The sequence below is a fragment of the Mesocricetus auratus genome, unplaced genomic scaffold (genome assembly GCF_017639785.1).
Source record: "Mesocricetus auratus isolate SY011 unplaced genomic scaffold, BCM_Maur_2.0 Super-Scaffold_100006, whole genome shotgun sequence".
Lineage (NCBI taxonomy): Eukaryota > Metazoa > Chordata > Mammalia > Rodentia > Cricetidae > Mesocricetus > Mesocricetus auratus.
The window spans coordinates 74491305-74779662 of record NW_024429190.1 but is presented as its reverse complement, the minus strand read 5'-3'; the positions used below and the strand labels follow the sequence as shown (position 1 = coordinate 74779662).

The following is a 288358-nucleotide window of genomic DNA, read 5'->3' as shown; positions in this document are numbered from 1 at the left end:
TTGCAAATGCCTAAAGAGGATAAAGGAGGGAGGTTGCAAGTTCAAGAAAAGCCTAGGTGACTATAACTATCATTTGGCATGACTTCCTCATGGGAAATGTGAAAACTTTAACCAAATACCAAATTGCCCCACAGAGTGTTACAAAGTTAGCAAACTCCTGAGCTGTTTCCCCAGATTTCATCACAGGATCGAGATAATCACCACTCTCCGTATCTCTTTGGGATCCAGGAACCTCTCTATTACAACCATGCCTATCGCTAAACACGTATGGCATTTGCATGCAGTTTCAGGAGGTTAGTGGTCCCTAACCCTAACCCAAGCAAACTTGGACACCAAGTGAATGCAAGGATGTAATTATATCACTAGACCCAAGATAAATGATGAATGGGTGTTTATTGGGGACAAAGAACTGCCGGAGTGTTTCCCTGCTCTTCCTACCATATCTGCTGACCCACAGTGTGCAAAGGAAAGCCAGCCTCAAGCTCTTCTCTTTCTGCTTCTGTCCACCTGAAGTCACACCCAAAGGGGTGTGGCCTCTGTCTCAGATCCACAGACCAGATGCCTACAATTCCCTTTTTAGTCTAAAGAAGAAGGGTTTAAGCCTGATGCAAAAACTGTATACAGTGATAACAAAGTATACTCCAGGAAAAGGAAAGGCAGCATACTCAAATTAAAACCTACTATCAGCAAGAGCAACACTGAACAATAGATATATACTACATGTCCAGTATACATGTCCAGTGTCATGGTAAAGGCATGACAGAGATTGCTCTGATAGCAGTCCAAATCTGGAGAGTCTAAATCTTGTCTATCTAAGATAAGAGAGGCTATTGCTATGAGTGTCTAGTCTTCAACCTCATCAAAGACATGAGAAGGAAAGTAGCAATACTAGGGTAGGCTGGAAGTGCAAGCGTGTGACTTCCAAAGGTGCAAGTGAAGACAGAAACAGCAGCCTACCTGGACAGTCAGCCAAGGTCTCACAGCAACATCAGGACTACCAACTTCAGCTAAGGCTTAAAGTATCAGACAGACCATCTCAGAAGCAGGGAAACTGAAAAACTGTCTTACCATGACTTAGCAGGGTTCAGCAGTCTTCTTTAGGTTTATCTCCTGCAAGCTCAGTTAGTTCAGCATGTCCAAGGTCATCGGTCAAGGTGGGGGCAGTTTTTTACCCAAGAGGCCAGTAGCTGAGTAGGAAATGAACTCCAGATGGAGTGTCATCAGTGCCCAACATACTCTCTGGAATAGCTCGATTCTGTCAGGAGCAATTGTGTCTCATGTCAATGGAGTACTAATATTAAAACATTTAAATGTCACATTCTGCAGGTCTTTGAAGTGTTTAAAGATAAAATATCTAAGTCTTACTAACCTTATAGGTATAAGAAGCATGGGTAACTATTATCTGTAATTCTCAGAAACATAGTTTCTCAATGACTGAAGCTTCACACGTACACACACACATATGACAAAGATAGAACTGAAATGTCTTGACTAGATGTAGAACTGTAAAGTGCAATACAATAAAATATCCTAAGTTGTATCAATATACTAAATATATACATAAAGATAGTTTCATATTTGTGTGCAAAACATTGTAAACAGAAAAAAGACCCACTCTCACCACTAGACAAGACCACCAGCCAGAAACTTAACAAAGGGACAAAGGAACTAACAGAAGTTATGACCCAATTGGGATGAACCTTCTCAAAAATCGAACACATATTCGGCAACACAGCAAACCTCAACAGATACAAAAAAAATTGGAATAACCCACTGTATCCTATCAGATCACCATGGTTTAAAGTTAGAATTCAACAAAAATCCAAATTGCAGAAACCCTACAAACTCATGGGAATTGAACAATGCACAATTGCACCATTCCTGGGTCAATGAAAAAATAAAAAAAGAAAATAAAGACTTCCTAGAATTCAATAATAATGAAGACACAACATACCCAAGCTTATGGGTCACTTTGAAAGCAGTGCTAAGAGGAAAGTTCATAGCACTAAGAGCCCACATGAAGAAACTGGAGAACAGTCACACTAGAGAATTAATAGCACAATTAAAAGCTCTAGAACAAAAAGAAGCAAACTCACCCCAGAGGAGTGCATGCCAGGAAATAGTCAAATTGAGGGCTGAAATCAATAAAGTATAAACAAAAAAAAACAAAACAAAGAATCAATGAAAAAAGAGTGGCTCTTTGAGAAAATCAACAAGATAGACAAACCTTTAATTCAAACTAACCAAAAGGCAGAGAGAGAGCGTGCTAATTAACAAAATCAGAAATGAAAAGGAGTGCATAACAACAGAGGAAATCCAGAAAATCATCAGGTCATACTTTGAAAACCTGCACTCCACAAAATTCAAAAATGAAAGGAAAATGGACAATTTTCTGGATAGATATCACTTACCAAAATTAAATCAAGAACAGATAAGCAATTTAAATAGACCTATAACCACTAATGAAATAGAAGCAGTCATCAAAAGTCTCCCAACCAAAAAAAGCCCAGAGCCAGAAGGTTTCAGTGTAGAATTCTGCCAGAAATTCAAAGAAAAGCTAATACCAATACTCCTCAAATTGTTCCACACAATAGAAGCAGAAGGGACATTGCCAAACTCTTTTTATGAGGCTTCAATAACCTTTATACCCAAGCCACACAAATACACAATTAAGAAAGAGAACTACAAACCAATATCCCTCATGGACATTGATACAAAAATACTCAACAAAATACTGGCAAATTGAATCCAAGAACACATCAGAAAAATCATCCACCATGATCAAGTAGGCTTCATCCCAGGGATTCAGGTATGGTTCAACACACAAAAAACCATCAATGTAATCCACCATATAAACAAACTGAAAAAGAAAAACCACATGATCAACTCACTAGATGCTGAAAAAGCCATCTACAAAATCCAATACCCCTTCATGATAAAGGTCCAGGGGAGCTCGGGAATAGCAGGAATATACCTAAACATGATAAAAGCAATATACAGCAAACCAAACTAACGGACAGAAACCCAACACAATCCCTCTAAAATCAGTAACAAGAAAGGCTGTCCACTCTCTTCATATCTCTTCAATATTGTGCTCGAAGTTCTAGCTAGAGCAATAAAACAACAAAAGGAGATCAAGGGGATACAAACTGGAAAGGAAGAAGTCAAACTTTCACTATTTGCAGATGATATGATAGTTTATATAAGTGACCTTAAAAACTCTACCAGGGATCTCCTAGAGCTGATAAATACCTTCTGCAAAGTGGCAGGATACAAGATTAACTAAAAAAAAATCAGTAGCCCTATTATATAGACAATAAATGGGCTGAGAAAGAAATCAGAGAAACATCACCCTTTACAATAGCCACAAGCAACATAAAATATCTTGGAGTAATGCTACCAAAACAAGTAAAAGACCTGTATAGCAGGAACTTTTAGTCTTTAAAAAAGAAATTAAAGAAGATACCAGAAAATGGAAAGATATTCCATGTTCTTAGATAGGTAGGATCAACATAGTAAAAAATGGCAATGTTTCCAAAAGTAATCTGCAGATTCGATGCAATCCCCATCAAAATCCCAACACAATTATTCACAGACTTTGAAAGAACAATACTCAACTTTATATGGAAAAACAAAAAACCCAGGATAGACAAAGCAACCCGGTACAATAAAGGAACATCCAGAGGCCTCACCATTCCTGACTTCAAGTTCTATTATAGAGCATATAGTCCTGAAAACAGATTGGGGTTGGCACAAAAATAGACAGGTAGACCAATGGAATCAAATTGAAAACCCTGATATTAACCAAAACATCTATGAACACCTGATTTTTGACAAAGAATCTAAAGTTATACAACGGAAAAAAGAAAACATCTTCAACAAATGGTGCTGGCATAACCGAATGTTGACATGTAGAAGACTGCAGATAGATCCATGTCTATTGCCATGCACAAAACTTAATTCCAAGTGGATCAAAGACCTCAACATAAATCTATCCACACTGAACCTCTTAGAAGAGAAAGTGGGAGGTACCCTTGAACAAATTGGTGCAGGAGACCACTTCCTGAACATAACACCAGTAGCCAGACATTGAGATCGAAAATTAACAAATGGGACCTCCTGAAACTAAGAAGCTTCTGTAAGGCAAAGGACACAGTAAAAAGATAAAACAGCAGTCCACAGAATCGGAAAAGATGTTCACCAACCCCACATCTGAAAGAGGGCTGATTTCCACAATATACAATGAACTCCAGAAGCAAGCCACAAAAACACCAAACAATCCAATTAAAAAGTGGGGCACAGAACTAAATAGAGAATTCTCAATAGAAGAATCTAAAATGACTGAAAGACACTTGAGAAATTGCTCAACGTCCTTAGCCATCAGGGAAATGCAACTCAAAACTCAGCCATTCCCACCAGCCATGGAGGAGTGTACCTCTTTCTCCACATCCTCTCCAGCATTGACTGTCATTGGTGTTCTCAGAGTTGTTTTACGTGTGCCTCTAGTACTCTTTTTTCTACCCATTCTAATTCCTTTACATCTTCAGGTGATAATATTCTTTGACTATTTAAGTCATTGTCCCCTTTTAGGGTCTTTTTCAAATTTTTTAGATCATGACCTTCTACTCCAATAACAGTCTGTAGCTGGGATATCTCGCCTAGCAATTTTTCAAGATCATTAAGACTCTGATATTGATCCCTCCTGATCTGTACTCTTTGGGGTATAATTTTCTTTAGACCTATTTTCTATCCTATATAATTGATAGAATCTCCTCTTTTTTTCCGAGTGCAATTTGTAATCCCCAGTGAGATAAAACTTCCTTTACTTCCTCTAACATTTTTTCTAATGTATCTGCCTTAGAATCAGCTAACAATATATCATCTATATCGTGGTAAATTATATATTGCAAAAACTGTTTACAAATTACTTCCAATGGTTTTTGCACAAAATATTGACATAGTGTCAGGCTGTTTAACATTCCCTGTGGCAAGACCTTCCACTGATACTTCTTGCGTGGCTGGGAATTATTGTAATTAGGCACCATGGAGGCAATTTTTTCCTTATCATTTTCTTGTAAAGATATAGTGAAGAGACAATCTTTTAAATCAATAACTATAATAGGCCTTTCTTTAGGTATCAGAGAAGGTAAGGGCATTCCATTTTTTAGAGAGCCCATTGACTGAATTACTTTATTGATGGCTCTCAGATCTGTAAGCATTCTCCATTTTCCATATTTCTTTTTAATAACAAATACAGGATAATCCTATAGGCTGGTAGATTCTTCGATATTTCCAACATTTAGCTGTTCCTGAACCAACTTTTCTAGAGCCTCTAGCTTCTCAGAGATCATATGTCATTGCCCCACCCATACAGGTTTATCTGTTAGCCACTTTAAAGGTAGGCCTTTTGACTCCTTTGTTAGTTTGGCACTTTTTATTCTGTTTTTGTACAGCCTGGATAGTTGGTGTCTGTTTTCTATTGTACCTTACAATATTTTTTCCCACAACCATGAGTATGCTTATGGTTCATATCTGATACTGGAGGAATGTTAATCTGAGTATTCCATTGCTGCAATAGAACACAACCCCATAGATTTATTGCTATACCAGCCACATATGGCCTCAGCCTTCCTCTTTGTCCTTCTGTCCCTATACATTCAACTTATCTCATGCTCTGTTTTACGTGAGATAGGGTTCCAATCCCTAAGAACTGAACGTTTGTCTCCTGCAGAGACCATCTTGAAGGTCAAGATTCTTGAGTTATAATAGTAACATCCTTTCCTGTGTCTACCAACCCTATTAGCATAATGTTATTTATCCTCTTAATTTCGGTCTTTTATCATTTATAGAAGACTGCCAAAATGTATGTTTTTTGTTTCCTTCACATATGTTTGATTCATCATCCAAAGCTAATCTACCATCCAGAGTGGTATGATTTTTTACACTAGACATTGGATTTTCTAATTGTTCTGAGAAGGATTGTTCTCCACAGTGACTGAGAATGACTGGACCACTTTCAATATGAAGCCTTCGAGAGGCACCCCTATGGAGTTTCCCAATGGTAAAGGGTTTCCTTGTTTGTCCCTGGTCCATCTACATTCATTGGTCCAGTGTTGGCCTTTGCTTCATCTTCTACATAATCTGGAAGGTTAGGAACTTCTGAGTTATTCCTAGTAGAAGCATTATTTCTGGGTATGCCTTGTCTACAATTTCTTCTCAGATGTCCTACCACAATTAAAACATTTGATATTTTGATGTCTTGTCATACCTTTGGAGATAGCTTCTTCTACCCAAGCCTCAGTGTCATAAACATTAAACTCAATATTGACTGTGTGTAGGATCCATTCATAAGGTGGAGCTGATCTGATATTTAAGTAACAAAGCCCCTTTTTGCATTGTAAATTAGCATTCTCATAAGCTGAAGATTCTATGAGTATTTGCCTAGCTTTTGCATATGCTATCCCTATTTGAACTGCTCTAGTTAATCTTCGCAAAAATGCACTATAACAATCCTTTGGATTTTGTAATACTTTAGTATAGGACTCAATTCTTTCCCCTGGTTCTTGAATCTTATCCAAAGCATTTAGAGCTGCTCTACAGCATATAGACAAGATGTGTTCATCATATGCAGCTTGAGTCTCTACATTAGCATAAAGACCCTCACCAAGAATTTTCTCTTGGAGAGCCTTGTAACATTTCCTTTGGCCTTGAAGTTTAAGTGCTTTGGCCTCTTCCCTCCATAAAGCCAGCCATTCAATTTGAGATGCAGGTTCAAAGACAACTGAGATTAATTGGTCTCAGTTCTTAGGGGTCATCCTATTTTTTGTTGCCCATGATTCTACTAATTGCCTCACATATGGTGAATACATGACATAAGAGACTACCTGTTAAATCTTTCATACATGTTAGTCCCCAATAACATTCAACAAATCTTTTTGGGTGTTTTTTAGTTGCTGATTTTTCAGTGACCATAATAGGTAAACCATAGGGGATGACTTAATGACCTTAGGTAGGTCATCCCTGACTCTGAATACTGGTAATGTCAAATCATTTTTATTCTCTATGATTTGTATATCAGTCTGAAGTTGTTCAATGGCCTGTAATCTATTCACCATTGTTTGTCTTGAGTGTTTGAATCTCCTGGACAGTATAAATTTCTAGGGACATCATTAAATCAGTAAATTTCTTATTCTCTTCATTTATATATGATTCTCATCCTTAGAGATTATCTGAATGGCATGTAAATTGCCTTCCAAAAACAATGTTCTACTAGCTTGTCATTAGTCTCAGAAATGGAACAAAATTTTTTCTGTTAGTATTTCAATCTTGTATTCCATTTTTTGCATTCTGTTTGTCAAATCATCAGACATGGAGCAGATTTTTTCTGTTATCTTGTCAGTTTATGTGCCATATTTTGCATTCTGTTTGTTAAATCACCATTATTATTTTCTAAGCTCTCATCATCAGTCTGTAATGTTTGTATGGTTTCTCTAAGTTCCTCATTCTTAGCTCTACTGCTCAACCATTTCTTTAAGGGTATTATATGTATTATGAAGCTAATTGCTACCATGGATAATATATATATATATGCCAGGTAGGTCATAAACCTCTTCTAAAATACCATCCATAAAAGAAACCAAAAGGTTTTTTACTTCCTGTATTGTAATATTATCTGTCATTGCTATGGGTAGTAAATTTACCTTAAGTAGATTCCTGAAACATGCATATCTTGTGGGCAAATCGATAGAAAGAAAAACTTCTGTGACTCAATGCCTTGGGCTACTTTCCATAGGCACACGCCCCCAAATCCAAGCTACTCAAAAGGCAAAGTGAAGTACTGCATTTCCCTGGACAGGCTGCAGAAGCTGTGCAGCCAACTCAGCAGCCGGAGCAAAATACAAAAGCCAAGGGCTGTACAGCCAGCCATGAGGTAAAATCAGCACTGGGGTTGAAGAAGGAGGATCATGAATTTGAGGTCGACTTTTTTTCAAAGAGAGACACTGTCGCTGGGCAGTGGTGGTGAATGCCTTTAATCCCCCACTCAGGAGGCAGAGGCAGGTGGATCTCTGTGAGTTTGAGACCAAGCCTGGTCTATTGAGTGAGTTCCAGGACCAGTGACAGGAAGAATCATATCCTGCTTCACTGCCTGCCATCTCTGTCCATGCTGTCGGGGAAGGTCCCTACTCAGACTCTGCCACAGTGGTTTCCATGTCTGATTGCGGTACTTGCTTAACTATTTGATTCAGCAGCCTGGGGTGGACTCTGGGCAGGCACTGTTTCTAATTGATGCAGCCCATGCTGGCCGGAGACGAGTATTTTACTTACCGGTCTGCGTTTGCCAGTCCATCCATAGCAGACTTCGGCAACCTCGCCTTGCTCTGCTTGTCCTCTCTGTCACAGACAGAAGCAGAAGTTCTGTGGGAAATTGAAAACTAAGGAGATGTGAACTGCCTTCAAAACTATCTCCACTATTTTTTATCAAGAACTTGGCACAAAGAGGAATAACCCAGGCTGAGAAGGTTATCTAATGGCAAGGTTATATGGAGAGTCATTTTCAAATCTGCCTAGCACAGATAGCACACATTTATCTATAATCCAGAGGACTTTCTCCTTTCTGAGAGAGTAATGATGCCCTTGCTAGTATCATAGGCATATAAAGTGAGGGCATGACCACTCCAGGTTATACAGGTTGAAGAGAAGGTTTTTATTGTAGATGTGAGAGAGAGTGCAGCCAGAGGCATCTGGGAGAATCCAGAGAAGGAAGAGAAAGTAGCAGACTAAACATGGCCAGCAGAATGGAGAGGGGGGGGGGTAAGAGGGGAAGAGAGGGGAGGAAGACAAAAGAGAGAGCTAAGAAAGGGGACCAATGGAGAGTCAAGAGAGAGCATGGCCAAAATGGCAAGATTGTATTCAGATGAGAAGCTGGGAGATGGGAAACCCATGAGATGGAGGAGTTTAGGGTAGGGGTGGGGTGACAAGAGACACAGGTACTTGTTATACTGACACAGCCTGGAATCAGCATGGGCTTTGGTGTGCTTACAGGCACCAGGAAAGACCATTAGGACCCGACAGTAGGGAAATCTCTGGCCTCCTATCAGTCATCACTAACTGGCTGGCCAAGCTTGCATAGTAGGGTATTTGAAAATAACCCAAATGGAAACCCACTATTTTATAAACTTTATATTCATATGAATATGTGGGGCTTTTGTTTTTGTTTTTTGAGACAGGGTTTCTCTGTGTAACAGTCAAATATGTGATTTTTTTCCATATGAAGTTTTATTGGAGATGTCCTAGACAGAGAGAGGTTTATGCTTACCCCAGAGGCCATAGGCTGTGCAATAAAAACCCCAGTGCTACGTATAGGAGTCCTCTTCCCAGTTTGTTGATCAGAGGTATCCTGGAGTCTCTTGAGACAATACAGGCTGTAGCTGATGTTCTTGGCTTCCAGCCAAAGTTTGATGGACGATCCTACTACTGAAGTTACCACACACTTTGGCACTGGGCATGTAGAAATGAACTTAGTACTGACCAGGAAGTTTGCTCCCTGATGGTTAGTATACATAGTTGACAGGTTAATGACCTAAAACAAAGGGCCTCAAAGAAACTGAAAAGCTCCTGACTCGACATAATGATAAGCATTCCTGCTGACAAGAAGCCAGCACAATAAGGAAATCTGCAGTCAGCCAAAAGCTGGGAACCACTGGCAGCATGGTCGTTATATGATAGAACCATCTGGCATGCCTGTGCCCTGAGACTACAAACAACAAATCTACAGATAAGATTTTCCACTCCAAAAGTTCCCTTTTCTACCCTTCAAGGCCCCTGTGCCTCAGCACACAGTCTCTTCTTCTGTAGAGGAACCACACCCTTCATTGTTCTAGCAGAGGACAATCTGCTTCTGCTGAAACCCATCTCTCCTTTCTTTTTTTTTATGTGTTGCCTCAATCAATCCTAATATAACAAGTAGTACTAAAAGGTGCTATACAGGCTACTGGAAGAAAAAATATCATCAACAGTTTTACCTAGCTGTGAGCACTGTGAAGAATAATGACCAGCATGGCAATATAGGCCCAATAGTGGCACAAATGTAGGAGTAACCCAATGCTTTCTGATGGACTCTAAGGTCTGTTCCATAGGAGGAAAAGTATGGTACTGCAAACCTGGTATTGCCAAGAACCAGTTTGCTAAATGGACACAGTATCAAACTATCCTCTAAATTGTATTTCTATTATCAATAGATTAGCACAGCTTTTAGATCTTGTCAGAAAAGGTTCTTTGTATAGTGGATGGTGGTTAATACTGAAACTTAGAACTTGTCAAACTATAAAGGAAAAGTGTCTGTGGTTGCTCAGCCACAAACAGGACATGTATGTCACACTTCCAGGCTCAGAGATCCATGTGAAAGAAGGGGTGGGAAGATTGTGAGACCCAGAGATGAGGAAGAGGGCATGGGAAGATTGTGAGAGCCAGAGATGGGGAAGGACTGGAGTGTCCTCTGCACATGAAGAGACCACTGTCCTCATGAACTTACAGCAGCTGTGGTTCCTACACAAGATCTGAACAAGATCAAGCCAGTCAACATTCAAGAGCTCATGAACCCCACCCCGAACTGGGGAGCTATGGACAGCTGATGGTTTCCAGGGGAAGGAGGGTCCGTTCCTTTAAGGCTTTGGTTCCTGGGGGTCGGCTGTGCCCTAGTTTGTGTCCCCATGCTCAGGAGTACACAGGCAGCATAAATTGAAGTCAATGGATTATTAAAACAAAAAGAACACAAAGTTGGGGCATAGGGAAGGGTTGGGGAGATGGGGTGAATGTAATCAAAATACATTGCAGGAAAGTTTCAAAACTTAATAAAAATGTTATTTTAGAAAAGCATCTTCCTAGCCAGGCAGTAGTGGCACACACCTTTAACCCAGCACTTGGGAGGCAGAGTGAGTGATCTCAGGGAGTTCAAGGCCAGCCTAGTCTAAAAAGTGAGTTCCAGGAGAGAGAAACCCTTTCTCGAGAAATAGAAAAAAATATATCTTCCTTAACAATTTTTATATTTTTAAATATCACTCCATGAAAGTTATAAAATGTCAGGGAGTAATGGCACATGCCTTTATTCCCAGCACTCAGAAGGCAGAGGCAGGCAGATCTCTGAGTTTGAGGCCAGCCTGGTCTACAGAGTGAGAGTTCCAGGACAGCCAGGGCCATACAAAGAAACCCTGTCTCAAACAAACAAACAAGCTATAAAATACTTAAGAAAATGCACTCAAGGGGCCAGCAAGACAGCTCAGCAGGTAAAGGCTCTTGCTGCCAAGCCTGAGACCCTGAGTTCAATCCCTGTAACCCACATGGTGGAGAGAGCAAACCAACTCTGTAAATTATCTTCTGATCCCCACATGCACACTATGGCAGGCATGCACACAAATTATACACACATACACACCTATGATACATAAGTGTTTAAAAAAAACTAAAATGAACTCAAGACCAACAAAATGTTGCCAAACTAGAATGAAAGGGTATGTGTAGGGGAAAGCCCACACGCCCTAACCCAAAGGGGCGTGGGCAGGGTTAAGTGGAACAGGTGACAGATGAAAGGAGAAAGTAAATCTCTCTCTCTCTCTTGGATCCTGGCCACTGCGGGGACCATAGAGTGCTTCCCAGTAAGTGATGTCTATATTGAATAAAGTGTCTTAGACTTCCTTTACAAGTAGCATTGTTTCCCATTTCGGGGAGGTAGTCTCTTTATTTTACTTTTCTAACATCGGTGTGCTTGAAATGTCCATAAAGAGTACTGTCCATTTGTCAAGCAAAAGACACTATATTGTTGATTTTATTTCCCCTGAAAAACCATATATTACCTGGCCACCTGAGAAGGCAGTGGGTTAACATAGAAACAGACAAACAGACAACCCTGCCCTCCTTCTCATCTCCATCCAGCAGGCTTCATAGCAGGCAGAAAACAATTATTCTGGAGCTTGGACCTGCCCCTCCAATCAGGTGAGGCTCACAAGGGCTATGTGTCTCTCATTTTCCTCCCTTGCAGTTTCTTCATTCCCTGGGTACCTGGGATCACATATATTTTGAAATGCTGAATCTTGTTAGTGTCTCCCACTACCAACCTTGTACTCCCCTAAGACCATCTGGGATTGGAGGCAAGAGTTATCTCAGAACAAACAATCCATTACCACTATGCACATGCTAAACCACTAATAACATGGATGCCAGCATCTGTTCTATGATATAAATTACAAATATGTTTTTATTACGGAATACAAAAGTGCTTCTCCCCATCTCTCTTGTCCCTGGTCATTTTCCACTGTCAGTAAGTAGTAAAGATCTTCATCACAAGGCATCCTCCAAAGGCACCTGGTTGTCAGCATAATTTCTTCCCAGCAAGGAAATTCTCTGGTGTATGATTGTGTACACTGGAATGTATTATATGTAGTGATGTAAATAACTACATATGATACATGCAATATAGTAAGCAGTTAAAACTTGATTGGAAATGTTTGAGATATGTCTGTGTCTGCAGCAGCTATCATGAACAGTACAAGTAGGAGCCAAGGTTACAACATGCTTAGCTTGTAACATTCATAAGAACCATTTTCTGGAACCTCTTATCTTGTTACTTTTGGAGTGGCTGGCACAAGGGGACTCCATTTTTATAGCTGGTTTTGAGACAGATTCTTAGTGCAGCTCAGGCAAGCCTTAAACTCACAATTCTCTTCATTTTCTTGTTCAGTTTCCCCAATGCAGAGGTCACAAACATGTAATTCAGAGTTTCCCCCTTGCATTTATTCTTGATTAGCAGGGAGCTGAAGAGATGGCTCAGCGCTCCAGAGCACTGACCACTCTCCCAGAGGACCCAGTTCCATTCCCGGCACCCACATGGTGGCTCACGGTGTCTATATGACTCACTTGTGGGGTGCACAGACATATATGTGGGCAATACACAAATCAGTGTAAATAAAAAATTTTAAATATTCCTAAAATTATTGCTGATTTATTTAATTATTGCTGATATTAAGTTACCTGGTGGTTTGGTTTTGAGTTTCTTGTGTCTCTGGGAGGGGATCTGTCCTAGTGATCTAATCTGACCCAGCCTTTGGAAGTAGGGCAAGTGACAGATGTTAAAACATTAATGTCAATAAAACTCTTTTGTCAGTTTTAAGCAGAAAAATGGTATGAGAGGAATGGCTTTCAGACCAATACACCAAAAGTCCATTTTTCTTTCAGCTTAATGTTGTCTATAACATGGGTAATATCCCAGCATTTTAAAACAGTAGTTTAGGTCCTATGTTTTTATAATGTCAGCAAACAATAGTTACAAACTTAATAAGAACAGTAAAATATCACAGATCAATATCATAACTCAGGACAACAACTGTACATGACGACAGCCAAGAATGCTGGGGGTAGGATTCAGCTGCTAGGGTATTAACATAAGTAGACTGGGGGGGCATATATTAGAAATCTATTCCATCCTGCCATGAGTTCAGAGAGCCTCGACTCCTATTGTCTCTAAGATATCAGCTAATGGCTGCAGGATGTTCTGGCCTTGTGATGAATGGTTCCATCTAAATAACAATAGACCTAGGCCCAGGCAAGTTTATTCTCATCCTGAAGGCTAGATGATAAATGCAGCTATAGACATCCTGATGGCTGGCTGAGTACTACGTGCAACCATGGAGTATCTTTAGCATTAAGGGAAGTAATTGCTATCTGCCCTTTATAAATTATAATACAAGTCTTCTGCCTTTGTCCTCACCTTTGGATGGTTACTTAAGATGATGTTTGAATAAACTGGGTGCATTCAGTGTTAACTGGCCCTGCCCTCCTGATATTATCCTACGTCTCCATCTTTCCTTTAACGCCTACAGCTAGCCTTCCCTCATCTACACTCCCCCACTCAGGAACGAACCTGGGACTGTTCGGCTGGTCCCAACCACAGCCCCACAAATATCAGTCCTCAACATATGGCCCCTCAATGTGGGGCTAATACAGATGGCACCTGACAAATGGTGCTGAAACGTGAGGCTGAGAACGGGGCAAAGAAGAAGTGATGGACACCTCAGACAATAGGCACAGGTGTACAGATGGGAAGGGAGTGCACAGGGGGAGAAAAGAAGTGATGTGCGGTGAGTGAACGTTGTAAGTTGTTGGGGGCCAGCCCCCATGGGTCTCTGTGAGTTGCTTGTCAGCCAATAACCACAGGTACATCCTGTCTTCTAGTCCTGACTTACAGCCCTGGCTTTGCCCACCAGCATCAACCTCTAATTATGAAAACACGGACTCTTACACCTGGGGTTTCTCCACTGTGCTGTAAGTCTGTATACAAGTTTGCTCCCTCCTTGCAATAAACACAGACACAGACACACACACGTGTACACACACACATACACACACACACATGTACACACACACACACACACACACACACATTCTCTTAGCACAAATGGCCAGACGTCTCGTCTTTCATTTAAATCTCGAGGCTTTCACCCGATACATTAGACTTGCTCATGGCACAGGCGCCACAGTAAGTCATGAGTAAAAATGTATATAAGTGTAGATATGAAACAGGAAAATATTAGTCAGACGACAAAGAAGTGAAGTGTGGTTAGTTAACCTTAAGAGTGAAAATGTGTATAATTGTAAATGTGGAACAGAAAAACATCAGTCAGATGATAAAGAAGTGAGTTAACCTCGAGGATAAAAACGTATAATTAGAGATATGAGACAGAGAATTGTTAGTCAGGTGATTGTATATTTACTTGGGTATATTTTAATAGCCAGGAGAGCTGAAGTAAAGCAGAAGCAATACAGAAACTTTTAGAGCTTGAAAGTTTTGTAAGGATCCCTTCCCCTCACAGGGGTCACTGCTGCAGCTGCCTCAGACCGGCACCAGAGCTTGAGGAAGCAAAGGTGCGGCGCCACATATGCGCTAGGTCAGCAGGACCTCCAGGTGCCAAGAGCTCAGGGCTGCTACAATGGTGGCATTTGACTTCTCAAGCAGCTGCAGCCACAGATGACCTGCAGCAGGCCAGTCCATGCCCAGAGGGCAAAGGCCAGAGTAGGCCTCCAGAGTGTCTAGTCCCTGGCGGGAAGACCGAGCCTAGAAGCTCCCAGCTTTGAGAGCTGCTACCGTGGCTGACGCCCAGCCATGTGTATGGAAAATGCTAATTAATGCATCCAATCAGAAACTGTTTTAAGACCTTATAGAAAGAAAGGCAATATAGATGAATTTGGATTTGTTCAGATTTTGGATGTGCATAATTCAAGGCTTAGCTATAGCTGCTGTATTACAAGAAGTGTCATTTTAACAAACTAATCACAACCTAGGGAAAAGGAGAGATGAAGGATGTATGTATATCCTGTATGTATGAGGTGGCCACATGTGTGTGTGTGAAGTATGATTGTAAATGCATGAATCCTAACAAAAGGAACCACTTGAATTGCTTTGGATGTAGTCAAAGAGGGCAGCAGGTCAGACAGTGTCTTGATAGGAAAGGCTGGCGATCTGCACCCTCAGAGCCAGTTGGTAGAAAATGGCAAATGCCAGCATGGCCTGAGAGTCACAGAAATCTGTATGGATGCTTCAGTACCCTTTAGCAGCAGAGGGGATACAGAAATTCTCTTATTTTTGTGGTTAAACAAGATATTGAGAGAATGGAGGTTAATATAAGATTTGAGAAAAGTTATTGGGAAGAGGCCTCAGGGAACTGCCGCCCTGTTAGGCCCCACCTAGAAAGGTGTCTGTGTGGATGCAATGGGACCATGTCAGCTAGTGAAAGCTTTATAAGTAGGATTAGAAAAGACGACTCACAAACGTTAGATAATTTTCAAAAGTTATTTGATACTTATGTTATATCCTAAAGAAATTAAGCCTCCAAGATGAGAAATTAGAAAAGAAAGCTTTCGATCTTTGAATGATTTTGCAGTTCACCTAGACAGCTAACTGAAGAGGGTAGACAAGTTCTTCTACAGTTTGAGAATGCAATCAAGCATCAGCAGATACATTATATTGACTATGCAAAACCATGGGAAACTTATGTGCTTTCCCAATCATCATAGCCCGACTTCTGTCTTGTGGCAAGGGGGACCATTGCTATGGTTGCACCTACCTTTTTCCACGGCCAAAGTGTTAAATCTTTATTTTGAAGCAGTAGTTTGTATGGTGCAGAAGTGCAGTGTGGAATCTAGGAGATATTTTGGCAGAGAACCAAGTGTAATACATGTTCCTTATACCAAACAGCAGGTTGATTGGTTATTTCAAAACAGAGATTTGTGGGCAATTACTTTTGCTCAGTTTTCAGGAAAAATTGATAACCAGTTTCTAGCTTATAGACTTACAATTTGTCTTAATGCATCCTTTTATATTCCCTAAAATTGTAAGGAATAATCCTGTAAAAAAAACGCTATGTTAGTTTTTACTGATGGTTCTTCTAATAGAAAAGCCGCCTATGTTATTGATGGCAAAGAATATGTAGAAGAAGCAGCACCAGTTTCAGCTCAGATAGTTGAGTTGCAAGCTGTTGCAATAGTTTTTTTCAGCTTCTAGTAAATGATTCATTTAATGTGTGTACTGATAGTCATTATGGTTTTAAAGCTATTCAAATGATAGAGACAATTCCATGCATTGGAACTAGTAATGACCAGGTTAGAATACTGCTTGAGCAAATTAAAAATGCAATTCATCGAAGAAACTTGCCGTGCTTTGTGGGTCACATAAGAGCTCATTCAAACCTTCCTGGCCCACTGGCTGAAGGGAACGAGTCAGTGGATAGATTAACAAAATTTATCGACTTATCCCAGGTAGAACTAGCTCAGCAGTCACATAAGTTTCATCATCAGAAAAGCAGAAGTCTGAGAAAGCAATTTGGTTTAACTAGAGAGACTGCTTGTCAAGTTGTCAAACAGTGTGATGTGTGCCCACAATATTTACCTGTAACTAATTTAGGAGTAAATCCTCGAGGCCTGCTTCCTAATCATTTATGGCAAATGGATATTACTCATATTGCAGAAGTTGGCAAGTTAAAATACATGCACGTGGCAGTTGTTATGTATTCAGGCTTCTTAATGGCCACTGCACAAACTGGAGAAGCCACTAAGCATGAGATAACTCACTGCTTAAAATGTTTTGTTTCCATGAGTGTTCCAAAAGTGATAAAAAACAGACAATGGATCTGGATATACTAGTAAGGCATTTCAGCAATTTTGTGCTCAATGGAAAATTGATCACAAAACAGGCATTCCTTATAATCCTCAAGGACAAGGAATTGTGGAGCATGCTCACAGCTCCTTTTTTTTTCCTTTTCTTTTCTTTTTGGTTTTTTTTTTCGAGGCAGGGTTTCTCTGTATTGTTTTGGAGCCTGTCCTGGAACTCGCTCGGTAGACCAGGCTGGTCTGGAGCTCACAGAGATCCACCTACCTCTGCCTTCCAAATGCTGGGAAAGGTGTGCACCACCAACGCTCGGCTGCTCACAGCTCCTTAAAAGCACAACTTCAAAATATAAAAAGAGGGGAATTGTGCTCCCAGTCTTCACATGATGCATGAAATCATGCGCTCTTCATTTTAAATCTTTTGGATATGGATGCCAGTGAGCAATCCGCTGCAGACAAATTCTGGCATGATGGAACTTGAGAGACATTCCTCAAGTCAAGTGGAAAGATCCATGCACTTGACAATGGAAAGGACCCGGTCCTGTCCTAGTATGGGGTTGAAGGCAAGTTTGTGTTTTCTCAAAGGAAGAAGATGAGTCTCGATGGCTGACAGACTGTGTGGTGAGATGCATGGAATACAGGAAAACCGGACCTGAGACCGCAAGAATCTGCCTAAGCCAGTTTGAGTAAGACCCACCGAACCTGTGTTCCTGATCTCCTGATGTCATCAATTCTACAGTTGGAGAAACAAAGGAAATAGTCGGTTCGAGAGTTCCAGTTTCTCTGCAGGTCTGCTGCATTGATTTCCCAGACCTGTGAGTTCTCATCCTGGAGCCAACCAAGGACTGGATGACTAGCAGTTTTCCACACCACACCTTGAAACACAGAACTCATTTTGCCAGCTTTTGCCTTAGGGAAAAAGGTCCCATTTAGAACAATTGGACACTGTTATAAACCTGATGGTGGCTAAAGCCCCTCCTCAGTATTTGAACAGAACATGGACAAAAGTTTGCAGCTAACATTCAAGGACTGTAATATCTCAAACTTATTTTTGAACTTTACAAGCAGCAAAGTATCAGACTTTAGATAGGGAACAGGAAAAAGTTCAGGATTGTGGAGTTAGTCATATTCCACCCATCCTGCAAACATTTTATTATCCTTTGATTGAATTTAAATTATGAGAATTGTAACACAGTCAATTTGTATGTCTATTATTACTAATCATACTGGAATTATTGATGTTTGTAACCTTTGCTATGCTATGTGTTTATGGATGTAAGACGTCAGAGCTCATTCTGACAGGAATTTGACGTGATGCTTATGAATATTTGGGTACAATGTGATTAGAAAGGCAGATTTAGACTTTGATATACACAAAGGCACTCCCACACCAATTTCAAAAGACCATTTTAACTTGGTTCTTCCTCTCCTTTTGCAGGAGTTTGGTGCAGCGGCGAAGACTCAAATGTTGCTTAGCATTATCAAGCTTGCTCACACTGAAAAAAATTGGCTTAGAGGTGTGTGGCATCAAGCTATTCTCAATATAACCCCTCAATATGGAGCTAATACAGATGGTCCAAGACAATAGACACATGAACCATGGACTATAATGTGTAGTCTTTCCACCACCCTGGTTTTAGAGTTGCGTCAGTCCCAAATGAACACACAGCAGATTATATTAATTATGAAGCCATTGGCCATTTGTTATTGTTACTCATTGGCTAATTCTATCTTAATTATTGATGCATAATTATTAATATATATTTTATATGGTCTTATCTTACCGAGAATGCAGACTTGCATCCCCTTTTCCTGGGAACCACATGGCAATGGCTCAGTTTACTTCATTTCCCAGAATCCTCCTAAACTCCTAGTCCCACCTATCTTGCTTCCCTGTTGGCCAACAGTGGTTTATTTACATATACACAGGATTTCCCCATCATCTCCTCTTTTTTGTCTAAATAAAAAGAAAGGTTTTAACATTAACATAGTCAAATTATATATAACAAAACAGTTATTAATCAAGAACTATAATTACAATATTTTGTCCATTAACATTTAGTAAGATTTAAAGAAAATGTCATCTATCCTATCTTTGTGAGTCTAAAGTCTTATATGTAACTTATCTTTTATCATAACTAAGGAAAACGATAACTACAACTCTCTGCCTTCAACTCCATCAAAGACCACAGAAGGATAATATATAAACACTAGAACTGACAGAGGCATCTCGCTGCCTGAACAGACATCTGAAGTTCCTCTGTAATGTTGGCATCCACCTTCAGCCCATAGGCCACAGTATCTGGCAGACTTCTCAGCAAAGCAGGAAATTTTAAACTGTCCACCTGCGTTGGCAGTTTGTCAGTCATTTTTCTGTGTCCTGCAGAATGTCTGGCAGACTCTTCCATGAAGCAGGAACCCTACAGCTGCTGTTCAAGTTCAGCAGTCACTTTCCTGTGTCCAGATTATACAGCAACAGTTAAAGAGTCTAGGCAAGAGCAGTTTCTTGCCCAAATGGCTAATCTTGCCATGTTGAAAGCAAACTCCATAACGAGTTTCCTCGATGCCCATCTTCCTTTCAGACGTACTTGATGTGTCAGGAGCAGACATTTCTCATTGTCAAGAAAAACCCTAAACCACTTTAAATGCCATTTTCTGAAGGTCTTTGAAAGATTTGAAGACTATCTATCTATCTCAAATATATCTCTATATCTAGAAAACCTAACTAACGTAACTATAAGTTCAGACTATTATAAGTAACTATCTATAATCTGTATTTAATTATGTATTGTGTTTTTTAAAATCAGTATAAACACAATACTTAAACAAGAGGAGAAATATACATATCACAAAATTGATCTTGAATTTGTATCAATAAATGAAAATCCATTCCAAGACAAAGTATTCATTTCTATATCATATTCCCTTTTTTCCCTTTAGAAAGAGGTTTACTATGATCATTACCATTTATAAGTAACCCTGTATAAATGAAAACAAATATTTAAACAATATTTGGGAATTTGGGCATTGGTCATTCCAAGCGGCTTCCTGCTGGATGTAGGCACTGCCCATACCATGGGGATCATGACAAAACACAGAAACCTGTATATGTCCTTGCTTTTGTGGTCTGTACAACTATCGTCCCAGCTGTTTCAGATGCTGGACTGCCTGGATATTGCTTCATCAAACCACAGAAGCCTGGAAGGAATCCACGGCTTTTCATTTTCTGTGGAAACATAAACAAAAACTCTTTTTCCAAGTAACCTGTCCTTATATTTAAATTTAGAAGTCAAAGCATTTTTAAAAGATATAAGTTGGATTAATTCAACAGCACTTATAATCAAGTGTATTTTAGTAGTTGTTCCTTCTTTAGCAATTGAAAAACTGAAAAATACAATAGCATACAGTATCTAGACTCTCTGTGTATTTTTTATCTTTATGTGGCTTATTTAACTCATTATTATTTTATTTTTTAACTTTCGTTTATTTCTCTGAGACAGACTTTTTTCTGGAAATCTGTCTGTCTCTGTCTCTGAAGTAAATTTTACTGGTATGTGCCACTACAACCGGCTTTTTTATTTTATTTTTTTACCACTATCCTGGTTTTTTTTTCTCTTAAGTCTACATATATTTTTTAAACACAGTGTAAATCTTTAGAGGTTTTTTTTTTAAATCTGAATCTTACTTTCCTGTAAATCTTTTTTTTTTTTTTTGGCCATGTGTCTGTTATCTGTTAAACAACATTGTTAATCAAAACTGCAGCTGTTTTAACTGTGGTTTTTCCAAGATGGCAGGCATAAATTTACCACCAGCACTGGCCATGGAAGTCTCTGCTTGTCTCTAGTAAAAGAGAGCTCACTAGAGAAAAATGCTACTAACAAGTAGCTGTGCGTTTCTTTGTTCTTTTGTTTTTAAAATACCTTTTAAGCTTCTGTCATTTTATGTGGAAATTTATAATCTCACTTCTGACACCATGTATAACGTGTAGTCTTCCCACCAGCCTGGTTTTAGAGTTGCGTCAGTCCCAAATGAACACACAGCAGACTATATTATTTATGAAGCCATTGGCCATTTGTTATTGTTACTCATTGGCTAATTCTATCTTAATCATTGACCCATAATTACTAATATATATTTTTATATGATCTTATCTTACCAGGAATACAGATTTGCATCCCCTCTTCCCAGGAACCACATGGCAACGGCTCAGTTCACTACATTTCCCAGAATCCTTCTAGACTCCTAGTCCCACCTATCTTGCTTCCCTATTGGCCAACAGTGCTTTACTGACATATACACAGGCCTTCCCCATAAATGGACTTTGTTAGTACTTGGTTTTATAAATAGCAAAAGCCTGACAAACCTAGCTGAAATCGATTAAACATATCTTTTAGCCCAGTTTTGTAAGCGTCACTGTAAGCAGACAGTGTCTTAAGAGAGTCCCACTGTTTTAATCAGAGGACTAGATTTGAGTTCTCAATCTGAGTGCAGAATTCTTACCTTTGGAATTTTCCAGCCTTCAATCATTTTGTATATACTATCTTAAAGGCGTTTTCCTTCCACAAACCTGTGCTACTTACTTGGAACTCTTGTGAGCCATTTAAGAGTCTAGGTTTCTCCCTTTCCATTCCTTTTTCATTTTAGAAAAGTCCAGTCACTTTGTCTTAGGACCAAACCTTATTTTACCATACAAGTCTCTGATTTTATGAAAACAGTTTTGTTTTTTTAAGCTTCCCTTCCTCGGGTGGTTTGAACAGGAATAGCGCCATGTGTTCATATGTTGGAATATTTTGTCCCTGGGGTTGGGGTGGGGGCTAGGGAATGATTAGGAGGTGTGGCATTGTCAGAGGAGGTGTGTCACTGTGAGCAGGCTTTGAAGTTTCAGAAGCCTATGACATTCCTAGGGCTCTCTGGCTACCTTCTCCTGCTTGTGATTTAAGATATGAGCTCTCATCTGTCCCTGCCACCATCCCTTTACTCCTCCATCACGGACTCTAACCCTCTGAAAAGGTAAACCCAATTAAATTTATTTGTTTGTTTGTTTTTCCTCTCTCTCTCTCTCTCTCTCTCTCTCTCTGTTTTCTCTCTCTCTGTTTTCTCTCCCTCCCCCCCCTCTGTTTTCTCTCTATAGACCAGATGGCCTTGAACTCACAGAGATCCATCTGCCTCTGCCTCACTGCCCGGTACATGCTTCATTTTTAAGAAAAGTCACTAAGACATTTACCAAAACCATGTCCTCATAATTGCCTCCTTCTTATGTTTATCCCTCCTTCCTGCTGGTTTCCTTTTCATTTATTTTCTTTTATAACATCATGAGACAGGAACATCCTAACAAATTTATCAACTTATTAAAAGATATTTGGATCTTAATTGCATCTATGGTATAATGTGACAAATTAAGATCAACTGTCTATATAGTTAAACCATTAGGTCTTAGGACAATTTTATTGAGACTTGGATTTTTAGGAAGGGGTGTGTGTGTGTGTGTGTGTGCATGTCTGCATGTGTGTGTTTGTGTGTGTGACATGAATCTAGAGTTATAGAATACAACATTTCACTAAGAGTCAGCTGCTATACCAAAGATCCAGTGAGTTTGGACAGTGTGCCATCATATATAAACAAGAAGCCAGAAAGGAGAGAAAATACAGAGTGCTAAAAATCTTCATGTTGTCCCGGCAACTTCGGTCTGGGCTACAGAAGGCCTCTGTTTCCCTGAAGAACAGGGGAGAGCAAACAGTTTCTTTTTTATGGAGGACCAGGGGGGAAAGGGAAGAGAAAGGGTAAGGTGTTTAGTGGTACAAACCAGACAGATTGCTGTTGGACAGGCTCAGTGATGGCAGGCTGGCCCCAGGGTATTTGTGTATTCATTTTAAAAATATAACATAGAGACCCCAAATATAACTTTGACATAGGTCTTATACTCCATTATACTCAAGAATTCTAGGAGTGGATTAAGTCTTGCCCATACTGTTTTAGACAAAAAAAAATGGCATATAGACCAACTACATTAATGCAGAGTACATTCTTAATGAAGTAAATGAGGTAAAAATAACTTTTTTGACAACTCGTAGGCAGAAGTCCCTTCAATGAAAACCCAGGGCCAGAAGTAATGTTGTGTAGACTTAAGGAAACATCTGTCCTTATTTATCTCATCCTCAGCAAAGCAACCTTATTGGCAAGATAGTATGACTTTGAGGAGGGCTGACTGCGTTACCACAGTTCCCACTGGCCAGGCGTTCAGTCATGCTGGCACTGTGCCATCTGTGTCTATCAGTCCTCAAACACTTCCCTCTTTGTCTGAATATCTAGACTCGCTCACTTCTAGAAAGCTCCGTCCAGTTAGTGTCTGCCGAGCTCAACCTGAAGCTCGGAAATGGCCATGGACTGGGAGGCAGGATTAACTCTGAAAAAAAAACCACTAATAGTGTGTGCAAGCCTTCATACAGTTCCTTTCTACAATATACAGGAGCAGCGGTGTCTGGAGCATAAAGTACAGAGATGCCACATCTAGCGTCCCTATCAGAACTGCGTGTACAAAGGCGCCGGACACCCAGACACTGTAGCAGGTTTCACTGTGGGGAGACAACAGACAGGAAGAAAGTAGCATGGGCCTCTGCTATCATGTAGTGCTTTCCATATAGTTTACTGGAAAATTATGATAGAGCTCAGGAGACAGCTGTAAGATATGTTTTTATTTCATGAAATTATCGTGAATTAGTTTTTAAAATCCTTTACCTAGCTGAAAACGATTATTATTGTAGCTTCATTCTCTCTGATATTGTGCTTTTATTTTATGAATTCCAATTATATAAGGCTCCCACACACCAGGTTACTGTCTTGAAATTAAAGCCCTCCTAGAATGTTACCGGACACTAGAATACACTAGAGCCAAAACTCGCAAATTCTCTGAGGAATCAGGGAGTGGGAGACGGTACATATGAACACTCAAAAGTTTATAAGAACAGCAAAAGGACTCTGCCTGGCCTTCAAGGCATAAAATGACTCTCTCTTTCTCTCTCTCTCTCTCTCTCTCTCTCTCTCTCTCTCTCTCTCTCTCTCTCTCTCTCTCTCCACACACACTCAAAACCTCCTATCTCTCATCAGTACTTCACAGCTTAAACAATGGTAAGCATCTCTTTTAAAAAGATATTTTATTTGTGTGTATGTATGTGTGCCTGTATGAGTTTATGTGTACCGTGTGTATGTGTGTGGGTGCCGACAGATGGCACTGGATCCCCTGGAACTGGAGTTATAGGTAATTGTAAGCTGCCATTCTGGGAATCTAACCCGGATCCCTGCAAGAGCAGCCAGTGCTCTTAATGGCTTAGCCATCTCTCAAACCCTGGGATCATCTTGCCCTGCTCACAGTACCCTCTGGTTGCACAGGACCTCTTGCTTCTACACAAAGACATAAAGGTGGCTGAAGCTTGTAACATCTGTTAACTCCCCCTGGGCATACAGATTCCTGTCTGTGGTAGGAGCCAGGAAGTCTAACCCAATCACTAAGACGTGGACTGCCCCCACAATACTGTGGATAACCTATGGAATTAATGAAAGGACTTGAAATTCTGAAATACTCTGTCTTTTCTGTGCCCTCAACATTTCTCTTCTACCCCCACCCCCATTTCTGCTTAACTCCTGCATCTGGAAACATGGTGCTCTCCTCTATGGGAACACTGCCAATGTTCGGTCACATTTTAACAAATCCTCCTGTCCTACAGCCGGGCTCCCCCAGAGCTCTCATTTACTTTGTGATACACGAATGTCAGGATTTCCATAGTTCATTTGTGCTACAGTAGCTGCTTTCTGCTCCATAATTTCAAGCCTTCTCCTGGGAAGATATGGATGCAGCCCCTCTGAACTGGAGAAACTATCATCATAATCTTTAAGCCGGCATAATCCTCTCCCAGATCGTGTCTTTTCTACAGCTCTGGTGTAGCAACATCTGCTCATCAATAGTCTCTCTGCCATTGAGTTCCTACATAGCATAAGGGGGCTCCCCAGAAGTGGGCACTATTGGGCCCCACTGCCTTGGAGTTAATAAGAGATTCGTGGGTGGAGGAAAGAGATAAGGGGATGTCCTGGCAGCCCAGTTTTCATTGGGCTTGTTCTCATCCCCAGACTGGTTTCTCAGGAAGTAGTATTCCTTCAGGAAAAAGAGATAAGAAAAAAAAAAAAAAACCACCTCCAGCCTCTGGCTACAGGAAACCAGTCACACTTTGGCTTAGGCATTTCTGGTGTCTCTGGCCTCTAGTAAAAACAAGGCTATCAGAATTTTAAAGGACATATCCAACTTTTAGCCAAGAAAGAAACTGTTCGTTTTCTTTTTACCCTAAACCACCTCACCTCGTGTTCTCATCACTGTTTTAATTGCCAAAGCATGAGGATTCTCAACTATCCCTGTTCATTGCTATCTCTCATCCACTTTTGTGGGTTCCCTATCGTCCAGGTTCCCGGAGTCTATGATCATCATGAAATATTTAGAAGACAAGATCAAGAATCATGAGATGACTTAGTGGGTAAAAACACCCGAGTCCAATCTCCAGAACCAACATTGTGAGAAGGGAACACCAACTCTTTACAAGTTGTCCTATGACTTCCACACACACACCAAGGCATGTGCATGCGTGTGCCCCAAGACACAAGTAAATAAACAAACAAACAAATAAATGTTATCAAAAAAAGAAGATGATAGTGATATCAATAAATCCAGACTCACAAACGTGTCCAGCAGGACGCTTGGATTCTAGGATAGCACTGTTTTCTTTCTCTGGGCCCCATTCATTGGTGAATACCTGGTCAAGACTCAGTTTCCATGACTGTGGTTCTTCCTAGTCACACTAACCAGCCTGTGTCTTTGAGAGTCCTACCCTAACTGAGACCCTGTTTCCAGCATAGCTCTCTTCTTCCTGATACAGACGTATTTCTTTAGTCGCAGCACTTGGGAGGCAGAGGCAGAGGCAAGTAGATCTCTGTGAGTTCCAGGCCAGCCTGGTCTACAGAGAGATTTCCAGGACACCCAGAGCTACACAAAGAAACCCAGACTTAGAAAACAAACAAACAAAAAACCCAAAAATGTAAATGTCAGAAAACATAAAATCCCAAGAAAAGAAAGACGTGAAAAATGAAGAGTAACAAAATTCCCTCCAAACAAGGGAAAGTTCTTTCCACAGAACCTAGAGGTGAGAAGAGAGGAGGTGCAGCCATGACGAAGTCCTCATGGTCATTTCCCCATGTCTTAGAGGGACAAACATTCTGTGTTCTAAGGGCGGAACACGATCTCCACAGTTGATTTACTTCCTAATGCGCATTTCAGAGCCATAACTCAGTCTTCACAGTTTGGATTATTTTTCTTCAAACTGATGTTTCTACTTTCTACCACTTCAAATGGAAAAAAAAAATACACGGTCTCTCTGGTATATTAAAGTCCTGAAATAGAAACTGAAACAAGTAAAAGAGCAGGGACGTTTGAATTCTCAGAAAGGAAGTGTCACCCTAAAATAACACCCAAGAAAGAGACACTCCGAAGAACATGCATACCCTGGGGAATGAGCACATGCATGCTGTAGTAACTATCTATCACTCAGGGAGGAAACAGGAAACAGGCTTTGGGTTTTTTGTTTTTTGTTTTTTGTTTTTTGTTTTTGAGTGGTTTGGTTTGTTTGTTGGTTGGTTTTGTTTTGTTTTTTGGGGAGGTTTGTTTGTCTGTTTTCAAGACAAGTTTCTCTGTGTAATAGCCCCAGCAGTCCTAGAGCTTACTCTGTAGACCAGGTTGGACTTGAACTTATAGAGGGTTGCCTGCCTCTGCCTCCCAAATGATGGGACTAGAGGCATGTAGCACCCCCACCTAGCCTCAGGGTTTTGTTTGTTTTGTTTTGTTTCATGTTTGCAAGTGTATCTGGGTGGGACACACACTCCACAGCATGTGTGGAAGTCATGGGACAACTTCTGGAAGTTGGTTTTCTCCTTCCACCATATGGGTCCCTAGATCAATGAGGAATGACAGCAGGTAGTGTCAGCCACTGACACCCATCTTCCTGGCCTGGAAGACAAGACTTAAAGGTAAAATAAGGGGGTATCGGAACTGGCTTGGCAACAAATGCCTTCGACTACAAAAAGCAGCAGCCAGGGTAGTGTCGGTCCAAATTTGGAGAAGCAAGTCTTGGGCAGGTATTCTCAGAGAAAATAGTCAGGGTGAGGGCTGGATTGCTCAGTGGTTAAGAGCACTTGTGGCTCTTGTAGAGGACCTGGGTTTCATTTTCAGCACCCACATGGCTCACACCCACCCATAACCCTAGTTCCATCGGATCCAATGTGTATAGACACTTGGTGTACATCCACGCAAGAGGCAAAACATTCATACACACTAAGTAGAATAAGCAAATCTTCTTTCCAAAACAAGAAATTATCTTGTGTAAGTTTGTTGTTCTGGCTGTTTCTTGTAATGGTTCTTCTCAGACAGACATTCACACCAGCCCCTTCTCTTGACCTCCTCCCTTTATTGCTTTATTATTGGATTGGGGTTTAACAAGGGTGAGTCCATTTCAATTCTAATCACTTTCACGAAAGACAAGATGAAAGAATAGAAGAGAAAGAAGACAGGGAAACTTTAGGAGGAGGAGGAGTGACTCAGTGTAGAGGGCCTATAGCAAAACCAGGTTAGGCCAGGGTCCCAACAGTAGAAGGCACTGTATCCACAGAAGGGCGGTGACAGAGTGATCACAATCCGAGAGGAGAGCTGGCAGGGTACAAATGACATGACAAAGTTGGGGCCAGTTTTCCTGGGAAACTGATGGTCTACCTGAAGCTGGAAGACAACTTGGGATTTACCATCCAGGCAGGGTAGGGAGGGGGGTACAGGGATGGAGTAGAAAGAAGTGTGTGCAAACGCCCCTAGACGAGGAAATGCATCCCCAAAACAGGTTTCCCAGAAAGCAGTGTGAACAGTGCTAGGCCCTCCAGCTCTCCATGGCTCCGAGGTTTTGCATAGCAGCATGCCCAGCCAAGTCACCTAAAAGAAATGGACAAATTATCCCCTGGAAGGAATGTAATACCTCACCCTCTAAAGCCCCTGAAACCAAGCTCCGCCCTGGAGAAACAAACATTAGATTGGCTGAGAAGCTTCGCTCCCTGGTTTGCCCTAACAAATGACCTCAGTGTCGTGTTGTTTTTTCAACTAAGCCCCAAAATCTCAGAGTAAAACTAATTTCTCTGCTGGGATCTCCAAGTACTGACTCACAGAAGCGCATCTAAGCGAAAGATATCTGGAGTCAGGAAGTCATAAATAGTGAGTAATGGGTGAGTCCCATAACTGCATTACCCTCTCTCTGCCAAACCATCCCCAACGCACAGTGGTGCCCTGTCACGGCCACCAATTTATCTCTGTTTAACCAACAGAAACGCTTGTTACCCTTCCTTTGCGCAAAGTCAACCATCTTCCGTTGTTCTAAGCCAAGAGGAGAATAGGTGTCACTCTGTTGTCCGGGATCGACGTCAGATGTAAATCGCAAGGAATCATGGGTTTTCTTTATTTTGTTTCTCCCCTATTGTACAGGAATCTGGAACGTGGATGAAAGCATCAACTTCAAAAGGATTAGGAGGTGTGGCCTCGTTGGAGGAGGTGTGTCACTTGGAGGTTTTGAAAGTCCATAGCAGGCTCGGTCTGGATTCTCTTGGCCTACAGCCTGCAGGTTAGGGTTAGGGTTGGGGTTAGGGTTGGGGTTGGGGTTGTAGTTGTTGGGGTTGTGGTTGTTGGGGGTTGTGGTTGTTGGGGGTTGTGGTTGTTGGGGTTGCGGTTGTTGGGGTTGTTGGGGTTGGGGTTGTTGGGGTTGGGGTTAGGGTTAGGGTTACGTTAAGTGTATTCCCAGCTTCTGCTCCAGTGCCATGCCTGTCTGCCTGCCTCCATGCTCCCTGCCATGATAGTCATGGACTTTCCTCCGAAGCTGTCAGCAAGTCCCCAATTAAATGTTTTCTCTTATAAGTTGCCTTGATCATGGTGTTGGTTTGGTTTTTTTTTCTTCACAGTGATAGAACAGTAGCTAAGACAAATTATATTTCCTTAAGAAAGGGAAGAACATAAATGGGAAGAAACAGAATGTTCTTTCTAAACTGTTCAGAACTTGGTTCTGGCTTATATAGTGAGAGTTACATAGTGAAATCCATCCTGTTTCAAAACAAACAAAACAAATGAGGAGGAGGAGGAGGAAGAGGAGGAGGAGGAGGGAAGAAAGAAGTTTTGCTCGATAATCAAAAATGTCTAAAGCCCAGGTAAGTGCTCACCTTCACTCAGTGTCTAATACATGCCATAGTTTCGTTCCCTTATACTGGGGAGGAAATTCAAGCCCTGTGGAAGACAGGCGGACCCAGTGCTAGAGGTGCCACCAGAATGTGTGGCATGATGCCAGTGAAGCCAGAAGCACCCAGGTTCCCACCAAGGCAATGAACAAAGAAGGGAACAATGGAGCCAGTCCCCGCGCGGGGGTCCTTACAGATGACGGCTTTGCAGTTTTTGATCCAGCCTATAAAGAGGAGAGTCACTTCCTGTGACCCGTGTCCATCCAGAACTTTATGGCTTCCCTTAATTTCAGAAGAGGCCTGCTTGCAATCATAAAGGACAGAGACGGGAAACAGAAAGTCCTAACTGCTCCAATTCCCGGTTCCCTCGGAGTCTTTGTTCTTCTGCCTGTTTTGTTCACTGAGAGGAGCGCAGGATCCCGGCGCACGGGTCTCTCTGTCTGTTGGCCTCTCTAACAGGAGCCGTCAGATCCACAAAGAAAGCTTTACCCATCTGTGACCCCATAGCTTCCGGGAATGGAGATAGTGCACCCCCAAGACACCGAGACTCCAATTCAGCTGCTAAAGGTTGAGAATGAAGGTGATAAAGAGATTCCGCAATAAAAATATTACCCAGGGAAATGCGTCATAAACCACTTCCATGACCATGTTCTCTGTTACTATAACCAAACATAACCCCTGCCACTGCCATCATCTTTAAGGGGCCAAAGATCTAACCAGAAATTGACACCCACTTTTGTTTGTTTCCTTTTGCTTGAGGGACATCCTGGCTAGGGAGCCAGCTGGGGTGAGAGCCCTCCTCAAGGTTGCCTCTTCTGTTCCTTCGAAGGAAGCAGACTCTCTGAGTCTTCTGTTCCCATTAAGTTTAACGATATTCCCATCAATATCGACTTTGTCTGCATCAGCTCCAAAAGAAAGACCAACCAACCAGAGCAACCTTTGGCATCGTGGCTGTTTAAGAAAGGATATGACATCATCTGGAGAAAGGTCTGGACCTGGCCACCATTCCAGAATGAGATAACAAGCAATAAGACATTATGTTACTTTACTTGTGACCTGTCAAGAATGTGGATGGCCCTCTCCTTACTGGCACCATGAAATGCTGAACTTTTATCAGTTATCTGGTTGGAAGACTATCGATCATAATTTCACAAAAACTGACGCTTGGTTTTGAGAGACAATAGTTCTGTTTACTCCATTCTCCCACTAGAATATGTGTTGGATTTGTAGGGTTTAACTCCAGCTGATTATATTTTACTGATGAAAAGGATTTCTAACTCAATGGCTTTTTAAAACTAGTCTTTTTTGTTTGTTTGGTTGGTTGGTTTTGGTTTTTCCGTTTTATTTTGTTTTTTTTTCGAGACAGGGTTTCTCAAGACAGGGTTTCTCTGCATAGCTATGGAGCCTGTCCTGGAACTCGCTCTGTAGACCAGGCTGGTCTCAAACTCACAGAGATCTGCCTGCCTCTGCCTCTCAAGTGCTGGGATTGAAGGTATGCACCACCACCGCCTGGCTCAATGCTTTTTTAAAAAACTAAAATGTAACGCAAACATTATAAAACTCACCCATCTAAGGTATGATTCAGTGGGCTTTGCTGTGTTCCCAGGGCTATGCAGTCATCATCATCATCGAATTCCAAAATCTCCTTTTAAAGAAACGCCATGATTGTTAAGCAGTCATTCCCATCTCCCTTCTCTAGTCCTTTGCAACCATGAATCAGCTTCAAGCTACAGATTTTTTGCATGGGAATTCTCTCTTGATCCATAAGTGCCACCTGATTAAACATTTATACTTAAATGTGAGGGTAGAGACAGTAGAAAAGGAAGTGAGGGATGAAAAAGTTTCTGGTAAGTATGGCAGGCATGCTCATCTAATCACTTATTTACATTTACTAAACCCTTGAGTCATTGTGTGGCTATGAGCAATGCAGGAACATATACCAAGGTACACACTGGAAAAGACAAGAAAAAAGCGTAATACAAGAGTCTATAAATACAGTATTCACTTATCAAATAGATACCAAACCCAAAGGAAGAAAAGGTGAGGGGCTGGAGAGATTTCTCCTCTTCCAAAACACTAGGATTCGACTCCCAGCACCTATATGGTGCCTGGAAACCATCCAATTCCAGGGTATTTAGTTCCTTTTGGCCTCCACAGGCACCAGGCGCATGCACATGGTGCATAGACACATAGGTAGCCAACTTGACACAAGTCAGAGTCATCAGAGAGGAAGGAGCCTCAGCTGAGGAAATGCCTCCATGAGATCCAGCTGTAAGACATTTTCTCAATTAGTGATCTGTGGGGGGGACCCAGCCCATGGTGGGTGGTGCCATCCCTGGGCTAGTGGTCCTGGATTCTATAAGAAAGTAGGCTAAGCAAGTCATGGGGAGAAAGTCAGTAAACAGCACCCTCCATAGCATCTGCCTCCTGGTTCCTTCTCTGCTTGAGTTTGTGTTTTGATTTCCTCCAACGATGGACTACAATCTGGAAGTATAAACTAAACAAACCCTTTCCTCTCCAACTTTCTTTTTGGTCATGGTGTTTTGGCGCAGCAATAGAAACCCTAACAAGACACAGCCAAAACACAAATACACATGAAACAAAGGAAGGAAGGAAGGAAGGAAGGAAGGAAGGAAGGAAGGAAGGAAGGAAGGAAGGAAGGAAGGAAGGGGAAAGGTGAACTATATTAATGACAATGTAAAGATGTTTTCTGTAAATATAGATTATAGATTAAGGATTATGGAAAGACAATATATCACTGCTTCTTCAGAAGTGAACGGGTTATTGGACAAGGCAACTTCCCCTTCTCAATTTTCATGTCATTTCTCAAGACTGTTATTCATGAACCTGATGCAGGGGCATATACCCAACACTCATGAGGCAGTTAGTTCTACATGAGTTTGAGGCTAGCAAGGTCCACATGGAAAGTTCCAGGCCAGGCAAAGCTACATGGTAAGACTCTGACTCCAAAAATAAAAGTTCCTGAGGAACTAGAGTCAACAGAAATATATTCAAATGTCAGGTTCCTTTCTTACAATGAAAGGTTAAAAATGACATGGGGGAACAGGAAGGATGAGTCAGAGTAAGAATAGAGGAGAGCAGGATAAGAGATACTATAGTGGAAGGGGCCATTATAGGTTCAAAGAGAGATCTGTCACTAATGAGATTTCCAGAGATCTACAAGAATGACACCAACTAGCATTAAGGCTACCTTAAATGCCCTCCCCTCATAATGAGATTGATGACTACCTTATATGCCATCCCAGAACCCTTCATACAGTGACTGACAGAAGCAGAGGCAGACACCCACAGCTAAAAACTGAACTGAACTCCTGGAACCCAGCTGCAAAGAGGAGTGATGAGCAAAGGAATCAAGACCAGGCTGGTGAAACCCACAGAGGCAGCTGACCTAAACAAGGGGGAATCCATGGACCCAAGTGATGACTGAGAGGCCAGCATGGGACTGATCCAGATCCCCCTGAACCTGGGTTTCAGAGAGGAGGCCTCAACAATCTATGGGGCCTTGGATAGTAGATCAATAATTATCCCTGGCACACAAATGGACTTTGGGAGCCCACTCCACATGGAAGGAGGCTTTCTCAGCCTGGACACATGGGGGAGGGCCTAGGCCCTGCCCGGGATGATATAATAGACTTTGAAAATCCTCCATGGAAGACCTTACCCTCCCTGGGGAGTGGAGGGGGATGGAGTTGGGGAGAAGGAGGGTTGGGGGAGGGGGATGGGGAGAAGGGGAGGGAGAGGGAGCTGGGAGTAACATGTGAAATGTTAAATAAAAAAGTTATTATAAAAAAATGTCCATTTTACATTGTTTTCTCTCATCTCCTACAAAACACTCCAAGACTTTGTGGCTGAACATAGAAACCACTTATTTTGCTTACAGATTTGTAACTTATACAGAGATCAGAGGATACTGGTTTGGTTTGGTTTGGTTTGGTTTGGTTTAGTTTACCACATGGTTTCTGTGTAGAACGCTTTCAATATGACTGACAAGTTTGTTCTTACTGTTGCCTGATCTGGTTTATGGTCATAATCAGTGTTTCCACTCCTATCCACATGGGTCTTTCAATGGGCTATTGAGTTCCAAAAACAAGTATTTCAAGTAAAGGGACCAGTTTCATAAAACCTGGCCCAGAAAGTGGCACAAAATCATTGTTGCCATGTTGCCAGAAGTCACTGGGTCCAAATTCAAGAGACAGGATATAGATCTTCCCTTTATAGGAAAAGGATATTGAAGAATCTAGAAGGCATGCTTTCAAGCTGAAATACCAGTCCCCGTCTGTCTGTCTGTCTCCTCTCTCTCTCTCTCTCTCTCTCTCTCTCTCTCTCTCGCATGCACACACACTTTCATATACACTGAAGTCACTGGTCTATTCAGAAAATTTAATTCAAAGTACATGCGCGCGCGCGCGCACACACACACACACACACACACACACACACACACACACTCAGATGATATATCCAATTTCAATCTGATTTTAGATTTAAGAGTCCAAATGAGTAATTAGTGGGAAGAATAATGATGGGGCAAAAGAAAGACATAAAGAGTAGAAAATGAAAAATAAAAGTTAACTGTTAGTCTTTAACTTTGGGTTCAAAATCAAAAAGCTGATAATAAAAATTGTCATCAGGGCTGGGTGGTGGTGGTACATGCCAGTATTCCCAGCATTTAGGGATCTCTGAGTTCAAGGCCATCCTGGTCTACAGAGCAAGTTTCAAGACAGCCAGGGCTACACAGAGAGACACTGTCTTGAAAAAAAAAGGAAGAGAGAGAGAGGAGGGAGGGAGGAGGGAGGAAGGAAGGAAGGAAGGAAGGAAGGAAGGAAGAAAGAATAAGAAATCGTCATCAAGACTTTTTTTTCTTTTCTACTCTTCCAGTGTGTGCTTGGCATATATAGAAATGGAATGTATACTATAAAGGCATAATATAGTATATGCCAATCTTTTTTTTTTTTTTTGGTTTTTACGAGACAGGGTTTCTCTGTATTGTTTTGGAGGCTGTTGGTCCAGCCCGGCCTCGAACTCACAGAGATCCGCCTACCTCTGCCTCCCGAGTGCTGGGATTAAAGGCGTATGCCACCACCGCCCGGCAGTATATGCCAATCTTAAATCCTCTAGCAAAACTAGACTTTTTAAAGACAATGCCAAAATAATCAAACCTGATAAGCAATTTTAAAAAATTATCTGTACTAAAGACTTGTCTTTTTGCTACAACAAAACATCCCACAAATTTGGCTTCCATCTCTGAAGGATACAGTCACCATTGCAGGTGATGATGACTGGCCACACTGGGTCTACAGGACCCAGAGGAATGGATGCTTATGTTCAGATGGCTGTCTCCTTTCTATTCGGTCCCATGGTTTGGGTTGACTTGGGAGGTGCTGATACAAAGCCATGACCTGAGCAGATTGGTAGATAAATGTTTACCCATGAAAATATCTTATAAATATACATATGTGTTCATATCTGCGGGACCATGTATCCTAGCTATATTAAAGGGGCCTAAAAGCAATGCTAACCCAACAGCAATGAACGGCCCCTAGAAACCTTATCTTTGTTTCTAAATATACTTCTTTTGAAAAGCCATACTGGTATCCCAGAGAAGAGCTCATTCTGGAGTGAGAACAGGAAAACACAGAGTAAACTTGGGATATCTTGTGATGCCAGAAAAAAAAAAAGTTTGCAAATGATGTGGGTGGGTGTGAGGAGCCAGCTTGAAAAACCTGGCCTCTCTAAGACTAAAGCTGAACAAATTGGGACAAGAAAATAAATGATTACAATTTATAAAGTAAAATAAATATCTATGTCTATACTAACATATATGTATATATATATATAATTTAATAAGTTGATGGGGGACAAGAGAATTCTAATTAATGAATGCATCAAGATGGAGGAAGTAGAAAATCACCACTGGAGGTAAGATCTACCAATGGATACTAATCTGGTGGGTGAGAGGTGGTGAGTCAGGATACTTTCCTAGTCTGGAAGTGTCCCCTGTCAGATCCTTAATGGTTATAGGGGGCAATCATTCAGTGGAGACAGCACAGGCCACTTTAGCAAGGGGTCAAGGTCAACATTAGCTGTGATAAGACCTACTGACATCATCGCCGCTCTGATAGGATCTCTGAGAAGAAGTTAAAGGAAACCAAACTGAAGGATGTTCTGCAGAGTAACAGGTCAACACTTTTCAAACATGTCAGCCACAAGACAGAAGGGAAAAATCACACATCCCTCAGTGGGTGGAGGGAGAGAGAGGTCAGAGAAAGCAATAAAATGCAGGGTGCATCCAAGGTCAGCCACTCAAATACAGAAAAGGCCAACTCTTGAGAGCCAACCAATGCTTGTAGTCTAGTTTATGTTACTGACCAATGTTAATTTCTGAGATTCTTTTGTTGAAAACCCAGTAGAGTTGTCTGGAGGGGGAAAAGCCAAAAACTTCAAAGAACATGTATTACCTGAGTTTATTTCCTGGATCATAAAAACGCCAAAACTCTAGTCTGGATTGAGTTCTCATGATAGCAACTGTTAATAGGCAAATGTTTAAAACTGCTTATCTTCACAACTGTCCATAAATAATCATTGAACACAAATCATTTCTTTCCTTGGGAAGTCCGTCTACCATTCTGCATGTTTCTGGTGGGTTAATGAGCTGTGGTGTTGGAGAAGGCTGTGGTCCCACGATTGTTCTCAGGGAAAGACAGTGGGATAAAGTAGGGCTTGTGAACATTCATTGGTGAGTGCCACCTATAAGAAGAAAAGACGACGAAAGGGTTGGCAGGGAGCCATGAGAACACCAGCAACTAAAACCCAGCTGCGGGTTGCAGAGATGACTCAGTGGTTAAAAGTCCTGCTTGAGATTCCCAGCACTCACATGGCAGCATGGGTGCTGTCTACAACGTCAAACTGTCTACACCTCTAGCTCCAGGGGACCCAATGTCCTATTCTGTTCTTCTTTGGGAGTAGGCTCCCAAGGGGTACGCAGTCATACTGCAGGCAAAACACCCATACACATAAAATAAAAATAAATATTTTTTGGTTTGGTTTTTTGAGACAGGGTTTCTCTGTGTAGCTTTGGAGCCTGTCCTGGAACTCGCTTTGTAGACCAGGCTGGCCTCAAACTCACAGAGATCTGCCTGCCTCTGCCTCCCAAGTGCTGGGATTAAAGGTGCACACCACCACTGCCTGACAAAAATAAATAATTATTAAAACAACAAAAATTAGCTGTTAACCACAGCCATCACAGATGGCCAGCTACTCATTTCTTGAGGAGAGAGAGGCCTTGCAGTGCCATCAACATTACTATGACCAAGGTTCAGCCAGCGGTCCCCCACTCTGAAGCCCGAGACTGGCTTGAGCATGTGACCTGAATCAAGCCAATGCAACTGATTTACGAAAGTCATGGTGGTTGAAAGGAAAAGGCCCTCTCTATGGTATTTTTTTCTTTAACCTGGAGCAAGAACCTGGTAGGGCTGGGGTGTCCTCTATGAAGACTTCTTGAATAGTCATATTTTTTTTATATTTTGAATTTTGTTATGTGTGAGAATATTTTGCTCTTTGTGTATATCTATGTCCATGTGCATGCCTGGTGCCTTCAGAAGCCAAAAGAGACTGTCAACCCCCCTGGAAGTGGTGTTTAGGGACAGCTGAGAGCCACCATGTGGATGCTGAGAATTGAACTGGTGTCTTTGCAAGAACAAGTGCTCTTAACTGCTGAGTCATCTTTCTACATCCCTCGATCCCTTAAATATTTCTTAAAATTTGGAACAGCTGTAGATAAAACAGAAAAGCTACAAAGATGGGAATAAAGTTTCTGGGTGTCCTTCAACAAGTTTCCTCCGAAGTTAACTTCGCATGTGGTCATAGAGATGATTAAAAAACAGAAGTATAGAAATAGGTAAGAAGGGATGAACCATGTATCAACCAGGAAAGAAATAAACTTTTTGATATGTGGTGTTGATGTAAATTGAATGCCTTGAGATAAACATAAGATTGTCTCTCTTCTTCTTACTGCACAAAAAATAAATAAATAAATAAATTCCAAGCCGGTTGATGATGGTGCACACCTTGAATCCCAGCATGAGGGAGGCAGAGGCAGGTGGATCTGAGGTCCGGGCCAGCCTGGTCTGCAGAGTGAGTTCTAGAACAGCTGAAGCTACACAGAGAAACTTTGTCTCAAAAAAAAAAACAAAAACAAAAACAAAAGCAAAAACAAAAAACAAAAGGATAAATGCCAAATGGAATTTAATTATAAACCATCAACGGTCGTTGAGAGATCTGGAGAGAGCTGGAAGACCACACAGATGGAAAGCAACCAGTTTCCTGAGATTCAAATTTTTGATGAATAAGAGGAAAAGCTAATAAAACTGTTACCAAGAACTTGAATTTCCAAATACCTGCCTGAGGTACTTTGCTTGTAAGCACCTCCCAAAGGCCCACCTGATGTCGTCTTGGTCCCTAGCTCAATACCATTGGGAGCTGGTGGGAAGTCTTAAGTAGAGAGTGTTCCCTGGAAGGAAATGGAGGGAAGACAGTGTCTTCTCGATTTCTCAGAGCCCTGAGGTGAGCTATGATGGCGTGCTGCACCGTGGACTCGAGAGCATCCAGGCCAACCACTCACGGGCTGATACTAAGCCTGAACAAACTATTCTCATTTGTTTGTTTGTTTGTTTGTTTATTATTTCACTGTTTATTCAGACAAAGTCTCATGTAGCTCAGGTTGGCTCTGGGCTCCCTGTAGCTGAGGATGACCTTGAAGTCTTGGTCTTTCTACTTCCTCCTTCGGAGTGCTGGGGGGTGCAAGCCCTCTGACTGTTGTTTTAAGCTGGCATCTCGGGTGTAGTGTAGGTGCTCTGTTTTCACATGAGTTTCAAACAGTTGAGCTAGGTGTCACCTTCACACACACACACACACACACACACACACACGTATATGTGATTTACTTATTTTTACTTTATGCGAATGTTGTTTTGCCTGCATGCATATCTGTGCCAGGGTGTCAAATCACTTGGCATTAGATTACAGATAGTTGTGAGCTGCCTTGTGAGTGTTGAGAATTGAACCCTGGTCCTCTAGAAGGGCAGCCAGTGCTCGTAACTGCTGAGTCATCTCTCGTGTGTGTGTGTGTGGTGTTTTAAGATGGGATTTCTCTGTGTAACAGCAGCTCTGGCTGTCCTGGAACTCACTGTTTAGACCAGTCTGGCCTTGAACTCAGAGAGATCCACCTGCCTATGCCTCCCCAGTGCTGAGATTAAAGCATGCGCTACCACCGCCTGACCATCTTACATGTTTTTAAACACCATCTTTACTACACATCTTACGCTGGCCTTTCTTTTGCCTCAGCTTCCTAAATGCTGGCCTAGCACTTGTGCATCAACACACCAGCTGAATTTTATTGTTAAAATACACATTTATTTGTTTATTTATTCCTTCCCCTCAAAAGCCCCATAGCAATGAGTGCCCCTGGTACCAGACAGGGGCCTCTAAATGATGCTTCACACTGACAGAAATCTGGCGTCCTTAAGGAAATGATCAATTTCAAGAAAGAGGCTGACATGTATGTGAAAGACCTGGGGAGATGCGGCGTCTCGGCTGGTAAAGGCCGTTGCTGCCGAGGCTGAGTTTAGTCCCAACACTCACACGTGCAAGGAGAGAACTGATTCCACAAGCTGTCCTCTGGCCTTTTAAAAAAGGAGGTTCTGGCTGCTGTGACTTAAGGAACATGAAGGCAAATAAGGTGTTGGTGTCATTCCCCAGAGTAACAGTTCAGCAGTGCTGGTGGAGGAGAGCCGGTGGGCTAGGCAGACACTTGCCGGATAAAAGCAACAACCCTTGCAATGGAAGGGATGACCTAGGCTTTTTCTGAAGCGGTGAGCAGACTGTGGGGTTATTTACTGTCAGGCAGAAGGTGAGAAGGTACCCACGAGAGAGGAAGCAAACCAAAGGTTGAAACAGGAACACAGTAACCTTGATGAGTTGATTTGGATATTTGCATACTGAAAGACAAGCAAAGGAGGAAGGTTTCAGTTATCTCATGACCCCCATAAGTCAGGGTTTCGTGGGTCATCCCTGGGGCCACCTTGGCTTCTGTTGACCCTTATCCCTTCTCAGCTGCTCATATTCCCAGCTCTGCATCATCTCCAGTCAAAGCCGACCTCCCAAGGGTAACCTCAGGGGGAAAAGTCAATCTACTTCCCCAACCCTAGGTAACCTTACCAAAAATGGTTATCTCCCATTGCGTTGCACTCTGACCACACTTTCCAGCAGTCTGCTACGCGTGATCTTGTGCTGGTCTCCAGTTGCTCCTGGTATCCCTCAAGAGGGTAGATAGGAGAGTCACGTGCTTTGGTGCCCCACTCTAGGTAGCAAGAGCCATGTACGAGGTAGAGCTTGGCACAGTCAGCCCTGCCTTCAGGGATTCAGTCATTCGGTGTCAGGGCCAAAGAGAGGCATAGAAGGTACATACAGGCATAAGCATGTTACTCACCATGAAATCACAGGGTGAGAAATAAACATCTCTTTTATTCTTCTATGTTCTCTATAGCCAATGTTGCCTTCTTAAAAGACAGTAACAACTTAGAATGCTGCCACAAATCAGCCAGTCTACAACATGTGAAATTTTGTCAAAATTGGGTATCTGGGTGTCTACTTTGGTGTTTTCATGTGTGTGTGTGCCTGCATGTGTTGTGTAGTCACTAATGACATTGCTTTACACATTTAGCATTGAAAACAGACCAGGGACAGTCAGCATCAGTGTGACACGGGACATGCTAAGAACCAGTCTAGGCGGAGCATGGCAGTACGTACCTTTAATCCCAGCACTGAGAGGCAGAGGCCAATGGATCTCTATGAGTTTGAGGCCAAGCCGATCTTCACAGTGAGTTCCAGGACAGTGAGGGTTATGCAGAGAGATCCTGTCTCAAAAACAAAAAACAAACAAACAAACAAACAAAAAAAAGAATCAACTTGGGGTTCACATTGTGAAATGAAAACCTGACGACCTCTTTTTTGTCTATTCTTTCTTCCTTCCTTCTTTCCTTTCCTTCTCTTCCTCTCCCTTCCTTCCCCCCTCCTTCCCTTCCTTCCTTCATTTCTTTCCTTTTTCTTACAATCCAGCCTGTGCTGGCCTCAAACTTGTGATGTTCCTGACTCAACCTCCCGGTGCTGGCATTACTCATTCAGAACCAAGACTAAATCAAGGTGATGAGGTGGGGGAGCGTCCCTGTAACAGCTAACACAGTAGTTGCCAGTGTGAGCTAGCTGGTAATGGCATGACTGCCAATGTCCTTACCATGGGCAAACTGTTGTCTCCACTTAGCTCTGTTTTCATCCAAGTTAATCACTGAAGGATTTGAAGCTGAGAGAGAAAGTCCCTTCGAGTTTGGGAACAAATGTAAGTACATGGAAAAATGGACAGGGACAGATGGAAACAGGGACAGACAGAGCCTCTCTGGTAACCAAGGTTCATGTCGAACTTGCAGGTTTCCTAGCAAAGGCTGTAGTAGACTCCATAAGGAAAAACAAATTGAACTAGTGACTACTTCATGACAGAGATTATGGAGATAAAATATAATTCTGAGTCCAACTTGAGCTTAATCAGCTTGTCTGGGATTGTGGGGTATAGCACCCCAGTAAGAGGAAAAGAGCATGAAACGCATATCCTGCATGTAGCAGGCTATTAGAACATGAGAAACACACACACACACACACACACACACACACACACACACACGTTTTCAAGACAGGGTTTCTCTGTGTAACAGTCCTGGCTGTCCTGGAACTCACTTTGTAGACCAGGCTGGCCTGGAACTCACTGACATCTGCCTGCCTCTGCCTCCCAAGTGCTGGGACTAAAGGCATATGCCGCCACCACTCAGTGACTTTTTATATTTTTACAAGAGTACGGAATAGAGAAAAAAAATCTAGTAAAAACTGAAAGAAATTCACTGAAAACAGTTTAAAATGCAATTAAAAAAGACAGTCAGTCAGGTATGGTGGCACGTTCCTTTAATGCCAACACTTAGGAGACAGAGGCAGGTAGATCTCTGTGAAGTAGAAGCCAGCCTGGTCTACAGAGCAAGTTCCAGGACTACATAACGAAACCTGTCTCAAATCAGCAGAAAAAAGTCTATCAAAGGGATCGACCACTTTTCCTTAGACCTTCTAAAACTGGAAAAAGGCACATTAGATCTGTACAGAACTAAAGAAGCCAAGATTGTAAATAGGCAGTGTTCTCAGTTAACCCAAACCTTACCTCTAGGTTAAGGAGACATCAGTCTTTAAGTTCTAGGTAAGTGGAAGTTTACTTTAAGGTTGGAGTTTATTTAGGATGTTGAACAGTAGTGGAAATACTGGGTCAAGCATGTAAGGTTTATTTTTAAAAGCTGTCTTGTTTAATTTAGATGCTATGCCTGCCTGCCTTTCTTCCTTTTTCTTTATATTTTTGACACAGAATCTTACTATGTAGCCTTTGCTGGCATGAAACTCACTATATAGACCAGCTGGCCTGGAACTTCCATAGGTCACCTGCCTCTGCCTCCTGAGTGCTGGGAAGAGATTTTCAGTCTGAGTTATCTTTTTTATGGTGGCTGATGTGGGTTCCTTTTGGAGTAATGGAATTTTATGTAAAATAGTTTAAAACCTTGCTTTGAATTGCTTGCTCTTATGTGTTAGTCTTGGATAATAGGATCCTTTTTCACACTTAGCTTTAAAATACCAAAAGTAGAAAACAGGGAGGAATTGCCTTGCATGTTTAATAATGGACAGATAATATTGGGGTGTAGTTTTATTGACTAGCTAACCTTAGTACAGTTTTAAATAGTTAAAAAAGTAGTTTTCAAGTGCCATAAACCACATCAGATATAAATCTTGTTACTGCTAGAAGTTTGCCAGGGTGTTTCCAAGGATAGATTGTAAAGTCACTCCCTACCAAGTGGTAGTTCCCCAGTGTTATAAAGTAACTAGTGATTATGTTTAAAATAAATCCATAATTTCTAAAGAAAATACTCTTTAATACTTGCTAGTGATGTGATTTTTCAGTCTCTCTCTCAGAAGTGTTGTATCCATTAACTGTGGGGTGTTTAAGATAAACATGCCAATGAGATTTTGTTTATCATTGTAGTGCTTTAAAATTTGATCTTTAATGATAGAATACCAGAAGAATTATAGAACTAAATAAGCCATTTTCAAAAGGTATTTATATGTGTATGGTGTATGTATGTGTGTGTCCATATAAGATGTGGAGGCCAGATGTTCACATCAGACGTCTTACTCAGTCACTCTCCACCTCATCTTCTGAGACAGGGTATCCTACTTAATCTGGAGCTCACTGGTTAGTTAGACTGGTTGCCTGTGAGTCCCTGGGAAACCCGTCTCCTCTCAACACTGACACAGGTGTCCCCACACCCAACTCTAAGTGAATGCTGAAGATCTGAACTTGGGTCCTCATGCTTGTACAGTAGCCATTTACCCATGCAGCCCCACACACACATACACACACAAGCACTAAATCTTTTGAAGATGTAAGTCCTGGCTGTTTGGACCATGAAAATTTTTCTTTGAGTATATACTGACAGATGCTCCCCTTTATTGAGGAATGTGGTTATAACTATCCCCTTCCTTCTCTCTATCCATCTGTCTATCAGTATCTATGTATCTATGTATCATCTATCTGTATCTGTCTGTCTATCCATCCATCATCTACCTATCTATCTCTATTTATCTATCTATCTATCCATCCATCCATCTACCTATCCATCTCACTGGTCAAAGATCTCAATAAGCACACATTCACTCACATCAGAAATGCACAGGAGATGGCTTCAAGGCTGTCAGAAATGCTATTGATGGGGGCTCCATAATTACAGGCATCACAGTCAAAGGGGTCCTGGCAGAAACCCTCGTTGAGTATGAGCCCAGTGCAAAGGGCAGCGTCCAACTTGGAGGCGGCACCACAGGTTTGCTGAAATATACTCACTGTTTCCAGAGCTCTTGGTTTGACCATAAGGAGTCATTGGTTAGATTTTAAGCAGGAGGCTCCGAAAGGTAGCTGTTGCCAAACATGAAGGCTGAGTTCCATTCCACAGTAGAAGGACATGTAGTGAGTATAAACCGAGGCAAAGGTAAAGTGTGGTTGAAGGTGTGCATGGACACTGTCAGACTGGACTCTTCAAAACTCTGGACTTCCTGTGCATGTGAAATATCCACCCTCAACCAGCTTGGATCACTTTCTTTGTAGTCCAAATAATTGTCGTTCCTATGAAATTGCTTTTCCAAATGAGTGGATCCCTGGAATCCATGTGCTGAAGTAGAGAGAGAATGGACTCCAGGAAATTGCCTCTGACCCCAACTATAGCTCTATGACTTGCACACACACACACACACAGAGAGAGAGAGAGAGAGAGAGAGAGAGAGAGAGAGAGAGAGAGATTCACACATACCTCATGTACAACACATAAATAAATTAAATAAATGATAATAAAAATTTAAAAGTAGATCAGTCAATTCAAAATTACTTTCCCAGTAGGTTCGAAACCAAGTGTGTACTAATTAACTTCCCCATCATGCTGACTGTCAGTTCCAAGCATTCCTCAGGAACTTATGAAACAGGACAGGGTTGGCGCCTGCCAGAAGGAACCAACCACTTCCCCTGTATACACGAGGTGGCTTCTCAAAGCCCAGGCTCCTGCAATTCTTAGTCACAAGTACCTGTTAGGCATTTCAAAGCCCATGCTAGCATCCTGACCCTTCTCACCTCCCCCTCTACCCTAAACACCCAGGCTGCTTCAGCTCCCCCCCCCCGCCCCAGCTACTTGTGCTCCTTCTCTAGACCTGGCCACGGCTGGTCTGCTTCTTTCTGTCTGTGCTCTGGACTCACACAAATGCCTCTGGCTGTTCTCTCTTACTTACAATAAAAACTGTCTCTCCATCGATGGAGCAGCCATTTCAGTGGTTTATTTACTGCGCCCTCCCTTACAGTGACCACTGCCTGAGAGCAGTAACTTGGAGGAAGGATTTCTTTCCCTCATTGTTTCACAAGTCTGAGTCCATGGTGGCTGGCTCTGCTATACCGCCTGTGATGACGGAGGGCATTTCAACAGGGAAAGTACTGTGGGAACGCTGAGGACCTGATAACGCAGATGCAAAAAGACTGTGGTGAGGCAGGGATGAACCAAGGCAAGCCTCCAGGAACGTGCTTTCTTCAGATAGGCTTTACCTCCTTCCCACCACCTCTTAACAATCAAATTGTGACTCCATCAATGAATTAATAAATCCGTTGATTAAGCCACAGTCTCAGGAGCCAGTCACTCTCCGACAACACAACTTCTGAACCTCGCTTTGGAAACCTTCAGTAGGTGAGCACTGGAGGCTGGAGGGTGAGAAACTCTCCTCACTTAACAGAAGGATTTTCCTCATGCTGTTGCTTCAAGTTGACTAATCTCCCTTGCTGGGAAAACTGTTCTCCTGAGGCCGTGTTAATGTCCACGGGTGAAGGAGAGCTGGCCCGTGGCTCACAGAAGAGCTAGCCCTGCCTGGCACCAGCCCATAGCACCACGTTGTGTGGGGATAGGCACTAGTCCCACCCTGCTGCAGCCACCACAAGTCATCCTAAACTGGTGGCTTCTGGCACATGCAGGCAGAGAAAGACTCACTCTCCCTTGGGAGACTGCTCGATAGGAATTTGACCATGCTCCAGTGAGTATACGGACCACACAAAATGAACCTTTTTTTTTTTTGGTTTATTTGGAGTGGGGTGATTGTCATGGGGAGTCGGGGAGAGGGTGGACATGGGAAGACTGGGAGGTGAGCATGATCAGGGTGCATGATGTGAGATCCCAAATAATAAATAAAAAATAATTAAAAAAAAGGAAACCCCACAAGGCCATCATATCTCCCATTGGGTCTAATCAGGAGCAGGCATATATATTGTCATACTTCCTTCATAACTCCCATCTACATCCAATCAGGAGCAAGCAAGCATACATCTTTTTTTTTTCCTTTGGTTTTTCGTGACAGGGTTTCTCTGTATTGTTTTGGAGGCTGTCGGTCCAGCCCAGCCTCGAACTCACAGAGATCCGCCTGCCTCTGCCTCCCGAGTGCTGGGATTAAAGGCGTGCACCACTGCCCGGCGCAAGCGTACATCTTGATGTATTTCCTGCCAGTACCTCCATCCTACATGTAATCAAGCACAATGGTAAAGATGAGATATAGACGAGTCAAAAAACTTGTTGAGGGGAGTGAAAACATGTGGCTTATTATCTGTCATGAATAACAGCAGCCTCCAGCATTTCAGGAGTCCTTGGGTAAGGGACTTGCAGGTTAGAGGGGTTTTTATTCCATGGATCTCTTAGGCACTGTAATTAAAACTTAAAACAGCTTTGGCTCTCACATATGTCACCCCCCCCCAAGCATTAAGAATCATGCCTACCGGTCCAGTGAGATAGCCCAGCAGTTAAAGGCACTTGCGGCTAAAACCTGACAACCGAGCTAGAGAGATTGCCCAGCAGTTACAAGCACTGGATGTTCCTCCAAAGGACCTAGGTTTGATTCCCAGAACCCACCTAGTGGTTCATAACCATCTGCAGCTTCAGTTCCAGGGGACTCAACATCCTCTTTTGGCCTCTGTGGGCATCAGGCACACATGTGCGTACATGCACACGGTGTACAAACACACGCACAAGCAAAACACACATACACATAAAAATAAATTTCATCTTTTTTAAAGAGTTGGGCAATCCCTGACAATCTCAGTTTGATCCCTGAAATCCACAAAAAGAAAATAAAAGAAGGAAACCTGATATGGTGTGGCTCATAGCTGTAAGCCCAGCACTCCTACAAGAGATGAGAGACAGGAGAATTGCTCGGAAGCTGACAGCTGTGCAGCACAGCTGGAACAAGAGACGAGGCTTTTTCAGCAGGTAGAAGGAGAGAACAGACGTCCAAAGACTGTCTTCTGACCTCCACATGTGGCTGCGGCACACACCACAGAGAGAGGCAAGTGGGGAATAATAATAATAATAATAACAACAATAATAATAATGACCAATTTTAAAAGAAGAAAGAACCCTGCCTAATACATAGCAAGTGCCCAGTCTGTTATGGAAAACAAAGCAACCTAGGACTAAACATGGGGGTCAGGTCAGCGGTAGTAGGGCTCTCACCTAGCATGCCCTGGCCCTGGGTTCGGTCCCTGGCACTTCAGGGGGGGAAGGAGGGAAGAAGACAGAAGAGAAATGTCTGGTCGGAAGCCTGGCATGGTGGCACACATCTTTAATCCCAACACTCTGGATCTCTGTGAGTTCCAGACCACCCTACAGTGTGAGTTCCAGGACATAGAAACAAACAAAAGAAAAGTCTGATCGGGTCTGCAATTCTAGGCCACCCAATGTGTCTTTATTATATTAAAAGGAAATGAGGTATAAAAACCAGTAACTTTACCAGACAGGTAATACCAGTCGACCCCTGAATGACTCATACCTCCTCCTCCCCAGAAAGGTGTAGGCTGTTCTGATTAGTCCCCTGTAAGAAAAGCAGCAGGCTCTATTTGGTAAGGGATAGCTTTGGGCTCCTTCTGCCTAGATTACCACAGCCAATCAGAACCCAGGACTCTGCTCTTTGGACTAGAGGCTGCCCCTGAAAGCAGATCACCACCTCTCCCCTCTTCAGAGCTTCTCGGAGCTTCTACTCCTAGTCAAGTCTAAACCACAAGACACTTCCTGCTCCAGACTTTTTAAGCGGTGAGTACATTGTTTATTAAGAACTTCTTTAAATATGGGGATGGCAGCTTTAAAACCGATATCATTGTTTTGTTTTATTCCTGCCATAGCCTTGAGATGCTGTTAAAAGATTAGATTTTTTTTGTCTTCCCGGACTGACTTAAATTTAGTGACTTTGAAGAAACTGGGCAATTATGGGGCAAGCTTTTTGCTAAAGTGTCAGGCTTTGGAACATCTCAGTTGGAGTCCTCTGGAAACAATGGGGAACACATTCTATGTGCTGTATTTATCAACTCGGTCCCTTCCTTCCTCTGTTAATTCACTGGAGCTGGTTTAGTTGCTTTGTGCACACACACCAAAAAAAAAAAGTTTATCCATTTAAACTATCTGGCAAAACTAGATGGGGTTTTTGTAGGTTTAGTTTTCGAAGTTTGAGAATCCTTAGGAATTCCCATGAAAGCAAAAATCTAACTACTGTGGAGATTTAATTCTGGTACTCACCGATGTGCAAAAGAGAAAAGCCACCATTCACTCTCACATTTGATAGCTCATGAGATGAGAGATTGTTGTGTGATGGGGTTGTTTCAGTCAACAGAAAAAAAAATGGTAATACCAATATACACTAGAAAGAAGAAAATCTAAGCATATATCGTTTAGAACCTGGGTTAATCAATATTAACAAGATTTATTAACATAATCAGTGTCATATAACATAATTTTATTAAGCCAGTGAACTATCCTTCTAAAGAGTGGGGTGTTCGGAGGCAGAATAGGATGTAGATATAAGAATGAGTCTAAGACTAATAGACAAAATTAAGATGTTCAGCTTGTGAGCCAAATATGACAAGATTTCCTGGCAGAGACCATTCCTTGCAAGGAAACTTCCGAAGGAAGGTATTGGTCATGTCACTTTTCAAGGTTTGTCCTCTTAGATTCCCATTTCAGTCTCCTCGTTTCCATTTCTTTTCTCTGTGGGCTTCGTCAGTCTTTTTCCTGCTGTTCATTCAAAGTCACTGTCCAACAAAGCAGAGCTCTGAGCAGGGCGGCCCCCGTGGACAGGGAACAACAGGTGTCTCCTTGACTTTTACACACGCAGGTGGGTCAGCATATGGATGCATAATTATTAGTAACAGAGGGGAATGGACAAACCAAGAGGCAAAGGTTACAAGGTCCAGAAGGCACCGGGGTGAGAATCTCCACCCCAATCCAGGGTCCGGTGTGGAACGTGAGTTGACTTCACATGTGCTCCACGAAGGGGTGGTGGGAAGGGCAGGGTTGGTAGGGACTGCACCTTCCTGGGGAAAGAAATACCTTTAAAATACTTGTCATCAAAGCAGCCACATGCCCTATGACACAGAGGCTGCAGCCCAGAAGATGCTAATTACAAACTCCCAGACCCTACTCTAGTTAGTTTCCTGAGTAGTGACATTGCCAGTAAGCTTCCCAAGGGCTTTGAGGCAGCTCTGGTAGAAATGAAGATACTCTAAAGATTAGACACTTGCTTTCCCCAGGAATCTCATGCTGGGAAAAGGAAAAGGCTTTCAGCCAGAGGAATCCATCTCTTAGAAGGGACACAGTCAGGCCACCATCCAGAATGGGGGGGGGGGGTGGCAAGCAGCCTTCACTTTAAACCTTAATCCATATTCAGAGGACAGATTTGTGGGTGGTGGACAGGGTGGGGGTGTTGCTGGGTCTCTCTGCCCTTTTTTCTGCTTTCCACTATTAATTTGACTCCTAATTGGCTTGCTGAGGATGGGTGGGCCAACATGGTTTGGGGTGCAGTCTTCACATATCATAAACTCTGAGGGCTATAGAGCAGGCACAAACATAAGGTCACAGAACACTCGGAAACATGCAGATAGCATTAGGGCGTGGATAGCTTTAGGGCGATGTAACATTAGGCAGATGTGGAGCAGATATTTTTCCCTTCACTTCCTGGTGACCTTTCATTCCAGCTGATTAAAGTTAAAGGCTGCTGTACCTGATGGTTGAAGCCACGGGACGTGGGGGGGGGCTGTCGCGGGGGAGGATGTCAGATCTTTGGGATGGTCTGCATTGGATTTTACATTTTGTCGTAACTTCCAAGTGATGCAGAATTGCGACAGGCTCACGGGGCTACCTAAGAGTGCCCTGAGAGAGTGTGTTGGCCTTCTGTTAGCGCTTTGTGGTTAGTTCTACTGTTGGAGGGTTTTAGTGGGCAGCACGCTGAGAATTAGGGGCCAGGCAAGGTCGATCCACATGTGCCTGGGCTGCTCTTCTCTGAGCTTCACTTCCTCCACCTCCTGGAGCTTTAACTGTGGACCTGATGTTTCTTCTATAAGAAACCACGAGTTAGACAGTATAAGACGCTCTTCAAAGTAAGCTGAAGGTGGCAAATGGCAGTCTTGGCTGCTAGTTCCCTCTAGGAATGCTCTTTTATGCAGTACTGGGCAGAGATCCTACCCAACAGTCATAGATAGGCAACCTTCAAGGCCCGGAGGGTATCTTGGTATTCATAAACCTCTTACCCCATCTCCAGCCCCCTCACCCTTGCTTGGCTTCGGTTCCCCACCCCCACAGTTTCCCACCTTCAAAAGAGGAAATGATCTGGGCACAGAGTGCACCTGCCTAACACACAGGAAGCCTTCTGTTCAATCCCCAGTACCACAGAGAGAGACAGGGAGAGATAAAGGGAGGAAAAGAGGGAGGGAGGGAGGGAGAGAAATCTATGAAAGAAACATGCAACATTTTAATTTATTATTTAACTTGTAATTTGATTTTTGTCTGTATTAGAAATAAAAAAACGTTTTCAATACCAAAAAGACTGAAAATAATTTCCATATGTGTACGGCACATTATATATGTTTTCAAATTTCTCCTGGGGTTTAAAAAAATAAAAAAGAGAGGCTGGAGAGATGGTTCAGTGGTTAAGAGCACTTGGTGCTGAGTTCAATTCCCAGCAGGCACATGGTGGCTCACAACCATCTATAATGGGATCCAACGCCCTCTTATGGTGTGTAGGCAGACATGCAGACAGAATACTCATGCATTAAGAAAATAAATACATAAATAAATAATTTTAAAAAAATAAAAAATATATGAGGTTTTGTTATGGTTATTATGATCATATACTTTTTGGTTTAAAATATTATATTTTTTTTCTCCTGCCTCCACCTTCCAGGTGCTAGGATTAGAGCCACCACCACCTTGGCTAGCAACATACAACTTAGACTGAAGACTGTTTTGGCCACTAGTAGAGAAAAGAACAGATTTTTGCTAATGACCCAGCAATGAGCAGATAGACATCCACGTGCATCTCTTCGCCTCAGATGCAGATTGCCGTGGGCTTTAGAAGCCAGTGTTCAGGTCGCAAGCGGCTGTAAAGTCCAACCCAATGTAAATACACATATACCTGCAATACGCCGAGTGAGGGTTGCCAGGAAAGGGACAATTATAGAGTCACAGGACAGCAGTTTTCTCCCGGACCTCCAGATGTCCACTGTCCTTTATAATCGCAATGTAACCTTCCTGGAAAAGAAGTGAGTTAAAGGAATATAATTTTTCTCTGAAAAGGAGAGCCGACATATGTTCCCTCGCTCACTCTGCTGTCACTTACCTGATGCCAGCGGTGTGGTGGACACTGACGAGCCCAGGAGCAAAACTACAGCTGTAGATGACTGCCTTCCTCCCCTTAAAGTTGTTAGCTGCCAATTTGATTTTTCTTGAAGGGTAAAAAAAGCTATGCCAAGATTTCATTATAAAAGGAATAAATGGAGCCAGGCGGTGGTGACACATCTCTTCAATCCCAGCACTCAGGAGGTAGAGACAGGCGGATCTCTGTGAGTTCTAGGCCAGCCTGGTTTACAGAGCTAGTTTTAGGACAACCAGGACTATTATAAGAAAAATTCTGTCTTGAAAAACAAAAATAAATGAGTAATGAAGATAAAAGGGAAAAAATATCAGCAGCTCACCCTGAAGTCACCACCCAGTATTACTGACTGTTCTTTCATATTTTTCTGGCATTTGAATATTCAAAGGCAATGCAAAATAAATTTGAATACACATGCTTTTCTATTTTCTAAAATGCTTTGCTGTCGAATGCATTGTGGTAAGCAATCCTCGAGTCTCTGATTTCTGACATTATAGTGTTGGAGTTTGGGATGAAGGGAAGCTCTGAGGGACTTGTGTGGGGAGGTCTGCACAGTCCTGGGAAGCTGGACCTCACCATTGTGAGGGGCTTAGGGTCCGCCCACTCATCAACGGGTGAAATGTGCCCTCTATGAGGACATTAAGCACTGTCCCAGCAGATGGGGAAGGAGAGAACTTCCTAGCTGAAGTTAGTGAAACCCCTTCCAGGTGCCTGCCATTTTCCAAGTCTTTTTTAGTAAGCGCTGCTCACAAAACGTGGGTTCATTAGTTGTGAAAAGGGTCAGCAACAAAATTGAATTATTGCAATGTCTTTATTTTCTTTTTCTGAAACTGATGAAATAAATTTAGGAAGCAGCTGTCCATCCTGCAAAGACACTTCAAAAAGCTGGAAGATGGACGCTTCAGTAAAAAGCAAAAACAAAAGTAGAAAGGCAGGTTATGGTGCTCAGTTGCTATCGCCCTTGCCTAGCAAAGCAGGAGACCCTGCATTCAGTCTCTGGCCCTGGGTGAGACAAGAGGTCCGGAGTTCAAGATTATCCTTGGTTACAAAAAGTTTGAGGAGAGCTTAAACTATATGAGACCCCACTTCAAAAAAGAAAAGAAGGAAAGAGAAAAGCTCATAGGGCTGCAGAGGCAAGGCTCACGCAGAGATCTCTGGAGCAGTACACCAGGTGTGGCCCATGGTAGTTATAAATTTCAGGTGGGCTGTTTTTCTGGTCAGACATCTACTGTTATTTATAGGTCATTAGACCGTCTGGGCTCCACAAATCCAAAGGAAGTTTAGATTAGCATGTCTTATGACACAGTGTTAGCCCCTTTCCTGGAATAGCTAGTTTTGCAGTTAATCATTAGGTACAAGGGGCATTGTTCAGGTTGCTAGGAGACAGAGACATTTTTTTCTTCACTGGTGTGGTCACTGGCTAGTTGCCCATGTTCCTGTGAGTGAAACTAACTCTCTCTCTCTCTCTCTCTCTCTCTCTCTCTCTCTCTCTCTCTCTCTCTCTCTCTCTCTCTCTCTCTCTCTCTCTCTCTCACACACACACACACACACACACACACACACACACGGGGGGGGGTGTGCATAGGAACATGAACTAAAGAAATTGCACAAGGAATTAAGAAAGGAAGGAAGGAAGGGGAGAGGAAAGGAAAGGAAGAAAATGAAGAAAATACTTTTAGAGGAAGGTACCCCGAAGGCAAAAGTCCCAGGACAAGATAGTAAAACCCAGCCTTTCACCACCTTGAACTTGTTGGATGGTTTCAGTCAGACATGTCGTCAACAGCAAAACTAGTGAGGAACCAGCTGTGTGTCCTCCACATTAGTGAATTTCTAAAATGAACTGAAAGCAAAAGCAAAAGGAAGAGGTTCATTTAACTTTCCCCAGCAGTAAAACTGCTGCTCCCCAGTGAGCCCTTCTTAACAAATGAGTGTGCATCACCATAAATTGCCCCTCACCTTCTGGTGGCATCTCTATTTCCTGGTTCCTCTTCCAAACCAGTCCCTTGCAGCCTGCCTGCTCTAAGAAGGCTTTCCAAGGACTCTTCCTGACAGGCCACAGTTCCCCACTGTGTGCCTTCTCCCTTGAGCAAGTCAATGTACTTATTTGGCTGCCAGTAGTCTTGTGTGGAGTTGTTTATTCTTGCTACTTAGTTGCATTTGCTTTGGATTTACATAGTCTCTCTATGTAGCACTGCCTGGCTTCAAAGTCACAATCCTCCTGCCTCAGCCTGAATTTCATGTGTATGTGCTACCTACTACTCCAGACTCAAGTAGACTTCTTGCTGCTGCTGTTATGAAACAGGGTCTCCTGTAGTCCAGGTGTCCTCAAACTCACTACTTAGCGGATGGTTCTCAACTTCTGATCCTCCTGCCTCTGTTTCCTGAGTCCTGGGATTACTGGAATGTGTTGCATGCAGAGTTTTCTACAGTGCTGGGGTGGAACCCAGAGCTTCTTGTATACTAAGCAAGCACTCTATCTGCTGAGCCACATTTACAGCCCTCTTCAAACTCTGTCCTTTGGGCATTTGTAGGGATGTCACTGCATGGCCACCAGTGCCTCACAAACTGGGTGGGGAAGTATAACGCCCCATCTGGCCAGCTTCTTCAGCGTTGCTTCCTCATGGGCCAGATCATCCAATGGACATGTGTGATTAGCTGTCTGACAGAGGAGATAGGAAAACGTCTATACGGCCAACTCCAAGATGGGAAAGATTAGTTTCTTTGACTTTGGGGTAGTGAAATTCCAGTCTCTATTTGATGGCTTGCTTTGGGGAATGAATAATAAGCCAGGAACCCTAGGTAAAAATGAAAAATAACCTTGGTAATATTACAGACTCCACCCATCAGTCTTGCCTTCAGCAGTTAGTACTATAGTGTATGCCAAGTGACAGTCTTATATTTCTGTTATTCCTTCTACACTAATGGGAACTTTTTAAGGAAGAAAGTACCATCCTTTTTCTCCATTAAAATCTTGTTTATTTATTTATACTAGCATTATGTAAATATGACACAGATAACAAAGAGAGAGAGAGAGAGAGAGAGAGTTATAATCTAACCATAACATTACATTTTGCTCATTCTCCTAAGTCTGGCCATCAAATTACCTCAGGAGTCTCCTACACTCAGCAGGGGTTCATCTGATTAGATCTACTCTTGGGGTCTCATTTTTTGTTAACCCCACACTTGCCAGGTTCATCTTTGGCTTCCCCTTCCCCAACCCTGGAGTCACCCGCTAGTAAACCCTGTTCTTTTTATTGAACAGTGGTATTTGATAATCAGTATTTGGGCACTAGGTGTACCCTCTTGGTGGAGTAATCAGAACATTGTCTTTGTATACCTCTATCGTATCTGTGTGTCTGTGTGCTCATAAACCAGTTTGCCTGGTGGCTTCTGAGCCCTGGCACATGTCCCTATGATTTGTAAACTTTTTTGCTTTTGTTTTAGACAAGATCTTGCTACATGGCTCAGGCCGGTCTAGAACTGGGCACTAGTGATCTTCCTGCCTTGGTTCCCCAGGTGCCTGGGGCTACAGGCATGTGCTTACCTGGCTTGAAGTTTTGCTTATCTTTGGGTCTTTCACCATTGTGCTCAGAAGCCTCATAGGGCCCTCACCATTTGCACTTTCCAAGTTAACCCAGTCACAATCACATTACTTAACAGAGCGCTTCGTGAATACCACAAGCTGTTCTCATCTGAGGCGCTTGCCCTCCAGCAAATCTATACAACTGTTGCCTGAAGATTGTTGTGAGCAAGCTTTAGTGCTAAAGGTTGGGTGTTGCTGACGCCAGAATCACACACACCCCACCCCCTACCCCCACCCCCTATCCCCCCCCCCCCCCCACCCCCCCCCACCCCCGCTGCAAAACAACACGGAGAGCAACCTGCCGGTGTCAGCAGCACCGACACAGGTGCCGGTTCTGGGAACTTTGAAGTGATGGAGCAGTGGATTCAGGAGGAGCTGTCAAACCGGAAGAGGCAGAGCAGGGGGGCAAGGGGGGAGGGTGCACTAGGCTTAGGCTGTTCCACTTGAGAAAAGGTTGCTTTCTCTGGTTATGCCATGGGCCGGTCGATTGTTTCCCACTCCTGGACAGCAGGTACCCGTCTAAAAATAGATGAACCCGCTTTCACTGAGTTTGCCCATGAGAAGCATCTGTTCGACGTACCAGTTCAGTGAACTCTTTCCCCTGGGGCATATGTCCCTCTGAGGAGGAGACTGCAATTCTCTTAGAGATCAACAAGCTGATTCTCCAAGCCAGTTCTAGCCTAGGAGCAGAATACAGCGCCTTCCCACAGCAGCTCCAAGCTGTACACGCCAACATTTTCTTTTTCAGACCAGGGCTTTTGAGATGGCTCAGGCACCAACAGTCATCGTGACTCAACCTGGATTTGTTCGTGCTCCCCAAAATTCCAACTGGCAGACAAGCCTGTGTGATTGCTTCAACGACTGCGGAGTCTGTAAGTGCTGGGAAGGTGCCCCTATATTTGATACAGTGTCCTGTTCCTCCCTTACTGTGTTGAAAGTAGCTTTTTATAGACTCCTGGGCATCCTGGAGCAGTAAAGTCAACATCAAAGACAGTTTACTGATTATAGCTGACTCTCCTCCTGTCCATCGAAAACAATCACGCTACCCCTAAAATAAATCCTAGAGTTAAGGTAATATTGGAAGTCTTAAATGATTCTAAAACTGAATGAGCTTGGCCTAATAATTATAAACAGATTATATGTAAATGAAATATTTTTACTTAAATCTGATTTTTTGTTGTTGTTATTTTTGAGACAGGGTTTCTCTGTGTAGCCCTGTCCTGGAACTCTATGTAGACCAAGCTGGCCTCAAACTCACATGGATGCCTCTCCCTCTGCCTCCTGAGTGCTGGGATTAAAAAAAAAAGCAACATCAACAAAATCTCTTCTTGGTTACACACATAGAATCTTGTTTTATAGTTACATTCTGTCCCATCATAGGACACATTTTAGCACACCATCAGAGAACTGTTGTAATATGTACAGTTAAGTCTCTCTCTTTCTCTCTCTCTCTCTCTCTCTCTCTCTCCCTCTCTCCCTCTCTCTCTCTCTCCCTGTCTCTCTCTCCTCTCTAAGTGAACTTGAAAGAAAGTGAGGTGGGGTGGCAAAGGGGGCCAGAGACTTTGTTCTCAGCAAACCAGGAACAAAAGGCTTGCTTTGAAACCTGTTCCTGAGAATGGTAAAGAAACACACACGCTTTAACTTGTAATGGGATGAAACTTGAAACTGAGTGACGCTAATAATTACACGGAGAACACAAACACAAAGAATTACATGCAAACCTCTTCACCAGCTCTCCTTGACTTACTAGGTAACAGGGCTGCCTAACATGTCTTATGACGTTGTTTTGACATTTGCTAATCAGAGTGATAATAAAGACTTACAAGGAAAATTCCTTAGACATTAATGTTTGATTGTCCAGCTCCAAGTTATTACTCAGTTATTTGAATGTACATTTACTTGGATACTCGAATTTTAATGTGGGGCTGTCAAGATGACTCAGTGGGAAAAGTGCCTGTGGTCAAACCTAACAGCCTGAGTTTCAGCCCCAGGACCCACAAGGCCGAAGGAGAGGACCAACTCCTAAAAATTATCCTCTGACCTTCACACTTGTGTGCACACACAAACACATTCAATAAAATGTAATTTTAAAAGGTGGGGGGAGCTTCTTGTTTTGTGGCAGATTTCTCTTTTCTTTCCTCTCTTTTCTTTTATTTGGTTTTTCAAGACAGGGTTTCTCTGTGGAATACCCTGGCTTTCCTGGAACTTGAACTGTAAAGCAGGTTGGCCTTGAACTCAGAGATTCTTCTGCCTCTACCTCTCCAGTACTGAAATTAAAACTGTGCACCACCATCACCACCTGGTTTATGGAAGGTTTTCTTAAATGCAGATCTGACCAAATCATTCTCGACTTACAAAATATCTGGTGGTTCTTCCTGGCCTTGATGGCATGCATGAATATGTTCTAATTTGTCCTTACCCCCACACACACACACCCTATGTCACTCCTACCTTCATCCCCAGCCTATCCCAGGACCTTGGCCACAGTGAATGGATATGACAAATTATCTCAAAGAGACTTGGTTAGCTTTAGTTCGTTTGAAAATTTTCTGGCCACGCTTCACGATCCAGCTCAGGTGGTACTTCCTACTCAGGGCCTTAGAGGTTCCGGTCTGAAGTGAGCCCGGCTCTCCAGCGGACATTCATTGCTCTCGTATCCCTGTTGGATTCAGTTGGGAGCATTGTTAGTACCGAGAACTTTACCCGGAACATGGGTACCTTTCAGTAATTGACACAAGTGTCTCTATTGCAAAAAGAGCTAGGTCTTTTCCATGTGCAGTCACTCTTGAAGGGGAGGGTGGACCGTGGGGGCATAAACAATGAAGAGGAGCTTGGCAGCAGAGTTGGGAAAGGCCTCACTGATGTGGCTGCTCTTGGTGTAGCTGATGGGGGCAGACTGGAGTAACGTGTACCCGGCTTTTGTGTTTCCAGGCCTCTGTGGGACGTTTTGCTTTACATGTCTTGGGTGTCAAGTGGCAGCCGACATGAATGAATGCTGTTTGTGTGGGACAACAGTGGCAATGAGGACTCTCTACAGAACCCGATATGGCATTCCTGTGAGTCACCTTTTATCATTCCAGTCTGCAACCGAATTTACCATAGGAGTGGCTGCCATTTGATGGTATCCAGGCTCTGAGTTTGATTGGCTAGAGCTTTGTAGCATGTACAACCTTAAATTCAGTTGACACAGCAGTAGTTCCTCTCCTCGTGTACCCTCTGAATATCCTAGAAAGCCAGTAATTCATATTTGCAACCTGTAATACAATAGAGGATTATCTAGAACCTACTGAACTTGAGGTGCCTGAACTCTCCACCATCCTTGTGATGTCTGTGTGTATTGTGGGAGAGGCGCCCCTGTATTTTATCAATGAACACATCAGAGTCTGTAGAAGCAGAGCCTTTGAGCCAGAAGTGTGCCCCAGTATCAGAGATAAAGAGAGAGACGATGTCCAATCCAAACTGTTTGTGTATGAACTTTCCATTACTCCTATATCACTGTATGAAAAGGGGGTAGCATTTTAATCAATTACACAAATAAACAGGCAATAGGGTGATTAGATGTGTGTGCATATGTGTATGTACACATATTTCTATATGTCATATAGGAATGTGCATTGTATATGTGTGAGTATTTGCCTCCCTCTTCATGTATATAGAAAGAAATAGAGACAGAGAAAGAGATAAAGAAAAAGTCGAATGGTGGTTGTGCAGTCCTTTAATCCCAGCACTCAGGATGCAGAGGCAGGAGGATCTGAGTTCAAGACCCGTCTGGTCTACAGCTCGAGTTCCAGGACAGCCAGGGCTACACAGAGAAACCCTGTCTTAAAACAAACAAACAAAAAGAAAGTTATAGAGAGAAAGAGAGAGGCATTTATTTTAAAGTCATGCAATGATGGAAACCAGTAAGTCCAAAACTTGAAGGGTAGGCTGTCAAGCTAGATACTCATAGATGAATTGAAGACCAAGTCCACAGGCAGTTTACCAGCAGGATTCTTCCTTTTTCAAGGGAAATCCATCTCCTCCTCCTCTTCTTCCTCCAATGTCTTCAACCAGCTGAGCACGGTAGCACACACACACCTGTAATCTTAGGACTTGGGAAGTTGAGGTAGGAGGTTGGGAGTTTGACACCAGCCTGAACAACACGGTGTATCCTGTCAGAAGGAAGGGAAGGGAGGAGGAACAGAGCTGAAGAGAGCTCAGTCAGTAGAGTGCTTACCTTGTGAGCCTGAGTTCAATCCCAGCACTGGGAAGGTGAGGACCAATGGAACCCAGTGGGTCCGTGGTCTAATCAGGCCCTAATTATAAAAAGGTATTCACAAATTGGAAGCGAAGTCCAGCTACGTTATGTGAAATGATCCAATATATCCCAAGTCTATTGCATTAAATGCTAACTTTATCTTAAATATATCTTCAAAAAGCATCTAGAATAATGTTGAACCAAACACTTGCATTCAGCTATGGCACAGACAAGGTAACACATAAACTTAACCATCATGGGGAACAAACAAATGTGCAACATTTCCTAGGAACCTGATTTATTTTCATTGAAATTATTCACCTGAGGATTTAATTCATTTTCTTTTATTAGAAAGCAATGTTAAAGCCAGGCGTTGGTGGTGCACGCCTTTAATCCTAGCACTCGGGAGGCAGAGGCAGGTGGATCTTTGTGAGTTCGAGGCCAGCCTGGTCTACAGAGTGAGCTCCAGGACAGCCTCCAAAACAACACAGAGAAACTCTGTCTTGAAAAACCAAAAAGAAAGAAAGAAAGAAAGAAAGAAAGAAAGCAATGTTAAAATATCTAACAAATTTAAACAGAAATATATGAAGTAAAAGGTGAGAGGTGAACCTTTAATAGTCAAGTCTACTGCTTGGTAATGAGTGATGACATGTATGCATCCTCTGTAGAATGTTTCTATCCCTGAAACTCACAGAAATACACTGGTGTAAATGCTGGTGGTGTATGAACTGACAGTCTTGGAGGAATGTCAGGCAGGATCTCTCCGTGTGTACATACCCTGTGAGCTAGTGATCTAATATGTAGGACACTGCCTACTGTTTTCTGACGTGCCTTTCCTGGAGACCCACCGAGGAGGCCCTGGGTTAGGCCGTCCCAGGAGAAGGTACCGGAGTGGTTGGGCCTGCTTCGCACCTCCCTGCCCCTGGCTGCTCAGCTTGAGGGTCTAGTGCCCTGTCCCGGCTCCTTCCCCACAGCTGTCAGCTTGCAGGTTCCGCCACTCTGCTAGACTTTCTCCTCCACTGACCTGTACTCAAACTGCTCAGGATTCTTGGGCTTACTGAAGGCCAGCAGCCCGTTTCCTAGCGAGGCTTTCTTTTTTAATGCAGGAAAACCCTGAAGCAAACTGTTCTGGAAATGATCTCATTTTATACATCGTCAAGAAAGCCATTTCCTAACTTCCTTCACCTATTCGGCCCTCTGCAGACAGTCTTCTTCTTCTTCCTCTTCTTCCTCTTCTTCCTCTTCTTCCTCTTCTCCTTCTCCTCCTCCTCCTCCTCCTCCTCCTCCTCCTCCTACTCCTCCTACTCCTCCTTCTCCTTTTCCTTTGACTTATCACTTCTCAATGTGGGCTTTACCTATGGACCACACAGAGACGCAGGCTCTTTAGTCCTGTGTCCCTTCCGGGTAAACACTCCCCACTCCCTCCCACACAGCTCTGTACCTTTGGATAGTTCCGTGTCTAGGTTTTCTATTTGACCCCAGTGTTTCCTCATCAGCATCACAGTCAATGTCCTATAGTGGATGTGGTTGCATTTCCTGTCAAACGTTTACTTTTCTATTAGTACGTAGGAGTACTGTGACCCCAAATTGTCTGCCACTTCCCTAATTCTCTTCCCAAAATATTCACTGCATCGTGTGTCCCGTGTGTTTCCTCCACTCTAATGACTTTGAGCCACTGGCTTCCCAGTTGTGAGATCTGACTTCCTAAGTCTCTTTATTGTGTCCTTGGACTTGGTAGTTTGATTGAATCTTATATTCTGAGAATTATAAGGTACTAGAATGGAGAGGCAAGTGTCCTATGGAAAAGTCAGCTAGGGTTTTCCTGGAGGTATCCATCTAAACCGAATCCAGGGCCAATGAGATGGCTCAGCAGATAAAAGTACTCCCTGTCAAACTGGAAGACCGGGACCCACATGGTGGGAGGAGAGAAATGACTCCTGAAGGTTTCCCTCTGACCTCTGTGCTTGGGTACACACAGACACACACACAGATACATGCACAGGCACGTGCACACACACATACATGAAATAAATCATAAAAAGAAAGGAAGTAAACTGGATCCAAAGAGTTAGAGCTTTTGGTTCTCTTTAAAATGCCTTGAGAAAATCCACAAGCAGCAGGGCATACATTCACATGTCCTCCTGTCTTTCACAGGGGTCTCTTTGTGATGACTATGTGACCACCATCTTCTGTCCTGTTTGCTCTGTGTGCCAAATCAAGAGAGACATTAACCGGAGGAGAGCCATGAATGCTTTCTAAGGCGCTGGATGGTGAGTCACTGTGGGCTTGGGAAACAGAATTAGGGACTGGGGAAACTATTCATTGTTGGGAGTAAAACTCAAAATGGCAATTCCTTAAGTCTCCCAAAGAGCTATCTCATTATAATATAATATAATTGCTTTTGATTTCAACTTACTTGGAGGCATATTTTAGTATTGGTGAATTTTTATAAAGTTACTGGGATTATTTTGGTATATTAATGAAGCAGCTTACTACTTATTAGCTACCAGAGTACAGTAAACAAAAGAGGTTGAAGTTGGGCATGGTGGTGTATCATGTAACCCTCAAACCCAACCTGGTTTATGTAAGTTCCAGGCTAGTCAGGGCTAAGAAGCTATGACAGGCTAAGAAGGGTCTCAGAAAACGAGGGGTGGGGTTATGGTTCACTGTGTCAAGTGCTTGCTGTGTAAGCACAAGGAGCAGAGTTTGGATGCCCAGAAACAGCGTGTGTGTGTGTGTGTGTGTGTGTGTGTGTGTGTGTGTGTGTGTGTGTGTGTGTGCGCGCGCGCGCGTGGGTGTGTGTGTGGGGGGTGTGTGCGTGCGTGCATGCGTGTGGGTGTGTGGGTGTGTGTGTGTGAGTGTGTGAGTGTGTGTGGGTGTGTGTAGGTGTGGGTGTGGGTGTGGGTGTGGGTGGGTGGGTGGGTGTGGGTGTGGGTGGAAGCTGGGCACAGCAGTCTATAGTATAGGGGGCAGAAACCATGGACCCCTGGGGCCCACTGGCTAGCAAGTCTAGCTAAAGGGCAAGCTTCAGGCTAGTAAGCTCTTGTCTGCAAAACGAGAGTGGAGAAGTGATGGAGGAAAGATATTTCAATGTCAGCCTGGCCCCTTGCATAGGTAAACATACCTACAAGTACGTACACACACACACACACACACACACACACACACACACACACACACACACACAGAGGGAAATAGAAAGAAAGAGTGTTTTTAAAACTGAAAAGACAGGGACTGGAGAGATGGCTCAGAGGTTAAGAGTACTGACTGCTCTTCCGGAGGGCCTGAGTTCAATTCCCAGCAACCACATGATAGCTCACAACCATCTATAATGAAATCTGGTGCCCTCCTCTGACTGGCATGCAGACAGAAAACACTGTATACATAGTAATAAATAAAAATCTAAAAAAAAAAACTGAAAAGACAAAAAAGAAGCCAAAGACATACTTCGTACTAAGACAATGTGGTGAAACAGATAAACAATTATAAGGTGAGAATTTATATAAATTTGGGTTATATGTGATGTAAAAATCCATTTGCTAGCCAGGAGGTGGTGGCGCCAGTGTGCGGTTTTAATCCCAGCATGTGGGAGGCAAAGGCAAGCGGATCTCTGTGAGTTCCAGGGAATTTGATGCTTTCTTCTGCACTGGGGCACAACTAGCCACACATGTACACACACAAGCACATGGGTAAAATAATCATACACATGAAATAATTTAAAAATGTAAAAAGCAAGTAAGGGAAGTCTGATACACTATTAGGCGAGAGGAACCTATGAAATACAAGAACCCAGCCGGGCGTTGGTGGCACACGCCTTTAATCCCAGCACTCGGGAGGCAGAGGCAGGCGGATCTCTGTGAGTTCGAGACCAGCCTGGACTACCAAGTGAGTTCCAGGACAGCCTCCAAAACCACAGAGAAACCCTGTCTCGAAAAACCAAAAAAAAAAAAAAAAAAAAAAAAAAAAAGAAATACAAGAACCCAGTGCAGTTCAGTGCTTGGACAGGATCCCAGAATGGAAAGGGAAGCCTGGTGAAATGCGAGGAATCTGAATCGAGTCTGAATCAAACCCACGCTGGTTAACAACGTGCTGATGTTGGCCATCAGCTGTGGTAACCCTCCACACTAACACCTGATGTTAACAGGGAAACGGGCGGGGCACAGAGTGTCTGGGAACTCGGTACTATCTGTGTAACCTCTCAGTGTTTCCAAGATGACTGTGCAAATTAATGTTTATTAAGAAACAAAAAAGTGGATTAAGAAATTCACAAGTGATTCTTGCTTCCCTCACAGGTGAGAGCTCTCGCTGAAGCAGCTGAACACAGACCCCAGCTCTCCCAGCTCTGAGTCTCTCCAAATCTCTAGCAACTGAGATGCGATGGGTGACAAGATAATTACATGGCATTTTAGAAATCCGACTTCTTGATTTATTTTAAATGGATATTGTTCTTTGACTTGGTTTCTCCTTGCTCCCTTATCAGCAAATATTCCATCTTATACTTTTTTTTTTACACTTTAAACACAAACGAAATAAAAGATTTTACTAAGAGGATTGCTTTGTTTTGCGTGAGGCACTGGAGGTTAAAGTTACGGCCTTGTAGGTGCTAAGTAACTGCTACACCCGGAAGCCACACCTTTAGCCCTTACCTACATTCTGTATGCGTCTTTGCCTTCACTCAAATGCTTGTGACACCAATTAAGGATTCTGTCTCTTCAGACCACCACCACCCAGTCCCCCTCCCACCCCTGGCAGTTCTTAAGTGCCTGGACTTTCATCAATAGCACTTAGATCCATGAAGCTTGAGGTGGAGTGGGGAAGCCACAAGCTATAGCTAAGGAGCTGTTCTGAGACACTTTCCTTCCCTGTTACTTATGTCAGCGTATTACTGACAAAGCAAGACTTTCTGCAGTGAACACCCCAGCTGTGGTCAGACTTTCCTTTGGGCCGTCAGCGCACAGAACATGACACGGAGACTTACAGCTTAGGTTTGCCCCACTAGCTCTTATAACTTAAATTAACCCATTTATATTAATCTACATTTTGCCTCTTGGTTTTTTTACCTCTCTTCCACCTTGCATCTCCTGTATCCTGTCCGTGTCTTTTGCTGTCTCTCCTGCTCCTAGATTCATCTCTTCCTCTCTCTCTCTGCCCAGAAGTCCTGCCTACCCTCTCTGCCTATTAAACCAATCAAAAGGCACCTTGGCAAAGACATATCTTTACAGTGTATGAAAAAATTATTCCACATCACCCAGGTCTGGCTTCTGGATGAATGTTTGAGAGGTCTGTGGTATTATATATTTTTAAATACAAGGTAGTGATGTCGGAGAAATTCAAAAGTAATAAAATTGACGTTATAAAGGATTTACCAATACATTTGCTTAGGAGACATTAAATCACACAAAGTAGACTTTAGTTAAAGGAGAGATGCCCCCCAAATACCTCATAGGTAACCAGTATGTTAACCAGGCCTGTTACAGATAAGCAAAATTTATGATGCAAGGACATAAATATTTGTTCACCAGCCTTTATCTGTCAGCCATTAGGCCTATCCCCTGTGAACCTGCCTCTAAATGGCAGTTCAAGGGGCAACCCAGGGTCACAACCACCATTAAGTCCTGATAGCCATTAAGTTCCCTGTACTCTTCTCTGGAGAACATAATCCTGCCAGGTGGGCATGCTGAACCTGGGTCACAACTATTTGGAAAGGACCACACTGGTGCACTTAAGAAATAATAAATAATCCCGGCAATGTCTATGCTATGAAAATCTCCCATCTGCCCAAGCAACCGAACTCACATTCTTCTGTCCCTGTTTAGATTACTCAAAACATAACCCAGGGTGAGGACAAAAGAAAATAAAAGAAAGAAAAAACAAGAGACTGAAGGACGACAGTGAATGTAGGGTGTATAACAGTTACGTTGGCTATGGAGGCCAGCTGGTATTTGGATGTTAGCCGCAGGCAGCGCACATTTTAATAAAGGACTGTCTCTTTACTTTCTTGAGAGCATTGAGTGATGGCTCACTGGGAAAGCATATAATTTCTATAACCATAGTAATAAAATTGTCATTGTCAAAGGCAATGACTCAGTTTTGGTTAAATATTGATGGACAAATATATGAGACAATTTTTTAAAACCATTTTTTATCCTACTTAATTCTGTCCTGAATCTTATTTGAGAATTCCCACAAGTCACTCAAGGCTTGAGTTCACTTCATTTGTTAGGGTCAAGGAGGATGATGAGGCCATCTACCAAGTAGATTTATTGTGAAACTTCAGCAAGATAAAATCAAGGCACTGGCATTTCTTTATTTTTTAATTAATTTTTTTCATGTGCACCAGCATTTTGCCTGCATTTGTATTTGTGTGAGGACATCAGAACCCTGGAACTGGAGTTACAGACATTTGTGGGCTGCCGTGTGGGCACTGGGACTTGAACCTGAGTCCCCTACAAGAGCAGCCCGAGCTTTTAACCGATGAAGCATCTCTCCAGGCCCCAGCACCGATTTCATAGACAACAATCACCAGTGCTTAGGTCCTTCCTTTCCCACTCACGGAGCAGAGTGCTTCGTGGGACTCTACTGTCCCCTTTCACACCGAATGCCCCTGCATAAAGTCACCACCCAGCTGTCACTGCCCCCCATATTACACAGGGGCTCCAACACCCACATTTCCTAAGACCCGGGCCAAGGAGGAAGAGCTGCCAAGAGTCACAGACCTCACTGCCTCTCCTCTGAGTTTTCACAACTCCAGCTGTTAGTGCCAGGCGGGTTTTTCTTGAATACCATTGGAAGTCATCTGTTTGTGTAAACGAACCTAATTCCAACCGACTGCTTAGGCCTCACCACTGCATCCACAGACAGGGCTGGCACACAGTCTTGTTTCTCTTAACCAGCAGTGACGTGTGAGATCACCTTCCCTGACCACCACATGGCTTACAATATGAGCAATAAAACCCGCAAGATTGAACTAGGATGTTCTGAGTGTGCACTGTTTTGGTGATCCTTTGGAGTTTCTGACCAAATAATCATGTCAATTCCCAAAACAAACAAAAAGAAACATTTTTTTCTTCCTTTACAATTTATGTAACTCTTTATTTCTTTCTGTTCTTATTATATAGCTAAAGATTATGGAATGAATGTTAAACATGGGGTGTTGAGAGTAGCCAGCTTGCTGGGCAGTGGTAGCACAGGCCTTTAACCCCAGCACTCTGGAGACAGAGGCAAGTGGATCTCTGAGTTTGAGGCCAGAGCTTTGGTCTTCAGAGTAAGTTCCCAAATAGCCAGGGTTACACAGAGAAACCCTGCCTCAACAAAACAAAACAAAACAAACAAACAGTAGACACCTTTGCCAAGTTTCCAGTCACGTGTGGGGATGGACAGTCTTTTGCTATTAAATGTGCTATTAGCTATACATTTTTGTCTACATCTTTTACCAAGTTGATGTGGCCCACTTCTCTTGCTAATTTCCTGACTCTTAATCATGAATGAGTTCGATTGTATCAGGTGCTTTTTCTGTACCCACTCATGGTGAGGATCACATTAGTCAGCTTCCAATGCTGGCCTAGCCATACCTACCTGACTTAATGCCACTTGGTTGTAGTGGTGGTTATTCATCTGGTGTCGGGTTTGACTTACACTTGATCTGATAGGTATCTCTGTCCTAAATTAAAACTTTAAGAAAAAAAAAACCTTTTTGATACTGGTTTTCCTGTAGCTTAGCAGGCCTCCTCCTAACTAAACAGCGGAGGATGACCTAGAACTCTGATCTGAAGGCTTTGGACTGTAGGAGTTACAGGAGTATGTCACCACACCCAGCTTTTATGTAGCGCTGAGAATTGAACCCAGGACTTTGAATGAGCTAAGCAAGCAGTGTCATTTATTTTTACGAATGTTTTTGATGTAAGGTCTAACAAGCTGGCCCCGGACTTTTGATCCTCCTGCCTCAGTTCTCCTAATGCTGGGATTTCAGGCATGCACCAGCATAACCATTTCAGCAAATGATTGGCTGGTCCTGATTTCTTTCCTTTCTTTATGTACATCTGAGTATTTTTTTTAACCCCCATCACTTATTTTATTTCTCTTAGAATTTCTTTTGATATTTCTGGTATGACAGATCCCACCCCCATCCCTGCAAAAAGAAATACATTTTTATTGCTACAATCTTTCTCTTCACTTTTAAAGTATACTTTTGTTGTGTAAAAATCTATGCTGGGTTTTTCTTTCAATACCTTAAATATTTCTGCTCTGTTCTTGAGTGATTTCTGAAGAGAAAGCCAATATGATTCTTACTCATGTTTCCTCTCCAGTGAGGTAGTTTGTCTTTTCCAATATTCCCTGTCTTTGGTTGCTGCAATTCAAACGTGATACGTATATCCCAGAGTTAAAAACAATGAGTACTGTCCCCAGTTTGTAATCAGAGCTCTTGCTTTGTTTGATACAGGGTCTTTTCATATAGTCTCAACTGACCTGAAACTCACAGAGAACCCCTGCCTCCAGAGTGCTGGGTTAGAGGTGTCAGCCACCATATGGGCAATTTTCTCATGTTACTTTTTTCTACGTTTGTCTGGAACTGGAGAGTGAACTCAGCCCGAATGCATGCTATGCATGATGGCTTTACCACTGAGCTATACCCAGAACTCTTACTTGATGCTTTTGTTGTTTTGTTTTTGAAGCAAGGTCTTGCTGTGTAACCTGGGCTAGCCTCCAACTTGAAATGCTCCCATGTCAGCCTTCCAAGGGCTGAGACAGGCATGTGTTTCTGTATCTGATACTACTTGGGTTTCTAGACTTCCTCATCTATAACTTGGTAACTTTGGAACATTGTTAGGCATTACTTCAAGTATTCTCTTCCTTTCTTCTGGTATTGTCATTATATGTGAACTTTCATAATTTCCCCACAGTCCTTAGATATGCTTCTAGCTCCCCCTTGCCATTTTCTCTTGAGTTCAGGAAGGTTCTACTATGGACAACTTCCGTGGCTCTGGGCTCACTATTTCTGCTCTTAACCCCCAGCATAAAGACCAGCTCAACAGTAGGTATTCATTTCTTTCTCCGTGCTTATTTCTTACACTTCAATCCTTCGTTTCAACCTGCTTATACACCCATCTATTCTTATGTGTTGCCAACTTTTCCTTAGCATGCTATTAATCAATGTTGCTTTCAATTCCTAGTCGGATAATTCCAACAGCCCCTCATTATATATTAAGTCTTGTTCTGATGCCTGCCATACCTCTTACAATGGCTCTCATCTCTTAGCGAGTTTGGTAATGTTTGGCTGGAAGTTGGACATGATGCATGAGGTACCAGGCTATAGGTGATTAGGCTTTTGCTGAGAGGTTTTGTGCTAGTCTGAGCAGGAACTGGACCGACGGTTCCCTATAGCTGTAACTGAAAGAGGCTGCGGTTTCCTTGTCTTCCTGTTTGTTCTGAGGGGGAGCCCCTCAGAATTCCTTCTTTAGATGTCTTGCACTCTGATAGTCATAATTCAATGTATCCCTGATGATATAGTAATATTTGGGAAGCCCTCTATATTATGGTCATGTTTATGTATGATGTGTGAATAGGGCCAGACATGTGCCATGACTCACATGTGGAATTTTAAAAAAATTTTTTTAGAATTTATTTTTTGTGTATGGGTGTTTTGCATGTATGTCTAGGCCTCACTTGCACACCTGGTAGTTCAGAAGCCAGAAAGGAGAATGGATCCTCGTAACTAGAGTTACAGATGGTTGTGAACCAGCAGGAAGGGGCTGGGAATTGAACCTGGGTCCTCTGGAAGAACAGCCAGTGAGTACTCTTAACCACTGAGCTGTATCTCCATCCCCAGAAGACAAATTTTTTAAGTTGGTTCTTGACTTCCGCCCTGTTTTGCCACACGGTCTCCCTTGGGTTTGTCATGCTGCATACTCCAGGCTAGCTGGCTTTTCAGAACTGTCTCCGTCTGGCCTCACAGCTCATCATGGTAGCGCTGAACTAGAGAAGGACGCCATTATATCTTCATGTGGGCTTTAGGAGTTGAACTCACATCGGCAGGCTTGCATGGCAACTGCTTTTATTGGCTGAGCCATCTTTCTGGCCCGTATGTCTAGTTCTTATTTAGCCCGAGTCCCTGGGCTTGACCTTCAGAAGTATCTATTGTTCCTACAACTGCAGGAAACAAAAGATTTAAAGGAGGATGGAATTGTGCATCAGTTCTCTAAGTCAGACAAAGTCCTGGCAAAGTAATTTCCCTTACAGGTAAAGTGTGTCTTATGGAAAATAACTTGGTATTATTTCAAAATAAGCTACTGTTCCCCAGGTATATTTCAAAACAATGACAGAACTCCCCCTTTCTGGCTGCTGAAAGACAAAGAATTCCAATGGTAACCTGAGAATCCGCTCTGCAGGAAGGTCAGTTCTGTTTAGATGCTAAGTAAGTACTGGCTCCAGCAGTGTCACTTACACAATCCTCCTCCCCACCCAGCTGTCCAGGTTCAGGGGTAGTTCATGTGACTTCAGTTTTCTAATGCATCCAAGACAAGACACTGATTCAACCACCTGGAATTTTTTTGTTCTAAAGGTTATACATGATGGGTTGCTTTGAAGCTCTTTAATTGTTGGGGTAAGTAAGCCACCTACTCCTTTTGTAAAGAGTCCTTTCTGCACATTCTGCAGTCACCACAGTTGAAATGACCCCAGCTCCTCCTGGTGTACTATTCCAGGCGCTCAGCTTACTCCCCTGGCTTCACACTCAGAAGGCTTAGGGACAGGCACTATAACTTATTCTTGTATTCTTAACCATAAGAGATATGCTAAAATTTTCTAAATTCAAGGAAAAGGAACAAAACACTTTTCAAGTAATTAAAAACGAAGTGTTCTCTTTATTTGGCTCATTGCCCCATTTATTAGAATAACCACATTTGGAGAGGCACAAAGCACTTAAGTTTATATAACTACAAAGTTATCACAAATCCCAAACTTCATCACAGAGCTTTCACTTCTGCTTAAAGAACAAACTTTCAAAGTATCTGAGTTGGTTTAATGCACAGACCCAGAATATATGGGAACTACTATGCTTACACGCTGAACTCCCTGCTCTAGCATCTTCTTTAAATGGGATTCGGCATGAAGGACTGCAGTGTGTAAGGTCATGTTGCAAATGCTTTGGAGGGGCAGCGAATCAACCTGCACGAAGGGCAACGATGCAGCGTGCGCGGGGGCTCAGCCAGGACTCACTGGGCCATCTGGGCCTCCATGGCCTGTGCCGTCCACTCCGGGGCCGTCTGACTAATCTTCTCCAGAAGGTTGTTTACTTGGAAACAAAGTGACTGGATCTGCTTGTCCCATGTTGGCAGGGCTTCTCGTGCTAAAGACAGAGTGGCAATGGAAAAAGATACATTACAACAGTTCTAATAAAAAAATTATTCTGAAAATATTGGCTGAAGATACTAACTAAGCAAGAGTTAAGAACTCAAATCAGGTCAGCAGAGTGGCCCATGTTTTTTTTGTTTTTTGTTTCGTTTTGTTTTTTCGAGACAGGGTTTCTCTGTGGCTTTGGAGGCTGTCCTGGAACTCGCTTGGTAGTCCAGGCTGGTCTCGAACTCACAGAGATCCCCCTGCCTCTGCCTCCGGAGTGCTGGGATTAAAGGCGTGCGTCACCAACGCCCAGCGTGGCCCATGTTTTTAATCCTAGCTCTCAGAAGGCAGAAGTGGGCAAGATCTCTGTGAGTTTTTGGCTAGTCTGTTCTACAAAGTGACACTGTCTCAGAAAAACAAAACAAAATGAAAACAAAACAGCAACAAAACTCAAATCACAAACAATGAATAAAACATAATAAAAACAAATATGTTACTATCAATGCCCTTGAAAACAAAACCCACTACTGAACACTTACAAGACAAAGAGTCACTAAACAGTTGCAGAACAGCATCATTCTAGGGCTTGGTCCTCACCAGTGTTTACTGGTGGGTGACACTGCCATCTACTGGGAAGGCACTGGATTTACAAACAAGAATGTGCCTACCTCGCCTAAAACTACAACAGAAAAAGAACATAAAAGCAAAATCTACTCAAAACACTATCTTAAATCTACAACTGTTAAAAAATGAGCAATATATAGTTAGGAATGAAAATCTGGGAAGAAGTCCCATTTAAAACAGCATTTTAAAAGGGTTCAAAATGGGGGCTGGAGAGATGGCTCAGCTGTTCGGGGAGAATACTGGATACTCTTCCAGAATCCCTGGGTTCAATTTCCAGCACCCACAAGGCATTTCACAACCATCTATAATTCCAGTTCTAGGAGGCCCAACACCTTCTTCTGGCATATATACATACATGCAGGTAGAAGACCCATACATATAAAAATAATCTTTAAAAGATGGCATGAGTCAGGTAGATCCCTTTAACTTTAAGGTCATCCTGATCTACATAGCAGAGTTCTAGGACAGCTACATAGAAAAACACTATCTCAAAATAGTAACAATAATAATAAATTAAGTGGGTATAGTGGCACATACTTTAATCCCAGCACTCGGGGGCAGAGACAGGCAGATCTCTGAGAGGTCAAGGTCAGAATAGTCTACAAAGCAAATTCCTGGACAGCCAGGACTACACAGAGAAACCCTGTCTCAAAAAAAAAAAAAAAAAGCTATGTTCTCTAACTTTGGAGAAACCTTCCAGGGCCAACTTTTCTGGAAAACAAAAAAACTTTAAGATCAATGACACAGACAGACAGACAGACAGACAGACAGACAGACAGACAGACAGGCAGGCAGACAGACAGACACACACACACCCTCCAGTACCAACACGCTACTTTCAAGACTGCTGTATACAGACAGGCATGCTACCATATGGACATGTACACAACAAAACCACTCAGAAGTGGTGAAAAGCGAGCTATAGACAGATCACACTGGTGCTTACTGGCATGAAAGTGTCCACAGGACAATGAATGAGAAGCTGATTGCATTTTAAGACAGTCCCACACGCCTACCTCTAGAGAAAGGTACTTCTTACAAATCTGCTCTGAAGTTCATGAAGACACACAAGACTGGCAGAGAGACAAGTCGTTACCTCGGGCCCAGGGGATGGGGCTGGGGGGAGTGCAAGAACTGCAAGCTCCCCCCTGTCATGCTATGCTTAGCCTGTTCTGAACATGCTATCGCTTGTTATCTGAACTAAAACACTGCACATTTCATCAGCTTTATCTAGAGTTTTGTTGGAGTGTGATGCATGATGAGGACATGCTCACACGTGTGTTCATGTGTGGACTACACACTCAAGAGTGTGAGTGGAGGATGTCTTCTATTGCTCTCTACCTTATTTTTGCAATCTTTACATTTTATTTGGGGCTACTGGGATGGCTCAGCGGTTGAGAGCATTAGCTGCTCTTCCAGAGGGCCTGGCTTTGAATCCCAGCACCCACAGGGAGGTCCTGTTGTAAGGGCTGCCCTCTTCTGGCCTCCACTGACACCAGGCACACAATACACAGACACACGTGAAGGCAAAATGCCCTTCACATTAAAATAAATCTTGAGAGGGAGGGAGGGGGTAACCTGGAATTGGAGTTGCAGGTGGTTCTGAGCCACCTTGTGGGTGCTGGGAACTGAACCTGGGTCAGCTGTAAGAACAGCAAGTGCTCTTAACTGTTGGACTATCTTTTCTTTTCAGTCTAACTTTCCTTTCTTTTCTTTTTTTTCCCCCTATTTCTGTTTTTAACTGAAATAGAGTTGCATCACTTTCCGTCCCTCCCTTTAGGGTTTCACTTTCTTAAACACCACAATCACTCTGGCTACACTGGGAAAGCTAGAATAGAAAGGAACTGCAGATGAGAGAAAAATCCAGAGGCTGTGTAACAGCAGTGTCGAGGGTAAGCTAGCAGGGAACACAAGAGAAGCAAAGGGCCAGGGAGCAGAAGAGCTGACAGAGGCACGGGCTGTGCTCAAAGGGATACGTAATCAACAATAATTGCTTTATTAAAGAGCTGAGGCATTAGCGGAGCACGCCTTTAATCCCAGCACCCGGGAGGCAGGAGCAGATGGATCTCTGAGTTCGAAGCCAGCCTGGTCTACAGAGTGAGTTCCAGGACAGCCTCCAAAACAATACAGACAAACCCTGTCTCAAAAAACCAAAAACCAAAACAAAACCAATCAAACAAGCAAACAAAAAACTGAGATGAAGCCTAAAGCAGGCAGGACAGCACACACCTGTGATCTCTGCACTCAGGAGGCTGAGCTGGAGGAGCTCCACATGCCTGAGGCCTGCCTGGGTTACACAGCGAGTTTCAGGCAGTGTGTTTACGTACAGTGGGAAGGAGTCAGCAGAATTAAAAGCTGAAAACCAAGTGTTAATTTCAGGCTTCTAAAACAGTTCTTTTTGGTGAGGGTGTGAAGAGCAGAGCTAGGGAAGAGACCCTAGGGACACTTCCTCAGTTTACAAGTGCTATTTGTCTGGCTCCTGCCTCTCCACCAATGACACCAACTAGTATGTGAATCCATTAAAGAAAAGAAGGGTTTTGCTGGAATAAAAGATCAGTAAGTTCTAATGGTGTCCACCTCACGGGCCAACTGAGGAGTGGTGAGGGCTGGAGAGCCAGTCTCCACAGGGAAGAACACACCAACTGGTTAACCACTACCCAAAGGTCAGCCTTGAAAACATACATACATACAAACAACACTATACACACTGAGCAGGTTATATTTAGGAATATATATGTATCTGCATTTCCATATACACATATCACAGCGATTAATGAGAAAAAGAAGCCATGAACTTGAAAGAACAAGGAAGGGTATATGAAAGAAAGGATTTGGGGCGGCTGGAGAGATGGCTCATCAGTTAAGAGCACTGACTGTTCTTCCAAAGGTCCTGAGTTCAATTCCCAGCAAGCACATGGTGGCTTATAACCACCTTGAATGAGCTCTGATGCCTTCTTCTGGAATGCAGGCAGAAGATTGTATACATAATAAATAAATAAAATATATATATAAAAAAGGATTTGGGGGAGGGTATTTATAATCTCAAAAATCAAAGTAATTTTTTAAAAAGGCCAATAGTCAAGTTAAATACTCTAGGGAACCATCGAACACAGAACTGAACAAGGGGATCACAGGATCCAATCTAGTCAGAAAGAGAGGGAGAAGTCGCACACTCACTAGGGCTCTCATGGGTCAAGAAGAGATCGGAGTAACACAAGTGTATGTATCTCAGTGAGCCAGCCAAGCACGGCCTCTCTGCTGAGCAAGCTCTCCCAATTAAAACTTCACAGGTGAAGAGTGGAAAGTGGGAATGGGAACTCCAGGGGTCACTTACCTCCTGCCTACATTAGCTAGCTCACTGAGCTTGAGTTCAACAAAGATCAAGTGACAAGTGAGTGAGCTGATACAATTTCAGTTCATTTTTTTCTTAGCTTAGAAATGTTGAGATAAATGTATTCATAAATACTGCCTTTCAAAATTATTTTAAAATATTTCTTTTGGAAATAAGCTCATGAGTAATATAATTCTGGGTCAAAAGAAACAATTCAACACATCTTAATCAGTTCATTGCCATTTCCCTATGATGAGAATGCACAAAACCTCTTACTTTCAAAATGAACTATTCCATCAATCTGGTCAATAAATCCGTTCATACGTCCTTCGGTTATCATTTGAGATGCTATCTTTTCTGCCTATTAAAAACAAAAACAAAACAATCTTTTAGAAACGGAGATATCATATTTATCAACCATTCACACATAATCAAGAGTCCTTGTCACTACTCTGCTTGTCTGTCATTTGATGAGGAACATGGCTTCTTGTATTTCTAGGTTCTTACCCCACTGCTTAAGCTAAGTGGGACTATTTCACTTTGTTGAGAGTTGTCTGTTTTGGAAACAAAGTCTCACTATATAGCCTGGTTGATCTAGAACTCATGGTTCTCTGGCATCAGTCTCTAAACTGCTGAGAATTCATACATGCCAGACAAGAATCTAGCCTCTTTTTTTTTTTTTTTTCCAGACAGGGTTTTTCTCTGTATTCCTGACGGTCCTGGAACTCACTCTGTAGACCAGGCTGGCCTTGAACTCACAGATATCCTACTGCCTCTGCCTCCCCAGTGTGGGATGAAAGACATGTGTCACTACTGCCTGGCCTTTTTAAAAAGTTTCTTTTTAAAACTTGTTTATTTATTATGTATACAGGGGTCTGTCTGCATGTTTACCTGCAGACCAGAAGAGGATATCAGATCTCATTGTTGATAGTTGTGAGTTGCCATGTGGGTGCTTGGACTTGAACTCAGGACCTCTGGAAGAGTAGTTAATGCTCTTAACCTCTGAACCATCTCTCAAACCCTGAATCTAGCTATTTTTACCAACTTCTCCTCTACTTAAAATCAAAATTTTTCTTCTTTTTTTTTGTGAATAGTCTCATAAATCCCAGGCTGACCTAAAGTTCCTCTGTAGCTGAGGGTGACCTTGAACTTCTGACCCTCCTGTCTCTACTACCCAAGTGCTAGGATTACAGGCGTGTACCCTCAGTCCAGTTTATGCAAGTGATAACTGATTCCAGAGTCCTGTGTATACTAAGCAGGCCGTCTACCAACAGAATGTAAAACCAGTCTCAAAATCTCAGAGATCTAAATCTTAAAAAAATAAAAAAATTTAAAAATTGCAGGTACATATCCTCCACTGCCTTTGCCCACTGTTCCCTAGCAATGCACTGCACACCATACATGAGCTCAGTGATTGAGAGCACTTGCTGCTCTTCCAGAGCACTGGGGTTTGATTCCCACAGGGCAGTTCACAACAGTCCGTAACTGCAGTCCCATGGGATCCAACACTCTCTTCTGGCTTCTCCACACACCAGCACACATGTGGTGCAGAGACATACATGTAGGCAAAGCAAAATACCCATACACATGGGGCTTGAGAGACAGCTCAAGGGTGAAGAGTATGAACTTCTCTCACGAAGGATCTGAGTTCAGTTCCCAGCATCCACATTAGGTGTCTCACAGCTGATTGTAATTCTAATTCCAGGATATCTGAAGTCCTCTTCTGGCTTTCTTGGGCACACATAAAACACACACAGACACACACACACACACACACACACACACACACACACACACACACACACACACAAAAATAGTACTTTTTTTTTTTGGTTTTACGAGACAGGGTTTCTCTGTATTGTTTTGGAGGCTGTCGGTCCAGCCCGGCCTTGAACTCACAGAGATCCGCCTGCCTCTGCCTCCCAAGTGCTGGGATTAAAGGGGTGCGCCGCCACCACCACCCGGATAGTACATCTTTTTAAAAAGTTCATACATGTAAAATAATTAAAATCTTAAATAAAATTTCTGTGTATTCATTACAAAACATTTCTGTGGTGATACCTTGCTTGTACAAATAAAGCCTGTCTGAAGATCAAAGAATGGAGCTTGCCAGCAGCTAAACATGGGGTTCTGGAGGTCTGTACAGACAGACAGGAAGGAGATGGCTGGGCAGAGAGAGGATATAAGCTGGCAGAAATTGAAACTCAAGCTCTTGTCTGCTGAGATGCTAAGGAGGTAAGGTGTGGCTATGGCTTGTCCTTTCTCTCTGATCTCTCAGCATTTTCCTCCATATCTGACTCCAGGTTTTTATTATTTAGACCAAGTAAGAATTCTATTTACACATTTCGTTGTTTGGTTTTTGAGACAGTGACTCCCTATATAGACAAGATTGCTACCTTCTTACCTTATCCTCCTGAGTCCTTTGATCACAAGATGTCCCATACTCAGCCCAAAAACTTAAGAAAATACTATTTTTTAAAAAGTTCAAGAACCAAACAAAGAAACAGATGTTCATATTCAAAAAGGAAATAAGATTTAAAAGAGGGGCAAAAGCAAAATGTTCAAAATCCAACTTCTGTTGCCTCAGTTAATGTTTAGTGTATACAAGCAGACTCGATTGTGACTGGTCATTCGGTTTTGGTTTTCAATGTGTCTGGGTGTCTTGCCTGCATGATGTCTGAGCACCACATGCATGCCTGCTGCAGGAGGCCAGGAGAGGGCATAGGATTCTCTGGAACGGAGTTACAGATGCTTCTGAGCCACTGTATTGAGTCCTGGAAATCAAACCTAGGTCCTCTGCAAGAAAAGCCAGTGCTCCTAACTGAGTCATCTCTCCAGCTCCTGAACTGCTCATCTGTACACTGACATCCTCACAATCATGACTGCATCTTCCTACTGACTGATTATAGTCTATCATTAACAATGTATTCACTTCCCTTAGTCTCCACAAGTACTAGACCACCAACCCTGAGAAGAAAGCATGTTTGTTTGTCTGTCTTACTCTGAACTAAGAAAACATCTTTTAAATGGCAACTGTAGTCTCGTTTCCAAATCAATCCACTTTTTTTACTAAGCGTGTACATGCAAAGAACTGTTAGAAAATCCTAAATGCAGTATGGTATACACACACCTGTAATCTCAGTGCTTGGGAGGAGGAGGCAGGAGGACCCAGAGTTTAAGGTCATCCTTGGCTTCAGTCTCCTACCAAGTTTGAGACCAGTCTAGGCTGCATGAAATCCTGTCTCAAACAAAAGCAGAAAGAAAATCCTAAATTACAATTTCACAATATGATAAACTGCATGACTTTACTCTCAGTCTCATTTGAAATTAAGATGATAGCCCATAAACAATAACACTATAAATACAATTGGTACTGTGTATCTCAATCAAATCCAAAAAATAAAATAAAATTCCCTAGTAAGTCAGTCAAGTCCTTAAATTAAGCCAAACTCAGAAATTACAATAGAACATCCTGGGGTCAGAGTCACTCTAGGGCAGAGAAACAAGGATGAAATGATCTCCATCTAATGCTTCAGAAACTTAAAGACACCAAACTAAGATGTCCTTATGGAAAGAGTATAATTTGGGACTTCTCTAAGATTTCTATTCTAAGGAACGATCATAAACATTCTGAAGGCTAAAGCTACTCAGTTTCATGACAACGGTATTTCACCATTTACACAGTCTCTTCCGCTTACCCAAGGCTTTAAACATATAGTTTTTGTTGTGCTGACAAACATTATCAATTATGTATTTTTCCATTACTTCAATAGTTTTGGATTTCAATTCCCTGTTATAAAGTATTGAGTTAATAAAATACCTTAGCTGCAGGGATCTCTAAAAGAGCTCCAAGTTCTTCAAAGGTGATATTGTTATACAATTTGCTTGCTGACAACAAATTATGCTCAATAACAGCTCTGTCCAAGATGCTGGAACCTTAAATAAACATAAATAAACTCATTAAATGTTTGAAACTAATTTTATACTTTACAAAGATAAACCATTATTTTGTAAAAAATAAATAAATAAACAAATAAATTCCTAGGCATGTAACAAATCATTAAAAGCAACTCCTCTGATCAATACATTACTAAATCTTACATTTGATAAAATAATAATAATAGTAATAATAACAGAGTTTCTGTAAGTATCCCTGACTGTCCTGGAACTCATTCTGTAGACCAGTATAGTTTCAAACTCGGAGATCTGCCTGCCTCTGCCTCCCAAGTGCTAAGATTAACAGCAAGCACCAATATGCAGGGTACATTTACCATTTTAGTTTACATACTAACAAATACAATACAGTATTTAGAAAAACCATGTGACAACTAATGTTCAATAGCCAATCACACACAGAAACACATCTCTGGGTGTGTCTGGAGGGTGATTCCAGAGAGGTTTAACTGGCGAGCAAAGGCCCAACTGAAGGTGGACACACCAATCCTAGGCTGGGGTCCTGGACTGCATGAAAAGAGGAAAGTCAGCACAGCACCTGCGTGTTCTCCCCGCACCTGTACTGTAGATGCTGTGTGACCCTGCGTGTTCTCCCTGCGTCCTTACTGTAGATGCTGTGTGACCCTGCGTGTTCTCCCCACACCTGTACTATAGATGCTGTGAGACCCTGCGTGTTCTCCCTGCGTCCTTACTGTAGATGCTGTGAGACCCTGCGTGTTCTCCCTGCGTCCTTACTGTAGATGCTGTGTGACCCTGCGTGTTCTCCCTGCGTCCTTACTGTAGATGCTGTGTGACCCTGCGTGTTCTCCCTGCGTCCTTACTGTAGATGCTGTGTGACCCTGCGTGTTCTCCCTGCGTCCTTACTGTAGATGCTGTGTGACCCTGCGTGTTCTCCCTGCGTCCTTACTGTAGATGCTGTGAGACCCTGCGTGTTCTCCCCACACCTGTACTATAGATGCTGTGTGACCCTGCGTGTTCTTCCTGCGTCCTTACTGTAGATGCTGTGAGACCAGTCACTGCACACAGCTGCCATCATGCCTTGCACACTGTGTGTCTGTGTCCTCACACTGTGAGTCTAAGTAAGTCCTTCCTACCTTCGGCTGCTTTTGTCAGGTATTATGGTGAGGAACATGATGAATATAGTGAGTAATTGGGGAGTAATTACCAAGGATGGATTTAGCCCTTTACACTGGGGCTTTACTTCCAGCTGACAAACCCATTACCTTTTCTTTTTCTGCTTCAAGCCCCTTCCTTTACTAGCAAACAGCAGCACAACAATCATATACCATGCTCTGGGAGTCTCATAAAATCCCTCATCTTAATGTTTAAAGGTTCATTTTTATCTTTAGCTATGTATACTGGGGGGCATCATGTTCTCTGTGGCTGATTTACAGGCAGTGTGAGATGTGGGTGCACACTCTTAACTGCTGAAGCATTTTCCAGCCCTCATCTCATTCTTCAGATCATCCATAAGCACATTACTACTGTGAGGCAAATGTGAGGCAGGCCCCGGGGGTAGGAGCAGCCACTTTTCCCAGAGTTCAGAAACAGAACCCCCTTTAGGTTAGTGAATCTAGGACCTTGTGAAGCCCTGGCCTCAGCCTACCTTCCTCCTGGGCTCACCCAGCTTTATGTCTTTGTTGAGCATTTACTACAGATCGGGAGCTAAGGCATGGATATTCAGAGACCTCCAGGGAAGAAGTCTACAAAACCTTTTCTTATAACTGCTCACCAATCACCAACCCCTGTCACAAGACGGGAGGGAAGGAAGGAAGGAACGAAGTAAGGGAGGGAGGGAGGGAGGAAGACAAAAAATGATTTAGTCAAGCGCAGTCTTCTCCTTTCCCACTGTCTGTCCCTTCCTCCTTCCCTTTCTTTTGTGCTTGGATTGATCATGGCCTTCAGTAGAAAACATTGTATCACTGTACCAGTCTACATCCCCAGCCTGGATTAACTCTCTGAACCGTAAGTCAGTACCAATTAAATGTTTTCCTTTATAAGAGTTGTCATGGTCACAGTGTCTCTTCACAGCAGTAGAAACCCTAAGACAATATTTTTCCACTTTTATGACCACAAAGCTCAAACGCAAATCTAAAGATCAACTATATTAATTCTAGAAACTTTCTACTAGCAGGGCGTTGGTGGTGCACGCCTTTAACCCCAGCACTCTGGAGGCAGAGGCAGGCGGATCTCTGTGGTCTACAAGAGCTAGTTCCAGGACAGCCTCCAAAACAATACAAAGAAACAATGTCTCGAGAAAAAAAAAAAAAAAGAAACTTTCTACTTAGCTTTAAACATTTAAACAATTTACACATCAGATAATTTTAAAAAGAAATAATGGCTGCTTAGAATATATAGAGGGTTAAGAATTCAAAAGTTAGGCCGGGCGTTGGTGGCACACGCCTTTAATCCCAGCACTCGGGAGGCAGAGGCAGGCGGATCACTATGAGTTCGAGACCAGCCTGGTCTACCAAGTGAGTTCCAGGACAGCCTCCAAAGCCACAGGGAAACCCTGTCTTGAAAAAACCAAAAAAAAAAAAAAAAAATTCAAAAGTTAGGGGCTTAAGAGATGGCTCAGTGGTTAAAAACACTGGCTGGTCTTCCAGAGGTCCTGAGTTCAATTCCCAGCAACAGCATGATGGCTTACAACCATCTGTAATGAGATCTCTGGTGCCCTCTTCTGGCCTGCAGAGATACATGCAGACAGATACTATAGACATAATAAATATGAAAAAAAAAAAGAAATCAAAAGTTACAAAACAAAACAAGAGTAATTACTTCAATTAATGCAGATACATATTACTCATAGTTAGGCTACAAGTTTAATTTTAACATTTCTAGAAGCCAAACAAAGTAAGAGAATCAATTTATCAATTCACAATGTATTTAAATAAAAGCTAATTCCTCAGAACCAGAAATAATCCTACAGCCATAAAGGAATTTCCCCTGATATCCCACATAGAGAAAATTCCATGAAAGTAAAACCTCAGGGCTAGAGACAACCCAGCATGTTAAGGACCTGAGATTCCCAGTGGCCACATTGGGTAGATCACACTGGCTTCTACCACCAGTTGGTATTATCTTCTGGCCTCCCAGGACACCTCCACACACCTAGGGTTTACTCATACTGACACGCACATATACACATAAATAAAAATAAAACCCTTAAAAATGCATTAAAAGAAATGCCCTTTAGGTAGAAATACAGGAGCCACCTGAGGGCAATAGGTCACTCATCTGGCTCGGCTCTAAGCAGTTAAGAATGCTAGCTCCAGTATAAATGACTCCTCACAACTAATGTCTCTTTGGTACAGGGTGACAATAGTCCAGGGCAGTGGTCTAGTTGACATGCATGCTGAAAATGTTCTTTGCATGTTTCTCCATGTTTACACCTCTATGTTTAGTATCATGGTCACTATAGCAAGTACTTTAAAACATCTGTAGACAAATGTACATAAACTAATTAGTATTATGAAGAAAACATTAAAAAACTTTTTCCTGGCAAAGACATTCTGATTTAAGTAAACACATCATTTATCCAGAAAATACAAAAGGAAGTCTATTTTGATTAGCAAGCTCTGATGAACCTTAGGCAAGCGACTAAACTAGATTTAGCTCTTAATCAAGAATGGATAATTATGCTCTATCATAATCTGTTATTTAATGCTATTTACCAGTGGCTTAAGCTTTTTTTTTTTTTTTTTTTTGGTTTTATGAGACAGGGTTTCTCTGTATTGTTTTGGAGGCTGTTGGTCCAGCCTGGCCTTGAACTCACAGAGATCCGCCTGCCTCTGCCTCCCAAGTGCTGGGATTAAAGGCGTGCGCCACCACCGCCCAGCTGTGGCTTAAGCTTTTTAAAACTCCAGGTGCCATAGATATTCTCTGTAATTTTTCAGTTTTCACAAGTTTCAAAACAAACAAAAAGGATGAAAAGAAAGTGTTATTTCACAAAATGCTTTCTAATAGGGACGATTTTAGAATATGCCACAAACCTATGTCTGTGCTTAACATTCATCATTTGTCAATAGTCCTCTATTAATCAGGAAGTATTACTTGAACATACTAATCTAACGTACTCTCTATTAGTCTGTACCTAAACATTCGCCACCACATACAGTTAAGACATATCATTACCATCGGCTGTAGTTGCTTTTTGGTGAGGCATGAGCATTGCAGCAAACTCTTGAAGCTGGTCCCCTCGGATGATCCTATCTAGGTACATTTTCTCTAGGATCCCATATGCAGCAAGTTGCTGGCACCGTTCATCCTTAAAAAGCGTAGCAAGCATCCGAGACCGCTGCTGTCCTAGGGGAAACACAGGAGTGTCAAGTGTTCTGTTTCTTCAATGACAAAAACAATTACATTCCATGATCCCATTTTTGCCTACTAAAATACAATCCCCACTAATATATATGTAGTATAACATATAGAATGCTCTAGGAAGTCATTGCACCACTTAATGTTCAGCTGCTGCTTCTATGGTAGATACAGAACTGGGTTCTTCTGAGCCCCTAGACAATGTTTTGTCAACCTTAATCAATCTGCAACTTTGTTTCATGTCTGTTTAGAATCTTAATATATATTGTTATTCATTAGTCTTGAGCTCACAGCTGACACTGTAATTCTGCCGAAATAAGGTTTACATGACACTATTTTGTCACACAAAAACTCCATATCAGACTGTCTATCCTTATGAACATTAGAGGGCATGGTAGTGCATGCCAGTAATCCCAGTACATGGGAGGCTGAGGTAAGAGGACATCCAGAAGTTTGAGGCCAGTGGCCACTGGTCAGCCAAGACTACACAGAAAGATCTTGTCCAGCTCTAATATCCACTAACACCTACACACACACACACACACACACACACACTGACACATACACAGACAGACAGACACACACACACACACACTGACACACACAGACAGACACACAGACACACAGACACACACACACACACACACACACACACACACACACACACACACACACACAGACACACGCACTCACCAGAGGACATCCAGCAGCATGTCAGGGGACCATTTTAAATAACAACATCATCAACAATGGGCATAAAACTATAGAAAGTGAAGCCCCAGTAGCACACAAAAGGACACCTGCTCACAGTAGAAGCTTAGCTATGAACAGGCAGACTACTACAACATCACTCTCAACTGGAGACAGCAACTGGACAACTTACAATTACATGATCATCACACTGGGCAACAACTCCTCTACTGGAGGAGTCACCTTACTCACCCAGTCTCTAGGTTTTAATCTTTGTTTCTTCCTCTGTGCTTCTTATTAACTTAGGAACCAGTTTTTTCTTCAGTGAAATTTTAGAAAAAAGCTTTGCTACCTCTTAACTAACCAATCAATCAATCTCTCTCTCTCTCTCTCTCTCTCTCTCTCTCTCTCTCTCTCTCTCTCTCTCTCTCTCATTCTCGTTCTCTCTCTCTCTCTCTCTCTCTCTCAATTTTTGAGACACGATTTCTCTGTGTAGTTTTCGAGCCTGTCCTGGAACTCACTCTGTAGACCAGGCTGGCCTGGAACTCACAGAGATCTGCCTGCCCCTGCCTCCCAAGTGCTGGGAATAAAGGCTCTTAACTATTCTTAACATGTGGTTAACACGCTGATTACATTCACCTTAAACTGTCTAAGGTAAATCATCTTACTCCCATTTTTGCTTCCATGCTTAAACTCACCTTATTTGTACAAAGACACCGCAGACTCCTCCACAGTTACCTCCTAACACTACTGAGCAGGGACAACCCTTCCATGTAAGCACGAATCTCAGCTTACCTGCTGATGCTAAGATGGTGCAGTGCAAAGCATGTTTCAAGGCCTCCAGTCTTTCACTTTCATGCACTATGGTTTTGTAAGAGAGCTCATTGTACCTTTGGGCAGCTTCAATAAATTTTCTTCTGTAATCAAGGACACGTGCATAGCATACCTGCAGAGGGAAAACACTCCAATTAGGGGAAACCAGAAAGACAAAATTTCAGTTAGAATTTCTACTGCCATGACAAAACTCCATGACCAAAAAGCAAGTTGAGGAGGAAAGGGTTTATTTGGCTAATATTTTCTCAGCAGTGTTCATCACTGTAGGAAGTCAGTACGGGAACTCAAGCAGGGCAGGAACCTGCACACAGGAGATGATGCAGAGGCCATGGAGGGTTCTTACAGAACCCGGACCACAGCCCAGAGATGCCCCACCACCACCACCACCACCATGGGCTGGGTCTTCCTTCACTGATCACTAATTGAGAAAGCGTCCTACAGTTGGATCTCAAGGAGGCATTTCCTCAGCTGAGGCCCCTTCCTCTCTAATGACTCTAGCTTGTGTCAAATTGACACAAAACCAGCTAGTACACAGAGAAAAGACACAAAAAGGATTTCCAAAATATATAAACATCCATCAGATATTCTCAAACATCTTGGTATATAACCCGTCAATACAAAATTAATTCCCAATTAGTTATTTGTTACCTTGTAATGTATTTGTAACTGTTCATTCGTGGACTCATTCTGAAGCAGGGATGCCCGGTTTATATAAGCCTCAGCCTGGACAGGGTCATCATCCTCCAGATACAGCCTAGCAATCTTCAGGTAAGTCTCCAGCTTATAATCTACATTGTACTGTCTAGGACAAATAAAAACAACAAGAAACAAACATAAAATTCTTATTACATTATGTTATTGAAAAACTATGATTCCATGATCTTTTTAAATTTTTATCATCACTGGTCATAATATAGCTGGTTCTAATCCTCAGTATCATAAAACAAAGATTACAAAGACAAAAGTGCCAAGCTTCAGGTTCATCAGATATTACTAGTGGAACTATATCCAGGCTCAGCCTGCCTGGAGAACAATCCAGCAATTAATTCCTCAATTATCCTTCGAATTCTTTAAATTTGCGTGCCTTTCATCTACCATACTTTACTTCCAGATACCAAATCCTAAAAAGACAGTAAGGCATGGGCCCATGTATTTATTACAAGGAAATTAACTTGTAGAGTTATTCATAATTATTTATGTTAGGGAAAAAATGGAAATCACTGTATAGTATTTATAGCAATGAAGCTGTGGTGTGTAAAAAGGTAGAAGAGTATGTAACTATTATCATTAATAAGAGCTTATAGACACCTTTTTATTTTAGTGAAAAAGCGGGCTACGGCTGGGTTATGGTGGCACACCTCTCATCCCAGCACTCTGGAGACAGAGGCAGGCAGATCTCTGTGAGTTTGAGGCCAGCCTGGTCTGCAGACCAAGCCAGGGCTTTATAGCAAGAACCTATGTCAAAAATATAAACTGTGAACACAAGTGTGTATCAAACATCATTAAAATGTATCTGTGTTACCCAAGTAAAATGCACTTTTATACATACACTAAGTGTGATATCAATCACGGTAATGGTGAGAAGACACTTTCAGTTTCTTCCTTCCTTCCTTCATTGGTTAAAGCTTTATTCCAGGAATGAAGACCTGGATACCTCACAAAACTCAAAACTCATAACTCAAGATTAATCTTCATAGAAAAGTATTCTTTGCTATTTGCCAACCAAAGAAGGAATGCCTTGTGACAAGAAAAAAACAAACCTTAGATTTCCCTTGGCTCTCACTCTAAAATTAATTGTTTTGATTTTTGTGGCGGAGGGACAGATCATGGGAAGGATGTCTATGAACTGGAATTGTTTGTTTAGCTTGTTTATTATCAATAGTTAATGTTTTCCCACTGTCATATCACATTAAACTTCCTCAATTTTTCAATTTTCTATCAGGCAATCTATGCATTACTTTAAAAGTCAAAATGAACAATGTTTTAAGGAAACAAGTTACCATTTACCCAGAGTTACATTACTCTATCTCTTCACTCTCACAGCTCCCTCCCCTGTGACTGCAGCTGATGGCTACTTGCACAAAGTCCACCCCAGCCCTAGTACACACAGCCTTTTGTTCTCTCGTCCCTCACATCCCTGGGACCAGTGTGTCCCCCAGGGAACATCTGGCATTTCTGCTTGTTTCAACAAGGCACAGCAGCGCTGCTGCCCCGAGGAAGAAGAGCCAGGTGCCACTAACCTTCTTGCCCAGGACACTCGTCTTCTCTAACTACATCCTTTCCCTCCCTTGGAAAGGTGTCAGTCCAGTCTAGTAGGCAACAGCTCCCAAATGTCTACTTGTAACCAAGCATGCTCCACCACCTCCAGACTAAAATCCTTTGCCTCTACTCACTACTAGGGATCTTCACTTGGTTATCACAATGCAGAATAAACACTTGAGCTCCCCTTCAAATCTACATGCTACAGGGCATGCATGACAACTCCATGTTTCCAGTTGCTCAGGCCAAAAAGCCAGGACTTGATGGCTTTGTATACGCCTCATTGGAAATAAAGCAAAGCCACAGGAAATCTACAGGATACATTTCTTAGAACCCCCCTCCTTAGCTATGGTCATGCACAAGCTTCTTAATTAATACCGTTACTTCTACTACTGCTGCCAACAGCTTGTTCTCCACCCAGTAGTCAGTGATTCTTTAAAATACATATCATACTATGTCACTTTTTGGCTCAAAATCACCTAATGGCTCACTCTCATTTTCCCCTGTTGTTTTGTTGTGGAGGGATGGGGTACTATGAAGCCCTGGCCAGCCTGTTACTGAGTAAAGCAGGCTGACCTCGAGTCACAGAGATCTGCCTCTGAGCGCTGGCATTAAAGGTGTGCCCCGCCACGTGTGGCACTCTCTTTTTTCTTTGAATCAAAGTCCTTACAAGGGCTTCAAGGACCCATCGGATCTGATCCCCAGGACTGATTTCATTCTCGTCTTTCTCTGTGTTCACACTACCCATACTGGTATCCTTATTCTTAAGAAAACATTATAAATATGCTGGCATCTTAAGACCTTTGAGTGACTTGTCATCCTCTGCCCTCAGTCAGCTAGCTCATGGTCACCCTCTGAGAAGCACTTACTACCATCCACACACTATACATATTTGTATTGCCTACGTTAGGAGTAAGGAAGAGTGTTAGTGAGCACTTAGACATGTCCACCCAAATCCACTATTTACTATACTTTTGTCCTGTTTCCAGAGGAATCCCCACCAACACTTGGGCTGCATTTCTCCAGTCTTCTTCTTTCTCATAAATAGATGCAAGATGCTGTCTTATGGAAGCAACCTAGAATGACAGACACAGACTGTAACAGTGCTCTCATCCAAGATATTACAGTGATAAGTAATTCACAGGTTTATATGGATCATCCAGTTTTTTTTCTATCAAGTTTGCATTCACGGATATCAAAACAGTGAACTGAAACAACTCATTTCTACAATGTATATTTTGGCAACATTTTGTTTTCAGTATTAAATTTTGTTTTTGCGCTGCTATATACATGATGTCTGATTTAATCTTAACTTAAAAATAATCTTACTACGACTATTGAGATTGTAAAGGTACAATGCAACCAAACCCTACAATTCAAGTTTGATTCCCAGAATCCACACGCAGGCCAGAGAACAGCACTAATTCCACAGAACTGACTTATGACCTCTACCTGTGCATGGTGACACATATTTACATACCTACATATCATATAATAACAAAGAAAATTCTATAAAAATCTTACTAATGCTCCAGTTGGAGCTGCAATATCCTAATACTTATTTGATTTTACATTATAAATGCTGTTTGACACAGTTTTATACTATGAAACTGAGCAATTATCTCCTATATGTAGTTGTTGGGAGATGTCATTCTGTAAATATGCATGATTGGTTTGGATAAAGCACTGTTGGCCAATAGGGAAGCAAGACAGGTGGGACTAGGAGTCTAGGAGGATTCTGGGAAATGTAGTGAAGAGACGTCACCATGTGATCACGGGGAGAGGATACATGAGGCTGCGTCCTTGGAAAGATAAGTCCTTATAAAAATATATATATTAGTAATGGGTTAATAATCAAGTCAGAGCTAGCCAATAAGAAACCAAGCAAACAGCCAACAGCTTCATAATTAATACAGTGTCTTGTGTGTTATTTGGGGGCTGAAAGCAGCAACAGGAACCAGGCAGCGGACAGAAAGACTAAAGGTTACACACAGTTAATAATATCAGATCATAAAAATAATCCTATCTTCAGATCAAAATCTACTGTTCTAACACAGTATGTCTGCGAAACATATCACAGAGATTGAGGCAGGTGGCACAGGGCCCACAGAGTCTCAAGTCAGACAGGGCTCTAGCTCTGAGAGGTGGGAGGAGACATATGGTCATATATCTAACCAAGAAGCCGTTTACAACCCATACCCTGTGGCAAAGGGAAATCAGTCTCTCTGGGTCTATCTATCAGACCCCACACCTGATGGTATTTCTGTGGACTTTCAGTTTCATTTTGCTTTGTTTGGGCATTTTATTTATTTTTATTTTATGTGCATTGGTGTTTTGCTTGAATGTCTGTATATGTGAGAGTACTAGATCCTGGAGTTACAGGCAATTGTGAGCTACCATGTGGGTTCTGGGAATTGAACCCAAGTCCTCTGGAAGAGAGCAGTTAGCTGTTAACCGCTGAGCCATCTCTCCAGCACCCGGCATGGTTTTTTTTGTCTTATGGGTCTTTTGCTTGTTTGTTTTGATTTTTTTTCCTGTGGCTTTGTTGGGTTTTTGTTTGTTGGTTTCTTGATTTGGTTTCTTGGAGGTTTTTATGTTTTGTTTTGCTTTGTTTTAAGAGAAAAAAGAATACAAAGTTGAGCTGGTAGGGAGGTGGGGAGCAATTGGGGGAAAAGAAAACAGTCAAAATATATTGTATGAAAGCTTTTTTTTTCAAAACAAGAAAGAAAGAAAGAAGTTACTGGAAAGTCTCCTGATTCGTTAAAACAAAACAACAACAACAACAAAATCCACAACTCTAGGCTTTTACCTGTTCCTCAAAAGAAATGACACGGGGCTGGACCTTCTCCAAGGTGAAATGATAGATCTCCTTGGCTGTGCTGTCCGGCAGGTTAGGGAGGTGTGTGCAGAAATCTGTCAGCAGTTGCCGGGAGATCACAAGACTGACATTCTCATTCACCACTTGTTAAAAAATAAGATGAGAAATATGAAACATGAATAATTGTAAGTTTCCATTAAGCAATCAAAATTTTTCTTAAAATTATCATTTTAACATTCCACATGAGCAACTTTCAATGTATTACTCAGAGATTTATCATCTCATGCTACATAATTAGTTTCTTCATGCTGTATTTTACTGACTGCATATCTACTACAACAAGGCAGGAAAAATACAGTAAATTTTCTAAGAAATGGAAAAAACTGGGGAAATTTTTACACTTTTCCTCTTACGACAATTCAGCTGGAAACTAACCCAACTGTAAGTGTTAGAAGTCTGGAATAAAACGGTCTGAAAGCACATTTAACATGACGGTTGTAACAGCTGATGAGCTGTGAGGACCTCTCAGCAACACAAGGCAAGCAGGACACTTCCATTCTACTCACTCGCTTCCACAAAAGCTTTCAGAGCTTCTAGTTGTTCTGTCCCAGATAACTGGATGGCTTTTTCCAGAATCTGACGATATCTAAAACAGCATCAAATACAAACAATGAGTGTTTAGCTCTAAGTGTCAACTTGAAATGATTACTGAGGAAGACTCTCAAGGAGGAGTGGCCTCTGGACGCTCCTGCTGGGGATCTTGACTATCTCAAGACCTGCCCACTGTTGCAGCACTATTCCCTAAGCAGGAGTCCTGAAGTACGAGGACTGAGAAAGCAAGCTGAGCACATTCGCCATGCACTCATTCTCTCTGCTCTTGACGGTGATGTGGCAGCAGCTTCAAGCTCCTGCTGCCTTCACTTCCCAGCAGGGATGGACAGTCACCTGGAACTGAGAGCTGAAATAAGCCCTTTCTCCTAAGTTGCTTTCAGAGTATTTTACAGCAGCAACCGAAATGAAACTGAGATATGTATTGTCTAATAAATAAATCCCTAAGTTTATTTATTCCTTATTGTATATCTGCTTCTGGTTTTCGGGATCAGAGTTTCACAGTGATATAGGTTCAAGCTGGCCTCGAATTCTCTATGTAGCTCAGCTAGCTTGGAATCCTTGATCCTCCCATTTCTGCTTCCCAAATGCTAGGAAGCTGGGTGTGCCACCATGCCCTGGCCTGTTTATTCATTTCTACACTAATTTTGACACGTACTCAGTCTGTTAATTTGCCCTACTTTCTTCTATTAGGCTCTCGTTAGCCATTTTCTTTACAGCACATTGGAAAAAAAAACCTGTATTTTTTAGTTTCCAACCAATCACAAAAACACTAAGCCTCAGGATTGGTGAAATAGCTCAACAGATAAAGTTATTTTCCGCCAGTTCTGATATCTGCGTTCTATCTCTGGAACTGATTTTCCAGAATTTGTTCTCAGATCACGCATAAATAAATAAATAAACCAAACAAACAAACAAATAAATGTGATCTTAACAATTTGGGAGGGCGGGGGGTTCAAGACAATTACCAGGCAATTACCAGTAAGTTCCTTCCTAAAGCATAAGTTCCAGGAGGACAGGGAGCTTCCTTCATTCACTGAAATATACAATGTCTTGAAGGATAAGGCACAAAACATTTTACTTCTTAAACTGAGTCAGTATAAGAGGGCTAAATTTTATTTTTTTATTGTTTGTCCTTTTATTAATTTTTAAGATTTATTTTTTTAAGCTTGCCTATCTGTTGGTTAGAGCATCTATCACATGAATTTGGGTGCCCACGGAGGGCAGGAAAGGACATCAGATCCCTGGAGCTGGAGTTACAAGTAGTTGTGAGTCACCCACAGTTGGTGCTGGGATATCCACCCCAGTTCTCTAGAGGAGTAAGTGACCAGCACTCTAACCACTAATCCATCTCTCCAGCCTTCTCTTTTGTCTTTTTCAAAACACTTACTGCCAGGCTGTGGTGAGCAACGCCTTTAATCCCAGCACTTGGGAGGCAGAGGCAGTTGAGTTCAAGGCCAGTCTGGTCTCCAGGGCAACACAGAGAAACCCTGTCTCAGAAATAAACAAAAACGCCAAACCATTTATTATTGGGTCCATAGAGATGGCTCAGCAGTTAAGAACATTGGCTACTGTTCCAGTGGACCAAGGTTCAATTCCCAAAACCCACAAGGTGGCTCACAACCATCTATAACTTTAGTTCCAGGAATCTGACACCCTTTCCTAGCCTCTGTGAACACTAGGCACATGCACAAATAGACATGCAAGCAAGCAAAACACCCCACACGGTGCACATGTAGAAGTCAGAGGACCACTTTGTTGAGCTGGTTTTCTCCTTCACCTTCACATGGGCTCTGGGGATCAAACCCAGGCCTCCATTGCCTGTCTCCTCAGTACTGAGGTTAAGTGTGCACCACCATCGCCCAGCACCGTATGTTTAAAAAAACTTTAGTTAAAAACATTTTATTTATTTTTGTTTTCTGAACAGGATCTCCCTTTGTAGTCCAAGCTGGCTAGGAACTCAGCGTCACCCTGATTAACCTCAGAGAAATCCTCCTGTCTCAGTTTCCCCAGTGTTTGAACTACAGGCATGAGCCATCACACCTGGCTAGTTAAATGCAATTACAAACCTAGCAATGTTTCAGTTCTTCAGAAAGTGGTTCAGAAGGAAGCCTGGAAGAAAAACTTGCACAAATAAGACCCCAACCAATTCAGATTGGTGACCTATTTTGTAGGGCCCACTTTCAAAGCTACATCCAGCTTCATTCCCAGCTCATCCAAAATCCCCAGCCCTGGTTATGGAATGTGGCAAAGCCATAATGGAAGCAGGTGTGCTGGCAGGTATAAGAAGGAAAGGAAACAGTAAGCCTTGTCTCTACAAGAGACACTACTAGGTCTGAGTCCTAAGGGACAGGACTGTGTTAGAAAATTACTTCCTACAAAGTGTCTCATTCTAGCCTTCTCACTCTTAACAGTGTGCACACACACATTCATGTACATACCTCACTTATAGTAACCACACACAGTCAGGCAGTGGTGGTGCACACTTTTAATCTGAATACTCAGGGAGGCAGAGGCAGGCACATCTCTGTGAGTTAGAGGGCAGCCTGATCTACAGAGTGAGTTCCAGTATAGCCAAGGCTACACAAAGAACCCGTCTTGAAAAGACAAAATCTAAACAAAAAGTATGCACACACACACACACATTCATGTACATACCTCACTTATAGTATGCACACATACGAACATTCATACATATACCTACTTATAGTATGTATACACACAAATTCATGTACATAGACTTATAGTATGTGTGTGCACACACACAATTCATGTATATACCTCACTTATAGTATGCACACACATTCATATATATGCTCACTTAAAGTATGCACACACACACAAATTCATGTATACACATCATTTATAGTATGCACACACACAAATTCATATACATACAAGTTAGAATGTTCTTATACTTATATTTACATATTTATTGATCTGACCACATTTTCAGATAGGTTATGCTTTATGATTTATCATTTATTTTTAACTGAATATTAATAATTTTCAAATTCGATTATATTCTATTAAATCAAGATTACAGCTAAATCATATTTATATATGTCTAGAGTATTTTATACAAACTAATATTCAAAGGTCAGTACTTAGATAAATTTAATGCCTAGCCTAAAGTTAAAAAAAATTTTATACCATGCGTGGTGGCCTACACCTTTAGTCCCAGCACTTGGGAGGCAAAGCCAGGTGGATATACATGACTTCAAGGCCAGCATGGTCTACAGAGTAAGTTCCCAGGACAGCCAGGGCTACACAGTGAAACCCTGTCTCAAAAAAACCAATCAACCAACCACAACAAAAATTGAGACATTTACTTTTACTTTGTGTGTAGGTGTTTTGCCTACACAGATGTCTGTGAACAAAGAGTATGCAGTACCCATGGAGGCCACAAGAGGTCATCTGATCTGGAACTGGAATTTCAGATGGTTGTTAGCCACAGGTGCTAGGAAATGAACCTGGGCCTCCGAGTGCACAAGGTACACACACACATGCAAGCCAACATTAATACACATACAATAAAATAAGCAACCATTTCAAAATACACAAAAACACAAACAGAAAGACTCCTAAACCCTCTGCGGTGGTTTGAAAGACACTTCTAGTACAGAGAAAAGGGAGGGCTCTACTTTGGAGCTCTCTGTAAATCTGCTGCAAAGAATGGGAAGCAAGCTGCTGTTTCTGAGAGACTAACAGAGCTGGAGGGATGCGATTCAAGCTCTTTGTCTGCCAAACCAGGAGAGAAACACAAGCACCTTGAAATAAGGTTACAAATTCAGTACCAAGGATTATCCAGGAAAAAAAAAATCTGAAGTCTTTTTGTCTTAGACTGTTAGCAGGTGCTGACAGAGGGAATAAACATTCTCTGACACACAGGGTCCTGGCTCCAAACCGTCTCTAAAAACAGAAAATAATTTGCCAAAAAACAAAGATTAGTAAGGCACACGACAGTATTAGCTAGCATCAGCAAAAGCAACAATCAACTGCAACAACTAGGAATTATTCTGAAGCCAGAAAAATTGTAATATAATTACACCCAGGGAGGAAAGGCAAGCTTTGAAGTTCAACAAGAAAGTAGAAACTGGTGTCGTGTCACTGGAAAACAAAGCATCAGCAATGACAACTGAAAAACATTATAACCAGCTTAAATACCCAACACCAAATGCGACAGCTGAAAAACGGCTAAAACAGAAAGCAGGTTAAAGAACCTATCTAGAACGAAGCATAGAAATAAAGACATACACAAGAGAGAAGATACAAAGCTCCAGGATGTTGTTCTGAACAGAGGTTTCACTGGCGTCTAGGGGAGATAAGACAGAAAAGAGGTAATGAAGAGGAGTTACTTAGGCCAGAAATGGTAGTTCATGCCTATAATCACAATAGGCAGGAAGATTAGTGAATTCAAAGCCAGTCTGAGCTACAGAGTGAGATGCCGTCAAAAAAGAGAGAGAGGCAAACAGGCAAACAGATTTTCCAACAAACACTTCCAGAACTGTTCAAAGCATCTAACCCACTGGTTAGCTCAGCCAAGTAACTTTGACTGCCTTCAAAAAGCGGCCACAATTCTTTCACTCCCTGTATCTATGCCCCTTTTCAATTTGACTTTGTAGCTCTTCACATTAAAAAAAAATTCCTCACCCCATTCTAAACTTGTTGACCAACAGAATGTAGCAGAAATGAAATGCCAGTTGAGCCTGGACCTTAAGAGGCTTTGAATGTGTCATTATCTTCAGAACCCTGTTGTCACATATTAGCCAACCAACTCACAAAAGGAAAGCAGTGCACCTGGCCTGCAGCTCACTGTAGGCAGATGGGGTGCACCTGGCCTGCAGCTCACTGTAGGTAGATGGGGTGCCCCTGGCCTGCAGCTCACTGTAGGTAGATGGGGTAGGTGCCCCTGGCCTGCAGCTCACTGTAGGTAGATGGGGTAGGTGCCCCTGGCCTGCAGCTCACTGTAGGTAGATGGGGTGCACCTGGCCTGCAGCTCACTGTAGATGGGGTGCACCTGGCCTGCATATGCAAATGACTAAGTCACTAGGTGACTATATTTAGAGTGAGGCGTTCATAAACATGGACTATATACTGCCTTGACTACTAGGTGCCTTCAAAGTTCTTTTTGTGTGTGTGAGTATTCGTCCGCTTGCAGTCCTCCCAGTCTAAGAAGTTCTTTCTCACTTTTTCTAAATAAAGCTGTTTACTTTGAAAAAGTAAAAAGTATATTTTCTGGTCAGGGAAGTGGACAAATGAGTAGTCAAACAATCTAATCCATGTCCAAATAAAAGTAAGCTATTTCCAGGCACAGGCAGACAATTAACCAGGTCTAACCAGGTGAGAATGTGAGCAAGCTTCCCGGAAGCCACATCTTAGTCGAATGTTGTAGAGCAAGCAGGTTAGCCAATGGAGTCAAGACAGGCTATCACAACAGTTACCTCCACATATTCCCTCTCCAGTCCCTGTCTTATAAAGATTCTTGACTTTGGGGTTTTGAGATAGGATCTTTTTACGTAGCCCTGGCTGTCCCAGAACTCAGAGATTGGCCTGCTCCAACCCCCAAGTGCTGAAATCGAAGGCGTGCTCCACTGCTCCTGGCTTCTAAGCTTTTCTTTTGTGTACGTGTTTTGCCTGCATGTATGTCTGTGCACCACATGTGTATCTGGTGCCCTTAGAAGTCAGAAAAGTGTACCCTGGAACTGGAGTTATAAACAGTTGTGAGTCACCCTGTGATGCTGGGAACTGAACCCAGGTCCTTTGCTCTTAACAGCTGAGTCATGCTCTAGTCTCCTCTTCCAAAGCTTTGTACTAGGTAATAAATATGCACATTATATGAAAAGAAAAAGCAGCCTATGTCTGTAAAAACAAAAATGTCTTTTATATGGCTGATTTCTTATACTAAAATTTGATAGCTGTTAATCCAATTATCAGAAAGCACTTCTTTTTTTTGTGGGGGTAGGATATGTTTGAGGCAGGGTTTCTCTGTGGCTTTGGAGGCTGTCCTGGAACTAGCTCTTATAGACCAGGCTGGTCTTGAACTCACAGAGATCCAGTTGCCTCTGCTGTGATTAAAGGTGTACGCCATCAACACCCAGCTTAGAAAGTACTTTTTTTTTTTTTGGTTTTTCGAGACAGGGTTTCTCTGTATTGTTTTGGAGGCTGTCCTGGAACTCGCTCTGTAGACCAGGCTGGCCTCGAACTCATAGAGATCCGCCTGCCTCTCCACCCGAGTGCTGGGATTAAAGGCGTGCACCACCATGCCCAGTTCAGAAAGCACTTCTAATTGAGTCTTTAACAAGAAAAGCAATATAGTCTGGTTGGTTAAAAGTGATCTTTTCAGACAAACATGGGTTCAAATAGAAGTTACACCCTCCTCTGGCTATTTACTGATTTAACCAACATTTCTTGAACAATACACTGTATGGGAACAGAGGACTTCAGCATTAGAAATCTTTTGTTTCTCAGTTCCCAATATAAAAACCTTAAATGAACAGATGGCATAGTGCTTCATAAAGTTATGTGGCTGGCAGAACTGTTTTGTTACAGGGGTAAACATTCTAACAATCTTACCCAGATAGTACTAGGCAAACACCCAGAGGCAAGGCCAGAAAGCAGCACCAAGGGAGGGCTGGAGAGATGGTTCAGTGGTCAAGGATGCTGCTCTTCCAGAGACCTGAATCCAATTCCCAGCACCCAGTTCAGGGTGACTTCTGCTTTTGGCACCCATGGGCACCTGCATACAGATGGTACCCACATTCACTTACACATACATAAAAATAATCAACTAAATCCTAAGACAAGAAAAAAAGCGATATTGAGGGAGGAGCTAGCTAGTACTGCATGGGCTACCATTTATCAAGCCAATCATTTCATTTGCTCTGAATAATAAACTCACATGGTAAACTGCCACAGGAACAGTTTCCAAGGACTCCTTTGCAACATCACTTTGCTACTAAAGAGTTAGTGGTACATTCCATGTCCTTTCCCCCTGAATCACTTGCTTTCACTGGTGTTACAGAGTCGATGGGAGACTGCTCAGGCTAACCTTAAGCCTTCCAGCTTTCATTCTCACCCAGGTAGAACACTGTAATGGAGAAGCCCAGAAGAAAGCCAAAGCTAAACTATGAAACTAGAATAAAAGACCCAGCCAACACCCAGACACCGACATGAGCCCAGCCGTAACTGAACTGCCAGGCAAATTAATCTGCATAATTGAACCAGGCAAGACCAGGAAGACAGTCCGGGTGACACACAGAATCTTGAGGGGGTAGGTATGCTTACACCACTAAACTGTGCATTTATTAAGCAGCAACAGACAAAGAAACAAGCCATTGGAGACATACTACTGTTCATCTCCAACTCAGATCTAAAGAGGTAAGGGGAGTAAGCCGAAGTTCCAAAATGCTTTCCAGTTCAAAGAGCTATCTGACAACCTACATTTTCTGAAATACAAGAGAATACATACGCCAGTTTTACTTCCATCCAAATGGACAAAAAGTATTAATACATGCAAAAAAGACTAAGCAATGAAGTCTCGGTCAACTACTTCCAAATCCTGGAAAAAGTTGGTATGTATTTACCGACTGCTTAACAATAACAATTCTATCGAGTTTTCTATATACCAGCAACTGAACTCAGGTATTTAAGTGTGATAAGTATATAGACACACATTCATTTTGAAATCAGATAAGACTAAGTCTCACGATTATACTACCGTTTTTTTTTTCAAGCAGAAAAATGAAGCATAAAGCAGTTAAACTAAATTTACCGGTGAAAAAGCAGCACAGCTGCCGGACAACATCTACACCACTTCAACGTGCAGGCTTGAGCAAGAGTGTTCCACAATTAGATCAACGTGCTCTCAGCTGCCAGCATGTAAACATTAATCCGAGGACTACTTTCAGCAGAAAGAGCTGGGCCAGGGGGTGCACACTTAATCCCAGGACTCGGGAAACAGAGGCAGGTGGATCTCTGAGTTTGAAGCCAGCCTGGTCTACAGAGTGAGTTCCAGGACAGCCAGGGCTACACAGAGAAACCCTGTCTCAGAAAACAAACCAAAGACTTTCAGCAAATAGCAAAGCTGTGAAATCTACAAAAAGAGAATGACCAAAACTGTCCAGCAGCGGGGCTGGAGAGACAGCTCAGCGGTTAAGAGCACTGGTGCTCTTCCAGATGACCTTGGTTCGATTCCCAGCACCCACATGGCAGTTCACAACTGTCTGTAACTCCAGTTCCAGGGGATCTAACACCTTCACACAGGTGCACATAAAATAAATTTAAAAAAAGAATCCTGCAGAATATTTTCACATTAAAATGAAAGTTGGTTTATATACATATATATATGTATATATGTATGTATGTAAACCGACTTGGGGGGAACTGACACGTCTCAAACTGTAACTTGTAGTGGACCTAAGCATTCTAAGGTTTCTACAAAATTCCTAAGCAGCCTATGGAAGCATCAGTGTTCTAGACATCCTAGGTCGAGGGCGTTCTGCCTGTGTTCTCTTCTACAGCGCTGGTGACAGACTGAGGGAGAGAAAGTACCCAGAACAGAAGGACTCACACACGCTGTTAACTTGAGAAGTTCTGGGCGACAAGACAGCGGCCATACCGCCTCGGCCCCTGTCATCCTGGAAAGCCTTCTCTTAAAAAACAAACAAAACTCTGCATCAAAGCCCAGAATATAAATGTATGTCCACCAAGGCGAGGGCGGGGGCGGCAGCAAACACAAGTCAAACTCGGTGTGCCGGGCTCTCCAGAGCCGCTAACGCAGGCGGCCACCGCCGAGGGAGCCGTCATCTTTGGAGCCACGCTTCCCCAAAGGAACCCGTGGAGGACGTTACCAAGGACTTCAGACGCTGGCGGGCAGCCCGGGTCTCGGGGCGGTCCGGACCCCGGCACACGGTCCCTGAGAGTCTTCTGCGGCTCCCAGCGTTTACCGCCACAGCCTCAAGCAGGCCCGCCCCCCTGAGCCCTCGGGCCTACCACCTCGGCCCCGCACCCGAGAGCCTCTAGGTAAATCTGCGCCTCCCCTCCCACCTCGGGACTCCTAGGAAATACTCACTTGCCCGCCAGATCTTTATGAGAGCCACTCAGATTCATGAGCTGGGCCAAATCCTGTCGCACGGCAGCCGCCATCTTTCTTCCAGCTCAGCCACGGCTGCGGGACCGCTCGCAGCCGAAAAGGAAACGAGTGCAGTCCTCCGGGGTGCAGGCAGAGGGAACCCAAGGTGCCATAGAGTCGCGCCTTTACGGGCTAGAGCGTCGGGTGTGAGAGCCGGAATTAGCTCCGCCCTCGGGGTTGAGTGACATCAATCTCCTCTCCTCCCGTGTGAGACCCGCCCAGGCCTCTCGAGAGACTCTGGCTCTCACGCTCCGACCTGGGATTGGCTGAAGCCCTTGAAGGCGTGTACCTTGTGCCACCTCAGGAAGGGCCCGGCGTGTTAAAACTACAGCGTTTTCACTAAGTTCCGGGTCTGTGGCTCATCGTTCTCCCCTTATTTCGTAAGACATCTCTAAACTACCTATGGTAAAGAATGACCTCTTTTTAGTTTTTATTTCCAATTCACTATAGTCCAACATTGAAAGCAAAGCAAAACAAAGAAAAACCCCACCAACACACAAACACACACACACATTCATAATTTACCTAGAGGGAATACACCGCGAACAAGAAAATAATTCCCTCAGGATAAGGCTCCACCATTTAGGGGTGCTGATGTCTGCACTTCCCCACATGTGAGAAGCTCTCAACTGCATGCTTTATAATAATAATAGTTGGCTACTTTAGGCGCGTCCCCCCCAAAAAAATGGAGGGGGGCTAGGCTGCAATACCAGCACTCCAGAAGTGGAGTGCCGGAGGTCCAGCCCGGCCTCGAACTCACAGAGATCCTCCTGCCTCTGCCTCCCGAGTGCTGGGATTAAAGGCGTGCGCCACCACTGCCCGGCCATCCTATAACTTTTAAAAGTATTGGTCAGAACAATGTTATTTTTCATCTATTGTCCTGAATTATTAGAGATACTGCCTTCGCTTTAGAAACCGTTATTTGAATGGCAGGTTATATGCTCATCTTATTTTTACATGAGATTGCATTCATTATTCATATATTCTTACAAAACTTTCCAAAACTGCAATCAAATAGGTGTAAGACTTTGCATTCTCTTCTTTTCACAGTACATAACACACCTTGTTGTTTTGTCTTTGGTGTTTTCACTTTTCAGGAGATCTAGCTATTTAAGTCCAGTCATTTGCTACCATTATTCTTAAAGGTAGTGATGGTACATTATATTTAGTCCTTATAGGACATATAAGTAGCTTTTAAGAGAGCAACCAATGGTGCAATGAATAACCTTATATATGCATAATTTAAGATATATGCAAGTAAAATGCACTCCCCAATGTGAATCAAGGTACACACAATTTTTGGCAGATATTGCCAAATTGCACTTTACAGGAGAATTCTAGTGTTTTCTTTCTTTCTCTCTTCTTTTTTTCTTTCCTTTCTTCCTTCTCCTTTCCTTCCTTCCTTCCTTTTTTTTTCTTTTGACTTTTTTTGAGACAGGGTTTCTGTGTTCCCCTGGCTGTCCAGGAACTCTCTCTGTAGACCAGGCTAGCCCTGAGCTCACTGAGACAGGATTGCAATTTCTTACAGGCTTACTTACCTACAACAAATACTCAAAGCATTTTACCTCCTTGGCATGTTATAAATGTCATATCCTATCCATTGGGAATGGTACAGAACAAGGGAAACAAACTAGAAGTTATCCACACCAATTCAATCATGTTCTTTTGGCAAGAATGCCTAGCATCACTGAGACTGGAAACTTACTTTCCAATAAGGCTTTTTTTGGGGAGAGGGAGACTTATGCACCCAAAGCGTGGGTCAGGTCTGTTGCCACAGGCCTCTTAAGGCCTGCCTGGAGAACTTGGTGGGAACCTGTCTGAAAATAGGAAGTAAAAAGAAAGCTAGGACTACAACTTATACCCTAGTGGTAGAGCACTTGTCTACCATGTATGAGGCCCTAGGCTAAATTCCCAGTCCAAGAGTGAGGGGGAGGAAAAAAATGAAGAAAGGAAGAGAGAGATGGACCCAGAGGATGAGAGGTGGAGGGGACTGGCAGTCTCTACTGCAACCTGTCCATCTGAGTATCCTTTTTGCAGTAGAATAACTTCCTTCCCCAAGGAAGAGAGTTCATCTTCCCACTCAATGTTGCCAAAAAAATAAATCTACAACAATTTAAAGATCTTCAGTTGGATATACTTTTTATTTTTTCATCAGGCATTTTTATTTAGAGAGTAAATGTTTCAAGGAGCGGGACAAAGAAAAGTGAGCCCGGCATAGTGGCTAATGTCTGTAATTCCAACACGCAGGCAGCCGAGACAATGGGACTCATGTAAGGTTGAGACCATCAAGACTAGAATAGTGAATTCTAGATCAGTCTGTGCCACAGACTGAGGTCCTGTCTCAAAAGTGAAAGGAAAAGTGGTTTGACTTATTTCAAAGTTATTTTCTTTGTGAGACAAGATGAAAAATGTAATTGGAAAAGTCCTAGGATACTTTAGGTTTCATTTTTTGTTTTGTTTTGTTTTTGAGGTTTTGGGGTTTTTGTTTATTTTTATTTGTGAAAGTATAAATCGTTCAAGGGGCTTCACCAATATGCTAATTGAAAATCTCTTTAATCTTGATTTCTCTGAGCTGAAATAAATAGCTTGATGATATATGTTACTGTGAGTCATTCTGTCTTTGAATTATAGTCTCGTCTTTAGGAGCAGGAGTGGGAGCTTGGCCCGAAGCAATGGCATTCTGTGATTTTATGTGACACGTTTACATCAGCTCAAAATCCAGGATGTTAAACAAAACAAAACAAAAAGCCTCTCGAGGGGCTTGAGAGTTGGTTCAGTGGTTAACAACACTTGCTTCTTTTGAGGAGAACCTGGGTTCGATTCCCAGCATTCATATGGTTACTCACAATTGCCTTAACTCCAGTTCCAGGGGATCTAATACCGTTTTCTGGCCTCCTGGAGCTCCCACACAGAGCAGTACACATAAACTCGAACCAGCAAACACACATGCACAAAACAAAAATAATCTTCCAAAAGTAATTTTAAAAATACAGGTTGAGGGGTTGGGCAGATGACTCAGCGTGTAAAGAGTTTAATGTACAAGGAGGTTAGGATTCCTAGCACCCATATAAACAGGTAGTCTATGACAGGTAGGTCCTGAGGGCTTGCTGGCCAGCCAGTCCAGCTGAAAGAGCAAGCTTCTGTACTGTGAAAGTAAGGTGGAGATGATGCAGGAAGACTCCATGTGTGCATGCACGGGTAAGTGCGCATTCACACACTAATGTAATAGTCACAACAGTCTCGCTCCAGAGTTTCTCATTTACCATAGAGTTTAGCAATCTCCACACGATTAATTTTTGCTCCTACTGAGAACTCTCACCTTTTCACCTAACCAAGCCCTCTTTGGCATATCAGATTTGCCAGTACCACTGCCCTTTGCACACTGGGGCATTATTAAGCAAAATAAAGATTACTTGAATGCAGGGACGGCAGTAGTATAGCTGATAGCCAGGACAGCTAGTAAGTGACCCGCTGAAGGGAAGCATGCACATTGCCGATTCACTGAGTAAAGCAATGATTCATTTCCCAAGCAGCACTGAAAAGGATGTCTGGGGAATTTATCATAATACTCAAAACAGTACTCAGCTTAAAACTTAGGGATTGTTTGTTTCTGGAATTTTCCATGTAACATTTTCAGACTGTAACTAACTGCAGGTAATTGCAATCTCTGAAGGTAGAATCGGGAAGGCGTGGCCAAACCTTGACACTGTTGTATCTCAGACCTGCCTCCTGGGTCTTTGGGGGTCAAGTATGTGTGGTATAGTGTGTGTACACGGTGTTGGATGAAATTAATTAAGTGGATGTTGGAGTTAATTGGGGCTTGAACAATTGAGGCCTTTTCTGTTTTTATTATAATTTCTTTGAATATCCAGAAAGCTCTATTAGTTTGCTGCCAGACAGTCCCTGATGTCCAGTGTTCTTTCCAGAAGTAATTGTTAAACCTGCCCTCCCTCCCTCCCTCCCCCCATCATCCTTTTTTTTTTTTTTTTTTTTTTTTTTTTTGGTTTTTCAAGACAGGGTTTCTCTGTGGCTTTGGAGGCTGTCCTGGAACTAGCTCTTGTAGACCAGGCTGGCCTCGAACTCACAGAGATCCGCCTGCCTCTGCCTCCCAAGTGCTAGGATTAAAGGTGTGCGCCACCAACGCCCGGCCCCCCATCATCCTTTATTTTAACAGTTTCCTTTGTAGTTAACCACCTGGATGTCCATTGCACTATTATGGATCTCCTTCATAATACCACAAGAATAGCAAACATCAACTTTACAACACACAGATTCCGGAATCTCCAAAATCTGCTGGCTTCCGAGAGTTCTCTGGCTAAGGATAAGTGTCACATCTGTAAAATAATGTTGACAATCATATCAGAAATGAGAGTCCCACCGTGTTGAGTGCTTTCTGTTTATTTCTATCCATGGGTTATTCCTGGAGGTTGTTCCTGATGATGGCAGCTGAAGCGGAAGGCCTGACTTCAATCCAGACACGGACACATGCAGACAAAAACACTCATAATCATAAAATAACAACAACAATGTAACAATTTGTTTCCCAGCTCAGACCTCCTAACACTGTCACATGATAACATGCCCCCCCCCCCCCGTAATTCCAGAGCAGTTAAAGTTGAGAGCTGGCTGATGTGTGAGCACATGCCTTTTCTCTCAGCATGTGGGAAGCAGAAACAGCCAGAGCTCTGTGAATACCAGGCCAGCCTGGTCTACATAGCAAATTCCAGGCCAGCCAGGCCAGCCAGGTCAGCCAAACCCTACAACATAGTGAGACAGTGTCTCACAAAAAGAAAGAAAAAGAAAGTGGGGGGTGGAGAGATGGCTCAGCCGTGAAGAACCCGGATGACCCTGGGTTTATTTCCAGGCACCTACATCAGGCAGTAACCTATGTCTGCCTGTAACCCCAGCTCCAGGAAAATTGATTCCCTCGTCTGCCTCTGTGGGCACCACCACTTTCATGCACACGGCCACACACATGTACACATGTACACATAATTAAACTTTAGTATTTTAAAAAAAGAGTTGTGACAAGCATCCAGCATATCTTGACACCACTGGTATATGAATTCCATAGTGCAGTTCCTCTGGCAGCATCTACCATTATGACAACTAGATAGGCTCTAGCCTCTCGCCACTTCCCTACAGATATGCAAAGGGAGTCATCCTGACTCCCCTTCCTGGTGTGCCGGGTCATGACTCGTTATAGGAGAAAAGAATATGTGGTTGTGTGTGTACTGTGTGGTGTGTGGGTGTGGGTGTGCATGCTGCTGCTGTGTGTGTGTGTGTGTGCTGTGTGTGCTACTGCTGTATGTATGCTGGGTGCGTGCTGCTATGTGTTGTGTGTGTGCTATGTGTGCTGTATGTGTGCGCTGTTTGTGCTGCTGTGTGTGTATGCTGCTGCTGCTGCGTGTGTGTGTGTGTGTGTGTGTGTGTGTGTGTGTGTGTGCTGAGTGTGTGTGCTGTGGTCTTCGGCACTATTCCTCCTGTTTGGGGTGGTTTTCTGAGACCATTGGTTTTAGAATCACTGTGTGCTTTGTAATTAGACTTGATACAGTTGGTTCCCAAGAGGCTGCCTTTCATTTAGGGGGATTGATGGTTATAAGTGATGCAACTGGAGTGGTAGGAACGCTCTTACTATTGTATCAGTATTTTTCCCTTTCCATGGGACAGAACTAGACAATATATATTTTAAAGGTGAAATAATGCATAAGTTCATACAGATACTCCCAATCCTAAACTTGTCTGGGCTACATATATATCTTCTAGTTTTCACATCCAGAGTCCCAGGTAGCACGTATATTAGGAAACCCAGATTCAGGATATCCCATAACCACTCATTATATTTGCCTCACACTAGACTTCCAGCAGCCTCAGAGTAAATACTAATACCACTACAGAAATACGATTAAGAAAAACAGTTGAAGGGAAAATGTGATGCACCAGCAGGTAAGGAAGCTTGCTGCTAAGCCTGACAACCTAAGTTCAATTCCGGGGATACATGTGGAAACTGAGAACCATGGCATGTGCATGTTCTCACATATATACACATAAAATAAATTAATTGGGCTGGGGATTTGGTTGAGTGGTTCATAGCACTTTATGTTGAAGAGGACTGAGGTTTGGGTCCCAGTACCCATATGACAGATAACAAATGCCAGTAACTCCAGTCCCAGATAATCTGATACCCTGTTCTAATCTCCACAGTCAAATGTGGTACACAAATATACATGTATACAAACACTCATATACATAAAATAAAAATGAATAACTCTAAAAAAAAGAAATTGTAAGTTGTTACATTTAACTAAGTAAAGATGTGTTACATTTTTTGTGTTGCATAATATTTGTTTAACTATGTAAAGATGTGTTACTGTGTCTGCCTAAGGCACCTGAACGGTCTAATAAAAAGCTGAATGGCCAATACTTAGAGGAGGGAAAGTATCTACAATATTTATTACTTAATTTGTTTAGCTTAGTCACTATGGAAACTATTAAATAACAGCTGTTTTATCTCTACATTTTTTTTTTGGTTTTTCGAGACAGGGTTTCTCTATGGCTTTGGAGGCTGTCCTGGAACTAGCTCTTGTAGACCAGGCTGGCCTAGAACTCACAGAGATCCGCCTGCCTCTGCCTCCGGAGTGCTGGGATTAAAGGCGTGCGCCACCACCGCCCGGCTCTTATCTCTAAATTTTAAAGTTTACATCAATTCATTTGTGGGGGTGGCACATGTATGCCACAAAACGTGTATATTTCTGAGGACAACTGTTGGACTCTAGGGGAAGAGCTTAGGTTGCCATGCTTGGTAGTAAGCATCCCGCATTCCCCCACCCACGTTGAGCCATTTCTCCAGCCCTACCTATTTACATAATTACCAAGTACTTTTTGTTGTTGTTTGAGACAGAGTCTCACCATGTACCTCTGGTTGTCTAGGTTGGCTTTAGACTCACAGAGATCTGCCTGCTTCTGCCTCCAAGAGTTCTGGCATTAAAGTGTGTCACCAGGCCAGGCTTAATTAAATTCTTGATAAAGGTACTCTTGTCATAATGGTGATGCTGCTGCCATTTTGTTGCAATACATGATGTTGCTGCTTTTAAGTGTAGTTTTAATCCACAGAAGGAAACACTGTGTGTGTGTGTGGTGTCTCACTAATTTAATTAATCCAGGCTGAGTGCTGGGTTCAAACTGTCAATGTTCTTGCCTCCAAGAAGCTAGGATATGGGTATGTGCCACCTGTCCCAGCTAAAAGCTATATTTAATTCTTGGTCATATATGAATTTCATTTATTATTAACATTCTCCTTTTAAATTATGTGTGTATCTGTGTATTTGTGGTTGTACACACGAGAATGGGTGCCCTTGGAGGCTAGGAGAGGATGCTGGACCCCTCGACCTAGAGTTACAGGCAGTTATGAGCCACCTGATATGGATGATGGGAGCTGAACTTGGGTCCTGTGCAAGATAGGTACCATGGAGACATCTCCATCTCCTTCTAAGAACTGTAATATTCAGCATAGTTGTTGAGTGTTATATGATGCATCCCCAGATAACATGTTTTTCCCCTTTAATAAATTACACCAGGATACTGATTAATGGAAGGCTATCATTCTCCACATAGACTAAATCCTTTGTCATGGTGTGAGCTCTTTTGTCTACTAGATTGCTAACATTGATAAAATTGTAATAGTCACTTTAGTCTTTGCAACAAAGTCACAGTAAACCCAGAAATATTTTCCTTAATCTTTAGGTGCTGCTTTATAGTAGTGGTATCAGAATTGTGCTAGCCTGGTAGAAGAAACTCAGAACTTTTCTATCAGGACCGGTGTATGTGATTGGGGTGGTGGTGGGGATTATCTCTTTAAACCAAGCCAAATTTGGGAACTCCATCTCTGCCCTCTTCTTCCAGAGATGTCCCACAGTACCACTAGTAATGCGACCAGGATTTCTGGCTAGTTCTCAAAGTTTCTCATGAACTAAGTTCACAACACTGATCCCCAGTAAAACCCATGTATATTGTCCAACACTCTCACTGTGCTAATTTCATGCCACTGGGCTTGCTAAAGTGTGGTGATAGCCTTACATCTCAGACCAACATCTTGTAGCTGCTCGACACCTCTTGCTTTTATTTAGCTGGCTCAATCTTGGAAAGTTGTTTTCATGTTGCAGATGGAAAAACAAACATATAGGAATTAGTGGAGGGAGCAGAATTAAAAATCAGGAATACTAGCCGGGCGTTGGTGGCGCACGCCTTTAATCCCAGCACTCCGGAGGCAGAGGCAGGTGGATCTCTGTGAGTTCGAGGCCAGCCTGGTCTACAGAGCGAGTTCCAGGACAGCCTCCAAAGCCACAGAGAAACCCTGTCTCGAAAAACCAAAAAAAAAAAAAAAATCAGGAATACTTGATTGTAAAGTGGTAGCGTCAGCATAACTCTCACCTCCTCCGGCTGGTCTCAGGTACCTGTGTGGCTTCCCTAGTCCTTTAGCAATGTACCTCACAGTTGTACATTTACACACTTGGTTTTCCGTTGGTTCATCTGTGTAGTTCTTGTCTGGCAAAGTAGCTTACAGAATACTCTCAAGGCCTTTTTTATTTCGTGGATTCATTTAAATATTCCACGAAACAAAGGAAAAGATGATTTGTATTTTTTTTTAACTCTTTGCTCATTGGGGTCCCGCCACCCAGCTCCCAAATAAATACACAGACACTTATTCTTACTTATAAACGCCCGGCCTAAGCTTGTCTTGTTTCTAACCATCTAACGTAACTTACCCCGTTTCTCTTTAACTGTATTTGGCCTCTGGGCTTTTACCTTTCTCTATTCTATATGTCTTTCTTTACTTCTTACTCCTTAGATGGCTGGGTGGCTGGCCCCTGGGGTCCTCCTCTCCTCCTTTTCTTCCCTCCTCTATCTCCCTCCCTCTCTTTTATTCTCTCTGCCTGGCAGCCCCGCCTATTCCTCTTTCCTGCCTAGCTATTGGCCATTCAGCGCTTTATCAGACCAATGGTGTGTTTTAGACAGGCGAAGTAACACAGCTTTACAGTGTTAAACAAATGCAACACAAAAGACTGAAACCCATCTTTGCACCGTTAAACAAACATCCCGCAGCGTAAATGAATGCAACACATCTTCAACTATATCCCACAACGACTGAATACAAAGAATCCACACTGTATTAGTATAAGGTGTGTACTGTGCTGCAAAACAAAATACCAAAAAACTCCCTTTAAAAGTAAGTTTAACTCTGGGGGCTCCTCAGGAGCCTTTTTGGCGCCCCTTGCAAAACCCAGAAGAAAGTCACTCAAGCGCATCACCAAGCGTGGGCGAGCTGGAAACCGCACCTACTGTGGTCTTGGCCGGTGTTCCCCGCCTTCCCTTTGACAGAGGCCCCAGGGGGAGTCACGTGGGAGCCTGAGAGAGCTTCCCCCCAGCCTTGCGCAGAGACGCGCCTCGGGTTGCCAGGGGGGCGGTGCGGTGCGCGGAAGGGGCGGTGCTAGGCCGCCGCCGGGGGCGGGGCGGCGCAGTGGCGGGCGGCGCAGGGGCGGGGCGCCCGGCGTATTATGGGATGCGGTGGTGGAATGGCGCTGGGCGCGTGATTTTGAACAAACCCGGGTCTGTGTTTCGGAGGCGCCGCCGCCGCCGCGGCTGCTGGGAGCCCCGAGAGCGCGGCGCGAGAAGGAGGCGGCGGCGCCGCCGGCTCGGGTGAGTGTCAGCCCCGGAGACCCGGGCTGAGCGGCGGGGACCGGCGCCGGGCCCGCGGGGCGCTCGCGCGGCCGGAGCGCGCCGGCCGGCCGGCTCCCGGGCAGCTGGGCCGGTGGGCCGTGGCGGGCGGAGGGTCGTCGGGGCGCGGCCACGAGCCGCTGGCGCCCGAGAGCGCGGCTGTCACTCGGCGGGGTCGGCGCCGCCCGCTCGGCGCTCGGGAGGAAGAGCCCGGCGGCTGTTGACAGGCTCTCGGCGCGGCCCGGGAAGCTGCCGGCGGCCCCGAGCTTCTGGGAACCGGTTTTGCTGCTGTGTCATTTCGTACCAGCGCCTCCTTTCGCCGCTGCCCGCCGCCGCGTTCTTCCTGCGCCCCTTTGTAAGGACTCCTCTGGGTGTGTGTCCGTTTCCCTCGCGAAGCCCACCAGCCAAATGTCATAATGTCCCCGCGGTGCACGGGGGAAGGGAGCGGGCTGGGACTCAGCCTGGCCAAGCAACGGTAAACAACCATCCGAGTGCCGGTGGACCCGGCTGTTGGTGGGGGAATAAAGTTGAAAGATGATGGAGCTGGGATCCCCTTACTCACACGCTCAGCCTCTAGCGGGCTGAATATAGAAACGCGCTGGCAGTGGGTGGGACAGCACTTGATTAAGCCCGAACCTGCTGACTTTTATATGGAGTTGTCATTCACACAAGGTAGGGGAACGGAATGGCTTCTGCTTCTACCTTATTCTTAGGTAAACTTAAGACAGTTTGAATAGCCTCGTTCACAGCCCCGAGCCTCAGTTTGCTCTCTTCAAATTGGTCTTTTAAAGCGTGTATTGAAGGTGAATGATAAAGAATACAGCTTTTTAACTGGCAATTATTAAGGCTTTCTGAATTTAACTCGCTGATTTTTGGAGAATGCTGGTCCCATTGAGAAGCCTTGCAGCTTATGTGTTCTTGTTCCTTAGATGATTAATTAAGCATTACTTGTATCCTCTTTTGGCTACTTATTAAACTAAACGATGAGAGGAACTGGAAGGGGTGGATAGGTAATTCCGGAATCTTGTTCTCAAGCAAGCTGTTTATTTTCACTGCATCGAACAAGTGTATCAGCAGCAGACGGTTTTTAATTTGAAACTTAGATGCTAAAACCATTTGGCAAGGGATTCTAGCGAAGAGCTGTGTGTCTTCTATATGTTAAAAGTTCACGTTTCGTTCATGCCGCCACAGTTGGAGTCAATCACTTTAAATCAATACACGTTGAATCTAGTGGAACTTGTGCAAGTTAAACCAACGACAAGTTGACGTAATGGTGTTCATGAACAGAAATGACCAGCGTTAAGTGGAGAGGAAAATAGTTCAGAACTTTATTCTTAAAAAAAAAAAAAACTACAACCAAAAAAACACTGTAGGATCAGCGCCTGTAATTAAGGGGTGCCCGAGAATCAGGCATGTATACGGAAATAGCTATGCTGTCAAAGTAGTTCTGTGGGTGGAGTAGAATGCCAAAGTTGGTGAGTGACGTTGAAGGTGTCCAATGTCTCTGAAATGTATACGAAACACTGCCTACCATCTCAAGTGTTTTTCTGGAAATGAAAGAGTTCGGTGTCTTTACTGTTCTTGTGTCAGCTTCCGTGTGGCTTGCCCTACTAGCTAGGAATCCCGCGGGTGTCTTGTCCTGGGGTGGTAGGGCTGGCACGGCTCGCCGGCGAGCGCTAGAACCTCCGGTGTGCGTTTGAAGGTTGGCGGGGCGGGCGGGAGGTTTCCCCGGATATGTGGGTGTGTGCTGCTCGGGAGGGCGGGCTGGGGCGGGAGCAAGAGGAAGGGGGAGGTGACTGGCAGCGGCGGCGGCGGCGGCCGGGGCTCGGCTGTCGGGGGAAGCTGCTGAGCTGTGATGGTGATGACGAGGTGAAAATGGCGGATCTTTCGAAATACAATCCCGGCCCCTGACATACCAGAGGCGGCGGCCGCGGCGACATCGCTTCCCCGGCTCCCTCCTGGCTCCACGGGTACCCTGTAATGCTCCATTTCGGGCAAACTGGGAAAGGAAGCAGCTGGACAGAGCTACCGTGCACAGGCAAAACAAGCACTGCCCGGGCTCGGAATTGCCTGGGACCTTCTGGAGCCCGCTCCTCGGAGCCGGAGGGTGGAGAAAGCGGCAGCCTCAGGAGGTAGAGAAGGGGGGTACCCGGGGGCTCTCAGTCTACAGAGCTCTTTATTTGGGAGCTGGGGGAGGAAATGCGTTGCGGATTAAGAATGACTTGTCCGGAGTGCAAAGAATCAGTAGCCTCATAATGACATCAACATTATTTTTTTGAGTATCAAGGCTTGAGTTCGCTTACACCTAAGGCTGCTGCTGAGGCCTAGAAGAACCGCTAGTACTTATCATGATTTCCTGATAGAATACTTAAAATACCCACCCAGTGGGGGTTGGCTGGTGGTGGTCAGCAGTTTAGGGAGTTGTGTTTCTTTGGAGAGGCAGAGCATTGGCATTTTCTTCCACATTTAACGTTGGTGGCAGAGCATAGTCTAACTTGTTGGGGTGTGGATCATCACCTATTTTTGAACACATGGACCAGTGTTGTAGCAATCAAAAAAATTTTATATGGCACTGTCATCCTTGGGGAGGCACCTTTGAACCTGCCACTTGGCAAATAACAATTGATACTGTAAATCATATTTTCTTCCCAGTTTTAAAGGGATTTTTTTCCTCTGTCCCCATCTGATTTGATGAATTCAGAGAGCGAAGTTATGGAAGATTTTATAATAGGCTGTATACTAAGTGAAATTCCGTTGGGAGCGCTATTCTGCTTGTGAGTTTACCTTCAGAGGTATGATGGCTGGATGCAAGCTTTGAGCACACTGAACTGATAAAGATATTGAAACCTGTTACAGTGCGAATGCAGAGTCTTTGTTCAGGTAGCCAGAGCACTCTTATCTTGGTCATAAGGCTTGATTGACCTTATAATGGCCCTGGCTTACTTTTGTCACCTGATGGTCCTTGCTGACTTAGGCTGTGCTGCAGGGTTCTTAGGAAGTCTCCTTGCACAAAACAGGAGTGATACCGAAAAGGTTACATGTTATACAAAATTTTAAGCAATGGTTTGGGGTCCTTCTTTTTTCTTCAACGTAAGTGGTAGGTTGGATCAGTGACCTTGAATTATGAGAGTAAACAGGTTAATATTTAAGAAATTCCTACTAGTAATATTTATAAGTATCAACAGATTTTCTCAGATTGTCTACAAAGTAATATGAGAGTGCTTTATATGTTGGCATATGGTATATTGTGTATATACAGGGCAAGTATTTTGTCTGAATGTGTGTGTATAGTTTGGACTTTGGCTTTTACTCACTACAAGAATGAGAAGCCAAAGAATGTTTTACAGTAAATATCTGAAAGGTATTTAGAAGATTCAATGATTGCTGTTCATTAAAAATGTAATTTGAGGGGCCAACCAGATGGCTCAACAAACAGGAAAGGGCACTGGCCATGCCAGAGTCCTGAACCGGTGTCCAGTCCCCTGGGCTGTACATGTGATAGGGGAACACCACTGTCACAAGTTGTTCTCTGGCTTCCTCATGGCAAGGATGCTCCCCACAAATAAATACATGAAAAAACAATACGATTGTGGCTGAAGAGATAGCTCATCCATTAAGAGTGTGCCCATCCAGAGTTCCCAGCACCCATGTGCCACAGCCTCACAACTCCTTTTAACTCCAGCTCCAGGAAATCTAGTGCCCTCTTCTGGTCTCCTTGAGAACCTACACATATGTGGCATATATACACATACATAAAAAGAAGAAAACATCACATATATATGCACACATAATTTTATCTTTCATTGTTCAGTAGGAATTTAGTTCTTCAAAATATTTAAATTTTAATTATGCTGAAATTTTTGTTCCACATTAACTAGAATACTTAGAGTAAGAATTTTTAAAACTTAAAATGCTTTGTCTTTGGTTTTCTGTTTTGTGATGGGGTCTTGCTGTCTCTCTCTCTCTCTCTCTCTCTCTCTCTCTCTCTCTCTCTCTCTGTGTGTGTGTGTGTGTGTGTGTGTGTGTTCTGGCTGCACACAGTGTCCACAGGCCTTGAATGCTCTGGAGCTGGGGATGCAGATGGTTGTGGGTTGTTGCCATATGGGAGTGGGTCCCTTGGAAGAGCAGCTACTGCCCTTGACTGCTGAGCCCATGCTCAGGCTAATTTTAACTACCAACTCTGTTGTCTTTTTGTTGATTCTTAGTGATTATCCCCTCTTCCCACTTTTAGATAGTCTTTTTCTGTAGCTAGGCTGGCCTGGCTTCTAACTCAGAACGATCCTTGTGGCTCCCTAGTGCTGGGATTATAGGTATGAGCCACCATGCCTGGTTTGTGATACCTTTAAACTGCTTTTTTTTTCCTACCTGTTTTTGAGGCAGGGTTTCTCTATATAGCCCTGGCTGTCCTGGAACTCACTATGTAGATCAGGCTGGCCTTGAACTCACAGAGGTTCACCTGCTTCTGACTGCTAGAATTAAAAACATATGCCATTATACTCACCTGTGATTACCTTTAATTTTTTTAAAATTATAATTACAGCATTTCCCTTCTTTTTTTTCCTCCCTCCAAAACCTCCAATATACTCCTTCTTGCTCTTTTTCAAATTCATGGCCTCCTTTTTTCATTAATTGTTGTTACATAGGTGTTGTGTGTGTGTGTGTGTGTGTGTGTTCCTAAATACAGAAGTACAACCCACTAAGTCTATATAATTACAGGTATTTGTATGTGTGTATTTTCTTTTTTGTTGTTGTTGTTGTTGTTTTGAGACAGTTCCTCTATATAACAGCCCTGGCTATCCTGGAACTCTCTTTGTAGACCAGAGGGTAATTACCTTTTAAAGCTCAGTGTGTGTTGGTTTTTTGTTTTGTTATTTTTTTTAGACAGGGTTTCTCTGTGTAGCCTGGCTGATCAGGAACTACTAAACCCGCCTCGAACTCACAGAGGTTCATCTGCCTCTCTCCAGAGTGCTGGAATTAAGGCATGTACCACCACTGCCCAGCAGTAAAGCTCAGGTTTTAGATCGTTTTAGTAAGGAAAACTGCCTGTTAGTAACTTAAGTGTATTAGAATGACTGAAAGAAGAATTTGCCTCAGGTGTCTGTTTTGTTTGGAGATGAACAATACATATGTTTGCTTGTTTTGTTTTGTTTTTTGAGGCAGGGTTTCACTGTGGCTCAAGCCAGTCTGGAATTGGAGATTCTTTTTTTTTTTTTTTTTTTTTTTTTTTTTTAGTTTTTTGAGACAAGGTTTCTCTGTGGCTTTGGAGGCTGTCCTGGAACTCACAGATCCGCCTGCCTCTGCCTCCCGAGTGCTGGGATTAAAGGCGTGCGCCACCACCGCCCGGCTGGAATTGGAGATTCTTATTGCCTCAGTTTTCCCAGTGCTAGGATAACAGATGTTTGGTATCACACCCACTTTAAAGTTCCATCGTTATCTAGGTTTTAGAGCATTTTGGATGTTGATGTAGGATAGCATTAGAAAGAAAAGCTATATGTATAACCCCCCATTGTGAGACTTGAGAATTTGAAACACTTCTGGTTCCAAGCATTTTGGATAAGGAATAGTCAGCCTGTATTGGGGGCTATCTGTGAGTCCTGTGCTATGCTATGGATGGGAAAACTAACTTAAATATGATTGCCCCAGAGGGCTTTCAGTGTAAGAATCATTGGCAGTAAAACTGAAACTATAGGCTAAAGGGCCTTACTGCAGTAGGCTTGGAGCTGTGTCCATCTTTTGTGTAAAATAATGGCAGTCTCACAAATACATCTAGGGACACAAATCCAATAATGTTTATGTAAGATGTACTATAGATGAGAAGAGACAAGCTTTGGATACTGTTGATGGCAAAGGGATAGAGTAATTCATGCATGATCTGCATGTTATATGCAGGTTAGTATTTTTATGAAAGTATGTCAAAGATTGAAAGATCTATTTTTTTTTTTTTTGGTGGTTTTTTGAGACAGGGTTTCTCTGCGGCTTTGGAGGCTGTCCTGGAACTAGCTCTTGTAGACCACCAAGCTGGTCTAGAACTCACAGAGATCCGCCTGCCTCTGCCTCCGGAGTGCTGGGATTAAAGGCGTGCGCCACCAACGCCTGGCAAAAGATCTATTTTTTAAAATTAATTTACTGTTTTGTGTGTGAGCGGTCACATGCCACAACCCACATGTGGACATCAGAGGACGACTTTACAGGGTTGGTTCTCTTTCCACCATGTGGACCCATGGATCAAACTCAGGTCATCAGGCATGGCAGCGAGCACCTTCACCAGCCGGCTGAGCCACATCTCCAGCCCCAGATTAAAAGAGCTTAAGCCTTTTTCTTTTAACATCACATTTTGGCATGCTTTGTTGAGAAATATAGAAAATCAAGGGGCTAGAGAAGAAAAACATGCAAATAAAGAGGAAAATGAGAAAAGATACGCAATGAATGGCTAAAGAAATGAATAGAATTTAAAGGAGATGGTATTTACCTGAGTGTGGTGGCACTCACCTTTAAAATCAGCACCTAGAGACAAAGACAAGTGTATTTCTGTGAGTCTGACACTGATTTGGTCTATATAATAAGCTGTAGACCAGCCAGGGGCTACACAGTGAGACCCTATCTAAAATAATTTAAGAAAAATTGAAGAAAAATTATGTGGAGAATATTGACCAGTGTTGTTTTCCCTTTTATTTATTTAGGACACACAGTGATGACCTTACGGGGTGTCAGTCAGGATATGAATATGGGAATCCAAGAGGCTTGGGCTAGCATCTGTCTTAGTTTTGGTTCTGGTTGCTGTGATAGGATATCTGAAGAAACCATGAATTGTAACTCACAGTTCCAGGCTCCAGCCTGTCATTGCAGGGAGGTTAAGGTGGTTGGGCTCTGAAGCAGCTGCTCACATCCTCACAGCATCGTCCACCAGAGTTCCCCATGGTGAGAGAAGGGGCCAGCAGGAGCAGGGATGAGGCTGGCTCTCACATGGTGTCAGCAGTCTGGAAGCAGAGGCAAGCTTTGATGGAATGTTAGATGCATAAACGCAGAGCTTAAAGGGAGAGCCTGTTTAGAGAAGCAAGAAAGGAACGGGGAGTTACAGTGCACCCTGCTTCATAGTGACCTTGTGAGCGAGTGTGAGAGTCCATGTGTACTGGCTGGTTGTGTGTCAGCCTGACACGAGCTAGAGTCATCAGAGGAAGGAGCCTCAGCTGAGGAAATGCCTCCATGACATCCAGCTATGAGGCAGTTTCTCACTTAGTGACCAATGAGGGAGCACCCAGCCCATGGTGGGTGGTGCCATCCCTCAGCTGGTGGTCCTGGATTCCATAAGAAAGCAGGCAGAGCAAGCCAGTAAGCAGCAACGCCCCCCCATGGCCTCTGCATCAGCTCCTGCCTCTAGGTTTCTGTCCTGTTTGAATTCCTGACCTGACTTCCTTCAGTGATGAACATTGATGTGGAAGTGTAAGCCAAGTTAACTCTTTCCTCCCCCACTTGCTTTATGGTCATGGTGTTTTGTCACAGCAATAGAAACCCTAAGACAACATGATAAGCATCAAGTAAAGTCAAGATTGGAAAATAGGTCTTCTATGTGAAATCCTAATTAATAGTTTGCTGTTTGAGATAAGGTCTTCTGCATAACCCATGCTGGTGTTGAACTCAGGATACTCCTGCCTCAGCATTCTGGTGTGTTTCTTCTGTAGTAACCCTCTGTAATAAATTACTTAAAATTGTAAAAATGTAGCTTTTTATTTCCACCTATATTATTTAAAAATTTTAGATACAATTTACTTTTTTTCATTGTCACCATGCTAAATCCAATCTGTTTAAATTATTTAAAATTGTAAAAATGTAGCTTTTTATTTCCACCTATATTATTTAAAAATTTTAGATACAATTTACTTTTTTTCATTGTCACCATGCTAAATCCAATCTGTTTACCTCTGCTATGGACTTTTTATTGTAGTGGCCCTTTACTGTCTGTCAGTATAATCTGAGATGAGGTTACCTCTCCCCGGGGACAGCTAGAGTTGTTCTTTTTGTCTGTTGAGTTTTATGTTCTTCGGGGATTAATTTCCCAAACTTTCTCAAAGTCAGAAAGCAATAAGTACCCATTAGTTAAACTACTGCTAAAACTGTTAGTTAAAAGTTAAGGATACTGCCAGGTCAGGTGGTTGTGGAACACGCCTTTAATCCCAGCACTGAAAAACCAAGAAGAAAAAAAAATTAAGGATACTTAGTGAGTTTTTAGATAGAAAGTATTTTCAGAGGATATTGTTGAAAAGTTTACTTGAAAATAGTTTCTCAACTTGTTTAACACATGGATTTCTTATTTAAAGTGCTATAAAGTCCCAGAGTATTATATAAACCCACCTGACATAGACAGTTGGTTTTTCAAGACAGGGTTTCTCTGTGGCCTTGGAGGCTATCCTGGAATTCGTTCTTGTAGACCAGGCTGGTCTCGAACTCAGAGATCTGGCTGCCTCTGCCTCCTGAGTGCTGGGATTAAAGGCGTGTGCCACCACCGCCCAGCCTAATGGTAGAATTTTTTATGATACCACTTCTCCATTCTTCAAGTTTCTACCAAGAGGCTATTGTTTGCCAGCTCTGTTAGGCCCTAGGATGGGAGGGAATTTTGGTGAGGAAAGCCAACAGGTCCATTTCCCCCTGTGACTCACATTCTAAAGAAATAGGAGGGTAATCAAGTTATGGACTAATAGACAAGAACTTTCTGATGTCAGTAGCTGCTACGACGAAATGAGGGTGTAGGATGTATGCCTGGTGGCAATGAAGGCTTATTTAACAAAGGGCATTGCGACATAGTTAGAAATCATTAGACTTTTTGAATTGAGTGACTCAGTCATTTTCAACTGTGAGGAAGTAAAACATTGATTGACCCCCAGGTGTGTATTTTTGCCTTTAGATGCTAAGATCATTCATGCTATGAACTGTGAAGCTGATGGAGGTGTGGAATTGCATTTTATGCTCTGTTTTTTTTTTTTAAGATTTATTTATTTATTACGAATACAACACCCTGCCTCCATGTACACATCAGAAGAGGGCACCAGATCTCATTACAGATTGTGACCCACCATGTGGTTGCTGGGTATTGAACTCATGACCTCTGGAAGAGCAGTCAGTGCTCTTAACCTCTGAGCCATCTCTCCAGCCCTATGCTCTGTTTTCTTTCCCTCTATACACTGACTGGTAGTAACTCTTGTGCAGGTGAGCAGACTGAAGCTCCTTAACCTCCTTGGCCTGTGAAGATCCTCTTTCCTTGGAATAGACTTCAGCAGTGATGAAGACATATGTTAGCACATAGCTTCCATTCCTAAGGGATAAAATTAGGGCGATGAATCACATAACTAAAGGGCCAAACTGATTTCCTGCTGTGCTCACAAGATTTGGGGATTTATTTTAGTGAAGGTTAGCATGCGCCAAGTGTGACCCTAATTGAAGTATATAAGGATAGAAAGCACTCTATAGCCTTGTGAATGGCTCTAGAACTTTGCACAGTTCACATTACTTACAGACTGGCCAAATCAGTTAGACTGTTTCTTATTAGGAGTTTGAACTCTCAGTTCAAAAAGACATACACAGGCTCTGTCCTATAACTAAGTGTTGCATGAGGGTCTTTGTCTTGTTTTGCCCTTCTCTTCCCTCCCTCTTTTCCTTCTTTCTCCTCTACTTATCTCACTCTGAATCGTCTTGCTGTGTGACTCAGACTGGCTTTGGAATTGTCTCAAAATAAAAACCTTCTTGCTCCCAAGGGTTGGAATTTCTAGCATGCACCGCCATTCTGTGCAGTCCTGGGTCTCTTAACAGGATGAACATGGACTTAGGTTTTTAATAGCAGAGCTGTGAAGGACTGGACTACAATTGTATTTAGGAACTTTAATACTTTCAGTGAGTATTAAACTATAGAACAGTTGGTTTTATTTGTTTTTTTTATTCAATAAGTTGCCTTTCTTTTTTCCTTGCAATACATACAACCCTGGGTGGCCTGAGACTCAGCAGTCTCTCATGACTAAACATGAGTAAGGATATGGACTATGCAAATAATATTCAAAATCAACTTGACCTAACATTTTGGAACACTATCTTCAGTCTATGGAATATGTGTTCAAATGCACAAGGTGAAACATTCACCAAGATAGATCATAACTGACTCACAAGTCTCTTATTTCAAATTATGGAGATGCTAGAGTTTCTGTCTTTAGACAATAGGAGAGTTAAGCTAGACATTGATATAAGATACACAGAAAATCTCCAAATGATTAGATATTAAATGCTATCTGTTATCTGTGTGTCAAAGATGAAATCACAAGGACTATTAGAAAATATTTTGAAGTGAATAAAGGATAAAAGAATTGACCTTAATGGAATGCATTTAAAGTAGCATTGGTTTGTTTTTTATGTCTTAATGCCTTATTGTAGGTATAGGAGGCTTGAAGATTAATCATCCTGCCCTTGAGAACTGTGACTCTGGGAGCCAGTGTGGCCTTCAGTATGTCTGGGCTGCACCATCCCTTTGGTTTTTAGTAATGTTTTCTTGCCACTTTGGGGAAGAAACAAAGCAAAACTGTTTCAGTGATCTGAACCACAGCTTGAAAAATTATGTTTTTCTGGAGTAAGACAGATAGCAAACATTTAAAATTTTGCAGGCATAAATAAAATTGCTTATACATTTTCTCTCCCAACCATCTAGAAATGTAACAAGGAATAACAGAAATACCCTTAGGATGTGAATGATGTAGAATAACATGTGGGCCTCCCTGCTGGGTTTACTAAGCCTTTCCCCTTGTTGCCATTTTAAGATTCTGGAAAAAGGAGATCATATTACACCCAAAGCACCCAGAGGGAAGAAGGTAAGCATTAAGATAGAAATTAACTAGGTTAAAAATGACAATTGAAATCTCCAACAAGATCATGAAAAAGGGGAGAGAAAACAAAATACCAGTGGTAGGAATGAAGAGAGGACATTTCTACAGAGCCTACAGATGTTAAAGGGAAGGAATATTATATATAACTAACTAAATATAGTTATATAGTGCTAATAAATTTCACAAGTTAGAGGAAATAGACAAATTCCTTCAAAGACACAAGCTGTCAGATATCAAAGTGACACATGAAGAGTTTATCAAAGATATTAAATTTATAGGTTTAACAAAACTCCTTTTTGTGTGCCAGGTGCAGTAGTTCCTTTCTATAGATGCTTGACAGACTGAAATAGGATCTCTTGAATCCAGCCTGTGTGCATGTAACAGCTTGTCTCTAGAACCGAAACAGAAGAAAGCTTCCTATAAGCTAGTTGTCTCCACTGATGAATTCTAAGCAACACGTAAGAAGCAAACAGACAATTGTGTGCAAACTTTTCCTGAAGCTCCATTTAATTTTGTCAGGCTAGCATTATTCCCAGGCAGTTGCTGCAAGAAAACTACAAACCAATACCTATCATGAATATAGACAAAAATGCTTAGCAGAATATTAGCAGAATAGAAGTCAGTAGTTTATACAAAATGTGATACACAATGAAGTGGTGTTTGAGAATGTAAAACTGGATTGGTAGTAAAAATCAGTTTAGCTTGCAGGCTAAAGTAGAAACCCAACTAATTTTTTTTGGATAGTTGTAGAAAAAGCATATGGTAGGTGTGTGTGTGTGTGTATGTGTTTCTGGAAATTGAAACATTGGGTCTTACACATACCAGGGCAGTAAGTTCTATTTCCATCCCTCATCCTTCTGTGACTTCATCTTGATGTAGATATGGGTGTACTAGTTCCTTTTCTGTGCTGTGATAATGATACCATGATCAAAGAGCAACTTTCAAGAGTCCATTGTGACAGGGAAGGTATGGCATAGGAGCAGAAAGCTGGTTGAACACATTTCCCTCCATGTGCAGGAAGTACAGAGAGCAAACAGGAAGTAGATGAGGTTGTTAACCCCCAGAGCCCTCTCAGTGATGTGCTTCCTCCAGCCAGTCTGTACCTATAAAAGTTTCTATAACTTCCCCCAAACAGCCCAACAGCTGGGGATTCATTGTTCATACATGAGCCTGTGGGGGACATTGCACATTTAAACCTCTACCCAGGTTTCCCTGAACTCACAGTCTCCCTGCCTCATCCTCCCAAGTCCTTGGATTATGCACAAGAACCACCATTCTTGACTTCATTTAAATTTTTTATAGATTTATTACCTTTACTTCATAAATACGGATATCTTGTGGATGTCCATGTACTGCATATGTATAGTGCCCTCAGTCCAGAAGAGGGAGGGCATTGGATCCCCTGGAACTAGAGTTTACAAATGGTTGTGACCTTCCATATGGGTGCTGGGAGTCCAGCCCCCTGTCTTCTGCAAGAGCAGCCAGTGCTTTTAATTGCTGAACCATTTCTCTGGGTTTTGTTAGTTAGTTAGTTTGTTTTTAATGGATAGGCAAGGTAGCTTGGCAGATAATAGTGCTTTTGCAAGCTAATAACCTCATCCAGTCCACGTGGTGGGAGGAGAGAATCTACTCCCCTGCTTTGTCCTCTGATCTCCACACTTGCACCGGGTGCTTGTGCACTCTCCTCGCCGCCACACAAGTAAATATAATAATAATAGAAAAAGTCAGGAAGCAGAATGGAAGCTAACTTTTTCAACTTGATGACGAAACTCTGAGAAACCCACAGAAAAACAAATGAGATTGGAAAGCAGTCATCATTTTGTGTGATGTTACAGCAAATATTTTACAGCAAAAGAAATAACATATGTGCAGACTAGAAAGGAAGAGTTATAGTTGTTACTTGAATTCAAGTATTGAACATTTTAAGTAATTACATTGAAAAGCTACTACAGTGAATAAGTGGTCTTGGAATGCAGGATACATGGACAGCATACAGAAAACAATTGTATCTCTATATTAAGGACAAACATGTGGAAAGCAGGGGAAAACCATGTTCAGTAGCTTGAAAGCACAGAGTACTTAGAACTAGTAAACAGTATGTATCAGGTGTACACACTTGGTGTGCAGAAGGACGCTGAGATAGACTCGCTGTTGAGAGACGACAAACTGGACAAACTGCAAGGAAGTCACTGGCAGCTGCTGTTGTTTTTTTTATTTTTAAATTATTTGTTTTTTGTATTTAAAAAAATTATTTTTTATTTTATGTACCAACCCCAGTTCATCCTCCCTCCCCTTTTCCCACCACCATTCCCATCCCCTCCTCAGAGGGGTAAGGCCTTCTTTGGGGTGTCAACAAAGTGTGGTGTACCAAGTTGAGGCAGGATGAAGACCCTTCTCCCTGTATCAGCACGATATCCCACCATCGGGAATGGGTTCCAAAACGCAGCTCATCACCTTGGTATAGGTCCTTGGTGCCACTGCCCGGCACCCCTGCCCTCAACAGATCAAGTCCCATAACTGTCATCCACATTCAGAGGGTCTAGTTTGGTTCCATACAGGTTTCCCAGCACACAAGTCCATGAACTCCCACTAGCTCAGGTCAGCTGTCTCTGTGGTTTTCCCCATCATGATCCTGACCCCCTTTGTTCATATGATCCCTCCGCCCTCTTTTCAGCTGAACTCCAGGGGCTCAGCCCAGTGCTTGACTGTTATTTGATTATTTTTTGAGACAAGGTTTCTCTGTGTAACAGTCCTGGCTGTCCAGGAACTCCCTTTGCTTCCTGATGTGCTATCACTGTCAGTGTCCGCTCTTGTTTGAAAAGATCGTTTTTATGGTGCTGCATGCCTGTGATCCTAGCTATTGGGTGGCTTAGGCCGAAGGATCCCAACTTTCAGGTTAGCTTGAGCGGCGTAATCAAACCGTGTCCAAAATAAAATAGAGCTAGAAATGTAGCTCAGAGGCAGAACATTAATTAGCTTGTCATGAACATAAGTCTGGGTTGTGTCCACTGAAACCAACAGGGGGTTATATAGCGAATAGCCTTGGATGATAGAGTATCCCTTGTTGTAGGGAAGGGTAGCTTTGCTTATTGTCCAGTCTAAGAAAAACACTATCTCCTGCGAGCTGTTGGGATGCTGGCTTCCTGTATGTTGGGTGTCGGCCTAGACAGTATCTTGGTCTTCTCTGTGGGACTTGGGGTCTAGAGGAAGTGGCCTACATGATTCTCATGCTTTTCCTGTTACTATTAACACAAGCAAATAAACTTAGTCTCAGACTCAGGACTTTGTGTTTTCTGCCTCTGAATCAGTAGCTGGTTACTTTGTTTCCTTGCTTGAAAGTAGTCTATTAAAAAAGAAAAATCTCCCACCTCAGTTTGGACTGTGACTCCTAGAAAGGAAGGGAAAGATGGGTCCTTGTGGGCTAGGCAAAAGGATGTGTCTGGTAGTGAGTGATGTCATCTGTGAGTTAGGAGCAGCTTGGACCTCCAGAGAGGGTTTTACCTGTTAAGTAATAATTAGAGGCTCAGCTGAGGAGTGGAAGCCTACTAGATGATACTTAGTCACTGTGCACTCAATTCCGTGTCCTTAGCTGAGGATTGGAAGCCCACAGGATGACGCTTTAGTTGTACACACTCAACTCCATGTGAGTTAAGGAATCCTCAAAGTGTGGAGACTTGGGCAGGTTGGCAGTGAGGACATGGAGATTTTTTGTTAGTTGAAAATTGCAGGAGTTTGGTTGGGCCTCAAGAATGAGATTTTAGGATTGGAAGAATGCCAACCTTTGCTTATAAATGTGGAGGCACTAGCTCCATCTGTGTCTTGATCTTAAGGAAAAGGGTGAGAGGGGTTGGGATGAGGTGCCTCTGTCCTTATGAAAGACCAACGTCCATACCTGTGTGTCTATGTGTTCCACACATTGTTGAGAAGGGGAAAATCACAGCTGAACTGCTGTTAAGTCGGGACTTTCTGTGCTGTGCACCTGGGACATACAGAGAATTGTATACTATGCCCTTCCTCACAGCAGGATTCTGAGATTGAGCTACTGTTGCACTCAATACAAGTTCTCCTTTTGACTGTTAAGTAGTACTCTACTACACAGATCTCCCACTTCAATGTCCATCCACTTAATACTGGGCATTTGAACCTTCTCAGTTTGAAACTTGTGGATAACTCTGCTATAAACATTAGGTTCAAGGTTTTATGGCCATGTCTTTCCATTTCTTTTGAATAACAACTTTTATGGCTCTGCTGGATGCAGGCACTCAGATTACCTCATTCAGTAGGGGTAGAGCAGCCAGGGCATGGACACGATTTGTAGTGGGATAATGAAGAGCCTGTGTGGCTGTGGGTGGGGCCCTTTGACGTGCATGGTTAGGATTTTCACTGAAACATGTCATTGGTGTTGGTATTTTGTGAGCCTGTGCTGTGAATGCCTGTAAACCTGTCAGTATCCATGGAGCTGTGTTCAATACTCAAGAATGTTTATAGCTCTGGCTGTGTTCAGTACCTAGTTTGTATGCCATGCCTCACTTCTCTTCTTTCCCCAGAATCTGCAAACCCTTGTAAGTACTTTCAGCTACAAATTACTGTGACTGATGATTTGCCAGCGTATGTAAAGAACTCATTCAGAGCAATAAGAATCCTAAAAGCTAGGATTTCCCCCAAAAAGGTCTTAAGTCTTGCTGAAATTACAGGCATGTACCATCATGTCCCAGCTACTAACAGGCTCTCAAGTACACACACACACACACACACACACACACACACACACACACACACACACACACACACACACACACACACACACACACACACACAATTTGGACGTGTAAAGATGGTCATCATTATTGTAGTTGTCAGTGGTACAGTATACACTAAGCAAACACAGAAAAAAACCCTAGATTCCTTATTTGCAAGAAATATCTCTCATTTGCAAGAAATATCTTTGTTTTTCTGATTGACTCACTCATTTAACATGGTGATTTCCAATTATTGAATTCTCACCTATTGAATAGGAATCAACACTTTAGAAAAACATGCAGAAGGGACTGGAGATGTAATTCTGTGATAATAGTTCTTGTATAGCATGTTCAAATTGCTAAGTTCAATCCCTGGTTCTATTTTTTGTTTGTTTGTTTGTTTGTTTTCTGAGACCGGGTTTCTCTGTGGCTTTGGAGGCTGTCTTGGAGCTAGCTCTTGTAGACCATGCTAGTCTCGAACTCACAGAGATCCACCTGCCTTTGCCCCCTGAGTGTTGGGATTAAAGGCGTGCACCACCACCACCCGGCTCCTTGGTTCTATTTTTAAAAAGAAGATAGAACAGTCTCAGGATGTTGTTTAAAAATACGTAGGTTAGGGCTGGGTGTGTTGGTGTATGACTTTGATCCCAGCACTTGGGAGGCAGAAGCAGGTGGATCTCTGAGTTCGAGGTCAGCCTGGTTTATAGAGCAAATTCTAGGATGGCCAGGACTACACAGAGAAACTCTGTCTTAAAAACAACAACAACAACAAAAAATATATGGTGGTTGGCCTGATGTGCTAGCCCATACCTCAAGCCAGCATTTGGGAAGCTAGTGGGTATGTAAATGATGACATAGCCAAGTTTCTTGCATAATTATTATACCCCAGGTGCAGAAGAAGTAGCTCAGATGACACAGTGCTTGCTCTGGATTTAATCCCTAAAGCCATGTCAGTCCAGGTGGAGAGGCAGTGCTTGGAACCCCAGTAGTTGGGAGGCAGAGGCCATTCTTGTCTACAAAGGCAGTTCAAGGCCAGCCTTGCCTACATTCGAGCCTTTATCAAAAACAAACAAACAAAAAAGCCCTCTACCTTTTTAAACAATACAGACTTTAAATATAACTATCGTGAGTGCTTTCCTAGCTTCATGAGGCCCTGGTTTGATGCCCAGCACTGCACAAACCAACATCTTAAACCTGTCACAAACCTGTAATCTTAAAATTTAGGAGATGAAGACAGGATTAGAAGTTCAAGGTTGTCCTTGGCTTCAGAATGAAGGTAACCTGAACTGCATTCTCCTGTCTCAGAAAACAAGCCCCCACCCCTGCCTCTGTGTCTGGAGAGATGACTCAGTAGTTAAGAGTCACTGACTGCTTTTCCAGAGGGTGTGGATTCACTTCCCAGCACCCATAGGTTGCTTACAACGATCTCCAACATTGCCTTCTGGCCTTCACAGGCACTGTATGAACATGATGCAATTACATACAAGTAGGCAAATACTCATATACATATAGATAAAAAAATAAAATAAAAAAACCTAGCAATTCTATATCTAGATATTTATTCAAAAGAAATGGAAAGACATGGCCATAGAACCTTGAACCTAATGTTTATGGCAGGGTTGTCCACAACAGTTTCAAACTGAGAAAGTTCAAATGTCCAGTAGTAAGTGGATGGGCGTATGAAGTGGGAGATCTGTGCAGTAAGTAGTTCAACTGTGTTAGATGTTTTCCTTTACAACAGTGTTCTCAGCCTTCCTAATGCTGTGCCCCTTTAACACAGCTCCTCATGTTTGGTGACCCCAACCATAAAATTACTTTCATTGCTACTTCATGACTGTAGTTTTGCTTCTGTTATGAATATTAATGTAGAGATCTGATATTCAGCAACTGTGAGAGGGCCGTTTTACTCACTAGGACCCACAGGTTGAGAAGCACTGCTTTGCAACATGCTAAGGTAGAGCTGCAAGGAGGCTTAGCCGTTAAGGTTAAGAGTACCTGTTGTTCTTCCAGAGAACTGGAATTAACCCCAACATCCGTATGGGGTGGCCCACAACAGCCTGTGTTTTCCTCCAAGGGGTCTGACACTCTGCCATCTAGTTGTTTATTATATATTTGACTTAGGCATTTTATGACCGTTTTCTGGGTCAGCATCTTGCACCAAGGAACATCTGTCTATGATTCCCTGTATATGAAGTTCTAGTATGAGCAAAAATGCAGAGCTGTTCTGATAGACAGCACTTATGTAGTGTGGGCTTGCAGGACAGGGAGTTGACTGTGAAGGGTTAGACTTATTTTAGTCTTCACTTAAAAACACCAGTGAAACAATGTTTATGATTGTATAAGTTTGCATTTAAAATAACTAACTTTGGAACCATACAAATCAGAGTTTGAATGTGTCTCTACCATTCATTAATTGTCTTGGGCAGTTATTAAAGCTTTCTACATTTTTATATGTAAAATAGGGGTAAAATAGAGGTGGTAATGCTACACACATCAGAGGGTTGGGGAGGAAAATTATGCTATCTTTGCCATGGTAAGTTCTCTATACTGATGACTTATTTTGGCAGCAGCGATATTTGCCATGGCCTACTAAGTACAATTTGGTGTTTGTGTGTGTTTCCTCCTCCTCCTCCTCCTCCTCCTCCTCCTCCTCCTCCTCCTCCTCCTCCTCCTCCTCCTCCTCCTCCTCCTCCTACTCCTCCTCCTCCTCCTCCTCCTTCCTTCTCCTTCTCCTTCTTCCCCCCCTCCTTTTTTTTCCCGAAACACGGTTTCTCTGTATTCTTTTGGAGGCTGTCCTGGAAAACTCTGTGTAGACCAGGCTGGTCTCGAACTCCCAGAGATCCGCCTGCCTCTGCCTCCCGAGTGCTAGGATTAAAGGCTTGCGCCACCAATGCCCGGCATGTGGTCCTTCTACCTCAGCTTCTTGGGACTGAGATTACAGGCATTATCCACACCAGCTATATGTGCTCATTTTAGTTTTCAGTGCTTGCTATATTAAAGAAATTGAGGGGTGTGGCGATGTCACCTGCTAGCATGCAGGAGGCTGAAGGATTAAGACAGCCTGATCCGGGCTATGAGATCACATATCTCCAAGAAGAGGAAGAGTTGCCGATTGGGCGTTAAAGGGTTTTGAAGTTCTCCGAGCAAACACTTGGCTCTGTCTTTTTTGTTTGTTTTGTTTTTTGAGACAGGGTTTCTCTGTATTGTTTTGGAGGCTCTCCTGGAACTCGCTTTGTAGACCAGGATGGCCTCGAACTCCCAGAGATCCGCCTGCCTCTGCCTCCCGAGTGCTGGGATTAAAGGTGAGCACCACCAATGCCCGGCTTTTGGCTCTGTCTTTAATACATGCTGATACTGGAATTCACTGGTTTATTAGAAGTTCTAAATGACTTTTATCTAAAGGCATTACAGCTGATTTGTCTGGACCTACTTTTTTCCTTGATGGGGACTAGCTGTATATTCGTTTTTATATGTATTTATTTTTATTTTATATGTATGTGTTGCTTCCATGTATATATGTGTACCATGTGTGTGCCTGGTGCCTGTCAAAGTCAGAAGAGGGCACTGGACGGTCAGGAACTGGAGTTCCAGAGTGTTGTGAGCTACTATGTGAGTGCTGGAAACTGGACCCTGTCCTCTGTAAGAGCAAAAGTTGCCCTTGATTGCTGAGCCAGCTTTCTACACTTGTAAATAGCAGGGGATTTGAAGATCTTTCCAAAGAAAAATTTCCTTAGTATGAATTTAATTGATTAGACTTGGGCCACATAGTCCATTTCATCTCCATTCATGAAGTGGATACATCCAGAAACTCCTTTAACATTTAATGGGTGTTTATAAACAGGGCAGTGCCATATGTAGGACCTAGGTAGATCATTGAAGATTTAAAGATATTTCCATATCTTAGATTCTTAAAAGCTACAATTTGTGAAAATGGTGAAATGTAGATAAGTATCCAGAATGTCCTTCATTTATTACTTATCAGTTTCAACACTACTGGTTTTGTCATTTACATTTTTCTTCAATGTATTTTTAAAATCTGCTTAAAAACCTGGTAACGGGCTTCCCTTTTCTTCCAGCACCTGGGCATCTTCCTAGAAGCAGAGCGATCATGGAGGTGGTGCCGGCTGAGGTGAATAGTTTGCTTCCAGAGGAGATAATGGACACTGCTATAACTTTAGTGGATGAGGATAGTATTGAGGCTGTAATTGTGTCATCCCCAATTCCCATGGAGACAGAACTGGAAGAAATTGTCAACATAAATTCTACTGGTGACTCTGCAGCCACGCCCATCTCCACGGAACCAATCACAGTGTACAGTACCCACACTAACCAAGTTGCAGTGAATACCACAGTTACCAAAGCAGAGTCTAATACCACAGTGAAACCAGCATTTCCAAGTGGCCTTCAAAAGCTTGGTGCTCAGACTCCTGTGACTATATCAGCCAATCAGATTATTTTAAACAAAGTCTCACAGACATCTGATCTTAAACTTGGCAATCAGACCCTTAAACCAGATGGACAGAAGTTAATTTTAACAACTTTGGGCAAGTCTGGCTCACCAATTGTTTTAGCACTACCCCATAGCCAACTACCCCAGGCTCAGAAAGTTACAGCTCAGGCCCAGCCAGGAGATGCTAAGTTACCACCGCAACAAATTAAAGTAGTTACCATTGGAGGGAGGCCAGAGGTGAAACCTGTCATTGGTGTCTCTGCATTGACCCCAGGAAATCAACTGATTAACACTACAACTCAGCCCTCTGTGTTACAGACCCAACAGTTAAAAACAGTACAGGTAAAAACAAAAAAGGGGTGCATATTACTTAAGGTGCATGTTAAAAAAATCAAACTGACTCAAAGTTGTGTTTATAGGGTTGTTAATTGCATAACTTTTAATGAAATCTTCTGAATGTTTTAAAATAACTGTGTCGATTTGTTTTGTTTTTAAATTTGATATATCTAATGCTCATGAAAATTTTTGCCAGAAAACTTACAGCAAACTAAATTTTGGTTAAATTGCCCAATAACCAAATTTATTTATAACCTTTTAAGCATTTTATATATAGTGGTAGCTTGGCTGCAAGGGTATTATTTTGTTGGCATAAAGATGCCCACTTAGTGCAAAGCCATCAAATAATCAGTCTTTCTTTTTTCTTGGTTAATTACTGAGTAAGAATGGGAAAACTTTGCTGTTCTGAGAACCCTTGGAGGCAGCAATGCTGATGCTCACCGGCGTCTGTCCATCACCATTGTTCATGTTTGCAGTATGAGGAAGGCCGTAAATACAATGGCACCGAGCATAGGATTCAGTCACCCCTATGCTATCCTACTGACTGGACGTAGCTTGCGCTCTGAAGTTTTTACCTTAGCTTAAGATGGCTTCTTGATCATTTAACAAAAAGCAGTGTAGTACTGCACAGTTCTCAAAACAGTGGGGACCCTTCAGAATAGTACATAATAGTGTGAATAGTGTCCTAAGTAGTAGATTACCAAGACATACATTAAACATACATAACATACATGTACAACATGATTTTTAGGTTTTTTATTGCTAAAAAAGTCTCTTCAGGCTACCAGAATGCTTAGAAATACAGTGATTCACTTAGGAGAAGGAAACCACAGTACATCCCATGTTTGGAAGAGCTGTCTTCTAAAAGAAACTAGAAGGCAGTCAGTTGTGACTCCCACCTTTAATCCCAGCACTCGGGAGGCAGAGGCAGGTGGATCTCTGAGTTCGAGGACAGTCTGGTCTACAGAGCTAGTTCCAGGACAGCCAGGACTACATAGGGAAACCAAAAGAAAAAAAGAAAGAAAAGAAAATAAAAGAAGGAAGGAAGAAAAAAAGAAAGGAAAGAAAATAAAAGAAGGAAGGAAGAAAAAAAGAAAGAAACAAGAAACCAGAAGGCATGAGTGAAAGTAGCAAAGGAAGGAGTTTTGGTTACTCTGCTGGGAAAGAATTAGAAACTCTAATTCTCAGGAGCTTTGCATTAAGAAGCCTAACCTTTCTCAAGCTATGTAACTTGCTGTATCCTCCCTGCTTCTTGCTTCCTCATCTTCTTTGCTGAGGCACTCTTGAGTGAGATAGCCTAGCCATCACTGTGACGTATCCTGTCTCAGTATTGAAGCCTGTTCTGATTGACTTTGGCAGTGTGGGTCATTATCATGGTCTCAAAGAACCAATGATAGAAATCAAAGTGTCATTCTTTTCACACATGAGAGCAGGGTACAAAAACTGTTTCAATAAGTGATTTATTTTTGTTCACTAATTTCTTATTTTAACTTTCTAAGTATTGGCAATGAAAGATTCTGGCTTAATACTCAGTTGTTTTATGGTTGTTGGTTTATAAAACCTGATTCCATTTGTTTTGAAAGTTATGTTTTTTTCAAAGAACATATAACAGAGCCAGGTGTGATGGAGCATGTCTTCACTGCAGTACCCATTATGTAGAAGCAGGTGGATCTCTGTGAGTTTGAGGATAGCCTGGTCTACATAATGAGTTCCAGCACATTTATAGTTAAAATGAGACCCCACTCAAAAGAATCAATCAAAGAGCAAATTAATTAATTAAAATTAACAACATCAAGGAAACCTATTTAGAATATTTTCTACGTATCCAGTTGATTTTTAGGAAGCTCAAATCTTTCTAAATCAGAAGCAACTAATGAAACTTCAAAACACTAAGAAAAAATAAGTACACATTTATAGTTGTCTACATTAGGCCCCATAATAATGAGACTATTCAAGGCAGATGTGTATACAAATCTGTTTTTCCCCAGATAGTCCACAGCATCATTTTACCTTTGGTCAGAGTGGTGAGGTTGTTGAATGTGGACAGCAGGCAAGAATGAAGGAGACCCTGGTTCAGAAGTAATGAAGGTGGCAACTGTAGCACAGTTGGTGATAGGTGTGTAGTCATAGTTAATTCCAGACAGGTGTCTGTGGTCCCATATTTGCCGTGCCTAGTGCCTAGAACAATAAGTAGTTAGCAGTGTGGAACATCATAACCCCTTACCAGTAGGCTTCTAGATGTGTCCATCACGATGTTGAAAATTATTTGCATGAGTTACTGATTTTCTTTTTTACCTTATTTGTTAATTATTTTCATTTTATCTTAACCTGCTAATTTCACAAATTTATTGAGACTAATTCTTTAAAAATTATAAGGTTTTTAAAATTTTTTATGTGAATAGATTGCTTGAATGTGCATTTATGTGTGTGTGTTTATGTATGTGTGTGTATACTATGTGTGTGCCTAGTTTCTGCAAATTCCAAAAGGCGTCAGATCTTTTGAAATTGGAGTTACAGATAGTTGTGAGCCTCATGGGGGTGCTGGGAATGGAACCTAGGTCCTCTACAAGAGTAGTCAGTTCTGTAACCCATGGATAAGCTTTGTGCGTGTCAGTCAAGCACTCTAGCAAATGAGCGCAGGCCAGGAGCCATCCCCTTTTCACCTTGATCCCTAAACTGCTCTGGACCAAAATGTAAGTAAAATAGAGCATAAAGAATCCTTTTCAAGAGCACATGAAGCCCTGCCTTCCATATACTTAAGGTGGCTCATATCTGTATCTCCGTTCTTGGGAGGTAGAGGCAGAGGATCAGGAGCTCAAGGCTAACCTAGGCAATGTGAGGGCTTGTTTCAAAGCTAACTATGGTTCCTTAATGGATCTGGAATTGTTATCTTGAGCAGTGCTCCACTAAAGGAAGACAACCATAAGAGCAAGATGAGATTGTTCATTTGAATAATTAATGTGCTTTTGGTTCCATTGTTTAGATTCTTTTCCTGTTTGGTAAACATATAATGGTGAAAATCAGGAAAGGGGGAAATACTATAAATTCTTACTTTTAATAGCTAAGGTTATGTGTATCTCTGTGGTGTATCTCTGTGGTTACTGATACTATGTATCTTTGTGAGACTCCCTTTTGCTTTAGAGCTTAATAAGTATTTGGGGAATGAGAGTGCCTCCCTTCATGTCTCTGGATGGCATCAACTTTCCAAAGTACAATTGATTTACTCAGATATGTCATGGTTTGTAAGCTGGGTATATTATACACTAATGCATATCCGTTTGTAAAAATATGATTTTCTCTTCGAGGTATTTGTGTCACTGATATGATCTGAGTATTAGAAAGTAAACATTTTGAGTGTAAGCATGCTGTTTGTGATTTGAGCACATAGAACTGATATTTATCTGTGATCAGTACCATTTCTGATATATTGCTATTCTTCCTGTTGGTCATGTTTATTCATTTGAGTCATATCCAGTAATAAATAATACTTTAGGGTCTTAGTATACACATCTGCCAAAAGAAAATATTTAGTGTTTGTCACACACTCAACTTTGAGTTTTATGCTAGGTTAAGTTTCTGCTCCTTCCTGTAGCAGCTATGTCTTTGTATTTTATGACAGTTTCAACATTAAAACATTGATCTTGGGTATGGAGGCCCACACCGGTAATCTCAGTACTTGGGAGTTTGAGTCCAGCCTGGTCCCCTTAGTTAGCTTCACAATAATGACCCTGTCTTAAAAAATAAACAAAAAATAACTGTACCACATTGGTGCCCTGTTTTCTTCCTCTTGTGGCAAATTTTAATTCAGGTCAGCAGTATGCTCATATTTTAACTTTATATTGGAAATGAATTAAATAATGTACAGCTAATCCCTTAAAAGTAGTTTAAAGCACAACGAATAATATTTCAGTAAGTATGCTTTAGAGCCTTTTACAAATCCTTGTTCTACTAAACAGGTCTCTTTTGTAATTGGGTTCTTCAATTGGTTCATTTCTTCCTTTACTCCTGGTGTGTGTGCGTGTGTGCGTGTGTGCGTGTGTGTGTGTGCGTGTGTGTGTGTGTGTGTGTGTGTGTGTGTCTGAAAGTCTGCTAGGTGTGGTGGCTTATGCCTATAATCTCAGTACGTGGGAGGGTGAGGCAGGGAGATTGCCATGAGCTCAAGGTCAGCCTGGGCAGCATAGTGAGTTCCAGGCCAGCCTGAGCTTCTGAATGACAGCCTATCTCAACGAAACAAGTGAAAAAGAGAAAGTAAAAAGAAAGAAAGTGTAGTTGTAAGTATGTAATATGTAATAATTTATATCACGGATCATAGGCAAATGTGGTCATGCATATGTATGCATCGATGCCTCATTGTATTGTATGTTTTGAACTCTTTTGTTACAGAATAGCTTATTTGGAAAAATAACATTGTGCATAGTGTTTACTATTAAACATTATTATGATTATTATTATTGTTAAACTTTACTCTTATTTTCACTGTCTGCATATTTCAGAGAGACTAGGGACTTATGAAATTAGAGGCATTAGGACACATGTGTTTATAGATATGATCATATAATATTTTTGTGAATGAATTTATTTTAAAAGTTTTATATATTAATATATAGATAGATTTACTAAATAATCTAGCTTTATATATACTGCTGTTGTATGTATCATGTCTAACTTTTATTGCATAGTTATTTATACATTTCAGATTGCTAAGAAGCCTCGAACACCAACCTCTGGTCCAGTGATCACGAAGCTCATCTTTGCAAAACCAATTAATAGTAAAGCAGTCACCGGACAGACAACTCAAGTGTCACCACCAGTCATCACAGGTTATATTCCTTTATAGTCTTACCAAGCTATATGTATGCTTTTTTTCCTTAGATTTAGAAAAGGCTATTCTGCTGCCATAAAATATTTTCAGTGCAGCAATCATAGCTTATTTATTAGTATTTTTATACTCTTTTATTAAAAACAATTTTTTCATATAATATATTCTAATTATAGTTCCCCTCCCCCAACTCCTCCTGAATCCTCACTTCCTAACTCCCCCCAGATCATCCCCACTTTTTCCCAGATCATCCCCACTTTTTCCCAGATCATCCCCACTTTTTCCCAGATCATCCCCACTCCCCAGATCATCCCCACTTTTTCCCAGATCATCCCCACTTTTTCCCAGATCATCCCCACTCCTCCAGATCATGCCCACTCCTCCAGATCACTCCTCCCAGATCATCCCCACTCCTGCCCCTTCCAGTTTTCTTTCTTTTTCTCTTCAGAAAATGAATAGGCTAACAAAGAAGCAAATAAACCAGAATAAGAAACAATACAAAATAACAAAAAGCACAAGAAAACACACAGAGAGATACATACACACAAAAACCAAAAATCTACAAAAACACAAGATAGGAAATTATAACCCAATTCTGGCTGAATCACCTCCCACATACAATTCTTTATAAACAGAAAATCGTCATGTTATCAAATAATAGTTGCTTAAATAATAGCAGAATTTAAGCTGTATTCCATTTACCACTACTCTCTTTAATGTGTCTCAGTTCCTTTTTATTATATACTTTAAAATATGTCATCACCAGTAACTGTGTTATTTTGGATATTTAAACTTCAAGTGTTCTCTTAGGAATGTAGTTCAGTTAGTAGAAAGGTTGACTATATCTAAGACCTTGGTATCAATTCACAGTAATTCAAAACAACACCAAAAAGATCCTAAACAATACAGTTCTCCCTGGTTAGCATGATTATGCCTATGGATGCCATTGTTCAGTCTTTGGATCATTTATAGTATGTTGCAAGTTAATCATGGATTTGCTTTGTAATTGCAGACAGAATTCACAGAGATAGATATCTGTTGTGTCACTTTAATTATTGGTGCTAAGTTTAGTTTGCAGAGATAATTTCCGTCTTTTTTGGTGGGTAGAGAGAGAGGTAGGATCTTGCTCTATAGCTCTGACTGACCTGGCTAGCTCAGTAGCTCAGGCTGGTTTTTGAATTCACAGTTGTCTTCCTCCCTAGGGCTGGGATTATGAGTATCCATATAATGCCCATCTTAATTTCTTCTTTTGACTAGTTCTGTATAGTCTTTACATTTTTATATATGTCACATTTTAATTTTCCAAAGTAATTGTCCTGTATTACAAGTAGTAGGTTATATCATTCTTATATTGTAGCTAATTATGTTTCAAAATATACTAAGATTGTTTTTAAATGGGGGGGTCCATTGAAGATGGATTTACCTATGGATAGCTAGCTGGTTTCTCTAAAATACAAACTTAATCTTGTCACATCCATGTTTAAAAATATTCTTTGCTTTATTCATTTCTTGACCTTGGCGTATTCAAATACCAGTGATGTCGTAGATGTTAGGATATAATGTATAATAATAGCCTTTTCACTTTGCCTCTGGTTAGCCCAAACCTAAACTTGTAAGAGATAGCAACTAGATCATGCTCTCTCAGAACTAAGGGCTTAGCAGTATTTCTCTTGCCTGGAGTGGCTTTCTTGTGACTAACTTGCTCATCTCACCTCTTGGGCACTCCTATTGGAAGTTTCCTGGCGTTTAATCAGACACCTTCATGTAATTGTTTTCATATGTGTTCCCATCGAGTTTGATTATTTCTATTATATATTTACTTTTCTGTTGTAGTTTGTTTTCAAGGTTTCACTATGTAGCCCTCACTGACCTGGACCTCACTATGTTGACCAAGCTGGCCTCCAACTCACCTCCCAAGCTCTGGGATTAAAGGCGTGCACCACCACACCTGGCACATACTTACCTTTAATTAATTTTTTGTAAAAGCTAGCTTATAACTTGTCCCTAGTTATACTCTATTATGGTACCTGGTTTCCTTATTTGTCCCTCCAATGCAGTTAAGGTTTTTTTTTTTTTTTTTTTTTTTTTTTTGTTTGAGACAGGGTTTCTCTGTATTGTTTTGGAGGCTGTCCTGGAACTCAATCTGTAGACCAGGCTGGCCTCGAACTCAACAGAGATTCACCTGCCTCTGCCTCCCAAGTGCTGGGATTAAAGGTGTGCGCCACCAACACCCAGCCAAGATTTTTCTTGATAGTAATTTTTTTCTTTTAGTTTTTCGAGACAGGGTTTCTTTGTGTAGCCTTGGCAGTCCTGGAACTTGCTCTGTAGACCAGGATGGCCTCAAATTCACAGAGATCTGCCTGCCTCTGCCTCCCAAGTGCTGGGACTAAGGGCGAACGCCACCACTACCTGGAGATAGTGATTATTTTGCTTCTTTACCATTTAGTTCTTTAAGAATTACTTTATTTAAAAACATTTCCCACTAAGGGCCCAGTGAGATGACTTAGCAGGTAAAGGCACTTGCTGCAAACCTAGCAGCCTAAGATCACCATGCTAAAGGAGAGAATCAATTCTAAAAGTTGTTCTCTGACCTCCAGATGTGCACCATGGCACATACTTGCAGGTTTGTGTGCATATACACAATAAGTAAATATTTAAAAATTTCCCACACAAGTGACTAGCTCAGTGGCATTCAATATAGTCACATTATTGCACAATGTGCTGTCGCCCCCCTTTTTTTTATATCCAGAACTTTTCAACTTGAGAAACTTTAAACTCATTAAACTGTTATTCCTCATTCCTCCTTGCTCCATCCCAGTCATGCACTGTCCTGCTTCATGAAATTCTGAGTATCCTATATGCCTATCCAGGTAAAATCGTATAACATTGAACTTTTGTCACTGGCTCTTTCCCTTACTGTAAAGCCTTCAAGTTCATCTGTGTTCTAGCATGTTTAAATTTGTTTCCTTTAAAAAGGTAGAATAATTTTATTGTGTGTATGTACAAGATTGATGGTAGTTCTTTTATTTTGGCTGTTAAACTGTTTAGGTCAGTGGGTGTTATTGAATGAGTATGTGTATCTTAAAGACAGTATAATAGTATAATGTAAAAGTTATGGAAGATTGGGCCGGGCGGTGGTGGCGCATGCCTTTAATCCCAGCACTCGGGAGGCAGAGGCAGGCGGATCTCTGTGAGTTCGAGGCCAGGCTGGACCAACAGCCTCCAAAACAATACAGAGAAACCCTGTCTCGTAAAAACCAAAAAAAAAAAAAAAAGTTATGGAAGATTGGGCTTTAATTCATGGCTCTTGAATTGATTTTCTCCATGATCATGGATAAGTCTATTATTTGTTCATCTTGTGGGAGAGGGTGTTCACACATAGTCTTATTTAATTCAGGTGGGGCTCAAAGCTTATTGTGTAGTTGAGGCCAACCTTGAACACCTGATTCTTATACCTCCTGTCTTCCAAGTGCTAGGATTACAGGTATATGATACCACACCCAGTTTTGTTTGTCTTCTTTAAAATATGACTACCATCATCTCACGTGACTATTGGGATGGTTAATGAGATTAGAGGTTTGTATTACGAGAGCTTCTAAGATGCAGGGTTACTTCATGGTCCTAAATTTTATTGTTGTGTGAAAATATTCACTAATGAATTGATCTCTTAGAATTTGGCCTTGGCTAGGCATGGTGTCATATGTGGAACTGACACATAACTGGCCAATAAAGCCGTGATATTCTCGTGGGGTGTGGGGGAAGTCCCACCCTCTTAGGAGGATTACTGTGGGTTTGAGACCAGTGGGTGCCAGAACAACCTGGGTTACAGACGTACCTGTCTCAAAAAACCAAACAAACCAAAACATACAAAAAAGTCTTAGGATTTAATTTCAAGGCAAAATTACATTACTTGAATATTTCCTTAATTTGCAGTTTAAGATGGATACGATTAAGGGTTAGGTTAGAAAATCATAAATGCCCTGAATATGGTGGCTCATGTCTCTAAGCCCAACATTTGGAGGCTGACACCACCGGATGGTTGCTGTGGATTCCAGGCCAGCCAGAACTCAGCAGCATGTTCCTGTCTCAAAGGGAAAGAAAATGGCAGCAGTAAGCAGTGTCTCCTGCAACAAAGTCTCCCCACCTGGGATGAATCCTTGAGACCCACGTGGTGAAGGAGAGAGCTGACACACCCAGGGTGTCCTCTAAATGAATTAATATTCTTTAAAAGAAGAAGAAAATCATAAATTCTAACTGGAGGAAAATCTAGTAAATTCCTCAAAATGAATAACTTGAATTTTAAAGTATATCATGAAATATTCAAATATTTGGGCAAAGTTATGTGTCAAGCTGAATTTGCTCTTGTGCTATATCATACAGGGTTTCAGAGGGGACCTCTCCCCAACCACAGCATTAGCAGCTCATTTGTTTTGTTTATCCTAAGAGGGTGGGACTTCCTCCCCACCCCACGAGAATATCAAGGCTTTATTAGCCAGTTATGTGTCAATTCCAAACTGATACCCAGGCATCAGGATTTAAACAGCCTGTGAGCACCTGGGGAGTATCTAGGCAAATCTGCATTTTTGTACCTGCTGCAGAAGGATGAGGGCTTAAGATCATCCTTGGCTATACTGTGTGATATTCTAGGCCAGCCTGGGCTACCCAAGAGCCTGTCTTGAACTCAAACCCCAAACTGGAAAGTCGAAGTTCCCTTTGTAGCTCAGGGTCTTTTTACGAGTTATTCCCTATCTAATGTCCGTTCAGGAATTGCACAGGATGAAGGATGGGTTTCCTTCCTACTCCATCCTGCCCCACATAAGGGAAGGCGGTACACCAGACCCTTGCTGTAGCACATGTACTGACCTCAGCTTGGATTGCCTGTGAAACCAAGCTCCTGGAAGGCTGGCTGGGAGGGAAGTGTGCTTCCAGGGCACTCAGAGAGGGATGGAACACAGATCTTCCCACTCATAAAAGCAAAATTATACACTTAAATTGTGCGTGTAGGTGTGTTCACCCATGTGTGCATGCAAGCTGAGTGCAAGCCCTTGTGTACCTTAAACTTGAGGCAGTCCCTTCTCCTTGAGGCAGTTCCACCATGTGCTCTCCCAGGCTTGGTGGCAGGGACCTTACTTACTGAGCCATCTCACCAGCCATAATAAAAACTTAAGAGAAAAAGTGAAGGAATTGCAGATGGAAACTTAGTTGGGGTATCCAAAATCCAGATAGGGCTCTCAGGGACTTACTCACAAAATGGAGTCGCTTTCCACCGAAGCAAAAGAGGATTCACCCGTTAAACACGTGAGGTCATCACACTCATAGCTTCCATTAATATTGTAAGTAGTAGCCAATTAATATAGCGTTTGTAGTTGGGGTGTAACTTGGTGATAGAACACTTGCCTGAAGTGTTAGACTCTAGGTTTGCTCTATAGTAACCCCCGCCTCTATCCCAGTGGTGAAATCTGTGAGCAGAGGCACTGAGTGGCTATTTGTTCTTATCGTACCCTGAGACAAGGTTACAGCTGCTGAGGCAGTCTGGCCATGTGGCTGGCTTACCCAATCCCTGAGTTCAGGGAGCTTCAGCACCTCAACTGGCAGGCCTGCCCCAGCTGCCTCCTGGGTAACTCACTGTACCCAGCTGCTGTCAGGAACTCTGCTGTCACTTCTAGTCCCTTTCGTCATTGTCCCCGAGTGCCAGGGGACGACCTCCAGTTGGTGTGAAGAGGCCCAACTTTACTCTCAGCAGCCTAATTTCTCAGGGGAACCCTGACCTCCAGCAGGCCCAGCAGAATACTGGGATAGATGTCTGAAGGGCCAGGGATCTGTAGGGAAAAAAGTAAACTTTTGCTTTAATTTTCTTCTTTTCTACAGTTTGCTTTAAATCTTAAATTATTATTGTGTCAGTAGTGTAGGTGTGTGGAAATCAAGGACAACTTTCAGTATATAGTTTTCTGGTTCTTTCTTTCCAAAATAAAATGAAGATTGAATTCAGGTCTTCAGGTTTGTGTGGGAAGGACCTTTACCCACTGAGCCATCTTGCCAGCCCCTTGCAGCATAATTTTGCGCTTTTTAAAATGAGTCCACTGTAAGTATTTTTTCTTTCCACTAGTATTGTTTATCTTTAAGAATTGGGATTGTCTGTAAGAGTGTTTCTTGAGGGGCTGGACGAGTGGCTCAGGGCATGTTGCTCCAGTCTGGCTCCCAGCATCACATATAATGCTCACACTTGCTACCACTCTAGCTCTTCTGGCCTCTAGGGGCATTCACTCACATGCACACACATGCTTAGACACACACAAGGCTGGAGATGTGGCCTAGTGGCAGGCTGCTAATCTGCCTACACTCATATACATGTATATAGTTTTTTGTTTTTTAGAGAAATTAGCTTGGTGAAATTTGATTACATTCTTCAGTCAGCTTAAGCAATCATTAGATCTTGACCAATCTTATTTCATAAGCCCACTATTCCTTCTATCCATGTATTGTTTTAAAAGCAATTTCAGATGGCAAATTTTTTACCTGTAAATATTTCAGCCTTAATCTATAACATAAATATGTGTGTTTATAAAGTCAACCATAACCTTAATGATAGTTTCTAAATATCATAAATACCATTGCCAACTTCAATTTAATTGAAATCACCTTAATGTTAATATTTTCAAATACTTAGTGTTTTATTATTGACTATGCTGATTTCATTTTTTTTAAGTTTTAAAAAGATTTTTACCACATTCTTTATATGAATATCAAAACTCATGCCGAGCAGTGGGTTCTATGTTGCAAAGGAGGATTTGTTTTTGTACCTAACTTTAAGGCTTTGGTTACAAGTTAAACAAAAACTCACACAAGTTAGGTGGTGGCAGCGGTGCATGCCTTTAATCCCAGCAATCAGGAGGCAAAGAATGGCAGATCTGAGTTTGAGGCCAGCCTGTTGTCTACAGCGTGAGTTTCAGGACAGCCAGGGCTAAATAGAGAAACCCAAAAACCACAAATGCAAATAATACATACAATTGTTTAAAAACATAATAAAAATAAAGTCCTTTAAAAATGAATGTTTCCTGAAAGATAATGCCCCTTAATATGAAATATAAATACTTAAAGCAATGAGCATTTTTATGAAACTATTACGTACAATAACTTCATAATGATGGTTATTGGAACTTTACTCTTATGCCTCAGGTGATTGCTTTGCAAAGCGCATACACATAAAAACCATTTAAAATTACTTTAATTTTTAAAAATTTAAAATCACATCGATAGGTTGGTGGATGGATGGATGAATGGATGTGGTGGATGTGTGGAGGTCAGAGGACAGCTTGTGGGGATTGGTTCTCTTCTGCCCATGTGAGAGGTCAGAGGACAGCTTGTGGGGATTGGTTCTCTTCTGCCCATGTGGGTCCCAGGAGTCAAACTCAGTGTTTTTTCCCACTGAGCTATTTCACAGGTCCTAAAATTTTTAAGTTAATTAAGATAAAAGTTGACTCCCCTTTAAAAAGCTCTTTCTACTTTTGCGTTGTTACCAAAGGAGGCAGGAGACTGCTCAGTGCTGGTAGTTACTTTTGTGTAAAGGAACCGTTCTTGTTATCAGCTCCTTTCCTCTGCACCTTCTCTCTGCCCTGGCTAGCTGAGGTTTGACCCTGGAAACATCGTTACCATCTCCACTACTTCCTAAATACTTAGACCTTCCTTCCCTCTTCGGCAGTGGGTTTGAGCATCCCGCCCTCAATGACTGCAGCTCATTTGCGTTGAGATTGTGCTCTTCTAGGAAACTTGTCAGAAGTTCTTTCATAGAGCTGGACTTGATGCTTCTTTTCTTTCTTTCTTCTGTACATTTCATGTGGCCAGTTGATTTTGATTCTTCAACTTGGCAGCCTTGTCAATCAGGATAATCTTGGTTTCCCCCCAAAATAATCTCCAAATTGTTGCAAAGAAGAGTTTTTTGTTTATTATTCATACTTCAGGATTATGTGAATGTTCATTCGCAGTCCAGAATAGTCTTCTCATGGTTGCTACCACTGCAGACATAGTAGAGGAAAGGGCTCTAGAAGGGCTTTTGTCAGGCCATCCTAGCCCAGAAATGACATTCCGAGTTTATTCATAGCTCTGTTGCCAGTGGTAGTCACACGACCCTAATTAACATCAATACTGGAAAGGGCATCAGATCAGAGGTACAAGTACAGTGCTACCATGTGCCCCAAACAGGGATAATCAGAATTCTTGGTGAACAGCAATAATGACTGTTCTATGTACTCCTCCAAGAATTTACATCTAGGGCTGGAGCTGACCATGAAGGTAGGTGAAGGAAAGAGGACCAGACCTTTGGAATTAAAGGTCTAGAATGGCTTTGTATTCTTTTCTCACCCAGGATAAAGCTTCCTGATTATTTCACCTATTGAAATATGGTTTCCAGATGCTCTGCATTTCCCCAGGGTTGTTTCAGAGGAGTTATTTATTGTCCAAGGCAGAGTGAAGTGTGGGCTTTGGCCAGGGAGCTAGATGAACTCTTTCCTTCCCTTTGGGTGCTTTACAATCAGTGTTCAAATTTTTCCATTCAGTTACAGCTTGTATTTTTACTCATGCGTGTGTGTATTGTCATATTTGTGTTGGTGCCTTCAGAGGCCACAAGAGACCATTGGGTCCTCTAGAGCTGAAGTTACAGGTTGTTGTGAGCCACCTAATGTGGCTATTGTGCTCTGACTCCAGTTCCCTGGAAGAGTAGCAAGTGCTCTTAACTACTGAGCCATCTCTCTTGCACCAGTAGCTGTTTTTATAAGCTTTGGTTTTGTTTTTTGAGTCAAAGCCTGATGTATTCCTCACTAGTTGATCGCTATGTAGCTGAGAATGACCTTGGATTCTCAGGTCCCTACCTTCCCAGTGGTGTCATCTTACCAGGTTCTCAGGAGAGATCCATGGCTCCCTGCATGCTGGGCAAGAACTCTGCCAACCAAGCTGTGTCCCTTCTGCCCTGCATGGTTTAACTTCAAATAGGAAGACAGCGGCAGGACAGGCAGAGTACAAATAGGAAGACAGCCACTGGACAGGCAGAGTACAAATAGGAAGACAGCGGCAGGACAGGCAGAGTACAAATAGGAAGACAGCCGCAGGACAGGCAGAGTACAAATAGGAAGACGGCCTCAGGACAGGCAGAGTACAAATAGGAAGACAGCGGCAGGACAGGCAGAGTACAAATAGGAAGACAGCGGCAGGACAGGCAGAGTACAAATAGGAAGACAGCCTCAGGACAGGCAGAGTACAAATAGGTAGACGGCCTCAGGACAGGTAAAGAACAGGGACTGAAGCCGACTGGGGCAAAAGTCCTGGGGTGTCCCAAGCTTGCTCTCTGATGGATATGGCTTAACTATGTTTGGGAGCACATTCTTAGGTAATTCTTAGGTTCACTATAGTGCATTAGACTCTCACTAATGTCTCTAAAGTCCTTGTATATGTAGGCCATCATCATGTAAGCTTTTTAAAGTGTTACTAAAAACAGTCACCCGCCTCTCATTTGCAGGTAGGGTTCTTTCACAGTCTACTCCTGGAACTCCATCAAAGACCATAACAATATCGGAAAGTGGTGTTATTGGATCGACTTTAAATTCTACAACACAGACACCTAATAAAATAGCCATCTCACCTTTGAAGTCACCAAATAAGGTAAAAAAAGAAAATCAGCCACAAATGCCAAATATTGTGGTTGTTGCCTTTATTGTCTTACAAGTAATTTCAAATACTTTGGTTTTCGTAATTTCCAAACAGATAATAGGCACTCAGTGAATACTGTTTAATTTAGTAATCAAACTGTTTTCTTCCTTCCTTCCTTCCTTCCTTCCTTCCTTCCTTCCTTCCTTCCTTCCTTCCTTCCTTCCTTCCTTTCTTCCTTCCTTCCTTCCTTCCTTCTCTCCCTCCCTCTCCTCCTCCTCCTCTTTTTTTTTTTTTTTTGGTTTGTTTGTTTAAGATGGGTCTATTCTGCAGCCTGGGTGGCTGGCCTAGGACTCAAAATCCACCTGCTTCTGCCTCCCAGGTGGGATTATAGGTGTGCTGATCAAGGATTCATTCTCTTCTCCCCTTTCCCCTCTCTTTTCTCTCTCTCCTCTCTGTTTGCTATACCCTCAACCACAAGCAAGAAGTCTTTGCTAGCAAAGATTTTACCTTAAACACTTGGTAACAGAGTAACCGCTGGTGATTTTTATGGCCCATATAGATATAAGTCATATACAAGTATATGATGTGGAGCTATTATTTCTCTTGGGTAATAATAAACACATGTAGTGAGTTTGTAGTTATAAGATGCTAAAGTAACCACTGCTTTATGGAGAGTGAGTTTTCACTGGGTAACATTCAGTCCTAGAAAAGGACATTGCTGTTGCTAAGCATATTATCAAACGTTTGAAGTGTAACTTCATTGTCAAAGTGTTTGAGAGCTTTTCATGGTTTGTTTCATCCTGAGGAGGCAAGTGTCTAGTTTACTTTCCTAAGACATACTGGTGTCATTGTACCAATGTGAAGAGACAGACAAGGCAGGTATATTTTAAAAGTCACTTGGGTGGTAAACATTTTTTTTTCCTGTGAGATGCCACCCTACAATTCTGGAAATACATTTTCTTTTGTCCCTGGCTTCCTCCTTGATTTGCAGCTACTCATAAATTAAGTAATATTGAATGTTTGCTCTATACAATATGTAACTATGATCTCTCCTATAGCTAATTATAATAGACACTCACATATAAATTAATATAGTACTATAGATAAAGTTTTCTGTAATAGAATGGAGTCAGCTTATGGTTTTATGCATAATGATAAGCACTGGGCTAAAACATAAATAAGGGTTTTAATTTCAAGGAGTTTAGTAAGAACATTAGATGAAAACATTAAAGGTTGTCTACCAAGCCTTGTGGCGGTGGCACATGCCTTTAATCCCAGCACTTGGGAAGCAGAGACAGGCGAATCTTTACCTACAGAGTGAGTTCCAGGACAGGCTCCAAAGCTACACAGGGAAACCCTGTCTCTAAAAACAAAACAAAACAAAAAAGTTGTCTACATAATTTTAATGATTGCATGTAGACTGATGTGCATGCGTGTGTGTGTGTGTGTGTGCGTGTGCGTGTGTGTGTGTGTGTGTTCGTTCTTGACTGAGATTTATACAGAGAAGGCTATTCTTGTTTTGTCTTTAGAGTTTTTCTATGTAGCCCAGCCTGGCCTTGAACTCAAGGCAATCCTTCTGCCTCAGCCTTCTGAGTGCTGGGATTACTGGCATGTTCCATACACCTGTCTTTGAAGATTATTCTTCAAGATTCTTAAACTGAAAGGTGAGTGGGACTGAGCTGTGACTGAGAAGAGGTGTTCCTGAGTTTACAGATGTGTGGTGTGGTCCAGGAGCTACATTGTATTGGTAGTAAGATCCTGAGGTCCTGTGCTTGAGTGGAAGAATTGCTGGCTTCAGGGACTTCCTGTGGTTCGCAGTGCATATATATCAGTGGTTCTCACCCTTGTCTGCACATTAGAATCACATGGGGAATTTTAATTGCCAATACCTAATTCTCATCCCAGACTGACTGAGTCAATCTTTCTGGAGTTTGAAGTCAAGATTTTGAAACTGTCTCTGAGATAAAACGTAGACTGAGAACCACTATTGTGACTAATAAGAGGTTTACGTGTTTATAAAGGAAACCTGCTGAGCTCTAAGAGGCAGTTTGGGAGAAGATGATGTGGACCCTGAGAGAAATTAGCTGCAGTCAGTTTTGCTGTACTTCAGAAGCACCTGGACCTCTTTAAAACAAAACAAAACTCGTGTCTGACTTCCTGCCGCACCCATTTGAATTGCAATCTGTAGACAGATTAGATATTAGGTTTAATATTTTTAGTCCACATTGTGGTTGAAAATAGAGAATCACGAAATTGGATCATGAAAAGTAGCTAAATAAGTAGCTAACTGGCATCCAGCAAAATAGTCCATATCTGCTGCTGCTACCAACCCAGGCCAGTGTCACTTGTCAGAATGAGATGGGTTTGGGGGCACTTTTATTCTTTCCTCTCCCTCCCTCCCTCCCTCTACCCCTTTGCTCCTTCCCCACCCCCCCAAGACAAGTTTTCACCATGTAGCCAAGATCCTGCTGCTTCAGTCTCCCAAGTGTTTAGATTACAAGTATGTGCCTAAATACCTAGCTTTTTGGCTTTTATTATTATATTTTATTATTTTATTTGTTTTAATTTTATATTATGAGTTTTTTGCCCGCATGTATATCTGTGCTCCGTGGGTGTGCCTAGCACCCTCAGAATCCAGAAAAAGGTGTTGGATCCTCTGGAACTGCAGTTTCAGGCAGCTGTGAGCTGCCATGTGGGCTCTGGGAACCAAATCTGGACCGTCTGGAAGAGCATTCGATGCTCTTAGCCAGTGCGCCATCTCCCCAGCATCCTCACCCCCTTTTCTAGGTAAACGAGATAATTGGTAGGGTGCTGCCTTTTAGAAAGTCTTGTGTGGATGTCACATCCGTTTTAGACTGTGTGGGGTTGATCAATATGTAGCTCACACTGTGGGCAAGTAACTAACAGTATATTGACTGATAGAAAACACTCCATGTGGCTCTTTTATATTAGACACTGTGGAAGACATTGCTGATTTGACTGAAAGGGGTATTTAGTTCTTGGTTATGTTTGTTGTTGATGTCCTCACTAGTTACCTTGAGCAGATGCCAATTGGGAAGTTTAACAGAGGCATTAACTAAAGCTATAGATCTCTTCTGGAACATTAGGCTGTGTAGAGTGGGGAAAGCAGGACCATTAAAAGAACAAGACTCTGTGGAAGAGAGTGAGTAAGAGTTAGCACGAAAACCAGTGTGGTGGGAATAAGTTTCAGTAATAATCCTGGGGAAGTCAATTAAGAAAAAAACTAAAGCGGATTTTAGCTAGTTGATAGCATACATAGTTATAGTCTTAACACTCAGAAGGTACCCAAGTTCAAAGATACCCTGTTCTTTACATTGACTGCCATGGTGGGACTCTCACCAGTAGCCAACTGAAGAGTAAGAATTTCCCCTCGTCCTGTTGTTCCACTGATGTAGTTAGGAGGAAACTCAGGATATGTTTGTCCTTGTCCCGTTGTCCCACTGATGAACTCAGGAGGAAACTCGGGGTGTGTTGCTCTCTTCCCAGCTGCACCACAGCCTGGACACCATTATCTGTGTTGAGTCTACTGAGACGTCTGTTTATCCCCATTTATAGTGGACATGACCTTTCCTCACCCACATCTAATATCCATAAAGCTCACAGTTAGTTTTGTATGTTCCCTTTCCATCCACCTCTCTTTTGAAATTCTTCCACCGTGTCCCGTCCAGAAGTATCCTCTAGAATCTTAACTGTCTCACTGGATGTGTCCTTGCTCATGGATACTGATGTTGCCGGAAGATATCTATTGTGCTCTCACTCCTTGAGCCTGTCTATCACCAAGTCTGGCATAGGGACAACCTTGTTAACATAGCACATAGTTTCAATGCTCTTCTCCGTCTCTGACTTTCTCATTGTAGAGCATGAAGATGCCAGTGTTTTCTCAGCTTCTATGAAAACTTCAGTTTCTCTGCAGGACAGATTTCTGTTGTCTAAGTAATCGTGAAATTTCATAGGTATTTATTAGATATGCAAACAGTGAATTTATGAAATGTTCTGTTTTGTTTATTTCTCCTTGCTTTAAGTCACTGGATCTCAACCTGTGGGTCTCGACCCCCCCACATACACAGGGGTCTCACATCTTGCATATCAGATATTACATTGTCCAGTTATGAAATAGCAGTGAAATACTTTTATGATTGGGGTCACCCCAATATGAGGAACTGTACTAAAGGGTTGAAGCATTAGAAAGGTTGAGGAACCACTGCTTTTTTAGTTTTGCTATTTTCCCCCCCATGTTTCAAGACAGGATTTCTCTGTGTAACAACCCCATCCTGGAACTCACTCTGTAGACCAGGCTGACTTTGAAACTCACAGAGATCCACCTGCCTCTGCCTCCCAAGTGCTGGGATTAAAGGCCTGCACACCACTTCCTGGAATGTAACGCATATTTATATACAATGTAAAATAATTGTTTTGGTGCTGGAAATTGAACAAAAGGAATCACATACTCTGAGCCTGTGCTTTATCACTGAACTATGTGCTGTAGCTTCATTTCACCAGTACTTTATTTATAGTTTTTACTGTGGAACAATCTCACTTTCCTGGTTAAATATGTGCATCAATATTGGGGAGTTTTTGTGTGTTTGTTTTGATGACCATTTAAATGCAGTGCTTTCCTGATTTCAGACAGACAGTTTGCTGCTCTTGGCCTTTAGCAGTACTGCTGGGTTTATCTGTTGATGGTGTATCTTGAAACTGTTGCATTTTGTTAGTATTAGTTAGGCTTTCAGATTTTCTGGTAGAACCACTGGGGTTTTCTATGTGTAAAAGCATGTCATCTGACAGTGACAGTTTGACTTCCTCTTTTCTGGTATGAAGTGTGCCTTTCTCTAACGTGATTATAGCACTTCTAGCTATATTGAGTAATAATAGTGGAAGTGAGCTCTCTCTCTCTCTCTCTGTCTCTCTCTCTCTGTCTCTCTCTGTCTCTCTCTCTCTCTCTCTCTCTCTCTCTCTCTCTCTCTCTCTCTCTCTCTCTCTCTCTCTCTCTCTCTCTCTCTCTCTCCCTCCCTCCCTCCCCCTCCCTCTCTCCCTCTTTCTTGTCTGAGGTTTCTAGAGAGAAGGCTCTTGGTTCTTCTTCACCTGCAGAACTAGCTATTGGACTTTGGGATATGGCCTCATGTTTAAGTATGTTCCTTTTGTTCCTTGAAAGCTCTATCTCAAAGGGTTGCTAAGTCTCATAAAGTTCTTTTGTGTCTGTTGAGATGATCACTTCCTGGTTTGTGTGTTTCTGTCTCACTTTGTTGTCCAGGCTGTCCTGGAGCTCTCTTTGTAGCCTAGATTAACCTCCAATACTTGGCAGTCCTCAGTTCTGCCTGAGTGCTGTATGTTGTAGTTATTGTTTCATGGTAATTGGGGCCTAACTTGGGGTTTCACACTTGCTAGGCAAACACTAAATAACCTATACCCCTTGCTCAGCTGGCTGGTAGTTTGTTGAGGAATTTTGCATGTTTGTTTGTCAAAGATACTTGCCTGTAGTTCTCTTTTTTTGGTTGTATTCTTATTTGCTTTAGGTGGTGGAATAATACAGGCCACATAGAATACCTTGGGAAGAATTCTTTTATTTATTTATTTGTACTATTGTAAGCAAAATTGTTGTGTGCTGTAAATATTTTAGTGGAATTCAGCAGGGAAGCTATTTGGCCTTGGCCTTGTCTTTGGGAGGATAAAAGAAACGATTCAGTACTGATGGGGAAACTGATTTAGTATCCTTGCTTGTTATTGGTCTCTTGAGGTTTTCTGCTTCTTCAGGATCCATTCATAGTAATGTGCCTGTGTTCAGGGTTCTGTTTCCCAGCGGTTGTTCTGTAGTTGTTCTTGGTCATTCCTAATGCTTATTGTATTCCTGTGATGGCAGTTGTAACATCTTCCTCTTTTCTGTTATTTTTATTTTCTTTTTGAGATGAAGTCTTACTGAGTAACCAAGGCTGGCTTCAGCTTACTCTAATAGCCAGGTTAACCTGGAGTGGGCAGTCCTCTTGCTTTGGCCTCTCAGGTGCTGGGGTATGCAGCCCAAAGCTTAATAAGGCACTCCCCACACATTCCACTTGCATATGTGAGCAGATCAGGAATTGAGTCTCTCCTTGTACCATGGGTCCTGGGAATTGAACTCAGACCATGATATTTGTGGTAAGCACCCTACCCACTGAGCCCTCTCACGTGTCTTGGGAATTGAACTCAGACCATGATATTTGTGGTAAGCACCCTACCCACTGAGCCCTCTCACGCATTGCTTTCTTCTTCTTGCTCATTCTGTAGCCCAGTCTAGCCTGGAGCTCCATATGTTGGAATTACAGGTATGAGGCACTGTGCCTAGAAGTATCTTTTTTGTTTTTATTTTCAGACAGGGTCCCTCTATTACGTATTCCTGGCTGTCTCACAACTTGATATGTAGACCAGGCTGGTCTCAGTCATTAGCCACAAGAGGACAAGACTGGAGATGAGGAATATGTGTACAGCCACTGTGATTGTAGTTGGTAAGGGCTTAGAAGGAATGGAAAGAAAATGAGCTGGGTCAGATTAAGAATAATCTACAAAACAAAGCAAATTTAGGACTAATTGTATTGCTGATTAGAAGGTGGCAAGCTCCTGCTGTGAGGTGCTAAAAGTCAGTGAATGCTCGTCATGTAATGCCTGACAGGCAGACTCTGGGTAGGTGTCAGCTCATGAAACCACTTCTGAATGTTGTGCAAACATCTGGCAAGAAGTGGTCTGAGCTGTGACAGTGCAGCAAAGCTGAACATGAACACTGATTTTAAGAAGTGACCGCAAAGTTGGTTACTTGTGCTATGAAGCCTCTATGTAAGTGAGTGATGGTAATTATTGTAATGAGACTTAAAACACCACCTCCAACAACAAAAAAGTTAAAATTCAGACAACAGGCTCAATGGATCTCACGTCAGTCCACTCTTACTAGTCTTATAGCAGTTAATCTTTGCTGTGTGGTGGCTGTCTCTTTGAGGACTTTCTACAGACTAAGTGGGGGTATATGTAATCCTTTATGAAATAACATTGTAGAAGAGATTAAACTGCCTTGCCTTTATTTTATTTAGCTTTGGTTTTAAGTAAGGTTCATTGTGTCACCCACAGCATCGTTGACAAACTCACCATCCAGCCTCAGCTTCTGCACTGCCAAGATTGCCAAGTGTCCACCACCCACACCCAGTTGGCCTTAGCTTGTGTTGACAGTGTGTTAAACATGAGTCATATGTAAATTAGGGCACCTCATGAGACTAGTTGCTTTCCGAGATGCTTCTGAAGCTTTATTAGCTTCCCCGGAAGTCTCAACTTACTATCTGGTGGAGAAAATTATTGAAATGGTTTTAAAATGTAACTCGATTTGTTACACCCAAAATTGGTTAATTTCTCTAGACAACTATTTATTGCAATAATTTTGAACAGTATTTGCATCATGTCCTTGGGTTTATGTAGCAGAGTGGTGGGTGTTGTAGCCTTTCAAAATCAAGTAAACTTGATACGGAAACAGAATGGTCCTTCTTTAGAACATGTTCAGTAAGAACAATATAGTTTATTTGGTGAAAACATCTGTATTCTCTTTTTAATTCCAAGAGTCAAAAAATGATAACTTTCTCATAAATTCTACCTAGTAGACACAAAATTGTGTACATTCTTGCATTTTTTCAGTTTTTAAATTTTACTTTTGAGATTATAATCACAATATTTTTCTCCCTTTCCTCCAAATCCTCCGATATCCCCCTCCCTTCTCTTCTTCAAATTCTCCTGAGTTTTTTAAGATTTATTTTTATTTTTAACTGTGTGTGTGTGTGTGGGGGGGGTTTGTGCATATGAATGCAGGTGCCTGTGGAGTCTAGAAGAGTACATTGGTTCCCCTGGAAATTGAGTTGCAGATGGTTGTGAGCTGCCTCATATTGATATTGGGGCCTAAACTCTGGGTTCTCTGGAGAGTTCTTTTCCCCTGAGCCATCAACTCTCCAGCTGCAGCTGAATTTTCATTTTCATTTCCTTCTGAAGAAGTTGATAAGACGTAAGAGCACACTCTGTTACCTTAGTGACGTCTTGTGTTAACAGATTAATGGCATGTCGTCTGTATTATTTGACAGGCAGTGAAATCAGCTGTGCAGACCATCACTGTTGGAGGGATGAGCACATCACAGTTTAAGACCATCATTCCTTTGGCAACTGCTCCCAATGTCCAGCAGATCCAAGTGCCTGGAAGCAAGTTTCATTATGTCCGACTTGTTACCGCCACAACAGCCAGTAGTACAGCCCAGCCACCTAGTCAGAATCCCAGTGTAAACACTCAGCCTCTTCAGCAAGGTTTGTGACCATATTTCTTTTAACAGCAATAAATGCTTTTAACATCGTTGGAGAACATTGCTTCCGCTTTTTAAATCTGGCATTTCCTCTGACAGTATGAATGAGCATCAATTACTACAGCAGACAGTGAAGTGAGAGCGTAGCTGTAACTACTATTTCATTCTGTGAGAAGTTATCATGAGTATTACTTAATTGAATAGCTGTTTTACTGCTATCTTAGACCCCTATTATTTATGTCAGTGGGATAGTTGTATTTATTTTCTGAACTGTGCAGCTCTTTGCTAAAGCTTGAGTCAGTTGAAATGACAAGTGGTCAGTATATAAATAAGAATGTAACAGTTTAATCTTTTTTTGAATACTACTTTATAATTGGCACTGTACCAGTCAGTTGGTAGAATGCTTGCTTTGTATGCACAGAGCCATAGGTCTCCTTAGCACCACAGGCTGGGTGTGGTTGTACACGCCTCATAAACCCAGCGCTTGGGAGGTGGACGCAGAAGTTCAAGGTCCTCATTTATATTGCAGTTTCAGGGCCAGCTTGCAATGAGACTCTGCCAACAAGCAAGCCTTCTTATTACCTGAGACATATGAGCATGCATGGAACTGTTCTCATACTGGCTACTTTTTAAAAGTTGAGCAGAATGAAAGGTTATAGCTAAGAGCCTCTTTTTGTGTGGAAAACTGCTTTATGTTCCGACGTGTCAGATTGAAGACATGTGTGTGTGGTTAAGTGGTGGGGTGCTTGCCTGATGTGTGTAAGGAAGGCCTGAGGCTTGATCCTCAATACCACAAAGCCACGTGCAGAAACACCTGGAAGAATCAATCACCAGACAGTTATTTATTTTTAGTTCCCTTTGGAGGGTGGGTCAAGTGTCATGTACTCATGTGGAGAGTCTCTTGTGGAAGCTGGTTCTCTCCTTCCATTATGTGAGACCCAGGAACTCAGGTCTTTAAGTTTGGTGGCGAGTGCTGTACCCACTGAGCTATCTCCCTGGCTCTGTCATAGCATTCCTGTCTGTCTGTCTGTCTGTCTGTCTGTCTGTCTGTCTGTCTGTCTGTATCTATAATATACAAGTGCTCTGTCTGCATGTATGCCTGCATGCCAGAAGAGGGCACCAGAATTCATCATAGATGGTTGTGAGCCACCATGTGGTTGCTGGGAATTGAACTCAGGTCCTCTGAAAGAGCAGCCAGGACTCAACTGTTGAGTCATCTCTCCTTATGATAACATTGTTAATGAAAGGAAAATGAAACTTACATATCATGAACTAAAAGAGTCAAATTTTGTTTTCTCAATACTTAAACTTAGTAGGGACTGATGCAATCTACTTGTATATCATGGTGATATAAAGCACTTGCTAGCTACTGTCAGTTGTATTTTGTGGGTGTTTGTGTATGTGGAGTATGCCATGACTCCATTCCCAGTGTAACTGTAACACCGTTTGTTTCATTGGTACAGTAAAAATCATGAACTGAAGATGCAGGAAGGGAGAGGAGTGGACTTGCACATCCCACAATTCATGTATTTATTCTTTCCAACGTCAGTGTCTTTCTGCATTCTTCTACTCCGTTTCTTTTCCTTTTGTCCTGCTACAGTCTCCAGACTGACTCCTGCTTCCCAGCGTCTTTGCCTCCCCCTTGCCTCCCCTGTCCCTTTGCCTCCCCCACCCTACTCTGCCCTCTTCCAACCCATTCACATGCCTACACTGTGTATGTAGCTTCTTCTTCTTCTTTTTTTTTTTTTTTTTTTTTTTTGGTTTTTTGAGACAGGGTTTCTCTGTGGCTTTGGAGGCTGTCCTGGAACTCTCTTGGTAGTCCAGGCTGGTCTCGAACTCACAGAGATCCGCCTGCCTCTGCCTCCCTAGTGCTGGGATTAAAGGCGTGCGCCACTAACGCCCGGCTGTGTATGTAGTTTCTTATAGGCACCTTTATTTTTATTTTTTTTTCTGTCTGTCCTTTCCAGAAAAGGTCTACATATTTATAGTGTGTATTATTTTACAGGAATAGCAAGTTGAAGTTATAGTTTTAACAGATGAATTAAGAAGGTGCTCTGGTTCATTAGATACATTATTGTAAATGTGAGTGCCTAGGTTTTCCAGGGGGATGTGTGCCATACATGTTTGTGCATGTATGCGGGGAGGAGATGAAGACACCCCATATTGATGTGGGTGGGCAGATCACCAGGGATTTTTCCTGTCTGCTACTTGTTCTTTGGTCTCACAGTGGGTGACCATCCTCTCCTCTCTCCAAAGAGTAGGTGCGAGGGATCAAGTGTCCATTTGAACTTTGGTTTTAAATCTAATGTTGCTAGCCTTAGTGTGTAATGGTGTTTTATAACTTTATTCATCCTTTGGCGTAACAGGAAAATCAAACTCAATGTCACTTCACTGTGTCTTAGTCACTGTTCTATTGCTGTGAAGAGACACCATGACCATGGCAACTCTTGTAAAAGAAAATAATTGTGCCTGGCTTACAGTTTCAGCTCATTGTCATCGTGGTGTGTGGCAGCAGGTATGACAGGCATAGTTCAAGAGCCCCACCCCCTGATGAGTAAGCATTCAAGCATATGAGCCTGTGGGGTCATTCTTACTCAAACTACTATATGCTGCTTATGTGTTTTTTTGTTTTATAACCTTATTGAAATATTTCATATACATCTTCAAATTCACTTTAATTTTGTCTTTGTGCATGCACACACATGTGTGAGTTCAGGCATACACTTGTCACAGCACATCTGGAGGTCAGAAGACAGCCTCTTGGTGTTATTTCTCACCTTGCTGAGAGCTCCTATTGTCTGCTTCTCAGTACACCAGGCTAGCCAGCTCCCTGAGCTTCCAGGATTCCCCTGCCTCAGCTCCCGTCTCACTATAAGAATGCTGGAATGAGGCACCGTGCAACATCTGGCTTTTTGTGGGTCTACAGTCTAATGCTTATGAGGCAAGTGCTTTCCCCCACTGGGCCAGCCATCGCCAGCCCTGCGAAAGCTGTGCCATCATCCACTCTGACAGCGCTCTGAGCTTCCACCACTGGATAGTGAGTATCCTTGTTAGCAGCAGCTCTCCTGGAATCAGGGCCTTCTCTTTGGAACTGCTACTAACCTGCCTGTCTCCATCAAAAAATTGAAGAAGAAAGAAGTCCATTGGTACCATGATGGCCTTTTTATACAAAGAAGGCTTTCTCATGTATAGTTTAGAACACGTTTTCCCCAATACTGTCTTTGAGACCAGGCTCTGAGCTTTACTCTGGCAAAATGAATCCCCAGGTGATATCTTTCTGTCTTCTTCAAAGCTATGGAAATGGCAGTAAACAGTTTTCATAGTTACACCTAATTGGCTCTAGACCAATTTCTTTAGTCTGTTGCTAACCTGTTTCCTGAGTTTATCCATCACATCCATCTTCACATCAGGTTTGTGTCCTCTGTAAGACAGCTCACCTGGAGTTTTTAGTTCTAACAGCCATCCTTGTTTGTATAGCTCTGCAATGACTGGCCTTTTCTCCCTTATGCCTGCTGTTCCTGGCACCAGGGATGGGTGGGGGCATTTGCTTTCACCTCTGCCAGGTCTCTGCATGTACTCTTCACCCACCCCTGTGCTCACCCACTCCTTCATGCTTGCACTCTCCTGCTTTGTCTTGTTTCTTGCAACTTGAGTTGGATTGTTGTTTTTTTTAAACTTGCACTTTTTTTGTTTAAAGATTGATTGATTGATTGATTGATTGATTTCATGTACAGTGTTCTGCCTACATGCCAGAAGAGGGCACCAGATTGTATTGTAGATGGTTGTGGGTGCTGGGAATTGAACTCAGGACCTCTGGAAGAGCAGTCAATGAATGCTCTTAACCTCTGAGCCATCTCTCCAGTCCCCGGATTGTTTTGTTTTTACACGCTGCTACCAAATAAACTTTCCTTTGTGCTGTTTCAATAATATTTAGGTACCTCAGACTCCCTAGAAACTTCTAATGCGTGCACAATTAAAAATACAGAGTAAGAATGGGCATGATGGCACACGCCTGTAATCCCAGCACTGGGGTAAGCAGAGGCAGGCATATTTCTGTGAGTTCAAGGCTAGCCTGGTCTATATGGCAAGTTCCAGACCAGCTAGAGCTATGTAGTGAGAAAATTAGTGTATCGAAAATTAAAGTTAAAGAATACAAACTCTTTCCAGGTGGTAGTGTGGTACACACCTTAAATCCTGCGCTTGGGAAGCAGAGGCAGGTGGATCTCTGTAAATTCAATAATACCAGCCTGATCTACATAGAACAGCCAGGGCTACATAGAGAGACCCTCTCTCAAAACAAAAACAGATAAGTATACACATTTCTACCTTAACATTGCAGGCTCCTCAGCAACCTCCGTTGTGCTCTGTTGTCTGCATCAACCCTAGACTGGTGTGAGTTCTGACACGGTGCTTAGCAGCCTGCGCGTCTCTTGTTCTGTCTGCAGACGAGCCTGCCCGCCACAGTCTTGTTGCCCACCTTGGCCTCATGGCTGGGCCTCTCACGCTGCTCTCCCCATACTCTTTCCACATTCCCATGTCCTGTCAACAAGTGTATATTTTCTCCCCTTGAGATCTCAAGGCAGTTTATCTTACTTTTTTTATTACTTGAATTTTAAATATAATTACGTCATTTTCTCTTCCTTTGTCTCCCTCCATCCCTTTGCATGCAAACCCCCTTGCTTTCTCTCATATTCTTTGGCTGTTTCTTTAATTGAACACACACACACACACACACTGCCTAGTACCTGTGAAGTCACCTGTATGATTTTGATTCAGTTTCCCTGTGGGTCTGGAGAGATGACCTCCAGTACAGACAGTACATGCTGTTCTTGCAGAGGACCTGGGTTCAGTTTCTAGCACCTCGATGGAAACTCACCAATCACCTCTAACTCTATTTTCGTGGGATTTGACACACTATTTGAACCCCCACAGGTACCAGATGTGCATGTGGTACACAGACATAAATGCAGGCAGGCAAAACACTGATACATCTAAAATAAATCTAAAAAATATTTTTAAAAATTTTTATTTAGGTGCTTGCCTAATGTGTTCAACAATATAATCTTAATAACAAATGCTTTATATTTTAGTTTCCTGGAACTAAAATTTATATAGAATATCATTTATATAGTAGCAGTGGTTACAGTAATAATAGTAATGATAACTCATGTTTATTGAAAACTTGCTATTTGGTGGGAACTATTTTAGTTCATTTTAATGAATTAACATCTTTAATCCTTGTACCCTGTCCAGGTACTTACTATCCAAATTGCAAACATATTACATAGTTAAAAGTGGCAGAACCACCAGGCGTTGGTGGCGCACGCCTTTAATCCCAGCACTTGGGAGGCAGAGGCAGGCAGATCCCTGTGAGTTCGAGGTCAGCCTGGTCTACAGAGCGAGTCCCAGGACATCCTCCAAGACAATACAGAGAAACCCTGTCTCAAAAAACAAACAAAAACAAGTGGCAGACCCAGGGTTTGAACCACTGGGTCCTCTGACTTTAAAATTTTTTAATCATTAGTGTGTGTGTGTGTGTGTGTGTGTGTGTGTGAGCGTGCACAAGTATTTAAGTGTGTGTGTGTGCATGTGGATATGCATGTGTGTGTACATGTGTGTATGCATGTTCATGTATGTTATGTATGCAAATATTCTTTTTCATGCATGAGTGTGTGTGCACATGTGCACATGAATGTATGTGTGTGAGGGCACGGCATGTGCACATGTGTGTGTCAGAGTTGTAGGAGTTGACTCTTTCCCTCCATCATATGGGTTCCAAGGTTTGAATTCAGTCTTTACCCGCTGAACCATCTTGCCAGCTCAAGAACTCAGATTCTTAACCTTATTACCCTGTTGTCTATTTCAGATATTGAGTTATACAGCACAATCTTTTCTGTAGCTTGAACTAAAATGCAGAAATTAGAAGTAGTAGCACAGGATGATGTGCGCAGCTGAATTTATGAATGGCAAATCATTTGCTTGTGTGGTACTGTGGAGGGCTTCTGAGCAGAGGTTGGAGATTTCAGCCTCTGCTGAAATCCCTCACGTGGGTGGATTATTCACCTTAGATTTAGATTTGCTGGGTGGAGTAAGCAACTCTACCTTTTCTTGTTTGTTTGTTTTTGTTTGAGACCAGGTCTCTCTCTCTATGTAGCTGTGGCTGTCCTGGAACTCAGTGTGTAGACCAGGCTAGCCTCCATCTTCCAGAGATCCACCTGCCTCTGCCTCCCAAGAAAGGTAACTATCTTGACTAAAGATTGCTGAAAATGAGAACCAGGAGGAATGCTTTAAATGTTTCTTGAGCATGTCTTAAAGGATGAGTATTCCCAAGGGTTTTTAGTACTGTTTTCTGTAAATAAACTGTTCTTTTTTTTTTCTCTCTCTCCTTTTAAAAAGCAAAACCAGTGGTTGTTAATACAACCCCCGTACGGATGTCAGTTCCATTTGTCCCAACTCAGGCTGTTAAACAAGTGAGTATTACATAGTTTCTCAGTTTTTCCCAAAGGGTAAAATTTGCTTTTTAAGTTCAAAGTTAAGATTTAGTTACAAGAAGCTGGACATGGTGGCCCATTCTTTTAATCCCAGCATGCAGGAGGCAGAGGCAGGTGGATCTCTGTGATTTTGAGACCACTCTGGTCTACAGAATGAGTTCACGGTCAGCCAGGGCTACACAGGGCTACTGTTTTGAAAAAACAAAAGCAGTACACACAAAAAAGCATTTGTGTATAAGACATTTATATTGAATTAAGCAGCTTAATTGATGTTTTTCATTGTTTAGTCACAAATGTTCCTTTTTAAATTTTTTTTGTATTTTTATTTTTTAGGTTGTTCCAAAACCAATCAATTCAACTTCACAAATTGTAACTACTAGCCAGCCACAGCAACGGCTCATCATGCCCGCCACACCACTGCCTCAGATCCAGCCCAACCTTACTAACCTGCCTCCGGGCACTGTGCTGGCCCCAGCTCCAGGGACAGGGAATGTGGGCTACGCAGTGCTGCCGGCTCAGTACGTCACTCAGGTGCGTGGGGGAAGGGCTAAGGCTTCCCAACTGCAGTCTAGCTCTGCTGTGTTCTAAGATTAATGTAAGCATCAGCTCTATGTTGAAATAGCTCTTTCTGAAAGCTGAAATAGTGATCGAACATTTGAGTTTATTCCTTTGTTTAGAATTTAGAAATATACATTACAAATAAGATTTAAAAATTGGGCAATTTGGAATAGATTGGTGATAGGTGTAAGAACTTTTTAAAAAGTTGACATTAAGCTGGGCGGTGGTAGTACATGCCTTGAGTCCCAACACTTGGGAGGCAGAGTCAGAGGCAGGCAGATCCCTGTAGTTCAAGACCAGCCAGGTCTATAGAGCAAGAGCCAGAGCTGTTAACAGAGAAACCCTATCTGGAAACTCCCCTCCCCTCAAAAAGTTGACATTAACAGTCACAATTGCAGTGAATTTAGGAAAACCTATGCCCACACTGATGTTCATCTGTACATACAAATAATGACACCCGCCAGGCATTGGTGGCGCACGCCTTTAATCCCAGCACTCGGGAGGCAGAGGCAGGTGGATCTCTGTGAGTTCGAGGCCAGCCTGGTCTACAGAGCGAGTTCCAGGACAGCCTCCAAAGCCACAGAGAAACCCTGTCTTGAAAAACAAAACAACAACAACAACAACAAAAACAAATAATGACACTCCTGGCTTATGCTGAAAAATAAAACTGTAAGTTACATTTCTTAGGGACTTTTTTTCAGACAGGATCTCATTCTAGCCTAGACTGGCCTGGAATTCACCATGCCTCCACCTTCAGAGTGCTGGGAAAACAGGCATGAACCACAATTTTCAGCCAAGGTGTCATATCTTCCAGAGAGGGAGAGAGGGAGGGAGTTTGTGTTCATGTATGGTGTGCATGTATATGTGCATGCATGAGGGGCACGTGTCTGCAGGTGAGTATGTGTATCTCATGTGTGCGCTCACTTGTTCAAGCCGGAGGCTAGTGTTTTCCTCCATTCCTCTTTGCTTTATATATTGGGGCATAGTCTCTGACTTGAACTCAGAAGGAGACAAAGTAGCTAATCTAGCTAGCCATCTTGCCCCTGTGGTCCAGCCTCCACTTCCAAGCACTAGGGTTTTGGTTGGATCACTATAATTACTGGGCATTTATATGGGTGATAGGGATCCAAACCCGGTTCTTTCTTCTTGTTTGGCTTTTTGTTTTGTTTCTGAGACGGGGTTTGCCTTAGTTTGGGTTTCTATTGCTATGAAGAGATACCATGACCATGGCAATGCTTATGAAGGAAAACATTTAATTGCGGTGGCTAACAGTTCAGTGGTTCAGTCCATTATCATCATGGTGGGACATGGCAGCGTGCAGACAGCCATGATGCTGGAGAAGGAGCCGAGAGTTCTATATCTTGATCCAGAGGCAACAGGAAGTGCACTGAGGGAAGCTTGAGCAAAGGAGACCTCAAAGCCTACCGCTATAGTGACAATTCCTCCAACAAGGCCATACCTACTTCAACAAAGCCATACCTCCTAATAATGCTACCCCCTCTGACCTTATGGGGGCCAATTATACTCAAACTACCACAGTGTTTCCCTGTGTAGCTCTGGCTGTCCTGGAAAACTCTGTAGAGCAGGCTGATCTAGAACTCACAGAGATCCGCCTGCCTCTGCCTCCTGAGTGCTGGGATTAAAGGTGAGCGCCACCATGCCAGGCTTAACCCTCTCTCTCCTGTATGACAAACACTTGTCCACTGAGCCATCTCTACCCCCAAGATGTCATATTTTTAGTGGAACTGTTCCTGCACTTTGGCCATCTTCAGAAGGGAAGGCACATATTACCTCCTGTCAAGTTGGTTGGGAGTGCTGTTAACATGAAGCGGATGAAGATGGAAGTTTGCTTTGTTGTGTAAGGGCTGAGCCAGTGAGCACTATGTTCCAAGCTGCTGAATTGATGATGAGCTCTGATTACAAGAGAGCGAAAACCCACATGTGTTCTTTGCTATATACAGTATCTTATGTGGCTGTGTATGAGTTTAAAAGAAGTCCCATATTTTTGCCAGAACATTTCATATGCTTATACAGCAATGCAGAACAGAATTTGTACGTGAATTGTCCCCTTTTTATTCTGTGATAATAATACAGTGCCTATCCTACAACTGGGCACATTGCATTTATTAGTTAAGAGATGTTATTTCAGTACTTGCAGGATGTTCACCTAGAATTTCCTATAATCCTGACAGACCTTTGTGAAGTATTTTTTTTTTATATCTGTAACAGTCAATGCTGTAAAACATTCATGCTGTTTTGCTAGTGTCTTTGGAAACATACCATTGTTTTTCACTTTTTGAGTAGACATACTTCTTACTCATTGCTATGTTTGAGAGTGTTATCCATTTTTGCAAATATTATATGAATTTATTTTTTTTGCCAATAGTTACAGCAGTCTTCGTATGTGTCTATAGCAAGCAACTCTAATTTTACTGGAACATCCGGTATCCAGACACAGGCAAGGCTTCCATTCAATGGGTGAGTATTTTTTAAATATGTAAATTAAATTACTGAGTCAGTTTAAGTGCAACATTAAATAGATTTATCCCAAATATATTACATTTGGTTTTCTCTTTAAAGCTGTGTATTTGTCTAAAGTACTCTGCTTTGAAATATTTCAAATGGACAAGGTTGGAGACTGTCAGTGAGACCCCTTGTGTTCTTTGCCAGTTTTGCTATGTTTGCCCACTCATTCTAAACACTAAAACGATGTTAACTGTTATTTGTTGCTGTGTTAAGCTTTGGCTTTTTGTCATTATTTAGTTGTTAGTTGCTGCTGTGCTTGTGAACTGTATGGAGTTAGTTAGGGCTTCCAGTCCATCCCTGCTGCCCCGTCCTTCCACACAACCTCTCCTTCCTGCTTTCCTTCCATAAGTAAACCCTGGGAGTTTTGAAGCTATTTTCAGCTTGTGTTCTTTTAGAGGGAAGAATACGTGTTGATAATATTTTTTTAATGTAAATGGAACAATCTAGTAAAATTTTGCTAGAAATGAATGCATCTATTAGTTTTACTTTAGGAGAAATTTATAGATTGAACTTGTTTCTAGTTTTAATGAATTGAAATTATTTTTTGTATGTGTCTGGATAGCATAATTCCATCAGAGTCTGCTAGTCGGCCCAGAAAACCCTGCAATTGTACAAAGTCGCTGTGCTTGAAATTGTGAGTAGCTTATTATTCTTTGCTTATTTGATACACCTAGAAATGTTCTTAAAATTAAATGAAACTAGTTGGGCATGGTTGTACAAGCCACATAATCCTAGCACTTGAAAATGGACTTAGAAGGATCCTTAGCCTGAGCTACATGGTGAGTTGGAGGCCAGCCTGAGCTACATGGCTCCCTGTAGGTAGCTAGATGATAGATAGATAGATAGATAGATAGATAGATAGATAGATAGATAGATAGACAGACAGATAATTCAAAATACCTAACAGACACATTAAGTCTAAACAATTTAAGTAAACCTGAATGTGAATTGTTGAGCACACGCTGTAGCATAAAAACTATCTTTCCATTGACTTAAGGAAAATAATCTGGGTGTGGTGGCCCATACCTATGATCCTGTCACTGAAGAGATTGAGACAGGAGGACCAACAGGAGTTCAGGAATATCCTATACTGTCTATGATAGTGAGTTTGGGACATCTTACACCATACAGACCCTGCCTGTGAAGACAACAAGCAAAAACAGAAGAAAATAATTTTCCTCCATATACCAGTAGAAACTAGGGACCCAGCAACCTGAGATGTAGGATTATGTCTCATTATTAACACGTTTGCTCTTATTTATGGCCTTATGTGGTCCCCAAGCCTGAAAATACTGGTGGTTTTGCTTTTACAGTACACGGTTTCTCTGTGCAACTTTGGAACCTTTCCTGGAACTCACTCTGTAGACCAGGTTGGCTTTGAACTCACAGATATTCTTCTGCCACTGCCTCTCTAGTGCTGATATTAAAGGCGTTCGACACCACCTCTCAGCCTACTTGTAGTTTTAAAGTCATTGAAAGAGGGCTGGAGCACTGGCTCAGTAGTTAAGAGCACTAGTTGCTCTTGCTGAGGGACAGGGTTCAATTCCCAATACCCAATCATTGCTCACAATCACCTGTAACTTCAATCACAGGATCACACCCTCTTTTGAAATCCATGGGCACCAGGCACACATGCATGCAGACAATGCACTCATACACATAAAGTAAATTTAAAAAACAAGTTAATGGGACAGTTCATTTTCCCATTAGGATTAAACTGAAAGATTTGACATGAAGAATTTCAGTGAAAAGTACTGGTCCTCTTGGAGATTGGGATCCCAGGCAGCACTGTTTCAGTGTCTGGGAGTCTGTAGTGAGAGTAAACCAGTCCCCTCTCATCAGGATTTTGAAATAACTCACTTAAGGGCACATCAAGTCACAAAGCTCCTGGGTTGGCATCTCCTAGTTTGACTAAGTTTGTAATTCCAGGAGGTGGTGGCTCAGATTTTGAGCCCTCATGTGTGATTGACTATCTGTATGTGCTGCTGTTAACTCTGTGTTTTAGGAGCTCTGAGCACATTTATAAAATGTACTAGATTTATAGTGTACATTTATAGTGTGCTACATTTATCGGTGTAGAAGGTATATGTGTATAATCAGGTAATTGCTATTTTATTTAAACTGACTTAATCTTTTACTGATTTTTATCTTCAGGTACTGTGATTGCTTTGCAAATGGTGAGTTTTGCAACAACTGTAATTGTACCAATTGTTACAACAATTTGGAACATGAAAATGAAAGACAAAAAGCAATAAAGGTGATTCTTTTTTTTTTAATTTACAAAAATCTCCTTATGTTTAAAGAACTCAGTTGCTTTACAAAGATAAATACTAATTTTTTACCGTTGAAGTGTTTAAGTTGAATCTGTGATCTAACCTCAGTTGGTATCTGATTTGTTCCAAAAGGCATGCCTTGATAGGAATCCAGAAGCCTTTAAGCCGAAGATCGGGAAAGGAAAGGAGGGGGAGTCAGACCGGAGGCACAGCAAAGGGTGTAATTGCAAACGGTCAGGATGTCTTAAGAACTACTGTGAGTGCTATGAGGTAAGATGCTGGCAAGGGAAGATAATCTCGCCACCTTTGAAAACGTCACTTCACAATTGACAATCACTGTGCTGTTACAATTGAAAGTATGCAGCTAGTACAGGATCCTTGTTTGAGGCAAGCCAGGGACCCTCCAAGCAGGGCTTGAGAAGAGTGTTTCTCGGGCTCCTCATTCCCCATGGGGTTGTTTGCTTTTATTAGCTGAGCTACAAGTCTATGACTTAATAGTAATTGCGTGGAAGCATGTAAATCAGAACACTAGTCTTCTAATTTTTCACTTACAGTAGTAACATAGCCACAGAGCAACTAGGGCAGAGCTTCTAGGGAAGGCACAGCACTTCCCACCTAGCTCCATGGACTCTTTAGACTTGAGGAGGACTGCTCTGCAGGAGGGAGCACGTGAGATGCTGCAGTTGAGTCACTGGTGCTTGCTGTGAGCCCACTGAATCCTTTCTCCCTGCTTCCTTGACACTGGGCTAGCTGGTTTTGTTACTGATCGAGTGCAAAATCATCTGCATCTTACTTCAGACAAGGTCTTAAACTTGTTATTTTTTTATTTTCTTATTTTCCTTGTTTGTTTTTTGAGACAGCGTTTCTCTGTAGCTTTGGAGCCTGTCCTGGAACTTGCTCTATAGACCAGGCTGGTCTCACACTCATAGAGATCGCCTGCCTCTGCCTCCCAAGAGCTGGGACTAAAGGCGTGTGCCACCACTGCCTGGCATTATTTTTTATTTTCAAAGCTTAAACGTAACAATCTGCCAGTGCCCGATATTAACCCTTTGGGTTGAGTCATTCCTATATTCAGCTCTTCTATATTTTCACTCTTTGAAATGTCATTTTCAGAGGGGAATTCCCCTACCCCCAGTTTTGACAGAAAGCCTCTCCTTTCACTAGGCAAAGGAACACTACTAATGATGTGCTCTTCTTGGAAACTATCTCCTGCATTTCCATTACCTTCTCCCATATGAAACTAATCATATTAAGGTTTTGTGTGCCGTCTTCTTTGTGAATTTACTATTTATAAAAAATCGAGTGCTGGTGGATACAGCTCAGAGGCCAAGCACTTGCCCAGAGTTTACAAGCCCAGCTTGTACATACTTATCAAAAGATCAGCTTCTCTTAAAGTTGGAACTAATGTGTTAGCTCCATAGCAATAGAAGTGGAAAATATATAAACTTTTAAATTATGTGACTTCTTGAAATCCAGAATGCCAGTTTTTCAGCCAATGCTAGAATACTTTTTGCCTTTTTGTTGGAATAACTCATAAAACATTTGACTTGTGTTTGTAGCCAGTGTCATAGAAACTTGGAGTTTGGATATGAAAGGCATTGGAATGCATCTCCAGAAAAGGAGAAAACAGGCTTTGCTCTGTCAAAAGCTAAGTCAAAGGGCACTAAGTCAGTTTGTGTGTGGCACAGAGCAGCCAGGACCTCACACATATGTGAATGATCATTCGGTTGAGCTATTAACAGTCTATAGGGTAGTAGAAGTAGAAAAGATAGTGGGACGGTTAGAAAGTGGGAGATGCTATATTACTGCCTAACAACTGACTTGTCATTGTAAAACGCATTTACAAAAGGGAAAGGAATGAAAAGCCATGAATTGTGGTGGTTAATTGACCAGTTGCATTGACAATGTTTTCTAACAGTTGGAGGTTTTCGTTCTACCTTGAACAGGCAGTTGAATTGGCTTTTGATCCTGTTGGCGTACCTCTGGATAACACATTCAAGTTTATTTTGCCTATCCTCACCTATTATTTGATTATGTGTGGCTCTACACACTGTTTAAATGCTTCTGCCCTTTTTGTGTAACCACAACTCTGATTTGACTTCTGGGGAGGGTGAATTAGCAAAGCTAAGTAGATAACACAGTTTTCCCATTGCACAGTGGCTGCACCTGAATCTGCTCTGTTTCAACCAGTACTTGTGGGCACCGAAGTTACTGACTCATTTCTCAAGCAGTGGCCTGCTGGATCTGCCTCCTGCCACTGCCACCAAATGTAGTTTTTAACTAAATCTGTATTGTTCTATTTTTCAGTAAGACTCGGGAGTCAGAGGCTGGGGTGAAAACCTTCTAGCTCAGAGAGGTTGAGGAGCAACTAACTAACTGACCTTCCCTCTTCACTGGTGTCTCAGAGAGAATCCTAGTGCTCCACCAAACCAGAAAAGACTGGCACATTCAAAGTCCCTCCCTACCACTTCCTGTGTGTCTCTCTATCATCTTACAGACTCCCTCTGACTCTCTGTGATTACTTTCTATCAACTAGTTGCTGCCTTTACGTCTTTCCTTATCACATTGGAAACCCAGCATGGTGGTGCACACCTTAATACTCAGGAGGCAAAGGCAGGTAGATCTGTGGATTCAAGAACAGCTTGATGTACATAGTGAGTCCCAGGACACCCAGAGCTATGTAAGAGAGACCCTGTCTCAAAAATAATTAAAAAATATATTTGGGAAAATAGTAAAAAGTTATAGTGCCCATGTTGGTGGAAATATAGGCAAGCTGTAAAGAACACATTGTTGTTGAGGTGTGCAGTGTTAGGGCTGGAAAATCAATCAAACCATGTCACTTAAAATATACATATGCTTTGAACTCTAGTTCAGAGACATAGAAGTTGTATTTGGACACTACTTCCTCCAAAACAACAACAACAAAAGCCCATCCCTTTTTATTAGGGTAATGAATGACCCAGAAACAACAACAAAAGCCCATCACTTTTTATTAGGGTAATGAATGACCCAGAAAGCATGGCAAGTCATGCCAGGGATCCAGCTCTGCTGGGTGACTGAGAGCTGTGAAGCGTAAGGAAAGGAGGCGCTCCAAAGCCATCAGGTGATTTTGTAAAACAAGCTCATGCAGCATAGGCTGGCCTTGAACCACTAATCTTCCTACTTCTGTTTTCCAAGTGCTGGGATTATAGATGTGGCCATCATACCTAGCTTCAGTCTGTGTTTTCATGAAAACATACTTTCAATTTGTACATATGAGAACATACTGGCATATGGATTTGATTATTGAAGGACTTGGTAATCTGGTTCAGTGAAGGAGGAGAAAGCAATGCTTGAAATCCCCTTTTCCCTTTGTCCTTCCGAGATAAGACTCACACTTGTAGCCTAAGCTGGCTTCAAATTCTTGACAGTCAGTCTTTCTACCTCATCTGACCAAGCTCAGGCATGAAATCCCTTTAGTGTGAAATTGTGAGTTTGTCTGTGTTAATGGTGATTTGATTGGGGTTGGGTTCTTAGTGACCTTTTTAAAATATGTTCATGTTTTATTTATATCCGTTCTGAACTGAAGGTTAGTTCTCTGTGGGTGAGACTCTGAAGTCAGACTGGGAGCTGAAAGGCCTGGTAAAGCACTGTCCTCAAGTACTCCTCACTCCACCCACAGGCACAGCCTCTGGACCTGCAGAGTGTGCTTCCGTTCACGCTTACCTTGGATGACAAGATAATGCTATTACTTTTCTGTTGTGGAACCTACTTACAGTCATATTTTCTGTTTTTGATTTGGAAACTTCCCTTTTGTAAATCTTTCAGGCAAAAATAATGTGTTCCTCCATCTGCAAATGCATTGGCTGTAAGAATTTTGAAGAAAGCCCAGAGCGGAAGACCTTAATGCACTTAGCAGACGCAGCTGAAGTGCGGGTCCAGCAGCAGACAGCAGCCAAGACCAAGCTGTCCTCTCAGATCTCAGACTTGCTGACAAGGCCAGCCCCAGCTCTCAACAGTGGAGGAGGAAAGTGAGTCAATTCTTTGCAAACCCTTTTTGTCTGCGCCTCAGACGTTCATTTTTAGTAAGGCTTCTTTTTAGGGAGACAAGGTTAAATCCAGACTCTCTGCTGTTGCCAACCTGAATTTTCCATTTTCCCTCCACCTTACTTACCTTTTAAGTGAGTTGAAGAAAAACCACTGTCAGATTCTGTGCTGTTCTATAACACACAGAAGTCCTTTAGTTTGCTGTGGCTATTAATGGGATTTCTGTCTGTTAGCTTGGGTAAGTGTTACTGTGAGAAACTCTTGAGAAAACCTGGGTTTACTGTGCTTTCAGTGGTGCCCCTCATCTCCTTAGTGCTCTTGGCTATGACTGGTCCTGTTGGTGGGCTCCACAGAGAAACCCTGTCTTGAAAAAACAAATCAGTAAATAAAACCAGATTAATTAATTAGATAAAAATAAACAAAGGTGTTATATCTAAAGAATTACATATAAAATATATAAAGGTATTATATATAAATACATAGCATAATTACCTGAAAGGAATATATGCCTACAAAAGTAGGTAGCCGGTGTTTTCTGAGTTACTTCTTAGTCTGGAAAAGCACTCTCCGTCACATGTCTCAGTTCTCTGGGAACTGCACGAAGCATTTGCCAGTATTTTTCAAGGTCTGCTGTTAACACAGTAATTTGGACTTGGATTTATTTATATTAGACAGTATATTATAGATTAATTTGAGAAATTATTAACAGACTAAACCTTGCAAATGATCTATTACAGCGGTTCTCAACAAGTATGTAGTGCCTCCTTTGAGTGTTGAATGACTTTTTTCACAGGGGTCACGTAATCCTGGATATCAGATATCTACATTACAATTAATTCATAACAGAAGCAAAATTATAGTTGCCAAGTAGTAACAAAAATAATGTTATGGTTGGGGGTCACCACAGCATGAGGAACTATGTTAAAGGGTCATAGCATTAGGAAGATTGAGAACCACTGACTTACAGGGTGTTCTTAGTCCTTAAATTGTTAGTTGCCTGAGTTAATCTCTCTCAGGCTTTGAAACTACTTAGCTACACTGTAGGACCTTCCTAGAACATGTTTCCTTTGTTATTTGTTGTGGTGGAATAAGGTGGGGATTTGGAGGGTTTTTGTTATTGTTGTTTGGTTTTTGGTTTTTGTTTGTTTGTTTGTTTTTTGAGACAAGGTCTCTACATAGCCATGACAGTCTTGGAACTCACTAGACCAGGCTGGCCTTAAACTCAAAGAAATCTGCCTGCCTCTGCCTTCCGAGTGCTGGGATTTAAGGTGTGTGCCACACACTCAGGCTTTTGTTTGTTCTTTTTAACAACTCATATGAGGGAGTGTGGTAGAACTTTGTTTTCAGTAGTTCTTTTGGTTGCCAGTAGTGTTCATGGAATTCCTCTGTGTGTCAGGAAAGAGACCATCAAACCAGGACAGCACTCATAGTGCATTTTGCACACTGGGGAGATTTGTGTAAAAGAACACACAGTATAGGTCTAGAATTACAGATTTTATTGAGTCAGATAATATTGTCTGGGAAGTAAATCATGTGTTTTATGTTAAATGTATTTCCTGATAAATATTTTTAGATGTGCTTACTGAGACCAAACTTGTGTCTTAGAGCTCGTGAGGCTGTGTGTGACTCAAACTGACGTTTCTTACACTGGTGCAGCACGAAGGTACCAGTAGAATCTCAGGTCAACTCCATGATTACCTGTGTTTCTCTCTCAAACATATTTCAGATTGCCATTTACGTTTGTAACTAAGGAAGTAGCTGAAGCCACGTGTAACTGCCTCCTTGCCCAAGCAGAGCAGGCAGACAAGAAGGGGAAGTCAAAGGCAGCGGCAGAGCGGATGATACTTGAGGAGTTTGGACGGTGTCTGATGAGCGTCATCAACTCTGCAGGGAAAGCAAAAAGTGACCCTTGTGCCATGCACTGCTAACTCCTTCACAAAAGCTGCACGTGGACTGTACAGAAAACTTAAGGTGCCAGGACACTTGATTTTCTAGAAGATAGTTTAACAATTACTGTATTTTAATTCAGCCCTTGTTTCAGAGACCTGAAACTATAATATTGAATGAGAAGAATTTTTAATTGAAGAAATTAGTACATTTTAAATCTTAGTTAATTCTGCCTATGTCCCTTCCAAATTTTTTCTTTAAATAGTTTTCCTTTATTGTATTACATATTTTTTTAATTTGCTTGGGTTTCTTAAGAATTAGATGTTCTGTCCTTCTGATTCCATTGACAAAGTACATTCATAAATTATTGTAATATCATTTATAATGTATGGTGTTGTATGACTTTGTTCAGTAGAAAAAGCCAAAGCAGCTACCCATTCTTTGGCTCCAGACCCAGAGCATTCACAGGTAGAATGTCCACATACCCAGATTCTTAATGAAACATACAACATTTTCTCTAGAAAAACACCATCCTTTTAAAGAAAAATCAGCTTTTTTGGGTGGATTCTGGAATACTATCTGTTGTCTTTGGGAAATCAGAAGGGGAAATAATCCCAATCACACTTTTCAGATATGCAAGTTGTATTTTCTTTAAAGAAAACAAAATATGAAGGGACAGATGGGTCTCTGTGATGAGGAATGGCTAACATGTTCTGGGATGTCTTCATTTTCTTTGAAGGAGGTGGTATGTTTTACAATAATTGTCAAAGTCATTGTGGATAAGTACTAAAATGAGAGATCGTGTGAACTGAAGTAAACATTTTATGCCAAGATAATGTAGGACTCATAAGCATCAAGTACAAAATTTGACTTGGATGGAGAAGCAAGGATACAAAGCTGTGAGATTATGTTGGAGTTTTTACCCACACAGTTCTCTGTGTCTAGACTTTTGGAACTAAGTCTGAATCAATGTGTGTGAACTGATTTACTGAACGGGCTCCTAGCAGCTTTCACAACTGTTATGAACTATCTTCTTAGAAAGGCAGCTTAACTCAGCAATGTTTTAGCCAGTGATTTGGTAGGTTGAAGTATGTGTGTTCTCATAACTGCACAAATAACCTAAATCATTTTCAGTAATTAAAAACTGTATGCTCGTAGGAGCCTGTTGTAATAGAACCCTTGAGCTTATAACAAGGGAAAACTATGTTGGGATTGAGGCATTTTGTAAGGTACCTAATCCTCAGTAACTATTAACATATGCTTATTACCCTCCAACAAGGATTCTATAGTTGTATGTAATAAGTGTGTATATATGTTCATATGAACATGAAAGATATAGGCAATAGAAATTAATGCAAAGAGGATTCCGTTATTCATTAAAGTATCCTCTTTTTAAAATGTGGATTTATAAATTATAGTGCAGTAACTTTAAATGTAGATAGTGCAGACATTCTTAGCACCTCAGTCTAGTGTGTCAAAGTAAACTTTGTATAAATGTAAATTAGTCTAAAAGGACAAAATAATATTCATCAAGTTATTTTTCAGGAAACTGCAATAAGTTTTTGGTCTAAACCTAAACTTTGTTCATTTTGTATATATTATGTGTTAATTCTAATTGCACCATTGTGATGTGTATTTATATACAGTGTGCACAAAATGTTTGTGAATTTTTGATTATAATTGTAGATTATGTATGATGGCATTGCTTACGAATGTTTTGCTTGTAAAAATTTGAAGGTGCAATCAAATGCTACTAGTTTTGATTTTTCAGAAGCTCTCTGAAGTATCAAGCCCTCCCTCCCCATCTGGTACTCACTAAACAACCTTTTGTATTAGGCATTTGCATCAAATCGCTGAACAAAGTTAATAGTCACATTAACTCATCAATTTTAAAAGATTATTTGGGGAGGGTTCGGTACATAATTTTTAAGCCCTATTTACATCCCAAAGTAGAAAGATTATATTACTAGAGCTATTCAAAAAGTTCACTTTTCTATATTGTAAAAACAGGGCAGAAGAATAAATCATACAGAAAATAAACATTTATACTATTCTGTAAGAAAAAAAAGGTTTTGCATTTTTTCTTTAGTTCAATAATACCAGTTTTATCCATTTACCATGCAACAAGACTTTTTAGTTACCTGATTTTCAAGCACGTTTGAAGTTACTTCTGAAAAAACTTGAAAGCTCTCATCTTTGCACAGCTCATTAGCATGGATTGCATTGAAATGAGAATATGTCTGCTTTTTCACTTCTATGGCAGAAATGCTGTCTACTCTCTTAGATGCATGATGCTGTCATGACCGCCTTCATTAGTTCTTGTGGCTCTGAAGCAGTGAAAGCAGCCTGTAGACCTTATATTTGAGATGGACACTTGGTGTACTAAAGTAAGCAGGGCACTGCTCCAGGGAGGAAGACGGGCTGGCTTAGCATCCCCATTCTTTTGATACTTCATAATTGGCATTTTGCAATCTTATGTAAAATGTGAATAAAAATAGCTTCAGAAAGTTTTTCTATTTTTGCTCTGTAATGCTGATTAGAAAAGGAATACTCGTCACATCATTGAAGCTTACCTAGGTTCTTCAGCTCTGCCTGGTTAAGTATTCTGGTTTGTTGTATTGTGGGTGATGAATTCTGGGCCTTGGTTAGGCCAAGCAAGCACTGTATCACTGGACTGTACCCATAGCCCAATCTTAAGCACCTTATGTAGTGTTTCTGGAGGATCTATCTACTCAAAGCCCCAAAGCCAACCAATGAGAGATTTTACTATTGAAGTCCTTCCTGTTGTTGTTGTTATTATTATTAATTAGTTTGATTCTGTCAGGGATTGAATTTAGGGCCTCATGCATGTTGGTCAAGTGTTCTGCTACTGAACTACACCCCCCCCCCCCGTTGTGAAGCTTATTTTCTATTTATTATATAAATTATTTAAGCTTACCTCCTAGTTCTTATAGTTTCTTTAATACTTTATCTGTAGATCAGATGTAAGGGTTTTTTGTGTTTATTTGGTTTTGGGTTTCCTCTCTCCCATCCTCCCTCCTTTATTTTTTTGACATTCTCTCCTTCTTTAACCTAGGCTGGCCTCAAATTCATGATTGTCCTCCTGCCTCAGCTTTCCAGGGTGCTGGGAGGAATTACAGATGTAAGTCGCTCACCTGGCTTTTGTTTGGTTGGTTTGGTATTTTTGAGGCATTGTCTTGTGTAGCTCAGGCAGGCTCCTGTAAGTACGGGTTATTATGCTGAACCCCTGGTCCTCCTCACACTCAGTGTGTTGTGTGGGTTGCTTGTTTGTTTGTTTGCAAAGGTTTATTTTTAATTGTGTATATATGAGCTCCTAGCCACTGAATGAGCTCTCGGCCCCTAGCTGTGTGTGGCTTTGTTTTTCAAGTGGTTTTTAGAGTCTTGATTGAATACAGGGTGGTCCACATGCTAAACAAGCATTCTACCATCTGAGGTAGGCTCCAAGATCTAGCCATGTGATTTTCTTTTTTGAGACATGGTCTCACTGTGTACACCTTGCTCACCTGCAGACAGCTCAACTATGTAGACCTCTGCCTGCTTCTGCCCCTGCAATTTTGAGGATTAAAAATGTGTACCACCATGCTGGCCAAGGCTTTTTAAAAAGATCAAATATTACTTAAATGATAAATTTTTGTGGCAGCATTTAAGGCATTGTTAACTGTTAAGTATTTAAGTATTCAAGGTATTATTATAAAATCATTTTGACTTTTGTAATTCTGTAATAAGCAAATAAAAACTGACAGTACATAAAAAGAAAACATACCAGGAATAAAAGGGTGAGCCAATATTTTTTAATCAATGCAACTCACTGGATTACTATATATAAAAATGACCATAGTATTCTATAAGTTGCAGGAAGTGATGGCGAATATAGAAGGATTCTGCCAGGCAGTGTTGGCGCACGCCTTTAATCCCAGCACTTCAGAGGCAGAGGCAAGTGGATCTCTGTGAGTTCCAGGCCAACCTGGTCTACAGAGCAAGTTTCAAGATAGCCTCCAAAGCTGTCCTGTCTTGAAAGAGAAACCCTGTCTTGAAAAACAAACAAAAAAGAGTGTTATGGCATATGAATTATATTTCATAAAATTTTGGACATAAATGCAGGAAAAAGAAAATTCAGCACCCATTTATAATAGAAACACCTCTTAAGCAAACTAAGAATAACTAGATAAAGACCGCTGACAGAATGCCACAGTCATGGTGAAGTCAAGGTGTTTTCTCTGTGCGACTGGAAACAAGGCATTACTATTCATTACTTATTTATTAATAAGGCAGTGGGAGAAACAGGCCCACAGACTGGAAATGAGTAAAAAGCCTGTGGTTAGAGTTTGTGTTTGCCTGCACAGGAAAAATATAAAAGAATTTAATGAAAGCTATTGCTGAGTTTGGCAAGTATGCAAGAGACAATTGTACTTCTACATACTAGAAGTAAGCATTTAGATGTGGAAGTTTTAGCCAGGTGATAGTGGTGTACACTTTTAATCTCAGCACTTGGGAGGCAGAAGCAGGTGGATTTCTGTGAGTTCCAGACCAGCCTGACTTACAGATTGAGTTCTAGGACAACCAGAGCTACACAGAGAAACTCTGTCTTGAAACAAGAAAGAAAGAAAGAAAGAAAGAAAGAAAGAAAGAAAGAAAGAAAGAAAGGAAGGAGAGAGAGAGGAAGAAAAAAAGTTTTTAAATTACCATTTATAATAACACAAAAATATGAACTATGTATGTTTGTTCAATACAGTCTATATGCTAACAATTAGAAAACATTGATTTTTTTAAAGAAAAGATATGCCATACCTTATATTATAAAATTTAGTGTTACGCCAGTTCTCCTCAAATTTGTCTATAGATTGAGTGATACTCTGATCAAACTCCTTGCGGGATTCAGCTAGTAGATGGAAAGAAAAAAAAAAACCAGATGTATAAAGAGGCAGTAGGAGGACTCATACCTGATTTCAAAACTGATATACAGCTGCAGCAGTTAGGGCTGGCTTTGGTGATATACAGCTGCAGTGCTTATGGCTGGCTTTGGTGGAAGGACACACTAGGAAATGGTAGAACATAGTGGCCATGTTTATGCCAGTGTTTGAGAGCACAGTAAGTTCCATGTGGAAAGCAGTCTAAAATGATTAGTACTAGGATATATGCTCTTTAAAACACCCATATCAACCCACTATTCACATCTAAGTTACCCAAAAGTGGATTGTAACTGTGTGAGTTTGCCTTTATTGCCATAAAACACCTACCAAAAGCAACTTGGGGAGGAAGGGCTTTATTTCAACTTGCATCTCTAGGCAACAGCAGTCTCCACGAAGCGGGAAGTGAAACAGGGCAAGGAGGAAAGCTGGCTTACTCCCCACACTTGTGGGTCAGCCACCCTTCTTAGATCTGCAGGACTACCTGTCTAGGATCATTCCACCCAGAGTAGGCTGGGCCCTCCCACACCAATCGTCAACCAAGAAAATGCCCCCAGATACTTGTCTACAGGCCAATCTGATGGATGTGCTCTCATTTGAGGCTCTCCCTTCCCAGATGACTCCAGCTGTGTCCAACTGACAAAAGCAAATGAAGCACAGTAGCTTAAATGCAAAACCTGAAGAATAAATAATAAGAAAAATCCCTGGTACCCTGAAATGAGAAAGGATTTCTTAGTTTGAAAATGTTAGAGTTTTGTTTTGTTTTTTTGAGACAGAATCTAATGTTGGCGGTGCTGGCTTGGAGCACACTATGTGGATGAGCGTGACTGTGAACTTGAGTGTGTATGTGAACATGTAGAGGTCAGAAGACAATGTGGGGGAAGCTGGCCTTCTCCTTCCACAGTGTGGGCTCCAGGGATTGAACTCAGGTTGTCAGCTTGAGGGCAAATGCCCTTGAGTCATCTCACCAACTGCTGCCTTGAATTTCTTATTCTCTTGCCCCCACCTCCCAAGTGCTAAGATTCGAGGTGTGTATCACTATGGCCATTTTTTCACATAAAAATCATTATGTGTAGCTGTATGGAGGTCACAGGACTTGGTTCTGTCCTTCTACTCTGTGTGTCTCAGGGATTGAGCTCAGGTCATCAACCTTGGCAGCAAGTGCCTTTACTTGATTTTGGGGATCAGACCTAGGGCTCTGTGCACTCAGCAAGCACTGCACAAACTCCACTACATCCCTAGGCCTCACAAAAATTTTATACCCTTTCAAATGACATTTTCATGAAAATAGAAAGCCAAAATTTTAAAGATTATAAAACACATGAAATTTCATGTATATCTAGAATATATAATGTTCAATAAGAAAACAGCCTTGTAAAATGTGACTGAAAGATTGAGCAGATATTGCACCCAAAGTGCTGGATGTTAGACACAGGAGGAAAGCTGTCAGCATCATTAACCATTAGGAAATAAAAATGAATGCACACGACAGATTGCTGTAGGGCCCAGCCCATAATCCCAGCACTTGCAAGGCGGAACACATGTTGATGGCCATGAACTTTGGGCTACCTCGTTTACATAGATATTTCTGTGACAGCCAGGGCTGCATGCACACCAAGACTTAAAAGAGGGGAGGAATGGGGGGGTAGTGCCATCACTGCAGCTGACACCTATAATCTCAGAATTTGGAATGTGGAGATAGGAAGATCATGAGTTCAAGGTTAGCCTGGGCCACATGAGTCGCCATTTCAAAATAAAAGAGAATTAAAAAGAATAAGAATCTTGACCTGGCAGTGGTGGCACCTTTGATCTCAGCCTTCGGGATGCAGAGGCTCATGGATCTCTGTGAGTTCGAGACCAACCTGGTCTACAGGGTGAGTTCCAGGACAGCGTCCAAAGCTACAGAGAAACCCTGTCTCGAAAAACAAAACAAAACAAAACAAAAAGAATATGTCTGAGCCATTTATCTTTAATCCTAGCCGTTGGGAGGCAGAGATGGGTGGATCTCTGTGCCTTCAAGGTCAGCCTGGTCTACATAGAGAAAGGACAGCTAGAGCTACATAGAGAGACCCTGATCCAAACAGACAAGCAAAAATATGACTAGATTATGAGCTTTATTTTGGGTAGTATTTTGCTTTTCATTGTTTACTTTTTTGAAACTATACAATTCTGAATCATTTGTGATATAATCACTATGGGATTTGTGTTAGGCTACATATTAAACTAACATTATACTTCTGTTTAAAAAAGAAATCAAAAAAGAAATCTCATTGGTCACTGCACACCCAATAAATACTTAAGCCAGAATACAGGCTAACTAACTAATGGAAATTGAATAGTGGAAACTTTGTACATTGCTGGTTCAAATGCAGAATAAGTATGGTCATGACAAAACATGTTGACAGTTACAAATCCAGTGTGGCCTGACCCATTACATTGGCACAGCCTATTTTCATCCTTCCATGATTAGTTTTGCTTTCGTAATTTGTGGTTGGTAACTTTTGTCGTTGAGTTTGGTTTTTCCAGACAGGTTTCTCTGTGTAGCCCTGGATGTCCTGGAACTCTCTCTGTGGACCAGGCTGGCCTTGAACTCACTGAGATGCTCCTGCCTCTGCCTCCCAAGTGCTGGGATCAAAGGTGTGTATCACCACCACCTGGCATAATTAAAATTCTTAACTATTTAAAAGAAAAGCGAACTTTAACAGTTGAGGGGGTACTGTGAAAAATCTTAAACCAGTCTGCTGAGAACACTAACATTGCTACTGACTTAGCAAATACCCAAATTACTTGGTATTACCAAACTTGAACATCTGTAGTTCAAGAAAGAAAACTAGTGTTTTCGTGTCAAAAACTTGTAATTCTTTTTTTTTGTTTGTTTTTTGAGACAGGGTTTCTCGGTATTGTTTTGGAGGCAGTGCTGGAACTCGCTCTATAGACCAGGCTGGCCTTGAACTCAGAGATCCACCTGCCTCTGCCTCCCGAGTGCTGGGATTACAGGTGTGTGGCATATGCCCCTTTCAAGGGATAGCAAACTAGTTTTAGTTCTGATATTTAGGATACTGATTTCCAGATCCATTAGCAACTTTACAGAGTGATTGGTGGCACACATTTCTCCATCACAGATGCCCATTCCAATTTATAAAAGATAAATATGCCAAAGCTCATGGTATGTTTATAAATTTGGTGTGTGTGCTACATGGCACATGTACTTGCTCAGAAGATAATATCCAAGAGCCATTTTTTTTCTTGATCCAACTCAGATCATCGGTCATGTGTTGTGTTTGGCATGCCATGTGCATATGTTCATTTGCACACGTGTGGGTGAGTGCACATGCATATGTGACTGCTTGTGTGTGGAGAACCAGAGTTGACAGAGGCTATCTTCCTTGGTTGCTCTACACTTCCTGAATCAGAGTCTTGATGAACCCAGAGTTTGCTAATGTAGCTAGCCAACTAGCCCTGGGGATTCCCTGGCCCTCTCTGTGCTGGGACTATAGGTGGCTGCCACTCTGCCCAGTTGGTAGGTAAGTTCTGGGGACCTGAACTCCAGGCCTTATCCTTTGCAGGGTCACTGAGCCATCATTCAGCTGACTCCTCACTTCTTAGCTGTCATTAACACGCTACAATCTTTCTGTTTGGTAGCTGGTCAGAAATTCATAGGCTTGGAGGCCACAATTAGTAACAAGTAAAACCATGAATTGAAATTGCAGGGCTCCAGTGACCATCCACACTGCTGTGAGGAAACACCATGAACTAAGAAAGTTGGGAGGAAAGCGTTTATTTGGCTTACACTTCCACATGGTGGTCCATCACTGGAAGAAGTCAGGACAGGAACTCAAAGCAGGAACCTGAAGGCAGGGACTAATGCAGAGGCCATGGAGGATGCTTACTGGCTTGTTCTCCATGGCGTGGTCAGCCTGCTTTTTATAGAAACCAGGACCACCAGTGCATTGATAGCTCACCCACAATGGGCTGGGCCCCCTCATGTCAATCACAAATTAAGATGATGGCCTACAGACTTGCCTGCAGACAGGTCTTCTGGAGGCATTTCTCAGTTGAGGCTCCCTCCTCTCTAATTCTAGCTTGTGTCAAGTTGCCATAAACTAACCAGCACTCATGGTCTATCTACATATCCCTGGATGTCTTGGAACTCACTGTGTAGACCAAGCTGGCCTTGCATTTATTTGAAGATCCACCTGCCTCCACCTCTTGTGTGCTGGGACTAAAAAAAAAGCATGTGCCACCATGCCTTGTGTGTTCCTTGTCCCCACCCTTTTTAATGTTACTCCGAATGGGCCTGTCAGTCACCTGAGCAGGAACAAAAATAACCTATCTGTTGTAGAGACTTTCGTGATTTAATGTGTTCCTAAAAATGTAGGTTGCCACAATAACCAAAGTGGGTATGAGGATATGATAACATAATTTATAACCTCCTGGGTTATTTTGGATCTTGGTAAGTTGAAGCTAGTGTTGATTTTACACAAAAGCCAGGAGATAGTTTATGGCACATAAAGGAAAGAAATATATGCAGTTTGTCAAGAAAATACAGGGTAATTAGAAATGCTCCAATAATGGTACAAACATGTAATTCCAACACTCAGGAGGCTGAAACGTGGATCCAGTTTTTTAGAATGCCAGCTAGTGGTGGTACACACCTTTGATCCCAGCATTTGGGAGGCAGGAGACAGGCGGACCTCTGTGAGTTCAAGGCCAACCTTGAACAGAGTTCCAGGACAGTGAGGGCTACACAGAGAAACCCTGTCTGGAAAAAACGAACACACAAAAGGCCAGCTTGAGATACAAGAGACCTTGTGTCAACAATAACAGCAACAAACATCAAAATCAATCAAACTGAAGTCCCAAAGGGGGGAAAAACAGCCCCACCTGTCTTAGAGATGCCACAAGGCTGAGTGAATTTCCAAGATTGTAGAGATGGAAAGTTATGGGTCCGGAGCCAAATTAACTTGCGCTATCTTGAGTACAAGCCAAGAAAGCTACTTCCCAAAGCAGCACACAGATCTGGTCTAACACACACGTCTCCTGAGTAGCTTGGAGAAGCTCGAGATGTTGGGGGGCTGGGGGGGGCAAAATCAAGAGGGAAATGTTAAGAAAAAAAAAGCTAAAATTTGATACTTGATAGTCGTGTTTGTTGTCATTTGGCAAAATCTAGAATCATCCTAGACGATGGGCCCGAGTATGTCTGTGAGGGATTACAGTGACCCGCAAGACGCCCCTGCAGTGGGAAGAGAATCCTGAACAGTATAAACACGGCGACAATGAGCTGAACACATTAAAAACGTGGTGGTGTGTGCAATCCCAGTGCTGGCAGGCAGGAAAAGTGGAACTTGAGGGCTTTCTTGTCTGCCGCTTAGCCTAATTGGTTGGTCATCATTGAGACTCAGAAAAAAAACCAAGGTAGCTTGCTCCTGGGGAGTGACAGCTGAGGCTATTAACCCCTGGCCTCCGCAGGGAGCTGCCACACCTGTGCTCACACGCACCTCCACATCCACAGGTACACACGAAGACTGAAGTCAAAGCAGCCGTTATGGCCGGTGGCAAGCTTCCAGTTATCCACTTGGAAAACCACGCCCAATGAAACTCGCATCGCATGAGTATTTGTTATCCAACCAATTCTGACATCGTAGTGAGACAAAATGCGTCCACGTTTCGGACATAGTTTCGCTCTGGGAAGGATGATGCGGGAAGGTTTGAGGCCAGCTGGGGCTACGCGTTTGTTCTCGGGTCAGCCTGATCTACATAGGGAGACGCCACCCAGAAATCCAAAAGGGTCACCGAAAGGCTGGGATGGTTAGCGTCCACCACCACGTCAGATGCCTACTGACTCAGGTTAAATTAAAAATTGGCAATAGAAAGTCTCCGGAGTAACCTCAGTCAGGCCAGAAAACCATCGAGGAGCACCCGGACAGATAGCTCCCCGCTCACTTCCGGTTGCGCACTTCCGGCGACGCTACACGAGCTCCCACCACGCGAGACTTTCGGTACCGCAGCATCGCTGTGGTTCGGCGGCTGCGCTCGCTCATGCGGCTGGAGGACCGGTAGCGATGCTCCCCGGAGACTCCCCGGGACCGTGGGCCTCCTCAGAGCAACTTCCGGCCATCCTGTCCCGTGGAGCTCCCGCGACACCTCTCGTCGTGGCAAATGCGGTGACGCCCACGTACTGGGCAACAGGACCGGAAGGGCGGACTTTGACTGTGGGGCCTCCTACCCATCCTTCCGTAGGCGCCGCCCTCGACGTGCCTAGCCAATCGAAAGCCACGTCCTGTCGCAACAGCCAATCGGAGAGGCCCGGAGCCTTTAAGGGCCTCCGTGGGCCGCAGCTTTGCCTCTGTCGCCGCTCGGAAGTTCTTTTGTTCGCCCTCTGTGTTGTTTCTGGCGTCTGCACCTGCTCGCGTGCCATCCGTCGCCATCGCCCTTTAGGCCAGTATAGTAATGGGTAGTAGAGAGGAGACCTGGCCTTGGCGATGGTGGCGCGCGCTCTGGATGACCGATCGGAGATCGGCGCCAGGGCCCGGGTAGGGACAGTAGTGTTGCGGACCGCGCAGGGACAGAAGAGTGATTTCAGCCCTTGCCTCGTGCATTCCTTTGTAGCTGGCTGGATGCATTTGGAGGTGGCCTGGCGCCATGTATGCGATACCACACGAGCTTGACCGAGCGTGCCACGCTATCATAGATTAGCGAACCATTTGCTTCGATGAGGTAAGATCTCTTGGGCCCTCGCAGCCTCCAGTGCGGTGGCCGCTGCTCAAGAGCGGAAGCATAGAGAAAGGAGGGCGGATATTTTTCGGGGTTGGGAGTGGACCATCGTGGATAGCTTTCGGGATTGAGAAGGTTTTAGAACAAAACAAGTTACCTTTTACACTTTCCGGAATGAAAAAGCCGGCCAGCTGAAGGCGTAGTTTATTGTCGTTCTCAAGGAGATCCTTGCGTATTCATTAGCTCTTTTCTAAATCGTGTTGTAGGCCAGCTGTAGAAGCATGTGACGTTTCATTGCTTAAAGAGAGCTCATGAACCTGGTGCTGGGGCAGGCATGGCGTGAGCGTTTGCTTGCCCGGTTAAGATGCTGGGCCTTGCATCAGGTTTTGCTTTTTTAAGTGAGTTATTCCCCTCCCAGTTAACAGTGTGTAGTCTCACAGAAGCAGCTTTCAGGACATGTTTCAGTATTGCAGTACTGCGATTCAAAGCTATCATCACCCTATAGAGACACCTTTTTTTTTTCTGTAAGCCCTAACTACTTGTTCTGTCGCTTAGGACCGACTGCGCGCCCCCAGTGGAGTGCTTTGACTAAGCACAGTTAATGTGGTTGGTTCTGGAGATTGAATCCAGGGCTTCATGAACACTAAAAAGTACTCTAGTACTCTAGCCCAAAGGATCTCCATTCTTGTTCACTTTGTCCTTAGAAGCAATTCTGTCCATATGGATTACATGCTCTGTATATTCCAGATAGATGGTACATAGGATTCTTGTGGCTGGCTTTTCCTGTAAATTGTTGAGTTTACCCTTCATGTTGCTGCCAAAGTGTAACCTTGTTTTCTTCTCAGGTTCCTGCCCCCCCCCCCCCATTTGCTACCAAGCGAGAGTAAAATTTCCATTTTTGTCACATGTTTATAGGTGTGAAGGGGTAGCTTTGTAGTGCACCTGCACCCTCTCCCCAAAGAAGCTTGTAAGAAAGAAACCTATGAGAAGCAACTTGAGGCAGGTGAATCCAAGTTCCCGGCCAGCCTGTCTCACAAACACCCAAAGATGAATTTCTTTTCTTGGCACGTGCTGTAATGTATGTTTCAGGTAAGGGAAGTCTTAACATAGCCTGTGGGGAGGGCATTTGACCATCTGGCATTGCATAAAATTTTGGGATCAGTTTGTAGCATAGTGAGCTAACAAGCTGTGCTCATTGAACGAGGACTAGTGGGATGGCTCTGGTGAGAAGGCCTCATGTCACGATCAGTCTCACCCCATCCACGTAAAGGAGGGAGGGACAACTGCTCAGCCCAGCTCACAAGTAGTCACACAGACTAGCTGTGAAAACTAGTTAGGCTTCTCCCTAACTAGTTTCTGTCTCATGTCGCCTGGAGACTCCACCCTTCTTCCCAGCATTCTCTGTCCTAAAAATCCTTCCTAGCTATTGGCTGTTCTGCTTCTTATTAAACCAGTTGGAATTATACATTCAGTGTACAACGGTTATTCCACAACAGAACTGATTCAACATTTGAATCACGGGACATGTGTGCCCTCCCCACAAGACAGTAGAGCAATTTTTAAAGCCGTAGTAATAACAAAAATCCTCATTTCAGGAAGATGAAGCATTTGTCCGAGGATTTATGGAGAGTGATGAGGCTGGAGTGGACTTGAGAACGTGTGGAAGCTAGTCTGGGCTACATAATTAGTTATGTTGCTGGTCTTGCAAAGGGTTTGTTTCCAGCATCTATATAGCAGTTTGCAGTCGCCTGTAACTTCAGTTCCAGGGGATCTAGCACCTGGCCTCTGGGCATTGATCATGCAGGTAGTACAGAGATGAGAGCTATAAACTAGAAAGGCTTTTGTGTACAGGTTACAATTGAAATTTTGAGAAACGATTAGTACATAAATACCTTTGTTACAAGTATGGAGGGCATGATGTGCTGGCGGGTGCTGTGACATCTTTTTGGTTTTTCGAGACAGGGTTTCTCTGTGGCTTTGGAGGCTGTCCTGGAACTCGCTCTTGTTGACCAGGATGGCCTGAAACTCACAGAGATCCACCTGCTTCTGCCTCCCCAGTGCTGGGATTAAAGACTCAGTTCAGCTGAGGATAAAACATACAAATAGGCCTGTGGGGCCATCTCATTCAAACCACCTAGGCTAGAGGGTTTCAGAAGTACGATAGGATACTAAATGAAGGAGGGGGATTCAGCTGAGCAGAAGGCCAGGTTAGCACCTGCAGGGCTTAACTGGGAACTGCTGCTGTGGATCTCCTAGAACAGGTCTGACTCACTGCTGAATGTTCCTGATCTCTCATCTGGATTTTGACGACATCCCTGTGATTATTAATTACAAGTGGGGAGCTGCAAAACGTTTCCATGTCATAGACCCAGAGGTGTCTGCCCCAGATACTCCGATTACTTGCAGATCTTCATCATGTGGGTTTGGTCTCTCCCTTTTCCTCTAGTAGCTTCATATCCGATGATTAAACCTTTCACTGCTGTTCACATCATGAGCCGCTGTGATTACTGAGGAATTAATGAGGATATGTAAGCTCTGCTAAGTGCACTGTTGCAACAGGCAATGTCCTTTGTTTGGTGAATTAAAAAGGAAATCTCTTTTTCAGGCATCATGTTCTTGGTGAGTTTGGAAGAGATGTGGCTTTGGAAGATGACGTGAAATACACAGGAAAGGTATAGTCCTGTTTTGTGTGTTAAATATTCTTGGAGATGCAACTGACCTAAAATAGATTATGCAAGTAAAACTAGAATTCTAAAGGCATGATGAAATCTTACAAATTTTTGGAAGAGTGACAAAATTTTTTATTTGTGTACGTGCTGGTGTATGGAGGTTAAGAGAACTTAATTTCTTCTGTGACCTTAGTCTCAGGTATCCAACATGGGTCTTTATGTTTGCACGACTTCTCACAGTGGCTCTATGCTGGCTTGGTTGGAGGGTTACTGCTGTGCTGTGCCTGTTGCATATCTGCTCTGTGGTCGGATTCCTGGCTAGTTCTCTTAGCACGCCCCATGTGTCCTGCTGTAACTCGATAGTCACAAGCTTTCCTGCTGCTTTTCTTTGTTCTAGGCTTAGATTGTCCTAATCCTCTAAACTTTTACATTTTCCTTTCTGGATGTATGAATTGAGCCTCTTATTAAAATAAAGTCAGTGTTTCAAAGTGAGAAAAGGTTACTTTCTCTCTGCGTCAGGGACTCAGGGATATAGCTAGGTATCATAGGCTTATTGATTGTCCTGACTTGAGAAGAGTGCGTCAGCTTCCAGACTCACGTGCTAACTTCACACGAACCTCTTTATGGCTGTAGCTGCTGGTGTTCCCTGAGGAAAAGGCCAACGTAGAAGAATGTCTTTTAAAACGTGGTTTAGGAAGTCTGCTGTATCTGATTGTTACAGAGGCTGTAAAAGGTCAGGGCAGTATCTTATTTAAGATCATAAAAGTTTCCATTTATTTGATATTTAAGCATTTGGATGTAGTATTTGAATCTGGTAAATGAATATAAGAGTAAGTAATTGAATCCTTTCTTTTTAAAAACAAAAAAACCCTATTTTTCCTTGTGAACCAAATTCATGTGTGATACCTGAGGCCAAAAAGGCCCATTAGATTCCCCCTGGAACTGTAGTTAGAGGTTGTGGGCCATGTGACTGCTTGGCATCTATGTCTCAACTGAGTCAGCCCGGTCCCCCATCCCACACCCTTCTCTTCTCTCTTGCTGTGACTGTCCCAGAACTCAATATGTAGACTAGGGTGGCGTGAAAAGTTCCTTGTTGGTCCATCCCCCATTTCCTCCTAATTTTGGGGGTAGCTGGTAGGAACTAGACTAATACAAAATTAGCTATCTTCATGCTTAGTGTATTTTGGGGTGGGACTATGGCTCAGTTATACAAATATTTAACATTACTGATGTGTTGACATTTCCCTCAAAGCTTGATGTATGTACAGTGTGGTACTTGTCCTTCCTTGCTGCTTATTTGAGCCTTCCTGGGCACTGGATTCTCTTCATGAACAAGATGGACTCATGAAGGAACTCCCTGTTCTATAGAACACTATTAATCGCGTTCTTTAAAGGGACAGAACTGATGGAATAGATGGCAAGGTGAAGTTACTAGGGGGCCTCAGACCAGCATGTGTACAGGCAGACCATTCTTACATATAATGTAAGATGATTAATGAGTAAATATGTAACACTTAAAGTACAGAATAAGTGGTTTTATTACATATTTCCATTTCAGATAATTTATTTTTGTCATTTTGTTTTTTGCTTTGGAGGTGTCCTGGAACTTGCTCTGTGGCCTCAAACTCACAGAAAGACATTAGAGAATTGGTGCTTATTTACATTTTAAAGGGCCAGGCAACAGAACAAAACATACCTCCAGTAGAGTTTAAGAATAAAGCAAACACATGGTAGTGATTAGTTTTCTCCTGCTGTTCACAGCACAACTTGTGATTAATGATGTATGTGAGGATTTTTTTTGCAAAACCATGACTTTGTGTAATTTCTGTGTTTGTCTATTTTTTTGTAGGAAAGAAGTAAAAGGATGTTTTACTTGAGTGTGCCATTTGAAAGTTCATTCAGTAATTTGAAGATTTATATAAGGTAAGGGATTTTTTTAAGTTATTAGTCAGGAACTTCTAAGTTCCTAGGCTGTCTTCAGTTCCAATGATGCTTCAGCCTTTCAGGTACCTGGGATTTCAATGATTGCAGGGTTGGTTTTTCCCTAGATCCCCTCTTATGCATAGAAAAACCTTGAGGGGACACAAGCAGTAGGTAGGACATTGCTAGTATCAGTGTAGCCAAACCTTTGGCTGTGTAAGGGCTAGTAACTGTTCTGCCCTGGTGTCATCCATATTGTAACTTAAGAAGTGGGGTGGGAGAGGAACACCCCATGGAGAGGGTTTTTTTTTTAAATGGGGGAAGGAGTTAAGAGATAGGAGGATGGGAGGTAGGCAGAGCTCTTTTAAAAGGGAGCACAGTGAATATGCACAGGTGGTGCTCTTAGTGGCTGTAGCTGAGGGCATATTCTGTCAGGACCCCAAGGATAGGCCAGTACAGATGCCTGAATACTAACAATCCATACCTGGGCATCTTTATATGTGGGAGAAAGCTTATGTGTAACTCCTCCAATAAGACCTCACCTCTGGTAATTGGATTAGGAACCATTGCTGGAATGGGTATGGGTGTAGAGCTCTAGCCTCTTCAACCTCTTAGCATTAGTTTTTGCTAATGACCATGCCAGACCAAATGGACTGGTGTTTTACAAATGGGCCTAGAGGGAGGGAGCTAGACCTGACTGCTGAAGGGGGACACTAACTTTCTTAATGAAGAATGCCATTCTGTGTAAACAAGTCAGGAATAAGCAGGTATGACCTGACAGTTCAAAGGGGAGACAGGAACTAACACCCTTTCCTGATAGCACTCCTGTTTGCCTGCATCCTTAGTATGCCATCCTGATTCGTTTCTTCTCACCTACAAAGCATAAAACTCTAGGTTCTTCTCACGATCAGTGAATATGTAAGAAAATTATGCCTTACAAAAGAGGGCACATTGGGAGCTGGGTGATGGTGACTCACACCTTTAATCCCAACACTTGGGAGGAGAGGCAAGCCGATCTCTGTGAGTTCAAGACCAGCCTGGTCTGTAAAACTATACAATCAAAAGGGGAGGGGGCACACTGGAGTTAGTGAGAGAGAACACTAGAATCACTTAGGAAGCAAAACCATAATCTGTGAAACCTTTGTTTCTACCAGTGATGGAAAAGTAAGAAGACCTATACCAAACAGCCTATAAATGCTGCAAACCAGTCTCTTGGAGATGCTTCCCCAAGAGCATGTCAGTGCAAGTAAACACTTATCATTCATCCTGCAGGGCTTGCTCAGACTGGTGTCTCTCTTTCCTGCTAAGGAAAGTGCTCCTCACACAAGCCTGAGGACCTGAGCTAAAATTCCTGGGGCCCATGAGTGGAAGATGAGAGCGGACTCCTGAAAGTGTCTTCAAACTACACATACACAATAAGAAAAATCAACATAGTAAAGCTGAAACATTAGAATGCTGCTGTTTTATTGAAATGGAAACATGGTACAAGTGATTATGGAACAAATTCATTCAGCACCTTCTGACAGTTTTGTACAAAACTTTACCCTCTTCTAAAATGAGAAAGCAATTAAAATCTTTCATTTTCTTTTGTAAAAGTTTATTTCTGATGGTATGTTGCGCAGTTGTGAGCTGCCTGAGGTGGGTGCTGTGAGCAACATGCTCTCACACGTACCGTGTCATTTCTCTCCCCCAACTTTTGTGAATTTGAAATCATCTGTATTTTGGGAAAAAAGCAAAAGGGAGCTGTGCTGTAATGTGACTGTTGCCAGTGAAAATGAACTAATGTCTGTTGCTACCTGGTCGAGGGCTAGCCCAGACATAACCTGTTGAGAAGTGTCCTCGTTACATTTCAGGAACCATGCCAACTAGGGTGGCTGCCCAATAAAACTGGGTAGTTTGTCTTCACAGATCCAATTCTACTGCTGTCTGACTGATTCATTTTTTTTTAGTATACTTAATAAACATCATTTTCTACTATTCTGACTTGGGTAAGTTCTTTTACTACCTGCTACTCCAAACCATAGCGTTTGGTGGCCCAAGAAGGGGAGTGGAGAACTCAAAACTCAGAATTAGGACTCCCCTTTTAGTTTCCTTAGCTAGGAGTCCTAACTCCTTCATGGCCTGTGGTCAGGGCAACATTGGCTTTGAAAGGTGCCCAGATGTTGTTACCATCACTCCTAAGGTTTGGGGGCCAATGCCCCTGGCCTTTGTAGGAGAATGTTGCTGGTAGAGTCTGCTGTGTCCAAGGGTTAAACTGCCCTGCCTTTGCTGGTAGAAGACCTTCCTTTGTCAGGCAGCATATCCAGAGCAAATCTGCACATCTTTACTTTCTCAGGCTTTTCTGGAGTTGGCAGCCCAGCCACTGAGAAGAAGCAGGATAATCTGGTTACCCTACTGAGGCTATATCTCCAAAACTCATAGTTTTTGTCATCCTAGGATTTCTTCATGACATCTGATCCAAGAACTGGGAAACCTTAGGTTTCTTGTTATTTAGCTCTTGTCAGGAGTTTTCAGTAAGATGAAACCATCCTTTAGGGATTGTACCAGCTCAGCCTGAAAAGGCTAGAGGACTGAGAAAGACAAAAAGATAATAGAGTTTAAAGGTTTGGGCCCTAATAGTAATTAGGGTCACTTTAATACCCTAGGGGTCAGGCCACTTCTATTGTAGACTCATTGAGATGTTTCTGGAGTTTCCTTAAAATACCATCATGTTACCACTGGGTGGCGGTGGCTGGCGCAGGCCTTTAATGGCAGCACTCCAGAGGCAGCTGGATCTCGGTTCCAGGCCAGCCCTGTCAACAGAACAAGTTCTAAGACAGCTTCTAGAACCCGGGCTGTGTTGGCGTACGCCTTTAATGGCGCACTCCGGAGGCAGAGGCAGGCGGGCTGCTGTGAGTTAAGAGACCAGCCTGGTCTACAATAGCTAGTTCCAGGACAGTCTCCAAAGCCACAGAGAAACCCTGTCTGGAAAAAATAAAACTGTCTCAGAAAACCAAAAATAAAGTGCAACAAGCTTTTCCCCACAATACAAACTTAGGTCCTAGGTCTGGTTATTTTCCTATTAACAGGCTGCTTGATTATGTTCCTTAACTCATTGAGCAGTGCCATAAAAACTTTGTTTTCTTGAGTTTCAGCCCAAACTGGCCTTAAACTCACCAAGTAGCAGCTGAAGATGATTTCAAACTGGTCTTTGCGCCCCTACCTCCCACGTACTGGCATAGGCTTGTGATACTATGCCCATCTCTTAGAAATTTTAAGACTCCTGTTTAGCCTCTTTCTCTTTGTTGTACCCCTGAATTACTCATCTGTATTTAACAAAAATCAGTGAAGCCTTAGGGTTCAACAAAACAACCAGCTGTAGAATTTGTTCTTCCTAAGGTGCCATCTTTCTGGTCACACTTGGCCCCTTGAAGTCAAGGTGCATAATGAGCCCCATACCAGTCTTACCAGCTAGATAAAAATCTATTTTAAAGGGCCTCCCAACAGTCTTGTCAGTCTGAGGGAATTTATTGACCCAATCAAACCTGGGAAGAGTAGTTCTCACTAGAAGTCAGACACTCTAACTCCACTTCATATACTTGGAACTACACTATGATAATCCTACTATAAACAGGTCTGACCAATGAAAATCTCCAAACCTGAAAACTGGGCACCCCAGCTTCCCCAAACCCAAATAGGCTCAGTCCTAAAAGCATGTAAGTTAATTGGGGGTCTAGGTTAGGACCCCATTCAACCTACACTGGGCTGGAACTTTGTATATTCTACCTTTGGCTCCTAGGAGCTGCCTTGTGCTTCCTTTTCCAGACATTTCCGGAGGCGTTTTTAAATAATCTGGACTATTTGTTGAAATCCTGAGGACCCTGTGTGCTTCCTTTGCCAGACTGCACTATCTTTACTCCTAACCCACAGGACACAAGTAGCCTGGCACCTGTCCTTCCTGGAATTTAAGTCAGGAAAATGTACCCTTATTGTGTACCCCTGTCAGAGTGAAACCTGGTCCTGTTTATTGTTGGGACCTCAACCCTTACCATAGGCACAGAAGTGGGCTTCTGGACGCCACTATTACTGCCCCTAATCTCCCTGGGACTTAGAAATAATTATTCTACCCCAAGAACTTTTAGCAATATAGCAAATCCAATTGAAAGCAACAGTTAAACAAAAGGACATCCCCCCATCATAGCTGTGGTTCCTTAAGATCTGCTCAAGATCAAGCCAGCCAACATTCTAGCATGGAGGGGGGAGCAGGGGAAGTCTCACAAGCCTCCACGCTGAGGAACTAGACAACTGAGGGTTGCTGAGGGAGTCAGTTTTATTTAATGCTTTGTCCCTTGGTAGGTTGGCCATGCTCCAGTGCATGACCCCACACCTGTTCCTGCCTTGCCTTACCATGGTAATGGATTGTGACCTGTACACCAAATAAATCCTTTCCTCATAAAAAGAGAGCAGCAGTTACATTGCACAGCTTAACTGCAGGGACCCCACCCTGTTATAGGAAGAATATTGCTCGTGTATCAGCAAATCTTGAATACAACTGAAACTTCAAAACATCAAATGCACTGCTCAGAGATAACCATCCTAGGTAGCTTTCTGTCAAGGACCACTTATGGCTGTTTGCATCTTATATCTGATCCTTATTTATTTTTATTTTTTTAAGTCAGCACACAATAGGCTCCAGTTTGATGTTTTCAGGTTCCTATATTTTTTGACCTATTTGTCATATTCATCTCTAGGATCCAGCGATTTTAGGCCCAGGTGACTTTCAACATGGATTCCAGCCAATATCCTCAAAGAATGAATTAACAGTAGGCCCTTTCAAATGGGCCACGAGGATTTTCTTGACAGTCATTCTCAACTGTCCCTTTATGACTGCTCTGTCATCCCTTGACAAGTCAATGGGAAGTATGGGCAGTGTTAAGATTTCATGCAGGGGTGGAGGCATGGCCTGGGGGTTAAGAGCTAATAATGTTCTTTCAGAAAAACCAATTTCCATTCCCAGCACCCACAAGGATGAACTGACACCTCTGGCCTCTACAGGTGCCTATGTTCAGTATCCACTCCACCCATAACTAAAAATAAATCTTTGAAAAGAAAAAAAAAACCAATTCCTGCTGCCTGAAACTCCAGAAGAGACCTCCTAAACTGCCACAATTGTCCTAGAACAGGCCTCTAGGTGTGTAGGACATGTGACAGCAATGCCACGGAGACCAGCTCTTGTACAGAGAATGTGAACCAGTTGAGTTGGACTTGCTCTATTTACATCACAGGATCCAAAGAGCTGTGTGTGGCAGGCATTTCTGCTACTGCTACTGCTCCCAGAGAATTTTACACCTGTGACCCCACATGTCACATGGGGGTGGGCTACCATTTCCTCAGGCAGTAAACTTGAAGTAAAATACATATGTGAGGCACTGAAGGTGAATTAACAACATTTCCACTTTCTGGTACTTAGGACTACTGGCTTGTGGCTAACGATGGAACAGAACCTTGTGTATGCTGTGCAGAAGCTCTCATAAGTATATCCTCGGCCTGTAGGGACAGGGTATCACCATGTAGTTCAGGCTGGCTTCACACAATCCTGCTTCTGCCTCAAATTCAAGCTTGCTCATAGTTTGGGCTCAATAAAGAAGCATTACTTGGTGGAGTGGTGGTGGCACACGCCTTTGATCCCAGCACTCAGGAGGCAGAGGCAGGCAGATTTCTGTGAGTTTGAGGCCAGCCTGGTCTAGATCAAGTTTCAGGACAGCTGAGGCTGCACAGTGAAACCCTGTCTCTGAAAAACAAAAACAAGAAAGAAAAAAAACCCTTTATTTTAAGGAAGCTAAGAAAAGAGTTGGTGTGGTTAATAAGTAGTTAGGGGCCCTCAATCTAGTACAGTCCAGGTGCTAATGTGTTATAGCAAGTGGTTTTCCTGTGGCTTGATTTCACTGATTAAAATAATGCCTCCTTAATTAAAAAGTAGCCGGAGGCAACACATCTATAAAGATTGCAGGCTCTAAGGAAGATAGTAACATCCCTTTATTTGAAGTGTTTAGGACCATAGGAACGCAGCCTCGTTTGTTTAAAAAATGAATTTCAGCACCCAATTTCTGTTTGCTTCACTTGTTTTATGTGTCGAGTGCCCATTGTGTATGTAGGTGCCCCACGTACATTGCTGGAAGCCAGAAGAGAGTGTAGGACCTTCTGGAACTGAAGTTACAAATCGTTGTGCATTGCCTTATGGTGCTGGGAAATAAACCCACATATTCTGCAAAAGCAGCAAGTGCTCTTAACAGTTAAGTCGTGTCTCCACGACTTCGATATCATATATATGTGTGTGTGTGTGTGTATTGTTGTTTTTTGTTTTGTTTTTCGAGACAGGGTTTCTCTGTGTTGTTTGGAGGCTGTCCTGGAACTCTGTAGACCAGGCTGGCCTTAAACTCACAGAGATCCACCTGCCTCTGCCTCCCGAGTGCTGGGATTAAAGTTAGCGTGCTCCACCAACGCCTAACTGCTATCATATATTTTGCTTTGCTTTTTGAGCAGGCTCTCCTGCAGTGCACGGTGACCTGTCTGAACTATGTAGCCTTGAATTCCTCCTCTACCTCCTGAGTGTGGCCTTATCCATGAGCTGTGAAGCCCAGCTCAACACCCATTTCATTCTTCTCTTTTGCTCCACAGATCGGCTTCTGCTACACTTTTCAATTACCAGATTATACTCAATTGAAAATATCTAATGGCTCGATCCTTTCTCTCTCTCACTCAAACACACAAGGCAGCTTCACTTTTCAGTTACTAGTTTATACCCCTAATTTAAAATATCAACTGCTCGAAATCTGAAAGGCACACACACAAGTTTCAAATTAGGGTGCCACTTTGTCCCAGTGGCCTAGGGCGAATGCTAATAGGTCTAAATGCCACGGACAGATATTGAAATATTAAGGCTACCAACTGCATTTGATAGAACTCACAGGATCTAAGACTCTGTACTACAAGTAATCCCTTTGGGTGTGCGATAAATTCACGTACATTCTCAAAAGACAAACGCAGGCCGCACGGCTTTAATCCCAGCACTCGGGAGATAGAGGCAGGAGGATCTCTGTGAGTACGAGGCCAGCCAGGTTCACATACCGAGTTCCAGGGCAGTCGGGCTACACGAAGAAACTATGTCTCTAAAAACAAAACACAACGAAAAGAACAAGAAGGCAAACGTAGACCCAATAGAGAGCCGAGCCACAAACTCAACCAGCTTGCCCAGCTTTCGCGCTGTCGGCCGGGTGTGGCCAGCGGCTGCTGACGCCTCACAGGAGAGCTACGTGGCGCCCCGCGGTCACCGCCGCTCTTCCCTGGGGGAGACGCCCAGCGGAACTTGCCCTTGATCCACCGCCAAGCGGCCGCATCCCTACACAGCGCGCCTCCTCCAAAATCACGTCCGACTACCTTTCTCCAGCTCGACCGGCCTTCGGAGCACTCTGCTCCCGGAAGTACCGCCCCGCCGGGTGGGAGGAGCGAAACGCGGCTCCCGGAAGTTACGGCCGGCAGGGTGGGCGTGGCGAGTCGCCGCACCCGGAAGTGGCGGCCCGCAGGCGGGGCTGCGGCTGCCACGTTGGAGCGGATCGTGGAAGTGGCCCTGGGCCGCGGAGGAGGGGCGGCGGCGGCGGCGGGTGCGGGGAGAGTCCGACGGTCGCCGGCTAACGCAGGACGGACAGGTCGCCGAGGTCCACCAGGTGTGTCTGCCGTTTGTTTCCTGCCCCTCGCCAGGTTCGGAGTCCGCTGCCGAGGCCCGAGGCCCGCTCTCCGCTGACGGCGCGCCCCTGTCTCGTTTCGGCCCCGCCGGGACAACGCCTGGAGTCGCCGCAGCCGGGTGATCGAGCCCGTCATCCTCCGCCAACGTTTCGAGGTTGCCCTGCTCCGGAGTGAGTTTGAGGTTAGGACCCTTTAGAGTCTGTGCACAAAGAGAGAGGTGCGATCCCCAAGGGTGAGGAAGGGAAACAGACCTCAGGATTGTTTCTTTGACTTCAGTTAGGTAGAGGTTTATTTTTTTTTTTATTGTGTTTGAACTGTTGCCAAATGTGAGGGTTTACCGATGGGAAACGAAGACTACTGTCATTTAACTGCGATTGTATTATTTAGAGTCAGCAGTCGCCAATCACAGCCTAAACCTTCAAAAGTGTATGCTTTTACCTCTGCTGTTATATTGAATTAAACTGTGAGGCATTTGTAAAATAATTGCCTGGACTTGTGGGTGTATAAACTTTTTCTGTGAGCTTGTAGAACTAATTCTGCAGGGTGTTTTTTTCTTTTTCTTTTTTTCTTTTTTGAAGTTGCAGGAGTGTTTTTGTTGTTGTTGTTTTTGTTTTGTTTCTCCAAATTGTTAAACTCTAGAAAGCCGGCACTTGCTGCTTTTGTTTACAATTGTAACTGTTAAATAAATGATTAGAAGCTTGCTCTTTTCCTTTAAATCCTGATTATCCAGAAGGTGGCTAAAATTTACTGCCCATTTGAGTAGTTCTGTCCTTGTTTCTCTCTTAATTATAGCTCCTAGGAAGATTTGTAGATTGAAAACCTTTGGATAATTGCTGTCTAATTGTGAATATGTTACACGTATATGGAGTTTGCAACTGTGAGATTTGAGATGCGTTTTGGATTTTACCCATTAGTTTTATGTAAACAGGTTCTTTCCTGAAACATGTAAGAGTAGACAGACATTTGTAAACTGCAAAAAGCAGTGGCTATCAGTCTTGGTATTTTTATTCCCCCTTGAAAGCATTGGGCTATCATCCTAGAAAAACATGTTTACACTGTAAGCTCATGCCTGGGTAGAATTTTCTGTGTAATTTCATGGGGTTCGAAAATTCCACATTAAAAACTTGTAACGTGATACTGTTAAATTAATTTCCTTTTGTTTCTTTCTCTCTTCTTCCCTCCTTCCTGCATTCTTTGCGATAGGGTCTCATGTGGCCCAGAGTGGCCTCAGACTCTCAGAATAGCCAAGGATGACCTTGCATTCTGACCCTCCTACTCTTAGCTCCCAAATTCTGGGATTTCAGGCATGTATCACCACACTAGAAGTGTTTCCTTTTTTGTAAGTTACTTTCACCTACTAAGGTTTAATCTTGTATATCATTTAGTTCAGCAACCAAGGCATGGTTGGTTTTTGACGTTGATTGAGTGAGGTGAGCCTGGAGAACAAATATTCCTGTCCTTAGTGAGATGTGCTGTTGTCCACATGCACGTTTACTAAAAATAGTGCCAGTAAAGGATTTGTATTCCTCACTAAGAGTCAAAGGTGTGGAGGCCATTACCTCTGACCTCTTCTCGCTTTCCGAGGTATGGGGTGGCTTCATAGTTGCAGAGTTACTACTGTTGACAGAATAATACTGTTGGGTTTTCATATTGCTTCACAAAACTTGCAATTTGAAAATCAGTTTAGGCCTGCCCTTCCTAGTACCCAAATCTAGCTGCTCACAATCACCTCTAATTACAGGGCCATGGCATGTGACTCCTGGCTTCTGCAGGTACCTGTAGGTACACAGACACAAGCACACATAAGAATAATTTTAAAATTAAGGACACCAGTGGAAAGAAGAAAGTTTTCACTTAAAATAAGTTCTTGTCTGGAACAGAATGTTCCTCAGATGTTATGTTTTGGTCTCTTTTTTATTGAGGGAAGTGAAGAAACACAGGGCCTTGGTGATTCTAGGTTTGTATTGTGAGCTGTATTCCCAACTCTTGGTTTTTTGTTTTGTTTTATTTTTTTAGTTTTTTTTTTTTTTTTGAGACAGGGTTTCTCTATATAGCTTTGAATGAAGCCTGTCCTGGAACTAGCACTCGTAGACCAGGCTAGTCTCGAACTCACAAGAGATCCACCTGCCTCTGCCTTCTGAGTGCTGGGATTAAAGGTGTGCACCACTACTGCTCAGCTCTTGATTTTTTTGGAACAGGATCTTATCCTGGTAGCTCAGGCTGGACTGAAGCTGCTGCTCTCCTGCCTCTCAGCCCCCTTGGATTATATACCTCTGTGTGCCACCTTGCCTAGTACTTAGATGTATTCTTGAAGACTTGTTGGGATAAAACCTTTAAGTTGCAAATTGAGAGCAAGAAGCGTTCTTAATAGGTGTGCCTTTTCTCCAGGCCCTTCAAATTGTGGTTTTGAAATAGCTGTTGTCAGTGAGTTTTTATTTGCTGTGAGCTAAGCAATGTTCTAAACACTCTTAAAACCTCATTTAATTCTCCCAACATATGATGTGACTAGCTTTATGGGAGAGGAACAAAACACTTATATGCAGTGACATGAGATGGAGAGCCAAGACTTAGGCTGAAGTTTAAGCGCATAGGGTGTGCGTTCCAGACCTCAGTCTACCTGCTGTGCTGTAGGTCCTGTCTGGCGGGTGATTGATAGACGAACAAACCGCTGTCCTCGCAGTGCTCATTTCCTGGTTTTGCTAGGGCTGTATTCTGGGTAAAATGGTCTTGAATGAAACACTGATGTACAGCGTGAATACAGTCACAGTACAGAAAAGGTACACCAACTATTAAGATAAGTTGTAATTGGGAAGCATGCATGGCTTCATTTAACCCTTTATATTCTAAGGAAGTTATTTGTAATTAAATAACTAAACATTTCTGAGAGGGAAATACTGTATCTTTGTAGCATTATGGTAAGTCATGTTTAATTTGATTCAGAACTTATTGCAACCATGTTGTATTGTAACACGGGGTTTTCTTTCATAGCTGGCACTGACCCTGTGTTCTGTACAGGTTAATAAGGGGAACTACTTTTGACCAGAACCTTGAGTCAGACACATGTAGGAACGCTTTGCGTTTCTACTTATGCCCCTGTGGTTATCTCTGTTACACATTAACTAAACACTTTGGAATTAGGCAGTCCTTGTACTTTTGCTGTCAGAGATACTATAATTCTAGCCAAGATTTTTTTTTGGGGGGGCGGGGTGAGAGGTTGTTTGAGACATGGTTTCTCTGTATAGCTTTGGCTGTCCTGGAACTCACTCTAAAACTCACAGAGATCCGCCTCCCCCATGCCTCCAAGTACTGGGGTTAAAGGCGTGTGCTACCACCACCTGACCCAAACTCCAGCTTAAAAAAAAAAGTACATGCACACACACACACACACACACACACACACAAAACTGTTTTTATTTTTAGAAATCACTCTGAAATTAACCGTTCCCCACCTTGCCAGTTTTTTTTTCTGTTCTTAAACATAAAGAGATCCTTTAAGTAGTTAAAAATTGTAAAAGTTTTATCCAACTCTAGTCATTTTAGCTCAATCTGGGTTCCAGTACATTTGGTTTTTTTTTTTTTTTACTTACAAACATTAAAAATTGAAACAAAACTTTTGTATATTTCATACATACCTCAGGCCACCGTAAGCAAATTTGGACTGTTTACCTACCATACACGTGCTTTGTTTTGACTTGTTTTCTCTTTTAAGTGAGGGTCTCACTAGGTAGCCCTGGCTGTCCTGGAACTCACTATGTAGACCAGGCTAACCCTCCAGCTTTTTTTAAAGACAGGGCCTTTTATAGCCAGACTAGCCTGGGACTCCTGATCCTCCTGCTTCCAGCCACCAAGTGCGGAGATTGCAGGCCTGTGTCACTGTGCCCAGCTTACCTAGTATACTTTCTAAAGTGAATTTTTTTCCTCTTTTGGTTCTTTTGAGAGGGTCTCATACAGCTAAGCTGGGTGCACACTTCTGTGTAGTGGAAGATGGCCTTGAGCTTGTCATCCTCTTGCTGTGACCTCTGCTGTGCTGATCTTACAGGTGTGTGCCATCAAGTCTAACTTCTAAAATGAGTTTCTTCTCCTCTTAACTTCATTGTGCATGACAGGTGCATTGTCATTGTTTCTTCCAATATTAATACTTTTATTTTTAAATTAAAAGTTATGTGTATGTGTGTGAGTGCTTGTGTGCAGATAGAGTCAGAGGACCACGGGGGAGGGGTCAGTACTACCATGTGTGTCACAAGATCACACTCAGGTTGTCGGGTTTGGCATCAGGCACCTTTATCCACTGAGCTATCTTGCCAACCCTTCCTTAGCATTTTTTTTTTAAACCTAAAACTTTTTTATTGTTGTGGTTGAGTTGAAACAGGGTCCCATATGCCTAGTCTCAGCAGGAAGCAGCTGAAAGAGAGAATGTCCATGAGCTCATGATTGTCCCACTTCCTCTGGAGGGCTAAGACCGTAGGACCTCGTGTGCTGCCACCCATGGCACGGACAGGTTGATCCTAGGGCCTCTGGCTTGCTAGCTTGCTTGGCACTCTACCCACTCAGCTGTATTCCATTGGTGATGATAGAACAATTGAATATCCGACATATAGGTAGTTACAAACAAGCTTGGAGTTTGGAGTTCAGCTTCTGAGATCAGTCTTGGCTGTCTCTTTGGAGTTTGTACAAATTATCTAACTTCCTGCACCTTAATTTTGTCATTTGTAAAATCTTCAAGTGGATACAATTTGAATGCAAAAATTCAAGTCTGAAGTCTTTCTCTGGAGACTAATAAAAGGAACTCGATCCTCTGAAGAGCAGTTGGGAAGCTGACAGATGTGGTGTAGAGCATCGGTTCACCTGACGGTGGAGCAGAAGGGGGTGGGAGGGTCTGAGGAGAGAGTGAGTTAAGAGTCCAGTGATGGAGGAATTTGGTTACTCCAGCAGTGAGCAAAGAAGTGCAAGTAGGAGAAAGTAGATAGCTTCTGGGGTGGACTGCTGGTGTGCATACACACGCCCGTACATATGCATACACATATGTCCACATGCTCACACACAACATATAATACATATACACTTACATACACAATATTACAGATACTCATTTTGTAGACACGCACAAACTATATATATATACTATATATTCTTATACATATGCACAGACACTATGTATATAGTGTGTGCTTGTATATATGAAATCTCCAAATAATGGATTAAGACCAACCACATCTTTGCTATCTGTAACTTTTAAATGATTTAAGTTAGCCAAACAAAGAACTTCAGATTAGTTCTCCATGCACAATCTAAGTTTTTTACTATTTCCAGAACGGCTAGTGAAATCAAAGTGATTTAAAAGTGCACTTGTAAATGTATATGTAAAGGAAATTTTTATTTTTTGTTTTTGATACAGGGTCTCTGTATATAGCCCTGGCTGTCCTAGAATTCTGTGTGGGCTAGGCTGGCCTCGAACTCAAAACTCCATCAGGCTCTGCTCTCCTGAGTGCTGGGATTAAAGGCAGACTGTACGAATCTGTAAAGGTTTTTTTTTTTTTTTTGGTGTTTCAAGACAGGGTTTCTCGGTGGCTTTAGAGGCTGTCCTGGAACTCGCTCTGTAGACCAGGCTGGCCTCGAACTCACAGAGATCCACCTGCCTCTGCCTCCTGAGTGCTGGGATTAAAGGCATACACCGCCACCACCTGGCTTGTAAAGGAATTTTTTAAAGATAGAAAACTAGGTGTAATACTACATCTCTACATTTCCAGCATGTGGGAGGCTGAGGCAAGAGGATTACTTGAGCTCAGGAGTTTAAGACTAGGCTGGGCAGCATAGTGAGTCCCACTCTCAAATAACAACACAGTAAAGATACTGATCTCAGTATAAGACATACATGTGCCCATGCTAAAAGGTATTAAGGCTAGACTCCTTATAAAGCTAAAATTCATATTTGACATAGATTTCTGTGACTATGAACTAAATAGCTGTGTGATAAGAAGGTTACTTCCCTGAAGCTGAGGAGATACCAGGAGGAACAGACGAACACTTGAATCCCTTCCTGGTAGGAGGCTGGGGAATCTTTGCTGTGGTTCAGGATAGATAAGAAGACAAAAAGTATGGACATGAAAGACACTGAGATACAGACATGAAACAGTGAAACAGTTTAGACAAGAAAAGTGTTGATTAAGGTGTTACTCTGGACCCTGAAAAACATATCATGCCTTCTTTAGGACCATGTAAAGTTCGGGAAAAATCCTCGGTAAGTTCCATGTATATTGGAGGGAGGGAGCAGAATACGGATTTAGGTTAGGGAAGCTACTTTGAAGAATGCTATAGTGATAGACACACCTACTTATGTACTTGCCAGAGCCATGAGGTGTACCCTTGAGTGTGGAGCCTAGTGTAAACTGAATGGTAAGTCAGTGTTGGCTCATGGATTGAAATAAGTGTCCTAGATGTTAGAGGCAGGGGGTAGTTATGGTAATGTACTTGCTAATGCAGTTTTTATTTTAATGTAAACTGAATGGTAAGTCAGTGTTGGCTCATGGATTGAAATAAGTGTCCTAGATGTTAGAGGCAGGGGTAGTTATGGTAATGGTACTTGCTAATGCAGTTTTTATTTAATGAACCTAAAACTGTTCTAAAGCATAAAGCCTGTTTCTTAAACAAATATTGTTACTAGGTTTTATATGTTTTTGCTGTTGTTGTTTTGGGAGACACTGTCTCACTATGTAGCCTTGACGCTCGATATATAGACCAAGCTGGCCTCAAACTCACAGAGCACCCCCACCCTGGAATTAAAAGCATGTACCACCATACCCAACTATTTATTATACTTTAGTTTATAGGTATGTATATATGCCTAAATGTATATGTACCATGTGCCTATTGATGTCAGAGGAATAAGTTGGAGCCCCTGGAACTCGACTTAGAGTGTTTTGTAGCCACTATGTGAATGCTGGGAACTAACCCTGGGTCCTGTACAAGAGCAGCAAGTGCTCTTAACCACTGAGCCGTCTCTTATGTAAGCTTAGTCAGAAGATTAAATGTGATAGCCCAACTTTTTTACTTGGTGTTGTGATAATCGAAGGCCTTGGTTCAGTCTCTAGCCCCAAAAGAAAAGTAAAATCAGAAAAGAAAAAGGAAAATGGGTAAGTATGTATGAACCACAATCATAGCATGAGATAGCAGGTGTCATTCTACCTAGAGAGATACAAAGCAGATAATATACAGAGCTAGCATTTTTTTCACCTATTAAGTGGGCAAAAATCTAAAAATGTGGTATTTCTCTCCAGGCAGGCTTAAGAGCAGGAGTTGGTCATGCTACTTAGAGTGTAAAAAGATTCATTTTCTTTCTTTTTTTTTTTTTTGTTTTTTTTTGAGACAGGGTTTCTCTATTGTTTTGGAGGCTGTCCTGGAACTCACTCTGTAGACCAGGCTGGCCTCAAATTCCCAGAGATCCACCTGCCTCTGTCTCCCGAATGCCCCAGCAACGGCGTGCACCACCAACGCCGGCCAAAGATTCATTTTCTACAGAAGGCAATTGATGATACTTGTAAAAATTAAAATGGAACGTGTCTGTTTATTTTTGATGATGTATAGGTGTGTGCATATCTGTGTGTGGGTATGTACCTATGAGTGCGGGTAGCTGGGGAGGCATTGGATGCCCCGGAGCTGGAGTTACACAGTAGGTGGCTGTGAGCTGCCTCATACGGTGCTGGGAACCAAACTCATCCTCTGAACTGCTAAACCCTCTCTCCAGTCTTGGCATTTATCTTTAACCTAGCAATTTAGCTTCTAGACATTTATGACCATTCTTGTCCGGAAGTAACATAGATGTGTGGCTGTTTGTTTGAGCTTTGTGAAGATGGTGAACTACATAATTAAATTTATAATTAAATCATGGTTACTTTACAATAAGATAATATTCCCTGAAAATTTATTTATGGAAAAGTAACAGACGTGAAAAATATGACTTTAATGAGAATATATAAACAAGTGGCTTTAAATCTTTTTTTTGTTTTGTTTTGTTTTTTTGTTTTTCGAGGCAGGGTTTCTCTGTGGCTTTGGAGGCTGTCCTGGAACTAGCTATTGTAGACCAGACTGGTCTCGAACTCACAGAGATCCGCCTGCTTCTGCCTCCTGAGTGCTGGTATTAAAGGCGTGAGCCACCAACGCCGGTGGCTTTAAATCTTGAAGTGACAAATTTTTTTAAAGTTTCTGCTTTAATCTGTAGTACACCTGTTTCATTTTAAAATTAGTATTATCTTATTTTTCTTTACCTATTTATTATTCTCTGTGTGTGGATATTTTGCCTACATCTATATCTGTGCACTATATGTGTGTGTGTGCCTAGTGCCCATAGAAGGCAGCAGAGGATGTTGGATTCCCTGGAACTTGAGTTACAGATGATCATGAGCTGCCGTGTGTGGCCTGAGAATTGAACCTGTTCCCTCTGGGAGCACAGTCAGTGCACTTAACCACTGAGCCAGCTCTCCAGCCCTGTTGTTACTGTAGGCAGGATCTTATATGATCCATGTTTAACTTACAGTTCCAGTCCTCGGGCTTTGGTCTCTCACCTGGTCTGAAGTTACTGAATTAATTAATTAATTAATTAATTGAGGTGGGGTCTCACTCTGTAGCACAGGCTGTCCTGGAACTCACTGTATGGTTTCTGATGGCATTGAACACTGTATGATTCTCCTCCAGCTGTCTGAGTGCTGGGCTTATAGGCGTACATTATCACGTCTGACTGTAAGATGTTTTTAAAACCATTTTTTATCATTGAGTAATCCTATCCCAGAAAGATCCACCTTTATTATGTTGATTTCCCTACTCCTGATAGGGTGTCTCATGTCAGTTTGAAAAGGGCACATACAACTTTGGTTAATTTTTGTTTTCTTATTCTTTTTATTTTTTTAATTTTGAGACAGGGTTTGTCTGTGCAATAGTTCTGGTTCTCCTAGAACTTGCTTTATTGGCCGGGTTGGCCATAAACTCCCAGAGATCTGCCTGCTGGTGCCTTCTCAGTGCTGGGATTAAAGGCATGCACCACCATGCCCGTCACTTATATTTTCTTGCAGGGCATCTCACAGGCTGACTTTTTAGTTAAAGGACTATGCATTGAGCATCCTTAATTGAAGCATCTGAAGAGTTTCATATTTTGAAAGATCTTAAATTTTATACCTTGGCATGCTCCGCTGTAAGGTCTAGAAAATACTCCTTTATCAGAGAAACTGGAAATCTGAAGTGTGTCTGGTCCCTGTCATTTCAGCTGTATAATCTATAAAGAATTAGAATAATACAATATTTGTCCCAAAATAGTCCCATGGTTTATGTCTAATATTGAACATTTCCAACAAACAATACATTTGTGTTATTAGTACTTGGGTATTACTAATATTCTAGTGATTTTTAATCTGTTATGTGCTCAATATATTTCTCTGTCAAATGTTTGTTTTAGCAGAATGAAGTTAAAGGAAATAGATCGTACAGCTATGCAGGCATGGAGCCCTGCCCAGAGCCATCCCATTTACTTAGCCACAGGTAAGTTCAAAACAGAAGACAGTGGTTGGCTTCATCTCTGAAAAGCTTCCCGTTCTCCAGCAAGATACCTCCATCCTCCCTATCACTTCATATGGTGGCCTTCCTGTGTTCAGTGTGGAACTTCATAGCATTGGTCATGTGTGACACATGCAGTATCTTTTCCAGCGCCCACCAGAAGTTAGAATAGCAAATGACATAACAGAGTTTCAGTGAATTACAAGCAAACTCAACAGAAACACTCTTTAAATAAAGAGGGCTTTGTGCAGAACTTAAAGCAGATACAGTACATCGTGGGGCTGTTTCTCCAGAGAGATTGTAATCTGCAGCCTTTAAAAACTTACCTGTAACTCCCCTCTCTCAGATGTTGTCTCCCAGCCCTGTGCCAAAGTCTTACTGCTGTAGTAACATGCTCAGTGGCATATGTGCTGCGGTTTCAGCAGCAGATGTTTTCATGACAAGACAGTTAAAAGCATGCTTCTTTCTCTTTCATGCCACTTTCCGAGTCTTTTATTTTGCACATGTAGTTACCATACTTGTATTTTCTGTAGGAACATCTGCTCAGCAGTTAGATGCAACGTTTAGTACCAGTGCTTCCCTGGAGATATTTGAGTTAGACCTTTCGGACCCATCCTTGGACATGAAGTCTTGTGCTACTTTCCCCTCCTCTCACAGGTATGAGATTCAGCCTTAAGGTCACATTATTATCTAAGCATGCCTTGGGGTAGATGGCTTTATTTTATTTTATTTACTTTATTTTATTTTTTGAGGCAAGGTCTCCTGTAGCCTAGGCTGGCCTGGATCTCACTAGCAGCCAAGAATGCCTTGAACCACTGTTTCTCCTGCCTCTGTTCTGTACTATGGGTGCTAAGATCATGGGCAAGTGCTAGCACTGCTAGTGTATGCAGTGCCTGTGACTGAACCCAGGGCTTTGTGCAGGCTGTGCGAGCACTCTACCAAAGGAGCCACACCCCAGCCCTGTGCTCTACCTCACTTGAAGGAATAATGGCGGTGACATGAAGCATGTGAAAAATTGTACCAGTGCATTTTTATGAAGTCAAGTGCTTACATGTCCTAGTGAATGTTTCATTGCTGTTCTGTGTAGTATGGCCGTAAGGCTCCTAACCCCCTTCTTTCCTCACTGTGGTAGAGGTTTTGCTTGTTTGTTTCTTTTCCCTTATAAAATGTATGTATGAATAAAGAAGGGAGTTTATGTATTTTTTATACACACATAATTTGTTTTGTTTAAGACAGGATCTCTCTCTCTGTAGTCTTGGCTGTTCTGTGTAGACCAGGCTGGTCTTGAACTCACAGAGATCCTTCTTGCCTCTGCCTCCTGAGTGCTAGGATTAAAGGTATGAGCCACCAACACCTGGCCCAGTGTTTTATTTTCTAAGAAAGCAGTTGATTAGCTCTGTTGTGCAGCTGTACAAAATAAATTTTGGGAATATTAAGTAACGTGCCCAGGGTTGTACAGATAAAGTAATTTTTAAGTTCAAGTAAACTTTCTATACTGTATTACTCTGCAGAGTCTTAACTGTTTAGCGGTCAGGAAATCAAATATAAATACACAAGTAAATATTAAGATTCTGTTTTACTGAGGATACTGTCAGCAAGAGTTAAAGAGAAACTACAGCATACATAGAAAGATCAGACAAGAATATAATTAAAGAGTATTTGGACACTTATTTAATTCTAAGAATGAGTTGTTTATTTTCTCCTTAAGGTACCACAAGTTGATCTGGGGACCTCATAAGATGGATTCCAAAGGAAATGTTTCTGGAGTTCTGATTGCAGGTGGAGAAAACGGTAGCATCATTCTTTATGACCCTTCTAAGATCATAGCTGGGGACGAGGAGGTCGTGCTGGCACAGAAGGACAAGCACACTGGGCCTGTGAGAGCCTTGGACGTGAACATTTTCCAGGTTTGACTTGCTTGATGCTCATTCATAGTTGATGCTCATTCATAGTCCTTACTTCTTTTGAAATAACTACTAGCTGGGTGGTGGTGCACGCCTTTAATCCCAGCATTTGGGAGGCAGAGGCAGATGGATCTCAGTGAGTTCTAGGCCAGCCTGGTCTACAAGTGCGAGTTCCAAGACAACCAGGACTACACAGAGAAACCCTGTCTTGAAAAACAAACAAAAAAACAAAAGAAACAAAAAAAGACAAAAAAGAAGAAAGAACTACTAGGCTTCAGTATTAGGAATGAAAGGTACAGACTTACTCCTCTATAGTTTAGAGTTCAGTTTAGGAGCTAGGCATAAACATGGAGGCACACGCCTATTACCTCAGCACTTGAGGGGCGCAGGCAAAAGGATCAGGAATTTGAGGCTAGCTCCAGCTACATGGTAAATTCAAGGCCAGCCTATGCCACATGAGACCCTGTCTCAAACAACAGCAACAACAAAAGCCCCGGGGACTGAAGAGATAGCTCAGTTGGCAAAGTGCTTGCATATGTGAGCAGAACAACGTTCATTCAGTCCTCAGGACCCTGTGGAAGTGCTGGGGTGGCAGCTTGCATCTGTGATCTCAGTCCTGGGGAGGTGGAGACAGGAGGACCCCTGGGGCTTGCTGGCCAGCTAGTCTAGCCCATTTGGTGAGTTCCATGCCAGTGGAGGTGGACAGTGTTTGTTTCTGAGAGTGACATCTGAGTTGTTCTCTGACCTCTGTGCACATGTACACAGGTGCGTGAACATGCACATTTCACATGCTGACTCACCCAACCAAACCCGAGTAAACAAGTAAAACCTGCCCTGAGCAAAGCTGCGGGGAAGACATTCAGCGATAGGCTTGCTTGTATTAGAAGTCTAAAATGTCACGCCACCTGCCTGGACACCTTTAGACATTAGGAGGCCCAGGGTTTGGAAACTGTAAAGCTTAAGATAGGCCAGCTCATAGAACCCATTGGTAGAAGTTTATGAGCATGAAAAGTAACCAGTGAGGTCAGTTTGTGAAGCCTGTTAGTTATTCTTGTACTTCTTACCAGTTTAGCATCGTTTTAGCCTAATGGGCTCGATGTAGAAATCCCTGCAACAAAACCATGTGCCTGTGAGCCAGACGTGTGTGAAAACGGTGGCAGGCTTTATTTAGCTCATGAACTAGACACGTGTGTGACCAGCGGCAGGCTTTACTAGATCTGGCTGCTGCCTGTGAGGCGCCCCGAGAAAGACACTGTAGCTGTAGGATATGTGTCTCTGAGAGCAGGAATTGGTGACTGCTTTCCTTCCATAGTCACATTTTCTCCCAGAGATGCAGAACCACAAACACCTGTCCCTACATGGTTGATGTGCTTGTCTTTAACATTGTAACCACAGACTGCTCTTTTTTAGATGTATTGCTTTAAAATAGTTTCATTGTCAGTAGACATACTTCATTTGGAAAGTTAATACTGTTTCTCTAAAAAAGTTAACTTTGATGAAGAATTATGGATAATTAGGAAAACACACATGTGATTGTTTTGAATCAATGGAAAATTTATGTATTAAAGCCAACATTTTAGTTTTTAGTTATTCTGAGTTTTCAGTTATTTGATTATTGTTTCTTTTTGCAGACCAATTTGGTGGCCTCTGGTGCTAATGAATCTGAAATCTACATTTGGGATCTAAACAATTTTGCAACTCCAATGACACCAGGAGCCAAAACACAGGTATGATGCTAATTGTTGTTCAGTGTAATCAAAGGAACCAAAAGTTGATCTTTTAAATGTGTTCATATTGGTATTAAGTTTTTTTTAAAGCAAACCAGTGATTCAATATCATTAATTTCCTGTGGCATAGTAAAGTATTGATAAATAGGTTTTTCTTATAAGGCACAGGCTGGAGGATTGCCTTGAGTTTGAAGTCAGCTTGGAATACAGAATGAGACTTTATCTAAAATAAAATGTTTCTGGGTGTGGTAACACAGGCCTTTAAACCTAGCACTCAGCAGGCAGAGACAGGCAGGTCTTTATGAGTTCAAGGCCAGCCAGGTCTATACAGTGAGTTCCAGACCAACTAGAGCTACATAGTAAGCCCCTGTCTCAAAAAATAAAATATAGCTTTTCTACAAGGTATCTCTTTGTGTGGATTCCCAGTTTTACTGGCTGTTGTAACTGCTTCTACCATTTTGAAGTCTTGAAAAGTGACTTAATGATAGCATATTGCCTACTACTTATAAAGGCATTTTTTTCCTGGTAGTCCAGCCTGCCATTTTTTTTTCTGCCTAATTATAGGTCACATTCACCAGCCATCAGTTTTGTAGTTTGTGTTCTATCTTGCAACAACTGCAAATAAAGAAACGACTTGGTTTATTTTATAGCAAGAACTCAACGAATGCCTGTTGGATGAGACAACTTTTTTTTTCCTGAGACAGGGTTTCTCTGTGGCTTTGGAGGCTGTCCTGGAACTAGCTCTTATAGACCAGGCTGGTCTTGAACTCACAGAGATCCACATGCACCATCACTGCCCAGCTGAATGACACAATATTAAACAATAAATATATAAAGTATTTGCAGCTATGAAGATCAGTGTTTTAAACAATATGGCACATATTATGGTTGTATGAATAGAAAGGAAATTTGTGGAATAGATGAATATAATTTTTAAGTAGTAGATTTTTTTAAAAAGCTAAAGGAGCAGGCAGGCATGATGGTATACGCCTTTAACCCCAGGACTGGGGGAGCAGAGGTTGATGGATCTCTGTGAGTTCCAGGCCAGCCAGAGCTACATAGTGAGACCCTGTCTGTCTTACAAAAATAAATGAAAGAAAGAAAATGTAAATAAAGAAGCAAGACTAATGATTAAATTTAATTTTTAATTTTTTAGGGAACTTAGTATATAGACTCAGGCTGACCTCGAACTCAGAAATTGGCCTGCCTCTAGAGTACTGGGATTAAAGGTGTGTGCCATCACACCTAATTTATAATTAAATTTGAGTACAGTAATGTCCTAGTTACTTTCTGTTGCTGTGATTAAACACTGCCCAAAACCAACTTGGGCGAAAGAGCTTATGTCGCTTACATGTTCTGATCACAGTCTGTCATCCAGGGAGGTTGAGTGACTTGCTTCTCCTGGCTTGATCACTTGCTTTCCTCCTATAACCTAGACCCACCTGCCCAGGTATGGTACCCCCCACGGTGAACTGGGCACCCCCACATCAGCCAGCAAACAGAAAGTGTATACAGAGCCCTCAGAGCTGACTGACACAGGCAGCTCCTCGGTTGAGGCTCTCCCTAGGGACTCCAGTCTGTCCACTTAACAAGACTAACCAGCGCGCCATGGAATGGTTTCTAATGGGCTGTTCCTCAATAGCCAGCAGAAGACATCAGCTGCATCGCGTGGAACAGACAAGTGCAGCATATTTTAGCATCAGCAAGTCCCAGTGGCCGGGCAACCGTGTGGGATCTTAGAAAAAACGAGCCGATCATCAAAGTCAGTGACCACAGTAACAGGGTAAGTGTCCGGTTGACTTGTGATGAACATGAGCACTTGTGCTGTAAGTGCCCTGGGGCTTGCTTCAAGAAATCAAAGTTTTGGAAAATTAAAACCCAACTTTTTATCAGTTGGTTAATAGTGGGACGAATGCCCCCTCCCCCTTAATGACAATAATTAAATACCCAATAAACCATGTTGGATATGTTTTTTACTTTTTTTTTTCAGTTTAAATTTAGATTAGAAACAAGGTTGCTTCACAAGTCAGTTCCAGGTCTCTCTCCCTTTCCCTCCCCTCCTCCCAAGCCCTCCCCCCAACCCCCCCATTATCCCCTCATTCCCCCAGGGAGGGTGAGGCCCTCCATGGGGGTGTCCATAGTCTGTCATTTCATCCAGGGCAGGGCCTAGACCCTCCCCCCAAGAGTTCAGGGTGAGAGTGCATCTCACATTGTTGGATGGGAGTCCAAAGTCTGTGTGTATACTCAGGATGAGTACTGATCTGCTGCCCAAGGCTCAATAGATTACCTAGGCCTCCTCACTGACACCCCCATTCAGGGGGTCTTGATCAGTCCCATGCTGGATTCCCAGGCTGATGCCTGGGATTCAAGAGTTAACCTTTGTCAGGTCAGCTGTTTCTGGGGTGTTTTTTATCACTTTATTTAGTAATTTTTTGTACGTGTGTGTATGTGTGGGTGCATGTGTGCCATGAAGCACATGTTGAATTCAGAGAACAGCTTTCCATCAGGTGGATCCCACAGATCAAACTCAGGTTGAGGCAGACTTAATGACAGGCACCTTTGTCCTGTAAGCCATCTTGGTGGCATGATATCCCTTCCTTCCTTCCTTCCTTCTTTCCTTCCTTCCTTCTTCCCTACCTCCCTCCTTCCCTTCCTTCCTGTTAAAACTTTAAAGATACTTTTTATTGCGTTTATAGGTTTGGTTTTGGTTTTGGGGGTTTTTTTTGGTGGGTGTGTGAGAATTCAAGTCCCATTGTGCACTTTCCTGCTAGTTCAAGGACAGCTTGCAGGACTTGGCTTCTCTCCTCATACCATGTGGGTCCCTGCTTGAGATTAAAGTTAGGTCTTCCAGGTTTGGCAGCACGTGCCTTTATGTGCTGAGGCATTTTTCCCACCTTGGTTAAAGACTGTCTAAAACAAGAGTGCCTAAGTCAGAATGTGTAGATCATTTTAAAACAATTAAAAAGAGCCTTCCTCCAGATTACTATAGTTTTAAGTGGACCAGACTTTTTTTTTTTTTTTTTTTGGTTTTTCGAGACAGGGTTTCTCTGTATTGTTTTGGAGGCTGTCCTGGATCTCACTCTGTAGACCAGGCTGGCCTTGAACTCACAGAGATCCGCCTGCCTCTGCCTCCCGAGTGCTGGGATTAAAGGCGTGCGCCACCAACGCCCGACGTGGACCAGAAATTTTAAAACACAGGTTTCAGAGGAATAAGGCATCCAAAAATAATTTTAGTCATTATGTAGAATATTTATTAGAATCTAAACTTCTGTGTCATTCCCAGTACTAACTAGTAATTGGATAGTAGTTATTGCTTAAGATACTATGTTTGATTTTTGTTTTTGTTTTTTGAGGAAAGATAGGTTTTTTATTTTTAGTTTTTAATTGAGAATTTTTATTTTCATTTTTGAAAGTGTTATATTTTAAGTTAGTATAAAATCATTCTCTTAGTTACAGTATTAATAATGAATTTCATTTCAGGTAATAGAATTATTTTGAGTTGAATTGCTCTATGTGTCACAAGTAGATGAATAGAAACCACCCAAAGGCTCTACTTCCAAGACTCTTGTTTAAGGCTGTCTGGTAACATTTAAAAGGTTTGGCAGTAGTCTGCCCGCTGCTTTTTCCTGTTCATTTCAGTAGTGACATAGTCCTCAAACTGAAGCTCTGCTCTTCAGAGAGTAACCTGGTTGCTAAGATGTGGGCCTTCCCCGTCTGCAGATGCACTGCTCTGGGCTGGCGTGGCACCCTGATGTGGCTACGCAGATGGTCCTAGCCTCTGAGGATGACCGATTACCAGTGATCCAGATGTGGGATCTCCGATTTGCCTCCTCTCCTCTCCGCGTTCTGGAAAACCATGCCAGGTACCATGCTGCTGTTTCAAGGAAGTTCATTGCTTCATGTTTTAGTTAATTAGATAGGTAATTAGATAATTAGATCAGTTATATCATGAATCCTTTGTTAAAACATTTTCCACCACTTACTTCAAATAATTAAGCCAGGCATAGAGATGTGTATCTGTAATCCCATCATGCGGCACTTAGAGGCAAGGGGGGGTCAGGAATTCAAGGCTATCCTCAGCTACATAGTTCATTCAGGAAACTAAAATCACCTAAAATAGATGTTAAACATTTGAATATGTCAGTTCTTGACATTGATTATACAATAAGGTCCATATTAGTCATCAAGCCTAAGAAAATTTAATGCCATATAGCAACAGTTTAGAAACTGGTTTGATTCTGTTTCCATTTTACTTTAAAAGCAAACGGTTTTGAGAAATTAGGTGATCTGCTTCCAGTTTCCATTAATATGGTAATTTTCTCATGTTTTAGTGTCTTTGTATTTCATTAATTTGGCAAATTTTCCATTATTGATACTTAGGTAGTAGCAAATATATGTAAATGTGTTTAAATTAGAAAATATTGTATTAGTTTCTAGCCTGGTATTGGTGGTGCACGCCTTTAATCTCAGCACTCGGGAGGCAGAGGCAGGTGGATCTCTGTGAGTTCCATGCCAGCCTGGTGTGTGTGTGTGGGCCGTGGGCTGCTATACCTGGCTTGGGTGTGTGTGTGGGGGGGGGTGTGGTGTGGGCCGCTATACCTGGTTTTGTGTGTGTGTGAGGGGGCTGTGGGCTCACATACACCACTTCCCATGCTGTGGAGGTCAGAGTAGCCTGTGGTACTCAGTGTCTCTCACGGGACCCAGAGATTGAATGTAGGTCATAGGGCTTGGCCTATATGTGACTATACTTTGTTCTCATTTGTTCCTCTCTTCTGCCTGTGTCTTTTTTAATAGGGGAATTTTGGCAATTGCTTGGAGCATGGCAGATCCTGAATTGTTGCTAAGCTGTGGAAAAGATGCTAAGATTCTGTGCTCCAACCCTAACACAGGAGAGGTAGGAGGAGGAATGTTCCAACCTTTCAATACTCTTAATACTGTATTCTACCTAAATAAGACATTTCCGTATGGTTTTAAGCCCATGATTATAATTAAGACTATTGCCGGGCGTTGGTGGCACACGCCTTTAATCCCAGCACTCGGGAGGCAGAGGCAGGTGGATCTCTGTGATTAGGCCAGCCTGGTCTACAGAGTGACTTCCAGGACAGGCTCCAAAACAATACAGAAACCCTGTCTCGAAAAACCAAAAAAAAAAAGACAAGACTGTTGGAGGAGAGTCAGATCTGACGGGAACATTACCTAGGCTCATCTCATTCTAGAATTAGTCTTCCTGTATTGGAACTTAGATTTTACTTGCTGCCTTTAAAAAATGATGTATTTTATGGGCATTGGTGTTTTGCCTGCATGTGTGCCTGTGTGAGGATGTTGGGTCCTGGTGTTAGTTGTGAGTTGCTGTATGGGTGCTGGGAATTGGACCAGGGTCGTCTGGAAGAGCAGCCAGTGCTCTCGACTGCAGAGCCATCTCTCCAGCCCCTACTCCCGGCCGCGTGCCTTTGCCTTTTGTCTGCTGCAGTGCATCGTTGCAGGAGCTTTTGTACGTATTTTGATGGAAACTAATGAGTAGCTGGGGCTGGGAATGTGGCTCAAGTCAAATGCTTGTACAACACCTGAGAATCCTAGCTTGATTTCTAGCACCATTAAAAAGAGTCTTTAAGCTGGCAAGATGGCTCAGCAGTTAAGTCTGGAAACCTGGATTTGCTTCCTGGAACCCACATGAACAGGATGCAGTGACTACATGTGTAACCTTAGCATTCCTACAGTGAGGTAGGAAGCAGGAGGAGCACCTGGAGGCTCACGAGACAGCCAGAGTGTATGTACAGCACAGCAGAAACAACAGTGTGCCTCAGCAAGGTGGAAAGGGAGAGCTGATTTCTGAAAGTTGTCCTCTGTGTGTGTAATGTAACACATGTACACACATACCCACATACACACAGATGTCTCAATAGATTTTGTTCTTTTAGCTGTTGAGCATTGCTCTTTTATTTTTAAGATTTATTATGTATACAGCATTCTGTCTGCATATATGCCTGCAGACCAGAAGGGGCGCCCGATCTCATTACAGATGGTTGTAAGCCACCATGTGGTTGCTGGGAATTGAATTCAGGACCTCTGGAAGAGCAGCCAGTGTTCTTAACCTCTGAGCCATCTCTCCAGCCCCTGAGCATTGATCTTAGGGCCTCAAGTGCAACAATTCTGACAACTTTTTGTTTATTTTTAATTTCCTCTGCATGTACTTGTACACACATGAACTTATGTTGGCCTACACCTGTCTGTCAGAATTAATAGCATGTCAGTTGCATGTCTACCTATTTTTTGAGCCAGGAATCTTCCTGTCTCTGCCTCCCCAACAATGTGACCACAAGCGAATACCAGACCTGGCTTTTTCTATAGGTGTAGGGGCTTCAGCTGCAGTCCTCATGCTTGAATGGCAAGTATTTACACATGGAACCATCTCCCTGGCCCTGTAAAGGTGTTTGTAAAGTTTTCCCATGTCCTTTCCCTTCTGTAGAAAACTTAGAGGCAGATATTTTTAGGATTCTTCAGCAATAAAAATGAGATAATATGTGTTTTCTCTTTTGGCTGAAAGCCAGACTATCTGCGCATTCTTTCTAAGAGTGGTTTAAAGTTTGGTCTTCAATGACCTAGCTATAGTTCTTGGAATCTTGCTAGGCATTAACAGTTGAAAAGAACAGTACTAGAACTTGATAAAATGTTCTGACCTTTCCAGCTTGTCTTCTACTGCCATTTTAGGAAAAGAAATATCGAGTAGCATTCTTGTTGTTAATGGACCATTCCAGGGTCACTATACTGTAGGAAGAACTTAGCATTGGTTTTCTTGGCTAAAGACTCTTTCTTAAAATAAATGTTCAACTGTACCTATTACCAACAGTACTTATTTTGGTTATGATCTGGCTTTCTTTTTTCTAACTTGCTTATTTTTGTTGGGCTAGGTATTATATGAACTTCCCACCAACACACAGTGGTGCTTTGATATCCAGTGGTGTCCTCGAAATCCTGCTGTCCTATCAGCTGCTTCCTTTGATGGACGGATCAGTGTTTATTCTATCATGGGAGGGAGCATAGACGGCTTAAGGCAGAAACAAGTTGACAAGGTAATAGGCAGTGTTAAGGCTTTTGATAATTACAGTGATTTTTACCAACAGCAATGCCATTGTACTGGATAATTGTTATTAGACATTTTTATATGATTTGGAAAATTGTAACATAGTTTATATAAGCTAGTGACTCATACTTCTTTTTTTAAAAATAGCTTTCATCATCCTTTGGGAATCTTGATCCCTTTGGCACAGGACAGCCCCTCCCTCCACTACAAATCCCACAGCAGACTGCGCAGCACAGCATAGTGCTACCCCTGAAGAAGCCACCCAAGTGGATCCGCAGGCCTGTTGGTGCCTCCTTCTCGGTGGGTGGACTTTGTTTTTATGGTTAGTATGACATATTAGCGGAGAAGTGGTGGGACAGCATGCGGTCCATTTCATCAGGGTGACTTGCGGAAACTGAAAAGGACAGTTGGAGGCTAGGGTAAAATTTGGCAGCCTGAGAGGACATGTTAGCGATGTACATACAGTTCTTTACTTTCACAGACTTACCGTATGTTCGCTTTGGGGCACAGCTCAGTGGCTAATGAGTTCATTTGTTCCCTCACAGTTCGGGGGGAAACTGGTGACTTTTGAGAATGTTCGAGGGCAGCCTCAGCAGGGCGCTGAGCAGCAGCAGCGGCAGCAGGTGTTCGTCAGTCAGGTGGTGACGGAAAAGGACTTTCTCAGCCGCTCGGAGCAGCTGCAGCAGGCTGTGCAGTCCCAGGGCTTCGTCAGTTACTGCCAGAGAAAGATTGATGCTTCTCACACTGAGTTTGAGAAGAACGTGTGGTCCTTCTTGAAGGTAAAGTTGGGTGTATTTCATTATCGATAATCAAAGTCTGTCTTCCTTCTGAGGAAACCTTTGAGATAGTATGATTTCAGGAAGGCATGACAAAACTGAAGAAACCCAAGCTGGGCACAGTAACACACACCTGTAATGCCAGCACTCAGGGAGCTGAGACAGCAAGATCTCAAGTTCAAGGCCAGCATGAGCTATGTAGCAACACCTTGTCTCAGAAAGCCAAAATAATCTTGTAAAGAGAGCTCAGCCTCATATCTTACACCATTATAAGTGTGAAGATGTCTTTCATTCAATAGATTTTTAGATTAGAACATGAGAGCTGCTATAGTAAAGGCATAAAGTCTTTAGTGTCTGTAGCCAGTCTGGTTAGTGGATGCGGGAAGAGAGGAGGGAGAGGGGAGAGTCGAGGTGCTTCTCTTCTTGCTGCTTCGGAAGCCTTTTAGCACACTCTTTTCAGAAATGACCGAGAGTTCTGTTTGCACAGATGTTTCTTGATACTGAATTTTCCAAAAAGAAACAATCTTGAATATGATTAGGTTGAATTCTACAATTGTAGAAATTATAGTTTGTTAGTTAGGGATAAACTTTTGTTTCTGTTTGAGAAACAGCCCCTCACTTTGTAGTTCTGAGTCTCCTGAAATGCGCTCTGTTGATCAGGCAGGCCCAGAGGTCCCACTGTCTGCCTCCCTAGTGCTGCAGCTGAAGGTGTGTGCCACCCCACCCAGCTTAGGTGTGAAACTTTTAAAAAGTTGAGGGCTATTGAATACTACATACACTATTTTACTTTGTCATAGAATCTTTGAACATGAATTGCTTTGTGTTTTAACAAAATTATAGTTAAAAACAAGCCTCACTTGTCCAGAATGGTGAATTACTCAACATCCACACAATTAGAAAACAGCTAGTTTATCCACGCATGATGGTGCGTGCCTGTGATCCCAGGGATGAGCGGCACAGGAACCTCAGAGTTCACCTGCTGCATAGAGCATTTGAATCTAGGGCCTGGGCCTCAGTAGTTTTTCAAAAACGTTGTTTCAAAAGCCAAGCAATTATAAGTGGGGTCCCCAGTACTGATTTTGGGGAGCTCACAACCACCTGTAACACCAGCTGTAGGAACTGTACGCCACCCTCTAACCTGCCGGCACTCAACGGGTACAAACCAGCACTTGGGCAACGCATGCTTACTTAGTTAAAAAATAGTTTCTAAGGTTATTTAAATTCTTTTTTAACAGTGAAATTTCAGGGTTTTATAAACTTTTGATTTTTTAATAATTTGAGTTGGAATTTGGTCAATTCTTAGAACAACTAGGTTTTAAACGTAGGTCTTTGAAGATTATATCTCTTTTCAAAGGTCAACTTTGAGGAGGATTCTCGAGGGAAATACCTGGAGCTACTTGGATACAGAAGAGAAGACCTGGGGAAAAAGGTAAAGTCCTGAGAAGATCAAATGACCGCCTTACACAGATGCTCGTGTGCTGTGCAGACTGTGTGCTTTATAAAGTCTCTACAGACTTCCTCAGATCAGTCAACAATCACTTAATAAGAGCTGCTATATGTTACCAAAGTTTGCAAGTGTGAAACTCCACTTTCTGCCTGGATTTAGAAGCTGCCAGAACCACCTTTAATTCAGGCTGCACGGTCAGGGTTAGTTTGGCCTTGGTAGGTCAGTCACACACTGAGATTCACTGAGGTGTGTTCCGGTGGTCTGGAAAGAAGGAGGGCAGCAGCTGTTAGCTGTCTTCCCATTTACATGGCTTGGGGGGAAGCTGCAGTTTTCCACCCTAGCTAGTATGAATTCTTCTTTTTGAGACAGGGTTTTTCTGTGTAGCCCTGGCTGTCCTGGAACTCATTCTGGAGTCCAGGCTGGACTTGAACTTAGAGATCTGCCTGCCTCTGCCTCCTGAGTGCTGGAATTAAAGGCATGTGCCATTACCTTCCAGCTAGCATGAAACTTTTAAATGACTTATTGTTGAACAGTCACCAAACACATGGCTGGTACAGGATGGAAATTTTATGAGCCTAAGCAAACAAAGTCCAAGTAGTTTGCTTTGTCATTTCACTTTTGAAAGAATTCCCTTTTTGAAAGAGAAAAACACATAGTTTTGTAGTCTTCTCAAAAAGGGTCTTACTTATGTCAGTGTTGGCATCAGTAGCAGTAAAAACTCTGGGAACCTTGAGAACTGTTTTGCTCTCTGACCCTTCACCTCTGTTGGCGGTAACTGAAGTTTTCTGTAGACTTGTGTAGCTACGTTTGGTGCTGTCTAGGTGTGGGCTCCTCTGAGGGCAGCCACACTGCTAGTGTCTTTGCTTCCTCCTGTAAAGTGTTAGTATTTATTTCATTTCCCTGCTAGCTGTAGCTTTTTGATGCTCTGAGTTTTCTAAGTTTTCAGGAGATTAAAGTTTTAACTTGTATCCTGAAAGCAAAAATTAGGAAAAGCAGTCACTATCAAAATACTTGTCAGGCAATTTGTTCTTTATTGAGTACCTGAAGACATCTTTTTAAACACTATTTGTAAGCCAGGTGTGGTGGTGCTGCCCTTTAACTTCAGCACTCAGGAAGCAGAGGCAATAGATCTCCATGGGTTCCAGGCTAGCCAGGTCTACATGGAGAGACCCAGTCCTAAAAAAAAAAAAAAAAACCAAAATAAAACAATAAGAAAAAACTTAACAAATCAAACAGTGATTTATAGTTATTTTACAACAACAAAGAACAAGGAAGCATGTTTCTTCAAGATTGATTTTGTGGTTAAGACAGCAGAGCTGAAAATTATCTGAACCAAGAACTCCATGTAAATGAAACTAGAACCAGTAGGAATCAGTTGTACACAGATGTTCAAATGGAACTAGAACCAGTAGGAAGAGTGTACCTGAGAATGGAGTACAGCTGACCGTGCTGTACACCCTGGTTAGTTTGTGTGGGTGTGCCTGAGAATGGAGTACAGCTTACTTGCTGTACACCTGGATTAGAATTACAGGTAGTAGGTGAGTTGTTGTTTTCATTTCAGATTGCTCTGGCCTTGGACAGAGTGGATGGATCCGATGTGGTAAGAAAGCCTCTAAAAACAGCTGCTGTCTCCCAAGAGTTTGGTTAGATCATGTCAAGAAGTGTAATTTGGGAAGTTGATCTGTTTTGTGCTTCCTGGTTTAGAAAATACCAGTTCTGAGTATTTTTGTAAGTTCATGATCCTCGTCTTAAGTTTGGCTGGTAAAGCATGTGCTTTGGTGTATTTGAACTTCATAAAAGGAAAAACTGAGACAATGCCTGCTCAGATAAGGTAAAGCACTTGCATGCCACATGACATTTGGTAGCCAAAAGGGGAGATGGTGGTAGTGACCGTTCCTGCTATCCTTTAATGTTGTTTCTGGAATAAATCTGTTCGGTTGTTTCTCATGATCAAGCTCTGGATGCGGTTGGTTGGGTCTTTTGTCTCTTGTTACTAATACCTTTAATGCTGCGCTCTTCATCCCCTCTGATTGTTTTCTGTACCAAAGGCTCTTAAAGACCCTGACCAAGTAGCACAGAGTGATGGGGAGGAGAGCCCTGCTGCTGAGGAGCAGCTCTTGGGAGAGGTACTTATTTTTATATTATATCAGACAACTGTGTGATAATTGTGTATCTCACTTGAAAACACTTTGGACTTTTTTTTTGACTACTTGTTGCCAATTATGTTTGATGTACTGTTTCCTCAGATGTGCTAAGGGTAAGCGTATATTTACCTAAGAAGTATCTTTGCATGCTAGTCCATTGGCCAAGCTTCTTGATTGTATGACTTAAAGTTTGCAGTAGATGAGAGATTTCCTTAATTGGCTCAGATGGCTGCCAGTTGCTAAACTGACAGAGGATTTATTCACAAATGCAATTGCCTTGCATGTCAAGTTCATGCTTTTTTCTTGGCACATTACTTTGTGTAGCCTGCTGTCAGTGATAGAGGCTTCTAAATTGGTCCTGAACTGGAACACAGCAGAGAGTATTTTATAAGACTAAACTAATCGTGATGACTTGCTATTAGTGTGTCCTTAGCTGTGCTTAGTAATTTCTGTAACTAATTGAAAAGAGACCTTGAATACAGAGTTGTATCATTAATTTACTTCATTTTGACTCTTTCTTTCTCCCCTCAACTAACAACTAATTTTATAGCTTTCTTTTCTTGCTTTCTGATTTTATTTCATCTTAGAAATTAATCAAGTTCTTAGTTCTTATCTAATCTTTGACTTTTCCATTGCCTTTTATGGTAGGGGCTATATATCTTGACTGTAGAATGCTTATAAATATAATTCATGAGTATCTTGGGCTACTATAAAGTGATTATGAAATATATTTTCTATTAAAATCAATCACCTAGAGTTTAAGAAGGAACTAGGGAACATTGTACAATCTTGCTAAAATTTTGAACTAAAATTTTGGAGATACCTAGGGAAAATTATAGATGCCTACAGGTTTGTTCATTTGTGTATTATCAAATGAAAGACTATTTGGTCATGCACTCGTGAATAGTAGCTGATAAAAATACTTCACCAGATAGTAGTCATCATTGCATACTTTGGAGGCTTGAAACAAATTATGCATAAGGGGATAAAATCTTCCCTTTTGTCTTGATGATACTATTTTTGCTTTTCAGATATAGTACCTTGGACATTCAGGGTGTTCAGTACATAAGAAATTAAGCATTTGCCTCAGCCTCCCACATGCTGGAAATATAGGGATGTAGTATCACACCTAGTTTTCTGTCTTTAAAAAATTCCTTTACAAGATGGATGTTTGGTGGTACACACCTTTAATCCCAGCACTTGGGAGGCAGAGGCAGGTGGATCTCTGTGAGTTTGAGGCCAGCCTGGTCTACAGAGCGAGTTCCAGCACAGCCTCCAAAAACAATACAGAGAAACCCCCCTGTCTTGGGGGAAAAAAACGTTTGTTAGTTGTTTATAGAAAGCATGTTTGAAGACTGGTGATTTAGAAAATGGGAAGATTGTGCTGTTTGTGTAGTCCTGGGGCTGAGCCCAGGTGTTACACATCCCTATCATGGATGTGCATCTCAGCTCTCAGAGTATTGTGCTGTAAATTTGTGTATATTTTCTGTAAATATAATAAGGACTGTTGTAATTTTAGCTGTTCAAGAGAGAAAGATACCATGGGACAGAACTCATGTGAAGGGTTTTGTTTTTTTTCTTAATTAGGGGAAAGGGAGGGGAGAGGGGAGACCAGCCTCTTGGGGACAGGAGCAGGAGAAGAGAAAAGAGGGGGATAGAAGGAAAGATGGGAAGTGGGCAGGGCCCTTTTAGAAGGTAATGTAGTGGATGTGCACAGGTGGTGTGCTCTTAGTGACTGCACCTGAGGGCGTGTCCTGTCAGGACCCCGAGGGCAGGCCAGTACAGATGCCTGAATACTAACAAGGATGGGTGGTGGATTTATTCCCCAGTGGGATTAATGTAAACTGCCAGCACTTCTCTAAACTTGTAGATGCTAAGGGGAGAAGGAAGTAGGTCTGGCCTCCTTCTGTAAGGGTCAGTTAATTAATTAAGTTCTTTAGATGAGCCAGTGCTGTCCTCTGCAGAAAAATGACTCTGCTCGGAAGTGGAAGGCAGTCACATTCAGCTGTGCAGGCTGCACAGATGTCTGTATGAACATTGGATTTCGCGCAGGATAACTTTTTTTTTTCATTTCAGAAGAAAATCTTGGGATGTCTGTGGGTCTTTACAAGCTCAATGTCCCTAATCTAAAAATCTAAGAAGCTCTGAATTTCAGATCATTGTGTGTACTAGGCTTTTTCCTATAGGCCACCAGCCTGCTCCTAAATCATGACACAGAGACTTAGTAGTTATGAATGCTCAGCCTACCTTAGGCTTGTTTCTGGCTAGCTCTTTTACATTAGATTAACCTGTTTCTCTTTATCTACCTTTTGCCTTGGGGCCTTTTTACTTTGTTTTCCCGTTCCTTTTTTAAAAAAATTTATTACGTGTACACTGTTGTGTATGCACCAGATCTCATTATGAATAGTTTTGAGCCACCATGTGGTTGCTGGGAATTGAACTCAGGACCTCTAGATGAGCAGTCAGCACTCTTAAACTCTGAGTTTCCTTCTGTATGTCTTACTTTCACTGCTTCTCATGTCTGGCTGGCTTCTTGCCCTGGGCGTGTCCCTCCTTCTCATTCTATTCTTTTTTCCCATCTTATTTATTGTCTCTCCCTGCTAACCCTGTCTATCCTTTCTCTACTAAGCTATTGGCTGTTCAGCTCTTTATTGGACCAATCAGGTGCCTTAGGGATGCAAGGTGAAACAAATGCAGCAAAAGCAAATGTAACACATCTTTACATTATTAAAGTAATATTCTGCAGCATAAACAAATGTAACATACCATTTCACAGTTAAAGTAATATTCCACAGAATTTTGTATTTAGATTTTTAATTGAGTCACTCAGTTTGTAACTTATAATAGATGTGTGTGTATTATCAGACTATGTACTGTTCCATATGTAACTAATTTAGAGGAAAATGAAATGTATGATTTAATTTTGTTTATTTAGAAACACTCAAATGCTTAAAACAGTGTTCATACTGCTTTGTTGTTATTTTGTGGCATTGGAGACCAAACCTACTTGCCAGGCATGTGCTCTGTAACTGATGACACCAAGTAATTTGTTTTGTGATTCAACTTTGACAACAACACTTTAGAGCCAAACCTAGACACTACAATTAAAAACACACATATTTCACGTCTTTGAAGTCACTGAGAGTTGGGGGTCTGAGGAAGCACTCCTTACTTTTGACAGCATCATTTTGGGTCTCTGGGACTAGTAGGAACCCTTGATTTGGAGTTTCAGGTGGCTGAGTTTTACTTGCGTCTCATGGGAGTTAATGCCTAGGAAGTCCAAGCTTCTGGTCTACCATCTCTACCCGTGGATTGGAAACATTTTGAAACAGCTTGTTGTATCACCGTCTCAGTAAATGAGTAATCATATATAATTTTTGGCAGTAAGTTATTTCAGTTTCTTTTTTGCTAAATTGCTGCCTTTTTCATGTCTTTAGCGAATTAAAGAGGAAAAACAGGAACCTGGCTTTGTGCCCTCAGCTGGAGGGACATTCAACATCTCCGTCAGTGGGGGTAAGTGCTGTTGGCTTTGACTGAAGTCTCTCTCAGCCATAGCAAGTCATTGGTCTTCAAGCTTAATCAGAGAGCAAGAGATCTCTGTGCAGATGAGAGGATTTGAACTCACAATCGTCTTGCCTGGGCCTCCCAAGACCCAGGACTTCATTGTAGGCATAACTAGAAATGTGTTGTCACAGTGGGTAGGGTTAAGAAAGAGCTTGGTCATAATTGTTATATAATCGGTGTTTTGAGAAGGGTGATGAGTTCTGAAACACGTAAGTGATCTTACTAACACAAAAAAATGTTACTATATATCCTGGACTGTTTCCATAACTTCCATAAATAGTGACAGCTTATTTTACAAATTTAATCTGCTTGTAATAAAAAGTTAGCATTGTGTTCTCCATTAGTCTGTGTATAAAAATGGGTGTGCATAGTTTTCTTGTAATTGTTTTTAGTAACAAGCTATTTAACTTGGATGTTGTGTTTCTTTATTACAGATATTGATGGATTAATTACTCGGGCTTTGCTGACGGGCAATTTTGAGAGTGCAGTTGACCTTTGTTTACACGATAACCGAATGGCTGATGCTATTATATTAGCCATAGCAGGTGGACAAGAACTCTTGGCTCAAACACAAAAAAAATACTTTGCAAAATCTCAAAGCAAAATTACCAGGGTATGTCATTATTCATAGTAAATAGTAGTATAGAAACACACACTCATATACTTGCATATTTTAAAATTTTTATGTTAGTCAGGTGTGGTGACGCACACCTTTAATCCCAGCACCTGGGAGGCAGAGGCTTTCTGAGTTTGAGGACAGCCAGAGCTACACAAAGAAATCCTGCTTTCTACACCCCCACAGACACACAAAAAATATTTTTTGGATGGGGGTCTTGCTATATAGTCTAGGCTTCCCTGAATCTTCAATCCTTCTGCTTTAGCTTCCAAAGTATTACGAACTTTTTATTATTCTGATTATGGAGGTAGTATCCTATTGCTGTTATGGATAATTGAGATACAGAAGGCAGGAAAGAATTAAGTTCTTTGATGCAGAAATTGCTGTTTATGCTTTAATGTGATAAAATTTCAATGTTTTGATTCCCTTCCAGGGGTTTAGTGTAGGCAATCTCAAGATAAAAACTTAGTTGTCTCCAACCTTGTTAAGAAGCTAGTGCCTGTCTTTCCACGCCTTTCTGTAGACAGTCAAGAGCACGCATAGATGTGTGTCATCCTCCTCGTAGACACTGTCACAGTGTAAGCTTCTCCTGCATCGGAAAGGACTTTTAGAAAGATTTTTAATTACTCTACAGTATTATGATTAGAAGGTATTATGTCACCATTTAGGATTGTTTGGGCTCCTTTTAATGTTTTCTTTATGTAGTAATTAAAACCTTTTGCCTAAAGATTTGAACAGAGTTTTGATTATTGTTACTATAATTTCTGGCAGAGAGGGTCTGAACATTTTCAAGCTAATGTTAGTTTGTAAATTTTTGGTTTTTGTTTTCTGAGACAGGGTTTCTCTGTGTTAACAGCCTTAGCTGTCCTAAAACATGTTATGTAGGCTAGATTGGCCTTGAATGCAGACATCCTTCTGCCTCTGCCTCCCAAATGTTGGAATTAAAGGCATAGGCCACCATGCCCCACCTGGAAATTATTTTTCATGAAATTATCTCAATATTGAACCCCAGTGGTGGTTGTCCTGTCCCCAGTTTCCAAGTGCGCCACTGTCCTGTCACACTAGCCCATTCTGTGTTCCATGATGTTCTCCCTAAGCCTTGAGTGCTTTCTATTTTTTTTTATAAAGTTGACACATGCATGCACAAGTACCATGCAGTACTTGTTGAGGTCAAACAGCTTGCATGATTTGGTTCCCTTGTACCACGAAGGTCCTGGGGATTGATCATAAGTCATCGGCCTTGATCCTCAGGCTTGACAGAAGCACTCTTAACCTATTTTGCCATTTCATTTGGCCCTAGAATGCTTTTTAGCTTCTTTATAAAGTTCCTTCCTGCTTGTCCTTCAGGTAAAGTCCCTTAGGACTCCATGTTCTCCTGGCTTCTCCTGAACCGCTGGACTCAGGAACATCTTCCTGTTACAATGTTTTGCTAGTGTCCTACACTTTTCTCCTGAAACCCTTTGTAAAATACATGGATGTGATTTTCTTTTTGAAGGAAAAATAGCATCTGTTATTTGGTTAAAGAATGTTTTTCACTTTGCTGCTGTTTGATTTATCATGAAAACTGTAAATAGTTGCTTTAAAAGACAAGACTGTTAAGTGTGGGGCTCAAGGGACATGACCACCCTGTGTTAGGTCAGGCACTGCAGACATGTGAAGACTAGGCAGTTCAAGCTCATGTGTCTAGTAAAGTCTTCACTTCCTGTGTTTCCATTTCAAGCTCATCACCGCCGTGGTGATGAAGAACTGGAAGGAGATTGTGGAGTCCTGTGATCTTAAAAACTGGAGAGAGGCCTTAGCTGCAGTGTTGACTTACGCTAAGCCGGATGAATTCTCAGCCCTGTGTGGTAAGAAATCAGCCCCACTTGTAACCTCTTGCACAGGTGGCAGGGTGTGCTGCACAGTTAAGGAGTTTTACTAGAAATCTTGGGGTGTCCAATGTCAAATAAGAATTATAAAATACAAAGGTGGCCTGTGCCCAGTGCTAGCTGCTGGTTTCCTTAGCATATTCAAGGATGTGAATTTGATTCTCAATAAGAAGAGACGCAAACAGACAAAAGAATGGAAAGTGCGTATAACATATGTCGTTTAAAAGTCATCTGTTCAGCGGTAGTGGTTTTGGATAGACCAGAATGTAAGTTTTGCCGCTGCTACTTACAAGCTGTGTGACCCAGAAACGATCATGTTTTAAGCCTCATTTTAATTAATTAACACATATGTAGTTCTCAGTAAATGTTAATTGGGATCAATTAATAGTAGTAACAAGTAAAATTTATCATCACAGGTCAGAGCTACCTTGTGCTTAGCTAACTGACAATGTTTTCTCTATGTGCCATTCAGAGTTTCATGTTCAAATTTTCCCACTTATGTTCTTTTCTAATATACTTGATGGGGAGCAGTTCTGTAGTTAGAGATAGGATCTTATACAGTATATGATTTGCTGCACACCACCATTCACTTAATAGCTAAATATTCACTGAGCATCTGGAGTGCTTGTGTTTCTTTCTGGTTCTCACTGGTTGCTCTGAAAATGCCGCTGAGCTGCGCCCAGCTTCATACACAGTGAAGTGGGTGCCATCTGATCTTGTTCTCTGTTCCATTCACAGACCTCCTGGGAGCCAGACTTGAGAGTGAAGGAGATAGCCTCCTGCAGACACAGGCATGCCTCTGCTATATTTGTGCAGGGAATGTAGAAAAACTGGTTGCCTGTTGGACAAAAGCTCAAGATGGTAGCAATCCCTTGTCTCTTCAGGTTAGTATCTCTGAAACAAAAGGCGCTTACGTTTTAGTGTTTCCTCCCCGTACTTAGGGTTCCGCTAAGAATGCCTTTATCTGTGGAGCTTGTTGCTTTCATCATCTTTGGCTGGATCCTCATGGTGTTTATTTTGTCTTTAAAGAAGAGGTGTGAGGCAGTGGCTTGTCAGATGTGGCTGAGGTCCCAGGGTGGTCCGCAGTCACTGGGGCCGCTAGGGAGCAGAGCACAGAAAGTAGCCCAGGGTTTAGCTGCTTCCTCTCAAGCTCCTTCTACCTCTGTCAGAGAACAGCAGTGTGGGCTGGAGAGTCAGAGACTTCCAAGTCTGAGGAGAATATTTATGATCAGGGACCTGAAGTACCAGACACAGGGACTCAGGTTAGCACTGCTAAACAAACTAGAAAGTCACTGTGGGGACCGGGTAGCTTCAGATCCCCAAAGCAGTTAGTTGCACTTCAGTCTAGTCGTTACTTTTCTCTCTGGAAAACACAGAGTCACTGTTTTAAAGATCATTCTATAAGACTAAAAGTCAGGTTAAAAAACAAAAACAAAAATCAAGCCTTCCCTTTTAGGTGCTTCTGGGAGAAAAACGTTTCCCACTCGTGGATTGGTGGCTTCCAAGGGGCAGCAGGGAGGGTCTCCTGTACACACTCTCCTGCTCCCATCACAAGGCCTGCTCCCCAAGAACAGCTCCCAGCCTTTGCCACGTCGTGTATTAGTCAGATCTGCAGTATTGTGATGAATTGGCTGGACAAATTAACTTTTACAGAAAAGGGTTTTGATTGGCTTCATGGTTTGGAGAGTCATAGGGTGGTTGGCCTGTGGCTGTGGGCCTCTGGCAAGAGCAGCATATTTGATAGGAGCACATGGCTGAGCCAGAGAGAGCAGAACAACAGAAGTGACCTAGGCACACAGTCCCCTCAAGGGATGCCCCTAGTGACCTAAGGCTCCACTTCTTAAAGGTTCTACCGCCCCTCAATGGTGCCAGCCTTTGAGGGAGCCCCCGTGGAGACCATGTACCTCTGTCATGAGTCTGTGTGATAGTGTGTTGTTGCAGTCACCATGGCATGATACGTGTGCACATAGCTCTTCTTTTGCTTACTGGGTACCTGCCCATCACTTTCAGTTTTGTTATTTGTCCTCAGTGCATGCTCCTCCTTCTCCTCCTCCTCAGTGGCCATCACGCAGATGGTACTCATCTCTCCCACTTTTCAAGTAGGAATGAGGACCGGTGCTGTACTTTTGGTGGGTTGTTAATCTTAATGACTCTGTTTCTCTGCTGACTCTTTCATAGACGTGTTGGGATTTCTGATTGTCTTCTTGTCCCTCATTTTTATCATTTAGGATCTGATTGAGAAAGTTGTCATCCTCCGAAAAGCTGTGCAGCTCACCCAAGCAATGGACACGAATACAGTAGGGACTCTCTTGGCTGAGAAAATGAGTCAGTATGCCAGTTTGTTGGCAGCTCAGGGGAGCATTGCCGCAGCCTTGGCATTTCTGCCTGACAACACAAATCAGGTAATTAAGCCAACAGTTCATCTTGGTTTTTTGGGGGGGATTTTGTTTGGTTTTGGTTTGGTTTTTGGTTTTTCGAGACAGGTTTTCTCTGTGTAGTTTTGGAGCCTGTCCTAGAACTAGCTCTTGTAAACCAGGCTGGTCTCTAACTCACAGAGATCCGCTTGCCTCCCCCCCCCCCCCCCAAGTACTGGGATTAAAGGCGTGGGCCACCAACACCTGGCTTCATCTTGGTTTGGTTTAGTTTTTCCAGACAGGGCCTTGGCTTGGCTATCTTGTAGCTCACTTTAAACCAGGCTGGCCTCAAACTTAGTGACCCCCACCTCTACCTCCCTGCTTCTGGAGTTGTTTTTGTTTTTAAAGAGTTTCATGGACACAGTCAATATATATGGTTAATTTCTGTAAATCTGCATCTGTGAATATGTATGAGGTCCAGGTTTGAATTTAATGCCTTTATTTTAAGAGTATCTCTTAGTGAATCTGTTGGAGACTTCCCATCACTATCTGCAGCAGTTGATACTCTCTGGAGAGCTTTCATTCAGTTGTGTTTTTCAAAGTAGCCCTGTGACTTGGGAGCACTGTTACTATACCATAACACAACCAAAGAGCAGTGATGGTTTGACATTGACCTAGTGGTCTAACCAAGCCCTGCCTGACTGAAGTTACAAGTTGCCAGTCTCCATGTCAGAAACCAGGAGGTTGACTCTGGAGTAGAATGTAGACTCTCAACATAAGAGTTTTGGAAGGGGTCTGCATGCTATCATACAGCTGGATGAATTAACAGTTTTGTTTTCTTCCGTTGCTTCCTACAGCCAAATATTGTGCAGCTGCGTGACAGACTCTGCAGAGCACAAGGGAAGCCTGTGCCAGGACAGGAATCATCTAGAAGCCCTTATGAGAGGCAGCCGCTGTCCAAGGGCAGACCTGGACCAAATGCTGGCCACCCACAGATGCCCAGAGTTCAGACACAGCAATATTATCCCCATGTGAGTGATAGGGTCCTGATGACGTGGGAACATGCATGGACATCTGACCAAATGGATAGTTGAATGTGCTCCATAAAAGACATAGTGAAGCTAGACAGGGCATCTTGTGTCGTAGTTAGACTTTCTGTGAACTTGAGACTGGTGTTTATGACCTGCTTCTCAGTCACCTCTTAGGCAATTGTTTTAGTTCTAATCACCCTAGGAAGAGTGGTCAGACTTCCCTCATACCTGTCCATCTACACTCTAAATTTCTCCTGGATTCGTGTAACAAAGTATATAGGTAAAGTAGTGAGAATGAATAACGCTTTCAGTGATTTGGTTAATTTTTAGACAGTCTTTTTTGACCATTCTTTTTCCCATCACCAGTGTGAGTTTGCTGTGTCTTCTGTGTCCACACAGTCAAGAGTATCCCAAAGGCAAACATTTCAATAGACCAACTTAGACATTGCAAGAACTGACTGAGGGCTGTGTCTAGTGTGCATAGGATTACTGATTTTATCTAACCTTGTGTTTGTGACATAAAATGTGATTATATTTTTGTTTTTACAGTTTCATACAGAAACTGTATTTACCGACCAATAGATAATTCTTTTTTTTTCTCCTTTTTCTTCTTTCTTTATTGAGTGTCACTCTGTAGTCCTGACCGGCCTATAACTTACTATGTAAATCAGGCTAGCTTTGAACTTAACAAAGATCTGCCTGCCTCTACCTCCAGAATGCTGAGGTTAAAAGTGTGTGCCACCATGCCCTGCCCTACGTACATATTTTTTTTTTAAAGACTGAGCTATTTATGTGTTTGTTTATTTGTTTAGAATGCCTCCATGAATGTCTGCGCACCAGAACAGGGCACCAGATCGCATTACGGATGGTTGTGAGCCACCATGTGGTTGCTGGGAATTGAACTCAGGACCTCTGGAAGAGCAGCCAGTGCTCTTAACCTCTGAGCCATCTCTCCAGCCCCTACGTACATATTCTTAAATGGAAGATAGCTTTTTAATATATATAGATTACAAATGGTCTTGGGTGCTAGCAAAGCTGACATTTCAGATAGGACAAATTGGTGGTAGGACCAATCAGCTTTTATTATAGGAAAAGTAAACTAAAACCCTGAGAGACCTAGGTCCAGTTCATGCTGTTTATCTTTGAACTTTGGATCAATCCTCAGTCAGAACTGTGCTTTGGGGATTACCCTGATAAACATAATACACAATTTCTTTCAAAGCCTTTGGTGCAAGTGGGGATGAAATGTGGGCCAAGTGGAGAGGTAGGATGACCTAGCAGAGGTCAGGGCACAGAACCGTCATTTTTCAGCATTGCACAGCTGCTTGAAGGCTATACTAGGGTTAGAATTTTCGTCACCTTGTGTTTAGACTAAGCAGCTTCTTAAGGTACTCAATAAAGGAACACTTACTCTCTACTCGGAGAAAAGAACAGTTACCCTTTCTGTCTTTGGGTTTATCTTTCTGAGAAATGGTCAAGTCATTTAAAGACTGCAGAACTTTTTTGGGTATGCTGATGCACTCACTTGGGAAGCAGATGCAAGTAGATCTCTGAGTTGGAGGCCAGCCTGGTGTCATAGCAAATCCCAGGCCAACCAGAGCTACATACGTATAGAGATCCAGTCTCAAAAGTAAGACACCACAGCGCCCAACAACAGTCACAAGACAATCTGCTTCACTTTTACCAATCTTATATTTTAAGAAAAACTAGGAAATTCAGTCAGACAAAACGGATTTTCTTGCTGAATGGGTGAGGGCAGTGGTGAGTTTTAAAGTAGTTTTGTAGCTAGGAAAAGGGAAGGAAAGGAAGCTGGGTTGGTAGCTGGATTAGTAGCGGCTCCAGTCTCATTTTAACCAGCACAGCTTTAGATAGGACCTAAGAGTGTGGTATCATAGATACAATGCCCAGAAACTGGAAGGCCAGGTCAGTCTCACCTCCGTCACCAGTGAGCTGTATGGATCGTAACAGTGGCCTGTAAGTAAAGGCTGGGTTAGATGGACAGTTTTAATGCCCAGCTTGAGTGTGCCCTGACTGTATGATTTTGAATCTTCAGAAGAAGGAAGTACACAGTTTCTTGTGAGGTGGGTGATAGACCATGTTGCAGAGCACTAGTAGCATGGAGATAGTTTACTCATTATCCCAGAGTTATCTTCTTTCTCTACCTAAAGGACCTTTCTTCCCTACTTACTCTTTTTATTATTTACTTACTTCTTTTATGTGTTGTGGGTGTTTTGCCTGCATGCTCTCCAGATTCCCTGGGACTGGAATTGCAGACCATTACGATCTGCCCTGTGGGTGTTGGGAATCGAGCCTGGCCCTCTTCAAAGAGCAGTGAGAACTCCTTAACACCTGAGCCCCTCCTCATGTATCCCAGATGGGCTTGTTGTCATGCTTTGACTGGTCTTCACCGAGCCCTTCCTGCCTCCGCCTGCTGTCTTGTTGGTTTCCTTTGGAACCAGTTGCTTTACTACATGAACTCTTGCTCTTGCTGCTTTTATTTCTTGCTTTGTGTCTCGCCATTAAAACCTTTTGAGTTATTTGTTTCTTCTTTTAACGTTTTTACTTTTTATTTTCTGTGATTGGTATTTCTTTGTTCAATTCAGGTTAGAGTTGCCCCTACTGTCACTACCTGGAGTAACAAAACTCCTACTGCCCTTCCCAGCCATCCACCTGCAGCCTCTCCCTCTGACACACAGGTATAGCCTTCATTATTCCTCCTCGAGCACGATCTGCTCACTTAAATACATATAACAGTTTCCTAGTTATATATACGAGTGTGTATTCTCTCCTTCCTCCTCCTTCCTCTCCGGTCCTTGCTTGTGCCCATCTGCTGCTCATTGCATTTTATTACCCATGGGATGCAAGTGGCAAATTTTAGGACAATTAATTTCTTTTCTTATCCTTTCTCTTCTTTTGCAGTTCTAAATTTACTTGCGCTAGAAAAATCTCAACCAAGGTTCAAATAATGGTTTAAATTGAATTTTACTGAAAATGTTTCTGTTTTTTGTTCTTTTTTTTTTTTGTAAGCATTTCAGAAAACACAGACAGAAAGTCCCTTTATGATGCTTATTTCTAGAGTCTGGAGTAGTAAACGGAAGTTAGTGGAGATGAACCCTCTGGTGCCTTACCGCAGTGATGGTGCAGTGTTACTGAACGTGTTGTACGGCTGTTAGCATTTGCCGTTCACTCAGTTACTTTGGACTTTTAACTCTTTCAGAATGTGTCACCTAGAAAATAGGGTGTTCTTAGAAAGATAGTATATAGGAAATGCAGTTTTTTCTTCTAGTAGCTTAAAAAAAATAAACATGAATTCCATTTCAGAAATTGCAAGGCCATATGGTGATGTTCTTGGTCCCAAGTATAATCTTCCTTTCTACGCTATTCTCATTTCCTAGGGAGAAAACCCTCCACCTCCAGGTTTCATAATGCATGGCACTGTTAATCCAAACACCGCTGCTCCGCCGCCTCCGTCTCCAGGCCATATGCACAGCCAGCTACCACCCTACCCACAGCCGCAGCGTAAGTAGTGGGCCCTTTGAGTCTTCACGGTGGCCTGCCCTCCCTCAGCTACTTAGCAGCAACAAAGCCATGTTCACATCAGCTGTGACAGGTAAAATAGGGGGTAGGATGTAGCTCAGTGCTAGGATGCTTGCAGTGCTCAGTCTCCAGCGCCGGGGTGGGCAGGATGGTAGGGAGCAGACACAGAGAGACAGAGTCTCTGTCCTGAGTCTGTGTGCTAGGAAGCAGATTTGTGTCATCCTGTTCAGAACAGAGCTCCATTTCTGCGCCATGTAAAAGACCTGCTAAAGAGAAGAGTGTGTCTTGTGGTTTTGGAATAGAGAAACAGCGGTAGGAATTATCAGTATGTTTTCTTTTTTCTTCAGACAACATGACAAACCATAGTTTGGGAAGTTGGTTCATGGACATTTGTGGATTTTTTTTCCATTTCATTATTATTGCCTTTATTTCATGTAGACTTTAAAAAGTGAATTTAGGTTCACAGAAAAATTGAGCAGAAGGAACAGCGTTCCTACACGTGCTCACTTATACACACTTTGCACCCTCCACACTGCTATATGTTTTGCAGCAGTGACAAATGACGCTGTTTTTGCATGCCAGATCCCATAGTTCATGAGCAGTTACACTTGAAAAAAATCAAAACTGCAACCAGGTGTGGTGGTATGTGCCTGTAATCCCAGCACTCAGGTGGCAGAGGCAGGCAATCCCTTGAATTTGAGGCCATCCTGGTCTGCATAGTTGCAGGACAGCCTAGGGTATGTAGAGAAACCTTATCTCAAAAGAAAAACAAAAAGAAAAAAAATCCCAAACAGCTACTGTTTTATAACTAAGAATAAAGAACCTAAATAAAATCCTTAAGGTTAAAATTATTAGGCAACTATTAGAAAAAGCTCTCAGGGGACAATCATAAGATTAAACAACTGTAAGACCCCAGATGTGCCCCACACACACACGAGAACTGGTCCTTTTCAGAATTTGACCCCTTTCTGCGCAGTGCTCAGTGGGGCTGTTGTCTGGTGGCGGATGCACCGGGGGCTCTGTCCTGCTCATGCAGAGTGGTGGCACTGGGATCTCCCAGGATGGGTTCAGGTTGAAGGTTGAAGTCTTGAAACTATGGGCTTTCAAGAAAAGGACATGTCTGGGTGCTACGTCCTACATGCCTGCATCTTGTGGTTGTCAGCTGTCTCTGCAGTCTTCACAGGAAAGGGAAGACACGGGTAAGGGTAGTTTTTTTAGCAGCTCTTGGATCCGATGGTCCAAAATCTTTTTTTTTTTTGGTTTTTACGAGACAGGGTTTCTCTGTTTTGGAGGTTGTCGGTCCAGCCTGGCCTCGAACTCACAGAGATCCGCCTGCCTCTGCCTCCCGAGTGCTGGGATTAAAGGCGTGCGCCACCAACGCCCGGCCCCCGATGGTCCAAAATCTTTATCGCCAGCAGCATTCTAGGGATGGTGTTTTTCTCGTATTGAGGTGCTGGAGATGGAAGCAAGGGCTTAGCCCATGCTAAAGTGCTCTGTCACTGAGCCACGTCCCCAGTCCTAAGTGTTAGGTTTTGGTCTTAATTGTTTTGACAGTAATGGTTAAAATCATCTCTCTAGGATGAGATTACTTTTTTTCCTACCTCTGTCCAAATAAACATGTAACTAACTAAAATCTCTGTTTCTTCCCCTTGATGTAGCTTACCAGCCAGCCCAGCAGTATTCCTTCGGAACAGGGGGGTCAGCAGCTTACCGACCTCAGCAGCCTGTTGCTCCTCCTGCCTCTAACGCTTACCCTAACCCCCCATACATATCCCCTGCCACTTCCTACTCCGGGCAGCCCCAGATGTACACAGCACAGCAAGCCTCCTCACCTACCTCCAACTCTGCTGCTTCTTTCCCTCCTCCCCCTTCCTCTGGAGCGTCCTTCCAGCATGGCGGACCAGGAGCTCCACCGTCATCTTCAGCTTATGCACTGCCTCCTGGAACAACAGGTACACCGCCTGCTGCCAGTGAGCTGCCTGCGTCCCAGAGAACAGGTCTGCGCTGGGAAGGGATTTGCTTGGCCCCCGGTTTCATGAGTACAGGGTGGGCGGAGGGGCTGCCGTTCCAAGGGTTTGTGAGCTGAGTCATTCGAGGCATTGCTTGAGTTTTTATAACAACTTCTAAAACTTGCTATGAGTGTGAGCCTCCCATAATGAACATCAGCTGCTAAACGAGGAAAACCTTAGTCTAGAGCTTCAAAATGCTCAGGCCATATAACCTGCTACTAACTTACTTTAAAAGGTAGAAAACTAGCAAGATGAGTAGTAGTTGAAATGAGATTTAGTTGATACTGTTACATGGAATGCAGAACTTGAATTTTTGTGGGGGACAGGGACATCCTGGATTGAACTTAGGCCTCGCATGTGCTAGCAAAATGCTCTACCACCAACCTGTGTACTGAGCCCTTCATTCCTTTACTTGAGCTGAAGTGAGCTCAGTGTTCTTCAGTGTTGCTGATTTTGAAAATGACCTGTGGGCTCGCAGGCTAGCTCTGTGGGTACAGTGGTTCACTTGCTGCAAGCCTGACTATCTGAGTTTGATCCCAGCAAGAGGAGAAAAGTAACTCCTAGAGATTGTCCTCTGCCCTCCACATACACAAATAAATAAAGAAAACTCAAAGTTAGGCCTCTGTGCTCATCAGCATTGGAGAGTGGTTTCCTTTTCGGATTACGATGGATGCCCACACTAGCAGGGCAAAGCTCAAAGTGAGACTTATTGAGCCCTTAATCCTGAAGCTGTCCTGGGAGAGTCTGCTCTATAATTTGCTGGTTTTAATGCTAAGCAGGAACTCAAATGGATAAAGTTTATCACAAGTCTGTGGTAGAGGCATTTTTTTTTCAAGTAAATAACACAATAAATGTGGGTATAAAATATTTTTAAATATTACTGCTTCTAAAGTGTTACACATAATGTATCCCAGAATTATGAACATACCTCTTTCCCCCTTTTCCAATATAGTAATATTTTACCCAATATGTAATATTAACATCCAAAGAACAAAAATTATACACTATGAGAGTTTAGACACTTTAGTTGTCTTGCCTTTGTCTGTGGAAGCTCCATGGGTACTTAATACCACCTACCACCAACCCCATATATGATAAAACGGTTTATTAGTGAATAATAACAAGAGATTAACAGTAACTAAAAACTGAACAGCGGACTGAGATAACTTGCCAGCATAGGGCTTTTTGTGCTTTGGGCCACTGTTACGTGAGGTAAGGGACATGTAAACCTAAGCGTGGTAGGCGCTCTGCTGACTGCAAGGGCCGCGGAGTGACCAGGAGGTGGACATGCCGGACAGAGGGACAGCTTGCGCTCTTCTGTCTCGAAGTGGGGCAAGACAGCTGAACAGCATCAGATTATGTCAGACTACTCAGTGATGCATAACTTCAAAGCTTTCATTGTTTATGTTACAACTATTGCTTACAGATTCTTAATATTCCATTTAATAACTTTGGACCGAAGTTGACTGGAAAACAAAACTACAAATAAGGAAGCCATCCAGACACATCTCAGCAATACACTGTAGATATAGTAGTAGTTTGATGGTTTAGAAATGAGTGCTAGCCTATAGAGTTCCAGAAATACCCTTTAAACCTAGGTAAGCAACCATTCGGGGTCGCTGGCTAGGATTCTTTAGTAAAAGGTAGTGAAGGCTTAAATGCATCCCTCTTAAAAGAAATGCAGGACATCGAAGGGGATCCACATTTAATAAATGTCTTGGGCATGACTAGAATTTGCTGTGTTTTGTATTCAGGTCCTCACAACCCTAAGAAGCAGAAATTCTTAGTCTTGGTTAAATTGTAGTTGAGGAGACTGGAGTTTCCTAGGAGCAGTGAACAGTCTCAGGAGTGTGCATGCTGGTCTCTGTTAGCCTGGGTCTGTATCTTCACATCCTGTGTTGGAGCTCTGGTGTTAGTGTTAGACACTTCCCAGAGGAAGTACAGAAATTCCCCACATCACTTCTGGGGGGATTTGTCACTTTATAACAGGAAATAAATATTTGCACAGCATTGCTTTCCTCCTTGAGCAAAAGTGCATTTTGCTATGAGGTTATGGGTGCTGTACAAGTGTTCTGACCTGGCTGGGAGACAGAAAGGCTAATGGGAAAAACAGAGAAACTAACGTTCCCTCAGCATGCACTGTGTATGCCCTGCTGCCTGTTAACCTCCTACATATTAACCTTCCTTTATATCTTAGTTACAGTTACTTCACTATATTGGCATTTCCAATTTCCTAAAGTTTTTGTTGAAGTTACATAATTATGACTGGAAATTTTGTTATATTGTAATGTGTCTTGGATCCTGGGTTTGTTTGGGATTTAGAAATTCCAGTTTGCCAGTGGATAATTCCTCTTAGATCCTGTAGTCTTCTAAGCTTTCTGTTAGTATGAGAATGTGTGCCAAAGGCTCAGAGAAATGGATGTTGCAGTTAGCAGAACATTTTTATTTAGCCAATTCTTAATGAGAGACTCTTTATTCTGTAATTGGAATTATTGCCGTAGGAGACAGTATATTTCTAGGGAATAGCAAGTAATTCCTGCTACATGCTAGAAAATAAGACCTCTGTTTGTGTCAAATTTTGAAGAGCCTTATGAACTAGGATAGGAGTTTGTAGTTCATACCATAAGAAAGTAGAATCTAGTGGGAGATATTGAATTGCTGAGTGGTGTAGCCTAAGTAGTACTCTAGGGACAGTAACCTGGGGATGTGCTCACAGGAGAGATTGTGACAGTTCAGTAGAGTTAGAGGCAGGACAAATGCTGCCCCAGCTCTGGGGTGGAGTGGCGACAGTGCTGTTCTGGGAATAAATGCAGCTTCCCTTGTGACAGGCAGCACAGAGTAGCAGAAAGTCTTTACCGTCTCACAGTCTGGGGTAAGTGGGATGCTGTTTGACTCAGTCCTCAGCCCTGAGTACCTGACAGGTGGTCAGGGAGTGTGGTCACCCTATTTGCCTCTTCTCCGCTGCTGGAGGCCTGACAACGACACTGCCGTCACCTAGGAGCTCGCTGGAAAGATAACCTTAGGCCCTACCTTAACCTCACCAAATAGAACCTGTAGTTAAACAAGGTTCTCTGAATGAGGCCAACATGAAAGCACTTGGTGCCATATGTCATAAGTAGGTATCATTTTGGGAGATGCTGTGCTCTTAGGATATGCTGAGATTCATTTGTTAAATAGAGAAACGATCAAGACAAAAACTAGGGACACTGGTTTCTAAATGAAGGGAAAACCTCTCAGAAGACATAGCATAGTCAAAGGGGGAAATGCTATTTTAGAGTTCATTGTATTTGATACAACTTAAAGGAATTTACCCAAAGAAACTGGTAACTTTCTTAACTGAGCAGAAGACATTTCACATAACTTGATTTAGCAGTAAGTTTTAGGGCAATTGTGGTAGTGCATATCTGTAGTTCCAGCACTTAGGAGGCTAAGGCGGGAGGATCACGAGTTGAAGTTATCCTAGGCTACATACTAGATAGCCTGGGCTACATTGTGAGCACTCCAGGCTATCTAGTTATAGACCTTGCAATAAGCAAATTTTAAAAATCGTAAAGTAAGTTTTGTTCCTGTGAGGTTTATTGGCTTTTTCTAGGTGCTGCTAAGCTGGGAAGAAAAACTATAATTTGATAATTTAAGCTTAGATTTTCTTCCATAATACTATCTAAGTGACTTTTACATTTTATCTGCAGAAAATCAGTTTTTCCAAGACCAGGCATCTATATTGGAAGGTGAATTGGCTGTAAAACATACCTTGAAATACTTTAATCAATCATTAAATACAGCTAATGAATGGATGTTAACAATAATGCATGTGAACATACCCTAAATCTGATTGGTATAATTTTATTTGGCTTCTTAATTGAATCAAATTGAATGGGCGTGATGATTCACAGCTCTAAGCAAACCATAGAAGCCGTGTGTGTCATATGAACACACTGACAGGGTTGCTATATTGCTATATGCAGGTAAGAATGAGGTGATGGGGAGATTCGAGTGATTCTGTTGTGTGGTGTGTTTTAGTCATGACTCAGTATCTGTGACCAACTCCCAAGTGTTCAGAGCCCTATTCAACCTCCTGTCTCAAGTGAATTTGTAGGAAGGGAGTCCTGTGAGCCAGCTTCTTTGGTTTGCTAAGCAGTTTTATTGTGACTCAATATGCATATCAGATTAGCAAGCAAGGGGATATCCTGAAGAGAACACACTGGAAGGGGTGGGGCACTTTCCCTCTTCACATGCTCACTCACACACCTACTTCCTTGGTGAAGCGAGGTAAAGTAACCTCGTCGAAATTGGGAAATTGTCGGATTTCAGCACGCTTTGAAAGGTGCTGATACTAAAACATAGCAATACCGATGGCCATTTTTACTTTGAGATGCCGGGGTAGTGGGTTGCCAGTGTCTAACGAAACTTACTGTAGTTGTCTAAAACTGTGAGAATTACTGCTTTTATGTGGTGGATTTTTTGGGTGTTTGTCTGGCAGTACTGGGCATGGAGCCCGGGCCTCCTATTCTGGGCAAACATTCCACTGTTGAGCTGCTGCTTGACCTGGCTCTTAGTCTTTTTTTAATAGAACTGTGTTTAGCATCTGCAGTGTGCTTGCTGGATGGCATTTCCCTTTTTCCTTCTTCATGTGTTGAGGATGACAGATAGAACCTTTGCAGAAGCACACTTGTCAGTCTATGCCCTTTCTTTATCTGGAGAGAGGCATGAACTGGCTTTGGAGGCCGCCTGTCGGTTTAGACATTAGGACTCCAGCCTCAACCAGGACAGTCCCTTCCTTGTAAGTAGCATTGCTGTCAGATATGTTGCCTACCATGACAAGCCCTGTGTGACCCCTGCTGATTGCTGAAGTCCACATGACAGTTACCTCACAGTTGAGGAGAATTTCTAAGTGTGAGATGAGTCATTTTCTTCCTTTCAGTGTCTAAAGGAAACTGACTTCTGGTGTCTGTTCTAGGTCCTCAGAACGGTTGGAATGATCCCCCAGCTTTGAACAGAGTACCGAAGAAGAAGAAGGTAGTAGAAAAAGTATTTCTTACCCAGTGACTGTCTTTGTTGTTGTCAATTATTTATAGTCATGAAATGTGCACCGCAGATAACTGATCTTCTTTCCTTCCTTCCTTCCTTCCTTCCTTCCTTCCTTCCTTCCTTCCTTCCTTCCTTCCTTCCTTCCTTCCTTCCTTCCTTCCTTTCTGTCTTCCTGTCTGTCTGGGTTTTTTTTGTTTTTTTGAGATAGGGTTTCTCTCTGTAGCTTTGGAGCGTGTCTTGGAACTCACTCTGTAGACAGAGATCCGCCTGCCTCAGTCTCCTGAGTGCTGGGATTAAAGGTGTGAACCACTACCACCTGGCTAGCGGATCCTTTTAAAGGCAGAGCTTGCAGGTTAATACATGTTTTATCAGGCAAAAGAGAACAAAAACCACATTTCTTACTTAGTAGCTAACTAGCTCCTCCTGCCTTTAGACTCCAAAACAAGAAACCTCACACAACAATAGCAACAAACCCAGGGTCATCGAGCAAAACTCATTCGTGTGGCCTGCTGTCAGGCTTAACAGTGTTTCTAATCCAAACTTTTGTTGTTGTTGCTTTGAATAAAGTTTCTTTACCGCTTTTGCAAATCTATGCCAGCCCTTATTTCAGTCCTGAGTAAGAGGCTGAGAACCTGAAAACACAGCCCAGATCCCAACTACGGGTACTTGTCTTGGCTTGACCCTGTAGTGAGACTCTGTGTCAACAACTGACCTCTCCTACATGTGCCTACCCCCAGTAAAACCTTGTTCTGATGACAGGGATATAAAGGAAAGCCCTTCTGAAAGACAGGGTGCCGCGCTCCTGCAGGCCTCAAGCATCAGGGAACAGAGTTTCACACTTTGTTCTTGATTGTTTCAGGTCTAGCAGAAATTATGATTATATTTTGTAATCAATGTAATTTATAATTGCATTTTAGATTTTCTTTTGCAATATTTTCTAATTATTGTGTTTTGTCTGCATATGTGTCTGTGTGAGGGTGTCAGATCCCCAGGAACGGGGTTACAGACAGTTGCGAGCTGCCATGTGGATCCTGGGAATTGAATCTGGGTTCTTTGGAAGAACAGCCAGTGCTCCCGACCTGAGCCATCTTTCCAGCCCCTCACAATATTTTTTTAAATAAGTGTCTGATTTTTTTCCGTGTGTGTGTGTGTGTGTGTGTGTGTGTGTGTGTGTGTGTGTGTGTGTGTGTGTGTGACACACTCTCATGAGCTTGCCACAATGTTTGTATGTGTAAGTCAGAAAACACCTTTCGGAGGGTTGGTCCTTTCCTTCCACCATGTGAATCCTAGAGAGTGAACTGAGGTCCTTAGGCTTGGTGACAGGTGCCCTTATCCACAGAGTCAGTTTGCTCCCCCGGCACAGTATTAAATGAAGAAATGCCCTGCGCTTAGCATTGTTCATTTATCAATAATTGTTAGACATTGTCAATAATTTGAACACAAAATGGTATTTTTCCTTTCTTTGAAGCTATATATATATTGTAAATTTTTAGTGATTTCTTTCCCCTGAGTATAAGACTGAGAGGCTAGAACATAAAATTGGGAGACATTTAGTTAGGAAGCCTCAACAAAAGGTTAATAATAACCAGAAACTTAGTCGACTATATTCTTTAGTGCCAAGTAATAGCTACGTAGTGATCTATGAAACTGGAGTGACATCCTGTTGTCATCTGATATGTGCACATGCATGCACGCACCATACAGCACACATGTACGACATGTTGGTTCCTGTCCTGCTAGCTGAAAATGCCATGGCTTTGTGAGACGACAGGGAGATGACTCTGTAGAGTGCACTCCTCCCCGTGGTAGCCATAGTAGTCTGTGTTGACGCTTTGTTCTGCGACCCTGCATAAAATTTGATTTGAAAGTGTTCTTCTGCAAAGAAAATTTAACTCAGGTGCGCTGTGAGCTAAGGAAACGTTTCCTTTTTTTCTTAGTTTTAATGCTTTAATTCTCCCCCCCCCCCATCTTTTACAAGATGCCTGAGAACTTCATGCCTCCAGTTCCCATTACATCACCAATCATGAACCCTGCCGGTGATCCCCAGTCACAGATGCTGCAGCAGCAACCGTCAGCTCCAGGGCCGCTGTCAAGCCAGGCCTCCTTCCCACAGCCGCACCTTGTGGGCGGCCAGCCCTTCCATGGTGTACAGCAACCTCTTGGTCAAGCAGGCATGCCACCATCTTTCTCAAAGCCCAACATCGAAGGGGCCCCAGGAGCTCCTATTGGAAATACCATCCAGGTAACATAAATCTGTAGGCGTGGCATGGGAAGACGGCTCCTTTCCGTATGTTTCTTTGATACGTTAACTTACATGATTCTACAGTGTTAGTTTCTAAAAAGCAACTCCATTTTAGTAGATTGATTGTGCATATGTGTTTTATTTTTCCATTACATGGTATATGTTAGCTTTTGAGACAAGAATTACTCATTTTGGGAATGTATGTTTACTATGTCTCAGTAATTATAGTATTTTACTTAATGTAGTCAGTACACAATTTAAGGTTGGTTGAGTCTTCTGTGCATCTGAAGGTGCTAAGTAAAAGCAGTTTTTATAGGTTTTTCTTTTTAAAATGTTATGAGTTATATCATTTAATGTGTTTGCCTAAAACCTGCTAAGCTAGGCATGGTGACACACACACTTTTAGTCCTAGCACTCAGGCAGAGGCAGGCAGCAGACATGGCCAGGGCTCTACAGAGAAACTCTTTCTTGGGGGAAAAAATCAAACAGCATAAAACCTACTAAGTAAGCTAACTGTACCTCTAGATGGTGAGACACAGTTATACTTTAGTTGGCAGCATCTCAGAAGTTAAAAACTCTTAACACATTTCCAAGTGAGACTTAGAAGGAAAAAGATGATTTGACCTATACAGAAAAATGAAGAGCAGGGTCAGTATTCGTTATGAGGAAATTGAACGACGTCCTACCTGAGCCTAGAGTGTGTGGATGGTTGTTGAGAGATCACCCTGCCTAAGGAAGTTTTCAGTACTGCAGGTTGCATCATCTGAGCTGGCTCCTACCTCCTCTTTGACTAGAAGCTTCCTGTTATTAGTGGATAAAGACAAAATAATCATCCACAAAGCTGGGTTCGTATTCCTTGCCCTCTCTACTCCTACCATATTGGCCTCCATTTGGTTCCCTTGTATCCTGGAGTCCTTCCTTTGTATATATTATTCTCTCTCTCTGGAATGCTTTTCTTTCCCTCCTTAAGTGGTTAGTCCTGTTTATCTTATGTAATTTTCTGAAGTGCATTTCCCTCTCTTTGGTCAGATTTGAGCTATAATTTAGTTCCCCTGGACATCAACTTACTGTAGTTATGATGTTACATTTTGTTACATGTTTAAGCTTTGCTTCTCTCCCAGTGGCCTGTGAACTTCCTTAGGACTAAGATGGCTCACCAGTGCATAGCTAGTCCTGGTGTATAATTGCCTGATACTTTCTGTGTGAATGAAAGAAGTAACTGATGAGCAAAAGTGTAGAAAATTAGAACCCTGTTTGTCCTTTCATCTTTGTACTTAGCAATACTGTGATCTATTCTGTCTTACTCTTGACTTAATCTTGCAGTTTCTGTAATCAGCACACTTTAAGAAGAGTAAAAGGATAAATGTGGTTATAGCACTTTGGAGGCTTATGTTAGAATCACCATGAGTTCAAGAGAGCTGGGCTTGTACAGCAAAACTCTGTCTCAAAAAACAGTGAAAGACGGGGTGATGATGGCGCACATCTTTAATCCCAGTATTTGGAAGGCAGAGGCAGGTGGATCTCAAGGCCAGCCTGGTCTACAAAGAGAAACCCTGTCTTAACCAAAAATAGAAAAGGAAAAAAAGAAAAAGAAAAGAAGTAAAAAAAGGAATAAAAGGATGGAGGAATGCTAGGATAAACAAAAATAAAGGACTATGTATTTAACTAGTCAGTTACTTCAGAGGGAGGGAAGGAGGGAGGGAGGAGCGAGCGAGCGAGCGAGCGATCCCAGGGTCTCACATTCATTGAAAAGCAGCCTACCACTTAGCTAGATCCCCAGCCCTTATACAAATCCAAGCTGCCCAAGGCACGCTAGCACTTCGACTGGGTAATTTCACACATTAAATCTTCATTGTGATTGGCTTTGTTTTCCAGACAGTATTTCTCTGTGTAACAGTCCTCTGGCTGTTGTAGACCTCACTCTGTAGACCAGGCTGGCCTCGAACCCATGGAGATCAGCCTGCCTCTGCCTCCTGAGTGCCGGGATTAAAGGTGTGGCTACCACTGCCCAGCCTTCATTGTGTTTTTAACCCATCTGTCTATAAGGCGATGGGTCCTCTTTCGCATAGAATCAGAACTGTGTATATAAAGTGCTTTTGTAACACTAATTCTTTCTTACAGCACGTGCAGGTTCTGCCAACAGAAAAGATTAGCAAGAAACCAATCCCAGATGAGCACCTCATTCTAAAGACCACGTTTGAGGATCTTATCCAGCGCTGCCTCTCTTCAGCCACAGACCCCGTGTGTATTTCCCCCTCACAGTTCACTTAACTCTAAATATAACCTGGAGTTGGGTCAACAGTTAAGACCACTGTGGCTTTTGCAGAGGACCTGGCTTCATTCCCAGCACCCACATGGCAGCCAGTCACTGTCTGTAACTCCACCCCCAAGGGATCCGTCACCCCCTTGTGACCTCTGAAGGCACAGCACACATGTGGTGTGCACGCATGCAGACAAAACCCGTATGCACATAAGTTAGTCAGATGAGAATCTTAAAGTCCTTTGTGGTGCTCCTTCGTTATTGTTCCATGTCTGCTAGTTGTGTGTCTTAGAGGTAATAAGGCTAGCACTTAGTTTACTCGGTGAGATTAATGAACATTTAGCCTTCATAATGACCCTATGATAGAGTCTTCATTCTTTCACAGATGAGAAAGTTCCACGTGAGTAGCAGCTATTAGCCCTATCAGCCTGCTCCAAGTTCTCAGCTCCAGGCTGAGCTGCCTGTCATCTGCTGGCCGTCCTGGAGCTGATGTAGGGCACAGCAGTGACAGACAAGGGGGCTACTGCTCTGGAGCTCTCCAGTGTAGATGTGTGGCCATGGTTAAGGTAATTGTGTGGAGGTTGCATTTGGTTTGACGTCAGAGCCCATAAGGCCAGCCCTGTTGGAAATGTTTCATTTTGTACTAGCAAGCACTGGAAATGTCTGTTAACCATTGACCGCTTGTCTGTTGGAAAGCAGACATTAGCTTCTAGGATGTGTTGTTTCTTCACACGCAGGTGTTCATTTGTGCAGCCTTTTGCCAGCCTCGTGGAAAACGTGTTCTGTATTGAAAATGGCAGCAGACCAGAGAGTAATAGCGACCTTGTATTCTGGGAGTGATCGGAAGACCAAGTAGAAACTAGAGAGCAAGCGAAGCTGATAGCCAAATGGACGCCGTGTCCTGTGCCCAGCTCTAGGTGGACGTGCACAGTCTGTCCAAATGGACATTGTGTGTGTCCTGTGCACAGCTCTAGGTGGACTGCACAGTCTCTCCAAATGGACACTGTGTGTGTCCTGTGCACAGCTCTAGGTGGACTGCAGTCTCCCCAGGTGGATGCCGTGTCCTGTGCACAGCTCTAGGTGGACTGCACAGTCTCTCCAAATGGACACTGTGTGTGTCCTGTGCACAGCTCTAGGTGGACTGCAGTCTCCCCAGGTGGACACTGTGTCCTGTGCACAGCTCTAGGTGGACTGCACAGTCTCTCCAAATGGACACTGTGTGTGTCCTGTGCACAGCTCTAGGTGGACTGCACAGTCTCCCCAGGTGGACACTGTGTCCTGTGCACAGCTCTAGGTGGACGTGCACAGTCTCTCCAAATGGAGGAGCTCAGTGAGGTCAGGGCAGAATTCCTGTGTAGGCCTGAGCAGTGTAGAGAGGGGAAGAGGACACAGTGTATGACTCATCTCATCCATTGGTATTGACTTTAACCTACTCTGTCTTCACACCACCTTCCTCCTGTGTACCTAGGAGCCCTGGGTGAAGAGAACAGGAAGAGAAACACTTTCTGCAGCAGGTCCTATTTCCCTGCCCAGCTGTCCTGTCTAACAAGAGCAAGTAGCTTTGAGCAGGGCCCATGGGGTTTCTACCTATCAAGTTCCCTGCATTTAGCAGTGAGAGTAGTTTTATGATGTGGATTTAGTCTCCACTTTATTATGCACACTCGTCTTGTAGCACACTTAGTATGTATGCAGGGCTGCCCTTAACGGCTCCATCTGCTCTGCTGAGACACAGGCTGGGCACTCCTGCCTACGCACACTCGGCACTGATGCTTGCTGCCCCTCTGCACTCACCAACTCCAACAGGCCGCGTTTGCTCAAGCCAATCTTGCTCAGGCCCCTGCTCACACATCACTGCATCGGGCCTTTGTCTATGCCCAACACTGCCAGTCAGTCCCCTGTCCTAACATAAAAATACTGTGGCTGTGTATTATTCTTCCCAGTTTTTAGAATTTTTGTTATGTAAGACGTTGTTTCCAGCATAGGACATAGTGATGTGGTTTTTCTAAGGCTGGTTGCTGTGTATAAAGATTACTTATCATATTTTATCTTTAAAATTTTTAATGTTTGAAAAGTTTTCCACGATACACAAGTGTTTGGCTTGAAGCAGGGCCATTGACTCCTTAATTTAAGGGTCGATTTTACTGTTTAGGTCTTGGTCACCCTTCTTGGAGGGACCCACCCCCCCCAGGCAAGTACTCTTGCTGTAACACCCACCCCTTCCTGGTGATCCTAATGCCAAAGATGTTTCCTTTTTTCCTGTGCCTTAAGCCTGGAAAGAGGCAGGACTAAACACACCAGATGTCAGGAAGTGTGTAAATAGGGGTTTTGAAAGGTGAAAGCTAGCGTCCACAGCTTTCCATGTTAGTAGTCAGGCATCTGCGCTGCCCTGCCCATAGGGTTCTGACAGGACATGTCCTCAGCTGCAAGCACGAAGAGCACCACCCATGCACATTCACTACGTTCCCTTTTAAAAGTGCCCTGTCTACCTCCCATACTGCGCTCTCTCGCTCTCTCTCTCTCTCTCTCTCTGTCTCTGTCTCTCTCTCTCTCTCTCTCTCTCTCTCTCTCTCTCTCTCTCTCTCTCTCTCTCTGTCTCTCTCTCCCTGTCTCTCTCTCTCTCTGTCTCTCTGTTTCTGTCTCTGTCCCCCCTCTCTCTTTCTCTCTATCTCTTTCTCTGTCTCTCCTCTCTCCCACTGTTCCTGTCCCTGGAGGCTAGTCTCCCTCCTCCCCTTTCCCTTTTTTTAAAAAATTTAATATCTTTATTTTATGTCCATTGGTGTTTTGCCATGGGTGTCCAGTCTCCTGGAACTGGAATTACAGACAGTTGTGAGCTGCCATGTGGGTGCTGGGAATTGAACTGGGGTCCTCTAGAAGAGCAGTCGGTGCTCTTAACCACACAGCTATCTCTCCAGTCCCCCGTTCCCCTCTTTATAATCCCTCTCCCTAATGAAAAACCCTCCACCTGAACTCTGTTACATGGCATCTTTCTCTCTTGAACCACTTTTTTTTTTTTTACAACACCCCCTCTGTGTTTCCTTGTTACACACATAGTCTGTCAGTGCCCTCCTCTGTGGCACTGACCCACTGCTGCCACCCCAGGTCTTTGAAATGTCACACACTCTACGTGGCACTCTGTCGAGTGAGTTTGTGATCCACATGAAGCCTACTTAAAACCCCATTTATGTTCTGAAAGAGAGTGTCACCTCCTCACTGCCCTCAGTAGATTACTAATGTCCATTCCAGCAACATGCTCGAGCTTGTGGTCATGTTGCCTCCATGTATTGATAGCATTGAAATATTGAAGCGTGACGTCTGTTCTTCCTCTCCTGTAGCAAACCAAGAGGAAGCTGGACGATGCCAGCAAACGCCTGGAGTTTCTGTACGACAAACTTAGAGAACAGACAGTAAGTTTTTTTGGGGAGGGGAATGTAGATTATGATAGTCAGTTATTCTCTGTTGCTAATAAAGGGTCTCACAGCACTGTCCTTCCATGCATGGAGGGCAAAACGGCCAGGAAACTGGAGTGGGCTTCCCAGAGCTCACTGTGTGGGATGGGAGACACAACACGAGCGGGGAGTTAGCCCTCTTACAGCAAGATCAGGAGATACAAACTGATCCTTGCCTTGGGCCCAGGGTAGCTGGCCTGCCGCTCATTTTCACAGCCGTGTATCAGAAGCCAGAGACAGGGCAGGAGCTCGGTTGTCTAGAGAAGAAACCCGTCATCTCTCTGGAGTCTCCAGACCATCTCCCAAACAGATGATACAGAAAGCAAAACCAGGTGTCGCCACCAGGTGGCCGGGGGACTGTTCTGTGACTGTGAAGGGAACCTGCCCACTGCTCTGTGTGAGAGTGCTAAGATTGGAAAGGATAGCCGGGGGTGGTGGCGCACGCCTTTAATCCCAGCACTCGGGAGGCAGAGGCAGGCGGATCTCTGTGAGTTCGAGACCAGCCTGGTCTACAAGAGCTAGTTCTAGGACAGACTCCAAAGCCACAGAGAAACCCTGCCTCAAAAGAAAGAAAGAAAGAAAAAAAAAATGGAGAGGACAGGTGCTGCTGTGCTTGATGGCCTTGTAGTAATCCTGTTTGCCACACTCAGTCCCATCTGATAAAACAGCATCTCTCAGGAGAACCAAAGCGAAGAAAGCTGGTCTAACAGGAAGGGGCTTGGTCTGCGCTGATCCAAAAGATAGTATTATTCTTCATGGGATGTACTGGGTGATGCCATGGCAGAGAGCTAACTTTGATTTTAAGAGAAGATGGTGAGCTAGTGTGGTGGGTGAAGGAGAGTCAGGAGGACATCCTTAACTACATAGTTCAAGGCTAGCTCATTATACACGAGACCCTGTCTCAAAAAGACAGAGAGGGAGAGGACACAGCCAGGTATATTGGAGACAGTCGGGAAGATCACTTGCATCCAGGAGTGTGAGGTCAGCTTACACAATGTAGCAAGATCTGGTCACAAAAAAAAAAAAAAAAAAGCAAAACAAAAATTTGTTTATTGCCAGAAGAAAAGGACTTCACATGAGTAATCTTTCCATGGCTCTACTTTAAAATGTAACTTTTACCTGGTTGAAAATGTTTGCTTGGTTTAAAATATTCCAGAAATGCTAACTAGTTACACATTCTTAGAGAGTGTATTTCAGGCTCTGTGTAAATCTCTGGGTTTAATGCTTTCGGGGACCTCATGGGACACTCCCCCTAATGTCCTGCCTCCACCTTTTCTCCAGCTTTCCCCAACCATCATCAATGGTCTACACAGCATTGCGCGGAGCATCGAGACGAGGAACTACTCTGAAGGGTTGACCGTCCACACCCACATCGTCAGCACCAGCAACTTCAGCGAGACATCAGCGTTCATGCCGGTCCTCAAGGTTGTTCTCAGTCAGGCCAGTAAGCTGGGCGTCTGAGAACAGCTGTACTGTCAGCTGACATTGCCACTTCTCCAAAGAAAGCCATGCTAAGACTGGACCAACCCCTCATTAGCATGTTTCCATGGCAGCCACCCAGGAGCTTTGACATCATTTCTGCAGGTACCCTCACCCTAGAACTGCTTGAACCCTGGTGCTTTCTTTTGTTTTAATCTTCTATTACCCATTATGATTTTCTGCAAATAGTGTCTTTCCTGGATTACACATAGTGTGGTTTCCCGAGGGACTCTAACAAGGAGTGGCTTTTAAAACTTTTTAGAGAACTTGCATCTGGCTGTGTATAAAATGGACCGAAAACTAAATCTCTTTGATGTCTTCCTTACTTTCTCCACGTCAATCAGATTAAAGTGTGTAATCCTATCCTGTGTGCTTGTAGTCTTTTTTTTTCATTTTTATAATATTTTATTTACTTAAATATGAATGGTATGGGCACACCACTGTGTAGATGTGGAAGTCAGAGGACAGCTTGTAGGGACCATTGTCTTCCTCCCTGTGGCTCCCAGGGATGGAACTTGGGCTGTCAGGTTTGGCAGCAGTCACCTTTGCCCGCTGAGCCATCTCACCAGCCCTGTAGCTTTTAAAAATTGCCTGCTGAGCTGGGCCTGCAGCTCTGTGGGGGAGCAATTGTTGGCATACATGAGGCCCCAGGACCAAGGAGACACAGAGTCGGACATTCAGAATGAACGAAAGGTAAAAAGCCACAATGCAAAATGTAGATGAATAGAAACAGGTTAATGTAAGTTATTAGAGCTAGAGGGACAAACCTAAGCTGAGGCCGAGCTTTCATAATTGATAAGTCTCCATGTCATCATTTGTAAGCACACACACACACACACACTCCCTCCCACCCCTTTTCTCCTTCCCTTCCTTGTTCCCTCTCTCCTCCTGCACACACTGTACCACCCAGCTACACCCCCAACCCTCTTTCTTTCCTACTTTTGAAATTTGTTCTATTTTTAAGTTTAGTTTTAGCATGGGCACACAAAGCAGCAGGTGTGTGGCTTCCTCCTGCACACTGGGTTTTGGCTGAGTCTGCCCTCTCGATCCTTACCCCTCCCCCTTCCGTGTTTCCCCTTGCATACTCACAGCACATGTGGTCCCTCCTCACCTCTCCCTCACAGCCTGTTGTTTTAGGGCTACCCACACTCACCCCCTCAGGAACTCAGCTGGACAATAATCTAAAGCTAGGGTCGGCATGCTAGAGAGAATGTTTGCTTTTTGTGTTTTTAGGCCTGGCTACATTGTTAATGTATTTCCAGTTCCATTCAGCAGTTCATGGTGGTACATGCTATCCCAGTTCTCCAAAGCCGAGAGAGGAGGATTGCAAGTTTGAGGCTAGCCTGGGGTGTCTAATGAATATATGGCTAGCCTGGGGTGTCTAATGAATATATGGCTAGCCTGAGATGCTAGTAACACCTAGTCTTAAAAACAACAAAGCAGCCGGGCGTTGGTGGCGCACGCCTTTAATCCCAGCACTCAGGAGGCAGAGGCAGGCGGATCTCTGTGAGTTCGAGACGAAGCCTGGTCTACCAATCGAGTTCCAGGACAGCCTCCAAAACAATACAGAGAAACCCTGTCTCGAAAAACCCAAAAAAAAACCCCAAAAAAACCAACAACAACAATAACAACAAAGCTGGCTATGGTGGTACACATGGAAGTCTGAGCCAGGGAGGACATGTGATCAAGACCCGCCTCAGCTACACACCAAGTTTGAGGCTAGCCTGGACTACATAGTGAGACGTTGTCTCAGAATATATTTCTTTTAATTCAAAATTAAGGTTCCTTAGGATACGAAGGGCAAGAGACTGCTGACAGGAGAGGTAAATAGAGTGGCTCAGCTCTTTAGTAGACTCTCCTCCTGCCTGTCTGATGAAGTAGGAAATCAGGAAGAGCTTCCGACGGCCGCTGCCTCCAGAGCTTCGCCCCTGCTACCAAATCACGGCAGGCCTATGCAGAGCGACCAGGCAATGTGAAGAGGGCTCTGTGAAAGGAAAATCTGGCTCCTCACCCAAAGCAATGCAGGTCTTTGAGAGGACCCGTCCTGCCTCATCCGATGCCCTGCACCAACCCTCCTGTGGCCCAGCAGGTAGAGACTGAAGTGTGGAGGCTTGCTGAACCTCCCTGCAATCTTGGAGTCTGACTTCACTCCTCTGCTCCCTGAATCACTGGTGTAAGTCTTAGGACCGCTCCATACTCTGGAGCAGACTGCTCCCTTTGCAGAAGTTGTCAATGCCCTCCCCCAAGCTGTCAATCACTCCCCACCCCGCCTACCCTCCTCCCCCCCAAACCCCAAGAGCTGCAGACAGATGCCATCTGTAAAGGAGTTACAGATGACAGAAAGCTGCGTGGATGATTGGATGTGGCAGCTCTCCTCACAGCACAGCTGCCCTGTGCCTCCTAGAAACCTTGTTAGAGCTGACCCTGGAGCCCACTCAGCTACCCTTCTGTACAGCCGGGAGCCCAAGCAGCACCCAGACACTGGGTGCTCTCGGATGACGCAAAGTAAGGAAACCACGCTCGTCAGGACTTGAACACTGCACAAAGGTGTGCCATTTCGTGTTGCACATGAAGACACTGATTTGTGAGATTCATAATTTCACAGAGATCCACAACATTGCTGTGCCTCAATTCCTGTATTGTACAGGATGAATTGACAATCTGAGAGGCTGCGTCTCCCCACCCAAGTCACAGAATTCCCGGGTATGCTAATTTCAAAATGGGCAGGGCTAACTTACAATCCAGGTCTGAGGCTAAAACTTGGTCATTTTCATAAGGCTAGCACCTGTGGTCAAAGTTTGCATTTCCTTAGCAGGTACATCCAAGTGAGACTCATGTCTTTCAACTCAAGAATGAGTCTTGTTCTTCATTCTCCTCTCCAAAGCCTGACTCTTCTCACTAAAATATTTTTGTCGTGGTTTTAAGACACCTTGGCATTCTTTTACACGTGTGCATGTCTGTATGCTTACATGTTAGGGGAGTGCGTTAAGTGTGGTGGGTGTGTGCACGTACATGTGTAAGTGTTCTCATGGCGGCCAGAGGGCAACCTTAGGTATAGTTCCTCAGGCACTGCCCACCTTTTTTTGCCTTTGTTTTTTTTTTTTCCCCGAGATTGGTTCTTGCTGACCTGGAGCTCACTGCAGTGAGCATCAGGGATCCCCAGCACCCCGGCTTTGTTAGATGAGTTCTGGGGTCAACTCAAGTCCTCATGCTTATAAAGCAAGCACTTTGCCCACTAAGTGGTCTCTGGCCTTCCGAACGTCTTGGCACGTGGGCTGTGGAGATGGCTAAAGGTTAGCTGCTTGCTGTGCAAGTGTGAGCACCTGTGTTAAGGTCCCTGGAACTGTGTAGCGGTCTGTATCAAGAAAGGAAACCAGAGGACTCCAACAGCTCACACTGCTCTCTGGGTCCCCTGTACATGATTGGCATCTAATAATGCGTGTGCCCCGCACTGGCGCATGCCACCTGAGCCTGTAGCTTGGTGGCAGAGCTCTCCCAAAGCATGAAAAACCTTGGATTCACCCCCTGGGCTGGGGAACCTGATAAGGGGTCAGAACTTCCTGTCTTGGTCATATAAGTGGCCAGTCTTGGTTCTAAGATGGGGAATGGGAAACTGTTGGTTTATCTTTGGTACAATGGCTGCACCTTAATCTACTGCTATTTCAGCCAGCAATTGTGACTCTGAAGTTACTAGCCTGCTTCTCTGGCATCAGCTTGGCCACTCGGGCCACAATCTGGCAGGAATTCTATTCCTGCAGGCACTGGCTCTGCTGATATGACTAAAGGTAGCTTTAACTACATTTCATGGTTCTAGTCATAAATAAAACTCGAGATCCAAAGGCTGGGGTGAAAGCCTAATAGCTCAGAAAGGTTGAGTAGTACCTAGCTAACGTTTGTCTCCTTGCTGTCATCTCTTAAAAAGCCCATTTTTCACTCCACCAAAACAGAAAAAAAAAAACCTTCCCTACCCCTCCCAGTGCATGTCTTTGTCTCTGCCAGATGCCCTCAGAAGACCTATGATTGCTTTCAACTAGCTGCCAACTGAGCCTCCTGACCCCAAGTTAATTTTATTTAATTGATGCAAATGCAAACCTGGGATTCACAGTGATCGAATATCCCCCAACGGGAGACCATACCTTCCTCATCCTCATGCCCCTTGGATCTGGTACAAAAACAGTTGTTCAGTACACACCAAATAACTGAATGTGAGTCCTGCACATTAATCTCAAGGGTGGCCTTGTGCCAAGTGAGTGGTTCACCCAGAGAGAAAAGACAGTCTGAAGTGAGCAGCCCCAGGGCTTGGGAGGGTCTGGTGGGAGCCATAGTCAGCAGGAAGGGCGGGAGAGTGATTCGTATAAAATCCAGTTTGAGCCCCAGGTGGCATGTTCCACTGTCTCTCTGGTGGTTATGTGGTGCAACATTAATCTGTTTCCAGACAATTCTGCACGTCAGCTCCAGCAGGAGCACCAGTAGCCAGGACTCTGCCCCCTTTAGATGTGGCCTTGGTTGTAAGTTAGACATCGTTTTATCTGGCTGGCGGGACCCACCCAGATCTGTTGTCATTAAGAGGCTAGTGTGTAGTTCTTCAGGTGCTTAGTCCTCAGTGGGTTTTTTTGTTGTTTGTTGTTTTGGGGTTTTTTGCCCCCATAAGGGATCCTGGATTCTCTATAAGGAGTCATCAAAACATCAGCTTTAAACCAAAACAAAACAGCTGGGCAGTGGTGGAGCATATCTTTAATTCCAGCATGTGGGAGGCAGAGGCAGGCAGTTCGCTGAGTTTCAGGTCAGCCAAGGATACACACAGAGAGACCCTGTCTCCAAGACAAAACAAAACAACATCCTTTCAAACTCAGATGCTAAGAATTCACAAGCCAGAAGGAAGAATGATTCTGATTCTCTGAAAAGGAAATTGATTCTGAGATGGGTTTAAAACCAACCAACCAACCAGACAGACAAATGGCTCAGCAACCACATGGTGGCTGGCAACTATCTATTATGAGGTCTGGTGCCCTCTTCTGGCGAGCAGGCATACATGCATGCACAACACTATATATGATAAATCAATCTTAGCCAAAGTAGAGCATAGAGCCTCCCTTTATCCATCTGTCCCCTTGCTGGGCACCAGCTCACCCACCCTCTGTGCTTCTGATGATCCCACCCTCTGGGTGGCTGGAGATCTGCTTTGGAGGGGAGAAACCACAAAGGAGGTGCCACAGAAAACAGGAGCAACCATCCAGTAAAACCCTCACGGGGTATGTTAGGTGTGTACTGTTCATGTGTGGCAGTAGACATCAAGTAGTTCATTGTAACTTCCTTCATGGCAGAAATCCTCCTCATCTCCAACAGGAAGAAAAACTTAATTTCTCTCAGGGCAGGACAAGTTGTTTCCATTTCTGAGCCTCTATATATTCTCTCTCTCTCTCTCTCTCTCTCTCTCTCTCTCTCTCTCTCTCTCTCTCTCTCTCTCTCTCTCTCTCTCTCTCTCTCTCTCTCTCTCTCTCTCTCTCCTTCCTTCCTTCCTTTCCTCCCTTCATTCCTTTTTTTAGATGAGGTTTCTCTATACGTGGCCCTGGCTGTCATATATAGATCAGACTGGCCTCAAACTCACAGAGATCCATCTGCCTCTGCCTCCCGAGTGCTGGGGTTAAAGGCATGCACCATCACACACAGCTGTCTCCATTTTCTGAGCAGGCAAGGTGTCAGAGCAGAACGTACTTGCTGCCTGGAGGTCACTAGGATTAGCTTATGAATTTAAAGGACAAAAAAAAATACTGGGGAGAAATTGCCACCTGATAATGACTCACAGAAGTGTCGCTTTGAGCTTCTGCTTAAGAGACAGACAGGCAACACATTGAATCTTGGGCTGGAAATCATGGTATCTATGCGAAAGGCCTGGGGCTGCCTCCTAGGGAGCCGGTTACAGACAATCTGCCTTTGGGTAGTTCTCAGAATTTGATTGACTGTCTCCAGGCACTTGAATATGGACTACAAGGAAAATCAGGAACTTTTTTGGCTTCTCCTTAAATGTTGTCAGAGTCCCCTGAACATGGCCCACAGAGACGCAATGATTTCTATTTTCATTGTCATTTAATATTGCACTGACTAGTTTTGTGTTACCTTGACACAAGCTAGAGTCCCTAGAAGAAGGAGCCTCAGCTGAGGAAATGCCTCCTTGAGATCCAGTTGTGAGGAATTTTCTCAATTAGTGATCAATGGGGGAGGGTCCAGCCCATTGTGGGTACTGCCATCCCTGGAGTGATGGTCCTGGGTTCCATAAGAAAGCAGGCTGAGAAAGCCAGGGGAAGCAAGCCAGTAAGCAGCGCCCTCCATGGCCTCTGCATCAGCTCCTGCCTCCAGGTTCCTGCCCTGCTTGAGTTCCTGACCCGACTTCCTCCGATGATGGACTACGATCTGGAAGTGTAAGCCAAATGAGCCCTTTCATCTCAACTTGATTTTTGATCATGGCGTTTTGTCACAACAGTGGCAAACCTAGCTAAGTTGGTACCAGAATTGTGGAGAATAGCTGTGACAGACATGGCCATGGTTTTGGGAGGATTGCGTAAGGACTTTGGAACTTTGGACTAGAAGAGCCACTGCGTGTTGAGAACTCTGGGGGATGTTCTGTAGGAACTTGGAAGATAAGAGTGTTGAGCAGTGCAGAGGATGGAGGCCTGGCTTGTGACATTTCAGAGGGAAATTTAAAGACTCCATCAGGGCCATTTGTTATTTTGAATTAAGATTTTGTGGCCTTAGTTAGCTGGGCCTTAAGAATCAGTTGTGATTAACAAGATACCAGAACTACTAAAGCAAAACTTTGCTTTGCTGGGAGAATTGGTGCTGGCCAGCTGGAGCTGAGGAATTAGTGGTGATTAAGAAGAGACTAGCATCACTGAGGTGAAATCTGCTGCGAAGTGTTTCCTGGGAGCACAGAGAAGCTGTGGTCCAGAGGCAGCCAGGGCTGTACCTCGTGCTGTCAGCTGGAGTTGGTAATGTGTAAGAGTCACCCAGGTCGTACTGGTTTTGAAGGCACAAAGGAGTCGTGGAGAGCAGCTGAGGCTTGGCACTGTGAGAGGCCAGGAGAAACCATTGGTGGAGGTGTAGCCTCCATGGCAGTTGAAGGATCAGGACTGAAGGGGTCATGCAAAGAGGTTGAGGCTTGGAGACATGGGGAGAGCCTATGAGAGGGTGGGTACCGGTGAAGGTGCAGCCCAGTTGCAGAAGGGACCCCAGCATTTTGGAGATGCCAGTGCCATGGAATGACCACCAAGGACAGCAGCAGCAGTGGAGTGGAGCCAGCCTGAGCCTAGAAGACAGCAGCTGTGTGCGCTGCTGAGGGCAGAGCCGGAGAAGTGACCCGGGCCCCTTGGAGGAGCCCAGTAGGTGAGTGAACCCCAGGTAATTGGACATTTATTTACACAGGTGGAGTTTGGTTTTGCTTGGTTCAGATTGTGATGGTACCCTGGCTCTTCTCTCTTGAAGGAGGTATTTAATTTTGATTTTTAAAGGACCCCACAGATGAAAGGCTTGAACAAAAGATTTAAAGAGACTAAAGATGTAATGTATTTGAATGTGTAAAAGACCGTGGGACTTTAAAAATTATGTTTTTAATGTGAGATCTTGGGGATGAATAAGAAAGGAAGGGTTATGGCTTAATAATGGTGTGTCAAGTTGGCAGGGGTCCGTTACACTGGCTGATTTTGTGTCAACTTGACACAGCGAGGGTCATCAGAGAGGAAGGAGCCTCAGCTGAGAAAATACCTCCATGAGATCCAACTGTAAGGCATTTTCTCAATTAGTGACCAGTGGAGGAGGGGCGAGCCCATCCCTGGCTGTGATCCTGGCTTCTTTAAGAAAGCAAGCTGAAGCAAACCAGCAAGCAGCACACCTCCATGGCTTCTGCATCAGCTCCGGCCTCCAGGTTCCTGCCCTGCTTGAGTTCCTGTCCTGACTTCCTTCAGTGATGAACATTGATGTGGAAGTGTAAACCCTTTCCTGACCAACTTGCTTTTTGGTTATGGAGTTTTGTCGAGGCAATTGAAACCCTAACTAAGTATGCAGATGTATCGCGTGTGAGCACGTATGTGCTGTGGCAGGAAAATGGAGGTCAGAGGACAACTAGTGGGAATCAGTTGTCACTTTCAAACGTGTAAGTTCCTGGTATCGAACTCGGGTCGTCAGGCTTGGCGGCAAATGCCTGCCCTCTCTTGCTGAGCCACCTCCCCCAGCCCAGCATGCTGTTTTTCAGAGCTACCAGGCAGTAGCAAGCATGCCACACAGTAATTTACCCTTGTCTTTTGTCACTTAAATGAATCGGGTGTCAGTCTCCTATTGTGACCCAGAACACAGGAAGCCACTGTAAAGGCAGATGCAGGAGTCCCTGCTGCCCCTCTATGCTGGAAGAAACGGGGGTCGTCTGGAGCAGGTTTTGGCTTGTGGCAAAGACGCTGGTGGAGGGGGTACAATAACTAGGCAGTAGGGGAGAAGGTGTCTGTTGAGGCTGAGTCCCACGGTCCGATTCTAAGAAAGACTTAAAGATGAGCCTCCTACCCCCACAACTTGGGGTCCCATTGTCTTTGTCGGCTTATTCTTTTCCATCATGTCCTCCGGGTTTCTGAGGAGCCCCGCAGAGCGCATGGCCATAGACAGGTGTTCCTGCAGGCTTTCTCAGGCAAGCAAGGCTTAGCGGACAGGCAGCCCTGAATGGGAGTCCCAGAGCTCCTAGCTGCATGGCTGTGGATACGTCTCCATCTCTGAGCCTCTGTTTTCTCACTTATAAAAATGAGTCTGTTAAACTGGCCAGTGGTGGTGCGCACACCTTCAATCTCAGCACAGAGAGGCAAAGACAGGTGGATCTGAGTTTAGGGCCAGACTGGTCTGCAGAGCAAGTTCCAGGATAGCCAAGGCTACACAGAGAAACCCTGTCTTGAAAAGCCAAAAGAGAAAAAAAAGTCTGTGAATACTTTCTCATAAAAGCTATGAAAATTGAGTTAGATGATAAATGCAAGTCTCTTGGCACAGCACCTGGCTCTTGGTTGCTATTAAGTAACTATTAGCTGCCATTAGTATTGTTGGACCCATATGGCTGTCACCTTTCCTTTTAGTGAGAGAATGTAAGTCCTTCCTGAAGCATAATAGATGGGCACAGAGCTCAGCTCAGCTGCTTCTCTTGTCTTTGGAAAGAAACGCTCTTTTCTAGAAATTCCCCCAAAGGGACGCACACAAGCCCTCTCTTCTTTTCCCCAACTCTTTCATCCCATCTTCCTCTTCCTTCCTCCAAACCAGCCCTGTTCGAAGCTGAGACTCTTTATGCTTGAGTGGCAGGCCACCGGCTGAAGATGCAATACTTGCTGTAGAATTATTATTACAGGCAGTAATAACTGCTGTAGAAACAAGGCGGGATTACTTCTGAGTCTCAGCTTTGACTTATGCCCCGCCCCTTTCTCCTCGAGCCATCATTTTCAGAAAATCCTTTCATGCTCAAGGCACTAAAAGCAATGGTTGCCTTCCACCTAAGCCCTGCTGGATCCAGGCTGCCCTGCTGGTTCCAGGCTGTGATTGCAACTCCTGCATTTTTTAAAAGGGGCAAGGATAGAAGCCAGCAGGATCGAAGCAAAACCAGAGGCAGGACTGAGTTTTTGAGGGGTGGATTGCCCCAGCAAGTATAAATATAGATTGACGTTGTTGAAACAAACTGATAAAGGTCATGGCAGACTATTTTGTAGCGAAGTGAAAGTTGCGAGTGAGAACCCGGGCAGGAGTCCTCACACTGCTAGTTAGTTCAGCTCTAGACTCCTCTTTTTACAGTTGTAAGCCTCAGTGTCATTGTCTGGGAAAACAAACCAATGAGGCTAGTAATAACAGAATTGGCCGAGGGACAAGTGTCACAGTGCTTGCTGGGGACAGCCGCTGAAGCCTGTTTTCTATTTGTACTTCCAAAGAGACAGGCACTGGGGGAGAGGGGACTTTGAATAATTGTAAATCAGAGGGAGACACAACTTTAAAATTTTAAACTCAAATATTTGATTACAACTGTGCTGTTACAATTGCTTGGAAAAGTCAATTGGGTAAAAGGTGAAAGACAGAGCTGTGGTGGTGGGTGGTATTTTTCCTCATGTATTTATTCTGATTTTTTAGTCTACCTGTCCCTCTGCCTGTAATTCTAGCATTTGGTGGGGTAGAGGCAGGTCAGCCTGAGCTATAGAGTGAACTGTAGAGTATAGAGTTAACCACATATCAATACTCTGTTTCAAAAACAAAGAATATGGGTTTTGAAGGCAGAGGGTGTAGCCTGGGCAAAAACTCACTCTTTCCTCGGAGTCTCAGCTACATAATGAGAATGGTATCAGGACCACAAGGACCAGGCTGCAGCTGGAACGAAATGGAGCAATCCTCGAAAGCTGGGCTTCACGCACGTTCAATGAGGAATAACCCTTGCCTTCCTTCTTCCCTCATGCAGGTCTTCCCTCCATTTAGCTGGGGCTAGAGCTTTCTCTGGAGAGTGAGATTACAGCCAGCCATTGCTGACCGCAAGCCCTGTTCATGTGTAGATTGAGTTTGTCTCTGATTTTATTCCCCTTGGCAATCGATTGGGGGCCTCAATAGGTGCCCACCACCCGTCCTCGTAGATGCTGTTGTGTGTGAATGATAGCGAGAACCTCACCGTCCTGCACGCAGCTCCTGTGAGCTAGCTTATTCAGTCCTCTGTCCATTCATTTGCTTTCTTCCCTGGTTCGGCGGCTGCCCTTCGGAGTGGCAACCATTGTTCCTTTAAGTTTTTCAAGAGCCTGGTCTGTACCCTACCCTGCTGCTCTGGAATCTACCAGCATGCTGCTGGTGCTTTTTTTTTTCCATGTCTCGGTAGGTGTTGCTGAAGCAGAGCCAGCCTTGGAACTGGTATTTAATATTTAGTAACGGGGCACTTGGGGGCATTCGGGAGACGGAGAACAGGAGGACCGCTGTGAGGTCAGGGCTGTTCTGAGCTACACAGTGAAAGCCTGTCTTAAATGCTTGGGGGGGGTGTTTAGTTTTTATCACTCACTGAACCCTCCAGGCCCTGGCTCCATCATAGACTTGACGGTGCAAGCAAACTGGAGAGCTATGCAAGCCGGTGAGAGTGAGGGGTGCTGTCTAAATCCAGGATAATGGGGGGGCTGCCAGTAGAGGCTTGCAGGTTTCCTAGCCTGGCTGATGGAGGGGCTTTTAGAAAGTGTCTGGTGAGGAGGCTGTGGTGTGGGATGGCCTTCTGTATGCTGTAAATACGTCTTGCTTGTATTGACTGATGAATAAAGCTATTTTGGCCAGTGGACAGGCAGAATTTTGCTAGGTGGGAAATCTGAAGGAAAGGACAGAGAAGAGTTTAAGGAGATGCCATGTAGCTGCCGGGGAGGCCAGATGCAAAGGACATCACCAGTAAGCTAAAGCCATGTGTTAATACACAGATTAGTAGAAATGGGTTAATGTCTAAGACAGAGAGCTAGCTAGTAATAAGCCTAAGCCATTGGCCAAACAATTATAAATATACACTAAGTCTCTGTGTGGTTATCTTATAAGTGGCTGCAGGATCCCAGTGGGCAGAGAAAAAGCGGTCCAAGTGGGACTGGGGACCAGCGGAACAGAGAACATTCTCCTTCTACAGAACACTGCTGACTTTCCCATCACTACTGTCTTGGTGACAGTCAGTAGGACATGGGTACCACTTTCCTCACAAGGCCCAGTTACCCTCCCTCTGGGGGTACTTAGTTATTTCAGGGAATGAAGAGGCCTCTCTGCCTCTGCTATCTGTTTTTCCTTGGGGAAAACACTCACACACCCATCTCTCTCTCTCACACTTATCTCTCTCACTCCTCTCTCTCTCTCTCTCCCCTCTCTGTCTCTCTCTGTGTGTCTCTCTCTGTGTGTCTCTCTCTGTGTGTCTCTCTCTGTGTGTCTCTCTCTGTGTGTCTCTCTCTGTGTGCCTCTCTCTGTGTGTCTCTCTCTGTGTGTCTCTCTCTGTGTGTCTCTCTCTGTGTGTCTCTCTCTGTGTGTCTCTCTCTGTGTGTCTCTCTCTGTGTGTCTCTCTCTGTGTGTCTCTCTCTGTGTGTCTCTCTCTGTGTGTCTCTCTCTGTGTGTCTCTCTCTGTGTGTCTCTCTCTCTGTCTGTCTCTCTCTCTGTCTGTCTCTCTCTCTGTCTGTCTCTCTCTCTGTCTGTCTCTCTCTCTGTCTGTCTCTCTCTCTGTCTGTCTCTCTCTCTGTCTGTCTCTCTCTCTGTCTGTCTCTCTCTCTGTCTGTCTCTCTCTCTGTCTGTCTCTCTCTCTGTCTGTCTCTCTCTCTGTCTGTCTCTCTCTCTGTCTGTCTCTCTCTCTGTCTGTCTCTCTCTCTGTCTGTCTCTCTCTCTGTCTGTCTCTCTCTCTGTCTGTCTGTCTCTCACTCCCCTCTCTCTCACTCCCCTCTCTCTCACTCCCCTCTCTCTCACTCCCCTCTCTCTGTCTCTCTCTCACTCCCCCTCTCTCTCTCTCTCTCTCTCTCTCTCTCTCTCTCTCTCACTCCTCTCTCTCTGTTTCTCTCTCACTCCCCCCCCCTCTCACCCCTCTCTCACACACAAGCTGGGCCTCTTGGCAGTTGATGACTCCTTCTGTCTAGTCTTCATTCGCATCAATCTTATTCCCATCCCGGTCCTGCTCATGAAGCCTTCATTTGTAAAGAAAATGTCTTTGAAGATAATTCTGGAGTTCTATAGGTCAAAGCCAGGGCCAACTTCACGTGGCAGCTGTGAGTGAGCAGCCAGTGGGAAGAGCCGTTTTTAAGGACATGGGCTTTATGAGACCCTCCAGTGATACTCAGCAGCTGTTCCGGTGTTTGAGTAGGACTTCTGGGCTGGGTTCTTCCTTGGCTGCTTTACAAGGGCCCGGAAATTGTATACATGGCCCCGTGCTCCTCTATAGTCTTATTCCATCAGGATCTGAACAGGCACTCTGACTTTAAAATGATTAATCGTGCTGGGCTGGAGAAAGCGGTGTTAAACCTGCTGGCTTTTCCTGGAAGGATAAAGAGGGAATGAATATTCATTATGCATTACTATCATTATCTGTCTGAAATCTACAGTCAATATCATTATGATTTATTTAATAGACAGGAGCATTAAGTTTGGATAGGATGAAGGGAATTTTGGAGGCTTCTGAGTTCAGTAGGTTTTTATGTGACAGGTCTTCAGAGTCCCCCAGATGAGGGGTCCCCTTGCATTGTGGGCTAATGTAAAGACAGGAAGAGACTATATAAGCTTTGGCAGTGCTTCCACATGTGAAGTAAGTGCTCTGCCTCTGAGCCTACAGTTCAATCTTGGGTTCTTTGAGACAAAGCTCTCTATGTAGCTGGCTTTGAACGTGTTTATAAAGCACAGGCTGGCCTTGAACTCGAGTTCTTCCTCTCTCTGCCCCCTGAGTGCTGGGACACAGGCAGAGCTACCACGTCCTGCTCATTTCTCCCATCCTTTACTGGACTCGCAGTCACGTGACAGTGCCTCCATTGTGAGTGGAGCGGCAGAGGCATTCTGAGAGCCTCTTCCTGGGTCTGTTTAGCTCTATTACAGACACCTTGATGAGCGGTCCCTGACGACTCAGGGTAGTATCACTAAGTTAGTGCCTTAACAGCAAATTCATTTATTATTATAGTTCTGAACGTTAGTAGCTTACACAGGTCTCCCTAAGCTAAATCCAACTAGACTAAGCTAGTCTCTAGCACTAGGCTTCTTCCAGGAGCAGTTAATACATTTCCCTGTCCTTTTCAGCCTTGCCTATGGCCTTCCCTGTCTCCCGTCTCATAGGACCTCATTCCAGCCTCCTCTTCTGCTTCTCTCCACCTCTCAGAATCCTGTGATTATGCTGAGAGCACTCAGGTAGTTGGATATTTTCCTTTGCTCTGTAATGTGACATAGTCACAGACACCAACAACTAAGATGTGGGCATCTTTGGGGTTATTCTGTCTAATACACCCAGGCACCAAAGAGGAGCCACCTTTGTTCTCTGGTTATTGTAGGCACTGTTTGGGATCGAAGTGCTCAGATATATACAGCTTCCTTTGAAGAGAACTGTCCTTGTGATGGGGACGTCCAAGGGTCACCAAAGTTGCAGGTTCTTTGATCTCCTCGCCCCTTCTAGAATAAAGATGATTTGCCCTGTGTCGCATAGACCATGAGTAGCTCCCAGGGCAGCAGCTCTTAGGAAACATTCAAAAGATCTCTGACGGTGAGTGTTTGACCGTCTGTCTTGGGTGAGGTCCCCAGGGTGAACTGTTAGCAAAAATGACCTTGAGTATGAGATCTGGAGATTGTCAGATGAGCATTTTATTTCGGATGGAGATGAGGAGAGATTCCTGGCCTGCCCAGACCACAGAATGTACATCCATACAACTGTGTGTGTGCGGTGTGTGAGCATGGACAGAAAACAGGACATCTAACGACGACAACAGACATCAGGAACAGGTGCTGGGTCATGTAAGAAAGTGCAGGGGAAAAGGCCCTGGTGATCTGGCTCACAGTCACTTGTAAATGACAGTACTGGGTTTAAGGTCTTGTGGGAAAACGTCTCAAGGGTGAGGTTTGACTTGGTGATGAGACCTCACTAGCTAACTGCATAGGTTTGGGCCTTTTGTTTGTTTTGCTTCTGACACTGCTGGGAAAACATTCCTGTCAGTGATTGTGGGGAGTCATGACTTCATAGGAAGCCCTGACTAGGAATGTAGAATCTAGGCAGAAGGAGCCCAGGTAATAGGGCTTGCCATAAGGTGAAAGTATGATACTCTTTATGTTGTTTTGTTTTGTTTTGGTTTGGTTTGGTTTTTATGAGACAGGGTTTCTCTGTATTGTTTTGGAGGCTGTCGGTCCAGCCCGATCTCGAACTCACAGAGATCCGCCTGCCTCTGCCTCCCGAGTGCTGGGATTAAAGATGTGCGCCACCACCGCCCAGCCTAATAGTTAATAGGAACTTCAAGGACTTGAGACTCAACTCTGATTTAAAAAAAAAAAGCAATAAAACAAATATCTCAAGATGGCAATCGCAGCATATTTAAGTAAGATGGCTCTCTTTCGACATGAGGTTCTGGGTTATTACACTGATCACACACTCATAAAGATATCCCTGCCCAGAAGTAAGGTTTGTCCCATGTGCCACCAGTGTTCGGAGTGTTGAAAGGACATTTAAGGCTTCTTTTCGGGAATTGACAGAGCCATGGCTCTCTGCTCTGAGCGTTCCCTTCCTAACCATGAAATGTGCACTGGATGCTTAACTGTCAGTTCCGACATGTTTCCAGGCAGCGTCCCCGGTCATGAGCCAGAGGCCCAAACCTCCCCTTCACCTTCCTGGGAATCCATCCTAAGGGCAGCTGCTGTCCCAGGTCACAGGGAAACAAGGGTCTGTAGTCATTGGCAGGACAGCAGTGGTTCCAATGTATCTGGGGACATCTTCAAACTCGTCTTTAAATAGCCTCATTTTTTGTCTTAAAAATTAAGTAATAGGGCTGGAAAGATGGCTCAGAGGTTAAGAGCACTGACTGCTCTTCCAGAGGTCCTGAGTTCAATTCCCAGCAACCACATGGTGGCTCACAACCATCTGTAATGAGATCTGGCACCCTGTCTGACCTGCAGGCATATATGCAAGGAGAATGCTGTATACATAATAAATATTTTTAAAAAAATTAAGTAATACTTGTTCATTAGAGGTGGTCTAGAACATAAAGCAAGCAAAAGAATGAATGACTATGTATCTCCATCTTAGAGAAAGCAATTATTTATGACTGTTTGGACTGAGGTCATTGGACCCTTTTCTCTGTAGGCCTAACTATAGACTATAGTCTTGTTCCCTGCAATCACATGTAATCCTGTTTTAATTTAACACATCATAAACAATATTTTACATCCTTTTGTAGCTGCATCTTGCCTTGCCAGGGAACTTGTAGTGGTGGTCACATCCTTTGGGCATGGTTTCAGGTGCAGACTTGATCCATTATAAGGTAAAGGAGGGGCTGACTTGCGCTCTCTTGGGTTGTGGAGAGCATCGGAAGGGCAGAGATTACATCCTCTGGAGCAGGAAGACCGTGGCGGTTATTTACTCTTTGTAAGTGCTTCCCTAATAAATACCTGTTTATCATTTGTCTTGTGTTTGGTGGGCTCATTTAAACGCCGCCTTCATCCTTTGATGGGTATCATGCGTTATGTGATTTTTTTTTTAAATCACTTTGTTCATTAGGTGTGAATGTCAGAGAACTGGGGGTATCAGTACTCCTGTTTCACCACGTGCTCGGCAGCACATAACTTCACCCACTGAGCCAGCTTGCTAGCCCGCCGACTGTCTTTTAATGGCCGTGCAGACCCCCAAGGTTTCAAAGTAGTTCATTTGATCCTTTTGTTACCGTACGGCTATTATTAGCCGTGCTCCATCTTAGTGCATTCATCTTCCTGCATATCTGTCACAGTTTGGATATGAACTGAGCCCCGTTTCCCTGCCAGGCTTGTGTTTTCGAGGCTCAGTCCCCATCTCATGCTGAGAGGCTGGACTTGGGATGTGATAGCGCTGTGTGCACAGACTGGAGGGTGAACCCGTTGATGGGTGGACTGGTAACCAGGTGGAAGCTGGAAAGTGGGGTCTGGTTACGGGAAGCCAGCGGCCAACTGTGCACTTCTAAGGGCTCCTTCCTCTTTGTCACCGTGTCCAGGAGATGGGGGATGTCCTTCTGTATGTATGTGTCTCTTACTGGTTGATGAGCAAAACACTGTTTGGTAGGAAGATAGGAAGGACTAGGAGATGAGGAGAATGCCGGGGAGAGAGGCAGAGAGGTCGTGAAGGAATGCCATGGAGAGACGGGGAACATAGGATGCTCCAGGCATTCTCTGTAAGATAAGGCCATGTAGAAATACATAGTAGATATAGGTCAATAATTGAGAGAGTCAGTAAGAAGCCCTAGCCACCGGCCAACGGTTTATGAATCAATATGTCTCTGTGTGCTTATTTGGGGCTGAAGGGTGGCGGGACCTGGCGGGAGAACCCCATCCTCATCCAGGCCACCATGAAGTGAGCACCTATCCTTTCCTATGCCTTTCCCACCGTAATGCAGTCCTGCCTTGCCATGGGCCTAAAAGCAACAAAGCCAGCAGGGACTAAGACTCCTGAAACAGAGACCAAATAATCCAATTTTTTAACAATTGTTTTATAAATCTGTCTTATGTCATCTGTATTTCCTTTGTTAACATTTTAAATGGATCTGCTCTGATAGTTTATCACCGTGACAGAAAGTGACCAATACAACGTCCTTAACAGTCTTCCCAGACTCCATCCCTTGATATATTTCCATTAAGCTTTAGGCAGTGATTCTCCAGCTAAGGGCAGTCTTCCTCACCAAGTGGAGTTTGGGGGGCCAGTGGGCTGTAGGCCAGTAAAGGTTACAGAACAGGGAGAAGTGAGCAGCAATGCAAGTGTGAACACGGCCCCCCGTTCTTTTCAGCTGCACGGTGTTGAATAACTGGGGGTGTATTTGACAAAGTGGGAATACAGCTTGTCAGAGAGCTTGGGAGCCTAAGAATCAGGCGGCTTACAGGAAAATTTATGAGAACATTAGACTGTGCAGCCTCCAGCAAACAGGGCACCAAGAACCCGGGCTGGATTGATGATCTTCCACCCGAGCTGGAACTGTGTTCCCTGAGATAAACCTTCTCTCATCAGAGTGACTAGGGGAGGAATGTTGGTGATAAACAGAATGAATGATAAAAAATGATTAACACCTATAGAAGACCAAAGGGACAGACTCAGACCCACGGGGCGGGATCAGTTCTGTATCAATAGTCAAGGAACTATGTCCTCATTCATGCAGCAGCAACATAAACACAGACCTTGGAGAACGGCTCAGCCTCCATAGCAGTAACAAGAGCAAACGCTCCAAAGTTATGAAATGCACGTTACACTGGTGAAGTAATCTTAAAAATAAGCTCAAGTCTGGTAAGGCTTTTGAGAAAGTGACAGCTGGCCTCTTGTAAATCCCAGGGTGGTATGGGTGAAAGGGCGCCTTTCAGTCATCTTCTACCCCCCTGGGAGGGAATGGGGAGTAGCTTGGCTCTTTGGCTGCCAATCTCAGAGATCTGAGTTGTTCCTGGTGTGTAGAGTGTGCCAGAATCCCAGACCATGGCTCTGAACCCTAGACTTCATCTTCAAGGGCAGCAGGAGGCTCTAGGATACAGCTAAGCTTCAAACATAATGGCTCTCCATCTCCAAGGCAACAGAACTGGGCTGGGATGAGATTTCAGATCCAAGGTCCTTTTCACCCGGACAGAAAGACACTGTCCACTGAGGCCACTGTGATAGTGGCTATTCCATGGGTCAGCTAATGCTCTGACCTGGGGTGTCAGGGCCAGGCAAGCTGCAGAGAAGGTCACCTCTGTCCCGGGGCTGGGGAGAGCGATGCCCTTTCCAGGTATCCTGCTTTGCTCGGGAATCCTTTGGGCTCCTACAAAGCTGCCTTGGCCAGGCCTCAGCAGCTGTGCTCTGCACCTTGGATTCCTGACAAAAGCAAAATAATTGCAGCTTGCAGCTCCAACCAGATGGCCGCTAGGATGGTCACCACGGAGTCCTGCTGGGCACTGTAGGCCCCCACTCCCAGATTTCTGCTCTGAAAAACCATATACCATGTCGGTCTCCTGAAATGAAGATGACTGACAAGAGTCAAAACAGCAAGAGTGTGGAGCAGGATGGTGGTCTGGGGACTTTTGTGCACCCCGAACAGAGAGGTTAGGTGTGCTTGACATTGTCTGCTTTTGATGGGAGCTTTCCCCAAAGTAGCAGCCTCCCAGGAGCGAGAGCTGCTGTGTTCAGAGAAGTAAAATACCGTTTTCTGTCATCGTATAACAGTGTCCAGCCGAGGTCTTGTAAGTTTGGCCCCTGACGATGGATTGGTAAGAGAAGCACAGACAGGTTTATGAACACGTGTTTCATACACAGAAGCACCCAGAGCGGCTCAGAGGGACTGCCAGCACCAGGCCTCTAAAGACTTAAAAAAAATGAGTCTTCAGTAATTCCAGGCACGAGTACAATCTAAAATGAGTCTTCAGTAATTCCATGCACGAATACAATCTATGTAGATTATACCCACCGCCTGCTCCCTCCAGATCTTCAGACTCCTCCCACACCCCTACACCTCTGTCCCAGCCTCCTCCTCCTCCTCTTCCTCCTCTAATCCACTGGGGCAGTCAATCAATGCTACCCATATGCACACGGGTGTAAGGAGCCATCCTCTGGAGCATGGACAACCTACCAGGGGCCATACCACTGAAGAAATCTGACTTGCCCTCCCAAAGTAGCCATATGCTTCCAGTTTCCCCTTATTTAGGGGTGGGACCTCATGAACCCCTTCCTCCTCCAGAGTATTGACCAACTTTATCTTTTAGGCAAGGAGGAGGAGCAGAGAACTTTCTCGTATTGGCTTCCATTCGCCCTCGGGATAGCACTATCCAGATGTGGAAGCAGAATGAGATAGAGTTGCATACTCTGTTACCTCTTATGTTCGAGAAGGGGGCAATATGCTTAAAATCACTTTTCTTAAATGCGTCCTTCTCGCCTCCTGTCGATTCCAAAATATGTTCGCTAACCCATTGGCCAAATGCCAAACAATTCTATCTACCTACACGTGTGGGATACTCATCATGGTGCTGGATATTCTTGGGGTGGGATCAAATCCAAAGCCAATAGTTACTGATTGATTTATTCCTTATCAGATTATAGTCTTGACTATCAGATGGGTTGTTGTAGTGACATATTATTTATGATTTATTAAAGCTTGTCTGAGGATTCAGAAAGCAAAGTCAGCCACAAGCTATAGAAGCCAGGCACACACCTTTAATCCCAGCTGTCAGAAGCTAGGAGGTGGTAATACAAACCTTTAATCCTAGGACTCAGGATTAAGAGATAGAAACATCTCTGTGAGTCCAAGGTCACCCAGGGATATATGAGATTGAGTCAGTCTAAAAGAGTAGCAAAGCTCATGCCTTTAATCCCAGAATTAGGGAGGTGTATATAAGACACAATCTCACAGCAAATCGCCTGATTCTCTGGCTCTTGCAATCTCTCCACCCCTCTTCTGCAATGATCCCCGGGCTTTAGATACAGGAGCGTTGGTAGATATGTCCGTTGTGACTGGACTCCAAAACTCTGCATTTTGATTGGTTGTGTCTTTTTTTATCTTCCTTCAGAGGGATCAACATTTGTGTGTGTGTGTGTGTGTGTGTGTGTGTGTGTGTGTGTGTGTATGTGAAGGTACATGCATGTGTGTGAGTATGCATGTGTACCATGTGCACAGATGTGGAGGCTGCAGGACAACCTTGGCTGTAGTTCCTTAGGCACTGTCTACCCATTCTTTTTGAGACTGTCTCACTGGGGAATCAGGGTGATCAGATAGCAAGAGACTATGGTCAGAGCCCATGTTCTGGAGCATGGGTAGCCTCTCAAAGACCACATCCCCAAAGAAAATTCTCTCTCGCAGATGGTGTCAACTGCCAATAAATAGCTCCTCAGCTAGGGGAACCGCTATTTTGTACAATTGATATATCCTAGTAAAACTAAATAATAAACAAACAGATAAAAATTTGCTTTTTAACAGAAATTATAGTGTGGTTATAGGCCGCAGAAGTAATGTATGTGGGGGGCAGGGGGAAGCCTGCTGAGCAGCGAGTAAAGATGTACTTACTAATGAGGCCCGTCTTAGAGGCCGCCAGGGCAGACTGTCTGCTCTAATGGAGGATGGAAGGTTGCCCAGGCACAGATGCTGAGAGATGGGATTGCCTCGGGGAAGTTCTGAGGTTTTCACTTGAGTGTTCCTGGAAGATGTGGGCAGAGATTCACATGACAGCATGACAGAAGCTGTGTGCAGCATAATTGGAAAAATGCCGATGCCAGGGAGGGGTCGCTGGTTACTGACTGAATTCAGAGAGTTTTAGTGGTTAAAAAGAAACCCATTACTTCTCAGCCCACTGTGCCCAAGACTGTGGAAACCGTTCTGATGTTGAGAGAACCGTTCGCCTAGTGCCCAGGAGGGACTGCCTCAGAGTCTCAAGCTTTGACTCAAGGTCCAGTAGAGACTCTAGCACTCCGCCCTGACACAGGTAAGCATACGAAGCTCTGGCAGACACCGGCTGGCTTTCTTAGCTAGCCGGGACTTGGGTCATCAGGGTCAACTCTGCCTTCGAGCCTGTTAGAAATGCTGACACCTGTAATCCCCGCACTCTGGAGGCTGAGTCAAGAAATCTTAAGTTCCACACTGGACATAGTAAGACCCTGTCAAAACCAAACAAACCCCAAACCAATCAAAACACAACTTCCAAGCCTAACTAACTAACTCAGCTATGTTAGGCAACATTGTTAGAATAGGTGTATATTATAAAACGCAATTTACTGACATGGGCTGGGAGTCCTGCAATGACTGCGTCCTGTAGAGGCTGAGAACTCAGCTGTTCAGCTCCCACGGCTGACTCTGTAGCCTCAGTCCAGCCCTGAAGGCCTAGACGATCCTTGTACCTTTCCTGGTACTCAGCTCTCACCAGGAAGCTGGAGACGGGGCGTGTGTGGGGGTAGGGGGTTTGGAGTAGTGATGAATCCACTTGCTCCTAAGCCAAGGCAGGCAGCACCTCTTGTGTGTGTGTGGGCATCTGCGTTGCCGGGGACTGCCCACTTTGAGGTTGGGTCTTCTACCCTCAGTCCTCTCAGAAGATGCTCTCAGACACAGCCAGAGATGTAGCTCCTGGGTAATTTCAAATCCCATCAAGATGACAGCCAAGATCAACCATCGTAGCAAACAAGCAATGCCAAAAGTTAGCACCCGCACCTCAGCTCTGCTGAAGCAGGATCACTGGGCTGGGTGGGGCCAACATCTGCATTAGCCACGATGTTCTGGTAGCTTATATGGTGTGAGTGTTGTACCCTAAATACTATTGCTTTCTTATCCTAAACAGATGGTTCCACTTTATTAAATTACATCAAATGAAATGTTTTGGGCTGGGGAGATGGATGGTGTCTCAGGAATACGGATAGTACAAGGAAGCCAGGAGAAGAAGCAGGGAATTATTTCAAGAAGAGCTTTCCTGGTGAATGAATGAGAGCAGGATTCCTCTATCCCTCCCTTCCTTCTCTCCTTCCCTCCTCCCATCCTTTTCTCCCCCCTCCTTCCCTTCCTCTCCATCCCTCCCTCTCTCACCCTCCCCCTTCTGTCTTTCCCTCCCTCCCTCTCCCCTTCTCTCTAGCACTACTAGCCAGCTTGCTTCTGGTTGGCCTTTTCCTTGTTGCAGGGAACCTCTGTGTTTGGCAGGGTACTTAGCGACAGAGCTGGCCTCTACCCACTAGAGGCCAGTATCACCCTTCAGGTTTCAGTGGTGACAATCAAAAGATGTTAAGACATTGCCAAGCGTACAGTCTTGTGGCATGGCAAGGAGGAAAAGCTGTTCTCTGCTTGAGAACCATGGGCTTAAAGTGAGGGTTGTGGTCCTCCCTGATATAAGGCAGGAATAGCTGCATTCCAGGGGCATCTTCCCACTTTCCAGGAGTGGCTGGAATTTTGTGTTTGTCTTTTCATCTTTACAACAAACCCAGAGGACAGTACAATTCCTCATTTAAGAACAGAACTGCCAGGTAAATTGTTTAACAGGGATGTCAAGTCCTGAGTCCATCTTAGCCACTGTACCATAGAGCAGAGGACAGAGTACAGATATGTACCGATTTTCGTGTGTGTGTGTGTGTGTGTGTGTGTGTGTGTGTGTGTGTGTGTGTGCATGTGTGTGTGGTAGGTATGCCTATGTGAGTATGTGTGTGTATGTGCATGTGTGTATGTGCACATGTGTGTGTGTGGTGGGTATGCCTATGTGAGTGCATGTGTGTATGTGTGTGTGTGTGTGTACATGTGTGTGGAGGGGTATGCCTGTGTGTGTGTGTGCACATAAGTGTGTGTGGGGTATGCCTGTGTGAGTGTGTGTGTGTGCACATATGTGTGTGTGTGGGTATGCCTGTGTGTGTATGTATGTGTGCGTTTATGTGGAGGCAAGAGGTCAATGTCTGACATCTTCCCCATCTCTTCCACCTTATCTGTCACTGGACTGGAGCCCCTGATTCAGTTAAATGGCTGACGGGAGAGCTCCAAGCATTGTCCTGGCTTTTACATCCCTGAGGACTGAAGTCAGATCTTCATGCTGTGTGGCAAGCATTTGACCAGCTGAGTCACCTCCCTGGTTCTGGTTTGTATTTTCTCTCTCTGTGTCTCCATCTGTGGACCTGTAAGCCTTCCTGTCTCTCTTTAGAATCAAGAGATGACTGGAGAAACAGCCAGTAACTGGCCAGTGCCCAGAACTGATTTTGCAAACACTTGAGTTACTTGGCTAGAAAAGCAAATATCAAAGAGGGATGTTTTCTTCCATGTTCCCACAGGCATTACCTTGTCCCCAGGAATCCTGTTTGTTTCCCCTACTTCTCCCCAAGTCCTTGGTGTGCAACAGTTCCCTGTGGCTGCACACGCCTGGAGATCAAAGGCTCTGCCATGAGGTGCCGGAGGGCAGCTCTCACCATCAAAGGCGGGGGAGGGGGGGAGCTGAGAGAATGCTAACAGGACCTGGATGGAGTTCAGGTCCATCAGTCACTCAGCATCTACCCGGCTGGAAGCATCCGTGGTGGGTTGCCAGAGCAGAAGCCGGTCTCAGTTCACTGTTTGAACAATGAATACTGGGTTTGACTGAGCAGCTGGGGTGAGTGCTCTTCTAAAAGTGCTACATCCAGTCACCACGTGGTTGCTGGGAATTGAACTCAGGACCTCTGGAAGAGTAGCTAGTGCTCTTAACCACTGAGCCATCTCTCCAGCCCTGTGGTTATCTTAATACAGGTCTTGACACAGCTGGGGTCTTGTCTTTTAACCAACTGTTCTTCTCATAACTGCAGAGAATATGGGACCTGGCTCATGGATTTGGCTAGGACCATCAACGCCCAAGGGACCTTCCTGTCTGCCTCCCCAGCACTCAGAGTACAGGCTCCTGCTGTGTACACAGCTTTTCTGTGGGTACTGGGGAGCTGAACTCATGTCTTCATGCATGCGGAGGAAATCCTTTACAGACTGCCCCACATACCCAGGCCTCAAGTCAATAGTGCAAACCGGAAGAGGGTTCCAATCCCTCCCTCCCGTTCTTTACGACACTGATGCCATTCCTGTGGCTTCTTCAAAACCTATAAATGACCACCATATACATTGTTGCTGTTAAGTGGTACACATGTTAAGTGTAAGAAATAGGAGAATTTCTTTACTTTCTTTTACTCTCTCTCACATCTGACATTTCTGACCTAATCTCCTTTCCGTTTGAAATCTTCCTTCATCGTGTCTTTTAAGTCAGGCAACCAATTCTCTCAGTTTTTGTGAGAAAAGTCTACTTTGCTTTTGAGGAGCAGTCTCACTTAGCACGGCCTAGGCTGGTGGTGACTATTATCACTATTTGACTGTCGTCACTGGTGTAGTCTTCCATTGCTCCCGTGAAACAGGCCAAGTGTTCCCGTCACCGTATCGAAGGTTTCCTCCTTTCTGTGGCTTCCTGCAGTTTAGATGCTCCTGAGTGTAGGGAATCCTGTCCTGGGCTCCCTGAGCATTCCATTCAGGCATCTTGGTGTCTGAGGTCAGTTTTAAAGGATCTGTTACAAGTTCAAATGTCTCACTAGGTCCTGTCTAGCTCTCCTTTTGGCATCCCCACTAACCAGATTGCGCCCTTTGTGACGGTCCCACAACCAGCTTCAGGGACATCTTTCCTCTTCCTTTCCAGATTAAGACATTTCTATTAATATAGCTTTAAATTCATGGATGCCCTCAGCTAGGCCTGGTCTGTTGGGCTGATGAGTCCATACAAAGTTGTGGGTGATATATTGTTTATGATCTAATAAAGCTTGCCTGGAGATCAGAAGGCAAAGCTAGCTACAGCCCAGAAGCTGGGCAGTGGTGGCACACACCTTTAATCCCAGGACTCCAGAGACAGAGGCTGATAGAGCTCTGTGAATTCAAGGCCACCCAGGGCTACATTAGAGTAAATCAGTCTAAAAGAGAAACAGCTCACACCTTTAATCCCAGGACTAGAGAGACTATAGGGAGCCCAGTGCGGTCTCTGGGGGCAGTCTAGGATTCTGAGGCTCGGTGGAGAGCAGTGCAGTCTGCAGATGCAATCTGAGGTTTGGTGGATCTCCCTTTCGCTCTTAGCCTTGGCAGAGGTGAGAACTCTCTGGTGGCTGACTGCTTAGCTTCTCTGATCTTCAGCTTGAACTCTAATATCTGTCTCTGGGTTTTTATTATTCATGCCACCCAAGTCTCTTCATTTGCCACAGAACCCTTGGCTCCTAGTGTGTCCTTTTCATTCTTCAAGTCCCCCCTCCCCTTGCTTAGGTGCCCATCTGTTAATGCATGGTGTCCATTTTTTTTCATATAGCTGTTGAATATTAATCATACTCATTTTATATTCCCTGTCTGGTCCTTCCAGCATTTCTGCTCTCTGGAGGCCTGGTTCAGATGCTGGGTTTGTCTTTTTCGGCTGTTTATTTTCCTTTTATAATGCAATGTACATTTTTTTTAAGCTGGACACTGTATAGCAGGTAAAAGGCCCTGCGATGGACAGGGTTTGGGGTTAAGTTTTATACTTCCTGGCTTGGGATGCGTTTACTGTTTGATGTAGCCCATGTGTCAATTGGCTAAAATGGCCTCAGGTGTCCATGATTCTGTTTTCCTAGTGACTTCTTAACTACGGTATGGATGTAGCTTCGTCTGCACAGCCCCCTCTAATTACACAAGTGTGCAGGAGTTCCACTAAATTGCTAGTCACTGGAGAGGCATATTCGCCAGTGAGAAGTTTGCATTTGGATCAGGACGTTCCCCCAGAGGCTCTTGTCTCCTGCCTATGGCTCTACTGGGGCGTGGAAGAACCTTTAGGAGGTGGAGGCCCGTGGCAGGAGGTAAAGGCATGGAGATGTTCAAGGGCGCATAAGGACCCTGCGACCTCCTCTATTTTTGCTTCCTGGCTACAGTGAGTGATCAGCCTCCCTTGCCACAATGCCACAGGTCAACCGATTGTGGATTGTATCTCTGAAACACCAAATCAAAATGTGATCATCCCAAACATCTTGTCACAGTCAAGGGATACTGACTGACAGAAGACAGCCTATGATTAGGTCTCAATGTTTTTGCATGCCTCAGTTGGGCTCCTTCCTTCTTTCCTTCCTTCCTTCCTTCCTCCTTCCCTCCCTCCCTCCCTCCCTCCCTCCCTCCTTCCTCCTTCCTCCTCCTCCTTTTTGACAAGGTTTCTCTGTGTAGCCTTGGCTTTCCTGGAACTCACTCTATAGACCAAGCTGACCTCAAACTAACAGATCTACCTGCCTTTGCCTCCCAAGTCCTGGGATTAAAGATGTAGACCACCATGCCAGTTGGATGTTTTTCTATTTATAGGTTGGTTAGGCTTTGGTAAAACTCCCCTTGGTTAGACTCCTGTAAAACATTTCTTTAGGGAACAGGCCTTATTAAGGGGAATGGAGAACCCTGACTAGATTATAAAATGTCCGATTTCATCTGCTCCTGAAGAAGCCCGAGGCCATTTCCCTGAGATTTTCATGGTGAGAACTTGACAAGTCCTGCAGGTAGAATTCATGGATATGCTAGGCTTCCCTAGGATTGGACTCCCTTGTGGATTTAGCTTTCATTATACACCCGAGGGCCACCATCCATCACTTACAATGTAATGCTTTTTCTCCTGGCTCCAGAGGCAGGCCTCTGTCCCTGGATTATGAGCTTCTACACTGTGTCCATTTTGCTAGTTTATAGGGCTGTGGTATTACCTTAAGGCTCCCATAGGTGTAAGATTTCTGGTCTTTAGTTTATTTGGCTTGCATTTACTGCGAAGGTGGAAAGTAACTTCTAAAAATGCCAGGCCAGAACGCAGAAATTACAGTGTGATTTGGGAATGGACCAGACTTTACCTATAAACACACCAAGGGAATCACATAATCACGGGCTATGAACTTTGGTATGAACATAATTATTACAACAGTAACGACATAATAAAAAAGCAGTGCTAACTTGCGTCCCTGCCCTCAGGACACACATGTAGCAGGAGGAGAGAGCACTAATGCACAGCAAACAAATACATAAATGAACGCATCCAGACAAAGAAGCACACGGAGAATGTAAGGACAGCAATGTGACATTGCAGGGAGGCGGCTGCTTTAGGGAATGGTCAGAGCAGACCTGGCAGAGGATGCCCCAAGGAACAAAGATCAGGGGAAGAGCATTTGGGGAGCTGGGGACGTAACTGGGGTGGGAGAGTGCTTGCCTAACCCGCAGATCCTGTGTGCCAGGTAAACCAGTTGTGTTGACAAATACCTGTCATCCAGCACCTGGGAGGTCAATGCTGGGGAAGCAGGAATTGAAGGTCGTCTTCCACAGATGCATAGTGAGTTTCGGGTCTGGACTACAGGAGATCCTGTCTCCAGAAAAGAACAAAAGGCTTTTTAAAAAGTCAGAAGAACATTCCAGTAGTTGTAGCCGGAAGAAAGAGCTAAGGCAGTGTGTGGTGTGGCCAGCCTGTGTTTGGGAAAGGATGGTTATAAAGGAGCCGGAGAGGCTGTCAGAGGCCACACTCACGTAACACTTTGTCAGGCAGTTTAGACATTGCTCTGAATGCCCTGGGAAGGCATGAGCGGGGAGTGACAGGGTCCATGAGTTGGCACGAGTGAGACTCAGGCCATGGTCATAGGACCCTGGGGATTGTGAGCTACATTCAGCGCCACCAACTATCCCCCTAGGGCTAGATTTCTGTGGGGCTGCACACCGAGGAGGGAGTCTACACATGGGGCAGGACCCTCAGGTGACTCGTGTTGTCAACAGCACCATGCAATGGCAGTTGGGTAGACAAACACGGGAACACCAGCAGGCTCCAAGGTTTGGAGCCTTCCTTCAGCGGCTGTCAGATGTGAACTCGCAGATTCTCTCTCAGATTTGCCACCTTCCCTGACCACAAGTGCAAACTCCACAGGGAGCTTCCATTAGCGCACTAGCAACAGTCCGCGGTCCCCCTTTCCAGATGGATGGGCGTCGTTTCCGTTTCCTCCATGTAACGGAACAGGGGGCTACAGCTGGACTCCTGAGGGGCTTAACTTCCTGGGTGACTAAGGAAGGCCCCACCTTGCCTTCCTCTGCCGCGTTGCTCTCCTGGGGACACTGGGGACAGGTGGCGGAAACAGGGGTATTGTGTCCTCGAGTAGTCCCTTTGTCCTCTGAAATGGGGTTAATTAAAGCACTGGGCCATGATCTGCCTCCATCAGTCACAGCAGGAGACTCTGATGAAGTGGGGGAGAGTGGACCACTCCTGACACTGCTGTGACATTCTGTCTGTTTTTACCTGTGAAAGCTGACTATCCATCCTACCGACACAAAGGTCCCCTCTAAAGTAGAGAGTAAGGTTATCAAACCCCCTAAGACGTCTCTTTCTTTATTGTTGGAAATCTAGGCCAGTGAAAATAGGTGAGATAAAATCGCCCAACAAACTGTCACAAGAGAGTGGACATGTGACAGCTACAGCAAGCCTGAAAAAAGGGACTGAGCCTATACAGACGGCACACTGCCCCAGAGGCTGGGCTGCCTTCTCCAAGTAGGGTGGGGACTCTTCTCTTTTCCTTTAAAAACAAGTTCTTTAAGAATTTTATATGTATTTTGATTGACTTCATCCATCATCTCCACAACTCTTTCCAGATCGACTGACTTCCCTACCCACCAACCCCCTCTTTTTTTCCCTTTTAAATCACCATGTCTCTTGGGTGTGTGACCATTCACTGGAGTGTAGTCAACCCACCAGAGACCACAGCCGGATAGATATCCAGGTGGTTTCCAACATCTGGCTATTGTGAGTAGAGCAGCAATGGACATGGATGAGCAGCTATCTCTGTAGTAGGATGTGGAGTCCTCTGTGTATATGCCCAAGACAGGGATAGATGGATCATGTGGAAGATCTATTTCTAGATTTGTGAAGACACTCCACATGGATTTCTTTAGTGTCTGCACAAGTTTCTACTCCCACCATCAGTGAATAAATGTTTCCACTTCACCCACATCCATGTCAGTGTGTTTGTGTGTGTGTGTGTGTGTGTGTGTGTGTGTGTGTGTGTGTGTGACATTCTGACTGGGGTAAGATCAAATCTCAAAGCAGTTTTAATTTACATTTTCCTGATGGCTAAGCAAGTTAAACATTAAAGACAAACAACTGTTTCTTTTTTTTAAAATTATTTTATATATATGTGTTTTCTTTTTTATTAAGATTTTAATTTATTTATTATGAATACAACATCCTGCCTCTATGTGTGTCTGCAAGCCAGGAGAGGGCACCAGATCTCATTACGGATGTTTGTGAGCCACCATGTGGTTGCTGGGAATTGAACTCAGGACCTCTGGAAGAGCATCCAGTGCTCTTAGCCTCTGAGCCATCTCTCCAGCCCCCCAAACAACTGTTTCTTACTATTTATATTTCCCCTTTTTTTGAGAACTTTTAGTTTAGTTCTGCGCTAAGAATAGTTCCATGTTTGCACACTGAATTGTTTGTCTTCTTGATGCTTAGTTTTTTTTTTTTTAATTCTTTGTGTGTTGCGGATACTGACCATCTTGCTAGATGGTAAAGAATCTCCCATTGTCTAGGCTGCCACACCCTTGAATGACAGTGTCCTTTACTGTATAGAAGTCTTTAGTTTTGTGATGTCCCTGTGTTAATTGTCAATTTTAATGCCCACACTCCCGGGTACTGTTCAGAATCTCCTTTTCTGTGCCAATAAGCTCAAGCATATTCCCTACTCCTCTCTCAGACTTAGGACATTACATCTCATGTTGAGGTACTTGATCCACCTGGAGTTGATTCTTACACATGGTGAGAGACAAGTATCTAATTTTATTCTTCTGTGTGTAACTATTCAGTTTAGCCAGCACCATTTGCTGAAGATGCTGTTTTTTATCCAACGTCCATTGTTGGCCCTTTGTCAAGAATAGGTGACTGTTGGGGTGTGGCTCGTATCTGGGTCCTCAATTCCATTCTATTTATCAGTGTATCTGTTTTAATGCCAGCACCATGCTCTTTTTATTACTGTAGCTATGTGGCGAGACTTGACATCTGTATCTTCTCACTGTACATGGCAAGGTTATTGTGTGTGTTACTTTTATGTCTTGCTTTGCTGCAGAATGTGTTTATCAGGTTTCTGGCCAAGTATTGTCATCTTCAAACAGAATATTTTGACTTCTTCCTTTCCTATTTGTATCCCTTGATCTCCTTCGCTAGTCTTATGCTCTAACTAAGATTTGAACAGCAGAGAGCATACCTGCTCTGTTCCTAATTTTAGTGGAAATGTTTTATATTTCATCTGTTCAATAAGATGCTAGCTGTGGCTTGGTGTGTCAGCGTTTTTGTGTTGAGATGGGTCTCCTGCATTGGTAGTTTCTCCAGGACTTTTATCATGAAGGGAAGTTGGACTAGTTTCTCTGGCACTTCTATCATGAAGGGGTGCTGGACTTACGAAGAGGATTTTGAGGAGAGCTGCACTGTCTTACCAATCCCTTCTGCCAGAATCACAGAGAACTACATGCAGGTCAGGACCTTGAGCTTCGAGGCTCAGCCCTTTCTAACAATGGAAAGAACGAAGCCCAAATGTCCAGTGTGGTTTTGTCGGTTTCTTTTCCCAGCAAGTCTCCCACAGTGTTTATGGATGTCAAGGATGACTGTTGCGATGCAGTCTTTAACAATTTTTTCTCTTCCTGCCACCTGCCATTGAGCTGAGCTACACGCTGTTACAATATGTCCCGATTCTCCTGCTGTCCTCACAGACACATTGCTACTTTCTAGGTTTCCAGTCTGTGGGGTGAGCCTGCATTTTGGATGATGTCTCCTTTCGCTGCTTCCATTTGCATTTTTCCTAAATCAAATCTCATTGCGATAATTTTTATGCATATTTCTAATCTGTAGACCCATCTGTGTAACTTCCCTGTCCTCAATGCTGTCTGCTGCACCTCCCAATTTAGAACCAGCTCAAAATGCTATTAACCAAATGTGTAACCCTTGCTTCTTCCATTAATGAAGATGCTCAGTGGAACTGAGTCTCACAGACACAGGGCTTTCCATTAGCTGCTGCACCCCCCCCCGGTCAGACACCATCATCCTCTCATTAGCTGTTCTCACCAGCAGTCCCGTTCCCCACAGTTCAGACTTTTCAATTATCCTGCCCCAGTTCCTCCTGGTGCCAGCCTCAGGTCCCCTCGCAGGAGTGTTCCAGGATGCTGCCTCTGTGCCTTTTAAACTGTAAAGATTCAATATATGCAGTGTCACTAAATAAACAGATTTAACTGACAGTAAAACCGACTGAACTTCATCCGGCATATGGACATTTCTAATCTTGCAGTAGAAAAATCATTTTGAAAGCTAGAAACATTTGGTTATTTTCATCCATGTTCCAATGAGTCGTCGTTGTTTTTGTGTAAACCCACTGTTGGTTCCCTGTGAGGGCGCGTAAACCATTAAGGGCTTCTGAGGAATGGATGCAGGGAGCTCTGTAAGAAATGGCTCTTGTTGTAGGAGCTTACAATCTAACAGAGCTGTTTGGATATGTATGCAGTGAGGACAGTCTCCTACAACACGTGTGGACTTAGATTATTCAAAGGCTTCACACTGTCCTGGCTGCAGAAATATGAACACAGGCTGGGACATCTGGAGAAAGCCTAATGCCTTTGAAAGATAAAAAGGATTTATCTAAGCAGAAAAAGGGGGGAGGTGAGGGAAGGACTTAGGCAGAGGTAGAGAGAGTGACCACCACGTGTGGTGTGGAGTGACAGCGTGGTTACCACACTGTCTGATTGAAGAAGTAAATGGATGGACTTCAGTGTGGTTCAGATCCAATGCTCAGCATGACATTTGTGCGTATGCATGTGTACACACATGTGTGTGCATAGAAAAGCCAAAGGATAACATCTGTAGTCTTCTGTAATTGCTGTCCAGCCTATTTTTAAAGACAAACTTCCTCACTGAGCCAGGAGCTCACTCATTCAGCTACACTGGCTGGTCAGCATGTCCCTAGAGTCCCCATGCCTCTGCCTCCTTAGGTCTGGGATTGCAAGCATGTGGCGCTGTGCCAGGTTTTTAGTGGCTGCTGGGGATCTGAACTCAGGTCTGCTTGCTTTCTTGGTAAGCACTTTACTCAATGAGCTGTCTCTTCAGCCCCAACTAAACATCAGATTTTTTTTTAGATGAATCTTGGAAGATGCACAATGTCATGGTGGAAATTTCACCCAAGCCCCCTCTCCCATCTCCCTCCAAACCCTGCTGCATCTCAGAAAGTCCACTCCTCCCCCAGAGATGCTCAAGACCACTCCCATAGGGTATTTAAACTCCCCCCTCCAAATAGACCTGTGGTTTTTCCAGTCTCCTTTCCCATCTCCTCTCTGGGAGACTGGAAGGCCATCCAGGAGTATTGTACCCATTAAACGTGGGCTTTTTCTAACTCGGTTTGACTTGGTCTGATTTGGATTGCTGCATCAGCAGAGAGGGTTATCGGAGTGCAAAAACTTCTCAGGAGGACTGGGGATGAGAGAGAGGAAGAGCTGGTGACATCATCGAGTAAAAAGAAGGACTTGGAGGTCATGTGCTAAGTAAGGCAAGTTGGTGCAGGACAAAGACAAAAATGCTGGTAAAGAACAGATGTAGCCTTTGCAGTTCTTAGCTCAGAGCCTGGCACTGCTTAATTGCTAGGCCAGTCTTTGTCATGCTAAAGCAATGACTCAAGCTGGCCCCTAGAGAGCCCCAAGATGTGGACAGAGCACCAGAAAGACAATCAGATGAACAGAAGGTTGGCACTGGACGAGAGGGGACTGCAGATTGAATTTCATCCCCCCGACACATGATTCTGTCAATCATGCCTAAGCAACAAAAGACGATAAAATCTCGGCACTAAAGCTTGCTATGCTGGGAACATGATACGCCTTGGTGCCACCAGGACAGGTGTGGCAGCTCTGAGCTGAGAAAAAGTCGGCTTTTAATGGTTACAACACTCCTGGACAGTCTTCCAGCCCCCCCAGAGAGGAGATGGGAAAGACAGACAGGAAAACAACAGGTCTATTTTCTGGGAGGCAGTTTAAATACCCTGTGAGAGTGGTCTTGAGCATCTCTGAGGGAGGGGTCATCATTTGGCGGGCTTTCTGAGATGCTGCAGGGTTTGGAGGGAGACAGGGGAGGAGGTTTGGATGGAACTTCTACCATAACGTCCCAGACTCTTTGGGGATATGGATGCCAGGGGCTGGGGTGAAGCTTCCACCATAACCCCTCCCAACCTGAGGGTTGCTGGGTGAGAAAGGCTTAGCATATATCTGTCTGTCCGGGCCCCCGCTGATATTCCCTGCAGACCTCACTTATCTGCCTTGCGACTCCAATCTCAGTCTGCATCATATTTGAGTTTGTTACATTTGCTTTGTGCTTCTTTCATCTTCCATGCACTGGAGATTCCCTGAAGACAGAGTCTTGATTGTGCTGATCGTCTTGTCTGCCGGCAGAAAACCAAACATAAATATTTGTCGCGTTGAAAGCCCAGGTGGGGGAGATGAGTGTAAGGGGCCAGATCTTCAAAGGTGATGATCACCAATTGCTGCCAAGTTCAGCTTTTATGGGAACAGCAGCCTGGGCAGGTTGTCGCACAGTAAGCGAGAGCAGGGCAGGTGTTGGGGGATGTGGGCCGAGGACCCATTCATGGTGCCGATGAAAGGATGGCCGGAGGGAGGCGGTTGGAAAGTCACCACAGGAGCCGTGGACGAGGACGAGAGCCGGAGACTTCACAGGAGGATGCCTTTGAAGTTTCCCTCTTTAGTTTTAACTTTCATTTTGAAACCATTTCTGTTTAAAGCTTGGGCTTTGACACACTGAGAACTGTGAAAGCCTCATAAGAGCATCTTTATCTCTTGCCCTAGATGGCCTAACAGTTAGCGCCTCACGGCTCCTCTCCCTGACGTGTTCCTCTTTCCACATCTGTGTCCACGCACATTTGTCTGTCTCTCTTGAAATCTTTTGTGAGTGTTATTAAACCTCACGTTCTTTCATTCCTAAGAATCTCAGAGTGCGTTTCCCTGTAACAAAACCACTAAGCATAGACATGGCACTTATCAAGCCCAGCAATGTAATGATGTTGCGCTCATCCGAGTCCTAGTCCAAGACCCAATTTGGAGTCGCACGTTATTAGAGAGTGGTGTTACCGCTCCATGGTCTTTCAGTCTGGGACAGTTTCTCGGTCTTTTCTTTAATCTTCCGAGGTTGATGTCTGTGAAATGGACTGGCCAAGGTCATTTTCCTTGTAGAGTGATTCAGTTAGGGTTTGCTTGCATTCCCTTACTGGACACAGAGTGTGCATTTGGGGGCGGGAACACTGCGCTAACAGTCTCATGTTCCTCTCAGCATTAAGCCCTCTGTCAATGTTTGATCGCTTGGCAAAGGTGGCCTCTGCCACGTTTCTCTGCTGAAGATGCCTAAATTTTTCCTTTTGTGATAAATGGGCAAGTTATGCAAAGTCTCTGTTTCATGTGTTATGAGACTGTGTTGTAGAGTGAATTCTAATTGGTCTTAATAATAAAAACCTTGGGGTAAATGATGAAAGATCAGAGAAACAGAGCAGCCAGCCACTTACCTCTACTGAATCCTCATCCCTCTCTCTGCCCAGCCACATCACTTCCTGTTTCCTCCTCTCTAGTACTGGGATTAAAGGCATGAGATTCCAAGTACTGGCATCAAAGGTGTGTGCCACCACTGCCTGGCCTCTGTGGCTAACTAATAGCTCTGCACTCTGATCTCCAGGAAAGCTTTATTTGTTAGAGTGCAAACAAAATACCAGCACACCATGTAAATATTTTATCTTCATCAAATTTTTACCTTATAGTTTTAGCTTACACTGGCAATGATTCCTAAATCAGTTATGCCCATGACAGACGCAAAATAAGAATTTGTAGCTATCATTCATTTCTTCTGCGTCTGTTGGCTGGCATTCTCCTGTAAGGAAGTATTTACATTTTTGTTGTTGCTTATTTTGGGCCTGTGGATTCTTTATTAAGTGGGTCATATTTAATGGCTGTTGTTATTTGTTTCAATGGTCCGATTGCCCTAGCTTATTCATTTTGAGGCATTACAGATAGACCCATACCTCACTTTCTACCTAATCCCTCCAGACTAGTTCTTCCTTTCTTTGCAGGGCTGAGGGTTAAACCCAGGGCCTTGTGCTTGTAGGTGAGCACTTTAGCTCAGAGCTAAAGCCCAACCCATCATTGGACCACTCCCTCCCTCTTGCTCCCCACAGTAGCATATGTCAATCCCCCTGGACTTTCCTGCCCTCATTCTGCATCAGCTATTTCTCCCAAGTCCCAGTTCCCTGTGGTGGGAATAGTACACTTTGTATTTTATATGCATTATTTAAAAAACGCTTGTATTTAAAGTACAAGATCTAGGAGCCAATTATATTCACTGCTATTGGGATACTATTGTTTGCTAGGCCATTGCCTTAGTCCTGTTTCTTGTTGCTATGATAAACTATCCTGCCAACGCAACCTAAGGGAGCGAGGGTTTATTTGGCCACCAATTTTAGGTGTCAGTCCAGCATTGTAGTCAAGGTCTCATCACATCCACAATCAAAAGCAGAGCATTGAATTAGTGCCTGTGTGCAAGTGTTCAGCTCACTCTCTCCACTCATATAATCCAGGATCCCCCTAGGGAATGATGCCACCCCCAGTAGGACAGGGCCGCCCACTTCAGTTAATGTAATCAAAATAATTCCCAAGAGACATCCCCCCAAGCCAGTCTAATCCAGACAACCCCTCCCCGAGACCCCTTTGGGGCAATACTAGACTGTGTTTAGTTGACCATGAAACTAGCCACCATAGCCATTTTTTCTACTAAATTTGTACTCACACAGTAAAGGAAAGCTAGCTCAGGAGCCTAGAATAACAGCTGCCCCTCTGACCAACAATTGAGTGTGAGAATTTTCATGGAAGAACTCTCCGAGACATTTTTATTGATTTTTTTCATTATTTGAAAATTTCACACACATACAATATATTTTGACCTCATGCATCCAGCTACTTCTCCTTTCACATCTCCCTCCAGACTTGGTCTCCTCATCCTCCTCTTCTTCAAAACTGGGTGAGTCCAATTAACAACACCACACGCATGTGAATGTGGAGTCACCCGATAAGGCATGAGCAACCTCCAGCAGCCGTCAACAGCCCGGAGCTCCTCTGCCAGAGCCCAGGCTCTCTGAGTCCTTCCTCCATCCATCCCAGGCATGTTTAAAAGAGACATTTTAAATGTTTTCGTGGGACTGGAAGGTGGTCTGGCGTGTAAGTTGCCTGTGTGCAAGCGTGGGAATCTTAGTTCGAGTCCTCAGAACCCACTTAAAAAGCTAAGTGCAGTGGAGCACACCTGTCACCCCACATCTGTGGGAGGGAGGAAGACACAGGTGGAAGCCTGCAGCTCCCTGGATGCTGGAGCAGCAGGACTGGGGAGCTCTGGACTCAGTAAGATACTCCATCTCAAAAATCTAATGGTGGAGAATGACCCAGGAAAGACCCTGTAATGGCTGGAAAAACAATGGCCCCCAAAGGGAGTGGCACTGTTAGGAGGTGTGGCCTTGTTGGAGTAGGTGGGGGTCTTATTGGAGGAAGTGTGTCACTGTAGACACTGGCTTTGAGGTCTCATATGCGCACCAGCAGTACCCAATGGGACAGATCACTTCCTGTTGCCTGCATAAGATGTAGAACTCTCAGCTGCTTCTCTGGTACCACGTCTGCCGGCACGCCTCCATGTCCCACCATGATGATAAGGGCTAAACCTCTAAAAATGTAAAACACCCCTTCAAATGTTCTCCTTTATGAGAGTTGCCATGGTCATGGTGTCTCTTGGCAGCAGCAGAAACTCTTAAGACAACACCTAAGGTCAACCTCTGGTTCCAGGCGCGTGTGCATACACATATATACACATTAACAAGTACACTCCTCTCCCAATAACATGCTTTTAAAAACTATCATCCAGGAGTAGTGATTTCTACCTTTAATTCTAGGAAACTGAGGCAGGCGGATTGCTGCAAGTTTGAGGCCAACCTGGGCAACATTGTGAGTTCAAGGCCAACTTGGGCTACATATCGAGACTTTTTATGGCTCAGAGGTTATGAGCACAGGCTGCTCTTCCAGAGGTCTTGAGTTCAATTCCCAGCAACCACATGATGGCTCACAACCGTCTATAATGAGATCTGGTGCCCTCTTCCAGCATGCAGGCATTCATGCAGACAGAACACTGTATACATAATAAATAATCTATAAAAATGTATAACTGATGCAACATCCCTTTACTTCTTGGCAGACTTTTCTGCTTTAGAACCACTTAGGTTGCCTTTTAAACTTCTGTCCAACTGCTGTAGGCTGCGTGATCTGTTAAGACAAGTGCTAGCAGGTGGCAGCCATCTCAGAGCCACCACCTGCCAGATGGTGGACACATGTGCCAGGCCCTGTTGGAGACTTTCTAGACTAGTTGTACAGATTGTTAGCATCATCTGTAAGTGAATTAGTGCTGACCCAGTATCAGCAGTGGGAAACTCATGGAAATTTCTCCACACTCTAAACAGTAGCGCTGGCACGTGAGATGGACAAGAATAAGTTTAGACCCCAGGAGGTGTGCACCCTCCTTTTCCTATTTAACCCTTTGACGGAATAATGCCTTTAGATTCAGAGCGCAAGCAGGCTCGTTCCCACAAACCTCTCCTCTCCTCAACCCGCCTGTCTCAGTGGAGATTTTGACTAGTTGAGTCTAGTTCCTTTTTCATTACTTACTGGAAGCACAGGCAAGTTATGAGTAAAAGCGGAATACCCTTTGGCTGGGTTTTGAGCCCACCTGGAAAGTTCTTTTGGACTTTTAAGCAACCAGAAAATTGAATTAGAGAACAGAACAGCCGCACTCCATCTATCTAATCGGGAGCAAACATCTGTTTTCACGGGTGCCAGGGGAAACCCAAGCAATGATTTGTTTTCATCTCTCAGAAAGAGGCAAGCTCAGAGCTGTATGCTGCAGCCTTCCTCTTGCTCACCGGTGGAAGTGACACCGCCTTCCAACACCCACTGCGACTGGACAGTTTGTTTCCTTTTGAGGCAGGCTCTCACTGAAGGCCAGGTTGGTCTCCAATGAATGGCAATCCCATGTTAGCCTCCCAAGCGCTGGGAGCTCAGGAGTGTGCCAGCATGCCCAGCAGGAATTTGTTTTGATCATGAAACAGAGGAGGAGGAAAGCAGTTTCAGATGACAGGCTGCCTCAGGGCATGCCTCGGTGCAGCCTTTGCTCCAGTCTCCTGTGGCTGTGAGGGTAATACATGTGGAGAAGAATCCCCGGGTGACTGGCTGGGTTCACCAGGGACCTTGCTTACGGACGTCTTCCGTCTTAGGCAGCACAGTCGTGCAACCTAGGACAGAGGACCGGTTTAAGACACTGTACACCTGGGACAGGCACAGGGGGAATACACATGCATGAGAGTCAGGGCATCAGTGGGAACTGTCAGCTCCGCCTCTCTGCTCTGTTCTGTTCTGCTCAGTGAAGACGATGGAACGGCGTCCACAGTTTTAGACCGGAACGGACAGCACTATATAAGCATGGGTAGGAAGGAAGCTCATGAACCCTGTTGGACTCTGGCTTCTATCCCTACTGTCTCCACCTCCTGACGTTCAGTTTGTCAGACTCTGACTTCTATCCCTACTGTCTCCACCTCCTGATGTTCATCTTGCTCTCACTCGTGCCCAGCTTTCCCGTCAGCCTGTCTCTAATGCACACACGGACTGCACCCAAACACACCCTGGGCACACACACCTTCTTACCACTTACAGATGCTATCCGCAGGTGGGCGCTCCCCTCCTCCAGCTGCTTCCTGTTGTTACCAGATCAGAGTGAAATGCCAGCCAGCTAAGTGGGGAGAGAGAGGCCCGTGGGCCAAACACAAGACTCACGATTTCTTTGTTCTGTTGTATCATTGGCTCAGTCTGTTCGAGTCACGTTCTCACGGGTCTCAGCTTTACAGTTATAATCACAGCAAGAGCGAAGGTATACCTTGAAGTATTTTTGGCTCGGCTATGTGCTTGCTTGGAACCGGGCCCAAACCCTTCATCCATTGTTGCAGTGAAAGGCTTCTGTAAGGAAGCCATCCAGAAAGAGGAATTAGAACTAAAGCCATTGTTCTAATCTGTCAGCACCATGCCTTTCTTTTGTCGCATTCCATTTTGTTTTGCTTTTGGATTATGCTGAACTGGAGGAGAACAATGTTTCTAGACCTTTGGGATGTCCTGCTTAGGGTTTCCTTAAGAAGTATACGCATTAAAGGACTGTCACAATCTTTGAGAAAGAAGAGCGGTCTCTGTAAATGCCTCTCCCCTATACTGGTATCTTAGGGGTGTGAACTGAGAACAGGAAAGTTTACTTTAACTATTTTGACAACTACATGAATTTGAGCAAATATCATCTAAGCCTTAATTTTTGCAGCTGTGAACAGGGAGCGTAGTGCTCTCCTTCCTAGGTCATGTTCAGATAGGCCAGGTGGGCACTACAATAAACAAATGCATATGAAAGAAATTTTTCCTTGGGCTACAGTAGTCTTGATTGACACTTGAAGTCTTTCCTAAGCCCAAATTATGTGATTTTAAATAATAAAGTGTTCTTTTTTTGTTTGTTTGTTTTTTGTTTTTCAAGACAGGGTTTCTCTGTGGCTTTGCAGCCTGTCTGGAACTTGCTTTTTAGACCAGGCTGGTCTCAAACTCACAGAGATCCACCTGCCTCTGCCTCCCTAGTACTGGGATTAAAGGTGTGCACCACCACTGCCCAACTTAATAAAGTGTTCTTACTCTTTCTGAATATCATATTTTAAAACATCTGGTAAAACCTAAAGACCTCTTTAATGTTACAGCAAGCTGTAGTGTCTGTTGACTTCCAGACAGTCTGTTTCTCATATTCAAAGCCAGGCATATCCTTGGATCATACAGAGTTAATTTTTTTAGTGAATTTTTTCTTGTTTCTCATTATGTGTGTGTGTGTTAGTTTGTATTCGTGTGTATGTACATGGCAGAGGAAGGAGTCCAGGGGCTTTGCATTCCCTGGAGCTGGAGTTACAGGTAGTTGTGGATGGTCTGATGTGGGTGCAGGGACATGAGCTCAGATCCTCTGGAATATCAAAAAGTGCCTTTAACCACTGAGCTGTCCCTCTCCCTCTAGGCCCAGATTTAATTTTTCTCAGTGACACTAGTGGGTGAACACGATTGAGTAGACGTCTAGCAGCATTGGGTGAGCCAAATAACTCGAAGCATCTGGAGTCTCCTTTAAGGTGAATAGTCCCTTTTAAGAATAGAACAACTCCTTCAGACCTTTCTCATCAGTGAGACAAAGCCACTCTCAATGAGATGGAAGATCCTGAATCAGAGCATTGCCAATCCCGAGTCATGGTTCAAAACCCCCAGAAAGAGCACCACTGTGCACCAATTTACATTTTTATTTTTAGATTGACTTCCCCATCCAAAATATGACTGCCCAATCTCATTTAGCTTGCAATGACTTCCCAATCTCATTTACCTTGCAAATGACTGAAAGCCTTGTTATATTAAAAACAACACAAGATGCCAGGCGGTGGTGGTGCATGCCTTTAATCCCAGCACTAGGGAGGCAAAGGCAGGTGGATCTCTGTGAGTTCGAGGCTGGGCTGGACCGACAGCCTCCAAAACAATACAGAGAAACCCTGTCTCGTAAAACCAAAAAATAAGTAAATAAATAAAACAACACAAGACAAGCCCCCAAACCAGCAGTGTAGCTTAGAAGTCTGTATATCTTAGCTCTGTGGCTACAGATAAGGTCTTACCAGTTACAGCAGCCCAGCACCTGAATTCATGCTTCTGATACCTCACTCAGGGACCCCGGGCATCCTGCTGCTGTCTCTCATCACAAACGGCTCAATAGTGTGCTGGCGTGGTAGGTACTGCTGCTTATATATCACCGGGGAGAGTGGCCTGGTGCGTACTGTCTGATACACTGGATCCCTCACAGAGCTGAAGTTGCCTCCCTCCACCTGCTGGGACACTCAGTTGGAGCACTCTCTAAACAAAGTCACACGTGTCTCA

The 288358-nt window shown here is 43.2% G+C and overlaps 4 protein-coding genes, 5 long non-coding RNA genes and 1 other non-coding gene across 39 annotated transcripts in view; 4 read left to right on the top strand and 6 right to left on the bottom strand.

The window, feature by feature from the left end:
* The window catches only part of LOC121140897, a 21854-nt gene extending 493 nt beyond the window's left edge, over nt 1-21361 (bottom strand). The window contains exons 1-4 of the long non-coding RNA XR_005877847.1: nt 21308-21361; nt 8326-8415; nt 1069-1255; nt 1-10 (exon numbers count right to left, since the gene is read on the bottom strand). The exon at nt 1-10 is cut by the window's left edge and continues 493 nt beyond it. This is a non-coding gene — a long non-coding RNA (uncharacterized LOC121140897). The remainder of the gene's footprint in view (nt 11-1068; nt 1256-8325; nt 8416-21307) is intronic.
* Nucleotides 21362-38855: 17494 nt separating this feature from the next.
* Nucleotides 38856-44503, bottom strand: LOC110342065. 2 transcript variants are annotated; one of them, XR_005877631.1, is made up of 4 exons: nt 44374-44503; nt 43442-43766; nt 39682-40379; nt 38856-39461 (listed from the first exon to the last, which is right to left on the bottom strand). It is a non-coding gene; the product is annotated as an uncharacterized LOC110342065 (long non-coding RNA). The 2 variants fall into 2 exon arrangements; XR_002384057.2 differs by lacking the exons at nt 43442-43766; nt 44374-44503 and having other exon boundaries at nt 39682-39874; nt 40273-40328.
* A 2542-nt stretch (nt 44504-47045) lies between these two features.
* Nucleotides 47046-63179, top strand: Plac8 (placenta associated 8). Its single transcript, XM_040747509.1, has 5 exons — nt 47046-47201; nt 55140-55263; nt 57323-57447; nt 60783-60898; nt 62921-63179. The coding sequence occupies exons 2-4, from the start codon at nt 55155-55157 to the stop codon at nt 60885-60887; spliced, it is 339 nt and encodes a 112-aa protein (XP_040603443.1). The 5' UTR covers nt 47046-47201; nt 55140-55154; the 3' UTR covers nt 60888-60898; nt 62921-63179.
* On the bottom strand, nt 47846-52282 carry LOC110342063. The gene is made up of 3 exons (XR_005877846.1): nt 50776-52282; nt 50572-50687; nt 47846-49494 (listed from the first exon to the last, which is right to left on the bottom strand). It is a non-coding gene; the product is annotated as an uncharacterized LOC110342063 (long non-coding RNA).
* Nucleotides 63180-69467: 6288 nt separating the features above from the next.
* Cops4 (COP9 signalosome subunit 4) lies at nt 69468-98626 on the bottom strand. Of its 3 annotated transcripts, none has more exons than XM_040747507.1 (10): nt 98472-98626; nt 89356-89435; nt 88781-88932; nt 86944-87047; nt 84361-84514; nt 83674-83824; nt 82006-82176; nt 77738-77853; nt 74194-74278; nt 69468-69972 (listed from the first exon to the last, which is right to left on the bottom strand). In XM_040747507.1, the coding sequence occupies exons 1-10, from the start codon at nt 98543-98545 to the stop codon at nt 69839-69841; spliced, it is 1221 nt and encodes a 406-aa protein (XP_040603441.1). In that variant the 5' UTR covers nt 98546-98626; the 3' UTR covers nt 69468-69838. The 3 variants fall into 3 exon arrangements, with proteins under 3 accessions (XP_040603441.1, XP_040603440.1, XP_040603442.1); XM_040747506.1 differs by lacking the exon at nt 98472-98626 and adding an exon at nt 94052-94152; XM_040747508.1 differs by lacking the exon at nt 74194-74278.
* A 9476-nt stretch (nt 98627-108102) lies between these two features.
* On the top strand, nt 108103-171670 carry Lin54 (lin-54 DREAM MuvB core complex component). Of its 6 annotated transcripts, none has more exons than XM_040747505.1 (13): nt 108103-108227; nt 127920-127972; nt 133326-133449; nt 142957-143099; nt 151190-151406; nt 157799-157872; nt 158227-158424; nt 160838-160929; nt 161540-161611; nt 163132-163234; nt 163383-163520; nt 167058-167260; nt 169003-171670. In XM_040747505.1, exons 2-13 carry the CDS (start codon nt 127952-127954, stop codon nt 169202-169204), a joined length of 1587 nt encoding a protein of 528 aa, XP_040603439.1. In that variant the 5' UTR covers nt 108103-108227; nt 127920-127951; the 3' UTR covers nt 169205-171670. The 6 variants fall into 6 exon arrangements, with proteins under 6 accessions (XP_040603439.1, XP_040603437.1, XP_040603438.1 ...); XM_040747503.1 differs by having other exon boundaries at nt 127920-128635; XM_040747504.1 differs by lacking the exon at nt 108103-108227 and adding an exon at nt 108477-108917.
* LOC121141031 lies at nt 140173-140298 on the bottom strand. Its single transcript, XR_005877981.1, has one exon. It is a non-coding gene; the product is annotated as a small nucleolar RNA SNORA40 (small nucleolar RNA).
* LOC121140894 lies at nt 166224-179410 on the bottom strand. Of its 2 annotated transcripts, none has more exons than XR_005877844.1 (4): nt 178976-179410; nt 173973-174063; nt 167769-167906; nt 166224-167640 (listed from the first exon to the last, which is right to left on the bottom strand). It is a non-coding gene; the product is annotated as an uncharacterized LOC121140894 (long non-coding RNA). The 2 variants fall into 2 exon arrangements; XR_005877845.1 differs by having other exon boundaries at nt 167769-167903.
* Nucleotides 179411-180345: 935 nt separating this feature from the next.
* LOC106021629 lies at nt 180346-187371 on the top strand. 2 transcript variants are annotated; one of them, XR_001196848.3, is made up of 5 exons: nt 180346-180808; nt 181721-181894; nt 183411-183477; nt 185324-185397; nt 186667-187371. It is a non-coding gene; the product is annotated as an uncharacterized LOC106021629 (long non-coding RNA). The 2 variants fall into 2 exon arrangements; XR_005877843.1 differs by having other exon boundaries at nt 185324-187371.
* Nucleotides 187372-192962: 5591 nt separating this feature from the next.
* On the top strand, nt 192963-247532 carry Sec31a (SEC31 homolog A, COPII coat complex component). Of its 20 annotated transcripts, none has more exons than XM_040747484.1 (29): nt 192963-193097; nt 202559-202641; nt 203190-203313; nt 204365-204563; nt 206192-206287; nt 207930-208070; nt 210008-210150; nt 211082-211181; nt 213196-213357; nt 213516-213668; nt 213914-214147; nt 215499-215573; nt 217153-217191; nt 217640-217717; nt 221173-221248; nt 221734-221912; nt 223636-223762; nt 224522-224667; nt 226012-226185; nt 226995-227168; nt 229772-229864; nt 230564-230687; nt 232364-232702; nt 236404-236442; nt 237672-237730; nt 239721-239984; nt 242106-242225; nt 245577-245648; nt 246972-247532. In XM_040747484.1, the coding sequence occupies exons 2-29, from the start codon at nt 202563-202565 to the stop codon at nt 247149-247151; spliced, it is 3789 nt and encodes a 1262-aa protein (XP_040603418.1). In that variant the 5' UTR covers nt 192963-193097; nt 202559-202562; the 3' UTR covers nt 247152-247532. The 20 variants fall into 20 exon arrangements, with proteins under 20 accessions (XP_040603418.1, XP_040603421.1, XP_040603419.1 ...); XM_040747487.1 differs by having other exon boundaries at nt 192970-193097; nt 202562-202641; XM_040747485.1 differs by lacking the exon at nt 192963-193097 and adding an exon at nt 193154-193286.
* The last annotated feature ends 40826 nt before the right edge of the window (nt 247533-288358 follow it).

What these genes read in the sequence shown, in the direction of transcription:
- Plac8 (XM_040747509.1), top strand. Translation starts at nt 55,155, where the DNA reads ATGGCTCAGGCACCAACAGTCATCGTGACTCAACCTGGATTTGTTCGT. An exon ending in CTTCAACGACTGCGGAGTCT is followed by an intron (nt 55,264 to 57,322) that starts GTAAGTGCTGGG and finishes TTGTGTTTCCAG; the next exon opens with GCCTCTGTGGGACGTTTTGC. An exon ending in GAACCCGATATGGCATTCCT is followed by an intron (nt 57,448 to 60,782) that starts GTGAGTCACCTT and finishes TGTCTTTCACAG; the next exon opens with GGGTCTCTTTGTGATGACTA.
- Cops4 (XM_040747506.1), bottom strand. Translation starts at nt 94,137, where the DNA reads ATGACACATTCAAAGCCTCTTAAGGTCCAGGCTCAACTGGCATTTCAT. An exon ending in AGTTACAAATACATTACAAG is followed by an intron (nt 83,825 to 84,360) that starts GTAACAAATAAC and finishes TTCCCTCTGCAG; the next exon opens with GTATGCTATGCACGTGTCCT. An exon ending in CACCATCTTAGCATCAGCAG is followed by an intron (nt 82,177 to 83,673) that starts GTAAGCTGAGAT and finishes TGTTTCCCCTAG; the next exon opens with GACAGCAGCGGTCTCGGATG.
- Lin54 (XM_040747502.1), top strand. Translation starts at nt 108,896, where the DNA reads ATGGAGTTGTCATTCACACAAG. An exon ending in AACAGTTAAAAACAGTACAG is followed by an intron (nt 128,636 to 133,325) that starts GTAAAAACAAAA and finishes TATACATTTCAG; the next exon opens with ATTGCTAAGAAGCCTCGAAC. An exon ending in CACTCAGCCTCTTCAGCAAG is followed by an intron (nt 151,407 to 157,798) that starts GTTTGTGACCAT and finishes CCTTTTAAAAAG; the next exon opens with CAAAACCAGTGGTTGTTAAT.
- Sec31a (XM_040747484.1), top strand. Translation starts at nt 202,563, where the DNA reads ATGAAGTTAAAGGAAATAGATCGTACAGCTATGCAGGCATGGAGCCCT. An exon ending in GCCTGCGTCCCAGAGAACAG is followed by an intron (nt 232,703 to 236,403) that starts GTCTGCGCTGGG and finishes TTTTATCTGCAG; the next exon opens with AAAATCAGTTTTTCCAAGAC. An exon ending in ACAAACTTAGAGAACAGACA is followed by an intron (nt 245,649 to 246,971) that starts GTAAGTTTTTTT and finishes CCTTTTCTCCAG; the next exon opens with CTTTCCCCAACCATCATCAA.